The sequence below is a fragment of the Brassica napus genome, chromosome C6, assembly GCF_020379485.1.
Source record: "Brassica napus cultivar Da-Ae chromosome C6, Da-Ae, whole genome shotgun sequence".
NCBI lineage: Eukaryota > Viridiplantae > Streptophyta > Magnoliopsida > Brassicales > Brassicaceae > Brassica > Brassica napus.
The window spans coordinates 6797811-7086168 of NC_063449.1; the positions used below are offsets into that span (position 1 = coordinate 6797811).

The 288358-nt window shown below is 36.8% G+C and overlaps 21 protein-coding genes, 1 long non-coding RNA gene, 1 other non-coding gene and 1 pseudogene across 28 annotated transcripts; 12 read left to right on the forward strand and 12 right to left on the reverse strand.

Annotated features, from left to right (window-relative positions):
• The first annotated feature begins 14305 nt into the window (after window positions 1-14305).
• On the forward strand, window positions 14306-18367 carry LOC106405980 (protease 2-like). Its single transcript, XM_013846548.3, has 11 exons — window positions 14306-14652; window positions 15088-15371; window positions 15473-15667; window positions 15860-16206; window positions 16430-16721; window positions 16863-17021; window positions 17096-17461; window positions 17552-17617; window positions 17708-17756; window positions 17914-18037; window positions 18161-18367. The coding sequence occupies exons 1-11, from the start codon at window positions 14331-14333 to the stop codon at window positions 18261-18263; spliced, it is 2307 nt and encodes a 768-aa protein (XP_013702002.1). The 5' UTR covers window positions 14306-14330; the 3' UTR covers window positions 18264-18367.
• An 11088-nt stretch (window positions 18368-29455) lies between these two features.
• On the forward strand, window positions 29456-33733 carry LOC125589276 (probable mitochondrial import receptor subunit TOM40-2). The gene is made up of 5 exons (XM_048761818.1): window positions 29456-32883; window positions 32991-33059; window positions 33133-33216; window positions 33314-33409; window positions 33502-33733. Exons 1-5 carry the CDS (start codon window positions 32881-32883, stop codon window positions 33559-33561), a joined length of 312 nt encoding a protein of 103 aa, XP_048617775.1. The 5' UTR covers window positions 29456-32880; the 3' UTR covers window positions 33562-33733.
• LOC125588308 (probable mitochondrial import receptor subunit TOM40-2) lies at window positions 31398-32611 on the forward strand. The gene is made up of 6 exons (XM_048759592.1): window positions 31398-31524; window positions 31802-31883; window positions 31991-32093; window positions 32181-32276; window positions 32376-32426; window positions 32513-32611. Exons 1-6 carry the CDS (start codon window positions 31398-31400, stop codon window positions 32609-32611), a joined length of 558 nt encoding a protein of 185 aa, XP_048615549.1.
• Window positions 33734-69627: 35894 nt separating the features above from the next.
• LOC106405799 (helicase-like transcription factor CHR28) lies at window positions 69628-74158 on the forward strand. Its single transcript, XM_048760222.1, has 10 exons — window positions 69628-69981; window positions 70049-70554; window positions 70980-71051; window positions 71128-71205; window positions 71289-72201; window positions 72346-72476; window positions 72563-72781; window positions 72870-73442; window positions 73516-73725; window positions 73819-74158. The coding sequence occupies exons 1-10, from the start codon at window positions 69885-69887 to the stop codon at window positions 73921-73923; spliced, it is 2904 nt and encodes a 967-aa protein (XP_048616179.1). The 5' UTR covers window positions 69628-69884; the 3' UTR covers window positions 73924-74158.
• A 225-nt stretch (window positions 74159-74383) lies between these two features.
• On the reverse strand, window positions 74384-76364 carry LOC106406864 (scarecrow-like protein 3). Its single transcript, XM_013847603.3, has 2 exons — window positions 76192-76364; window positions 74384-76006 (listed from the first exon to the last, which is right to left on the reverse strand). Exon 2 carries the CDS (start codon window positions 75907-75909, stop codon window positions 74575-74577), a length of 1335 nt encoding a protein of 444 aa, XP_013703057.1. The 5' UTR covers window positions 75910-76006; window positions 76192-76364; the 3' UTR covers window positions 74384-74574.
• Window positions 76365-81059: 4695 nt separating this feature from the next.
• Window positions 81060-83873, reverse strand: LOC106406565. Its single transcript, XM_013847259.3, has 12 exons — window positions 83514-83873; window positions 82965-83047; window positions 82721-82847; window positions 82575-82638; window positions 82385-82482; window positions 82228-82312; window positions 82022-82145; window positions 81848-81949; window positions 81705-81769; window positions 81534-81615; window positions 81350-81429; window positions 81060-81244 (listed from the first exon to the last, which is right to left on the reverse strand). The coding sequence occupies exons 1-12, from the start codon at window positions 83842-83844 to the stop codon at window positions 81187-81189; spliced, it is 1299 nt and encodes a 432-aa protein (XP_013702713.1). The 5' UTR covers window positions 83845-83873; the 3' UTR covers window positions 81060-81186.
• Window positions 83874-93959: 10086 nt separating this feature from the next.
• On the forward strand, window positions 93960-97682 carry LOC106406721 (hexokinase-3). Its single transcript, XM_013847445.3, has 10 exons — window positions 93960-94022; window positions 94177-94745; window positions 95430-95580; window positions 95686-95865; window positions 96150-96224; window positions 96328-96483; window positions 96564-96662; window positions 96748-96875; window positions 97007-97085; window positions 97158-97682. The coding sequence occupies exons 2-10, from the start codon at window positions 94474-94476 to the stop codon at window positions 97509-97511; spliced, it is 1494 nt and encodes a 497-aa protein (XP_013702899.1). The 5' UTR covers window positions 93960-94022; window positions 94177-94473; the 3' UTR covers window positions 97512-97682.
• A 21368-nt stretch (window positions 97683-119050) lies between these two features.
• Window positions 119051-122250, forward strand: LOC106405654 (formate--tetrahydrofolate ligase). Its single transcript, XM_013846177.3, has 5 exons — window positions 119051-119324; window positions 119697-119846; window positions 119928-121103; window positions 121184-121330; window positions 121765-122250. The coding sequence occupies exons 1-5, from the start codon at window positions 119172-119174 to the stop codon at window positions 122038-122040; spliced, it is 1902 nt and encodes a 633-aa protein (XP_013701631.2). The 5' UTR covers window positions 119051-119171; the 3' UTR covers window positions 122041-122250.
• A 314-nt stretch (window positions 122251-122564) lies between these two features.
• Window positions 122565-124123, reverse strand: LOC125588691 (ubiquitin-conjugating enzyme E2 20). Its single transcript, XM_048760392.1, has 6 exons — window positions 123850-124123; window positions 123527-123554; window positions 123189-123416; window positions 123046-123109; window positions 122887-122946; window positions 122565-122797 (listed from the first exon to the last, which is right to left on the reverse strand). The coding sequence occupies exons 1-6, from the start codon at window positions 123966-123968 to the stop codon at window positions 122751-122753; spliced, it is 546 nt and encodes a 181-aa protein (XP_048616349.1). The 5' UTR covers window positions 123969-124123; the 3' UTR covers window positions 122565-122750.
• Window positions 124124-124792: 669 nt separating this feature from the next.
• Window positions 124793-127058, reverse strand: BNAC06G03680D. Its single transcript, XM_048760391.1, has 2 exons — window positions 125467-127058; window positions 124793-125194 (listed from the first exon to the last, which is right to left on the reverse strand). The coding sequence occupies exons 1-2, from the start codon at window positions 126988-126990 to the stop codon at window positions 124877-124879; spliced, it is 1842 nt and encodes a 613-aa protein (XP_048616348.1). The 5' UTR covers window positions 126991-127058; the 3' UTR covers window positions 124793-124876.
• Window positions 127059-127730: 672 nt separating this feature from the next.
• Window positions 127731-130797, forward strand: LOC106405491 (AP2/ERF and B3 domain-containing transcription factor At1g51120-like). Its single transcript, XM_013846014.3, has one exon. It carries the CDS (start codon window positions 128139-128141, stop codon window positions 129162-129164), a length of 1026 nt encoding a protein of 341 aa, XP_013701468.3. The 5' UTR covers window positions 127731-128138; the 3' UTR covers window positions 129165-130797.
• Window positions 130798-145921: 15124 nt separating this feature from the next.
• Window positions 145922-148179, reverse strand: LOC125588692. Its single transcript, XR_007324842.1, has 2 exons — window positions 147859-148179; window positions 145922-147443 (listed from the first exon to the last, which is right to left on the reverse strand). It is a non-coding gene; the product is annotated as an uncharacterized LOC125588692 (long non-coding RNA).
• Window positions 148180-148394: 215 nt separating this feature from the next.
• On the forward strand, window positions 148395-150914 carry LOC106402769 (pseudouridine-5'-phosphate glycosidase). Its single transcript, XM_048760396.1, has 12 exons — window positions 148395-148631; window positions 148699-148792; window positions 148887-148997; window positions 149142-149224; window positions 149443-149502; window positions 149581-149641; window positions 149784-149890; window positions 149978-150055; window positions 150133-150178; window positions 150272-150392; window positions 150474-150559; window positions 150670-150914. The coding sequence occupies exons 1-12, from the start codon at window positions 148551-148553 to the stop codon at window positions 150738-150740; spliced, it is 999 nt and encodes a 332-aa protein (XP_048616353.1). The 5' UTR covers window positions 148395-148550; the 3' UTR covers window positions 150741-150914.
• Window positions 150915-151021: 107 nt separating this feature from the next.
• On the forward strand, window positions 151022-153439 carry LOC106402923 (cytochrome P450 705A22). The gene is made up of 2 exons (XM_048760393.1): window positions 151022-151981; window positions 152054-153439. The coding sequence occupies exons 1-2, from the start codon at window positions 151070-151072 to the stop codon at window positions 152693-152695; spliced, it is 1554 nt and encodes a 517-aa protein (XP_048616350.1). The 5' UTR covers window positions 151022-151069; the 3' UTR covers window positions 152696-153439.
• Window positions 153271-155654, reverse strand: LOC106406382. Of its 4 annotated transcripts, XM_048760395.1 has the most exons (3): window positions 155033-155308; window positions 154708-154807; window positions 153271-154624 (listed from the first exon to the last, which is right to left on the reverse strand). In XM_048760395.1, exon 3 carries the CDS (start codon window positions 154614-154616, stop codon window positions 153441-153443), a length of 1176 nt encoding a protein of 391 aa, XP_048616352.1. In that variant the 5' UTR covers window positions 154617-154624; window positions 154708-154807; window positions 155033-155308; the 3' UTR covers window positions 153271-153440. The 4 variants fall into 4 exon arrangements, with proteins under 4 accessions (XP_048616352.1, XP_013702480.2, XP_013702481.2 ...); XM_013847026.3 differs by lacking the exons at window positions 154708-154807; window positions 155033-155308 and adding an exon at window positions 155330-155654; XM_013847027.3 differs by lacking the exon at window positions 154708-154807.
• A 19070-nt stretch (window positions 155655-174724) lies between these two features.
• BNAC06G03730D lies at window positions 174725-176495 on the reverse strand. Its single transcript, XM_013843282.3, has 4 exons — window positions 176043-176495; window positions 175680-175808; window positions 175419-175603; window positions 174725-175348 (listed from the first exon to the last, which is right to left on the reverse strand). Exons 1-4 carry the CDS (start codon window positions 176244-176246, stop codon window positions 174964-174966), a joined length of 903 nt encoding a protein of 300 aa, XP_013698736.2. The 5' UTR covers window positions 176247-176495; the 3' UTR covers window positions 174725-174963.
• Window positions 176496-183428: 6933 nt separating this feature from the next.
• On the reverse strand, window positions 183429-185207 carry LOC106405888 (pirin-like protein At1g50590). The gene is made up of 5 exons (XM_013846445.3): window positions 184990-185207; window positions 184865-184903; window positions 184475-184503; window positions 184203-184384; window positions 183429-184102 (listed from the first exon to the last, which is right to left on the reverse strand). Exons 1-5 carry the CDS (start codon window positions 185150-185152, stop codon window positions 183580-183582), a joined length of 936 nt encoding a protein of 311 aa, XP_013701899.2. The 5' UTR covers window positions 185153-185207; the 3' UTR covers window positions 183429-183579.
• Window positions 185208-193035: 7828 nt separating this feature from the next.
• Window positions 193036-195609, reverse strand: LOC106405887 (scarecrow-like protein 5). Of its 3 annotated transcripts, none has more exons than XM_022704117.2 (3): window positions 195397-195540; window positions 194926-195000; window positions 193036-194855 (listed from the first exon to the last, which is right to left on the reverse strand). In XM_022704117.2, the coding sequence occupies exon 3, from the start codon at window positions 194853-194855 to the stop codon at window positions 193284-193286; it is 1572 nt and encodes a 523-aa protein (XP_022559838.2). In that variant the 5' UTR covers window positions 194926-195000; window positions 195397-195540; the 3' UTR covers window positions 193036-193283. The 3 variants fall into 3 exon arrangements, with proteins under 3 accessions (XP_022559838.2, XP_048616354.1, XP_013701895.2); XM_048760397.1 differs by having other exon boundaries at window positions 194958-195000; window positions 195397-195539; XM_013846441.3 differs by lacking the exon at window positions 194926-195000 and having other exon boundaries at window positions 195397-195609.
• A 15992-nt stretch (window positions 195610-211601) lies between these two features.
• On the reverse strand, window positions 211602-211708 carry LOC125589331. The gene has a single exon (XR_007325519.1). It is a non-coding gene; the product is annotated as a small nucleolar RNA R71 (small nucleolar RNA).
• Window positions 211608-212849, forward strand: LOC106404268. Its single transcript, XM_013844999.2, has one exon. It carries the CDS (start codon window positions 211608-211610, stop codon window positions 212847-212849), a length of 1242 nt encoding a protein of 413 aa, XP_013700453.1.
• A 4205-nt stretch (window positions 212850-217054) lies between these two features.
• On the reverse strand, window positions 217055-220295 carry LOC106402952. The gene is made up of 4 exons (XM_013843775.3): window positions 219690-220295; window positions 218044-218493; window positions 217453-217771; window positions 217055-217365 (listed from the first exon to the last, which is right to left on the reverse strand). Exons 1-4 carry the CDS (start codon window positions 220116-220118, stop codon window positions 217229-217231), a joined length of 1335 nt encoding a protein of 444 aa, XP_013699229.1. The 5' UTR covers window positions 220119-220295; the 3' UTR covers window positions 217055-217228.
• Window positions 220296-226926: 6631 nt separating this feature from the next.
• On the forward strand, window positions 226927-228226 carry LOC111208231. The gene has a single exon (XM_048760398.1). The coding sequence runs from the start codon at window positions 227174-227176 to the stop codon at window positions 228224-228226; it is 1053 nt and encodes a 350-aa protein (XP_048616355.1). The 5' UTR covers window positions 226927-227173.
• Window positions 228227-235282: 7056 nt separating this feature from the next.
• LOC106404267 lies at window positions 235283-251598 on the forward strand (annotated as a pseudogene).
• A 20529-nt stretch (window positions 251599-272127) lies between these two features.
• Window positions 272128-273279, reverse strand: LOC106412943. The gene has a single exon (XM_048759593.1). It carries the CDS (start codon window positions 273277-273279, stop codon window positions 272128-272130), a length of 1152 nt encoding a protein of 383 aa, XP_048615550.1.
• Window positions 273280-288358: the final 15079 nt, after the last annotated feature.

Genomic DNA, 288358 nt, shown 5'->3' on the forward strand with positions numbered 1-288358 from the left:
GCTTCTATCCTTACCCAATATGGGCCTCAAACCACCGATGCATCAGTCTCGTTAGTCCTCTCTTCTCATAGTATCGAGTTGACATAATCCTCTGTTTTATAGTCTTCTCTGTCACCTTTGCAAGCTGGTTTGCTGGTCGACTCCGCTGTGTGTGTCGTCTATCATTACGTTCATGCCAAATTTAATAGATAGTGACTTGTAATGCTAGCCTCAGGAGAATAGAAACAAGCCTATCATGTGCTGAGTGGAGAATGCGAGCCAGAATCTCATTCCAGTCAGGTGATAGCCCCGGTCGGAGTAAGGAACCAACAATCTGCAACCATAAGCCATATGTGTATGGGCAAGCAAAAAACAAATGGTCTCTTGATTCTTCTGGTTCTCCACAGAAAGTGCAACCTTGTATTACTCCCCAAGTTTGCATTCTGGATCCAGTAGAGAGCCTATCTTTAACAGCTAGCCAAGTTACAAAAGCATATCGTGGCACACCTTGTTTAAACCAAATCAGCTTCGCCCAGGGAACCTTAGTATTTTGGCCCCGCACCATGTTCCAAGTCCTATAAGCTGAGAATTCTGATCCATACTCTACATCTCCTCGCTTCCATTTCACCCCATCATCCACATTTGGCGCCAGTACCAGCGGCTTTGCCTTTACCTGCGCAAGCACTTGCTCTATACTGCTATCTCTTGAGTTCTGAAATCTCCACTGATCATTGACTAAGACATCAGCAATCTTTGCATTGCGGACTATGCCAAGCTTCTGATTTCCCCGCTCACCAATTACTTCAATCAAGCGCCCTATAGGAAACCATATATCAGTCCAGAATCCAACAGTTTTGCCATTTCGAACTTCCATACACAGAAACTGCTTGGCCAATGGTCTCAGCTGGAGGAGCTTCTTCCAAACCCATGAGCCCACTGCCCCTACCCGAGCATCCCAAAAGGACTCCCCACGTAGTATAGTCTGCTTCACCCATTGAACCCAGAGAAAGGATGAGTTGTTGAAAAGACGCCATATCAGTTTCAAATCAAACACCACAGAGACATCCTTTATTCTACGAATCCCGAGACCTCCTTCATCCTTTGGTTTACAAACCTCCTCCCATGCGACCTTTGACTTTGATGAGATATTGGGTGAGCCGCTCCACAGAAATGCCGAACACATACTCTCAATCTCATCAATGCAGCCCTGAGGAAGACTAAACGCAGAACACCAAAAATTGGTGATGCTTGCAATAACCGAATTTATTAACTGCAACCTCCCGGCAAAAGCTAGAGCTTTGCTTGTCCAGCTGAGGAATCTAGCTCTAATTTTTACTATCAGTGGCTCATAATCACTTCTAGACATTGTTTTAGTAGTAAGCGGCAGCCCAAGATATTTAATAGGAAGAGCTGAGACCGTGAGTCCACAGGCTGCAGCTGCAGTTTCTAGAGCCTGTTTTCCCCTGCCTGCTGCGAAGACTGTTGACTTTGCGACAGTTATATAGAGTCCCGACATGCTAGCGAAGTCTCCAAAAGCATCAAGCGTTCCTGTGAGGGATGTAGGAGAACCATCAGTGAAGACCACAATGTCATCGGCAAAACTGAGATGCAAGAGATTATCCACTCTACACATGGGGTGGTATCCTATATTTCCTCCCATGATAGTTTTATTGAGAAGCTTTGAGAGAACATTACTGACGATGACGTACAGATACGGTGATAAAGAACATCCTTGGTGAATTCCTCTGGAGCTTGGAAAGAAACCTTCCAACTCACCATTGATAGAGACAGAGAACATCGCAGTACTGATACACTTCATGATCCAGGTTACGAACATATCTGGCAAGCGCATCGCTCGGAGCACTGCTTCAATGAATGTCCACTTGACAGTGTCAAAAGCTTTTGAAATATCCAACTTGATTGCTGCGCGAGAGGATACTTGAGGCTTGTGATAATCTTTCACCAATTCTGTGGCCAAGAGAACATTTTCTAGCAGCATCCTGCTTTGAACAAACGCACATTGATTCTGCTCAATAGCTGCTGGGAGAATACCTTTGAGACGGTGAGCCATGATTTTGGAGATGAGCTTATAAATCACATTACAGCACACTATCGGTCTGAAATCACTCATCTTCTCTGCACTTGTTGTTTTCGGTACAAGGGACAGGAGAGTAGCATTTGTGCTCCGAGGCATGAAGCCATACAAAAAGAAAGACTGGACAGCAATCACTAAATCTTTACCCACAACTGACCACGCTGCTTTGTAGAACTCCATAGGGTAACCATCAGGCCCCGGTGCCTTGTTTGCTGGCATCGAAAACAAAGCTTCTTTGATTTCCTCAGCTTGAACAGGACCAACTAGGGAAGCTGCTTCTGTGTCGCTGCAACGATAATCTAGCAGATCACTTAACCTATCCTCAGTAGTATCCTCCACACTCAAGTGCCCTGGTTCCTGAAGAAAACCCTCATAGTAATCAACCGCCTCTTTTTTAGGACCCTTCCATCTGAAGTGATCAATCTACGAATAGTGTTACGAGAGGTACGGGTTTGGAATGTCTTGTGGTAGAAATTTGTATTTCTGTCGCCAAGATCCAGCCATTTGACTCGGGATTTTTGATAGAAAAATTGCTCTTCAATTCCAGATAGGTGATGCCAGTGCTCCCATGCATCAGAAGCTTCCTCAAACGTAGTGGTACAAGGGTTCCGCATTGCATTATTCTGCTTATCAGAGAGAACCTCCAAAGTCACTTTTACCCTCGCTAGCAAATCTCCAAAGGACTCTCTATTCAGTCGCCGGAGCTCTGATTTAAACATCTTTAATTTGTCTTGAAGTTTCTTCAAAGCTGTCCGAGAATGAAACAGGGGAGCAGTAGAGTTCCAGACTTGATCTACCACTTCCAAAAACTGAGGGTGGCTGACCACATGCGTGAAAAACTTGAAAGGTTTTCGATTTCCCACCGGGTTGTCATGTACAATAGTCACCATTCTAGAGTGGTCAGAAACACCTCCTGCTTCAAACAGAGTGTGTGATTGCTCAAACCTTGAGATCCAACTGCTGTTACCCATAGTTCTATCCAACTTCTTGCTGATAGGGTTTCCATCTTGACTATTTATCCATGTGAACTCCGGGCCAGTGTGAGGGATGTCAACAAGATCGTAGCTTCTGATGATATCCTGGAACTCTCTAATAGTCAAATTCTCTCATGCGGTATCTAGAAACCTAGAGTGCTCCATAGCAGACTTTGTGACATTGAAGTCGCCTTGCAATATCCATGGATTTGTCCCCGCTGCCACTAAACGAGCTACTGTATCCATCTCTCTCCATAAATCTCTTCTCTCCATCATACAATTCGAGCCATAGATAAATGATGCAAGAAAAATATCACCCGTGTCTTTAAACTTCACCCAACACGTTATCATTTGTGCACTAACCAACACAGGCACCACTTCCACATCCTCCGACCAACAAACCCAGATTCTTCCCAATCTGTGGTGGCTGTAGTCGTGCAAATACTGCCATCCCTGAAAAGTAGCTGAAAAAATCTGCTGAAAATTCTCCTCCTGAACTCTCGTTTCCACCAAACATCCTAACCGTAGCTTTGCCTCCTTAATCCAATATTTTACAGCGTTGTGTTTACGCGGTTGATTGAAACCGTGCATGTTCCATGCGAAGATTGACGTCATTTGTTCCTACGAGAGGAAGCTTTCTTGCTTTGGCCACTCACCACTGCATTAACCAGTCTTCTCGTATTCGCAATCAACGCTTTCCCTCTTCCTTTAACTCTTTGTCATGTGCTTTGACCTGCCTTCTTTCCCTCCCCTTTACCTTCTCCTTCAGTACCCTTCTCATATCTTTTATCTTGGGTTTTGAGATTTAACTCGTCTTCTATGCCATCATCCTCATCAATTTCTCCCTCCTCCCTTATTCCTTGTAGAGCCTGAAAATTGTTAGGAGACGCAACTTTATCCAACAGAACCTTCTCCCGTGGAGGGGAAGATCTATTGCTACCCTGCTCCCCCAAAGTGACTCATTTCTCTGATTCCACACCCGAGCTGAGGTTATTTAGAAACAGACTCAACTCTCTTCCATTTTCGCCCGCATTCTCTGGCAGCAATGCATTAACCGTTAACTGTTCCAACTCATTTAGCAACTCTGAGACCGCTTCCCTTCCTATTCCCACATCACTATCCTTTGTCTTTCCAGCTTCAGCAACCAGCTGCTTCTCCATCTCTGGCCTTTTTAGAATCACCACCTGTTGTTTCTCATGACAGTCCTTGTCATTGTGCCCCTACTTAGAGCATACACTACAACAAGGAGGAAGCCATGGGAAATTAACACCAACATTTACTTCATGACCATCCTTTCACTTGAAGCAAATCTTCCGTGGCATTGGTTTCGCAAGATCTACTTCAACTAATACTCTCGCTACATCTAACCGAACACAACGCTCAGTAGTAGGGTGCAGCTTGACAAATTTGCCTGCAGTTAACCATGATGTTTTCAAGAATCTAGAAAGTTAATGATTTCTTCTTTGACGGTACTGCCTTTTTTTAGTTTGATTCAGCAACAACACTGCTAAAGAAAGTGATTTTCCTAAGAACTCGCTTTGTAGAGAATAGTTTCTAAATAATATTGATTTTAAAGGGAATAGTTTTATAAAATTTTGATAGAAAATAAAAAAAATCATATTTTACTTTGTTAAAAGGATTGTTATAGAAAACTAAATTATTAACAAAAATTTGCGCATAGCGCAAATAAAAATTTAGTTTAAATATAATAATTGGTTAGATATGTTCTAGAAGAAATTTTCATGTTTACCACATTGTTGGTACCATTATTCATGTTTATCTTCACTAAATGTACATTTTAACAAATATATTTCTTTATTAAGAGGCAAAATACCTTCTTATACCATTGTTTTATATATATATAATAAATAATTATTTAGATATATTAATATTTTATCGTTTTCAAATTCAAACTTTTATATGATTTTTTTTTATTTTTTGTATTTTTTTTTTTAATTTTGTTTTTGAAATTTGAAAATTATTTTTGAAAATTTTAAAAAAATATATTTTTAAAAAAATATTTATTTATATATTTATTAGAATCATAAACTCTACATTTCAAAACCTACTCTACCCCTTATATATATACCCTAAGTTTAAATTAGTTATCTCTAAGGTTATAAGTGTCTTTTACTTTTTTAAAAGTGAAGGTAAAAGTTGTTAAAGTAAACATGAAAAATGGTATCAAGAATGAAATATTTAAGGCAATTTCCAATGTTCTAGACCAAAGCATGAACTAGATTCTAATGACAAGGCGAGACAAGCGTTCTTCTGGGCAGCTTATCTGCACGCTAGTTACATTTGTTGATTTTATTTTATTTTGTCGTCACATTTGTTGATTTTATCTTTCTGGTTGACAACCAAATAATTATTATCAAAATTAATAAATTATTTTCAAAACAAATGACATCATAGGGATTGAACGTGGGTCTGTGGGTTCATTTACTACTTCTTTAACCAAAAATACATGGGTCAACTAATGTACATAGCTTAAAATTTTAGGTTTTATTGTTTGTGTGGTGTCATGTGACTCCACATCACTACACGTGGGTCCGTCCTTGGTGAGCATAAGTGGAACAATTTCTTTTGTCCTAAATTAAAACATTTTTCATAGAAAATTTTACTTTTTAATTCGTTCTGCGAAATACAAAAAAAAAATCTCCTACGATCTTTAAGTAACTTTTAAACTAAAAAAAATCTTAAAACATAACTCTTCACAATATTTTTCTGAAAAGAAATTAAAAACCTGGTAATTATAAAAGCAATTCTATAGTTATTTTAAAAAATTTGTCTATAAAAAGTTTCCGAAGAAGAAAATGTCCAAAAGAAGTTTCATTAAAGAGGTAAAAGACTCTTCTACTCTTTACTTTATAGATATATAAATATAACCAATTATAAAAATAAATAATAAAAATAATTTTTTTTATTTCTAGATATATGTTTTCAAATTCGAACTTTTCTAAAAAAAATTTGAAACTTTTTAATTTTTTATTTCAAGTTTTCTTTTTGAAACTTCAAATTTCTTGTTAAACTATTTTAAAAAAAAAATTATTTTGAAATTTTGAATATTCTTTTTTTATTTTTTTTTATTTTAAACCCCACGTCCAAAACTTCATCTTTTAACTCTAAATCTTAAGTTTAAATTAACTAACCATAAGGGTATAAATGTATATTTACCTTAAAATTAGACTATTTTAGGAAATTTCTCTAATTATGTCTTTAATAAGATGAGAAAATAAAATGGTGTTTAATGAGTTGCCAAATTGGGTTCGGGTCAGAGATCGTTTCGGGGACTGGAAACGGGGACGGGAAACGTGGACGGGAACCAGGACGTAAAATGGCAAAACCAAAAATTTAAGATACGGGTACGGCTGGGATACGGCAATAAAATACTTATATGTATACATATATTATATACAAATCACAAGTTAAATCTATAAGTAATATAAAATTTACTGAAAGTTTAATTCCTAAGCATTGTTTTGCTCTGTTTTAACTGGTTTTTGATGACATTATTTTTTCGTTTTGAATATTCTGAATATTAACCATTAAATCAAATTTTCGAGAAGTGTGATATTTAAAAATGCTATCAAAGCATATATAGTCACCTGACATGATATCATCTTCTTCTTCTTTAAGAAATTTAAAAATCTCTGGTTTTCAAGTTTAGGAACAAAATTGACCGTGTGTTAAGCATTTGGAACTTTTTTAGGGACGCACAGACGAACGCGAGTCTCAGCCAACAACGTTGGCCCGAGATTGAACGAGCAAAGATCCTTCAGTTTCGGGAGAGAATCGCTAGAGGTTTGGATCGACTCTTTGTTCTCGTTTCTTCGTGGAGGGCTTTGCTTCTCTCTTTTCCTTCTTCTTTTTCTTTAAGGAACTGGTCGCTATATGTGCAGCAGATCGGGTGTCCAATCTCCCTTGTCCGATCGATTCCTGGCCGAAACAACGGTTGCCACTGTTCGCGAGTAAACGGAAGACTGCGACTGATAGGATGGACTTTCCGGACCTCAGCTCTTTCATAGGGGAAGAGTTAGGCTTGGAGAAGGTCGGGCTGCTGGCCGTACTGGATGCAATATCGACTCGTGCTTCTTGCCCGATTGGCGGCGTTCCGCAAACCAACGTTACTATGGCGATTTTACCTAGGTCTGGGGATGCCGATTCGGTACGTAGTGAGGAATTGGTCGAGAAAAGACGGGATAAGAGGCCTAGGGTTGACGATGCTGTGGACCGCTCGCGGGTCCTTCTGCAGAAACCTCGCAGTTAGGTCACGACAGGCCAGCCCTTGGTGCAACTCGTGCTGGCGCTGAAGAATCGACAGTTTGGCCCGGTTACAGCGTTGCTCATCTGGAGTACATAGAAGGGCAGGTCGAGAAGGCTATGACTCTACTTTCCCCCGAGGGGCCGCCAGCGAAGAAGCGTTCCGTCGGGGACGTCGACGATTCAGCCAAGAGATCGGACAGCGGCGCCTCAGCACAAGCTCGCAGTGTTGCTGAAGGTGCCGACTGGTCGGAGCCAATCATGTTGCCACCGGGGCTGCTGAGTCCCTCTAGAAGGGTGAAAACACGGGTATCTCACCGTCTTCACAGGAGGAGAAACTCGGCGTTGTTGTGTTCTAGTATTCCCGCGAGACTCCGCTCATGAACAATCCGAGTCAATGCGCAGAACTGGTTCGCCAGATAAGCAGTGGCCCCTAGGATATGTCGTCGGTCGAGGACCTGGTTTTTGCCAAGGAATACGAGGAAGCCTGCGCCGCCTCCGATCTGGTAAGATTCGCTTCACAGTTCTCGTATTGCCTTACTCGGTCGTATGTCCTCGTTAATCTGACATCGTTCGTCTCTTGCCTATACAGGGGGACGCTCGCATGAATTACATGATTCGCCGTTACAACGCGGCCCTGAAGTATTGGAGCGCTCGTGGGCGATACGCTGAGATAGAGTTGGGAAAGGAAAGGTCTAAGCACAGTGAATGGAAGGCCTATTATGAAAGAAAATCCGTGGAGTTCAAACAAACGTCGGAGACAGCGATCTTGGAGAAGAATCGGGCCATTGCCCGCATCACGGCCGATAGAAAAAGAATTGAGGACCTACAGCTCAAGTTAGAAGGTGCTCAGGTCGTCCCTGGTATGGAGGCTGACGCCCCTTCCGAACTGGAATCGGCGTGGGCGGAGGTGGCCGAGCTGAAGCGCCAAATTTTCATGAAAGACAGAGAGATCTCCCGCCTTCAGAAAGCTTGGAGTCGCGATTTTGTCCTGGAATGCGTCCGGATCCAAAAGGCAATGACCGAGAAATGCAATTGCCGTTTTCAGACTATACGAGACTGGAACGTTTGTCAAAAGGCTAACGACGATAAACTTCTCCTTCACGCTCAGGCTCTAGAGATGAGGAAGTGCTTGGAGAAGATACGAGGGAAAAGAGGGGTGTGTGTTCCTCCGGAGATCGTTGACATATTCTCAAAAAGGGAAGCCACCTTTGAGAAAGTCCGAGGAACTGAAGGTTGGAGACATCCCCGACACGGATCTGTCATTGTCCCCGCTGATCCTAGCTTCTCAATTCATGAACCCTCTTAACGTCGGGGTCCAGTTTGCGCCTTGCGGGCTCGTCGTCTTCTACGCCTTTCACTTCTGCAAGCTTGCGAGATCCGACCGACGGGGGAGCATCTCCGGGTGGAGGGTCAAGAATCGCGATGCCTGGGGAACAAGGAACTGCCTGCACAACGCGCCCTGATGAAGTCGAGGGCAAGATCAGACAATCCGGGGACGGCGACGCGCCGGACCCAGCAGGAAGAAATGTGACGAATACTCGTGAGGACGAGTGAGCGTAGGATGGCTCTTTTACATTGTTCTATTTTCCTGTTGTAACTCTTTTTTTATTCTCCCTTTCTTTTGTTCTCGTAGTTTTATCTCAGACATGCTCGTTCTTATGAATAAAGTGGTTTTCTTTCTTCTCATTGCCCCCCCCTCTGAATCCGTATATTTCTTATGTTTCCTCAGTATCGTTCTCATCGACCGTTAGCCCCATTAAGTACTAGGTCGATTGATGATATGAGATTGGGTGTTGCTGGTCGCACCAGACTCAGGGGTCTAATGGCCGAGGTTTTAGCACGACAATGGTTTCCGACTCGCCCGAAAGTAGTCCCGAGAGGTTTGAGGCTGGCCAGGCCATACCCTAGGACAATTCGAGGGTCGGGATCGTCGTTCCGCTAGGGGTTAGGGTACGTTGCTAGGACGTGGGATCCTCGATCTAGCGGAGAAGAACCCTTGACTATGTTTGATCGGGACATAGGGGGGACGAAATAGTATCAGTACATGTATCGCTGGGGCATTTTTTCCGGGAATGTAGATATCCGATTTATCGAAGGAGTGTCTGGCAATAGAGCCTCATGGTTTACTTCTTCAAATGAATTTTTTATTTGGGTTGCAACTATGCCCGGTGAAAGGCTGCCTACGTACCCTGGGAAAGGATCAAGTCGCTCGTAGTTCGATTCGCCCGAGTAGAAGTGACCCGAGGGTGCATCTATTGAGGGTTTTTTTTGGGTGGGAGAGGAGGTTACTTATGTGTAGAACCGCCGAAGGCTCATCGCGTTCCAGGCTCGCGGGATTTCCTCGCCCGACGAGGCTTCAAGTCTGTAGACTCCTGGTTTGATCACCGTAGTGATCTTGTAGGGTCCTTCCCAGTTAGTTCAAGGCTTGCCCGCTTTCCATTCTTTCGTGTTTTTGAAAACCTTGCCCACGACGAGGTCCCCGAGTTCGAGCGGTCGAGCTCTGACCTTTTTGTTGTAGCATCCCTAGATTTGGTTCTGGTAATTCTGAATTCTTAACAGGTCCTGAGCGCGCTGTTCTTCTATATCGTCAAGGGCGTCGAGCAACATATCACGGTTAAGCGGGATGTCACGCGGCATCCGGCCACATTGAATTCCGCCGGAGCCATTGCTTCGACACCGTAGACGAGGGAGAAGGGGGTTGCCTTAGTTGCTCGGGAGGGGGTTGTTCGATGAGACCAGAGAAAACCATCCAATTCGTCGGCCCATCATCCCTTCTTTGATCGGCACTTTTTTTTTATTCCGTCGATTAGGATCTTATTCGTCGATTCGGCATATCCTTTGCTTTGAGGGTACCGCGGGCTTGCTGTCGTGAGCCTGATATTCCAACGATCGCAGAATGCGCCGAAGTTTTTAGAGATGAACTGGGAACCGTTATCGGTGATGATCTCGTATGGTAACCCGTGTCGGCATATGATGTTTTTCCAGACGAAGCCCTGAACCTCCTTGTCGGTTACTTGGACGAATGCCTCCGCTTCGACCCACTTAGTAAAATAGTCGATCATGACCAACACAAATCATCGCTGCTTTGAGTTGGGCATTGGGCCGATGATATCAATTCCCCGGCGCATGAATGGGTAAGGGGCTACCGAGGTTCGCAACATTTCAGTTGGGCAATGAATGTTAGGTGATTGAAGCTGGCATTTGTCATATTTCTTGGCGTAGGATTTGCAGTCGGCATCCATGGTTGGCCAATAAAACACGATCTTCCTGATTTTGAGGACGAGAGCTCGGCCCCTCGAGTGGTTGCCTGCTGCGCATTCGTGGGTTTCGGCCATTACTCGCCTGGTTTCGTCGCCGTGGATGCATTTGAGGAGGACTTTGTTCGCCGTCCATCGGTATAATCCGTCGTTCGTTACGATATAGTGGGTGCTGCGAGTCTTGAGTCGCCGAGCGTCCCATTTATCGGGGGAAAATTGTGCTAGTAGAGACGTAACTGATGAGCGGGTCTCTGCAATCGTCTTGGGGTTGCGGGGTGACTGGTTCCAAAGAGTCGATCTCCATACTTAAGCCAAAGACCGGAGTGACTAGAAGGGTGTCATCGCTTTTTATATTGATGCTCGGCTTTGCTATCTTATGTATGGGGATGGTCCGCTGTACCTGATCGCGGAGTTGGCTACCGAAGGCCGCGAGAGCGTCAGCGCAAACGTTCTCCCCCCGAGGGACTTTTATGAATTCAAAAAATTCAAAGCTCTTAGCGAGGTCTTGGACGACTCTTAAGTATGTGTCCATTCGCTCGTTGCGAGCGTCGTAGTCACCGCTAAATTGGCTGGTGACGAGTTGGGAATCACAGTAGGCGCTAAGCCGTTTAACTTTGACGGCTTGCGCAAGTCGGAGCCCTGCAATGAGAGATTCGTATTCAGCCTCGTTGTTTGAAGCTTTGAATACGAACCTGAGAGACTGTCGGATGAGTTTGCTTGTTGGTGATTGGAGCTGGACGCCTGACCCGAACCTTTGTTGGTAGAGGAGCCGTCGACATGGAGGATCCATTTCTGATCTGGCGGGATGAGATCCGGTTCGAGCTCAGGTGCTAACTCGATGAGAAAATCCGCGAGGACCTGGGACTTGGCGTCCGTTCGGTTCTTGTACGTGATGTCATGTTTGCTGAGTTCGAAAGCCCACTTGGCCAATCTCCCGGATTGATTGCAGTTTTGCATTACTGTTCGGAGAGGTTGATTTGATAAAAATTCAATTGAATGAGAGTGGAAATATGGCCGAAGCTTCCGAGCCGAAGTGATTATGGCGAGGGCCATTTTCTCGAGTGCTAGGCATCGTGTCTCGGGGTCGGTCATCCGTTTACTCATATAGAAGATGGGTTTCTTCTCGCTCATGTCCTCTTCAATGAGGACGCTCCTGACTGCTGTTGATGAGACTGCGATGTATAGATACAGTATGTCTAGTATGTCTCCTTCGTCGGGTATTGACAGGACGGGAGGGGTCGCCAGGTACTGCTTCAAGTGTGTGAATGCTTCTTCACATTTCTTGTCCCAAAGGAAACGCTTGTTACCTCGAAGCAGTTCGTAGAAAGGGAGGTATTTTTCCGTTGATCAGGAGATGAAACGGTTCAATGCAGCAATGCGGCCGGTTAGGCATTGGACTTCCCTCGTGTTCTTCGGACTAGGAAGGTCGAGGATTGTTGTAGTTTGCTTCGGGTTGGCCTCGATCCTTCATTGTGTCACGATATAGCCGAGAAACTTGCCCGACATAACGCCAAAAGTGCATTTCGCGGGGTTGAGTTTCATGCCGTATTCGTTTAGGGTTGCAAAGCATTGTCGTAAGTGATCAAGGTGGTCGTCGACGCGAAGGGATTTGACGAGCATATTGTCGATGTACACCTCCATAGTGACCTCGAGTTGGGTCGCGAACATCTTGTTCACGAGGTGTTGATAGGTGGCTCCCACGTTCTTAAGGCCGAAAGGCATAAACTTATAGCAGTAAGTTCCTCGGTCTATAATGAAACCAGTTTTCTTGCGGTCGTTGGGATGCATCGCAATTTGGTTATAGCCCGAAAAGGCGTCCATGAATGTTAAGAGCTCGTTGCCAGCCGTTGACTCCACCAGTCGATCGATGTGGGGGAGAGGGAGGCTGTCCTTCGAGCAAGCTTTATTAAGGTCGGTGAAATCGACGCAGATGTGCCATTTACCATTCTTCTTCATGACCACCGGATTAGCGAGCCATTCTGGGTATCGTACCTCAATGATCGACCCAACTCTGAGCAATCGGTCGACTTCTTTGTTGACGGCTTTCGATCGTTCGGGTCCCAACTTACGGCGTTTATGTCGGATCGGTTCGAAGGTCGGATCGACATTGAGTTCATGTGTGACGATTTTTGGGTCTATCCCCTTCATGTCGTCTGTTTTCCATGCAAAGGCGAATACGTTCTTTTTCAATAAGGTGATGATCTTATCCCTCATGTGGTCGGAAAGATAGGCGCAGACTCGGAGCACTTTGCTCAGGTCTGCTTCGTCGATGGTTACCTCGGTAGTTTCTTCTTGCGGCAGGGCCGAACTTTTGGATGGGTGTAGAAATTGAGTTTATCCGGATTGATGGCCAATTGGTCTTGTAGGCTGCCGCGACCGTCCATTCCCGGGAATTTTACGCACTGGTGGTAGGCTGAGGCGATGTCGCCCATAGATGTGATCCAAGGTATGCCGAGGATCGCGTTATACGGGACTGTAGCGTCGATAACAGAAAATTCGGTGGCTAAGGTGACGCCGAGCGCGGCGGTTTGGAGGCGGACGGTGCCAATGGCTACCTTGGTACTAGCGTTGAAAGCCATTAGGACGTGGAGAAGTGGGTGCACATTGATTGTGTCGACTCCCATTCGGTCTAAGGTGCTGCGTGGGATGAGATTGACCGAGCTTTCGGTGTCAATTACGACCTTGGATACGTCGCAGTGGCCAATCCCAACCTCTACGACCAGAGGATCGTTGTGTGGTAGGTGGATGCCGACTTTGTCGTTGGCGGAGAACGAGATCTCCGCATTTGGATGAGCGAGACTAGCGGAAGAGTGGGTTGGGCCGGCTCCGCACGGCGAGAGATTGCTTCGAATTACGTGTACGCAATTTGCCTCTGTTGATGTCACGTTTTCGAGGACTGGTCCTGACCCTTCGCCGGAAGTCGATTCGTCGAGTTATGATGATCTTTTAGTTAACGCTACTTTGTTCTGCCCCACGATGGGCGCCAACTGTTCGTACCGAGTTCGGTCTAAACGAATAAATAACGACGGAACTCGTCGGTGGATCAGTTCAAAAGCGTTTTATTAATAGATCGAAAAGAGAGTGGTTACAAATAAGGAAAGTGATCGGAAAACAAGTCGGAGCTTGGGGAGCTTTGGCCGGGAAAGGTACAAGCAGGTAAGAAGAAAGAGTAAAAACCCTAATTCTAGCCGTCGAGTATGCGTGTGTGTTCTTGGATCTCCTTTCATGATGCCTCTCCTTCTCTTTAAATAGTCGGAGCTCGTGTTCACTCTTGGTCGCTTTACCCTGATGGGCTTTTAGTCGGCAGGCCGGCAGTCGGGTTGGGGAACTTCGAATTGGGCCGAGCAGCCGATTTCTCAGGTTGATGGACCGAACCTCTTTATTTCTCGGGTCTTGTTGGTGAGCATAACTCGGTCCCTACACATATTGTTCTGATGAAGTTAGTAGCACTTTGTCAATTCTAGTGGTTTTGATGCATTATGTACCTTTTGGTTTATCTTTGTTTTTGTATGTATTATCATTCGGTTTGGTCTGGCTTGGTTTGGGTTATGTGGTGAGAAAATTTCATGAAGCCAACATTCTCAAATTCAGTAATAAATTAACAGCATTGTTTCCGATTCGTATTGGTGTCGCTCAACACAATGAACCAAAATGTGATGAATAAGAATTGTAGAATTTAGGGTAAACCGGAAATAACCGACCATCTAATAACAAACTCCTCGGATATTGCGCTCACTAGATAAAACACCAAACCTGTAAATGATGATAGTAAGACGAGGACTCGTTGCTGCCCACTTTCTCGCACCTCGTCTTCGTCCTCTCACTCCTCTTCGTCCTCGCCGCCGATCTAATCCACGGCTGTGTTCTTCTTACTCATCTCCATCACTGCGGATAACGGCATCGGGAGACATGGCGGAAACGAGATCCCCTCCTGCGGCGAAGAAAGTGGAGCACGTGATGCGGATGTTCGGTGACGTTAGGGTTGACAATTACTACTGGCTCCGCGACGATTCTCGTTGCAATCCCGATATGCTTTCTTACCTCCGTGAAGAAAACGACTACACAGGTTCCGTCATGTCTGGTGAGTTAGTTAGCTTGTTAGGGATTAGGGTTTTTCGGGTTTTTGGTTTAGGGATAATAATAATAGTTCGGATCTGGGTAGATGTTAAAATCCATTTTGGATCCAAACTCACTCGAGGTTTGATTAATAATATTTGGATATTTTTTAAATATTATATTAAAGAATTTGAGTTAGTTATTAGGTTTCAAATGCTATTTTCAGGTACTAATTCATATGTTCAGGTTCTATTTACCGGGTTAGGTTCTGGATAATACCCATAATCCGAAATACCATCTACATAATCCATAGCCCGAAATATTATATTATAAGATTCATTGGGTATTTTTTTCGGTTAGAGTTTTGTTTAGATTCTGGGTTCAGTTACAAATGCTCAGGCCTAATACATTGAGTGTGCAGAGCTGTGAGATAATTAGATGGGAGCTTAATTTTTTTCAGGGACTAAGGAATTTGAGGATAAGCTGTTTGCTGAAATAAGAGGGAGGATCAAGGAAGATGATATATCTGCACCTCTACGCAAGGGTCCTTACTACTATTACAAGAAGAATCTTCAAGGAAAGGAATATGTTCAGCACTGTAGGCGTTTTATCGCTGACAACAAAGCTGAGCCTTCTGTGTATGATACTATGCCAACTGGTCCAGATGCTCCTCCCGAGCATATCATTTTGGATGAGAATATCAAGGCTCAAGAGTATGACTACTACAGTATTGGTGCCTTCAAGGTTAGACGACTATGGGAAACTTTGCTGGAAATAGATTTTGATTTCAAAAACTGTGTATTTTTGTTAACAATGGTGTTTCGTTCTTTTAATGCTGTCTTCAGGCTAGTCCAGATCATAAATTGGTGGCCTATGCAGAGGACACAAAAGGCGATGAGATATATACAGTGAACGTTATCGATTCTGAGGACCTGAAACCATTAGGACAACCACTTAAAGGACTGACTTGCTATCTTGAATGGGCTGGTAATGATGCTTTGGTCTACATTACTATGGACGAAATCCTGCGACCTGATAAGGTTTATTTCTTAACGTTTTTTATTTAGATTTGCTATATTAAGTATTGTTATTACATTAAACACTGTTTCTTTGAAATTTCTGACATTATTTCACTTCAGAGATGCAATGTTTTTTAGTTTTTTTACTGAGTTCGGCAGTCACTCTTTGTGGCTTTCATGTTAGTCATTTTTTTTTTACATTCTTTATGACAGGTTTGGTTACATAAGTTGGGGACAGAGCAATCCAGTGATGTATGCCTCTACCACGAGAAAGATGATATGTTTTCTCTTGATCTCCACGCCTCTGAGAGCCATAAGTATATATTTGTTGCATCCGAAAGCAAAACTACAAGATTTGTCTTCTCGCTTGATGTGTCCAAGCCCCAGGAAGGACTCCAGGTGCTGACACCTCGTGTAGATGGCATTGATTCATCTGCCAGTCATCGAGGGAACCACTTTTTCATCCAGAGAAGGAGCACTGAGTTTTACAACTCAGAACTGGTGGCCTGTTCAGTTGATGACACATCTAAGACAACAGTTCTGATTCCACATAGAGAAAGGTAAAACACTTTGTTATAATCTGTTTGCCATTGTCAGTGTCCCTATCCATATTCAAGAAGAAGTCCAACTAGTTTTTAGTGTCATTTATGTTCTTTGGCTTAGACCGTGCATGGTTTTTTTTTTCAATTGCTGCTTGCAATTATGATGCATTATTCACTTAAAATTAAAGATCACCTTTTATCATATAGCTAATAATTATTCTGTAATTTTTTATATGGACAGTGTAAAGATTCAGGAAATTCAGCTCTTTCGAGATCATCTTGCAGTATTCGAGCGTGAACAGGGACTGCAGAAGATAACAGTTCATAGGCTTCCCGCTGAGGGAGAGCCTCTGAACAAACTCCAAGCTGGTCGTAGTGTTAGCTTTGTTGATCCGGTCTATTCAATTGACTCGACAGAATCTGAATTTGCGTCCAGTGTTTTAAGGTTCCGCTACAGCTCGATGAAGACACCTCCTTCTGTGTATGACTATGACATGGATAGTGGCACTTCTGTTATCAAGAAGATTGACACAGTAAGTAAACATCTTACTTAGTCTTTCCGACTCCTGTATGTGGATCAGTTTCGTATGCTCTCTGCTCATATGGTTGTGGATATTGATTTGATTAATAGTGGAGTCATGTTTACATGACAATTAATAACTGTATTTTTACAGGTATTGGGAGGTTTTGATGCGTCGAATTATGTTACAGAAAGGAAATGGGTCACTGCAGCTGACGGAACTCAAATTCCAATGTCTATTGTTTATAACAAAAACCTTGCAAAGCTCGATGGGTCTGATCCGTGTCTGCTGTATGGATATGGTTCATATGAGGTACTTTTACCTGGAGCTTTTATGGTCCTCTTACTTTTGTGTTCTAAGCTATAAATTACTCTCTATCGTTACAGATCTCTGTAGATCCATATTTCAAGGCATCAAGGTTATCCTTGTTAGATCGTGGTTTTATCTACGTAATTGCCCATGTTCGTGGGGGCGGTGAAATGGGGAGGCAGTGGTACGAGAACGGGAAGCTGTTGAAAAAGAAGAACACATTCACTGATTTTATAGCTTGTGCTGAGTCTTTAATAGAACTTAAGTATTGCTCAAAGGAAAAACTGTGTGTCGAAGGAAGGAGTGCTGGTGGCTTGCTGATGGGTGCTGTTCTGAACATGAGGCCTGACTTGTTCAAAGTGGTTATCGCTGGAGTTCCTTTTGTAGACGTTTTGACAACAATGCTGGACCCAACTATTCCGCTTACTACATCAGAATGGGAGGTTCGTCTGATACTTGTTCAGCGCCTTGAAACATTGAATGACATACTTTCTTACTTGCATGTGTTATTTGTTGTTTTCTATCATTTGAAGGAGTGGGGTGACCCCAGAAAGGAAGAGTTCTACTTCTACATGAAGTCATATTCCCCTGTTGACAATGTGAGTATATCGCCTCTTTTTCGTATTAATGTGCAATAACATGACATGGAAGGTCTCTGCGATGATGCATCTATTCCAATATAACAACAGGTCACGGCGCAGAATTATCCAAATGTTCTTGTTACTGCTGGGTTAAATGGTAAGCATTCATTTGTCTAGATACAATATGGAATCAAAATTGCTTCTGATTTCGCAAAGTACGTTTTCCCTGATCGATGTTGCCCTGATTCTCTTATTGGAAAACTTGGCAAATGCCTTTTTACTTATCTATGTTTGTAACTGTGTCTGTCCAACAGATCCAAGGGTCATGTACTCTGAACCTGCCAAGTTTGTGGCGAAACTGAGAGAAATGAAGACTGACAACAACTTGCTTTTGTTCAAATGTGAGCTTGGCGCTGGACATTTCTCCAAATCTGGGAGGTATGAACGTAGTCTCAACATTACAAACACATCCGTTTGTACTGGACTCGAGTTGTGTTCAAACTAAGGTTGGTTGGTTGGTTTTTGCTATGTGATTGACCCATTCTTGATGCTATAATGCAGATTCGAGAAGCTTCAGGAAGATGCGTTTACGTTTGCGTTCATGATGAATGTTCTGGACATGATTCCAGCTTGTGTGAGTGATCAGAAAAAAAAAAACCTCTAAGAGAGTTTAGATTTATTTTATGCGCTATTTTCTTTAAGCTCAGATTCTTGTACCCATTTTTATGCGTTCGCTAATAAAAGAGCTAAAGACTTAACAAGGCAGTATAAAAAAAGGCTTAACAATGGTCTGAAAATGCTTCTTAACGATGGTCGTGAGCGAGATCATAGAGATCTAAAAACTAAACACTAATCTCTGTGGCGAGCTATTGCGAGCCGACAAAACAAAAAAAAAAATCTCTGGCGAGCTATTGCATGTATATGAAGTTTTCATGACAATTTCTACAACTTTTTTTTTGTATCAGAATATACGATGCTTACGAAATTCTATACATAAATTGACAACAAAAGACTATTTCTATCCTAACAATTATTAACATCAAATTCTAGTCAAAAGTTCAAACTGCTAACTTTTTTTGTAGTGTATTATGAAAAATATATTTATATTTCCAAGTAATGAAAAAGTAATAGTGATAGACTAAAATTAACTATACCACCCACTATATATTACAACATCTTCTTCTTTGTCTCTTTCAATCTGTATAACTTATCAATTTAAAATGGAGAACGAGGAGAGCAAAGAAAAAAATGATTTACCAGTTGACAGAGTTTGTTTTCGTGTCAATCGTGATTTTGATTTGAATAAATTGTTCTTTTACGATGGAGAGCTTCACCCTGACAAAGCAATTGAAGAAACCTTACTTGAAATGTTGAAGATTTATCTTCTGCATTCTTTTTAAGATCAAATAATGTCTTTTTGTATTGCAAGTTATTTTATCATAATAAAGATGTGAAATATAGTTTCACGTTTCTATTTTTCTTATTTTCTTTGTTCCATTCAATTTTTTTAAAATTGTTTAGATCACATGACCTTAAGATCTATTTGATCATATAGACACAATATAATACTCAATAATATTAAAATAAAAATTACTTCAAGATAGTAAACTCATAAAAACAAAACAAAATGAGAAATAAGAAATCTGAAAAATAAATAAGTTCTAACGATGAGTTCAACAATCTTAAAACTAAAATTATGAAGATGCTAATGTAGCCATTACGCTTTGAACCAAGGAGACATCACAACTTATTTGAAGAGGAAGACGATTCTCTCTATCAAGTGTAGCTTTCTTCATGTGCGGAATTTTATATTTGTTGTCTCCTCCAGTTTTCATGATCTCTTTCATGCACGATTGAAGGGTCAAAAAAATATAATTAACCTTTTCAGCAGCGTATTCTTCGAATGATTCTTCCACGACCTGAACAAGATCTGCTACGGTTCTGGGACATGTCTCGTGCTGTAATGACTGGATTGCACTGAAATATCTGAGATCTAAAATGTTTAGATCCGGTGAATTTGCTGGTTGACACATCAAACGTATATCAAACCCATTTTTGCAGGCAGCATCTTTAAACTCTTTATCACCACACTGGACATGTGTCCTTGCGTTGTCTTGTTGGATGAAAATAGTCTTCCCCCGATCTTCAACTGGCCATCTTTCATGAATTACTGGAATGACCTTTTCAATCAAACATGCTCTTATGTCTTCTCGTTTCACAGAAGTTGATGCTTTTAGCTCTAGGGTTCCAGGGTCTCGGTTTTTGCTTCGCCTCTTAGCTGGTTGCATGGTAACAAAAGGAAACACTCCTATTTTGCCAGAAAATGTCTCATTTCCTTACTCGTCAAATCTCGGTCGAGCCATCGCCGCCAAGAACATCACCTTCTCAATGTAGTTCTTACTTTGACATGTACGATGCGGTACCTCTTCATCAGGAACTAAATAATACTTCTCCATTTTTCGTCAATATGTACAATGTTGTACATATTGACGAATTTTGGTTCATGAATCAAAGAGTCTTTTTCTAGCATGGAGAAACAAAACTTCAACCTATCTCTTATATTCCCATCCTTTAAACTTGGTTTGATAGCATTAGTGTGACGACGAAGCGTACCTTCCTTGATGCAACGTTGAAGTAGCAATACCCAAACTCTTTGAGAGCGATCGAAGTGATGTTCTCTTGTGAAATGGAACACTCTTAACTTGATTCAAGTTGAGAGGAATTTTCTTGCGACCACAATTTCCTGATTTTTTGTGGCAAACGTTAACTACTTCACCATTTGAAGTTTCTTTTGCTTGTTGCCAAATCCGTTGCACGGTTCAGATAGATACCAGAAACAATTCAGACACTTCTCGAGTAGTATTTTTTTTCAGATTCCCATCATGGCTTCTCTCCAACAAAGCATTATAGATTGCCCATCTTTCTGTGTTCGAGAGATTTTTCTTCTTGCCACTTGGAATCTCTATGTCATTATATATCTCTGCATATTGACAATTAAAATAATTTATTAAAACTGAAAATCTGAAATATACCAACAACACATATACACATAAGTTTATTCGTGGAAATTTTATTAGAAACAAACCATAATTCAAAATTTGATTGTATACAGCTTTTATTTAAAAAAGCAAACATAATCTATTTTAGAAAACGCATCTATATTACAGAAACAAACAAAACCAGCAACTTTTGTTGACTTGTATACTTGTAATTGTCGTAAACATGACTATACGTAATTTTTAGAACAAATCAACATAAACTCATACCTTGATCTGTTTCAGTAAAAAGATCGCTTGCATAGACGTGACTGTTAACGAGTGCATCGTCGTCGTCATCATCATCATCATCTTCTTCTCCTTCTTCTTCTTCTTCTTCTTCGTTATCGAGTGTATCTACTTCTTCATCTGTTGGTGTTTGATTTAGATCAAATAAAACTCATTTTCACTGGCTATATATGAAAGATTCAAATCAAAGTTAGAATCCATGAGTGATTGTGATTCAGTCGATTGTTTCTGTAAATATATAGCATAAGCAATTTTTTTGGTTTGGCTCCATTATCAGTTTAAAATTTTTAGTTTTGGCTCCATGCTTAAATTGTTTTGGATAATTTTAACACCACATAGACGTATTTGACTAAAAAAATTAATTAAGCATTTAAGGCTTTTGTATGTGAAACTTTTATGTCACGACTAAGAAAAATTGGAATCAACATCATTTTAACTGAATAATGGTCTCTAGTAATAATGATATGAAATAAATTAAACATTAAACATTAATGAATAAGGTTAAAATAGATATTACATTACATTAGCTTTCTTAATTGGTGTCCAATGTTGTAGAACGTCACTTATATCCGAACGGAGGGAGTATATAACTTTCGAAACCTTTGATTGGTTGTCATGGAGGGACAAATGCACCTAATCTATTGATTCTCTATGCATCTAATCTATTAATTTAGGGTTTAATATGCATTTAATCTATTAATTTAGAGTCCTATTTAAATTTTACCATGACATGTTTTAAATTTGGTCCTATTGAATATGTTGTGACTAAATATAAAACACATCATTACATTTACTAACATGACATATTAAGTAACAAGTATATATAATTTTTATAAAAATTAAATGTGCACATATTTCTATTATACAATTATATCTAACTTTTTTTTTGAACACGAGAATTAATTAATTAGACCTCCAACCAAAACTAGTTGGGGAAAGCAGAGTACATAGCAGATTTGGCTAAAGTATCAGCCATAGAGTTTTGTGATCGCGGAATGAAACTAAAATAAATGCGAGAAAAACGATAAGATAGAGCCTCGATGTCCCGAATGATTCCGTAGATATCCGCCGAGTGATACTTCGAGGAGAGGGCATTGATGAGTGCCTGACAGTCTGACTTGATGCAGATTAAAGTGATTCCAGCGTCGAGGGCGTGGAGGAGGGCTGACCGGATGGCGAGTGCTTCAGCCATCAGAGGTGATGAGATGTGTTCAAACATACGGGTGCCTTGTAGAGTTATAGTCTTCTCAGGTGTTAGGATATACCAGCCACACCCTGCTCTGTTCGTGGACGAGTGCCAGGCTGCGTCAGTGAAGCAGGCCGGTTCAGTGGTGATCGTGAGTGTCGGTGGTAATCGAGGATTTCGTGCGATAGGAGGATCAAGGCCTGGTAGTTGCGCTGCATTCCATTCCCGGGCGTTAACAATGGCTTTGGAGAGAATATCAGTAGGTTCAAAATTCCTGTTCTCGAAGATAAGGTAGTTCCTTGCTGTCCAAATTGCCCAGCAAATCCATGGGAAGATCGTTTCTTTGATTCCTAATGGCGGAAGGTTGATGTAGTTCGCTGACTCCAGAAAAATTATTGCAAGAGTAGATGTATCTGTCAGTATGAACTCGTTTCTCCAGATACTTGCTGATCAGATTCGACGTGTGAACGCACAGTGGAGGAAGATGTGATCCGCCGTCTCTAGTTCACCACAGCGTCTACAAGAAATGTTGGTAAGCATTCCCCGTTTTGCTAGATTTTCTCCCAGCGGCAGGGCTCCATGGAATATCTTCCATAAGAACAGATGAAGCTTTGGGGAGGTCTTGCAGGTCCAGATGCCTTTGTTTAACGCTTGCTCCGTAGTTCGTTGAGCTTCAGTGGCTTCGTTGTCCTCAACCTGGATCATAGAGGCTGCTACGAAGTACCCAGACTTAACCGAGTATACTCCTGTCTTTGAAGCTAGCCACGCATAAGAATCAGGTGCTCCCGTAATACTTGGTCTGATACAGAGGATCTCAGGAAGAAGATGTGGCATAATGCTTGTTATTTGGTTGATATTCCATTCTCCACTTCCTCTGCAGATGAGATCAGATACAAACAAATCTTGGTCGCTTTCTTTTACTGGTCCAAACGGGACAGTAGGGTGATCAAGTCTTAGCCAAGGGTCCTTCCAGACCCGTGTTCCTTCCCTATTCCCTATGACCTTACCCAGTCGGGTAACCAATAGATCTCTACCCGCAATGATGCTCCTCCATCCGTGCGACATTGTCTTTGTTTCAGAAACCTAGAGGAAAGAAGCCTTAGTACAGTATTTGCCTCTTAGTATGCGGGACAGCAGGCAGTCGGGTTTTGTGATGATCCGCCAAGCTTGTTTGGCCAGCAGTGCCTTGTTGAAGGCCTGAATATCTCTAATACCTAACCCTCCGTGAGCTTTAGGCTTGATAAGCTTCTCCCAAGCCACCCAGCACATTTTTTTCTCCTCCGGTGACGAATCCCACCAAAATCTCGTTAGAGCGGATTGGATTCGATCGCATAAGCTCATAGGAAGGAGGAAGCACGTCATAGAGAAAGAAGGAACCGCTGTAAGTACAGACTTCAACATAACCAGTTTGCCAGCGCTTGATAGGCGACGTGTAGCCCAAGAAGCCGCTTTGCTTCTGATACGGTCGACAATTCCGGTAAAAAGGTCCCTTTTTCGCCGACCGAAGTGTTCCGGGAGACCCAAATACTTGCCCGTTCCTCCTTCCTTTTCAATCCCGAGGTGTATTTTAACACGTTGCCGTATTACCTGTGGGGTCTTGGCTGAGAAGGTGATGGAGGATTTCGTAGCATTGATCAATTGGCCCGACGCCATCTTGTATTGTTCAAGGATATGCATCAGTGCCGAGCAGCTCTCTTCATCTGTATTGAGGAAGAACATGGTATCATCCGCAAACAAGAGATGAATCAGTGGGGGGGGGGGGGGGTTGGTATAGCAACTCTGAGACCGGCTAGATGACCGCTTCTTTGAGCTCGTTTGCACAAACCGGAAAGGACCTCTCCACAAAGAATGAAGAGATACGGAGATAGCGGGTCGCCTTGTCGAATGCCTCTTGACGGTATCACTCTTCCATGAACAGAGCCGTTAACTAGGAAGGAGTATGTCACTGATGTAACGCATTGCATGATTAAGGCGACCAGATGAGACGCAAACCCGAATCTTAGTAGCACCGTCTCGATGAAATTCCACTCTAACCGATCATAAGCTTTACTCATATCAGTCTTGACCGCCATAGAGTAATTCACCACAGCCTCGGAGTTTTTAAGAGTATGGAGGATCTCATGAGTAATGAGTACATTGTCGGAGATAGCTCGACCGGGTACAAAGGCTGATTGCGTTTCCGAGATGATTCCTTGAAGGGTAGCTTTGATACGGAGTGAAATAATCTTGGTGATGACTTTGTATGTGACGTTACACAGCGCTATTGGTCGGTAGTCAGCTACACTCTTCGCACCTGTGATCTTCGGTATCAGTCTAATATAGGTGACGTTTGTTGGTGGTGGCATAACCCCTGTCCTGAAGAAAGCCTGCACCTCCGTAATCAGTGACTGTCCGATTGTGTTCCAATTTGAATGGAAAAAGCTCGCGGAGAATCCATCCAATCCCGGAGCCTTGTCCGGATGGATTAAGAAGAGGGCGTGTTTGATCTCGTCAGCCTCTAAAGTTGTACAGAGGCTCTGATTCACTTCACCTGAGAGGCTCGGTTTGAGTGCTGAGTGCACAATGTACTTCGTCAAGTCTGAGGGTCCGCCATGGTTTTCTGAAGTGAACATGGCATTGAAATAAGAAGAAATCTGGTCTGCAATTTGATCCTCTTCGAAGAAAGCCTTTCCCTCAGAATCCTCTATGACTGACATCCTGTTGCGTGCTCTGCGTCCCTTGGCCATCGCATGGAAGAACCCCAAATTTTTATCCCCTGCAGAGAGCCGCATAATTCTGCTGCATTGCCGCCAAAATTCTTCTTCATCTCTGTATGCAATGTGAAGCTTGGCGTTAAGAGATGTGATGATGGAATCAACTCCCTGGGGGTCGATCATGGCCGTTTCTAGGCTCAGCTTTAACTGATTTATAGCTTCTTTGCTGTTGAAAGACTGTTCTCTGGACCACGTTGCGATAGCTTTGCGGCATCGCGAAAGCTTCGCGTCCATGGATAGGTTGGGATCAGCATTCCAGACTTCAGCAATTAGATTTCTAACCTCAGCGTTATCTTTCAATCTGCGGTCATACCTGAATAGCCGGTTCTTGCGTCGCTTTGCTGAGTCAAAGACCGTGATCACTGGTCTGTGGTCTGACGTATCAAAATTCAGGTAATGGCATCTGCCCGTAGGAAAACATTCTGACCATACTGGGTTAACTAGGGCCCTGTCGAGCCGACAGAATACAAGGTGAGTTCGTCGACGCCCTCTCCACGATAAAGAGATGCCCGTGTGTTTGAGGTCGAATAGGTCACAATTGGAAAGCATATTCCGAAAGGCTCCAAACGAGCCTTCTGCTCTCTCCGGTCCGCCAGATTTCTCGTTGTTGTCTATGATCTCGTTAAAATCTCCGGCTAATATCCATGCAGAGTTTCGTGATAGGGAGAGTGATATAAGGAGGTCCCATACCATAAACCGGTGTTGTGTTTCAGGATCTCCATAGACAAAAGTTGCAAAGAAAGATGACCCTTTATGATTAATGATAGTATCTATTACATTCTTGGATGAAGAGAGAATCTGTAAATCTATGTCTTGCTTCCAAAAGAGGGCAAGTCCGCCACTATTCGGCCTCTCCGGGGGAACCAAATGTCTATGCTCTGCCCCAAAGAAGTCAAGCTCTTGCAGTACGAAGGCATCCAGATTCTTTGTTTCCATGAGGAAGATTATATCAAGGGAAGCTTGTTGATTAAGTGATATCTTGCATATTTACATTGTTTTATCCATTCACCCATGTGCATTTTGATCATATCGACTAGGATTTAGCCATGTTTAGGTTGCATTTTGCATACATGAGTCTTTATCAGGTATTGGAGTACCACATGGAGTTCTTGGAGGCATTTGGGTGCATTTGGAGCTCAAAAGAAGTGTTTAAAGCGATCAACGGACGAGCAGCGCACCAGAGCGACCTCACCGGAGCGACGCCGTGAAGTCGCTGTGGCACACATCCTGGAGCGACCTTGACAGAGCGACGTAGAGAGGTCGCTCGCGTTTTTATCGCGAGACACCCCTCCCAGAGCGACTTGCCAGAGCGACGATCCAAGGTCGCTCGCGTTTCCATGGCGAGACGACACCCAACGAAGCCTGGAGCGACGTCCTCAGAGCGACACAGCCAGGTCGCTCGCGAGGAGACGACCCGAGAGCGACGTCCTCAGAGCGACACAGCCAGGTCGCTCGCGAAGAAATGACCCGGGAGCGACCTCTCGCAGCGACGTGCCGAGGTCTCTCCGCGTCTATTTGTTTGGGCAAATTCATGATTTCTCAAGGGCCTTTTGGTCATTTCATTATGCACGTTTTACATTTCTAAACCCTATGTTTTAAACATCTTTGGTGGCCGCCAGGCGGATGAATCTCTTGGATCTATTGAAAGATACACAAAAACTCTCTGGAGAAGTTCATCTCTTGGATTTTTGATTGTTATGTTCTTGTGTTCTTGTTGATTTCTTATCTATTTCTCTACATGATTAATCTGAAATCCAATATGGGTTTAAGAGGAATCATGGAGATTAGTGAGTAATCACCTTTTGAATTCATGGGTTAGGGAGATTAAGGGTGATTAGGTTAGTTCTAGGATGTTTTAGTGTAGATCATTCTTGTTCCTTGCTAGTAGAGTATTCTTAATGCATCTTCTGAGTTGGCCACTCAAAAGTTGATCAATAGGCATTTCCCACCCGAAAGGTGTTTGATGAAATGTCTGAGACAACTCTCCTAGGCTTTTAGTATACTTTGCCAAAGACATTTGTTGTTAAAGATGCTAAGATAGCTAATAGACTTGTTAGTAATGACTGCTTTCATATTATTCAACCAAAGACATTTGATGTTTGAGATATGTTAGCAAATGAGCATTCATCTAGACATAGAGCTTGCTTAGAATTGTGTCTAGGCTTAAGATTGATAGTTTGATTGATCATTTGCCATCCTTAGTTCGATACTTGATCACCCAAGGTCTAATCCCTATGCCCATGAGTTCTCTTTTCCCTTAGTCAAGAAAGTATCATTCTGTTATTGCTTTCTACTTTTAGTCATAGCTTAAAACTCATTTAAATCATTGGTTGCACTTAGATTAAGTGAGTACTTGCATTCTCATTGCTTTGATATCCCTCAGAACTGGTTCGACAATCACTATACTATAACATTTGTCTTAGGAGCCTTGAAAACTCCTAACATCATTAAGCTCCTTGATCCGCTGAACTGTCGTGGGGTTCCCCAGTCCACGACAGTTCCAGCTTAGCATTGCTAAGGAAGATCGCGATTTCGCAGATGAAAATCCATCTGCGGTTTCGCTACTGGCGGGATCAGTGTAATTGGTGGAGCTGTGGAGGCGGTAGTTCTTCTCTGCTTCCTTGCGGGTTTTGGCGCTTGGGCTTTGGAAGTTCCCGGCGAGGTTTGTAGCTGGTTCAGATTTCTTTTTTTGGATCCCATACCAGCATAGACTTTTGGACTGAGCCTAACATGGGTACGAGACGCTCCCGACCTAGCCGGCCTGCCTCTTCTTCTCACTGGGTTTACACCCCCATTACTGGGACTTGTTGTCTGAGAAAAAGGGGTCGTATCCTGGTGGTTAGTAGGTGCTGGGGATGCGAGAGCCGCGTTGGTTGAAGCTTGGATAATATTCGCTGCGGTTTCTTCCACTGTACCGTCCAGTTCGCTTTGCAGCACCCGTTGTTGTCTAGCTGCCCTCTCTGTTGGGTCGTCGACGTTCAGATACTGTAGAATAACTTCTCTCAGCTCTTCCATCACCTTTTCTCTAGATGGAATGTTCGGGGGCGTCCAGACATTATTCGCGACCAGGACCTGTTCTGAATGTTGTCTGGAGGCGCCCTTTTGTGATCGCTGAGTTGTTGCTTCATGATCTGGAACTGATGGTTTTGTTCTCCATTGGGGGTGAGATGATCGGCTGTTTGTTGCTCCGACTGTAGTTGCGTTTGCTATGCCTTCATTGAGTGGTGGGAAGTCCGTCCTGTCTAAATTACCTCCTAAAGAGGGCCTGGGTGAGTGGCTACTCCTTCGTTGCGAGGTTGCTTCCTGATCCGCTAGTGTGGATTTGGCTTTCCACTGAAGTCTTGGGGAGTTACGACGGTTGTCTCTATCCTCCTGTTGATGCTCTCCTCCATTTTGATGCAGACGGCGCCTTGAGTATGGTGGGGAGTAGTAAGCATGTTCTCTCTGCTCATTTGGGGGCGCAGAGATCTCATTTGCTGCAGTCTGAATAGCCTGTTGAGCTGGGGGGGGGGGCTAACTTATTCCTCGGTCCCGTTGGGTGAGGTGCAGCTGCTGAGATTCTCTCACCGAATGGTCTCCCATGACGGTCGTATCTTTGTTGAAACAGTCGATTCTGCGGCATAATGTGCTCCCTAGACTCCCGCAGGGGGGAGCGCCTGGCGGTTAGAGATTCCGTTCGTTGCATAGGAGCTACACCATTATCAGTATGAGTGTTTGCGGCATCACTTGGTTTCTCAGGGCATTGGGATTGTAGGTGGGAGAGACGAAAGCAGTAGGTGCAGTGGTTTCCCAATCTCTCATACTCCAGAGTGATTATACTTTCTTCGCCAGTATCAAAATCCAGAGTGGGTTCCATTGCCAAAGGTTTCAGGCCATCCACAATAACCCTGACGCGTGCTGAGGACCGTGTGACGGCATAGCTCTCAAGTTCTCCAAGTTCTAGGCCAATGTTTCTGACCACTTTCTCATGCCAGTAATGCAAAGGGATGCCTCTGATATTTATCCAGAACGGTATCTGAGATGGGAAAGTTGGTGAGATGATTGGTTCCCATCGTTGGACGATGAGCATCCATCGTCCAAATTGATAGGGTCTGTTACGCAAGACCTCCTGAATGTCTTCCTCCGCCTCAAAACGAAACTGAAAGCAGTCTCTTCCTAGGTCAGAGCTGGATGATGGATCGACGTCCCATTTCTTAGCCAAATAAGGTAAGACCGAACTCATCTTTTGTTCTAGGGTTAGTGAGACGTCCGACCAGTGTGAGTAAATTGTCTTTGATGAGTTCTGATGGATCGAAGTCAGGAGCACGTATTTTGATTCTCTGGGGAGCTGTTGGGTTTCCTGTGATGGTTTTACCCTTTTCCTCAGCCGTAAAGCGTCTAGCCATTGCAAACTAGGGATGCAAAGGGAGACAGAGACAGGCCTGTGGGAAGTGTTGATGTTGTGACTATCAGGTTGCCAAAGTATAGATGTTGGAACTTAGAAGCGAGGTGAAGCAGAGTATGAAGTAGGTGCAAAGTCAAGGTTTAGATTTAGAGGAGTGACTCTATGTGGGGGGGGGGGGGGGGGGGGGGGGGGGTGATAGGAAGCCAAGGCTGGTGTTTAGGACACTTGGTGGGGAAGGCAGATGCCTTGCCGGCTATTGCCGGCGAAAACGGTGAAGAAGAATTACAACCAGTGGTATTGCAAATTTTGAAAAGTTTCCCAAAAGGTGGTAGAAACCAAGTTGGTGAAAAAAAAAGAGGGAAAGTGATACGAAAACATTGTCAAAAGGGGAAGCAAACCGGGTAGCTGCAAACCGTGGGTGGTGAAACCGGGTTTACTCAGACTGTCTCGATAAGGGCTGACTTAGAGAGGACGTGGCGAGCTCTAAAACAACAAAAAATCAGATAAGACCGAGTACAATTATATCTAACTTATTAATCTATTTTACCGTCAACAAATATTACATACGTACTAATGACCTATTAATGATATCAACTACAAACCAGATATCAATGATTTCTCTTCATATACACTATCTTCATGGGTTGATTTCATCAAACACAACCCACATACACCTAATCATCTCTGGATTGATTTTATCAAACATAACCCTATGTTTAAAAAGTTTCTGGAACATGACATATTATATCCTTTAGCTTTCTGCGTCATAACATAAGTTGCTTTAGCTTTCAAGAAAAACAAATAAGTTGCTTCCCACACTGAATCGTTAATATATTGAGATTTCGATTATCTCGAGCTATTTTGGTTTGAATGGTTTGTTCCTCTATCAAGAGCTCTTTCAAGTTTTTTTTTGTTTTTTGCTTCTTTTTTTGTTTTTTGCTTTTCATGTCTATATCAGCAGGCGTAGAAGACGATGTGTTTAATTTTTAACATCGGTTTACCTGGTTTCCTTTTCAATCCAACTGTTTCAAATCAAAACAATAACTGAATTTGGTTAGTCCACTTCAAATCAGTATATTCTTAAAAATGAATTTTGAATATATATATTCTCATTTCAAATTGTAAAATTTTAGTTTTCTATTTACCATAACAACCTTGTAATAACATATTTATACTAATTTTTTGGTAACATTCAAATATTAAAAAAAACTGAAAATTTGTTATAAAAGATATTCTTTCGTTAAAGTTTTGGAGATGAAGAATATTCTTTAGCATCACTATAACCATTACCGAAAAGAGTTTATCGGCAAACAAATCTTCGCAATAATTGATTAGATATAAGTGCAAACAACTAAATTCGTATATCTAACTTTAAATAGCTGAATCGTTTTTAGTATCTTATGATAACGATTTTTAAAGTATTAATAAAAAAGTTAATGAGTTTATGTTTGCTTTCATGATGAAAGTTCTGGATATGCTTCTATGCGAGTGATCACAAGAAAGCCTCTTAAGAGTTTAGATTATTCTATGCGCTTTCTTGAAGCTCAAATTTCTTATAGACACATTTTTATGCGTTTGCTAATAAAGAGTTAAAGACTTTTAAAAGACCGTATAAAAAAAAGGCTTAATGATGGTCTGGAAATGCTTCTTAACGATGTTCTTGAGTTAAAGACTTTTACAAGACCGTATAAAAGACCGTCTAGACTGGAGACATTAATCTGTGTTGCTAATTTTATTCTAGAATGGATTTGATTGATTTCGAGTATTAAGAAGTATTTAACGTTGCTAATTGCATGCATATGAAGTTTTAATGACAATATAACATTCCAAACCTTTGATCTGTTGTCATGTGTGGAAAAAATGCATTATGTTGCGATGGTGGACAAAAAAAACCCTCCAATTTTCATATGTTTAGTCCTTAACCACATATATTTTCATGTCTTTAACTCTTAAGTAAATGGGTCCGAAACTGATTCGGGTACGAGCCGACATATCCATTTAAGGAAAGTAAAAAATGAAACCGGGTCAGTCCTAATAAGGAAGGTAACGAAACCCTTGGCGCACACGCATATATCTCAAAACAAAGACAAACCCTTAATAACCGAGTCTCCTCCTCCGTCTTCTTAGCTTCTTCGCTTTAATATCCCTCCGACTTTGCTCTCTTTTCTTTTCGAACAAGTGTGCAGCAACCATGGCGGGCTTTGCACCACCGAATGTGACAGCACAATTCCACTCAAAGACCAAAATCGAAGAGAAAGTGGACTACTCAAACCTCCCTTGCCCTAAACCCTACGAAGATATCCACCTCGAAGCTACCAGTTGAGTACCACACAAAGACACTCTGTCTTCTTGGGTTTCTGATTTATGGGTCTTTCTTTTACTATCTACTTTTGGAAACCTAAATCGAAATATGTGTTGCTCTTTAAGACTTATGCCGCTCTTCTAAACCTATAGATAACCTTAAAAGTTATGACCTTTGACCTGTTTCTTGTTAATGGTTTTGACACAACTTAACTTGGGTGGGGGGTTTCTTATACTTTTCAAGTATTATCTATCCTTAAGTAAGACTGTGTGGGTTTTGATTTCACTTTGCAGAGTCTCTAAAGCCAGAACACTTTGAGGGTTTCCGCCTCGACTACACCAAGAGGATGAACCATAAGTTTTCTCTTATTCATAGGTACATTGAGTTTTGGTTTTTTAAAAAGTATACTTTTTTTTATAAAAAAAAAAGCATATTTGTGTGTCCTAAGTAACTAAGCTTGTGAGTTGATGTTTCAAAAACAGCTTACTGATGGGAAACAGTGAACGTCCTGCTGAACGATCTCAGCATATTTTCAAGACTCCAACTTCCAGTTATGAATTTGGTGCAAATTTCATTGACCCAAAGGTGTATACTTTTTGTTTGTTTGTGGTATTTTACTATTCTTTTTGTCATCAACAAGTTGTAATTAACATTTACCAACTTGTAAACCAGTTGATGCTTGACGGGAGGCTCATGATGGATGGTACAGTTATTGCGAGATTCAATAGCGTTTTAAAGGAGAACTTCACCATCAAGACTACTGCTCACGTACAACAAGTTTCATATTGTGTTGTTCTTCTGCTCTAATTAGCCTCTTTTTTGTCAGTAACCATAAACTGTTTCTTTCTTTCTTTTTCTCTCTGCCAGCTGACAAATGAGCTAGATAAGTCGCAAGGCGTGTTCACCGTTGATTACAAGGTGCGTAGTTATTTCTGTTCAATATTTTTGTTTATATCTATGAACCCATGTTTGATTCTTTTAGATTGTCACATTATGTTTTCTAGGGGTCCGACTACAGAACTCAGTTTCAGCTTGGAAACTACAGGAATCAGTTTGAGCCTGGAACCAGCTCCCTGTTCAGAGCTAACTATATTCAGGTGTGAAATGAACTACTTGCCCTTGCTATTACGCTTTACCATCTTAAGTGTATCGTTATGTTATGTACTGAGATGTTTTCTTTTGTTAGCATTAGATAACCTTTTTGTTAGTTACTAAAATATTAACTCTTTTCTTTCCACTGCGAATTTAATATATAAATATTTTTTTATTGCAGCATGTCACACCCAAGCTATCTTTAGGTGGCGAGGTTTTATATCTTAGTGAGCATAGGAAGTCGGTTGTTGGTTATGTGGCTAGATACGAGACTGATAAAATGGTACAACGCTTTCTTCTCCAAATTAATTAGAATAATCTGTACAAACTTCTCAACCTTCTCTTCTTTTGATCTTCAAGCTAATTTTCAATATTATATTTTACAAACAGGTTGCCTCTGGGCAAGTTGCTTCCTCTGGTGTGGCTATCATGAACTATGTTCATAAAGTTACAGACAAGGTAAAACATTCCAGTCTCATCTTTATTGAGTGGATAAGCTAAAAACTCATGATGTTTTTTTCTTTGTAATCAGATCTCTCTAGCAGCAGATTTCTTTTACAGCTTTATGTTAAGAGATGGTGCAGCTAGTGTTGGGTATGACCTGATGTTCAGACAGGTACATAGCGCCTTTGTCCTGTTGGAGTCTTGAAATAACAAACAACAAAGAAATGTTCTAACTTGGTGTATTTTTTCTTGTTGGGGTTTGGTTTTAGAGTCGAGTAAGAGGAAAGATCGATTCTAATGGTGTTGTTTTTGCTCACGTGGAAGAACAATTGTGTCCTGGACTCGGTTTGCTTCTATGCGCTGAGGTAAAGAAAATAACTCTAAGCATGCGGTTTCATGGTCATGAATGTTATAATGATTGGTTTATTAAAAGGAATGCATTTTCTTGAATAATCAGGTTGATCATGTGAAGAAGGATTACAAGTTTGGTTTGGGTGTTAAATACGAAAGCCTCTAGAATTTGTTTTCTTAGGCGTTGTTTATCCTCAAAGAGTTATCAGCTTAGGAGGCACTCCCTCTCTCTCTCACACACTCTTTGTTTAAGGTTTTAAGTGTTTTTGTGTATTGCTTCCAAAAGAATATACTACTAGGCAAGAAGGTTTCCTCAATCCCAATACGTTTTTTTAATCTAATGTGTTAACTTTTGATTATTTCTTTTCTGTGTTCTTGCAATATAAATCTTATACCGACACTAAAAACAGTCTTTGAAAAGAATTAACAAAATAATTTATATCTAAGCACTGAACTTACATTTCTAAACCATGAATTGTGATAACTGCACCCTTTGTTTTACTTTACATTTACATGTTAAACAAACATAAAGTAATTTTTTTTGTTTGTATATAATATCCTTAAAATTTGGAGAATAGAAGAATTAATACAACAAATCATTTTTAAATTCAAAAATAGAAAAATAAATAATAGCACTAATTTCAGTAAAAATAATAATAAAGAATAATCTAGTTTGTATGTTTTGGAGATCATTTGAGATTGAGCAGAATCAATAACTAATTTAAGAGAACTTTTAATTAGAGGTACTACATAAATTTTAAATTAGTTGAAAATATTTCATGAAATTGGAAATATTTTTTAAAACAAATAAAAGGTTGAACTAATTATATTATGGAAAATAAAAATTTGAAATACTTACTTATTAAAAAAAAATCAAATTTTAGTCATGGATCCGACAGAAGAGTTTTAATTTATTATCTCATTGCATTGCTTATCTGCCCAAGAATATATTGTGGATTATGATTAAAGGCTGCGAATGAGTAAAGCAGATCAGAAAATGGAGATCTAACATGAAATGCAGATCAAGCAGAACAATTGCAAATCAAGTAAATTATGTAGAACAAATGCAGATCAAGAGATTATGTTGAACAAATGAATTTCTAATTCATCAAACTAATTTATTGAATAATCATATTTAATTACATCTTGTAAATTTTAAAAAATAATGTAAGTTAAATATATAAAACAAAATATTAGTTCTAATTAAAAAGAAAAAAATACATACATGTGTTGTAATATATATGTTAGAAACAAATTGAAACTTTTATTGAATATTATTAGGGATAATTTGCAAAATACCCTATTTAGGATTTGAAATTTGAAAAATACACTGTCTTTTTTTTTTTTTTGAAAACTACACTTTCTTTAACGTAAATTTACCTTTTTACCTCAATTTGATATTTCAATAATTAATATATAAATTTGAAATTAATAAGAAAAGTACGAAAACACGGTTTATATAGATTTTAATTTATTTCGTTAACTTTATATAAACACAAGTCACGTCTCGTTCTATACAAAATTTTCATTCTTTCTTGAAGCCGAGGCCAAGTAAGTTTTTCTAATATGATATTCACATATGTGTTTATTTTGTTTTACTTTAAATATGAAAAAAGAAGAACACTAATTATCATTGGTTTCACATTCTTAGTTTCACAAACAAACACAATGGCGTTATCATTTGAAACAAAACAACTGTGTTGTTCTTTCTTCCAAAATTTAAACGAGACTTCCGAAGAAACAAGATTGTCTACCCAAAACATTGTGTATTTCAAGTGGCTTCTCAATGCGAACAGACGGGATTAGTTCAAAATAATCAACCTTATTGCAAAATAAAAACTAAAACAGTTATCAAAACCTAGAGTAACCAAAACCAAATTTTGCAGAAAAAACGTTTAGAACAGAAAAAATTTTAGAACATAAAAACATCAAATTCCAAAGTCGCAATGTACCGGCACGATTGTGTCTTGTACAATGACATCTTGACCAAGCTTGTTTCCGTGCTTTTTTTGAGCTATTGATTGTTTTCCAAAACATTCACATCTTGAGCAAGCTCTCTGATATGCCGCACACAAGTATGACTTTGAGTAGTACTGATAACAAATAACCCAGGGTTCAAAAAGACGAGACACATTTTACGTTTTTTTTTTCAAAATAATAAAAAATACATTTAAGATATATTAAGGAGATATGAGAAAGATATTGTGTAGTATTTTAAACAAAATATTCTCTAACGACTTTTTAAAAATTATTTTTTTTAAAATGGTTTAATAGGAACTGAAAAATATTAAGATTGGACAATTTGGTAAATTTATATATAAATAAGTGTATTTTTCAAAAAGCTTAAACAATGGAGTATTTTTCAAATTATATTCTTATTGAAGTGTATTTATCCAAATTTTCCCTATTATTAATTCGAAACTTTAATTTATTTTTAACATATTAAAATTTTTATAATTCAGTAAAAAATAACTACTTCAAAACATATTTTGATTATTTTTTTCATTTGAATGAATGTAGATATATAAATAACATGAAAATTATAAAACAATTGATCAAACAAAAAATAAAAATGCATGCATGTGTTATAATACATAGTATTCAACTTTCACTAAACATAATTTATATTTAACTATCTTTAGGAATGTTATGTAAAACAACCTAAAATTAATCAAATAAAAGATAAAAATGCATGCATATGTCATAATATATTTGTAGAGAATGAGTAAAAGTTTTTACTGAATATTGTTGAATACAAATTCTGACTTATTTTAAACATATTATTTTTATATAATTCATTTAAGAAGCTAATTAAAAATGTATCTTAATTTTTTGAATTGTTACTTATGTATATAGATTTATGAGTCAAGTTGAAAATATAAAAATAATTAAGCACAAATAAATATAATGCATGTATTAATATATAAAATTGATAAAATAAAATATTATATGCATGTATATGTTATAATATATCTTTAGAGAATAAAAAAAAATTTAACTTATTTTTAATCAATAGAATAAAGTATTATACGTTCTATGGATAATAAGATGTGTTACAAAAAAATAAGATAATATGCGAAAAATCTGCTTTTGACCCAAAAAAATCTACACCTCCCATTGGACATCTGACCATCGACATTTTTCTTCCCTTACTTTTACCTTGCAGTTCAAAAAGTAACACATTTCTAATTTATATGCAGTACACTAATTTTTTATTAACTTTTTTAGTTTTACATTTTTATTTGTGAATGGGTACAAAATATAGTTTCTTTTGCATCATTATTTGGTATGCATATCTCATGTCTCCCTCCTGCTGTACATTCATACCTTTAATATGCATGCATATTTTTATTATTTTATCATTTAATTTTTGTTCTGCAATTAATAAGTTGAATGGAGAATAAATGTAGAACAATCTGCATCATTACTTAGCTGTATTTTGTTTTGCACTGCATTCAAACCCTAAATGATCTCTGAGTCTTAGCAATTATAACTTTTGGATCTTTTTAAAAGTGAAGAAACAAGAATATAAGTTTTGAATTGTCAAGTCAATGTAACAAACAAAGTAAAATACTTAATATGACCTATTTACCATTTTGGAGATTTCAATTGTTTTTTTGGAAGATTTGATTGGTAAATACGATATTGAAAAAGCTAGGGTCGGCATTGGTGGATCCTACAAATTTTGTTAAACAATTTTGTATTACCATTTTCTTCTAGTTTTTATTCCAATCAGAACAATACGAAGTGAAATCTTGTTGTAGTTAAATTTATAGACATAATATTTTATAAAGAAATTTTTGTTGATATATTTCAACTTGATAGTATATAGTAGCTACTTTAAAAAGCAATTAACATAATAAAATTATCATATTTGACGAAACGAACTAATTAGATTGTCATCATATCACTAACACTAACGATCTACATGAAATGTGAACAAGATTAAAGAAGAACTAAAGTCTAAAACAGATGAAGTAGCAAATGAGAACGGAGAACAAACAGAGGAGCAAGACCTGAAGGAGGCGGAGAGGAACGGCGACAAACAGGCGGAGAGGAACGGCGACAAATAGGCGGAGAGGAACGGCGACGAAGGAATCTTGCGAATCGCACAAACTAAGCAAATCTTATGAACGACGAACGGCGAGAGTCGAGAGAGCCCTTATAGCCTTTTCTCCATCGACGGAAGCCCTAGAATTGTTTTTGACTGGACGGGCCAGTGTCCATAAAGCCCACCTGACGATGAAACCGACCCTCTCTAAACACATATTCATGCAAATATAATAACATTGATTAAATATGTTATTTACTTTCAGCCGTTTCGGTTTGGTGTTCATAGAAAAAATACTAATTTGGATGAACATCATCTTACAAACGAAAATTAGTTGTTCATGAAATACACAAAATTCTCCTAAATTCAAAATCAAAAACATAGAAAGTCCGCTAATTAAACATAATTAATAACTCCATAAGATAAAGAGCAAATTTTGAATGGGAGAGATGATGATGCAGATGACACCCTGTTTATCGAATACTTTGATCCGACAACTATCATAATCTCGAGGGATGACAACGAACATTTCCAATATACTCATGCCCATTCGAGCCGTATATCACCACATGTGCTCGTCCGATGACAGTGACACAACAGTCGTTTTCCATCGTCAAAGTAAATTTGTCGTCGGGGATGTTGGGCATGTTAATACGGAGAAATATGCCGCCGTCTGAAAACTGCTTTGACTCGTATGCACTCTTTGGTCCGTCCATCACTGAAAGTTACGGTATTATGACTGTACCCGTGAAAGTCGGATCTGTTAAGTGTTTATTCACAAAACATCGATATTAATATGCAAGTCTATTACGAAAGAAACACATTCATGCTATGTGGCAATGGATATGGATAAAATGCATATCAGGGCCAGTGCCACGGTGGCCTATACACAAAATTAATGAAGTTAATTATGAGTTTTCATGTTTTTAATTTACATCACAATTACAAAATAAAATAGAATATATAAAATCGAATACCTTGTGGGCCATGTCCAAGGAGATGACCTGCAAAATTAAATAAAAATATATGGTTTTCAAAATGAGTCAAAGTAAAAAATATATGTAAAAATAATAAATCAAACTACCATAAACATACGGACATACCTAGAGGATGGTCACCTATCGACTGTCACAATAAATTCAAAAAATATCCCATGAGCATATTACTTAAATACTTCAATAATATGCATGCTCTTTAAAATAAAATTTATTTATTAAAGAACCCTAATGACAAGATCTCTCTTTTGTTACAAAGACAACAATAACCATAAAATCATTTACCTTTTGGGTCATACACACAAATTAAGTGAGGTACCAAAAATAATTTAATAAATAATCACGAAAATATACACAGAATAATATATTTATTAAAGAATGAAAAAATTAGTTAAAATATTGGAAACATATGAAGTAGAGGGTGGGCACTTTACCCGATATTCGAGTGGCACTCGAACCCGATCCGAAAAACCCGAACCGAAATCTGAACCAAAGTAGCCGAATATCCGAACGGGTATTGAATTAGGAGAGATTGGATATCCAAATCCGAACGGGTAATATCCGAACCCGAATGGATATCTGAAATAACCGAACATATGTATAATTAACCTTATATTTCTAGTTTACATCTCTCATTTTATATAGAATATTTATATTGATACTACACATATTTTAAGTTCATATGATATACATACAATTACGGAGAAAATGATTTGCTACTCACTTAAAATGCATGTCAACCTTTTTATTTCAAGAATTAACAAAAACTTACATCAAAATTTTAAAAACAATAACCAAATTAATGTCTTTTTAGTTTCAAAATGTTACGTCGAAATCTATTAACCATTCAATCTATTAAAAATAAAAATAAAAAAATAGTTAAATGAAAGCTATATTTTTAAATACAAGAAATTTGAGAAATGAAAATTTAATTTTGTTTTTTCAAAATCTAAATATCTGAACCCGATCCGAAATAACCGAACCCAAACTAAAAATATCTGAACCTGACCCGAAGTACAGAAATACCCGAACGGGTTCTACATCTCTATACCCCAATACCCAAAAATCCGAAATACCCGATCCGAACCCGAACGGATACCCGAACGCTCACCCCTACAAGACCCGTTCGAGTATTTTTACGTTTCGGATCGGATAACGGATCGGGTTTTACAGTTCGGGTTCGGTTCGGATTTCGGGTTCCGGATTTTATGCCCAGGCCTATATGAAGGCATGATAAAGTTCCGAGAGAAGTTCTTGTTCCAGTTGAGACAATACCAGAAAGAAAAAGAATTTATTATGTTTTTAATGTCAAAATTAGTTTATTGTGATCATCTACAATGGGGGTGTTAACTAAAAGATTCAACAGTTAAATCACCACAATAAAGGTGTTGAAAAATAAAATTTGATGTTGTGAATTATTTGGTGTTGAATAAATTCGACATATTGAATAAAAAAAGTAGGGACCACCGACGACACATGACACTTTCTAAGAATTTTTGATATTTTCATTTTCTATTAATTATTTAAAACCAAATATCTCACTATAAATTAAATAATTTATTTTAATTTTTATACGAAAATTTATCATTTTAAGTGCTCTATATATAAAGATTAGGTATATTTAATTTGGATATAGAAAAAATGATTATTAATTAGTAAAATAAGTTGTTGAATTATATTAAACAAAACTATTGTATGGTGTAGTGTGTGTTGAATGATGAGCTGGAAGAAAAAGAAGATGATGAAGAGTGTTAAAAGATGAGATGGAGGATGTTGAATCTTGAAACCATTGTGGATAGTCTAAAATTGGGTAGTTAATTTTTTTATTCAACAGTTTAAACTATTATAAGAGATAGTTTGATTTTTAAAATGCATATGTGGATTGAATAGAGTTGAAAACATTCAACTAGATTAATTAAATAACTTATTTTTATTTCAACTAGACTTATTTTTGGGACCATCGGTGACAAATGACACTTTCTAAATATTTCTTATTTTTATTTCCTCCTAATTACTTAAAATCAATAGACTCATTATTAATTAAATGACCTATTTTTATTTCATATATAAATTTTTATTATTTTGAATTCTCTATAAACAGATACTAAGTTTATTTATTTTGAATATAAAAATAATTATTAATTAGTAAAATAAGATGTTGAATTTTATTAAACAAAACAATTGTATTGTTTAAATTTGAATATATGTCGAATGATGATGTGAAAAAAAAAGATGATGTGAAATGTTAAAAGATGAAAAGATGGTGTTGAATGTTATAACTAATGTATATAGTCTAAGTAATTATTCATTAATCCACAAATTCAAACAAGTTGAGTCAAAAAATCCATAAATGGGAATGGTTGCTTTAGAAAGCTTCCATCTATTCTATTAAAATAGAAGTTACAACAACATTTCATCTGTGATTTTTTTTAAAAAATTTATTATCCCTTAGAAAATTACTTAAATGAATTTTTGTATACATACTTAAATTATTTTAAATATCCTAAATAAATCAAATAGATATTCTCATATTTTCTCTGAATTACATCTGAATAAAATCTTTTCATATCTGTCTACTTACAATATAAATATATATTTCATCTCTTTCTTATTAGTAGAGAAACAATTTGAAACACTAACATTTATTTTGCACGTTATTTACAGCCATGTCATGCCGACCTCAGGCCTCCACGATTATCCTCACCCTAAATAATTAACTACTCTTTCTTAACTAGACTAATTACATAAAATTCCACTCACAAATATGGACCAACATATTAACCAAAAAAATTAGACAAGTTGCATACACAAATACGATTAGACCAATACGTTATGTAAAAGTGTAGAACTTATTTTACTGATAGAAATTTTTTATTTGCCCATATATACATATGAGGACACCAACATTTATTTTCGAATGATTGCAATTAGTGTACAAGTATTTTCTTGGACCAACTCTTCATATATTTTCTTGAACGACCTACAAGAGATCAATCCGATTCCGGTTACATAGCAAAGATTGTGTTTCATCTGTATGTGTAAACCTTTCCTCACTACTTGTCTTAAAAAATGTAAATATTTTAAGTTTTAAGAGATTATCATTGAAACCTAGAAATATTGCAAACAATTTATGGCACATAAGTAGACATTCTAGTGAACAACAAACAAAAATTGACTATTACAGTGAACAACAAACAAACACTGACAATTACACTGAGTTCTTTCTAATTTTGTTCCAAACCTAATCTTTTCACCATCTCTCCCACCGTACAAAACATTTCTCCTATAAGTGTGAGGGAACTTGTGGAAGACGAGCTCACAGAAGCAGAGGATGAAGCACATGAACTCGCACCCTCGTTCTGGACACCCTCGTTCAGGACTCAATCCTCCTCATTACTCATAATGTGCAAGGGTCTATGCCAGCATCTGAAGTAATTGCACTTGGAACAACTATAAAAAAGTTTGCCAGGATTTTTCGTTGTCTTACTAAGCTGCATGCATGTCGGTATGTTACAGTTCAGACACATGAATTCCAAAAAATAAATATCATCTTCCCCAGACCACACGACATCTCGGCATTTATTATGTTTGCACTGTAAAAGCAACCAGTCATTCTTGATTTCGAAAGAGGGTTGACACCATAACGACACATCTCATGGTTAAATGAAAGTTCGCCGGGTGGGTGGATATGTAGACATTCTCCTGTAAGATATTTAAGCATTTGTAAGGCAATAGTTGTATACTCGTAGAAACAACCATTTTATACTGACTTCACAACTTCACCAAAAGCCAACACCTAAAGCTAAACAGCCAGCATTGCAGCATGTCATGAATCATAAGGCTCGGCCACATAAGTTCACAAAACAAACAACTACTCATATTACAAATTACACAACACACCCAAGTAAACAAAACTACGACTTTTGCAACTCTGAAACCACAGTCTCTACTCAAACCATTGTTCATTGTGCAAGGAACAAAACTAAAAAAGTACATAAGGCATAGAAAGATGATATTATCATTACGACTATGAATCAACAAAGATATACATTTTGGGTTAGTGCTTTTGAATCAACAAAATGAGTCACACTGAACCAGCAGCAGAAGTCCTTGTCGGGTAGAACATTTTGGCTTAATTTCTATCAGAATATCAGATTTTAGCCAAGACTTACCCGGAAAATTTCCAGCATAAGAAAAAAAAAAGACTTCTAAAATTATGATCTAAATGTCTCATACCTCTTTCGAGTTTCTTCTTTCATTCCTATCAAGTGCAAGTAGTTTACAATCTTCCGAACAGAATCATGTAATGAAATTTGAAAGAGACAAAATCATGTAAAGAGACAGAACCAAATATTCATAAAATTCAAAAGCCTAGCTACGCAGACTGGTAATTCAGACCCAAATTGTTAAATTGATCGAGTCAAATTAGAGAATGAAACATGAGAAGAACCCAAATAAATTTGATTTCACTTTTAAAATGATGGCGAAACCTAAAGTGCCGCCCTTCGATCTCGATGAAAAACAAAAAATCGATTTGAGAAGGAAATGACTGAGGGTTTAGGGTTATAAAAATTTAAAGGCTTGAGCTTAATCAACAATTGAATCACCCAAATGAAGGTGTTAAAAAAATGAAATTTGATGATGTGAATTATTTGGTGTTGAATAAATTCGACATATTGAATAAAAAGAAAGTAGGGACCACCGACGACACATGACACTTTCTAAGCATTTTTGATATTTTCATTTTCTATTAATTATTTAAAACCAAATATCTCACTATAAATTAAATAATTTATATTAATTTCTTATGCACAAATTTATCATTTTAAGTTATATATATATAAAGATTAGGTTTATTTAATTTGGATATAGAAAAAATGATTATTAATTTGTAAAATAAGTTGTTGAATTATATTGAAAAAACTATTGTATGGTGTAAAAATTAAGTGTGTGTTGAATGATGAGGTGAAAGGAAAGGAAGATGATGAAGAGTGTTAAAAGATGAGATGGAGGGTGTTGAATCTTGAAACCATTGTGGATAGTCTAAAATGTGGTAATTAAATTTTTTTTATTCAACAGTTTAAACCATTAAAAGAGATAGTTTGATTTTTAAAATGCGTACGTGGATTAAATGGAGTTGAAATCATTCAACTAATTGAATATCCCAAAATGTGGGACTATTGGTGATAGATGAAACTTTCTAAATATTTCTTATTTTTTATATCCTCCTAATTACTTAAAATCAATAGACTCATTATTAATTAAATGACTTATTTTTGTTTCATATATAAATTTTTATTTTTTTGAATTCTCTATAAACAAATACTATGTTTATTTATATTGAATATAAAAATAATTTTTAATTAGTAAAATAGGATGTTGAATTTTATTAAAGAAAACAATTGTATTGTTTAAAGTTTAATACATGTCAAATGATGACGTGGAAAAAGAGAAGATGATGTGAAATGTTAAAAGATGAAAAGATTTTTTTGAATGTTATAACTATTGTATATAGTCTAAGTAGAGATTATTGGTTGTTGTATTTTAATGGATTTGAAAATCCGAACTAAATCTAGTGTTATTGGTTCTGTGATTTTCAAATCTGTATTAAAATCATGTGTTATTGGTTTAATGATTCATAAATTCTATATCAAATCAAGTGTTATTCAATCGTATGGATTTACTAATATATTTGATTTTATAATGGATTTGAATAGATTTGTTTGGATTTTTTAGTTAAAAATACAAAGACTCAAATCCGAGGAAAAACATCTGGATTTGCATATTTTACTTGGATTTATAAATACTATATGGATTTCTAAATCAATCAAAATATATAAACCAATAACACTTCCTAAGTACTCATTCATTAATCCATAACTTCAAACAAGTTGAGTAAAAAAATCCACGAATGGGAATGGTTGCTTTAGAAATCTTTAATCTATTCTATTAAAATAGAAGTCACAACAACATTTCATCTGTGACTTTTTTTTAAATTTTACTATCCATTAGAAAATTACTTAAATAAATTTGTGTATACATATTTGAACTATTTTAAATATCCTAAATAAATCAAATAGATATTCTCATATTTTCTCTGAATTACATCTGAATAAAATCTTTTCATATATGTGTACTTACAATATAAATATATTTTGCATCGTTTTTTTATTAATAGAGAAACAGTTTGAAACACTAACATTTATTTTGTATGTTTTTTACAACCATGTCATGCCGACATGGCGCTTCCTCAATTATCATCACCCTAAATAATCAACTACATTTTCTTAACTAAACTAATTACACAAAATGCCACTCACAAATATGGACCAACATATTAACCACAAAAAAATTAGACGAGCTGCATACACAAATACGATTAGACCAATATGTTATGTAAAAGTGTAGAACTTATTTCACTGATAGAAATTTTTTATTTACGCATATATACATATGAGGACACCAACATTTATTTTCGAATGATTGTAATTAGTGTACAAGTATTTTCTTGGACCACCTCTTCATATATTTTCTTGAACGACCTACAAGAGATCAATCCGGTTCCGGTTACATAGCAAAGATTGTGCTTCATCTGTATGTGTAAACATTTCCTCACTACTTGTCTTAAAAAAAATAAACATTTTAAGTCTTAAGAGATTATCATTGAAACCTATAAATATTGCAAACAATTTATGGCACATAAGTAGACATTCTAGTGAACAACAAACAAAAATTGACTATTACAGTGAACAACAAACAAACACTGACAATTACACTGAGTTCTTTCTAATTTTGTTCCAACCCTAATCTCTTCATCATCTCTCCCACCGTACAAAATATTTCTCCTATAAGTGTGAGGGAACTTGTGGAAGACGAGCTCAAAGAAGCAGAGGATGAAGCACATGAACTCGCACCCTCGTTCTGGACACCCTCGTTCAGGACTCAATCCTCCTCATTACTCATAATGTGCAAGGGTCTATGCCAGCATCTGAAGTAATTGCACTTGGAACAGCTATTGAAAAGTTTGCCAGGATTTTTCGTTGTCTTACTAAGTTGCATGCATGTCGGTATGTTACAATTCAGACACATGAATTCCAAAAAATAAATATCATCTTCCCCAGACCACACGACATCTCGGCATTTATTATGTTTGCACCGTAAAAGCAACCAGTCATTCTTGATTTCGAAAGAGGGATGAAACCATAACGATACTTTTCATGGTTAAATGAAAGTTCGTCGGGTGGGGGATATGTAGACATTCTCATGTACGATATTTCATCATTTGTAAAGCAACATTTGTATACTCGTACAAACAACCATTTTATATTAACATCACAACTCCACCCAAAGCCAACACCTAAAGCTAAACAGCCAGCATTGCAACATGTCATGAATCATAAAGCTCGGCCACATAAGTTCACAAAACAAACAACTACTCATACTACAGATTACAGATTACAGAACACACCCAAGTAAACAAAACTACGACTTTTGCAACTCTGAAACCACAGTCTCTACTCAAACCATTGTTCATTGTGCAAGGAACAAAACTAAAAAAGTACATAAGGCAAAGAAAGATGATATTATCATCACGACTATTAATCAACAAAGATATACAGTTGGTGTTAGTGCTTTTTGAATCAACAAATTGAGTCACACTGAACCAACAGAAGAAGTTGAACTAGGAAAGCTAAATCTCGAGTAGAAGTAGTATAGTATAACATCTGTTAATTTACCACTGTTCTCAACAAGTAACTACAGGTTTACAACGGCTAAACAAGTAGGTTATACTATTAGTGTCTGGTGCTACTAAACATATTCAGAGGCAGATCTGAACTGATTTGACAAGATCACGGTTCTTGTTGGGTAGAACATTTTGGCTTAATTTCTATCAAAATATCGGATTATAGAATAGACTTAACCGGAAAATTTCCAGCATAAAAAAAAAAGAAAGACTTCTAAATTTATGATGTAAATGTTTCATACCTCTTTGGAGTTTCTTCTTTCATTCCTATCAAGTGCAGGTAGTTTACAATCTTCCGAACATAATCCTGTAATGAAATACCTGTAATGAAATTTGAAAGAGACAAAATCATGTAAAGAGCCAAATTGTTAAATTGATTGAGCCAAATTAGAGAATGAAACATCAGAAGAGCTTAAATAAATTTGATTTCGAATAATGGAGAAACCTAAAGTGCCGCCCTTCGATCTCGATGAAATACAAACAATTGATTTGAGAAGGAAATGACTGAAGGTTTAGGGTTATAAAAATTTTAAAGGGTTGAGTTTAATCAACAGTTGAATCACCACAATGAAGGTGTTGAAAAAATGAAATTTGATGATATTAATTATTTGGTGTTGAATAAATTCGACATATTGAATAAAAAGAAAGTATGGACCACCGACGACACATGACACTTTCTAAAAATTTTTGATATTTTCATTTTGTATTAATTATTTAAAACCATATATCTCACTATAAATTAAATAATTTATTTTAATTTCTTATACGGAAATTTATCATTTTAAGTTCTCTATATATAAATATTAGGTTTATTTAACTTGGATATAGAAAAAATGATTATTAATTAGTAAAATAAGTTGTTGAATTATATTAAAAAAACTATTGTATGGTGTAAAAATTAAGTGTCTGTTGAATGATGAGGTGGAAGAAAAAGAAGATGATGAAAAGTGTTAAAAGATGAGATGGAGGGTGTTGAATCTTGAAACCATTGTGGATAGTCTAAAGTGGAGTAGTTAAATTTTTTATTCAATAGTTTAAACCATTCTAAGAGATAGATTGATTTTTAAAATGCGTACGTGGATTAAATGGAGTTGAAAACATTCAACTAGTTGAATATCCAAAAATGTGGGATCATTGGTGATAGATGGCACTTTCTAAATATTTCTTATTTTTTATTTCCTCCTAATTACTTAAAATCAATAGACTCATTATTAATTAAATAATTTATTTTTATTTCATATACAAAATTTTATTATTTTGAATTCTCTGTAAATAGATACTAAGTTTATTTATTTTTAATATAAAAATAATTATTAATTAGTAAAATAGGATGTTGAATTTTATTAAAGAAAACAATTGTATTGTTTAAAGTTGAATACATGTCGAATGATGATGTGGAAATAAGAGAATATGATGTGAAATGTTAAAAGATGAAAAGATGGTGTTGAATGTTATAACTATTGTATATAGTCTAAGTACTTATTCTTTAATCCACAACTTAAAACAAGTTAAATAAAAAAATCCACAAATGAGAATGGTTGCTTTAGAAAGCTTTCATCTAGTCTATTAAAATAGAAGTCACAACATCGTTTTATCTGTGATTTTTTTAAAAAAAATTTTACCATCCCTTAGAAAATTACTTAAATGAATTTATGTATACATATTTGAATTACTTTAACAATCCAAAATAAATCAAATAGATATTCTCATATTTTCTCTGAATTACATCTGAATAAAATATTTTCATAATTGTCTACTTACAATATAAATATATTTTGCATCCCTTTTTAATTAATAGAGAAACAATTTGAAAGACTAACATTTATTTTGTATGTTTTTACAACCATGTCATGCCGACATGCGCCTCCACAATTATCTTCACCCTAAATAATTAACTACCCTTTCTTAACTAGACTAATTATACAAAATACCACTAACAAATATGAACCAACATATTAACCAAAAAAAAATTAGACGAGCTGCATACACAAATACGATTAGACCAATATGTTATGTAAAAGTGTATAATTTATTTCACTGATAGAACATTTTTATTTGCCCATATATACATATGAGGACACCAACGAACATTTATTTTCGAATGATTGTAATTAGTGTACGAGTATTTTCTTGTACTACCTCTTCGTATGTATTTTCTTGAACGACCTACGAGAGAACAACAATTCAAAATAATGCTTTATAAACAAGAAAACATTTTCATTTATATCTGAACAAAGCTGAAGTGGAATTTTATACATATTCACTGATATAACATTTTTTTATACTCTCATCAAAAAAACCGTATAGATGTCCACAACAAGTATCATTGAACAATTTTAAATCGTTCATAATCCCTTTTTCTATCACATATACACATTATCATAACAATATACAAATGAATTACTTAATTCATTCATTCTTTTTTGAGTTTTACATTTTCATATATATGATAAAATAGTTTAATCAGTATTATATATGATAAAAACTAGAAAATTATGTATAGTTACAAACAATGTTTTGAAACCCGATCCAAACACTGAACCTAACAATTTACCGGATCATTGGGTTACTAGATCGACCATGGAAAAACCGCTGATCAATAAATTAATAAATTTTTATTATGTAATAATATATTAGCTACTGAAAAAATATAAACAAATCCAAATCGAATTTAGACTCAAATTGTTTATTTAATATACAAAATATCAAAAAACAATTTAGACTAAAACCTAAACCAGATTATATTCGAGTCACCGGATTTACGTCTATACGATTGGATACACGTAGATGAAAATGAACCAATATTTATATCTGTATACAATAATTTTTCTTATGTAACAACAATAAGAGTGGTGACATAGTGAAATTTTTATCAAAATCTATTGACGGATATTTATATCCATGTACAACAATTTCTCTAATGCCACATAAATGTTAGAAATCATAATATGACACAAAATAATAGTTTTGTAATGCATTGAAAATCCAAATTTGGGAAATACAATTGGATAAACGGTTATAAAATTGGATACAAGTGCATATACCTGGACCGATATTTATATCAATATACGACAATTTCTCTAATGCCACATAACTTCTTAAAACCATGATGTTACACCACATAATAGTTTTGGAATGAATTCTAAATCCAAATGTGGGAAATACAATTGGATAAACTTCTATACAATTGGATATAAGTGGATGTACTTGGACGGATATTTATATTGAAATATACGATAATTTATCTTATGCCACATAACTGCTTGAAACCATGATGACACAACATAATAGTTTTAGAATGCATTCAAAATCCAAATTTTGGAAATATAATTGGATAAACTACTATAAAATTGGATACAAGTGCATATACATGGGGCGATAATATATCGATATACGACAATTTTTCTAATGCCACATAACTGCTAGAAAGCATGATGTGACAGCACATAATAGTTTTGGAATGAATTCTAAATCCAAATGTGGGTAATACAATTGGATAAACTTCAATTTACAAGTAAATTAGATAAATTTCTATACAGTTGGGTACAAGAACATATACTTGGACCGATATTTATATATGTATACGACAATTTCTCTAATGCCACATAAATTATAGAAACCATGATGTGACATCACATAATATTTTTGAAATGCATTCTAAATCCAAATTTGAGAAATATAATTGAACAAACTTCTATACAATTGGATACAAGTGCATATACCTAGACGAATAGACGAATATTTATATCGATATAAGACAATTTCTCTTATGCCACATAACTACAAGAAACCATGATGTAACACCACATAATAGTTTTGGAGTGCATTCTAAATCCAAATTTGGGAAATGCAATTGGATAAACATATATACAATTGGATACAAGTGCATATAACTGGACCGATATTTATAGCAATATACGATAATTTCTTAATGTCACATAACTGCAAGAAACCATGATGTGACACCACATAATATTTTTGAAGTGCATTCTAAACCAAATTAGGAAAAGTCAATTGGATAAAATTCTATATAGTTGAATATAAGTGGATGTACTTGGACGAATATATAAATATATATATTGATATACAACAATTTCTCATATGCCACATAAATGCTAGAAACCATGATGAGACTATTTTCTTCTCTAGAATGACGAAGGAGATTTATTATTAAATGAAATAATGACAGCCACATAATCCATTATGGCGGAAAACTTACTGATTAAGCTATTACTTATATTAATGGTAGAGATGTGACATATTTGTTTCATTTCTTAATTTACATGTCTAAAAGTCTCACAGAACTTCTTTCATGACGGAAGATCAATCCGGTTCCAGTTACATAGCAAAGATTGTGTTGCATTTGTATGTGTAAACCTATCATCACTACATGTCATAAAAAATGTAAACATTTTAAGTCTTAAGAGATTATCATTGAAACCTAGAAATATTGCCAACAATTTATGGCACATAAGTAGACATTCTAGTAAACAACAAACAAATATTGAATGTTACAGTGAACAACAAACAAACACTGACAATTACAGTGAGTTCTTTCTAATTTAGTTCTAAACCTAATCTCTTCATCATCTCTCCCACTGTACACAACAGTTCTCCTACAAGTGTGAGGGAATTTGTGGAAGACGAGCTAACAGAAGCAGAGGATGAAGCACATGAACTCGCACCCTCGTTCAGGACTTCATCCTCCTCATTACTCACCATGTGCAAGGGTCTATGCCACCATCTGAAGTAATTGCACTTGGAACAACTATAGAAGAGTTTGCCAGAATTTTTCGTTGTCTTACTAAACTGCATGCATGTCGGTATGTTACAGTTCAGACACATGAATTCCAAAATATAAATATCGCCTTTCCCATACCACACGACATCTCGGTATTTATTATGCTTGCACTGTAAAAGCAACCAGTCATTCTTGATTTCGAAAGAGGGTTAAAACCCTAACGAGACTTCTCATGGTTAAATGAAAGTTCGTCGGGTGGGGGGGATATGTAGACATTCTCTTGTAAGATATTTCAGCATTTGTAAGGCAACATTTGTATACTCGTAGAAACAACCATTTTATACTAACATCACAACTTCACCAAAAGCCAACACTTAAAGCTAAACAACCATCATTGCAACATGTCATGAATCATAAGGCTCGGCCACATAAGTTCACAAAACAAACAACTACTCATACTACAGATTACAGAACACACCCAAGTAAACAAAATTACGACTTTAGCAACTCTGAAACCACAGTCTCTACTCAAACCATTGTTCATTGTGCAAGGAACAAAACTAAAAAAGTACATAAGGCATAGAAAGATGATATTATCATTATGACTATGAATCAACAAAGATATACAGTTGGAGTTAGTGCTTTTTGAATCAACAAAATGAGTCACACTGAACCAGCAACAGAAATCCTTGTCGGGTAGAACATTTTGGCTTAATTTCTATCAGAATATCGGATTTTAGCCTAGACTTACCCGAAAAATTTCCAGCATGAAAAAAGAAAGAATTCTAAAATTATGATCTAAATGTCTCATACCTCTTTGGAGTTTTCTTTCATTCCTATCAAGTGCAGGTAGTTTTACAATCTTCTGAACAGAATCATGTAATGAAATTTGAAAGAGAAAAAATCATGTAAAGAGACGGAACCAAATATTCATAAAATTCAAAAACCCTAGCTACGCAGACTGGTAATTCAGACCCAAATTGTTAAATTGATCGAGCCAAATTAGAGAATGAAACATTAGAAGAACTTAAATAAATTTGATTTCATTTTCAAAATGATGGAGAAACCTAAAGTGCCGCCCTTCGATCTCGATGAAAACAAACAATCGATTTCGAGAAGGAAATGACTGAGGGTTTATGGTTATAAAAATTTTAAAGGTTGAGCTTAATCCTTTTTAAGCCCAATACAACATCCCTACGAGTAGAACTTTTTCTATATTAGGTTAATGTTTAAATCCTATTTTCTATATTGGGCTATTATGGATATTTTCGGGACATATTTGTTCCCGCTGGAACCAACCGACCTGTCGGACCATTAGAAAGAAGGCGAAGAGTTTATTGTTTGTAAGAGTTTAGGGTTTCTGGAAACCCCCGAACTGTCTGATCCTTCCTTGATTGTCTAGTCTACAAACTGCAAAGAGGTACGCCTTTTTTCTGTTTGCTCGTGCTTTGTTTAATTGTCTAGTCTACAAATCACACCAGGATTGTTTGATGTTGTGTTTCACTGATTCTCTGTTTGCATCCCATATCATTTCAAGCAATTCTGAAACATGTCTCTTCCTTTGCTAAATTAGGCTTTAGCAAACACATAAAGGTTCATGCTTTGTTGAATTTCAATGAAAAACAAATAAAGGTTTATGCTTTGTTGAATTTCAACTAGTTTTGCATATATATTTCGAATCCATTTACTAAATAAGAATTAGACTATGCTTCCTCTGAACCAATAAATGCCTTCATTAGCTTTCTTTGCTTCCTCTGAACCAAGCAATGCCTTCAATTGTCTTAACTCAGACAAAAGAATCCCCACCTTTTCATCCTGCATTTCAGCAATCTTCGTTGCTTCCACAGCATGACTTAGCGCCTTGTGTTTAGCATCAGCAGTCATAGCTAACTCTTGTTGAATCCTTCGGAGCTGATCAGTGGTAGAGAGAAGCGCTGAGATGTCCAAAGCATGTTGGCTTCTTATAGACTCAACCACTTTCTTCCAAGAGGCTTCCTATTTATGAACGGCTTCAATCCCCGCCAATGCCTCCTTGAGTTTCTCATTAGCTTCTTTGTTCAGCTTCTCAAATCCTTTGAGATCATCAAGAGATTTAACTTTATCTTTCTCGAGCACTGCTATTTGCTCATTAGCTTTTCTCAAATCCTCATGAGTCTGATTCAGCTGAGCTTGTAGCTCAAATCTCTTCCCTAACTGTGATTGTGATTTCTGAATAATAGGAGAACAACTATACTGATTCAGCTTGGCATGGTGAAGAAGCAACGAGGGGACTTCTTCTTCTAGTTCTGACACCCGAGAACTCAGTTTGTTGTTTTCTGCAACCATTTCATCAAACTCATTCTCATTAGACAGATCTTCTTGAGTATGGAATCTCATACTTTTTTGAGAAATGTATTCCTCTTCAGTTTCCAAATCAATGAATTTCATGTCCCAGTCCCTAGCAGTTACCCAATATCCTCTCTTCACCAACGACACAACTTTACCAAGCTCATCACCATCACCATGGACAGATTTTTCCACAGTAGTGTCATCAGAAAGAAGAATGCATGATACTTCTATTTCTGATAAATAGATATCTTTTTAAAAAACTTCAATCTCCTCATACGTAGGTACACTACAAGAAATAGTTCACATTTTGACCACTATATCCGATAACAAACGGTCAGAAACACACTATTTTGTCCAATTTCTAACCATTTATAACCGTCAGAAAAGCTCCGTCAGAAATGAGCTTTGGTTAGAAAGTGGTCAATAATTTTTGACCACATAGATGGTCAGGACAAGTCGTCAAAAATGTTATCAGTAAGTGGTCACAATGTCCCTGACCATTTCCTGACCAATTTATGATAATTCTAACCACTTATTAATAATTTGTCTAGTTATTTCAATTAAATTTATTAATCAATAAAACTGCATTTAAAATACAAATGACTAAATCAAATATAGTTTAGATTTCAAACCTAAATCATTAACATTGAAATAGTTTTAACATAGTACTTACATAAGGTTTAAAACCAACAAATAAAGCTACAAAACGCAAGCATAATAATGTATGCATCTGCATCAAGCAATTCTGACAATTTACTCACAACCTTATGTGCCATAACAATCTTCTCATCTACTTGTCTTCTGTTTGTAATCCGTAATTGTGCTTCTTGGTCTTATACATGAAACTAGCTGAAGGTACTTGTCCTGGGTCTGTCATTGTTCCAATCCAAAACGGTGACCTTTAATTATATGGTTTTCCTGTAAAATGAGAAGCATATAAGAAAGAATAAACAAATTTGATAACTATGAAAACTAATTTACCATGAAAACTAGAGTGTTGATTTTTGCCTGGGTAAGAAAAAATTCAATCTTACCTGAATGAAAATTTACTTAAAAAAATTCTTTATAATACATAAACCTATAAGTCATTGCAAATCAACCAATTATATAGAAGAAACATTTACATGTTGCGCTCGAGTAGTCATCATCTGAGACTCAGTGTGGATAGAGAGCTTTGCGCCGCTGAAGGTGAGAAGAAACACTAAAAGAAAGCGTAAATTAGGTTAAAGATATCTAACTTTATTAATCCAACCTACTACACGTTTTTTTTACCATTTTCTGACCACTACACAAAATGGAAGAAATGGTTAAATTTTATTAAAAATATCTGACCACTTTCTGATTCTTTTCTGATCATATTTCTGACGACATTAAATTAGTCAAAACTTGGTCACAGATTACTGACCATTTTTGTAACCAGTTTGGTTCATCGGTAGTTTCTGACCACATTTTGTCCATTTTGTTTAATCATCATAAAATGGTTAGTTCGTGGTCAGAAATAATTTTGACAACCTTATATGGTCAGAAATTTGGTTAGAATAAGCTATGCTTTCTTGTAGTGGTATAAATGTTCTCAAATACCTGGCACATATAAAATTATTTGAGTGGTTGTTTTCCAACAGAGCAAATACCTCTTCCAATGCTGGCACAGAAGTCAACAGCCATAAGTGAAAGGCCATCGGAAACCGATTCACTTCATATTTCAGTGGTGGAGCATGAGTCAACTTTTGTACTGACCCCATCATAATCTTGAAACCGATCTTTTCCCAAGGATAAATCATCATTTCATTTCTTGCTAATTTCAGATAATAATTAGGAAAGGAACATTTATTATACCTCGTAAAGAATACAATCTCCATAATCAATAACATCCCAAGCCTATGTTTGCAATCCTCTGCATCATTAGGAATGAAATACAAGATACTTTCAGTTCTACATTTTCATATAGATATTCATATAAATTTTAATAATGGACTCATTCATAGTCTTTTCATTCATTCTAGAACATAAAGTCAATACAACCTTGATTTGTGGTTTACATCTTAACATGTTATATATGTATTTAGAAAGTAAATAAGTTATAGTTCTACATCATCAAATTTACAAACGTTACGGTTATGGTTGATTCCGAGTTATTCCGGTTCGAGATTGGCGATTTTAAAATTCAAAGGGATAAATTTAAAGCAGTAATTTTCCCTAACTTTGTGTTTCAATTGAATTTAGTCGTGATACATGTAGTAAAGTAATGTTAAATATTTACAAAAGGCGACTTCAGTCAAGTAATTAATTTTAGGAAAATTTAAATTATTCGAAAATCTCAACTAAAGGAGTGCTAATATGAATGACAAAACTTGATGAACAAGCTCACTGATTAGATTCAAGCAAGTAAATATGTTAATTTGTATTAATCAAGCCGATATTTACTCCTAAATACAATTCATATTATCATTGCTTCAAAGTCAAGGACGTATATATGGCAAATATTATGTTTAAATGGGTTAATGACCAAATGATTGGCAAGCTAAATATATCCCAATTAATGGTAAATATTACAAATATTTCTCATCAATGCTCTGTATTTTGTAATCTATATAAACGAAGGGGATGTGTCATTTATTCATTCATATGACCAGAGCAAAATCATTCGTTTTTTCCAAAACATAGAAATCTACTATGGCTGTGATGAACCTTATTATTGCCCATATTTAGACGTTCATATAACCGGAAGTCTTGTCCATCCAAGGTACTCTATAGGTATGAGATGAGATTTTTTTTATAAAATCTAGGCTCTTATTATTTGTGTATAATTTTAAGATAAACTGGGTTAATAATTAATTTTTGTTTACTAATTTTTTATATCTCTATAGAGCCTTCGTTTGGTTAGGGGATCTTCAGACATATCAAGATGAATGTTTTGGTGGGCTGCTGCTAGTAGGCCTAGCTGCTAGGATAAACCATAAAATAAATTTATCATTGATCAATATCAAGTAAGTAAACAAAAATAATTTATTAGGCAACCAGTTATGTTACTTTTTCCTCATGATCTAATAATTTTGAACAAAAATATATGTTTGTTGAAATAAAGTGTGTTGCTTATGTAGCTATGGCTATCGAGAGTTTTATCGTTTATGGAACTCCGCTGTTACTGTTGTTTTAAATTTTTGGCGGAATGAACGTAGAGAAGACTTACAAAGTTTATTTATAAGGTTTTGTTTTGTTTTTACACACTTGCTTCAGGGTGAATAATAAAGGAAATTTATATATAGGTAGCTTCAAACATGAGACAAACATTGGAGGGATATCAAAATAAACTCCTGAAATTCAAGCATTCCGAATGACGTACTAACATCCTACATTCTTCTCCTAACTGGAAAGTGTGATTGTGTATGTAATTTGATGACTTACTTAACATACCAGATGTTTTATATTTTGTATTTAGGATACTAACGACACCATATTCAAGTCATTGCAAATTATTTGAAAAAAGCTCTCAGCTATAATTATCCAGAAAACTTGAAGTTTCATTATAGATAATCATGTGTTTTGTGTCTTTTTATGGTTTTGGCATTTTTCTATATATTTTAAGAGACTGTTTATCTTTTCTATTATGAGTAACTGAAAAGACAAACTAATCTAAATTTTTTCTTTATTCAGTACCCAAAAAATTATACTACTACTTAGTAAGTGTGAATCTAACCTTTGCATCAGCAAGTAATATACATTATAATAAATAATATATTAGCACCAAAGATATACAATATAATAATATTATGCAATATATTTGTCAAGTTACTAACTATATGTAATGTAAAGTTATTTTAAATTGATTATGAAATACTAATCTATTATGTGCAATGCGCAGGTCTTATCCTAATTTTTCAATAGAACAAATATTTTTTAAAATATTTAATTATTTTTGTATTTATTTAAAATATAAATGTATTGTTTCACTTAAACAATCTATACTATTAAAAGAGAACCATTTCCAAAAATTTACTTATGAAAGGTTGCGACACCATTTTATTAACTAATTATATTTTGGTCATACCGTATATTTCTCTAACTATATAACATGCAATGCATTTAGTTAATCCTACCAGCTTTTAATTAGTACTCGACAGACTTAGCTTTTAATTATTACTCGACTAACTTTGGTGGACCAGTTTTATAGATCATCTTTCTGGACGTATACTAAGTGAACCAAAGAATTATACATATGTACAAATCCAATATACTAAAATATCATCATCTCTAAGCATGTCTCATGATGTAACCCAATATACCATAACTATATTGTTCCTTTTATCGAACTGTGGTTCCTAAAATCAAAAAGCTCCGAAAGTATATAATAATAACATGCAATTTTTAATTCGGGTATTTGAGTATATGTTTTGGTATTTTTGAATATTTAGGATTAAAAGAGACCCTAAAAATACCTAAAAATATTCAAATACCCAAAATATTATCCAAAATCTGATCTGAAGACTCGAAACTATCAAATCATTTACCCGAATATCCGAATTATGTTTCTTAAGATATAAAATTTTACCCTACTCACACTACAAGAAAACACACCGAATTCCGACGGATCTTCCGACGGACACCAAGGTCGTCGGACATTTGCGACGGAATACTGACAAATTTCCGACCAAATCCAAAAAAATGAAGTCGTCGGAATTCCGTCGGCCATTTCCGACGGAATTCCGACGACATACGGTTCGTCGGAATTTTCCGACGACTTTTCGACGACATTCCGCTAAAAAATGTAACCGTTGTAGTCGTCGGAAGTTCGTCGGTATATTCCGACGAAATTCCAACGACATTTCGATTAATAGCAAAGTCGTCGGAATTCCATCGGTATTGTCCGACGGAATTCCGACGAACCATGTGACCGTTGCCGACAAATACATATGACCGTTGTATAGCCGTTTGGGATTGGACAATTCCGACGGAATTCCGACGAACTTCTTTACATCCGTCGGAATTTCGTCGGAAAGTCGTCGGAGGTCCGTAAGCAATTTCCTATAAATACAACCCCTCCTCATTCAACTCATTCACACTTCATTCTCTCTTCATTCTCTTTAGTCATAACAATTCCGTGAAAATCATGTCTTCAGAAGTTTATTATCGTTCGTGGATGGATAAACCTCATTTGGATCCGAACACCAATTTGCTTACGGAAGAATACGTTCAAGGGATTGGAGAATTCATGAGGCTTGTTCAACAGCAACCGGATGCAAAAAGTGGTATGTTAAGATGTCCCTGCTCTTCTTGCAATAATAATAAGGTTATAAAAGAATTTGATGTTTGGACTCATTTGTATATGAAAGGGTTTTCACGTAATTATAAAGTTTGGTACCTTCATGGGGAAACTGGTTATGAATATGGTAGTACTAGCGAACCTCAGCCTGTTAGTGAACCTCAGCCTGATATTAGGTTAGAAGAATCTAGAACGGATATAGATTATGGTGTAGGTACTGAGCAGATGGTACATGATCATTATAGAGGGGAAGAACCAAACCCCGAGTCTAGGAGATTTTTTGACATGTTGGATGCAGGAAAACAACCTTTGTATCAAAATTGTAGAGATGGTCATTCAGTCTTATCATCTGCAACTAGATTAATGGGTATTAAGACAGACTATAATTTGGCTGAAGAATGTATGGATGCGATTACTGATTTTGTCAAAGGTATTCTACCTGAGGATAACCTTGCACCGGGTTCATACTACGAGGTTCAGAAACTTGTTGCAGGTCTTCAACTACCGTATGAAGTGATAGATGTATGTATTGACAACTGCATGATCTACTGGAGAGCGGATGAGACACGGAATGTATGCAAATTTTGTGGGAAACCTCGTTATCAGGAGACGAGGGGAAGAGTTCCGATCCCATTCAAAAGAATGTGGTATTTGCCTTTGACGGAAAGATTGAAGAGGTTGTATCAGTGTGAGCGCACAGCAAAAGCAATGAGATGGCATGCAGAGCATTCCACAAATGGTGAGATTAGACATCCTTCAGATGCAAAGGCTTGGAAACATTTCCAGTCAACATATCCAGAATTTGCGGAAGAGAGAAGAAATGTTTATCTTGGATTATCTACTGATGGTTTCAGCCCATTTGGAAAGCATGGAAGGCAGTATTCTCTATGGCCAGTTATTGTGACACCGTACAACTTACGGCCGAGCTTGTGCATGCGACGAGAGTTTTTGTTTCTCTCAATTCTAGTCCCCGGGCCAGATCATCCTAAAAGATCACTAGATGTGTTTCTTCAACCACTAATATATGAGTTGCAACAACTATGGGCGCATGGTTTTGAGACATACGATGTTTCGCGCAAAGAAAACTTTCAGATGCGGGCAGTACTTATGTGGACAATAAGTGACTTTCCAGCATATGGTATGTTATCTGGATGGACAACACATGGGAAGCTATCATGTCCATATTGTCAAGATGACACAGATGCTTTCCAACTAAAGAACGGAAGGAAAACGTGTTGGTTTGACTGTCACAGACGATTTCTACCACCTGATCATCCATACCGCAGGAGTAAGACTTCGTTTACGAAGAACAAGCAGGTGTTTGATGGTCCACCTGAGGAAGTTAGTGGGAAAGATTTGTTGAAGCAGTTTAGGTATTTTGATGCAGAAAGGACGCCAGATGTAGGTGGACATGAAAACATTCGAGTCAATGCGGTTGGAGAGCTACATAACTGGCACAAAAAGAGTATTTTCTGGGATCTACCATATTGGGAGAGTCATCTATTGCGGCATAATTTAGATGTCATGCATATTGAGAAGAACTTCTTCGATAATCTGATGAACACAGTCCTTAACATCCAAGGTAAAACGAAGGATAATTTGAAGTCAAGGTTGGATTTAGTCGATATTTGTGATCGTTCTGAACTTCACGTTGATGAGAACGGTACGGCCCCTTTTCCCATTTATCGGCTAGATGGTGCTAGAAAAGAAGAGTTCTTTGATTGGATTACAGAGAAAGTGAAATTTCCTGACGGATATGCATCAAATTTGGGGAACTGCGTTGATAGAAGCGAAGGAAAGTTTACTGGCTTGAAGAGTCATGATTGTCATGTAATTATGCAGCGCCTCCTTCCGTTTGCCTTTTCAGCATTATTGCCACGTAATGTTCATGAAGCAATTGCAGGGATTAGTGTTTTTTTCCGTGACTTATGCAGCAGAGTATTGACTGAAGAGGGAATTAATAATTTGAAGACAAACGCACCAGTCAGCATGTGCAACCTTGAGAAGATATTTCCTCCATCATTCTTTGATGTAATGGAACATCTTGCTATTCATCTCGCAAGAGAATTGGAACTTGGTGGTCCTGTGCAGTACAGATGGATGTATATTTTTGAGCGTTATATGCATCATCTGAAGAAGATGGTCAAAAATCAAAGCAGGGTGGAAGGATCTATAGTGGCACAGGTGATCAATGAAGAAACTGCAATCTTTGCTGAAAATTATTTTCCACCAGAAGTGCAAACAAAACACCGAAGACCTGCTCGGCATGATGATAGAGGGGAGAGAGCAACATATCATGTTACTGTCCCAAGCATGTTCAAGGAAATAGGACGACTTAGTGGAAAATTCACGAAGCGGAGACTTACGGACACTGAGAACGCTCATTTGCAAACATATTTGCTCACCAACTGTGAAGATGTTCTACAATATGAGAGGTAAAAATATTTATTCATTTATTGTTAGATTAATATTCAATAAATTTATTTCATATTGATAATATTTTTGTATATAGTGTATATATGGCGGAGTTGCGTATGACTCACAGGCATGCAACAGAAGATGAGCTTCGACAACTTAGAGATAACGGATTTGCTGCGTGGCTTCGTAGTTATGTGAGTCATATATCCTATTACCCTATGCAAATGATTAGTTTAAATTTAATATATATAAACTAATTAATTTTGCAATCATATATGTTTTTTTTTATAGGTGAATGATGGTTTGGCCAGAGGTCTTGTGTTCGATGATTGGGTACGCGAATTTGTGCAGGGACCAAACTATGTGGTCAAATCATATCCTAAATTTTGTACGCGAGGATATGCATTCACAAGGAAAGGTCATTCTAAGACAACATATGATGCTGGTGTTTCATCTTCTTCTGGTGACGATGTCTACTACGGCAACATAAAAGAAATATTGGAAATCCAATTTCCTGGAATGGTTGGATTGCGTTGTGTAGTATTCTATTGTGATTGGTATGACACCACCCCAGATAGAGGAGTGAAGATTGATGCGTTTGGTGTTACATCAGTTCATTCGCGGCGGAAACTTCAATATTATGATCCCTTCATTCTTGGTTCGCAAGCTGATCAGGTATGTCAATATATTCATAATTTTTTACCAATATAATTAATTAATGTTATATATTGAACTAATACTTTGTATAATTGATATGTATAGGTGTGCTACATCAGTTACCCTCGGGTGACGTACAGAGACGATCCATGGGTTACTGTAACGCAAATCAACCCAAGAGGACGAGTGGATGGAACTTCTGATGATGATGAACCATTGCAACCAGAGTCTACCAGCAACGCCCAGGCAGTTGAAGATTTGGAAAATGTTCAACTCGTTGAGAATTTGACTGTGTTTGGACATGATGCTGTCGTACATTCAGAGCCGGAAGCCGAGGTTGGGGAGTTTGATGAAGATTCAGAAGATTCTGATTAGTTTTTTTTTTTTTTTTTTTTTAATGGTCCGTCGGAAATCCCTCGCAATATACCGACGACATAGCGACGACAACGGGTTTCATTGAAAATTGGAAAGGTCGTCGGTATTTCGTCGGAAAATACCGACGACATTCCGACGAACTAGACAAGTTCGTCGGAATTTCGTCGGTATTTTCCGACGAAATACCGACGACATGTTTTTCTATAAAGTTTCAATCATAAAAATCTATAAATTTAGATGCCAAAACTATGAAAATAACACATAATAAGTGTTTAGTATAGTATTAGATCGCAACCGTTCAAATATAACAACTCATTAAAATATTTATGTATGCATATCATTGTTTTCATAACATCTCATCTTAACATTATGTACTTATACAATCATATTTATATAAGCTTACACTACAAAAAATATTGTTGTGTAAAATCGTGTTATAAAACATTTTTATTGTTAAATCTTTATGCAAATACTATATATATTATCAAAGGTTTGGATTTTGCATTTAGAAACTTGAAAAGAACACCCTAAACACTAAGTCGTCGGAATTCCGTCGGAAAATACCGACGGAATGTGTCCGTCGGAAAATACTGACGGACACGTTCCGTCGGAATTTCAATTAGCCCGGGAGAACCAAACCGCTTGAAAATTTTCGCGAATCGGCATTTGGTATATTTTAAATATACCGACGGAATACCGACGAACCCGTGTCCGTCGGAATCCACGGAAATAAAAAACCTTCTCCTTTCTTCTTCGTTATCTCCGCGGCCTCTCCCTCTCTCAAAACTCCGGCGATTTCGGCGATTTCGGCGACTCTCCGGCGATTCCGGCCTCTCTTCACCGGCGAATCCTCTCCTCACCCTCCTATCTCTTCCCCAAACCCCAAATCATGTAAGAATCATCCCAAACCTTTTTTTTTTTCAATTGTTTAGGGTTTTGGAAGTTGATCTCGGATTTTAGGTTGTTTGATTGAACATTTTAGGATTGAATGGATAGTTTAGGATATATAAGTTAGGATTGTTGTTTTAGTTTTTTTTGGAACATTTTTTGATTTTTAAAAACGTTTTTTGATTTTTTAAAACGTTTTTTTTTATTTTTAAAAACGTTTTTTGATTTTTAAAAACGTTTTTTGATTTTTAAAAACGTTTTTTGATTTTTAAAAACGTTTTTTGATTTTTAAAAACGTTTTTTGATTTTTAAAAACGTTTTTTTGAAAAAAATATAAATATTTAACACCATTTTTCTTCATTTATAAATTTTAACAACATTTTTCTATATTTATAAATTTTTTATAATTTTGTATACATATATATATATGTAAATCATGTATAGTAAATTTTAAAAATTTTTATATTTTTTTTTAAGTTTCCACTAATAAATATTTAACAACATTTTTTTTTTAAAATATAAATATTTAACAACATTTTTCTTCATTTATAAATTTTTAACAACATTTTTCTATATTTATAAATTTTTTATAATTTTGAATACATATATATATATATATATATATAAAAGGTTTAATAGTTTTTTTTAAAACGTTTATAAAACCTTTTGTAAATATATAAATGAAAATATGTTTGATGGGTTAATTTTTTTTTTTTAGGGCCGAGGATGAAGCCCGCCCCGCAGCCCGTCTTCGACGTAGTTCGGTGAGCGGTTCCCGTGCATCGGTATCGTCTCATGACTCGGTTCCGCATATATTCCCGCTCCAGCTCCCTCTGCCCCTCACGCTGCCCCTCACGCTGCTGCTCAACAGGATCCGGGGGTCATGCCGGTTCATCTATTGGTTCAACAACCAGGTCGAGAGCATCTCCCGTTTCTCCAACCCAACCCACGACGAGGCCATAGCACTTGGTTAGTATTTTTTTTTATTTGTACCGTTATATTTTTTGCTTTAATTAACTTGCTAACTTGTATTTTTTTTTAAAGGTTCACCAAGTCGAAAAATGGCATTAGCCGGAGCATCAACCAGATGATGTACTCCATGCTCCGTTTTGGATATCCAAAGTGGAGTGTGATCCCTTCCGACGAACGAGAGTTGTGGTTTCGTCAGTTTGCGGTATAGTAACCCTTCATTTTTTTTAAGTTTTTACATTTTTTTACATATATTTACTTATTAAATTGTGTTTGTTTTGTAGCAAGAGTTCAACTGGCACTCCGATCTTACGGAAACAGTCCGTAAGAAATTCAACGAAAAGGCCATGGACTCTTACACAAAGCAGATAAACGCGTGGAAGACAGTTTGGCAGAAGAACAAGAAGCCACGGTTCATCAACGGGGGTGTGTGGGAGCAGTTGATAGCTCATTGGGAGAGGGAAGACACTGCAGAGACGTCTTCTAGGAACTCCAGGAACCGGAAGAGCGATCGTGGCGGGAAAGGTATGTATGTGCACAACCTCGGCGCTTGCTCCATGTCTACTAAGGAGGATGAACTTGTAAGTTTTTTATTATTATTTATCTTTATATTTTTTAAATAAATATTTTATATATTTTTTGGCTAATAATGGCGGTTTTTTTAGATCGAAGCAAATGACGGTAATCCCGTTGATCGTCTCCAACTCATTAAGGTGGCTCACACTAACAAGACGACGGGTCAAATTCAGGACCCCGTGATCAGAGGTGTAGTTGATTTGGTGGAAGCTGAGATAGTTTCTCAATCTCAGCCTCTCTCTGATGACGGCGACTCCACGGGAGCTTCAACCAACCTGTCTCTATTGCAAATAAATGAGATGGTTGAAAAGGTAATTTTTTTTATTAATATTTTTTTTTATAATGTCGATTACTTACTTGTCCATATTTACTTACTTTAAATATTTTTGTAGGCGGTTCCTAAAAGGAAAGGAGGCCGTTTAGTTGGGTTGGCCCGTCGTGCTTCTTCGTATCCGGCATCTTCTTCGCAAGCTCCGTATGCCGATCCCATGATTCTCGAGGAGCTACATGACAAAGATGAACGGATTGGGGCATTGGAGGAGCAGAACACCACTATCCTTTCGGAGAATGCCACTATCCGTTCGGAGAATGCCACTATCCTTGCTGAGTTGGCATCCCAGAAGAAGTTCAACACCGAGATTATGCAGAAGCTAGATCGTTTGATGTCTTCGAGTTCTTCTTAGTTTATTTCGGCTTTATAAAACTTTCGGAATGTTTTTTTTTTCTATTTCGGTTTGTATGAATTTTAAACTTTATGAATGTTTTTTTCCTATTTCGGTTTTTATGAATTTAAATTTTATAATATTATTAGTTTTAAATTTCCAATTTTTTAAATTTATTAATATCAAAAAATATATAAAAATGCAAAATTAATTTGTAAAAAAAAAAGGGTATATACCGACGGACAACGGTCGTCGGAATATACCGACGGACATATATCCGTCGGAATTTACCGACAAACCCATTTCCGTCGGAATATACCGACGAACGTGGTTCGTCGGTATATTCCGACGACCGATGTCCGTCGGTAAATTCCGACGCCTACAGTTCGTCGGAATAAACCGAGGAACCACGTTCGTCGGAATTGTAGTTTTCCGATGAACTCCGGTCTTCTGTAGCCGCATCGTAATATCGTCGGAAGTTCGTCAGAATGACGTTTCTTGGTATTCGTCAGAAAGTCGTCGGAATTTCTGACGAAATTCCGACGAACTTTTTTTTTCCGACGAAACGATACCGACGGACGGGTTCGTCGGAATTTCGTCGGAATATACCGATTCCGACGAATTACCGACGATTTCGGCCATCAGAATCCCCCTGTTTTCTTGTAGTGTCAAAGCCATAACCGCAAACTCTAAATCCAAAACATAAAAAGTATTTTAATACCAAAATATACTATAACACTCAAATATAACTAATATATAAAATATATTTCAGGTATTTCAAATATCCGATGAGATCTCGGGTAGGACATAGACCCGAAACAAGATCTATAAGTCAATTTTTTTACCTAATAGGTAGTTTAGCCTAGACTTGGCCGAGCTGAACCTGTAATTTTTGGTATGTTCTGATACGGATTTTGTGAGAGTAAAATGCTCAAGCCTATGAAAAAGTAACTTGTATTTATATATTTTAATTATATTTCAAAGAATATATCCGCGCTTTCAAGCACGTGTCAAAATTTAGTTAAAATTTTAAAACAAAAATCCAAAATAAAACAGAAGACCAAATTTAAAAGAATGTCAACCATGTCCCAAGAAAGGAGGTTGGAGAGGAAGCATAACGAGGAGATCGAAATAGAGGGCCTAGTTTCAGAGAAATGGTACTTTTGATATCAAGGATGATTGCTTCAGGAGGCTGAGCACGAGAGGAGTGAATTCTTGATCCTTCCAGATACTGTAAACCTAGGCCTGATAAATGAGTTTAATAATGAGATTCAAGTGTTTGTCTCTGGTAGGGTCTTTTAACCATGACCCCATCATCAAAGACCACAGGAGGAGAAAAATGGAACTTTGAAGTGAAGAAAGACCACACACCATGCGCATAAGGACAATCGAAAAAGAGATACTGTTAATTCTCATTGAGAACGTTACATAAAATGCAATGAAAATCAGGAGGAGTAAATGCAGATCAAACTGATAATGCATATCAACTAGATTATACAAAATAAAGATATAATTATTTATCAAATAAATTTATTAAATTATCATATTTGATTGAATATTAGGAAAAAATAAAAATAATTAAAATTTAACATCTAAACTAAAAATAAAAAATTCTTAAGTAATGTATTATTTTATTTAATTGAATGTTGACTAAATATGTCAGTTAAATGTCTAAGCAAAAGTAAAAATTACTGTACTTTACTAAATACAATGAAATATAAATATTATATAAAATTTTATACAATTACAACATATAATGAATTTAAAAAAAATAATATAGAGTAGTTTTTTGCTCATAATGTATTTGCTGTTTGTTATTGAACATAAGGTACACTTTATTTTTAATGTACTTTAATTTGTTAAATTCTGGTTAATCGTTGCAAATAAAATCTGAAAATATTTTTTTTTAACTAATTAAACACAAGAAAAATATATCATTTTTAATAAAGCTTATTACATTAAATAAAAAACGAAAAACACTAAACCTTACTATAAAAGGAATTTTAGTTTGAAAGTGAATAAAGGAAAATAATGAAAAGTATTATAGGCAATTAATTAAAACCCAAACCTAAAACATTCAATGGGTCTCTGTCTTTAGCCCACAGATTTTCTTCTATGCATGACATCATTTAAAGGAACAGAAGAATATGCATGCAGGAGAAACTTTATTTTTTTCATTTTTTTGGTTCTGCATTTATAAACATGAATGAAAAAAATTCAGTTTTATCTGCATGTCTTTTCCTCATGTTTTTCTCTTGCATTTCTCATGTCTTACATTTAAAGCCTAAGATACCTGTTTTGAAATTTGTCATCATTGGATGATGAGACTGATTTGTAGAAGAAGCTACCGAGAGAGGATGTATTTGAGTGTCAATCAATCTAGGTTGCATGGAACAGGATACAGATATGCAGAAAGGAAACGTTTCAAAATGTGGAAACGTAATTTTTAAAATTTTAAGAAATTGAAACGGTTATAAATATATATATATATATATATATATATATATAGTGAAACTTCTATAAATTAATAATATTGGGACGACACCAAAATTATAATTTTTTGATTAATTTATAGAGATATTAATTTATCGATATACTAATTGAACCAAAAACTCGGTTTGGGACTATAAAATTATATTATTTTATAGAAATTTTTAGTGTATATTAATTTATAGAGTATTAATTTAAAGAGGTTATATTGTATATGAATGATTAACATGTGAGTACTATTATTTTCTTTTGTTTGGTCTATCTAATAATATAAATCAACGAATAACAATTTTATGTTAAGTACACGGAAATGAAATAAGTAATAGTTAAACATCAAAATCATATTAAAATTTTAAAATAGCAGATATCCAATACTTAAATATTAAGTAACTTAACTCAAGATAAAGATACAAGTTACAAAATTTATTTTAAAAAGTTTTCGTTCACGTTTCTAAAATAGAATCACAAGTTTCTAAAATGGAAACACGAGTTTCCATTGAGTTTTCAAAATGAAATTTTCAAGAAATGAGTTTCTAACGAGTTTCCACGAGATTCCGATTACAAAACGTTTCTGAAATGTGAAACGGACTTTCATCCGAGTTTCTGTGCAACCTAGCAATCAATCCCACATTGGTGATATAATATGTACTAGCGTGGCATGTATACTAATCCCACATTGAGATTCGTCTTTAGAATTTTGATTTCGATTCGCATAATATGATTATTATAGATATTTTTTTATAATTATGTTTTTAATGTAACATGTTTAGTTGTTGTTTTCTATAGTTTTTTATGTTTTTATTTTGGATACATAATTTTTATCTAATTATTATTATTTTCATTAGTATTTCAAACAAATATAATTTTTAGTTTAGAAGATTTACATTATTTTTATCAAAGTTAATTCTATAAAAATAAAACAGAAAATAATAAACATGTTTTATGTAAATTAAAACTTATGTAAATCATTTCGTGTAATGGTTAAAAATATTTTTTTTTGACTAAAGGCTTTCAAATGGTTAAAAATATATTTTTTTTTTGTAAATGGCATTCATATTTAAAGCAAAAAGAAAAAAAAATATTACAAGCCCAGCTTTAGTGTTTAACGAGTCCTGCCCAATTCAAAAGGAAACACATAGTTATGAATTAAAGTCAGCCCAGGTGAAAAATTAAAGTGGTGTAAGCCCATTAGTCGAATAGTGATGGCCCCTTTGGTTTCTCCGTAGTTTTGTCGTTGGGAAAGAGATGGCGGAACAGAGAGAAGGGTGGAGAAGAAATCACCAGACGAGATAGAGATGATGATTTGCCATGCTGTCTACTACCCAATCGTCAGCCAGCACTGCATCATAGTAGATGAAGCCGTCGGATGAGAAACTCGAAGCGACGATATCCTGTTTCTGATCTGCTTGTCTATGGTCAGGAATAAGGAATCCTTGTCTCTGAAGATACCTCTCTGAAGTCTGTTGTTGCGTTCATTCCATATCCAGTAAATGGTGGCATTTACCGCCATGAGAGTCAAGCGCCTGATAGAACGGTTCGCAGAGAGACCCTGCAGTTGCGTTATTTTTGTGTAGAACTTTTGTTCTTACTTTTAAAAATTTGAAACAAAGTGTTTGTCAGTATAAAGCTTATTTTCACTATCTTGTTGGTGCAAAAAAATAATTTATTGTATTATATATGTCGTATTTGTTGTTTAATAACATCAGATAAACTCTTTTTAGAAAACTCCAGCTAAATATGAAATTCAAAGAGAAATTTAAAGCTTGGATGTATGAGAACGTTTCTCAATCTCGTGAAGTTCAATTAATATGGGCTGAGATCTTTGTTAATGGATCGAAGGTGACATATGTTGACTGATGCTATTTTCTTCTTTTTTTAAAACTTGGAAACATATTTATTTATATATTTTTATTGAGTATTTTGCTCGTTCTAAAAGTGGTCTCTAATTATATAATTTTAAAATTGCGTATCTAACTAATTAATCAATCACAGTTCCTGTCACTCGAAACGGCGCCGTTCCGTGTGATTTTACGATGGTCAACTCGAAAACCCTATAATATGAATAAGAAGGAATCAATTGGCTTTCACAAACACTATTCCTTCCTCTGTTTCGCTTCCTTCCCCTTCCCCTTCCCCTACAGAGAGATTCACGCCTCAACTTCCTTTCTCCTTAGGGTTTCGTTTATCCAATTCCGGGTTTTGATTCTAAATCTTCAATTGAATGTCGAAATCATCAGCCCTTTAGACTTTTTCAAAGTATGCATCTTTACGGTGATTGCGATCGTTTATTCTGATTTTAAAAGATTTAGAGAGTGAAAGTTGAGAGGTCTTTGCGATGGACTCCGCTATAGAAATCAGTTCAGACAGTGATGTTGAGATACAAGAAACTAGAACCAGCGTCCCTCTTCCTCATCCACGGTTACCTCCTCAAGGTTACATCTTTTCTCACCTAACCAATTGTTATTTGTTATTGGATTAATGATCTCGGTTTATATGTAGGCTCTCAAACAAGGGAACTCTCTGCGCTGAGACCTCACCTTGTTAACGGGACCTCTTCAAATGCAAATGGTCTCACAAGAGTGGGACTTCCACTACCCTCTTCACGCAATGGGTTTGAAGCCAAGCCACTGACTAATGGGTACATTGGATCTTCTCAACAGGATGTTAAAAGGGTTCTTCCACCTTCTCTTATTCGACCGCCTATGCCGTTGAGACCTGATATCTTCGGTACGAGTAATGGGAACGGGAGTCACTTTCGTGGGGTTTATGCTGCTACTCCAGGAAACAACGGTAACTTTGGTGGTGGTTATGGTGGGTTCCATGATGGGATAGGCTCGGGGCGTGTCATTAATGGCGATCGGTTGTTTCCTCCGTCTGGGGCCCATGGAACAGGTGCTTCTACCTCGCATTTCAATGGTGGAAGTGATCCGTTGCATAGGAATGGCATGGGTGAAGACAGGAGTTCGGAGAATGACGAGAGGCTCATCTATCAGGCTGCACTTCAGGTTTTTATCATTATCCCAGGCCATTTGGCTTGTGTAGCTCCTGTACTAGTTCTCCTTTTGGTGGGTTTAATACTATCTCTATGTGCAATACACCTCTCTCTTTCTTTAGCTTTGTGGTCAGTGTTACTGAACTAGAGCAACGAATGAATGGAGTAGGGTTTAATGTCATAGAGATTAGTATGCTTATTCGGTTCAAATGTCTTAATATTCCCATTGGTGCTCGAAACAGAGTAACATGCCGACTTTCTCAGTTCTAGATAATGTTTATAAGCATTTTTTTTCCTTCCTTTTTGAGAATCAGTACATTGTCACATTTGTAGCATTCGTCTCTTGATTCATACTGTTTATCAAGATTATAATTTCGATATCTGAGAGTATTATCAAGTGCTTCAAAATTGTGATAAAGAAGTAAGTATTTCTTGCAGAATCTGAATCAACCCAAGTCCGAGGTCGATTTACCTGACGGTCTTCTTTCAGTTCCTCTTATGAAGCATCAGGTACTCACGTTTCTAGTTCATCTTTCAGTATCTGTTTGGAATGGGCTTGCAATACTAAAACACTGTTGTTTCTCAGAAAATTGCATTGGCATGGATGTTTCAGAAGGAAACTAGAAGTGCGCCCTGTCTGGGAGGGATACTAGCTGATGACCAGGTTACTTTTAGTCGTAATCCTTTACCGCTAAACTATTAAGTTTCACTATGTTTCCCTCTCACTCAATTTGGTTTACTGTGCAGGGCCTTGGTAAAACAATCTCAACAATTGCTCTTATCCTAAAACAAATGCACGAGGCAAAATCAAAGTCTGAGAATTCAAGCAATCAAGTGGCTGAAGCATTGGATCTGGATGCTGATGATGAATCAGAGAATGCCTTTGTGAAACAAGAGTCGAAGGCTATAAGTGTTAATGGCAGTTTTGGCATGAAGAAAGCCAAGGATGAAGAAGCGAGTACTTCAACAAGGAAATTTAATGGGAAAAGACCAGCTGCTGGCACTTTAATTGTTTGTCCAGCTAGTGTTGTTCGGCAGTGGGCAAGAGAGCTTGATGATAAGGTTACTGAAGAAGCCAAGCTTTCTGTTTTAATCTACCACGGTGGTAACAGGACCAAAGATCCTACTGAGCTAGCAAAGTATGATGTGGTGATGACAACTTACGCTATCGTCTCAAATGAAGTTCCAAAGAAAGCCCTCAAGGATGACGATGAGAATGATGAAAAATATGCCGATGATCATGGTCTGGCCTCTGGCTTCATGAGTAAGAAACGCAAAAATGTGTTGGGTGCTCCTAAGAAGAGCAAGAAACGAGGCAAGAAAAACGCTGACGACTCTGACCCTGACTGTGGTGCTCTAGCAAAGGTTGGGTGGTTCAGAGTTGTCCTAGACGAAGCTCAGACGATTAAGAACCATAGAACCCAGGTGGCAAGAGCTTGTTGTGGCCTTCGAGCTAAAAGGAGATGGTGTTTGTCTGGAACACCGATTCAAAACACGATAGATGATTTGTATAGCTATTTCAGGTTTCTGAGGTATGATCCATATGCCGTGTACAAGTCATTCTACAGCACAATTAAGGTTCCAATTTCCAGAAATTCCCAAATTGGTTATAAGAAGCTTCAAGCTATTTTGAAGGCTATAATGCTGCGCCGTACCAAAGGTACACTCTGACTGTCTCGTTAATGTTTTAAGTTGATAAATTGGTGTCTGGTGATGGGCTTTGACTTCATAACAGTGTTCTATGCCATAGGCTTTTTATATCTGTTGAGAGTTTCTATTAATTATCTTCTGATCTACGATCTAGGAACGTTGCTTGATGGTCAGCCTATAATTAATCTACCACCGAAGACAATTAATTTGAGCAAAGTAGACTTTTCGGTAGAGGAGCGGTCTTTTTACACGAAGCTTGAATCTGATTCACGTTCTCAGTTCAAGGTGCTCTTTCTGCGCTCCTCCAAACTATCAGTTCATCCTTTTGTAGTAACTAGAAATTTGGTAAGATGATATTTTTCTGTCTGCAGGCATATGCTGATGCAGGAACTTTGAATCAAAACTATGCGAACATTCTTCTCATGCTTTTACGGTTGCGCCAAGCCTGTGACCATCCCCAGCTTGTTAAAGGATTCAGCTCAGATTCTGTAGGAAAAGAATCAGAAAAAGCTGCTAAAAGACTTTCTAGGGAGGTTCGTGTTAGCTTGCTGAATCGCTTAGAATCATCTCCCATCTGCCGTGCCTGCAACGTAAGTGCATAACGATGTAGGTTTAAATGATCAGGTTCTCACCATCTGATTACCTCATCTGTATGTTTTGTCTTCTGTCATTTTGCAGGATCCACCAGAAAATCCTGTTATTACTTTGTGTGGCCATATATTCTGCTATCAGTGTGTATCAGAATACATCACAGGGGATGAGAACTCGTGCCCTGTATGCAGAGAACAGCTTGCGCATGATGTTGTTTTCTCCAAGTCTACTCTTCGAAGCTGTGCCGCTGATGATATTGGTTGTAGTTCTTCCTCACATGCTAAAGGTCTTAACAAAGCAGCTTTTCAGAATGGCGAGTTCAGCTCGTCAAAAATCAAAACTGTCTTGGATATTCTGCAGTCGCTTTCTAACCAAGGCAGAGGTCCAAACTCAACTCAGAACGGTGGAATGCCTTCTTCCTCGCTGCCATATGACGTGGATGACGATGATGTGACCATTATAGAGGAAACGAGTGTGCCTTCAACTACTCCTTGCAACCAAGCGCCAGTGAAAACGATCATCTTTTCTCAGTGGACTAGTATGCTTGACGTGCTCGAGTTCTCTCTAAATGAAAAGACTATAGAGTTCAGAAGATTAGATGGTACAATGAGTCTAGCTGCTAGAGACAGAGCGGTCAAAGAATTCAGCAACGATCCAGATGTAAGTCAATCTTTCCAAACTTTTAAACTTGATTTCTCCTACGCATTTGAGTATTCCCTTCTTTTTATCACAGGTAAAAGTGATGATAATGTCTTTAAAAGCTGGAAACCTTGGGCTGAATATGGTTGCTGCAAGTCATGTCATTCTTCTTGATCTTTGGTGGAATCCAACTACTGAAGATCAAGCTATTGATCGAGCACATCGTATTGGACAAACTCGACCAGTTACTGTTACTCGTATTACGATAACAAATACTGTTGAGGATAGAATTTTGGCTCTCCAGGTATATGGTTTAAACTCTATATCTTTCCTTCTAGATGATACACGTTTCGCCTCAGTTTCTCATTTCTGGCTCTGCGATTATTTTCATCATCAGGAAGAGAAAAGAGCAATGGTTGCATCTGCCTTTGGTGAAGACCATGGTGGAGGCTCTGCAACTCGACTAACAGTAGATGATCTCAAATATCTTTTCATGGTGTAGACAAACTTTGGTTTAGCGTATTTCTAAATCTCCGGTTTGCCAAGTTTCACTTCCAGAGTTTTGATCATGAAGAAACCTTTGAGCTGCATTTTATGTTCTTCAGATTTACAGATTGGAATTGAGCAAATTTGTAAATAACTCTTTTCTTTTTCATAGTTATATCAGACTACCCTTTGGAGAAAGTGCATGTGTCCTCATTGTAATCTAAATATACACCAACTTAGTTTCATACATAGACAACAGAATCATAAGGTCAAACTTATTCCTTGCAACAGTTTTTAGTTCTGAGATCATGATTTAATAATTGTAGACAGTGTTTTAAAAATTGGGTCTAAACAAAATGATTTTTCCAGAATGGCTATTTAAAAAACGGTCTGGCCTCCGCCTAAACAATAATCCTAAAGAGCCTAATCAAGCCTATAGATATTTTAGAACATTGATTGTATAGGAAACTATTGAAGATCATGAACAGAACATAAATGTAGTTATCATCCGTTCAAAAGGTATATATGCAGAGGCAGTTAGAAACATTGGCCAAGTCACATCATGAAACAACTAAGATTGTGTCTGTCTCTATGTATAACAAAAGAAAGTGACTCTCTGATCATAAACAAAAGAGAACACACGAGTGTTTATGTCATTCATCTTCTTTCATTTCCTGCATCTCCAAGCTGATACCGAGTATAGAGGTCTATCTTGCCAGCAAATCACAGCACACCCACTCTCTTCTTTGATCATATACCCATCAAAACCATACCCTTGAAGCAACCTCCTACCCTGCAACATGGCAAAATAGCTCAGAGGAACATTCCCAAAACCAGCCAAATCAATCCTCTGGCTCCACTTCTCTAGCGTCTCATGTCTTTCCCTTCTCTCAGATCCCTCGCACGCTATGATGTTCTTGATCTCTTCCCCGAAAAACATCTTCTCCACTTTGCTCCTATCTTGACAAGTTCTTGGAACTTTTGCTTCCAAGCAATCAAACAATGCTGCATAGGTGTAGAGTGATTCTAATAGTCTCTCCATCAGTGTAGACCCGTTGTGGTCTGAGTCTTGCTCAGTGACCACCATGATCTTTGGAGACAAACTCCACATTGCATTGAGGAATCTACTGATCCTTCCTGAGTTAGGTAGAGGCAAAGATGAAGCCGAGTCGCCGCTCAGGCTGTATCCATTCTTTCTCAAGATATCTTCATCAGAGGCCAAGAAGTTATGCAATTGAAGAACCGAGCTGACGGCCAAGGCCTCTCCTGTCTTAACGCCCAACTGGTCTATGTTCAAAGACTCTAAACTACTCACAACGGGATTAAACTGAAACGGGATGTCGAGTTTCTCGGCCTCTTCAGTGAGTATATGAGCCATTTGATCAAGCACTTCTTTGTGGTGATGGACACCAGTGATTCTCAAATGCGGTGGACCTTCAGGCCTAGAGTTAAAATCTTGAATCAAAGCAAGCCACTGAGCAGGCTCAGAAGCATCGAGATCAATCACGTGAACCATCTTCTCTCCTTCCATAGCCTCGAGTATAGCTCGGTTAGTGAGCAGGTAAGACACTTTGAGGATAGGAAACATATCAAAGAACAATCTCCTGACGTGAACCTCCTCGGAGACGTTGTTGGTCTTTCTCTGAGTTGCGTTAAGAGCCTTGTAGAGACCAGGCCAAGACTTGAGGATCCTGTTAGCTAGCGCTTCGGTGAAGTAAGCTGCGACTCGCTGCATCGTGTCGCCGTCAGGGGAAGAGAGGAGAGAGAGCTGCTCGAGCGCTGCGTTTGCGTTTTGGAGGCTGCCTGAGGCCACGTGGTTGGCGCAGGTTAGCAGGAGGTGGATCAAGTAGAGACCGCGCTCCTCTGGTTTGAGGTCTTTGAAGGGTGATGAGGGAGAAGAGAGGAGAGCTGGTCTTGTGAGAGACATGGTTGAGAAGACTTGGAGTGGTGATGAAGCTACAGAGGATGTTCCATTGTCTTCTTGAAGCATAGCCACAACCATTGAAGGCCAAAGTTCAATCCTTTTAATGAAAAGTTGGAACTTTGCAACGAGAAGAACCAAACCCACGAATCTGAGTTCCTTTAAAGATCCAAAGAATCTGCAGTTTTAACAGAAGAGGCATTAAATGGTTAAAAACAGATTTTTGATGCAGATTTTTTAAACCTATAGATAGTAAATGATTTGAAGACAGAAGAAGAAAGACAGCAGCTGTCTGAATTTGATAAAGAAAAGGAAAGAAACAAGAAAGTTACTTGATTATAAAATATGTTCAAAAAAACTTACTTGATTATTGCATCAATGGAAAGAACAAAAAAAAAAAAACCGAATGAATTTATAGAAGAAAATGTGAAGGTTTTTTATATCTCTTTGTTGGCTGAGTTATACTTCTATCTATCCAATCTATGGGTAAGAACAAAGAAGTCTCTAGTGGGTTATCTTGTGAGTTATAGCGTGTGTATGTGTGTGGATTGTAACTAAAAAACACTAAAACAGAGGCATTGTTCCTTTTGGTTCTACGTACCAGACAATGCGTGATAGTTGGTTTTGTCTTCTTCCTTGTTGTCTTTTTGTGTTCTTTTCTTTCTCTTTCGTTTTAAGGAATTAAATAAAAATAGTCAAAGTTTCAATCTCATCGTTAAACTATAGTTATTGTTATGTTCACATTCACATGGGACTAGCTTTACTTAGGGCTGGACATTTTATCCGTTGAATTTGATTCGATTCGTTATTTTTCTCAATTCAATCCGAAATTTCCGGATATCCGTAAACTTTAGAATCAAAACAAATACTAAAAATCAATATTCGTTAAAATCGAACCAAATCACAAATATCAAAATTTTGGGAAGCGGATATCCGTTCCGATCCAGAAATATATAAATATATATACATCTTGATTATACTTAATGTTTTAAATGTATAAGTTTATATAATTATTATTATAACATATGATTTGAAAAATTCTATCACATTATTACTTATATAAAAGTATTACATAAAAAAAGAAGAGAAAAAATTTATAAAACAATTATAACTTTTTTCTTAAGTTTTGTGTTATTATAATTGTTAACTAAGTTTAAAATTTACAAAATATGTAGTTTCACTATTTCTTTTAGTTTTTATTTTGTATATCATGCAAAAATATATATATATATTAAAAAATAAATTTGTATTAATTTTTTAAGATTATTTGTATTAATCAAAACGGATGAGATATCCGTATGTATTCGTAAATATCCGTAAATATCTATTTATTTTCCGGATATCTGTAAATATCCACAAATATCTATTTATTTTTCGGATATCCGTTTTTCCAGATATCCGTATTTTTTCGAAGCAAAGTAAATCGAAAAATTAGATAAGCAAATCATAAATACCTTAAAAACTTGGATATCCGATCTGTGTACAGCCCTGGTTGTACAGATCGGATAGTCACATCTAAGCCCACGTACGGTGCCCACGTATCAACATTTCTGTCCATTAGAAATTTAGAATCAAACAAGATATTACAAAGAGAAGCCTCACCTGTAATTTTCTTAAAAATAGTAAGGTAATTTCCAGATATGTGTTTGATTGGTTCTTGATTTACTTTTGAATCATGGTTCTTAATTTAGAGAAACTAGAAAAGAAGGAAAGTTAGATGACATTACCAAAAGAGAAAAGAAAGTTTGATGATGCAAGAAGTTCAATGAACCCATTTGTCATTATATCTTTTTGAATTTTCTCATTACATAATTTGAGTTTGGAGCCTCCACTTTTATGATTTTTGTCTCCACATGAGGTGGATTTCGAATCATGACTGTTTTCCAATTATAAAAACAAAAAATCTTTTGTTTTAGGTAAAAAGCTGTTTTGGAAAAATATGATTCTGAGAAGGAAACGTCCAAACAGACAAAGCATAACCCCAAAACCATCTCTTTTGTTTTTGTTGTCTTGTTAAAAAAAATATTTATATTTATAAAATTGAGATGATGGCTTGAAAGGTTAGTTGTGGGGATTTGTCTGTCTTCTTCTTTGAATGTTCATTGTCTTTTCGTAACTTTTTATTTGTCCGTTTTCTTTGTTTTAAATGCCCACATTTTGTCCTTTTTCTTTGTTTTAAATGCACACCTTTTGTCCTTTTTTCTATTTCTCTCTCTATTTGTTTTTACTGTAATCATATTTTAAACTAAAAAACATTGACCAAGATTCTCTAGAAAAAATGACATTAATTTACTGTTAAAAGCTCTGATCTGGGGAATATACTAGGCCTGGGACTTTTATCCGATATCCGGACAATTTTAAGGTATCTGAATCCGGATCCTTATCCGGTGGATCCATAATTTTATTATCTTTATTTGGATTCGGGGTTCTCGGATATCCGGACGTCGGATATCCTTCTAAAAATCGTAATATCCGGCGGATATCCGGATTCAGATATAGATCATAAAAATAAATAAAAATAATAATATTAATTTATAAAAATTTAACAATAATTTAAAAATAAAAATATATACAATGTTTTTAATTATTTCTATGTATAATATTACAAAATTAACATAAAATTTATATATACTATTATAAAAATGAAAATATATTAATAAAATTAGTTTTTATATATAGATATTACTATTTTTGAAATAGTTATTAATAAAATTTACAGATCCGGATATCCGAACTAAAAAATCAAGATATCCGGATCCGGCTTTGACGAATCTAACATTTTACTATCCGAATCTGGATTCGGCCCCTCCGGATATCTGGATTTTCGGATCCGATTTTGGATCGAATCCGGATCTCGGATAAAAGTCTCAGGCCTAGTATAGACAGTAGGAGGACCTTTGTGAAAGAAACACGAAAATCTTTTTGTGTATATTGTCAACACATTATTATTTTAAAAGAATTTTCAAACAAATAATATTAATACTTTAATGCAATTTAGTTATACATCTAAGACGTGCACAAAAAAGGTTATATATCTAAGTTTTCATAACATAATAAAACTATAACACTCATGAAAATACAAGTGTTTCTTATGGATTTTCATAAGATTCTTAAAAGTTATCATATCAGTATTTATTTTCACTCTATTTTTTTTTTAACTGGCTTTCATATTGAAATAAAAAGAGAAAAACAGAGGTTACAGAGACGAACAAAGGAAGATATTGTATTCTTTAATTTTTTTTAACTGGCTTTCATATTGTATTTTCACTCTATCTTCTTTTAAAAATATTTTTACTCACAAAAACTTCATGTAAGATACTTGCAATATAAATGTTCTAAAGACATCAATAATGGTAGATATTTTGAAGATTTCTCATTAAAAAAATTAAAGAATAAAGTAAAAGAAAAAGAAAGTGAAAATGAAAAAATATCTTGTTTAAAAGACTAGTTGAGTTTTATAAGAACATTATTCTACACAAAAAAATTAATTTTGTGTTGAAAAAATCTTTTACCCTTGTCACTTTTTAATCGTCAAAGTTTTTCAAATATTAGAATATGTAGAATTTGTCACCATTGCTGATGGCTACTACACAAAATTGAGTTGGTAATTTTTTTTTAAAAAAAAGAGGAGTTTTAGGCTAGCTTATTCTATGAAATGAAAAGCGGTACAATAAAATATAACAACAACAAAAGGGTAACTTAAAATTAATTATTTGAGATAAACCCATAGCTAGATTTTTTTTTTTTAATGTAGCTTTATAAATCAGCATAAAAATTGTCTCAATTAATGCATCAAAGAAGGGGAAATAGACTTTTAGATCATCGCCTATTTGAAATCAGCACTTTTAATATCCAACTATCACTTACACAAATTTAGTTTCGAAGTTATGGTTGACTGCGCAAAATTAGATTCGGAAAATTAGTCGCAAAATTAGACTTAAAAAACGTCAAACGATAATTACTAAACGTTAATTTTAATTAGAAAAGGGATCGAATTTGGTTTCAAAACCCCAAAATCCCTAAAATTGTTTTCTTTATGCGATTATTTGAGTGAGAAGAAGCGATTCATGGCGACTATAGATCAAACAAGTTTTTTTCCTGTGAGAGGATAATGAAAACCTACTTAGAAATTCAAACCTAAAGCTTAATCGTTTACCTTTCATTCTTTAACAGAATTAGAAATCTAGATGCTCTTTGAATCATAATTTTTTCCAACTTCCACCACTAGTTCCGAAATAGATTTTCACCATCCTTTCATTGGAAGTACACGTTTGATCTTCAACCGCCGTGAATCGCTTCCTCTCATTCAGAATCGCATAAACAGAATCGATAGTAGTGATTTTGGGGTTTTGAAAGCCAAACTCGATCCCTTTTTTAATTACAATTAATGTTTCTGTTTAGTAATTAACATTTAACCTTTTTAAGTCTAATTTTATGCAGCCAACTATAACTTCGGGATTAAATCTGCGCAAGTGATAGTTGGATACTAAAAATGATGCTTTCCAATAGTTGGGGATTTAAAAGCCTATTTTCCCATCAAAGAAGCTTCAAATAACCATGTACCAGTCATCGTCTCTCTTGGCTCGATCAAAGAGAAGTATGGCAAGAACTGGTTCAAGCAACCGTGGGGAGAACTACAAAGATTTATTTTGTCCTTAAATGTGTATTTGTTTTCCGTATACACTCTTATGAGCTTGAATTTTACTAGAAGTTAAGAGTCCCATTCAGAAACAAGTGGTTTCTTGTTAAATTCGTGAATCGTAATCGGCAACAGGAGGGTTCTCGTATGAATTTCGATTAGTTCGTACCTGTAATGCTAAGTCAATTCACTTATATAGATGAACAAAGCATTCATGTATCAAAAGCTTGTAGCATTCTTGGGGTTCCTAGTTTACAAGTTCTACGGTGAAGAACTACCTGAAACGTTAGGTTCTGTGGAACATCTTTATGGATCAAAGGATCAATGAGCGGCATTACCATGTTCTTGCCAAACAAGAACTCACAAAGGTCTGGTTTCTTTCAGATTTTCTCTTCCTTATTTATTTACCTTGATTGGTTTTCTGATATACAACATTGTGTTGATGTATTAGTAGCATATAGTGTGAAAGACCGAGACTGCAAGAATGTTCCTGAGCTTGGCCATAGTCATGTAATGGAACTCAGAATGATGTTGGGACTTTACTGAACATAAGTACGAGATAAGAGTTCACTGGATCTATCTATACTCTCCATTTCATCTGTAAATCATACTTTTCATTGATGAAACTGTGAATCTTTACCAGTATACACCTCAGAAGCAAAATGGTTTTACAAATTAATGTATTTGATGATCATCTCTTTTCTTCTTCTTGGTCAAACTCATACGTATATTCCTAAAATAACCTCCTTGGGGACAGTTTCAACCATCCAGGGTGGCCTTTAAAATCATAAGAAACGCAGAGAAAAAAACAAAACTTCATTACTAAATGAAAACAAAGGAGATAAAGAATCGGCTAAATAATAAAATAAAAGGTGGGCTCACTTGTTTAGTATGAAATTGAACGTTCCTTGTGACGCACGTCTAAGAAGAGCTTCCCTTGCCTCTACTGCGATCCCTTGAGGCTGCGTCAAAACATCATACTTCAACGTAAACAAACAAACATTCACATCGATTTTGTGAATATACAGAGAGAAAGAGAGAGAGAGAGAGAGAGAGAGAGAGACACCTCTTCTGGAAACCAAACCCCTGGTTGTGTACTTCCTTCAAGCATTGCTACAACAAAAGCCGCAGTTGAAACTCCAACGGCTCTGTAAACCCAAGAGATTAACGTTCTTAAAGACAGCTCTAGGTAGGCGCTTGTCGCATGTCTATTTATAAGGATGAAAAGGAGACTCACACGGATAGTTTTTTATGACTATATAACCCAACTGCGACTCGTCCATCCGAACACTCCAAATCAACCTTCCCAAAGTGGTTAACATGAGAAACAACGAGTGACTAACCGAAATAAACTTACTGTAAATAGTTTTTTCCCCTTACCCTCATGGAGACACGCTCTCCAGAAAAGCTATCCGTGGCTCTAACGACAGGGTCGAACAGGTCTACCATTTGTTGGACTTTGGCTCTGTCTCTAAGGACCTCCTAAAGCAAGCATAGCCATTTCATTACATAAAAGATATGATATCAAACTATTGATTGGTTTGAGCATGATACCGGTGGCAAGAGCTTTGTCATAATCTCCATTCCCCAGTTCCAGAAGAAAGGAGAGGTGCCGAATCGAGCACTGACAGTTGGCACTCCTAGAACTTCATGAGTTGACCTTACTTCTGGCAGATTCCTAACCAAAAACAGCCACTGTTCTAAGCAAAAGATGTCAATGGAATGGAGCCTTTTTGATGTGGAGTGGAGGAAGGGCTTACAAAAGATAAACGTCTCTTTTGCGTATGCCTTTTCCAAAATCAACGTTTATCATTCCACTGTAGGGTTTTAGTTTCACCTTCTCTCCTGATCAAAGTCCCCACAATATAAGATTCACAGTAGAATAGAGAGAGATATGGTTTAACCTGTAACACTTGCCTTGTTTATATGCGGTAACTTCCTCACCAAGAAGTAGAAAACTCGTTGCTAATATTGTAGGACCTGCACCACCAGTTCCTGCTGTATAATAGGAGAATCTGAGATTGCACCATGGGAAGAAGTCAGATTCAACTAAAACAATAATATTTTTGCAATAATAATAAACATCCGAGAAAGTTACTTGTGTTACCTCAATTTCTCTGGCTTCCCTTTGTCTTCACTTCTTGCTGCAGCGACCATTTCTGCCGCCATCACTATTTATAAGGAAATTAAAACAAGCTTTTGCATCAATGAAACTGTAACTCAAATATAAAAGCAAGAGGGAGATATAGCCACCATTGCTAACTCCTGGATATATTCCAGCTGTTGTAATCGCCGGGACATTGGCAGCAAGGGCCTCTGCCTGAAGAGCTTTTGCGCGGAAAGCGTAGCTAGTGTCATCACAAACATCTATATAAGCAGTCTGTTGCAGACATGAAACCAAAATAAAATAAAAATATCTGTAAGTTTCATCGAACTCATTCAGATATACAAGGTAAGGTTCGGTGACATAGACAATGTTTTTTTACCTTATCCTCACCTTGGTCTTTATGGCAGCTTCAAGAACAGTACACTTAGGAGCTTGCTGGAAAGGTCCAGCGGCATGGACTACAAGATCAACGTCTGCATTCATACACTTCACAGTAAATACTCAAGAACAAAAATACAAAACCAAAACCTTACATAAACCCTAAGCTTTGTCAAAATTCTTTACCAATGTCAATTTTAATCCTATTAGCTAATGTTACCTCTCTGTTCCTCAAAAGATAGATATCTTTTTAGTGTTTTCACACATGTTAAGAAAACACACTAGTAGATCACTATTATAAATGCATCAGTTTTTCAGCTATCAATTTTTATTAACTTTTAACCAATAGTTATTCAATAAAAAAATTTACAATTCATGCATAGAAAACATAATAAATCTATTCTTTTGAAACACAGAGGAAGTATTGATGTAATGAATGTCCACTTTTATCATAGCAGATTCAAGGCATATCAACATACTATCTAGTCCAATTTTCCAGATTCACATCTAAATTCAAGCATAAAGACAAAACTGATATGTGTTTGGTGAAGCGAACCAAACCTTTTAAACTTGTCTGAAGCATGTTAGCGTCATTGATATCCACTTGACAAAACTCAGAGTTCTCTCCCAGTTTAGCCACCATTGCTTCACCTTTCTCTCTGTTCCTCCCAGCGACGACGATCTTAAGCTTGGGACAGAGCTTAGAGAGAGCAACAGCCGTAGACCCGCCGACCCGACCCGTTCCGCCCAGCACCAAGACCCGGTAGTTCCTGGTAGGATCCGCGAGCTTAACATCCGGAACGACGCCGTTGTATTTCGTTTCGTTTGACGAAGATGCTCGTACCGTCGTCGCTCTGTATGGATGATGAAGGGGCAGAACTCGCGCCATCATCTCTCACCTGTTTCCACTCATCACTCAATCCCGTTAGCAAGTTTTATCGAAGGCGGTGACGTGGCAACCGTCTGGTGATTGATGACGTGTCGAAATCTCAGCGGGATAAATGAATCACGCCTTGTGAGCCAGTGAAATACATGGGCTTTTAAGTGCCCACATTGGTAAATGGGGTTTTAAAGAAGAAATGGATATTGTCAATTAAACGAAGAATGGGCCTTATTATACATTATAGATGTTTTTTTTTTAATTGTTTCTATCAATTTTGAATACGGGACCGGCCGGCTGGACCGTGAGTCGGCTTTTTTAACTGGTTTCAGGTTGTGTTGAAAACCGGATTTGAATCAAAATGGTAAATGTGACTGGTCCAACTCGTTAAAACCAGTCTATACGAGTCTATTTAATTTTGCTGACAAAAAAAAAACTATATTAGAATCCATTTTTTTCGGTTCAAATAAAAATTGCAAATTATAAAAATCAGAAAAATCATATTATTTTAATATATGTGTAAATAAATTACTTTTTATTTTATTTTATTTTATATTTTTAGAGTTTTCATTTTATTTTATATGATTTTTAGATTCTAACAATGACATAAAGTATTATAAAAATATTTTATAGTTATACATATATAGTTACTTAATTTTAAACTAAATTAAAAATTGGCAATTCTCTCAGATAGCTATTTTAAAGTTTTTGTCACAAAAATAGCTTCTAAAAAAATGACCAAAATAGCCTTTTTTATTTTGAAAATTTTAATATTTATTTTTAATTTTTTTTAATTCGAAACTCTATCCTCAAAACTCCACTCCTTAACTCTAACCTTAAATCTAGATTAGTTAACCATAGAGATATTTTGAAACTTCACCTCTACATTTTTACCTTTTAATAAAACTTATTTTGGTCATTTTCTTTATTAAGAGCTATTTTGTGAAAAAAACTTTTAAAAAAGACTATCTTATGAAAATTTTCTTAAAAATTTTAAATTTGGTTGAACCGGTTGGACCGATCTGACGATTGACACAATTACAATGCCGAGTCAATGTCCAGTCCAGTTTTTAAAACATTGATTAAAATTGTACACTATCATTTTTTTCTTTCAAACAATCGATAAGATCTAAATATAAAATTGTTTTGTTGTGATTCTGGAACTCATTTATTTTGTTTTTCAAAATAAGAAAAACAATTAGAAAAAAATGAAAAAATTGATAAATTTGATAAATAAAACCGATGCTTTCAAGACTAGTGAGCACTCAAAATAAAAGATCATTGATCCTCTTCTCCGAGGCACGCATTTTGGACAGCTCGTATCCGTGCCAAAATGTCGGTAATAATTTCAAATAGGCCTGATGTGAAATTAAATTAATAAGCTTGTTGGAAAAAAACGGTGGTATTCAAGTCGACACGGGAAGGCGAAGAGAGTGTTCCGTCAGCGTATGGTAAGCAGGTGACGTGTCATGTCACGTGACCACAATCACGTTCGAAATCGAGACTAAAACGCGGAGAACCTCTAGGTTTCGGAGGTAGACCCGAAAGAAGGGTCAAACTGGTAAATGTTAAGAAACCTGTGGGTCCTACTGTTGAGTGGCAGTGAGCTGTCAAACTGGGGACTAGCGCTTTTCTTCTACTTCCTCTTCTTCTCTTTTTCTTTTGGGGTTAAACGGCAACGTGTGTTTTCATGGGCTCTGACGCTGTTTGTCCCTCCTTCACCATTGTAAGATATTTTAAAATTTCCCAACAATATAAACTTTTTTTTCTCTTAAGAAAAACAAAATTGATGAAAAAACTATAATGTAATATCAAAACTGCCAGCTGTTATCCGGCTGTTCGCCACATTCATACACCAAACCAAAAGGACATTCGGTACTATTGATTATTGAAGTATCAATACTTCCTTTAATTTATTTAATAATGTATTTTTGTTTTTGTACAGACTTTTGAATTCCCGCAGAATTTCTAATAAAATTATCTAAAATAATTAAACTCTGTATAATGATTGTTAAAATTAAAATTTTGACTAGTTATTTTCTTTGTTCGAAACTACGCTAGGCGTAACGCGTGCGCTCAATCCGGGCCTAGCGCCGAATCAATTAATCGGGAATTACGCGGGGATTAATCGGAGCCTAGTTTTAAGACTATTATTGCTATATTTATGTTATATATACAATATATTTTCAAGCTTAGTCAAAATATGTTACATGGTGAAGTGGTTTGTGAGTGATTTTACTTCCAAGAGGTGTTGGGATGGCATAAAAGTCATTGCTATCCATATCAGGTTTTTTCCTTATACTTAAGTAAAGGACAAAAATGACATTTTGCTCCATCATTTTCCCAAACCTACTTTGAGTTCTGTAACTTTTTTTTTTTCTGCCGTCAACCATTTTTATCATTTGATAATTTGCACAATCGATTCATGCTTTCTCTACCCAAACACATGAACTCAGCTTCAATGAGCTTCGGACATTAAATTACATTTAGACACGCTCCAATAACAGAAACCAAAAAGAAAAATATTTCACAATCTGGGGATCGTCCGTTTAGGAGATGTGGAATACGCCAGAGAAAGGAGCAGACATGGAAGAATTTAGCGTTTGATTACGCGGCTTCAGACGATTAAACGTCCGCTTTTCTTTATTCTACGTTCTTGGTTGAAATTAAACGTGTTACTGTTTGAGCCAACCGAATCGATGATAATCGCTACGTTCGTCTTCCGTGTAGCGTTTATGCGGCCGTAAAAGCGGTGAGGCGGCCGCTTTTTTGAACAATTTCATTATAAATAAATATTGTTTAGATTAATTGAATAAAATTGACGTTAAGTTGAAAAAGAATAGAAATATATATTGACGTTTTAGGTTCTCAATGTTTAAAAATATATCCTTGCTGTTTATGATTAAAGGATTAAATTAATGTATTTTGTAAACTTATAAGAGATCACTTAATGTATTTTACTTTTAGGTCGGGGGTTGCTCACCATTTTCTAGAAACGTTATCAATGCTTCCCCCGATTAGTTTACAGACGACGATCAACCGTTATGTGAATTAATTAACTAATTTAAATAAACAACTACGAAATTGCGCACAATAATGGATGGCTGCCACAAAATAATAGTGCCAATGGAAAAATCACATAAAATTGCCAAGTTGGCTAATGCTACAAAAAAGGGAAAAGAAATTTAGAAAACCACAATTCAGCCCCTTTACATTACTGGCTGTAGGCCTCGGACTGATCGAGTATCCGGCCAATTTTAAGGTATCCGAATCCTGATCTTTATCCGGCAAATCCATAATTTTACTATCTTTATCCAGATCGGGGGTTCGGATATTCTTCTAAAAATTGTAATATCCGGCGGATATCCAGATCCGGATTTGAATCCTTAAAATAAATAAAAAATAATATTAAAATATATAAAATATTAACAATAATTTAAAAATAAAAAAATATATAACGTTTTTAATTATTTCTATGTATAATATTACAAAATTTACATAAAATTTATATATACTATTATAAAAATGAAATATATTAAATAAAATAATTTTTTATATATAGATATTACTATTATTGAAATAGTTATTAATAAAACTTATGGATCCGGATATCCGGACTAAAAAATTAAAATATTCGGATCCGGATCCGACTTTGACGGATCCAACATTTTATTATCCGGATCCGGATTCGGTCCATCCGAATATCCGGATATTCGGATCAGATCCGGATCGAATCTCGGATCGGATCCGGATCGAATCTCGGATCGGATCCGGATCGAAACTCGGATCGGATCCGGATCGAAACTCGGATCGAATCCGGATGTCGGATAAAAGTTCAAGGCTTAACTGGCTGGTTATTGGACTAGATTCGGCCACGAGTTATTATCAGTAATGTTTGCTCAAAAGGAGGAGAGATTATTACTAGTATTTACTGATTAATTATTTGATGGTTAGAACTATATTAGTTGGTCAAGAGAGATTCCCAACGGCAGCAAAAATTAGCACGCCGTTGAAATTATATTCAATGAAGAGTCTTATTAAAATCGATCGGTCAAAGGTCAACCCGGGGTCACTACTCTCTTTACTTTTTTATTTTATTTAAATTTTTAAAATGACGAGAGAATTTGAATGCAAGTAGTTACGTTTGGTATCCGAGAGAGCATGATAATTGGAGGTTTTTAGGGTGAAATTTTTAGCGGAATATAAGAACCCGTCTCTTAACTTTTAACTAAAAAAACTAAGAATCGATTCTTAAATAAGAGTTTTAAGAGTCGATTCTTAACTTTTTGTGTTAAAAGTTAAGAAACAGGTTCTTATATTCTTCTAAGAACCTTACTCTAAACTCACCTTAGAGTGCCATTAAATGAAAAGAGTGAGAAAACTATTGAGAACGGAGGTGATCATGAATTTTGATTCTGTTATGATTTTTATTTAGTCTGAAAATTAAAAATCCGTGACATATACGGGAAAACAAATATTGTACTATTAACTAGATGATTTTCCGCGATAATATCAATTAAATACTTTTGCGGTAAACAAGTTTTATATATATTATAAATAGTATATGTTTAAATTTTGTAAGATGGTAATGCATGTATGATATGCTTAAATTTTGTAAGATGGTAATGCAAGTATGTGCGGGCACAACACCTAGTGCATAAATAAAATTATTATTTTTTACGAATTTTATGGCATTTAGTAATATTAATTTTTTTTTTACTAATTCTAACTTTATTTATGCGAATGATATTTTTATTAAATATTCATTAAAATGTTGATTTTACCGGATATTCGAATATAATAGAACAAATACGAATTATAGAAATATTGATTTGAACGATTACAAAACTTTTTAAAATTCGGATATTTGTTTTGCACCTACCTCCAATTAAAAATACAAAACAATCAATATTTTCATTTTTCTGATCAGCAAATATCTTTTCCCTATGTTTGTTCATTTTTGGTTAGCACACGAAAATAAGAACATTATATATTCCTAAATTTTTGCTACAGAAATGGGAATTTAATTTGGGAAAAAGAAAAGGTGAATTTGCTGAATATCCATAAGAGGCAAAAGAATGAAGAATATGTCCATGCTATAGTAAAGCGGGACGGATGGGACAATTTACGCACAAACGTGACCGAAATCTCCCTCCAGGCGCGTGCACGTGATGTTGACACTCTAAAAATAAAAATGTCATACTATACTACATGCCATATAGTAGAGTCATACAAATGATTGAATTAGTTATGAGGTTGGATTTCATCCAATACATGACTATATTATACATGGTTACGACATAATATAGAATATTCGACACAAACATATAAGCTTTTTATTTATGTGTATGCTCACAAGGCTTTACCAATTGGGGGGGGGGGGGTCAAATTTAGTGTGACAGCTTGAGATTTAGGGTTGGGCGTGAGATGATTCATTTTCTCATCTCTCCCGAAAAACTTTTCTCTCTCGCTCTCGGAGGCGATTTCTCGTGCGACGCCTACTGCCGGAGCTTCTCTCCATCTAATCGACGACGGACTGTTTCCTCCACGATCTCAGGTCATAAACGCGTTGATTCACGGTTAAATTGAATCGATTTTTTGGGCTCGAAAGCGATTTCTGGGTTTCGAATTCGATTTGGGGGTTTCGAGGTAGGGTTCTAAATCGGTATGGGGTTTCGATTTATGGTTCTAAAGCGTCAAGTGGGTTTGATTTAGGGTTCGTTTATCAGGGATTCAAAATCGATTTGGGGGTTTCGAGTTAGGTTCGTAATCGATTTGGGGGGTTTCGAGTTAGGGTTCGTAATCGATTTGGGGGTTTGGAGTTAGGGTTCTAAATCGTCTTGGGGGTTTCGATTAATGGTTGTAAAGCGTCATGCGGGTTTGATTTAGGGTTCATTTATCGGGGATTCGAAATCGATTTGGGAGTTTCGAGTTAGGGTTCTAAATCGATTTGGGGGTTTCGTTTCATCATATTGTTTCGTCATTATGTTCTAATCATTTTGTTTTCTGGTACAGATGGATCCTGCAGAAGAAAGAAGAGAGACAAAGAGGCAAAAGGAGTACATCAACATGCTAGGATACGTGGCCGATTCAGAATACGGGATTCCGAGAAGGTGTGCGTGCGGTGGGAGAATGATTGATGAGGTTCGGGGGAACGAGGAGTACGACACTCTTCCTAGGAAGCGCTTTTTCACCTGCAAAAACTACGAGGTATAAGTCTCAATTGCCAAATTTGTATAAATTATGTTGCACAGACGCGATTCTTATTTGTGTTTATGTTGTAAACAAGGCTGATGAGTTACATTATCGTCAGCCTTGGGTGATAGGTGTCTAGGAGGAGATCAAACGCCTCATTAAGCGGGTGGAGGAGGCTGAGCAGGTGATCAAACGCCTGACTAAGCGGGTGGAGGAGGCTGAGCAGGTGATCACGGGGGTGCCAAATCTCAATAAACAGATTGAGACACTGGAGGTTAGTGAAGTCTACTTTTCACTATCTCATATTTGAATATTAACGTAGTAAATATTTTGTATAGTTTCATTGTTGTGTCTATTTGCATATTAAGTCACTAACAGTTTCATTGATGTTTTCATGTCTAGGAACATGTCACAATCCTCAGTGGGCAGGTTGATAACCTCACTGTGCAGGTCGCTGACTTGGAGAAGGTCTGCTTCGAATAAAAACCAAAGGTAAGAACTATAACTTAACTAGAACTTAAATTTGGTTGTTATGTGTTCGGTGGTTGCTGTGACTGAACTAGAACTTAAATTTTTAAAAAGCTAGATGAAACTAGACTGAACTAGAACTAGAACTAATTTTTTTTAAAAGCTAGACGAATCTAAACTGAAGTAGAACTAGAACTAAAATTTTTTAAAAGCTAGACGAAACTAAACTGAAGTAGAACTAGTTTTAACTTAGACTGAACTAGAACTTAATTTCTGTTAAATAACTATCATTAATTCCGTGTTGGTTGGTTGCTGTGATGAATGTTCGCGTTTTTCAACTGATTTGATGTGTAATGAATGCTTTCTGTGAACTAGTTGTTGTGTACTTAACTATAATGAATGTTTGGTAGTTAGAGTTTGTTTAATTGTTCTCTCCTGTCAACTTAAAAACTAGTTTAAAAACATAGCAAATCCACTTCTGAAAACACAAACCTACTTTAAAACACAGACCAAAACCAAAATAGATCATTTTTCCCTAAACTCTCCCGGGTTTGTTAACCTATTAACTTCCCAGAGCTGGCAACCAATAGACGTAGAGTCTTCTGAGTTTCCTAGGTTTAGTAGCCAGAGATCTGAAGATCTTAAACCGGTGGAAAGGAGAAAGTGGACACCAAAAGAAGACATTCTGCTCATCAGTGTTTGGTTGAACACCAGCAAGGATCCCATAGTGAGTAATGAGCAGAAGGCTGGAGCGTTTTGGAAGAGAATAGAGGAGTATTTCAATTCAAGCCCTCAGCTCAGTGGCGTAGCTCCTAGAGAGTGGAGTCAATGTAAGCAGAGGTGGGGAAGACTGAATGAGCAGGTGTGCAAGTTTGTGGGAAGCTATGAGGCCGCTTTGAAGGAGCAAGCTAGTGGCCAAAATGAGAATGATGTCATGAAGGCTGCCCATGACATCTTCTTAAATGACTATCAGGCCAAGTTCAGCCTTGAACATGCGTGGAGGGAACTTAGGTTTGATCAGAAATGGAGATCAAACTGTCTGTCCAGAGATGGTGTAAAGGACAAAAGGAAGGAAGCTGCGGGGATGGTGCCTGACGAGGAAGAGGTTAGGCCTCCTGGTGTTAAGGCTTGCAAAGCAGCCAAACGCAAGAAGCATGGGAAAGAAGCAGCTTTTGATCAACTACACAACATGCTTGTTGTGAAAGAGAACATAGGCAAACAGAAACTTCTTGATCGTCTCCTTGCCCGAAAAGATACACTCTCTGTTATATAAGTGTCTCTGAAGAACAAACTCGTTTCTGAAATGCTATGATCTGGTCAGTTTGGTAGACAAATTGTTTGCTTTATCTGTTATGATTTATCTGTTTATTTGCTTGTTCAGTAGACAATTTTGTAGAGAATTTGGTCAGTTGCTTGCTACCTTTACGATCATGTTTAGTTGCTTGTTTAGTTTAGTTGCTTGTGTTCTGTTTAGTTTGCTTTTCACGATTATGATATAAAATGTTTTCTTCCTTGTTTTGTCTTGCAGGTCACAGGTATACTGCGCTCTTCTGTTTTGGATTTCCAGGTCACGGGTTCACGGCAACTTCTTTCTCTCTGTTTCTGTCTGTTTGTTTCACGGAAAAGTGTAGAATTTTGTATCTACACTTCTATTTTCAATCACGGGTTATGTAAAACTATGTCGACTTCTTCTTTTTTAAAAACTTGTACTGATGCACTCTATCTATATAAACTATGTCTCTCTTTATTTCTCAAATGAAAAACAAACTCAACTTCTTAAAAGTGTCTCTCTACTTCTTCAAAGCACTAAAACGAATTGTCTCTCAACTTCTTTTTAAAATTGTCTATCTCTACCTTTATTTCCAACTTCAAAACCAGTCAACTTCTTCTTTTAAAACTTTTTCCAAACCAGTTAACCAAATTTCCAAACCTCTGCCTTTATTTCAAAACCACTTAACCAAATTTCCAAAAAAAAAACGATGTCTTCCTCATCGTCTAGTGGCGTAGATGAAATGTTAAACGAAGCTTTCGACGAAATGTTCGACCAGGAAATTGATTCCACCTTCGACTCAATAGTTGATGTTCAAGCCAACAAGCCGAACAGACGAGCTTATATCGAAAGAGATCGGGAACAAGGTCACAATATACTTTGGTACGACTATTTCAGGGAAAATCCTACATACCCAACGCAAATTTTTAGGCGGCGTTTTCGAATGAATAAGCCGTTGTTCCTTCGCATTGTCGATCGCCTAAGTAATGATGTTCCATACTTTAAGCAACGAAGAAATGCTCACGGAAGGTACGGGCTATCTGCACTTCAAAAGTGTACAGCAGCTATACGTATGCTGGCATATGGTCAATCGGGAGATACGTATGACGAATATCTCCGACTTGGTGAGAGTACTGCACTTTTATGTTTGGAAAATTTCACTAATGGGATAATACAATTGTTTGGAGATGAGTATCTAAGGAGACCTACACCGGAAGATCTTCAACGATTACTCGATGTTGGAGAGGTACGCGGGTTTCCAGGGATGATAGGTAGCATCGACTGTATGCATTGAGAGTGGAAAAACTGCCCAACGGCTTGGAGAGGGCAGTACACGCGTGGTTCAGCAAAGCCGACAATTGTCTTAGAGGCTGTGGCATCACATGATCTTTGGATATGACACGCATTTTTCGAATTACCAGGTACCCTCAACGATATTAATGTTCTTGATCGGTTACCAGTTTTTGATGACATTTTACAAGGTCGAGCTCCTAACATTAAATTCAAGGTCAACGGCCACAATTATCTTATCCCGTACTACCTTACCGACGGAATCTATCCGAAATGGTCAACATTTATCCAATCCATCCCACTTCCTTAAGGTCCTAAAGCAGAGCTGTTTGCTGAACGTCAAGAATCCGTCAGAAAAGATGTAGAACGTGTTTTTGGAGTATTGCAATCGAGGTTTGCAATAGTTAAAAACTTAGCTCGACTATGGGACAAGGAAAAAATAGGAAGGATTATGAGAACTTCTGTCATACTGCACAATATGATAGTAGAGAACTAACGACACAGATACACTCTGTATGATATATCTGACTTCGTAGCTGGAGAGTCAAGCAGAAGTTCCCAGGTTGATTTCTAGTACTCTACAGACACCCCATCCTATATCAGTAATATGCTTCCCATTCGCAATCAAATTCGAGATCAACAGATACATGATCGTTTGAAAGCTGATTTAGCTGAAAATATATGATAAAAGTTTGGTAATCTAGATGAATAATATTTGTATGTTCATGAATTCTCATTGTATTGAATAAATTTTTTAAAAAAATATTAAAAATATTTTTTTAAATTCCTAAAAACCTCATCTTTAGGTTCACCAATGAAAAAGCAAAATAGATACATGTTCATCACTATTCATAACCCCACTATAAATATATTAAAAAATTCCTAAGAACCCCAACACTAACGGGGATGCTCTAATTTCCCAAAAAGAAAACGAAACCGTGGAGTCGACATCCAAGAAGACGAGAAGGTAATATGTAATTACGCGAATATATTTTTATACACATGTATATATTTGTGTCTGTATATATAGATTCATCAATTCGCTTTGCAGCCCCTTTTCTCTCTCCTCTGCCTTTTCCATAAATCTCTCTCTCTCTCTCTCTCTCTATATTTATCGACAGTACTGGAAAGAAAACTCGAGTTCGAAATCGCCGGGGTGAAACCACGGTCGAAATCGTGACAGTTAGTTTAACGGTGTAGAGGTGTAACAGCTGAGCGAGAAAAGGCGGTAATAGAAGTTTCGAGAGAGACAAAAACATTAAAAAGTCGTTGATGATGTTGAAACGGAGTCGTTTTGTTTTGTCTGATGGGCGGTTGTCACTCCTCAAACTCTTTATTTGAGTAAGTAGGTGTCCTCTTAGGGTTTAAGACAAAGGAGAAGAAGAAAAAAGAAGGTAATTTGTTAGGTTGGTGTTGTGATGGGGAAGGTCGCGGTTGCGTTTGCGGCGGCTGCGGTTGTTGCCGCTTGTTCCGTGGCGGCGGTGATGGTGAGGAGGAGAGTAAAGAGTCGGAGGAAGTGGAGGAGTGTGGTGGAGATTTTGAAGGAGTTGGAGGAGGGTTGTGATACTCCGGTGGGGAGGTTGAGGCAAGTGGTGGATGCCATGGCCGTGGAGATGCACGCTGGATTGGCTTCTGAAGGTGGCTCCAAGCTTAAAATGCTCCTCACCTTCGTCCATGAGTTGCCCAAAGGGTAACATTTCTATTAACACTGACAGAGTAGTGTGTGAAGATGATATCTTGTTTACTTTTTTTCTCTATAGTGCATCATGATCCATGTCCCTTACATTTGGTAGATTTATGTGAAGTCGATTGCTTTGTTGCTTGATTGATTCTTAAAGTTCAATGTCTTGCTCTAGAATCTGAATAATGAGCTCATTCTTTGTCCTGGTGGCTCTAAAGGGTCTCGCCTTTGAGCTTAAGTTGGAGCCAAAGAATTAAACAAGTGTCGGTGGGTACCATTTTTAGGAAGCACAGATACTTTGATTCTGTTCTCTTTGTATTTTTGTATGTGAAGTTTACATTTACTATAAAATCTTGAAGGAGTTCTCCTTTTTTATCTCTTACCTTTACTTTGGTATCTTGTTCCTATCCACTAGATTGCTACTGTTCAAGGAAAAAAAAATGTACTAGCTTCTTCATATTGTAGCCATTTGATTCTCCCTTATATTGTTGCATGCGGCTCTTTTTAATGTTCCTAACCAATTTTTTTTACTAATCTTCCACAATTTATCTTATCTGAATCTGATTATGTAACTAAGTGTACTTAGTGAGATGTATTTCAAAGTGTTTGGTTTATACTTAGTTAGATTCCTATATTTACTACATCAAACGTAGCATTTGTGTGTACGATATGCACTGACTGCTTTTATTTCAGGACGGAGAAAGGAACTTATTATGCACTTCACCTTGGAGGCACTTATTTTAGGATTTTAAGGGTCCATCTGGGTGGCGAAAGGTCGTATCTAGATGTTCAAGATGTTGAACGACATCCCATACCTTCACATTTGATGAATAGCACCAGCGAGGTGACTCTTTATTTCTTTTTATTCTCACCAGTCCTTGCTTGTTTTATATAATGCAAATTGCTTAATCTAGTATCTGTTTTTTTTTTTCTGTTCACATGATTGCAGGTTCTTTTTAACTTTCTCGCCTTTTCCTTGGAAAGATTCATCGAAAAAGAAGGAGACGGGTCTAGTTCACAAGGTGTTAAAAGGGAACTTGCATTTACGTTTTCGTTCCCTGTCAAGCATAGTTCTATATCTTCAGGAGTTCTAATCAAATGGACCAAAGGTTTTGAGATTAGTGAAATGGTTAGTGAAATGATACTTACATCACTTCTTAGATTCTCTGCAACCCATGGCTTGGTTTTTAGATATTGCCTCTTAGTCATTAGCACTAACTTGATGAACATGTTATATGATTTCCTAAAATAACTCTTGGTTTAACATGAGTGGATGACCTTGACCTTAACCATTAGTTGTGTTATTATATTGTGACACTGTAATCGATCTCTTGATATATTGTGGGAGTTTAACATTTTTCAGAGTCAACAGTTAAATTTTATTTGTTAACATGCAAATCCTTATTGTTATAGGTTGGGAGAGACATAGCTGAATGTCTACAAGTAGCGCTGAACACAAGAGGCCTTGATATGCATGTTGCAGCTCTTGTAAGTGCTTTGTCACAACATTTTGACGCCTTAGCTGAACTTATAGAAAAATATCATGAAACGATTCTTAGTTTTAAATGGAGTTTTCTTCTTTTTTGAGCAGGTGAATGATACTGTCGGAGCCTTGTCACTTGGATACTATCATGACCCAGATACAGTTGTTGCGGTTGTATTTGGAACAGGTAGTAATGCATGTTACTTGGAACGAACTGATGCCATAATCAAGTCTCAGGGTCTGCTTACAACTTCTGGAAGCATGGTACTAGAAATCATTTCATGTTATCATGCTTTAAATCCCAGAGAAATGAATGTAAAGATTTATTCATTATTATGTTTTAGGTAGTTAATATGGAATGGGGAAATTTTTGGTCCTCACACCTGCCAAGGACTTCATATGACATTGACTTGGATGCAGAGAGTTCAAATTCAAATGATATGGTAATCTATATTTAACTTCCTTTGTTCTTCTATCTGGTATTGCATCATGAGTTAGTACTAGATGATTAAGATCTTTCTTATGTAGGGATTTGAGAAGATGATAGCAGGAATGTATCTGGGAGACATTGTTCGAAGAGTTATTCTTCGCATGTCACAAGAATCTGATATCTTTGGACCTTCCTCTTCTTTGTTATCTGAGCCTTACGTTCTAAGGTACATTTCTCTTGCTAGAGTTTTGAATTGTTGTCTAATAATTTGATGCTTGATCTCACATCATGTATCTTCCAACTATCTAACTAGCAATGCGTTAGTTGATTGTAACTGTATCTACTTCAATCTCTCAGAACAAATCTAGTCTCTGCCATGCATGAAGATGACACACCTGAGTTGCAGGAAGTAGCAAGAATCTTGAAAGACTTGGGGGTAATCTCACTATCATTGAACTTGTTATGGAACCTGAGGAAGCTTAACTTGCAATGTAAAATGAACAAACAGGTGTCAGAAGTACCATTGAAGGTGAGAAAACTAGTGGTGAAAGTATGCGACGTGGTGACACGAAGAGCGGGGAGGCTAGCGGCAGCGGGGATAGCAGGGATCTTGAAGAAGATAGGCAGAGATGGAAGCGGAGGAATCACAAGCGGGAGAAGCAGAAGCGAGACCCAAATGCAGAGAAGAACAGTGGTTGCAGTAGAAGGAGGTTTGTACATGAACTACACCATGTTTAGAGAATACATGGAAGAAGCTCTGGTCGAGATTTTAGGAGAAGAAGTGAGTCAGTACGTGGTCGTTAAAGCCATGGAAGATGGTTCTAGCATTGGCTCTGCTCTTCTCGTTGCTTCTTCACAGTGATTGATGAATGAGTGAGTATCAATGTTTATATAGTTGGTTTCTGCGTCTGTGTGTAAAATGTATTTATTCAATATTTGTTTGTTGTTAATTATTTATTGTTATATAGACGCATATAATATAGCTTCTGTGTAAATGATTAGGAAGGTATTATGATCGGAGTATTCTTTGTTTCTTCTAATTCTTATCATGTTTATGGGAAAATAGGTAAATGGTTCAAGTTTGTAGACTATGTAAAAAGGTGATGATGATAAATAGAAATTTCACCTTCTATTTGCTTTTTTCCTTTCTTTTGATTTTTATTGCCAAAAACTACTAAAGAAAATCGTAATCAGCAGCTAACAAACTTGGAATCAATGAGCTTCCAAGAGAAAAATCTAAGCCACGTAAAACGAGCATTTTTGCAAAGAAATCGGCGAGGAGAGAATAAAATAAAGCGAGAAGTCTAAACATTTAGAGCGAAAGTTGGAAAATTTGATCAAACTCTGTTAGTTCGGATTTTTAAATCCATTAAAATACAACAACCAATAACTCCTACTAATTTTAAATCTGGCAATTCTTTGTTCTCTCTTTTATTCAATCTCTTCACATTTGATAAGTAAAGAAAACTCCTTAATGGTTGTCTTATCCCATTAACCCATTAGATAAATGTGGGTTGGTGGCTGAGATGACAATGTGGTGGACCTTTAACATTTCCCTTGTCTAGATTCAAGATGTTCATGGTGGTGTTGTGGCATGTGATTCATATCCCACATCTATCTTCACTTTTCTAATGAGTGAAGATTCAATAGAGCGCTTAAGCTTTACAATTTCCTAGTATTATGGCCCCTGCTATACAAGAACAAAATTATTTTCAAATTAAAGACGAAGATGTAACATTAATTATACATCTATATAAAAGAATACAAACATTCAGGGGCGGACTAACGTTGGCTATAGGGATCACTTGACACCACAAATATGTCAAAAGGGAAATTTGTAAGCTGTGGTTAATAATCCAAAGCAGCTTATTTGGTTGAAGTGGATACCAGTGAACCCTTAGAAAACAGGATCGAATCCACCATGCGAACTTTTTATTATATTTTGACCCCTCAAAACAAAATTCTTGGATTCGCCACTGCATACATTAGAAAATTGAAGACCTAATTCTACTTTTACATAGGGGTCTGGTTTGATCCTCAATGGAATGTGCCTTTGTGTGACCTAATATCAATAGGTTCATTCTACTTTTAGATATGGCTCTAACCAATCACGAGTGCACGAAACACCGAGGTAGTATCTAGAGAGCAATCTCAAAATAATTAAAGATTTTTAAACAAAAAATGCATTACACAAACTACTTGAAAGCAAAACTTTTTTTTTCTTTGTTGAATTTGTAGAAAAATAATTGTCAATGGTCTATAATCAAGATCAAAGCAATGCAAATAGTAAAACAATACAAAGCATTGGATTGTTGACGCAGATAAAAAAATATAGATGAAACAAATAATACAAATCAAACCGAATAAATGCAAATAAAAGTATATTATACAGAACAAATGTATATCTAACTTATCAAACAAATTTCCCGAATTGTATCTGATCGCATGCTGAAAAAGTAAAATTAATGTAAGTTAAATATCTAAAATAAAAATATAAGTTATAATTTTTTTTTAAAAATGCATCCATGTATTATAATATACTAGGGGCATTGCTCCTGGGCAAGCGCGGAGTTGTGGACAGAGTTTTTGTTTCATCTCAATATTTGTTAGGATTATTGTAGTTGTGAATTTTGCGTTTTGAGTTCTTTTTCAAGTTTTTTTTTATTGTTATAGGGTTAGAGTTGTGATAATGAATTGTGTATGCATTGTTCTCCACTATGAAGTACTAAACTGTGTTAATAACGTGATTAATATAGTTCGTGGTGTTATTTGCTGTGTCACTGAGACTTATTGTTTGTTTATCTTTTTAATTTGTTTCTTGCACTATTAAGAGTACATTAATTATATTAAAGTTGTTGAGAGTACCTTTTGTTTCTGAATATTTTTTCTCCAGTTTAGCTGTGTAAGTTTTGTGTATTAAGTAATAATTATGTTTGTTATATGTTTCTTTTTTATTTTTAAATTTGTTGCTCTTACCGGACCTTTAAAACAAATACATGAAGACTTGTAGAAATAACTATAAAATGAGAAACAGTTCTGAGTATTTGGGCCTTAATGAGTTTTAAACGAATTTATGTATTTCTCATAAGAAGACAATAACATTGACCTGTTGATATTGGACATGTAAGCTGTTTTTATAAGACAAGAGGAGTGAGCAGGTGGAGATGTTGTTGCCGCCTTTGTGTCTGTCGGGATTTTATCTTGTATCTTCTGGTTTGGTTGTGTTTGTTTCTCTTTTATTTGATGGGTACTATGTAAACAAAAATCATTGTTAGTTGTATTTATCAGAGTTCGTAATTTACTATGTTTTTTTTGTTTAGACAATTTCACTGATCTTGGTTGTCGTCTTCGTCTTCTTCTTTGCGAAAGTAAGTTTGTAAATTGTTAAATAGTTGGCCGTGTAGTTTGTATTTGTTTAGCTGACTCGATGTATGTGTCGTTGAGTTTTAGTTGAGGTGATTGATTTGGTATATTTGTTTTGAAGTTTATTTCTAAGATTAGACAAAAAAGAGAGGTGATCATTAATGATTTGTCTTTTTTGGAATTCTAGTTTTTGGTGTTTTGATTGTTTGGGATGTTGTGGTTTCTTTTAAGCTGTAAAATAAAGGTTTGTGTAAAATTAGTTTGATAAGTAAGGGAGATAAATAGACGACCACATATTTTGGGTATGAAATATTTTTGATTATTGATGTTAGCACAATATAGATAATAATATAAAGGGAATTGTGTGTTGATTGTTTCTTACGGACCAATGAGGAGACAGATAAAGACTCGGGTTGTTTCTTTGGTAAGGTCAGAGCCCTGGACAGAACGGATTTGCCCAACCACATCTGCGAGTTTAAATATCAGTTATGATATCGAAACATAATATAAACTCAGATGCAATATGATAATATACCTAGGAGTTCTAGGTTTGTGTTCACAATCACTTGGAAATTGTCGAACAATCTAATTATGTCTGGAGATAGATCTTAGGAACATCCGTGATGACTTCATCAATAATAGTTGGTGAGATGAAACGAATGAGGAATGAATGATCAGCTATCTTGTACATGCTTATCAACCTCAAAACGATCGACTTACACAATGGAACCGGCTTTCAAAGATGACATGTAATGATTAGCACGTCCGGCGGGAATAAACTCATGAATCACAGAATCTGCAAATAATATTATTCAATAAAGAATCAGGAAATCAATTAAAAACAATTTATATTATTTTCCTTCCCTAGGTCCGGCCCACAGAGAAAGCCGAAGAAGCAAGGGTTTCCGACATTCATAAATATATATTAGTTTCGGTCATCAATGTACAAAGTATCCTTTAGTTTAGTGGTATAAATGTTGGTGTTTATATCTCAATAACTCGGGTTCGAACCATGGACTTGACATTTTTTCACACTTTTTAAAAGTGGGATCCACAAAATGCTGACGCGGCGCGCTGAGGAGAGACCAAAAACTCAATCATTATATTATAGATTTTTTTAGAACAAATAAAAACTCTTATTATGAGAGAATTTGGTTTGGTTTGAAAATGAATGAAATGAGTTAAGTAAAACTATTTTGAACAATTAATAGGAAAAAAAATCAAATTTACATGCATTATTGTCATTGGTTTTCAGTATTCTCTGAGCACGTTTTTTTCTTTCACTGCAGATTAAAAAATTAATGCATAGTTTTAATTTATATGCAGATTTTTATTATTTTATAATTCATTTTTGTTCTACAATTAATAGAATGAATGGTAAATAAATATAGAGCTATCTACATACCATGAATGACATCTCTATTCGAAGTCTTAAAAGAACAAACATATAATCAAATAGTAATGATCTCATAGGTTGAATCAAAGACCATCCCACAACCTTGCACCCAAAAATATGATTATGTAGGTAGAATCACTGGTTTTCAACACGCGATCAATCTATAAAACAAAACTAAGCATAACATATCAACAAACTAAGCAAAATATAAGTAAAAATAAAACTAAACATAAACGCAAAATAAGTAAAAAATAAGAACTTTGGACGGTGCGCTTAAAAATTTGTCACAATCATTTTAACTCATTTATTTAAGCTACAAAGCATAAATTTTATTATGTTATTTTTCTGATATTTAAAGTTAACTGCTTCATAGTAATACCATTACTATACCAACGTTGAAGGGGAATAATACTGTAACTTTAAACATATACAATTTTATATGTATATTCTATTTTTTTCTCAAACTTATATAGTTCAAAAACATATATCTATATTCAATTTTAAGCATTCTCAATATATTCATGCTCTCATTGATGACCAATAACATGATAGAATGGCTTAGTTTAATGGATGGACCAATAACATGAAAGAAATATTACAACCCTAGCTGATCATGCCGAGAGCGTAGGAATGGGGCGGCAAAATCATCAACTCACAGAGTTTCAGCCGACATACGATAACACAAATGATATGTCATTTATTCGATGAAGGTTTTGGGTAAAGCAGCTATTTCCGCAACCTGGAATTTGTTGAATACAACAATAGTCTCCGGCCTATCCAAAAAATGAAGAGAATGACAACAAATCCAAAATGTTACAACCTCCATGATTTTAATACAGAAGAATGGAAGACTCATTTCTTCTTCGGAGGGCCATGATTTAAGCATGCGGATTCCTGGGCTGTTCCTTCTGCATTGAGATTAAGTTTTTTTTTTTATATTACTTAAATTTTATGCTATTGTTTAGTATTATCTATCTATGTTTAAACTATGTTGTAAAAAATACGTTTAGTTGGGCGAATGAGTGGTTTTTGCATTATATGTTTGTCTGTCTTAGTAATTTTCATTTCATAAGAAATACAATTTTTTCTAAGTGAGACTAAAGAATGAAACAATCCAGTTAAATTCCAACTAAACAAAGCAAAAATACTTTTTGATATATTCTGTTCAAAAACATCGTACAAGAGAACAATGTAAAGTAGAGTAGTTCCCAGTGATCTAATTTCCTAATCATCTGATAACTAACACAATTATCATTTATTTACAAAATATTTCATATTCCATAAATAATGCCTAATAACTTGGTTCTCAATCTACAGTAGTTGCTCTAATACAAGACCAAATGCAACATCATGATTACAAAAATCACATACAAAATGGAATTAACTCTTGGAAGTGATTTGTTTATACGTCATCACATGATCATTCCCAACAAAAATGATATCGCTTAATGAAAAATATGACATGATATCACTTAATTGTGATATGTACACTTTCTTTTATAAACATTCATATTTTTAGAAAGATTTTTGAAATATGGTAATGACTAAATTTTTTTATATCACAATTAATATAAATTACAACATATTGTAATTTTCTTTATAAAGGTTCAGATTTTTTTGACAAAATTTTGAAATAAGGTAATAACTAATAATAACTCTTATATCACTATATTAATAACATTCCATTATAAAATGTCATTTCCCAACAATGTTTTTTTGAAATATGGTAAATGGAACTAACTCTTTAAGCAAATTAATTGTACACTTCTTCCTCGCTGAATCTATTACCAAAAACATTGAGAAAGAACACTAGAAAAAGTCACCTTTTAAACATAATACGAAGAACAAGATAATTCATTCTTAAATCGCAAATTCTAAGACAAATTAAGATAAGTTTCTATCGATCGTGGCCCTCGTGGGCACAACAACATTTTCCACTAGGGTTTGGATTACATGTTCCATAGTCGTACCCAGATACTATACAGTCATAGATAAATTCATAAAGTCCGTACTTTCCTGGAACACATTGAGTTTGGCAATTTGGGGGCTCTGCACATATACAACACACAATCGAAATATAATCCTGCATATACAATGTCCAAACAGCAGTTTTAAAAACAACTTAAGAATACGTATGATCACTACAAGAAAACATAATCTTAACGAGGGCGGTTTTCCTCGGTAATTCGTCGTAAAAGAGGCTTTACGACGAATTAGCGAGAAAACGCGTTTGCTCGTTACACGTCTGTCGTAACACATATTTTCCCGCTAATTCGTCGTAACTTAGCGAGAAATATATTTCGTCGTAAAGACGAAATAGGACGATTCGTCGTAAAGACCACGTCAATATTCCACGTAAGGACGTCGCTATAATACCTCGTAAATACCTCGAAAATAGTTCCTCGTAACCTACACGTAAATACCTTGAAAGAGTTTCCTCGCAAAATACACGTAAAACGAGCATTTTTGCAAAGAAATCGGCGAGGAGAGAATAAAATAAAGCGAGAAGTCTAAACATTTAGAGCGAAAGTTGGAAAATTTGATCAAACTCTGTTAGTTCGGATTTTTAAATCCATTAAAATACAACAACCAATAACTCCTACTAATTTTAAATCTGGCAATTCTTTGTTCTCTCTTTTATTCAATCTCTTCACATTTGATAAGTAAAGAAAACTCCTTAATGGTTGTCTTATCCCATTAACCCATTAGATAAATGTGGGTTGGTGGCTGAGATGACAATGTGGTGGACCTTTAACATTTCCCTTGTCTAGATTCAAGATGTTCATGGTGGTGTTGTGGCATGTGATTCATATCCCACATCTATCTTCACTTTTCTAATGAGTGAAGATTCAATAGAGCGCTTAAGCTTTATAATTTCCTAGTATTATGGCCCCTGCTATACAAGAACAAAATTATTTTCATGTAACTGTTATAAATCATGGAGTGGATTGCCATTAACTAGGCCCGGACCGAGACCGGCCCAATACCTAGAAGATGGAGAGATGGCCGAAGCCTAGAGAGAGGAGAGAGAGAGCCGACTTCAGGAGAGAGAAAAGCGGCCACAAAGCTTGGAGAAAAATAAACTCTTTCCTTTTCCTAGTAGATGTAATCTTTCCATTATTATGTATTAGTAGTTTTCATAATCCTAGTATGTTTAGGTTTTGGATACTTTCAATTTATCTTCATCTTGTAATCCTTATATAAATGAATCCCCTTGATCATTAATAATAACACAGAAATATTCAGTCTCAAAACTCTCTATTTACAACACGTTATCAGCACGATAGACTCCAAAATCCTGAAACAAAACCTAACCCAAAATCCGTCACACATAAACCCTAAATCAGGCGCAACTTAAAATCGATCTATCTCTCAAACCCTGAGGAACCAGACAACGAGCCACATATCAAATTGAAGCTCTTGACGAGACAAATCGATCAGCGCAAACCGTTCGTCGATCCGATCTCAGACGCGCCCACACTCGCAGAAACAATACTCGGCGCCGTCTTGGTCTTTTGGAACCCTAATCCCGAAGAACCCTAAATTGTTTTTGCTTACATTCCGGCTTGATATTCCGGCTTGCAAACTCCGATCAAGCTCAACTCCGATCAAGCTCAGCTTCAGACATTCACTGTCCGTGATCAACGTCCTCAAGCCTCAGCTCAGCTTGCGTCCAGCTCAGACCAAATCCCCGACCAGACGCAACTGTCCGCGAAAGGAAACAAGCTCGCGATACCTCTCGGCAACGCGACCCGATAGGAGCCATCCCGTGTCCGTTCGTCTCAGCTCGTCTCTGATCTTTGGTGGTCCGGTTCAGACCTGCAAACAAAGGTAATCCTAATTCTGAGAACATGAATCGAACCTGGTTGTTTTGTAAAAATTGAAACCCTAAAATCAGAACTCTAAAAATGAAAGCCATAGGAAAAATAGATCAAATCCTAAAGAGTAAATCGGAGCTCGAATAAGTCCGATCTCCTAAACCATAATTCGAGATTGATCCATTGATCAATTAAAATCAAAGTCTTAATGATTTTGAATCTCAAATCAAATTCCCTTGATCAAAGATCAAAGTTTCGAAAACCCTAAAACCCTAAATTGGAAAATAGGTTTTAATTGTTTGATTTGAAACTTGATTGTTTTATTTGATCACCTAGAATTGATTAAGATTATTTGCATACATATGAATCTGAATCTTGTTTAAACTAAAACCCTAATCTCGAATTTTAAAATTCCTAAAGGCCTTGAAACCTTAAATCTCTCATTACTTAAAACTTGAAAGATTAATTTAAAAGAATTTACATATTGAATGAGAGTTAGGTTGCTAGATTATTTAATTCTAAAACCTAATAGATATGCAACTAAGAAATATGATTGAATGCATCTAGATCCCGTTTTGTATATGGCCGTGTGGCCTAATACATTGTTCATACTTGCGGCCTTGTGCCCTTGATTGATTAAAAGCTGTGTGGCTTAGTGCATATCAAAGTGACCGTGTGGCCTAGTATCCGGATGGTTATATAAACCGGATTGCATCATGAACCAATCTTTAGGATTGCTGTATCACACCAAGATGGCCGTGAGGCCTAAGCATCACAATACTTGACCGTGTGGTCCAAGTATCATAGAGAGACTTATGAAATCATATGCACTGATTATTTTGAATTGGTTGCATTCTAAATCAATGAATTGATTGATAATATGATTTTGGATTCCGAGATTTAAACCCATGGATTATGCCATTCTAAATCTCTCTTGAGATAATTATCTAGAACTGGAAATGAACACTTCAATTGCCCTGAAGTCTAAAGGACTCGGGAAATGTATCATTAAAAGAAATGATGAAACTAAAAGTGAAAAGTTAAGAACCATTACAATAATGCGCCATCATCTCACTAAGGAACTGAGAAATCAGTATCTACATATTGAGAATCCTCGTGACCTTTGGACAAAATTAAAGTCCAGATACACTATGGTATTATTACCAAAGGTCAAACATGAATGGATGAGTCTCAGATTCCAAGACTTTGAGACAGTGGCCGAGTTTCACTTTACCTTGTCCTGGGTCGTGTACCAACTGAGATTATGTGGAGAAGAGGTAACATATAATGATTGTCTATTCAAGACATACTCCACATTCCATCCAGAAGATTTGTTGTCAAAACATATCTACATAGAAAGAGGTTTTACCACTTACAATGACCTGATCTCTTGCCTAACGGTGATTGAGAATGACAAGGTACTAAAGAAAAGCAGTGAGATGAAATATCCTGAGGAAATGGATCAAGATGAATCCAAGGCAGCCGTGTCCAATGCAATAGATGGACAGACCGGCTTATCTATTTAACTAAAAAAGATCCCGACATGATAATTTTATTTTAAGTCTTTGTTTTGTGATTTGCTTTTAACCTACTTGATGGTTCACGATTTTTATATATATATATATATATAAAGTTTGTTTTGACTTCATTATGTCTTGCCTGATCTTACTTGAACATATAAATGATTTTAAAGAGTTGCCTAAAGGGCATAAAACCAAGTAAGAAATCATGAATGAGTATAGTAAGCATAGTAAAGAAACTATGGCTAAGGCATTGCCTTAAAAGGCATTATACACACCCAAAAGAACATGTGACCCATTGAAGTTATAATGTATGGTTTCCAAGTAGAAACAATTGGTAAGGAAGGAAACAAGTTCCTTTAGATTTTAAGAAGAAAAAAGCCTAAGACCTTGAAAGAAAGTGGTCGAGACTATACCTATGATCTCTACTGATTTAAAACTATGTTATAAGATCAGTATGATAAGAGGCAAGAGAAGTGGTGACTATACTGATATACACCACGGAATCTTACACTATATGGCATGATAGGATTAGCCATCCTAATCTAGAACTTGATGCAAAGATTAAAAAGGCACAGAGTTATCCCGTAAAAGATCTCACGTTGTGAAACATGTACACAAAGGGAAACTCATTAGGCTTAATTGTCCCAAGCACCACGACCTTATAGTATGGCCATGAGGGGGAGAGAGGATAAACCCATGATCAATACTACAAGTTCGTGTACCACTATGGTCTAAGACCATGTTATATGGCTCGGTCATTACTCGGCCATAAAGGACCATTCCTCAGTCGTAGAGTCCATGATACAAACGGCCAACCCAAATAGGCCATTACCCGGCTAAAGAGACCATGAGAATAAACGGCTCGGCCGTGACTTGGTCGTGACTTGGCCGCATAGTGCAGGCTTGGCCGCACACAATCCATTACCTATAAAGGTTCGGCCAAATAAGCCATTACCTATAAAGGTTCGGCCATGTAAGCCATTATCTATAAGACTAAGATTCTAAAGTCTATAAGCTTGGAGACATGATGTTTTACATGTATAGAATGATAATATGATCATATGCATCAGGCCATATAAGTGAGCATAGATATTTCCATCTCAGATTGAATACGGGTCATAAAACCAGACATACACCATCTTAAGAGATTTTGAATAAACCACCACATACATATATGTGCCGTCTAAGATGGAACCTCAGAAGAGGATTGGGAATATATAAGAATAGGACTTTCTCCACGAATTCAAAGAGACCGTGAGCCAAAACATGGGTGATCAAATAATGGCCAGGTACGGGTTGCATGACCAAATCCATCTATCCAACATCATAAGAAGAAAGATTATAAGCTGGATAAAAAATGTTAAAAGTACGAAATGGTTTTAACCATCATTGTCTTGGCAAAGATCCTCAGACTAGAGATTATAATTTAAGACGTCCAAAGAAAGATTATATAAAGCTAGCTAATTGAGAAGCTAATCGAAATGCCAGACACTGACCCGAGAAATGACTAACCAGCTTAGCACCAAATGAATGTCCTAGAAGAGACATAGTCAAGTTGCTATATAGTCTATACAAGATAGACCAAGTGTTCCATAAGATAAAGGAATTTCAGATAGAAAAGATTGGTGCATAGAATACAGATCCGAGATTATAAGAGAAACCATACCAGACATTGAGAAAAGGCTGCACAACTACACATCTAAGATACCAAACCATGTAGTCTTGGGACGCCAAGCTACTAGGTAATAAAGGTCCTGTATAATAAGATCTCAAATCTATAGATCATGTCTGGAACATAATGGAACCACATGAAAGTGTTGACACACACACACATTTGTATAAAGATACATAAAGTTATAGCACTTGAACATAAAGAGATGAACGAGGATCATGAACCCACGAAAGAGTACTCATACAATCATAAAAGATCACAGAGATTAGAAAAGATAAAACGTGGAGGTTCAAAGTATCTAAAAGAGAGATGAGCGTATTGGCCATATACATATACAAAAACGCCATCTGATAAAACCAGTGAAATAAATGGATCTTGTGAGATAAATAAACCGTGAGAGATGTACATGATGTAAGAGTGTTCATGTCTTCCTACTTAACAACATTAGATCATAGCTTTCTACACAAGGTACTCACAGAGATCAAAGGAACAAATTATAAGGAGATAAACTCCTATGTGGTGGATGCTGCTACAGATTTTCGAAATTGAAAATGGTCTGGTCATAAGAAAAAAATTAGATACAAATGATGTAGTAAGCAGCATATGGATCACTGGATAAGATGAAAGAACAGCTTCGTTCCTAAGCTGATTCATGGACTGAAACATAAAGCAGCTGCATATAGTATGTAAAAGAAATTGATCACGCATGATCATTGATCTTGGAGTTGTATAAAAGACAATCCAATACAGTCCATATATTTGAAATTCCTTGTGATTATACTAAACCTTAAAGAGGTTAGTAGGCATAGAGTAAATCTATGTGGGTGTCCGACCAAAAGCATCCGGCCCCGACCCTTCAAACTAAAGATGTCCGACTCTGTCCATCTAAGGGCGTCCAGCTCTTCAGCAAAGAACGTCTGGCTCTTCGACTAGACGCGTCCGGCTTTTAAGACTAAAAGGCGTCTAGCCCTTTCGTTTTGATCACGGGCTAGTAGAGACAAAAGATCAACCGGATACAAATGTATTGTAGTCCATAAGCTTGTGAGAGCCGAGATCTATGACCTAATAATATATATTTCAGTGTGTGATATAATCCACAGCAACAGAGGTCATGAGACACCATCAAGAGATGGATAAATGACTACAATGTCCGAGATAGATATGGTACTGCCTAAGGCAAAGAAATCGATGTACACATCCATGAGAGTGTTCGGCCGCAGAGCCATAATAAGAGATTATAAACTCACAACAATGATCATTGATCTTGAACACTCATGAGACAAGTAGTGGACATGTATAGACGAGGTCTATGACCCAGACATGGATCGGCCAGATCGAGTCACAGGTTCATGATAACCACGTCTAGTACATTGTCCATAAGAACTTAGTTTGTTCGATCAAAGTAAAGAGTTAACAGTAGACGATCACGTCTACACTATGGACACATGCAAACATGATTTGCAAAGATCCAATAGTGATCCCCGAGAACAATGTGGTTCACATTGTTTAGCACACATGCTTTACCGGGACACTCAATGTCAAAGGACATGAGAAACGACCTAAGAAGTCAAAGTGGTCTAATTACGGTTCAGTAATGAAACTGACTGATTACTCCCATCCTGTACATACATGAAATATCACGCACCAAGATGCGTAGAATGTAGGTTCACATCAGGGGGAGTAGTGCGTGTTGTACTCTTTTTCCTTCATCATGGTTTTGTCCTACTGGGTTTTCCTGATAAGGTTTTAATGAGGCAACATGAAGCGTACTACAAATCCTGTATGGTTATGGCATCCAAGGGGGAGTGTTATAAATCATGGAGTGGATTGCCATTAACCAGGCCCGGACCGAGACCGGCCCAAATACCTAGAAGATGGAGAGATGGCCGAAGCCTAGAGAGAGGAGAGAGAGAGCCGACTTCAGGAGAGAGAAAGACGGCCACAAAGCTTGGAGAAAAGGAAACCCTTTCCTTTTCCTAGTAGATGTAATCTTTCCATTATTATGTATTAGTAGTTTTCATAATCCTAGTAAGTTTAGGTTTTGGATACTTTCCATTTATCTTCATCTTGTAATCCTTATATAAAGGAACCCCCTTGATCATTAATAATAACACAGAAATATTCAGTCTCAAAACTCTCTATTTACAAGAGTAACATTAATTATACATCTATATAAAAGAATACAAACATTCAGGGGCGGACTAACGTTGGCTATAGAGATCACTTGACACCACAAATATGTCAAAAGGAAAATTTGTAAGCTGTGGTTAATAATCCAAAGCAACTTATTTGGTTGAAGTGGATACCAGTGAACCCTTAGAAAACAGGATCGAATCCACCATGTGAACTTTTTATTATATTTTGACCCCTCAAAAGAAAATTCTTGGATTCGCCACTGCATACATTAGAAATTTTGAAGACCTAACATCAATAGGTTCATTCTACTTTTACATAGGGGTCTGGTTTGATCCTCAATGGAATGTGCCTTTGTGTGACCTAATATCAATAGGTTCATTCTACTTTTAGATCTGGCTCTAACGAATCACGAGTGCACGAAACACCGAGGTGGTATCTAGAGAGCAATCTCAAAATAATTAAAGATTTTAAAACTAAAAATGCATTACACAAACTACTCGAAAGCAAAACTTTTTTTTTCTTTGTTGAATTTGTAGAAAAATAATTGTCAATGGTCTATAATCAAGATCAAAGCAATGCAAATAGTAAAACAATACAAAGCATTGGATTGTTGACGCAGATAAAAAAAATATAGATGAAACAAATAATACAAATCAAACCGAATAAATGCAAATAAAAGTATATTATACAGAGAAAATGTACATCTAACTAATCAAAAAAATTTCCCTAATTGTATCTGATCGCATGCTGAAAAAGTAAAATTAATGTAAGTTAAATATCTAAAATAAAAATACAAGTTATAATTTAAAAAGAAAAAAATGCATCCATGTATTATAATATATTTTTTAGAACAAATAAAAACTCTTATTATGAGAGAATTTGGTTTGGTTTGAAAATGAATGAAATGAGTTAAGTAAAACTATTTTGAACAATTAATAGGAAAAAAAAATCAAATTTACATGCATTATTGTCATTGGTTTTCAGTATTCTCTGAGCACGTTTTTTCTTACACTGCAGATTAAAAAATTAATGCATAGTTTTAATTTATATGCAGATTTTTATTATCTTATAATTCATTTTTGTTCTACAATTAATAGAATGAATGGTAAATAAATATAGAACTATCTACATACCATGAATGACATCTCTATTCGAAGTCTTAAAAGAGCAAACATATAATCAAATAGTAATGATCTCATAGGTTATGCCTTCAGTCAAAAAAAAAAAAAAAAAAAAAGATCTCATAGGTTGAATCAAATACCATCATCCCACAACCTTGCACCCAAAAATATGATTATGTAGGTAGAATCACTGGTTTTCAACACGCGATCAATCTATAAAACAAAACTACGCATAACATATCAACAAACTAAGCAAAATATAAGTAAAAATAAAACTAAACATAAAAGCAAAATAAGTAAAAAATAAGAACTTTGGACGGTGCGCTTAAAATTTGTCACAATCATTTTAACTCATTTATTTAAGTTACAAAGCATAAATTTTATTATGTTATTTTTCTGATATTTAAAGTTAACTGCTTCAAAGTAATACCATTACTATACCAACGTTGAAGGGGAATAATACTGTAACTTTAAACATATACAATTTTATATGTATATTCTATTTTTTTTGCTCAAACTTATATAGTTCAAAAACATATATATATATATATATTCAATTTTAAGCATTCTCAATATATTCATGCTCTCATTGATGACCAATAACATGATAGAATGGCTTAGTTTAATGGATAGACCAATAACATGAAAGAAATATTACAACCCTAGCTGATCATGCCGAGAGCGTAGGAATGGGGCGGCAAAATCATCAACTCACAGAGTTTCAGCCGACATACGGTAACACAAATGATCTGCCATTTATTCGATGAAGGTTTTGGGTAAAGCAGCTATTTCCGCAACCTGGAATTTATTGAATACAACAATAGTCTCCGGCATATCCAAAAAATGAAGAGAATGACAACAAATCCAAAATGTTACAACCTCCATGATTTTAACACAGAAGAATGGAAGACTCATTTCTTCTACGGAGGGCCATGATTTAAGCATGCGGATTCCTGGGCTGTTCCTTCTGCATTGAGATTAAGTTTATTTTTTTATATTACTTAGATTTAAACTATGTTGTAAAAAATACGTTTAGTTGGGCGAATGAGTGGCTTTTGCATTATATGTTTGTCTGTCTTAGTAATTTTCATTTCATAAGAAATACAATTTTTTCTAAGTGAGACTAAAGAATGAAACAATCCAGTTAAATTCCAACTAAACAAAGCAAAAATACTTTTTGATATATTCTGTTCAAAAACATCGTACAAGAGAACAATGTAAAGTAGAGTAGTTCCCAGTGATCTAATTTCCTAATCATCTGATAACTAACACAATTATAATTTATTTACAAAATATTTCATATTCCATAAATAATGCCTAATAACTTGGTTCTCAATCTACAGTAGTTGCTCTAATACAAGACCAAATGCAACATCATGATTACAAAAATCACATACAAAATGGAATTAACTCTTGGAAGTGATTTGTTTATACGTCATCACATGATCATTCCCAACAAAAATGATATATCTCTCTTAATGAAAAATATGACATGATATCACTTAATTGTGATATGTATACTTTCTTTTATAAACATTCATATTTTTAGAAAGATTTTTGAAATATGGTAATGACTAAATTTTTTTATATCAAAATTAATATAAATTACAACATATTGTAATTTTCTTTATAAAGGTTCAGTTTTTTTTTGACAAAATTTTGAAATAAGGTAATAACTAATAATAACTCTTATATCATTATATTAATAAAATTCCATTATAAAATGTCATTTCCCAACAATGTTTTTTTGAAATATGGTAAATGGAACTAACTCTTTAAGAAAATTAAGTGTACACTTCTTCCTCACTGAATCTATTACCAAAAACATTGAGAAAGAACACTAGAAAAAGTCACCTTTTAAACATAATACGAAGAACAAGATAATTCATTCTTAAATCGCAAATTATAAGACAAATTAAGATAAGTTTCTATCGATCGTGGCCCTCGTGGGCACAACAACATTTTCCACTAGGGTTTGGATTACACGTTCCATAGTCATACCCAGATACTATACAGTCATAGATACATTCATAAAGTCCGTACTTTCCTGGAACACATTGAGCTTGGCAATTTGGGGGCTCTGCACATATACAACACACAATCGAAATATAATCCTGCATATACAATGTCCAAACAGCAGTTTTAAAAACAACTTAAGAATATGTATGATACTTACTATTAGAATGGACAAAACTCATGGTACCCAGAGATTTCAAGGTTTTCAGAATCATCAGATATAACTACCTGAATCCAGATTCAGAGCTTCAAGATGTTCGAAATTCATATTTATGTCCAAACATTAGGTATTTGTGCGAACTGGATCCGTGAAAATAAATAAATATATCCAAACACTAAAATTTTAACTAAATTAAAAATAATAATATGCTACGAATTGAAGTAATATAATTTTAATTAAATTTAAATATATTTTTAAAATATTGATAACATGTACATATTTAATGTATTCATAATATATATATATACTTAATGAATTCAGATGCAGCTTTGATGAATCCTAATTCGGCTATTTGGATATTTAAAATTTTAAAATGGATCCAGAGCAAGTTTCCGATCGAATCATGGATTTCGAGTAGTAGTCTCAATTCTACTACATATACATATAAATGGCTACTACTGGTTCAATATTTTGAAGAAAAAATGTAAAACTTCAATTGTGTGTGACAGTTTGTGGCTAAGGATAATTGGAAGATAACAAAAACAAGAATAAATATTTTGTAATAAGCAGATACCTGATGAGGCCACAACACTGTAGTTGGACATCAAAATTGCCAATGGTATTACAAGAAAAGAAGTCATAGAGGTTTTTGGGATAGCCATTATATATTTATTTTAGCTTTTGTCTCTATCGAGACTCGAGAGGCATATATCTTCTAAAATTTGATGTCCTAGGACAAGTTCAATTTATATGAATTTAAGTCAAAAAGTTACAGTTTAATACCTTTTAAATTTTGACTATAAATGAAATTTCCTTATTTGTTGATATAATCCTTTTTTCCAAACATCTACCAAGAATGTTTTAGCAAAAATATTACTAGATAAGTTCAAAAAAATATTAATAGATATATTTGCACATTTTCATATATGTAGGAGAACGATTACATCCCTCCACAAGGCCCATCGAATAACATGCCCTAATCCAGCAAGTTAGATTAGCTTGGTCGGCTCGGCGGCCAAACGTATCGGCTCGACCTTAGAGTACTTTTAGCCGGTCGAGTAAACCGACCAAAAATACCCGGCTTGGAGGGAACTTTGTCCAGACCCGCATACTCGGCCTCTCGCATCAAGGCCCAAAGAAGTACAAAATTAGAGCATCATGGACAGAAGACCTATAAAAGGGGGAGAAGAAGCAACAAAAAGGGGACTTTTGGACCATTGAACATACTAAGCGGCTAGATCTAGGGTTTTAGGCGATCTCTTTGATCTTATTGCTCTTTCACTTTTCTGTCACTCTTGTAACCCTTCAGTTCGAATCTAATAAAACGTCTTTAGTCATCCCATTTCTGACTTCTTTCACTCTAGTCGACTGAATCTCGTTCAAACAATATATGCTAACAATGGGATAATTTTTATATCAGATTAGTACTTGAGTATTGACACGGTGTAGTCTATCGGCTATAACTAGAGATCCTATTAGTAAACACAAAAAGCCCGTATGATAGAAGATGAAAACTCAAATTGATAGATCATAATGTAGCTCATTATTTCACGGCCTTGGAAAAATAAAGCCGAAGCCTGCAGAAAGTGCTGACGTTTTGATCGACTCAGTAAGAGGAGTTTGAGTGGATAGATCCTACAAAGCACCACATATCAGGGATGCCATGCATAATATTTCCAGTCTCAGTATATGATATCCAATAATTTCAAAAATATAATATGATAGTGTATTTCAAGAAAAAAATATTTCATAACTTTTCATTTTATGCACATCACAAACCAAAGAAAAACACCACCAAATTATTTTGGCGTCATAACTTATTATATCACTTTGAATCCCAAAAAATCAAAATTAGTTTTAATTATATTTATTAAATATTATAATTAGTTTATTATTAAGAATATAAATTATATACTTTTAATTTTTTTTAGCTACTGATATTCAAATACTATTACAAAATCAAGAATAATTTAACATCTGAATGCAAATATTAAATATAAAAACGAACAACATTTGAATAAATATTTAGATGTGGTATTCAGATGTTACGTTTACACGATGTATCAAATACAAAAACAAACATGACCTAGATCAGTAATATGAAGTTTAGCTAATTTTTATTGTAAATCATTTTTTTAAAAAAAAAGCTTATTTTTCTCTATTACTATGTAGTTTAGTTCTGTCTGTCCACGGAAATCTGCAATTTAATTCCATAGTCTTCAACTATATCTTGTATACTAGTATTATTCAATACCGATAGAGTTGACGAGCTATTTCCCCACGAGAACTATTGTATAGCATCAAATCCCGTTTTATATATCCCCGAAATAAAAATTTCAAACTTATTTTTCCTTGAATGTTGGTTTAATAAATATTTTCGGTATATCATGTGACAAAACCATAAACACAATAAATAGAAACGGAAAACCGGTTTCAAACTCAACATTTTACCAAAAAACTGAACTAACCTAATCTTAAACCTAAACCAAAATCAATTTTAAACCTAAACCAAAATCTTCCCTTGGGTGTGTTGGTGCATATGGACAGCGAGGAACCACCTGGTCTTTGAGAACAGAACCCTCGATACAAAAGATGTCATCTGCAGTTCCATTAAGCTGGCAAGAGAATGTCAGGAGGCCCAGTTGATCAAACCCCAACCGATGCGCAACCTAGCAGGAAGCAACACCACCAGACCAGAGCATCCATCGGCGACTGTTTCTACTATGTTCACGGACGCGGCATGGAAAGCACAAGATAGAACTGTAGGCTGTGGCTGGATCATCCACAATCCACAAGAGAGAGAGAAACAACTCATGGGACATCGACAGAACTCTGTGTCGCATCACATTTGATGGTGGAAGCTCTAGCAGTCCGGGAAGCCCTGCTTCATGCTAAGTCCCTCCATCTCTCCAATATCTGCCTTAAATCAGATAACCAGTGCTTGTTAAAGCACTAACCTCGAAGTAACATCCGGTGAAACTCTATGGAATCAACTTGGATATCAAGAACCTATCTTCATCGTTTTCTTCTGTTTCGTTTTCTTACATCTCTAGGACTTTGAACTCTGCTGCAGATGCTTTAGCTAAATCTGCTTTGTATTGCTTGAATGTTTAGGTTTCTGATCTTTTAATGAAATCATTGGTTGGACAAAAAAAAATTAATTTTATTGGTCCCTCCTCCATCTCCGATTCCTCCCAAAATCAAAGTCAACAACTGAAGGCTTCAATCCTCTCACAATGAGGAGCTCGAGAAGAATTGTCTTATCACCGGCACATGTCCGCGACTCTATGGTTGAATTACAGCTCTAAACCAGAGCTCATCGCGATGTTCTACACCGGAGATGCATCAACACAGCCTGTGACGAGCAGATGGCAGATAAGGAGATTGTCTCTCTTTTATAGAAGTTAACACTATAAGGAAAATCCTTTGCGCCCGACATACACAATTCTCGTAAAGTTGTCTGAGTGAAACAGATCTTCACCCAAAAATATAGTTCTCGTGGGAAAATAGATCTTTAATCCAAAAAATATAGATGAGACCGATAATGCATATCAAGCCAAACAAATGTAAAAACTGAAAAGTATATTATGCAAAACAAAAGCATATTTACCTGATTAAACAAATTTACCGAAAGATTGTATCTATTTGTATGTTGAAAAGGTAAAATTAATGTAAGTCAAATCTATAAAATAAAAATGAAAAGAAAAAGAAAATTCTAATTAAAAAAATAAAAATGCATTCATATGTTATAATATATTTCTTGAGAACAAATAAAATATTTTATTATCTGAGAATTTGTTTTGGTACGAGAATCAATGAAATGAGTTAAGCAAAACAATTTTAAACAATAAATAGGAAAAAGTCAAATTTACAAGCATTTTTTTTAAGAGAAAATGACTAGGATAACATTAAAAAAGTTTTTGTCACAAATATAACATCTAAAAATAAAAATAACCAAAATAACACTTAATGTTTTATCAAAAAAGATAAATATACACTTATACCCCAATGGTAAATTAATTTAGACATTAGGGTTTAGAGTTAAGGGGTGAAGTTTATGATTTATGATTTAGGGTTTAGGGTTTATAGTTTAGGGTTTAGGGTTTAGGGTTTAGAGTTTAGGGGTGGGGGTTTAGGGTTTAGGGTTTAGAGTTAAGGGGTGGAGTTTAGGATTTAGGGTTTAGGATTTAAGGTTTAGGGTTTAGAGTTTAGGGTTTAGGGTTTAGAGTTTAGGGTTTAGGGTTTAGAGTTTAGGTTTTAGGGTTTAGAGTTGGGGAGTGGGGTTTTGGGATAAGATTTCAAATTTTGAAAAATAAAAAAAATTTAAATTTTTCAAAAGATAAAATATTATTTTGGTCATTTTAGTTTTTGAGTACTATTTTTGTAACATAAACTTAGAAATGTGTTATTTTGGAGATTTGTCCATTTTTTAATCTACATGTAATTTTTTTTATAAAATCATAATTCATTTTGGTTCTACAATTAATAGAGTGCATGATATATATATAGAACCATCTACATGTTACTGCATTTATTTTCAACATCCATTCAAAGTCTTAAACGGATGGACATAGAGTTTGAATGTTTACAAACAACACTGCATTTAAATAATAACAAAAATCTATATATACTTATGTATATTTTTTTTGAATGAAACATATACCTATATATCTATACGTTCTTATTACTATTAGAACCATATTGCCGTTGTTCCGCATGCTGTCATTCGGACCCATATAATCAAATAGTAATTATCTCATAGATTGATTCAAATCCCACAACCTTGAATTCAAAAATATGATTAACCAACTTCAGTTACAGATGACCACAATCTAAAATATTCTCAAATATCATTTATCTTTTACCATCCACTATTATACTTCCAACAATGGAAAAAGTTCCTCTATTTATGCTTGAAGATTCAAACTACACCGGCTATCCATCAATTAAGCCGAGCTAATCCAAGAATTTAGTAAGCAGTCCAATGTGAAGGCTCATTAGATCATTCCAAAAAAACAAACTAGCATTCAATATCAGTCATCCAAGTCTACTGCACTAGTAGTGTTTGATCTCTTCATAAAAATCAACAAACGTCGGCAATGGCATTGCTAGCCAATAGACTGGTAAGGACGAAACCGTCATTTGCTAACCATAAATTATTATATTATCTCTTTTGAATTATTAAAAAGCTGAAAAGGACGAAACATCATCCATCTCATCATAGTCATCCTCCATTTTATCATCATCGCACACCAATAGCCAAAAAGGAAGACTTTTCTCTATCAGTCAGTCTAGAGAGCACAGCGAGAGAACAAAGATGAGCTCCTCAAGAAAGCTTCAGGTCGTTTCACCAGTTCCCGCCGACATCGACATAGCCAACTCCGTTGAGCCTTTACACATCGCCGAGATTGCTAAAGATCTCAATCTCAGCCCTCTTCACTACGATCTCTATGGCAAGTACAAAGCAAAGGTCTTTCCTTTCTTCCCTACCTTTAAATAGTAACTATTCATGAATCTTACTCTCTAAGTTATGACGACATGTTTGAGATTCGATTGAAACAAGTTTCCGACCGAACTCTGTTCTGTCTTAAATGATTTAACTTTTTCGGAAAAAAAACTGTTTTTGATCATGTTTTTGTGTTCTGTGATAGTTTTCAAGAGATTGCTGATGTTTTAGATTCGATTGAAACAAGGTTCCGACAGAACTCTGTTCTGTCTTAAATGATTTGACTTGTTCGAAAAATATGTTTTTGATCATGTTTTTCGAGGCTCGAAGTTCATAGATTAAAGGTTTTGAAGTTGTGATCTAATCAACTGATGATGATCTCTGTTAACTTCTTAGGTTCTGTTGTCTGCGTTTGATGAGCTTAAAGATCGAGAGGACGGATACTATGTAGTTGTTGGAGGGATCACTCCAACTCCTCTTGGAGAAGGCAAGTCCACCACCACTGTAGGTCTTTGCCAAGCCTTAGGCGCTTACCTTGACAAGAAGGTTTACACACATAACCCTCTCTTGTATAAGCTTCTCTCTCTATCTCTATGTGTTTGATTTGTCAAGTGTTTTTTGCCTTAGGTTGTTACTTGTCTTCGCCAACCCTCACAAGGACCCACCTTTGGAATCAAAGGAGGTGCAGCTGGTGGTGGGTACAGTCAGGTGATTCCCATGGACGAGTTCAATCTCCACCTCACTGGAGACATCCACGCCATCACTGCTTCCAACAATCTCTTAGCTGCTGCCATCGACACTCGGATCTTCCACGAGGCGTCTCAGTCAGACAAGGCTCTTTTCAACAGGCTGTGTCCTGTTAACAAAGAAGGGAAGCGCAGCTTCAGTGACATTATGTTTAGGCGTTTGACTAAGCTCGGGATCTCCAAGACCATCCCCGAGGAGCTTACCCCCGAGGAGGTTAAAAAGTTTGCGAGGCTTGATATTGATCCTGATTCTATTACTTGGAGGAGAGTGATGGATGTGAATGACCGGTTCTTGAGGAAGATTACTGTTGGTCAAGGACCCGAGGAGAAAGGGATGACTAGAGAGACAGGGTTTGACATCTCCGTGGCTAGTGAGATCATGGCTGTTTTGGCTTTGACGACCTCTCTTGGTGACATGAGAGAGAGGCTTGGCAAAATGGTGATCGGTAACAGCAAGGCCGGGGAGCCGATAACAGCTGATGACCTCGGTGTTGGAGGAGCCTTGACTGTTCTGATGAAAGACGCTATTCATCCAACACTGATGCAGACGCTTGAAGGAACACCTGTCTTAGTCCACGCTGGTCCTTTTGCCAACATAGCTCATGGGAACTCATCTATCGTTGCGGATAAAATTGCTTTGAAGCTGGTGGGACCTGGTGGTTTCGTGGTGACCGAAGCTGGTTTTGGTTCAGACATTGGGACGGAGAAGTTCATGAACATCAAGTGCCGTTACAGCGGGCTGACGCCTCAGTGTGCGATCGTTGTGGCAACCGTTAGGGCCTTGAAGATGCATGGTGGTGGGCCTGATGTTGTCGCCGGGAGGCCTCTTGACCGCGCCTACGTGAGCGAGAATGTTTCCTTGGTTGAAGCTGGATGTGTGAATCTAGCGAAGCATATTGCGAACACGAAGGCGTACGGTGTGAATGTTGTTGTTGCTGTGAATATGTTCTCAACGGATAGTGAAGCAGAGCTGAATGCTGTGAGGAAGTTTTCGATGGATGCTGGTGCTTTTGATGCTGTGATTTGTTCCCACCATGCTCATGGTGGTAAAGGAGCGGTAATCTTGTAAACTTGTGTTAAGTCTGCAGTTTCTTTTTGCAGTCTCACCATATTGACAGATGAACTGTCTTATTGTAGGTGGATCTTGGTATTGCTGTTGAAAAAGCTTGCCAAAACATTACTCAGCCGCTTCGGTTTCTCTACCCATTGGAGATCAGCATCAAAGACAAGATTGAGGCCATAGCCAAGTCGTATGGAGCCAGTGGTGTTGAATACTCAGACCAGGTGATTGAATCATTCCTAGATTTTTAACCCAACCGAACTTGCCAAAGCTAACCGGTTTGAAAGTTCGGTTCGGTTAATTCGGTTCAGCTCCTTAAAAAAATCGGTTTGAAAGTTGTTTTCTAAAAAAAAATTCCAAATAGTACCAATCTCTACCAAAATTCCGAACTAACCAAAATAACCAAAATTCGAACCGAAATAACCGAATTTTATTCAATTTAAACCAAAATTTAACCAAACAAACCGTAAACCACAAAACTTATGTAAAAATTTTTAAAACCGAACTGAACTGTTTTCCGGTTCACTGGAGATTTCGACCGACCCAAACTAACTGAATTCCAAATTCACCGACCCAGAAGAAACCGAACCGGCATGCATACTAGACGAACTCATTCTTATGGGACTTTATATTTCTGACTTGTGATATGTGAACGCAGGCTGAGAAACAGATTGAGATGTACACTCAGCAAGGTTTCTCCAACCTTCCTATATGCATGTCTAAGACGCAATACTCATTCTCACACGATGCATCGAAGAAAGGAGCACCTACTGGGTTTGTGTTGCCGATAAGGGATGTAAGAGGAAGCATTGGTGCTGGGTTCATATACCCATTGGTTGGTACAATGAGTACAATGCCTGGACTTCCGACAAGACCTTGCTTCTATGAGATTGACATTGACACTGTCACTGGAAAAGTTCGTGGCCTTTCTTGATTTGGTGGATTAGTCAAAGCTTGAAGAAGCTTCACTGAATCACCAACTTCCACGAGTCTTCTTTCTCCTTAGTTCAACAATAAAATGTTTGTACATTTTATTTGAGTGTTTATGTTTCAATTGAACAAGAACATATCATCATTCTGATTAATGTATGGAAAACTCTCTTCACCATTATGCATGAATAAGAACCTATCTCCTTTCTGATCAGTCTCTAAAAACTCTTTCCACGTTATGTCATGGTTCAAGCAGCTCAGGATATACAGAGAAAGCTTCTTATGAATCAATGTGTTCCTTCAAAATCATTTTATGGGACATATCATTAAAAGTGGTGGAGATTTATGAATCATAATAACAGCTTGATGATATCATGCCTGTGAGAGGCTTGTAGAACATCTCTTTGAAATGAATAAGAATCCATCACTTTCTTACTGATTGATTTCTGAATAAACTCACTCGTTCACATCATGCCATTATTTCGCTCAGGTCAAATCTTAAGGTAAAGGTTACAGATAATCTATTGATGATCAGAAACAAAGAAAGCAAGTGTATACAAAATAATACACACTCTTTCTTATGGAAAACTATATTATGATAATCAAAGGTAATCAAGGTAAAGGTTACAGATAAAACTGTTGATGATAAACAAAGAAAGCAAATGAAATACATATTCTTTCTTCTGGAAAATCATATTATGATATCATGAAATATCATGCACTGGGAGGCTTGTAGAGCTTCTCAACCATCTTCCTATACTCTGCATAAGAATACGAAAGAGACATAAGAAACTCATAAAGGAGCAGAAGATGCATATGTGTTTAATCATTATCTGCATAAGTTATTTACCTTCTTGGTTGCTCCAGAGCTGAGCAGCTTGAGTGTTCAATGGTGAGCTGATGTTCGGTTCTGACCAAGGTAAAGAGACATAAACTCAGATATACGACTAACCAACCAACCAACCAACAAGCTTACACGAAAATCAAAAGGTTATGCAAAATAAGTTACCTCCCAGAAGGCTCTGAATCGATAGTAGTATCGTCCTCACATCATAAGCAGATGACCATTTATCCTGCCCAATTAGATTATGTGAAAACAAATTAAGTTTCTCTGAATCTGTGTAGCACACAAGACACAAGTATATACTTTACCTGAAGAATGTCCAAGCAGATATTGCCATAGAGATCAACATTGGGGTGGAAGCAAGTAGTCTGGAACTTGATCTTTGGAGGTTTGAAAGGATAGTCATTGGAGAAGGAGAGGGAGAGCCTGTACTCAGTTCCTTCAAAGACAGTGTCTTTGCTTCCAGTTATCGTCCCTTTCCAACAGAAGATGTTGTCTTCCTCTGGGAAAGCAGAGATTCCAGGGTCACCACCCATCTGAAAAACAACCCCAAGTCAAAAGACCATACATGAGCATCTTAACTACAACAACAAAAACTGGTTCAAGACTTTGCTTATTGTCAACAAGTGAAACAAAGATAACTTACCATCAAGCCCATGAGTTCAGATTGCAGCCTGCGTTCAAGTAAAGAGAAATCTTGATTAGGAATCTAAGTAAGATAAAAATCAAAGCTTTGAGCAGTATAGAGTAGAGGGAAACCACATTGACACAAGAAACATAGGCACACTTGTCAAAGAAACATTCTAACAAACAGTTTGTGTGCAAAGATATAAGAGAAGTCTTTCCTTGTGGATCTTAAGTACTAATGAAACAATGAATCTAAGACTAACGAATCTGAGCCATCAATTACAAACCAGACAAAAGGACAAAGGCGGTTTCTTTATGTTGCAGAGATGCAAAAGGACAAACCTTTTGAGAACAGATTGGCTGTCAACAGTCTTAGTCGGAGGAGCAGATTGCTTTGATCCGTTTGACGCCGGAGGATCTGCGGCAGGAGTATTCCCTTGGTACCCATTAACGGCAGCCATCACAAAGATCGAAAGTAGAAGAAGAGAGCGAAAACAAAGATCCTTCTTCTTTCTTCCCTTCTTTCGATGAGTGCGTGCGCGAGAGAGGAGGAACGATGGAAGAGTTACCAAAGGTTATAAAAGGGGCGTCTGACTGGGTGAAGACGACGTCGCTTTGAATGAAGAAAACACACCCCAACGGCTAGTTGCCTTTTCCTTTTTCTTTTACAATTATTTTTGTTTCTTTCCCCAGAAAATAGTTAATTTTTGTTGACAAATGGCATAAACTTCTTTAAATACATTCTACTGTATTGTCTTTGTAAAAAAAAAATAGAAAAAAATATCTTTGCAGATCTTAGATATGGTTAACTGAATTAATTATGTAAGTGATCAAGATGTATTAATAGATTTGTCCATATATTGATAAAATATATTATTTCTGAAAAGATTTACTACTATTTCTGTGTTTGTTTTCTAAAATTACAACTTAAAAAAAAATATCACAACGAGTTCAAAAAAAAATATATCACAATTTTTTATTTATTTTTTTTTGTTCAAATATAAATAATATTCATTAATTATAGGATTAGTAATCACAAATTTTAAGTTTAATAAAGAGTTATAAATGTATGTTTTTTTTGTGTGTTTGTAGTTAACAGGGTTTACAGCCCGGGAACATCTTTTAACTCAACTGCAAGAAGAAACTTCAACCAGTCAATGAATTTATTAACACGTTTACAAGATCTCACATCTTTACCGAACTAAAGCTGAATGATAGATGACCCTGCTATGGTTGATCATCAATACACTGGGTGTCCTCTTCAAGAACCAGTTTGGAACAGAACTTCATGTAAGTTGTATCTTTTATTACACTATAAATCACTAAGACAAGATTTGTTTACAGACTCAACAAAGACTAGAGTATAATCTTAGACATCACTGGTGGGACCAGGATAAGCAGGAAGAGTCATGATCCGCTTGTCTAAAACCGGACCTCCCACTGTAAAATGGTACAGACTCTGAAAGCTTGAGTCTTTGATCCCAAGAACCTCATGAACCGGATCATCAAAATAACATCCTATTCCAGTTGCTGAGATCCCCATTGCATGTGCTTCCAGGTACAAAACTTGCCCAACAACACCCGTCTCCCAAAACAGCCGAGGGTACATCCATGACCCCTTCTCCCTCATCACTGGCTCAAACCGAGCCACCATCCCTAGGCTGAAGCACCCATCCCCTGCAATGTCCTGCATCAACAACCCCCACCACCATGATTCAACAAAGATCCAAGTTATATGCATCCAATGTTCAAGAAATCGCTAAGCTATTGTTAGGCGCTTTTTAAGAAATTATTGCTTAGGCGGGCGTCTAGACCGATTTTTTGAATTTTTGATCGCGCCTAGACCCGATTCAAGAAAAAAAAAATCCTTAAGAATGTTTCCTCTAGGTCCGATTTGGCCTAGACCGATTCTTAGAACACTTTATGCATCCACGACTCGATATATCCAAAGCCTATTACCTGATGGCACGATAGTCCTTTTGCCAGCCTTTGGCAATCACCCTGGGCGAGCATATACAGAGGAAGCCCATCAGGGCAACCATCTGGTCTCCTCCACTCAAACTCAGACCTCGTAGCCCTCTTGAGATCACCGAGATGATCCTCGTTTCTCACTAGAAAATACAAACCCTTGGGCAAACCCGAAACTCTATGCACAAACAGAGCAAGATGAACCTCAGCACAGTCCCAAGAAAGAGCACGAAAGGGCAGTGCAAGCTGCTCTCCTTGCGGCTCTCCCTTGGTGGAAGAACCAGAAGGAAGACAATGCATCAACATCTGGTAAAACGCGGACTTGTCAATAAAAGTAACACCGTCCATATCAACCGCACTTCTTCTCATCCTCACAACTTGACTCACTGTTAAGTCCTTATACGAACTCCTGCTAACCACACCACTCGCCTTAAAGGAAGAAGCATCTATTGAAGTTGAAGATGAGTTTGAGATCAATGAAGGCTTCTTGACTGCTTCTGCTGTCTTGTAGATGATGTCCCAACACAAATGCTCTTTACTCAGGACATTAGGAGTCCCTTTCCACTCCAAACTAGTGAACCCTTCTCTAATAGCAGAGCTTATACCTTTGTAATCTATGTTAATAAAATCACTACCTCCCTTGGGGAAAACGAGCAGCAAGCAATCAGGATGCTCAGATTCAATTTCTGGGAACTCAGGGAGGCCCATTAGCACGTTGAGATCATCACTTCCTAATCCATCAAGAAGCTTCAACTCCCACCCCAGCTCTCCAGCTGCAACGGCCAGAGCAGCGATCGCGTGACCCACGTCGTGGTTACAGTACCTAAACGCGCGTTCTCCGTACTTCCAAGCCTCACGCCAGAAGATTGAAGAGACACCGATGAGGAAAGAGTTCTCAGGGAAGAACTTGGGGAAGAAGGTGGAAGGCACGTGAGCTCTGACCTCCAAAGAATGCTCCTTTGGAGCGTAGTGAGCCACGAAAGGGAGGGAAGAGAGCGAAGGGATGGGGGGAGAGATGAGGTATGCCTCCGTGGGGTGCAAGTTACCGCTGCTGGGGTTGACGCGGAGGGGCCAGGTGGAGGCTCCGGTGGTTTTCCAGGCGGAGAGGGCGAGGGAGTGGAGGAAGAGGTGGGAGACTGTGGAGAGAGAGATGGGTTTTGGAGGAGGAAGCGAGGAGGAGTCGAAGAGAGAAGAGTAGAGAACAGAGTGGTGGTGGCCCTCGTCGTGTTGGAGGAGAGGGAGGAGAGGAGAAGAGAGGTATCTGCGAAAAGGGTTGGGCTGATTGGCCCAGTCGAGGCCTCGAGGGCCTCTTGCGTAATTGGTGAATGAGTGTTTCGTCTGGTTGTGGTACTTGAGAACTTGTCTGAGCTTCTCTTGTTCGTCTTCTTCCTTAAAGGTAGGGACTTTCAGAGACCTTGAAGAAGAAGAGGAGAAGGACATGGCGGAGAGAAGGGAGATTCTGTGTGGGATTGGGAGAAGAGAGGCTGAGGTGAGCCTGGACGAAATCGGATTCATAATTACTGAACAGACTTCTTCTTCTTCTTACAAATCGATCTCTGTTTGGTTCTTTCATCTTCGACATGTTTCTGGAAACAAATGGTTCAGTTCCAAAGATTCCTATCATAAACCGGGATTATTGTACCGGATCTTAAACCGGGTTGACGTATTGATCATTTAAAAACATTAAACCAATTGCCTACAAAATTTATTTTCTCTGTTAAAAAAAAAATTTCTTTAGTCAATAAATATCTTTTTATTTGTACAAAGATTTAATACTAACTTTTTTTCTAAATTTTTCTCTATTAATTTATGATAAATTGCTTGAACCTCAGACTAGCATTAGTTAATTTTTAGTCAAACTACTTGATCAATGGAGCTTCCATCAAGTATTAAAAGTGAATAGAACAATTTATTAAAGAAAAACCAAATCTTTGTTTCTACTTAATATTCTCGTGGACGAATGTAAATGAAAACAAATAAAAATGTTTTTATTCTGTAACAATTTCCATGAATACCAAGGCAGATTTTTTTTCTGTAACAATTTATGGGTAGGCAGAAACACTCGGTTAAGGAAACACGTTTCTTGGTTATGAATCCTAATCCGAGACAATTTTCATCAGAAAGTGTGCTTTGTCTGCAGTTTCGGACCCATAACCAAAGAAGATATTTACTCGGTTCGAATGTGAAACCCTAATTTGTTGTTTCGTTATTTTATTTGGGCTTTGCGAACTTAACTCATTATCTTGGGCAACATTAAACCAAATTTACCTACTGTTTTTAAAAAACTTTTGTAACATAAAGTTTGTCAACTTTCTTGTTCGTCTAAGAGAGATATAATTTCAGTTTAACCAATCAGAAAACAAGAACCAAATTAACAAAAGGAAAATACGGAACATGGGATGAGAAAATGTTAATGATTAAATTAACATAAAACTCTTTAAGTTAATTTGACATTTACAGCTGTCTTAGTCTCTATTATTTCCTTTTCTTAATGTTACATTGTAAGAAAACGGAAACTCATTCCTTGTTAAATACCCACTACTCATGCAACGCAACAACACAAATTAAAGAAACATAGCACTGACTATTCCTACAATTTGCGCCTCTGTTTAAAGTTCTACATTGTCTTTCTCTTTGCTTCCTTCACAATCCAACTCTCGGATATGTTTCTAGTATCCTCTGCTATTCCAATGGACGTTGCAAAGTCAGAGACTTTAAACACAAACGATTCTTACTTACCTGTCAAGAAACGTATGAGACTTAACGAACCACCCACCACCGACAAAGCACTAGTTTCCGCATCAGACAATACAAAGTACAAGGGAGTTGTTCAGCATCAGAACGGTCACTGGGGTGCTCAGATTTACGTAGACCACAAACGGATATGGCTCGGGACTTTCAAATCAGCTGCTGAAGCCGCCATGTCTTATGACAGCGCATCCATCAAGCTTCGAACTTTCGACGCAAACTCGCAAAGAAACTTCCCATGGTCTGATTTAACGGTCCACGAACCGGTGTTTCAAAAAGGCTACACAACAGAAGCCGTGCTGAACATGATCAAAGACGGTTCTTACCAACGCGAGTTCAAAGAGTTTCTCAAAAACCGTTCTCAGGTTGTCATGGGATCAAAACAGAACCGAAGAGATGAAGAATCCAACAAGCAGTTCTCATGCACGCAGCTTTTTCAGAAGGAACTGACACCGAGTGATGTCGGGAAACTTAACCGTCTTGTGATACCGAAGAAGTATGCGGTGAAGTATTTACCTTTCATAAGCGAAAGAGAACAGGGCGAAATAGTAGAAGATGTTGAGGTTGTGTTTTATGACAGAGAGATGAGACAATGGAAGTTTAGGTATTGTTACTGGACAAGTAGCCAGAGCTTTGTCCTTACCAGAGGATGGATTGGTTTCGTTAAGGAGAAGAGACTCAAGGAGAAAGATGTTATCACTTTTTACACTTGTGATGTTCCTACATTAGAAGGTCAGAGCAAAAAGTTCTTGATGATTGATGTTCATTGCTTTTCAGACAACGACTCAGCGGTCACTGATGAGGAAGTAAACAAGACAGTTCATAACAGCTTTGATGATGTAATGAAACCAGAGATTAACTCGAAGTTAGGAGGTGAAGAAGAAGCCAAACCAGAGGAGAACAAAGGAGGTTTTATGTTGTTTGGTGTTAGGATCCAATAGTTCAAAGAATATATATATATATATATATATATATCTGTAATCGAAAATAATAGATTTTAAAAATTGGAAAGAAAATAAAATTATGCGAAAATAATATATTTTAAATTTAATAGACTCAAATCTTAATTTTCAAAATAACAAAAAGGTTTCTAAAACCCCAAGCTTATTCTTTCTTTTATCTTCTCTATCACTTCAAGACACCAAATAATGCAAACCACTAAAGCATCTATTAAAAAAAAGTCACAGCTTAACACACAAATGTTAATTATCAGGTAATTCACTACTTAAAGTACCTTTACGGGTGTTCCAAAAAAAAAAAGTACCTTTATGTCACACACTATCCAAAACACAATTATCTTTCTAGCAAAGTCTAGGATCCCAACAAGTGTTTGCTATGAACCCAGCTGCTATAGCCGGATTAGTGATTACCAGGGCCGATGCAGGTGGGGTTGGAACTTGGAACTGGTTGTGGCATTACCGCTGAAACGGAGGGCTGTGTGAATCCTGGGCCATGCTTGTTGAAATCATCAAGTATATATACTCTGCTGATCCGCTTTCTTAAGGCCCTGCATCAACACAACAAAACGGTTCAGAGATAGTTGCCAGTGACATCCAAACTGTTGTATAAACATATAGACAATACTGTCTACTGAACTTCCGCTTCAAGCCAATTGTTTGTCAATTGTTTGTAAGATAATCTAAGTATGAAAGCGTATTAAGAAAAGACAAAAACACCTTAAGTTCCAAGATGTGCTGAAACTCCATGAGTTTCATGGCTTGCGTATCAAGTAACATCTGTGAAACAAAAGGACAAAGAATTCATGTTCCAACTCTTAACAGCTGAAAAATGACGGCTACGAAACATATAACATGGGAGATGGATCTCATGCAGATACATTTTTTTCTCAAAGCATAAGGATTTTCATAATTGAATAATTCAACAGTAACAAAAGCAAGGAAGCTGAAAGAGAAAGTGATATAACTAGATTGAGTTTAGCACTAGCCTCTGGATACACCTGATAAACTAGGTAACAGACCTTTTCACATGGTGCTTCGACTAGCTTCTGATTTCTTTAGATTTATAAATATTATTATTTAATTATAAGTATTTTAAAAATACGGAAAATCCAATCGAACCCAATCCAACCCAATCCAAACCCAAATGGATTGAGCGGTTTATGGATCATGAGGATTAAGTTAATCCAACTCATTAACTAAATGGATTGGGTTAAACCATAACCCATTTAAATTAATGAGTTAATGGTTTTATTGGGTTGACTCATTAACAATACTATTAATAAACATAATTTAAAAATATTTACTATATCACAATAAGTTTACCATAAACTTACTAACATTTAATAATTAAAAATGCTAATAAAAAAAAATGCTAATCGAAGATTAGCAAATTATATAATTTTCTTTTCTCAAGTTATATAATATAGCTCATCAAAATATTTTAAATAACAGAAAATCAAATGTCTAGCAAGAAAAACAAGATTGCCTCTCTAGTCTCCACCATTACACATTAACAAGAACTCTGGTCGTTTGATAATAGAACACAAACAAAAGTCTCTAATTCCAATCGAGCCACTTCATCGTTCACTTCTCTTGTTATGCATGCCCATTGTTTTCACCTGAAACACAAAATCAACCATTTGAGTGCAAACTCATATCTTAAAATCTCTTAGAAGACATACAACATTCAAAGAACCAATTTAGAGATAGAGAATATTCTGCTTGATGAAACACTCACTCTAACAATCACTGGTTACACTATTCCTTTACCATCTAAGGTGTAAAACACTTTACATAACAAGAACCCAAAAAGAAACTCGTTTCAAAAAGGGATTTTCACAAGTGGTTTTCTTGTTGAATTATATTGAGGACACAATAGCACTACCAAAGAAAGAATCATAGTATCGCAATAAAACCAATGAGAATGACACACTCAAGACTCATGCATATCAAATTTCTCAGAAATAAGCAGAGTCAAAGAAAAGAGTCAATATTTACTTTGAGAATAATCAAAGAACTAACTCCTTTGGTGGACGTGTGATCATGTCTTCCACATCATTTGGACCCGGTCTAATAACAACTGTCTCACCTTCGCCATTATCATCTACAATTTCCGAAGAGAATAGTGTTAGACTTTTATACACATGATCAATTTATAAGACAAAAGTATGTATACCTTCATCGTCAAGCATATAACCATATATCCAAGAACAAGTACACAATAGAGCTTGGACGTTACTAGGCAACAGCCGGCTCCGTATTTATCTATCACACGAGATCCAATACTAAATGAGGATTCAGATGCCACAGTGGTTATGGGGATGCTAAGGATGTCCATTGCCATGTATGTAAAGCGATTTCTGTTTTCTTTCCAGTACTGCAAAACATTCAGATCAGGATGATTCCTCATATCTAACTTAGGATCTTCCAGATACATATCTAAAGATGACTTTCCTTCTTCCATATAATCTGGAACATCATCTAACTCAAACAAATCGTGCATCATTTGAAATTTGAAATGTTACTATATAAGTATATAACCACCAACCAACAAAAGTTGAATCAATAACTAAACTAACAACTTACATCTTGCACGCCCAAGATCCCTCTTCCTCGTTTTGCAACACGGGAATCAACTCTAGAAGAACTCACAGCAAGAGTCAAAGGAAACTTTTTCCTATATTCTTCGAAGGGATCATAAAGCTTCTTCTCGTGGTGTTTTATTTTTTTCTTCTGAAGTAAATGGATCAAATTCATCATAGCAATGCTTCAAAAGCCTGAATTTCATCCTAGGATCCAGAACAACACCCATTGCAAGAATAACACTATATTGCTCCCAATACTTATCGAACTTTTTTCTCATCATAAAAATCATGTCTCGGATGACACTATCATCATTGCTCCTATTAACTTCCAATATACACTGAATCTTCCAAATATGTCCAAAATATAAGTTGAACGTTGAGTAGCTTGTCCCGGACATTAGAGTGGTAATGCAATAAAAAGGCATCAAAATCTCATGGATAATCTTTGCCCTCTTCCATTCTTGACTAGAAGGGCAATACTTGTAGGCTTTATCAACTACTGATACCACTCAAATTACCCTAAGGAGTGATTTATACCCTCTCAAATAAGAGGTCGAGTTGTAGTACTTAGGGATCAAATTCACAGGGAGCTAAGGAACCTAAGGATTCTAATATGATTTATTAAGCAAAGATGTTTTAAGAGTTTTAAAAATAAATTGCAGTTTTATATTGAACAAGTGTTTGTTCAATAGCAGGTTTTTGGGGTTTTGGTGCTTAAAAAGGAAATAGCTAGACTTAGGATTTTTATTCAGGAAAGTTGGAATTATAATCCTATAGATGCCTAATGAGTTGCATGCATGATAATGTAAAGCTCAACTATTTGATCAACAAGTCTTTCGGCTCTTGCGGGCATTGACTTGTTGTCTATTAACTAGATCTATGATCTCAACTCTCGTTATATTGATCTATAGAAAGTGTCGATCAATTTTTAATGGGCGTATCGATCGATACACCTTTTGCACCGTCGATCGATTATTCAAGTGTGATATCGATCGACGCGCTCTAGTCAAGCTTTATGCGCAGGTTGAATGAATGCTTACTAAGCTCACTAGATAAGCTCTCGCCTTGCTAATAGCAAGAAACATAGCTCTATTAGAATGTTTTCAGGATGTGAATTAAACTATTGCTTTTACCAATCAATCCAAGGGCAGGTTCTAGGTAGCTAATCTAGACACATACATTAATGAACAATCCTAAAGATGATTATCACAACTCAGCAATCTATAGTTGGGGCTAATCCCTCCTAAACTATTTAAACACTAAAAGCTAACAAGAGAACTACTCAGACATGGCTAAGCAATTCATAGCAGCAGTTAAGTATAAAAACTTCATAGAATAATAATATAGATATCAATGGAGTTCCAATCACAAATTATAACTTTGGATCTTCTCTCTTATCTATCAATAAAACAATGAAACACAAAGAAAGCACACTTTGCCTCTAACATGGCGGCGAAGCTTATATAATTAGGGTAAAAACTCATCAGGGGTAATCTTGTAAAATAGTGAAATCTTGGGCTTCAAGTTGACTGTGACCAAACGGGCTTCCGGCGCGCTTCGCTGTCGATCGACACCATGTCTTGTGTATCTATCGATTCTAGCTCTCCAATATCAACCGATAATCGATGTCGATGGTCATCTCGGGTCACTACAAGAAAATAACGGTATTCTGACGGACATTCCGACGGAAAATGAAATCCTCGGAATATCCCGAGGAATTTCCGAGGAAATTCCTAGGAAACACAAAATTTGGTTTCCTTGGAATTTCCTCGGAATATACCGACGGAATTCCGAGGAAATATTAATCCGTCGGAATATTCTTATGGAATACCGAGGAAAAATGTATTCCTCGGAAAAAACCGATGAATTCCGAGGATATATTTGCCGTTAGAGAGCCGTTGGGGGATTTTAAAAATTCCGAGGAAATTCCGACAAACTAGCCGTTGGCGTCGGAATTCCGTCGGAATTTCCTCGGGCTGTCGGTAGGATTTCAACTATAAATACAAGCACCCCTCTTCCTCTTCATTCACTCCATATCTTCATCCTCCCTCTTACTCTCTTTACACACGAATTTGATTCATAAAAAACATGAATTTGATTCATAAAAAACATGTCTTCTTCAAATTATTTTCGTTCTTGGATCGATCGACTTCATTTGGATCCGAACACGAGATTGCTTACGGAAGAATACCAGCGAGGTATAACCGAATTAATGGGGTTAGTTCACCGACAACCGGAAGCAAAAACAGGTATGTTAAGATGTCCTTGCTCTAATTGTAAAAATAGAAAGGTTATTACAGAGTGGGATTTTTGGACTCATCTATATTTGAGTGGGTTTACACGAAGTTACAAAATTTGGTATCATCATGGGGAAACTGATTATGAACATGGTAGTACTAGCGAACCTCAGCCAGCGGTTAGATTAGAAGAACCAATTAGAACGGATGTAGATTATGGTGTAGGTACTGAGCAGATGGTAAATGATCATTTTAGAGGGGAAGATTTACCCAATGCACAAGCTAGGAGATTTTATGATATGTTCCATGCTGGAAAGCAACCATTGTACGAAGGTTGCAGAGATGATCATTCAGCTTTATCATCTGCTACAAGATTGATGGGCATTAAAACAGATTATAATTTGGCTGAAGACTGTGTGGATGCGATTGCTGATTTTGTAAAAGGTATTCTACCCGAATATAATGTAGCTCCTGGTTCATACTACGAGGTTCAGAAACTCGTAGCTGGTCTTGGTTTATCGTATCAGGTAATAGATGTATGCAGCGACAACTGCATGATTTATTGGAGGGCGGATGAATAGCGGGTTACATGCAAATTTTGTGGAAAGCCTCATTATAAAGATACGAGTGGAAGAGTTCCAGTGCCATATAAAAGGATGTGGTATTTGCCTTTGACGGAAAGGTTGCAGAGGTTGTATCTGTCTGAACGCACAGCGCAACCAATGAGATGGCATGCGGAGCACTCAACAGATGGTGAGATCAGACATCCTTCAGATGCAAAAGCGTGGTAGCATTTCCAATCAAAGTATCCCGACTTTGCGTATGAGTGAAGAAATGTCTACCTTGGATTATGTACTGATGGTTTCAGCCCGTTTGGCAAGAGTGGAAGACAATATTCTCTATGGTTTGTCATTCTTACACCATACAACCTACCCCCCAAACTTGTGCTTGTGACGAGAGTTTTTGTTTCTCTCGATTCTCGTTCCCGGACCAGAGCATTCTAAGAGATCACTTGATGTGTTTCTTCAGCCACTAATATATGAGTTGCAACAACTATGGGCTCAAAGTGCTGAAACATACGATGTTTCGTGTAAAGAAAACTTTCAAATGCGGGCAGTACTAATGTGGACAATAAGTGATTTTCCAGCATATGGTATGTTATCTGGATGGACAACGCATGGAAGGCTATCATGTCCATATTGTCAAGATAACACTGATGCTTTACAACTAAAACACGGAATGAAAACGTGTTGGTTTGACTGTCACAGGAGATTCCTACCACTTGATCATCCATATCGTAGGAGTAGGAATTTGTTTACGAAGAACAAGAGGGTGTTTGACAGTCTACCTCCGGAAATTTGTGGGAAAGATTTGAAGATACAACTAAGAGATTTTGGTGCAGAAAGGACGCCAGACGTCGGTGGACATGAGCGTTTTCCGGTAGATGCTGTTGGAGACCTACATAACTTGCACAAAAAAGTATTTTCTGGGATCTGCCATGCTGGAAGGATCATCTGCTAAGGCATAATTTAGATGTCATGCATATTGAGAAGAACTTTATGACAATCTCATGAACACGATCCTTAATGTTCAAGGTAAAACAAAGGATAATTTGAAGTCAAGACATGATTTAGTCGATATATGTGCTCGTTCAGAACTTCATGTTGATGAGAATGGTAGGGCTCCTTTTCCCATATACCGACTTGATGCAGAGGGAAAAGATGCGTTCTTTGATTGGATTTCAAACGATGTGGAATTTCCAGACGTTTACGCATCTAATTTGCGTAACTGTAACGACAGAAAGGAAGGAAAATTTACTGGCTTGAAAAGCCACGATTGCCATGTAATGATGCAGCGCCTCCTTCCGTTTGCCTCCAAGGAACTATTACCACAGAATGTTCATGAAGCAATTGCAGGGATAAGTGGTTTCTTCCGCGATTTATGCACGAGATCAGTGACTCTTGAAGGTATTGAAAATTTGAAGACTAACATAGCCGTGATTCAGTGCAACCTTGAGAAGATATTTCCTCCCCCATTTTTTGATGTTATGGAGTATCTTGTTATTCACCTGGCAAGAGAATTGTAACTTAGTGGTCCTGTGCAGTATAGATGGTTGTATCTGTATGAGCGGTATATGTTCCATTTGAAGAAGATGGTGAAAAATTTAAGTAGGGTGGAAGGTTCTATAGTCGCACAGATGATCAATGAAGAAACTTCAAACTTTGCCGAGTACTACTTTCCAGCAGAAGTTCAGACCAAAAACAGAAGACCTGCTCAGCATGATGATTGAGGCGAACGGGCAACATATCATGTTACGGTTCCAGACATTTTCACAGACGTTGGACGACTTAGCGGAAAACCAAAGGACCGTCGACTTACTGAGCAGGAGCGCAGCAATTTGCAAACATATTTGCTCACCAACTGCGAAGATGTTCTTCAATATGAGAGGTAAATAAATTAGCTTACAAATTTTTATTTTAACAAGTTGAAATTTAAATCTTAATTAATTACATTATTGTCATCATATGTACAGGATTTTCATGGCAGAAAAGCGGTTCAAATATAGATACGCCACAGAGGACGAACTAGAAGAAATGAAGCAGAGAGAATTTTCTGGATGGATGTTTACTTATGTGAGTGCATTAAACAAATTAAAATATCATTTGTCACATATTTATACTAATTCACATTTATTGATATAACATATATATGTGCTATTAATATAGGTGTCTGCTGGTTTGGCCAGAGGTGAAACATTTGACGATTGGATACGCGAGATGGTCGTTGGACCAAAATTTGTTGTGAAGTCATATCCGAGATTTTGTACTCGAGGATATGCATTCACAACTCAGAAGAGGAGACGTTCGAGTACGACTTATGATGCTGGTGTTTGTTCTGCATCAGGAGATGATGTATACTACGGACACATACGTGAGGTTTTGGAAATCAAGTATTTGGACATGGTTGGATTGCGCTGTACTGTTTTCTATTGTGATTGGCACGAGAACACTCTAGATCGAGGTGTGAGAACAGATGCATTTGGTGTTACATCAGTAAATTCGAGGCGAAAGCTGCAATATTATGATCCTTTCATTCTTGCTTCTCAGGCCGATCAGGTAATTAAATGTTAATTATTTAGAATGATTCATCATCATGTGTATTAATTTATAATTTTACTAATAATTTTTTAAATGTTACAGGTTTGTTATATCAAGTACCCCCGGGTAAGGAACAGAGATGATCCATGGGTTACTGTTACAAGACTCAACCCGAGAGGCCGAGTTCAGGGAAGTTCTGAGCTGGAAGACCCACTACAACCAAGCACATCCGACAACTTAAGTACAGCAGAAGATTTAGCTAGAGTTGGCCTTGTAGTCGGAGAGGAAGCCGTCGTTCACGTAGAGGATGAACCAGTGATTGGAGAGTTTGACCAAGATCCAGATTCAGATTCATCTGGTGATGATGACTCGGAAACAGACTAGCATCGACTTTTTTTTTTTAATAGAAATACCGACGGAATTCCGAGGAAGATAAGGGTTTCCTCGGAATTCCCTCGGAATATTCCGAGGAAATAGGGTTTTAAACCGAAAACAACGTTTTACGGTTTGAATAACACTTATATAACCCTTATTAAGTGTCTTAGACTGATTATGAAGTCAAAAATTTGTTCCTTACCCTATAATAAACACTTTTCCGATTGTATGAACGAAATCCCCACAACATAAGAGAAACACTTATACACTTTAATGAACGGTAAAGGGAATACTTTCAATTCGTTTTGAAATTTTGTTATTTCATGGTTTATGATCATCTATACAAAGAATCCTCAATGGTATGCATTACAATTGTATAAGAAATGAAATACGGCAAAAAAAATCGATGTTTTGAAACCCCAAACACTAGTTCCTCGGTATTTCCTCGGAATATTCCGACGGAATTCCGAGGAAGATAAGGGTTTCCTCGGAATTCCCTCGGAATATTCCGAGGAAATTCCGAGGAAAAAAGGTTTTTAAACCGAAAACAACGTTTTGCGGTTTGAATAACACTTATATAACCCTTATTAAGTGTCTTAGACTGATTATGAAGTCAAAAATTTGTTCCTTACCCTATAATAAACACTTTTCCGATTGTATGAACGAAATCCCCACAACATAAGAGAAACACTTACACACTTTAATGAACGGTAAATGGAATACTTACAATTTGTTTTGAAATTTTGTTATTTCATGGTTTATGATCATCTATACAAAGAATTCTCAATGGTATGCATTACAATTGTATAAGAAATAAAATACGGCAAAAAAAATCGATGTTTTGAAACCCCAAACACTAGTTCCTCGGTATTTCCTCGGAATATTCCGACGAATATTTAAGTATCCGTCGGAATTTCCTCAGAATATTTTCATTTAACCGGGCAAATATTTCGCGAAAATTGAAATTGAAATTTCGAGGAAATTCCGACGGAAACTATCCGTCGGACCCTAGGTTTTATAACCACGAGCCGCTTCTTCTTCTCCATTTCTCTCTTCTTCCTCTCCGCCTCCTCTCCCTCCTCTCCGGCGATCTCCCCCTTCTCTCCGACGATATCTCCGGCCATCTCCCCTTTCTCTTACACAAATCATGTAAGGATCCTATCCCACTCTCTTAGGTTCTATTTGTTAGGTTTTTGTGTAGATTTGATAGATTTTTGTTAGGGTGATTGGATATAATTGTGATTTGGTTGTATAATAGGTTTAGAATTGTGATTTGGTTGAATAATTTGTTTTGCTGAATTGATTTAGAATTTTTTTATAAATTTTTTCTTTTTTTTGTATTTATAAAATCGATTTTTGTATATAAATTCGATTTTTGTGTATAAATTCGATTTTTATATTTTACAAAACGATTTTTGTATATAAATTCAATTTTTTGGATTTTACAAAACGTTTTTTGTATATAAATTCGATTTATGGGAGTTTACAAAACATTTTTAATATCTATAAAACTTTTTTTGTGATTAAAAACTATTATTTGGGATTTAAAAAAAAAAAAAAATATATATATATATATATATTATAAATTTATATATTTATTAAACATTTTTAATATTATTAAAACTATTTTTGTAATTATTAAACTATTTTTTATTTATTAAAACTATTTTTTGTTTATTAGAACTATTTTTAAATATTTATTAAACATTTTTAATATCTATAAAACTTTTTTTGTGATTAAAAACTATTATTTGGGATTTTTTTTTTAAAAAAATAATTTATATATTTCTATATTTATTAATTTTTTTTTTTAATTTACAGTTCTCATGATGACCAGACCCGGCCTCGACAACGTCGTGGTCGTGGTGGTAAGGGGAGCCAGTCTCGGGATTCCTGCCATTTTCAGGATTTCCCTTCGCCCCACAGCTCCTACCATATATCTCCCTCTGCTGCACCCGCTCCTGCTCCTCTCGCTCCCGCAGCTGCACCCGCTCCTGCTCCTCTCGCTCCCGCAGCTGCACCCGCTCCTGCTCCTCCGGGTCCTCCGGGCGTGATGAGTGTTGCGGAGTTGGTTTGACAGCCCGGTCGTGACCATCTTCCCTATCTCACTCTGTATCCATATGGACGGGGTCAAACATGGTAATTAAACATATTTTTTTTCATTCAAATTTGATTCATTATTAAGCATTTGTTCTTTTTATTAGGTTCAACCGATCCGGGAACAGGATCAGCGCTTGGATCAACCGTGTGATGTACTCGGCCCTCGACAAGGGACATCCGACTTTCACAGACTTCCCTACCGACAAGCAGCATCTGTGGTTTCGTCAGTTTGCGGTAAGTATTCTAATTTTTTACTTATATTTTTAATTTTTAATATAAATTTTCTACTAATTGTGTTTTTTTTTCAGCAAGAATTCAACTGGAATTCCGATGAGACGCTCTTTATCTATCACCACTTCGTCCATAAAGTTATGGACAACTATGGGAAGCAGATCCACGAGTGGAAGAAGAAGTAGGAAATCAACAAGGTTCGATTTAATTTATTAAACAATTTTTTAATTTATTAAACAAGTTTTTAATTTATTAAACTATTTTTTTTTTTTATTAAAAGGTCCCAAAGTCGATAAACAACACGGTCTGGACGGAGTTGTGTGCGCATTGGGATAGGGAAGAGACGAAAGAAACTTCTTCCACCAACTCCACCAACCGCAGGAGCGACCGTAAAGGGAAGGGCGTCTTCAAGCATAACTTGGGTGCTCAATCTATTGCCTCTCTAGGAGATCGCATGGTAAGTTCAACCGCTTTTTCTTCAATTATTTAAGTTTGGAAATTTTATTTTTTTGTCCATTTCTTCTAATTTCTAATGTTTCTTTAATTTATGTTTTTTTCAAGGCGGAAGAAAATGATGGCGAGCCGGTTGATGATCTCGCCCTAATGAAGAGGGCGTATACCAACAAGAAGACCGGCCAGATTGATGACGGTCTTGTGAGGGAAGTGGTCAGCCTGGTCCAATCTCAGGTGCAAGACGAAGTGTCTCAGCTTCAAACCGAGGATGACGCTTCGACGGCTTCGACCAACTTGTCCCGGTTTCGAATCAACGAAATCGTTGAATCCGTAAGTTCCTTTTTTAAAAGTTCAATTCATTTATTTCTTGATTTAAATTTGTAAATTTGGCTATTTTCTATATCAGTCGGTTCCAAAGAAGAAGGGACATTTGGTCGGTTTGGGTCGTCGCACCCGGTCGGTTCCTCCTTCTTCTGCACCACCGCCATTTGTTGATCCAGAAGTACTTACGGCTCAGTTGAAGGACAAGGATGATCGCATATCTTTGTTGGAGACACAGATGGCGGCTCAACAGGTGGGCTATGAGGCACAGAGGAGGCTGAACCAGCAAATGATGGAGATGATGCAGAGGATGTACCCGAACGTGCCAGACCCGTAGTTTTTTTTTTCAAAAACTCGGAATGTTTTATTTTTATTTGTACAACTTTGAATATTAACTAATATGATTTCAATTTTAATTTTAATTTTATATTTTCGAATTTAAATTTCAAAAATTTTATTTTTAAATTTTTTTTTTTTTTAAATTCCGAGGAAATGAACCCTTGGAATATACCGAGGGACATGTTCCTCGGAATATACCGAGGGACTCATTCCTCGGAATATTCCGAGGGACGGGTCCCTCGGAATATTCCGAGGGACCCGTTCCTCGGAATTTTCCGAGGGACCCGTTCCTCGGAATTTTCCGAGGGCTCCGTTCCTCGGAAATTCCCGATGAAAATTCCGAGGAACATTTCGTCGAAACTTCTGAGGATTGGACCATCGGAAATTCCATCGAAATATCCCGAGGAAGTTCTCCCTCGGTATATTCCGAGGAGCTTTCCGACGAACTGGTGGTCCTCGGAGTTTCCTCAGAAATTTATTTCCTCGGAATTCCGTCGGAAAATTCCGAGGGATTTCCGAGGAAAAATGAATTTCCGAGGACTTGTTTTGTCGGTATGTCGTCGGAATAACGTTATTCCGACGACATACCGACGATTTTTTCCCTCAGTATGTCGTTGTTTTCTTGTAGTGGGTGCTTGCTCCAAATATCTCCAAAATGCTCCAAAATCATCACTTATCTCCAAAACATTCCTGATCTTATAAATATAATAAATAGACTCTATAATAATATAATTATTAGTAAAAACACCTATAAACTATGGATAAAAATGGGTCAAATCCATAGTCTATCAACTCCCCCAGACTTACCCTTTTGCTTGGCCTCAAGCAAAACAAACAGGCAGTCTCTCTGAAAGAGGTTTTAAAAACAGCAGGGACTCACATGATTTAAAACTTAGAATCATCACCTCTACAATATTGCAATCCACATCTAAGAAGTCCTAATCACAAAAGTACATCATACCATATCCTAGCTTAGCAACCAAATTCATCTAGCCAACAACTTAGCATAATCTTGTCTTTCATTTCCCTCTACCAACCTCATTTCTTAGCATAAAATAAAAGTGAAGGCTTTACCTTGGGAGTATCGATCACAGGATTCTAGGATTTTCAAACAAGTATTTGGACCTGCAGGTAAACATTAGTTCATATCCTCTCTCTCTACTAATTTTTTCTCTTGGTCAAAGTGTGCTTATATGCAAGATCATTAACCAAGTTTAGAGAGACTTCCATGAATCAAGCCTTAATGGTGGTTGCCACCAAGTCCTGTTCACTTCTTTTTGACCTATATCCTAGGATTATTTATGAAGCAAGCCTTAATGGTTGTAGCCACATAGTCCTGTTCTAATATTTTACCTATGAAATTATTATAAAGCAAACTTTAATGATTGTAGCCACAAAGTCCTGTTCGAATTTCTTCCTAATAAATCTCTAATATAATAATTTTTTTATATAATCTATATTTCGAAAATAGAGAGAGAAAGAGTGATAAATCTATATACACAATGCTTTACCTTCCAAACTTGTTTGAAGAATCCTATCTCATGTATACCAAGCCCCAAGACAAGCAGTTGTGTCAAGTTTAGTGTTGGAGGTCACCTTTGGTTCCATCAAAACAATCTTAGCAAGAGTGGATAGTTGACAGGTTGATCCACTTTAGTATCTTTAGTACTATCTGCAATTAGTAAGTCTAGAATGGTGCTAAAGAGTGGTTAGATATCTAGCAAAAATCTATAAGTTCATAATCCCCTTCTTGACTCAATAATAACTTAATTTGAAAACATTTTTAATAAGTCTAATAAGTAAATAAATATCAGTAAACCTCCCCCCAGACTTAAACTACATTGTCCCCAGTGTAAATTCAGTCGGAGTTATGGTAAAAATAAGTCATAAGGACTCAATGTAACAAGTAGGAACGATATACCAGACTGGAATAGATGTCGACAGATGTAAGGATGTTGATGTCGGTCGACGCAGGTAAGGCAATGTCGATCGATGTCGACTTGTTCGCATCGGTCGATACAGATGGCAATTGTCGATCGATATTAGCTTCTGAGTGTCGATCGACGTTGATGTTGGCATGTCGATCGATTCGGACATTGTCAGAGTTGGGCGGATGTGGGTGTTTTGTTGCGAACTCCTCGTGAGTTAGAATCTTCACGACATTGCAAGACGTGGTTGACTCCATAGGCGTTGTCGATCGAAGCTCTGGTACTCCTGTCGACCGATTTGAGTTGGTGTATGTCGATCGATGCTCGGTGTCTGGTATCGATCGAAACCAATGTGACCCGCTAAAACTCATCAAACTTTCTACCTCGAAATCGCCTTCTTGCAGCTTCTCTTCCTTCACCACTTGCCAAAAGTCATCCTCAATAATGGCATTCACGTGGTGCTTCATCACATCATCCCCTACTCCTCTTGTTGAATCTTCCTGCCTCCTAAATAGCATCTCCTGTCTGCACAACTTGTATCTCCACCTTCTTCACATGAGAGCTCAAAGTCTCAAACTTTGTGTTCAGATTGGTGTAGACAGAATCAATCTTCCCATTGAAGTCCACGTTCATTCGCTGATGTGCCTCAAGAACCCTATCGAGCATCTCTTCAATCTTGCTCTCTTGAGTAGGCGGCGGTGGCTTCTGGTAGTAGGAACTTCCAAAATTTATGTTGTTTCTGTAGCTGTTGTTATAGGGTTTCTGGTACTGCGAATTTTGGTTGAAGTTACTCCTATTTTCATAGGAGTTTTTGTTTCCACCCTGGTTTCCTTGGAATCCAGCTCCACCAATGTAGTTTACTTCTTCTTCCTCTGGTCTACCCTCTACAGCTTCTGCATCTTCAACAAAGCTAACCTGCTTCTTGAAAAGCTTGTGAACACTGTCCAATTTTGCCTTCACCTCATCCATCTGATCATTTCCAAGGATGGTGGCAGATCTCTTCCTCTCAAAATCAGTGTTCTTGGTGATATTACTAGATGCTAGGTTTTCAATCACCTTGACTGCCTCCTCTGGATTCGTGGTGTTGAAGTTTCCATTGCTGGAAGCATCAAGATCCATCTGGTACTGCACCGTGATGCCTCTGTAGAAAGTACTGAGTAGTTGTACTTCATTGAATCCGTGGTGTGGACAATTTCTCTGGTAGGACTTGAATCTGACCCAAGAGCCTCTGAATGATTCTGCAGGCTCCTGAGTGAATGTAGCAATATTGCTCCTCAAGTCCTCAGCACGCGCCTCATCAAAGAAATTGCATAAGAATGCATTTTTGATGTCGCTCCAGGATTTAAGAGATCCTGGTTGTAACTGCTTGAGCCAATGCAGAGCCTCTCCAGCAAGTGAAATTCTGAAAAGCTTGCATAATAGGTAGTCCTCAGAGACTCCCTCGACCCTAATAGCAGAACTCAGATCCTCGAACCTCTCCAAATGGTCCATAGGATGCTCGTTGGATAGTCCATGGTAGGGTAACAGTCCCACAAGTGTGTAGTACTGCGCTTTCAACTCAAAATCCCTCTCAATGGTGGGAGGAAGGATGGCTGATCTGTTGGGGTAGTAGCGATCTGGACGGTTGTAGTCAGCCAACGTCCTGGGTTGGGCAGCCCCATCTACATGTAAGGTAGTACCTGTAGTAGTAGCATCAGGCTCAGGGATTGCAGCCCCCTGAGCATCTATTCTCTGACCTGCTGCATTACGCAGATGACCCTTCTGGTCATGAAGGTCTCCATTGTTGTCCCGAATAAGTATCAAAGGCGCAACCATGTCTCGCGGTTCAGTATCGATCGATGTCCGAGATGGAATGTCGATCGATTTTGGGTGAAGGGTATCGGTCGACGGAAGGTTTGTGTTGTTGATCGACAGGGGTGAGCGAGAATCGGTCGACAGGACTGGTGTCTGGGTCGACGGTGGTTGAGCGGAATCGAGCGACACGGAAGTGTTGTTGTCGGTCGATAGGGAGCGCGCTTCCTTACGGATCGTGCGTTCTAAACTTGCAGGATCTGGTGAGAATATCAATTGGATTCCTTGTTGCTTCTGGTACTACTGGGCATGTACCTGAAAATCCTAGAAAAATATTCTGTCAGAAAACTTAACAAAAATTAGAAAATAGGCGACCAAAGCTCCCCGGCGACGGCGCCAAATTTGATACCTCTCAAATTACCCTAATGAGTGATTTATACTCTCTCAAATAAGAGGTCGAGTTGTAGTACTTAGGGATCGAATTCACAGGGAGCTAGGGAACCTAAGGATTCTAATATGATTTGTTAATCAAAGATGCTTTAAGAGTTTTAAAAGTAAATTGTAGTTTTATATTGAACAAGTGTTTGTTCTTTTTTTTTTTTTTTTTTTTTTTTTTTTGAAACAGAACAAGTGTTTGTTCAATAGCAGGTTTTTGGGGTTTTGGTGCTTAAAAAGGAAATAGCTAGACTTAGGGTTTTTATTCGGGAAAGTTGGAATTATAATCCTATAGATGCCTAATGAGTTGCATGCATGATAATGTAAAGCTCAACTATTTGATCAACAAGTCTTTCGGCTCTTGCGGGCATTGACATGTTGTCTATTAACTAGATCTATGATCTCAACTCTCGTTATATTGATATATAGAAAGTGTCGATCGATATTCCAATGGGCGTATCGATCGATACACCTTTTGCACCGTCGATCGATTATTCAAGTGTGATATCGATTGACGCGCTCTAGTCAAGCTTTATGTGCAGGTTGAATGAATGCTTACTAAGCTCACTAGATCAGCTCTCGCCTTGCTCATAGCAAGAAATATATCTCTATTAGAATGTTTTCAGGATGAGAATTAAGCTATTGCTTTTATCAATCAATGCAAGGGCAGGTTCTAGGTAGCTAATCTAGACACAGACATTAATGAACAATCCTGAAGATGATTATCACAATTCAGCAATCTATAGTTGAGGCTAATCCCTCCTAACCTATTTAAACCCTAAAATCTAACAAGAGAACTACTCAGACATGGCTAAGCAATTCATAGCAGCAGTTAAGTATAAAAACTTCATAGAATAATAATATAGATATTAATGGAGTTCCAATCACAAATTATAACTTTGGATCTTCTCTCCTATCTATCAATAAAACAATGAAACACAAAGAAATCACACTTTGCCTCTAACATAGCGGCAAAGCTTATATAATTAGGGTAAAAATTCGTCAGGGGCAATCTTGTAAAATAGTGAAATCTTGGGCTTCAAGTTGGCTGTGACCAAACGGGCTTCCTGCACGCTTCACTGTCAATCGACACCATGTCTTGTGTATCGATCGATTCTAGCTCTCCAATATCGACTGATAGTCGATCTCGATGGTCATCTCGGGTGCTTGCTCCAAATATCTCCAAAATGCTCCAAAATCATCACTTATCTCCAAAACATTCATGATCTTATAAATATAATAAATAGACTCTATAATAATATAATTATTAGTAAAAACACCTATAAACTATGGATGAAAATGAGTCAAATCCATAGTCCATCAACTACTTTAAACCTATTTAAAGCACGCTCGTACTTGAAGGCTTTCTCAAGCATCAAGTATGTCGAGTTCCATCTATGTTGAACATCCAATGACAGTGTCTCTGATCTTGGACAATGCACCACTGATAACACTTAAACCATCTTGCACTATAAGGTTTAAGATGTGTGCGCAACATCAGACATGAAAAAACTCTCCTTTACACAACAGATTATCATCTAAATTCAGCCGATCCTTCAAAATTTATTCCATACAGTCGTTAGCTGTAGCATTATCGAGAGTTAAAGTGAACACTTTTTTCTCAATGCCCCACTCCTTCAAACATTCATGAATTTTACTAGCTAAAGCATCACCGGTGTGTGGAGGAAGCAGATTACAGAATGACAAAATCTTGCTGTGCAAAATCCACTTCTAATCAACATAATGTGCCGTCAAAACTATATATCCATCTCCAGAGACTGAAGAAATACGAACAATCAGAAGTCAGACACACCATACTAGGAATATTTACTAACTCCGACTTCAACTTCTGTTTTTCCTTCTCCCAAGTCTTAACTACATCAGCTGCAGCAGTGTTTCTAGTGTAACACTTATAATCTGGATTCAAATAACTAAGATAATCTCTAAGTTCTTCATAACATAAAGGAAAGGAAGATTATGTCTAATAATCACTCGACTAAACTTTTCCCTAGCAACTTTATCATCAAACTTCCTTTCCTTTCTAACATTCAAACTATTTGAGCATTTCTCGGCATGACGTTTCAAATTAGATGTTCCACTAGTTGGCAACCACACATAGTTCTTTGGACACTTTTTTACAATATGCTCCCTCTTGGCCATTCTCATCTTTTTCTATTGTAAAAATAATCTCAAGCAGTTGATCTCTTAGCTCTTTTTGAATGATTAGAACTTACTAGAGCCGATTGTGATGCACTTGTGGATGATTGGCCACCACTGTTTAGAAGATCTTCTTCATTATTCATCATCTTCGTTGATGCCAAATTTGTTGACACCTTGCTGCTACAAGTGTTCCACAAACATGCAAAGGCTAGTGATACCCGTCAACATAAAGAAAGTCTATTAGCACTGTGAAGAGATAGAGTCAAAGAATACTCTTCCAGCCACAAATAAAATAAAGCTTGAAAGTCTACAATTGTTTCTTCATAAACTAGTCAAAATCTGAATTTCAACAAGCATAATTTCAACAAGAACATAATTTGTGATTCCATGAACTTCCAGTAGAGCAAAAAGCATTTTCCAATAAGAATATATCAAACCAGAAACTATATATCAAAGAAACCATCTTAAGCCATGAGAGTCGAAACTCAAATACAATCCATAAAATAGAGACTAATGAGTTTGTCGATAGATTCAAACCCATAAAAATCCACTTCAGTTAATCCCAAATCATCGAAATCAGTGACCCATAAAGCTAAATTGAAGAAAAATATAGTTTGACTCACAAGGAAGATGAGTTGTTGTGTTGTGATCGACAACCCAAAATCAACGACCCAAAAGGTGTGATCGATGTCGTGATCGATGATGAAGGTCTAGCGAGATCGAAAAAAGAGATCAAGTCTCATGAAATAAGAAAAAAGAGAGAGAAAGACGAAAAAAAGAACGTGTGTGAAAAAATTGGTTTGGTCCAACTCAATGTTAATCCAACTCACTAAACCCACTAACCCATAAAAACCATTAATCCATTAAAATCCAAATTATTAACTCATTAGAACCATTGGTTAATTTGGTTTAGATCAATCCATTAATCACGACCTATTTTGACATATATAATATATATTTTGATAACACAAAGAAGAGAATTTTCCCATTGGTTTGCTCTAATATATATATTAAAATATTAAAATTCTCTCAAATTCTCTTAAAATTAAAAATATTTTCTAATAAATATCGTAAAACAAAAATATTATTTTAAACAAATTATTTATTTTATAGATTTTAAATATTTAAGTTAAAATAAAACCCAGAATTTGATCCCATAATATAATTCTGTTAATATACCGCAGTCGTTATCACTATCACTGGTATATGAATATTCTGTTCTGCAGATTTGAGTACAGATCTCAGTGCGTTCGTATATATATTGTTTTTGTCAGTAAAGATAATCTTTTCGTTATTTAGAGAGATTCAGAGAGAAATGGCTTCATATTCTTCGTCCTCTCTTTCTAGAATCTCAACTCTCCAGAATCATATCTCCCCTCTTGAAGCCAACAACAAGGTTTCTCTCTATAATAAAAGGATTATCCATCTTTTTCCTCTGATCTTGATTTGCTTTCTCTTCGCAGCTACGGAGTCTGGTCAAGATATCTCCACAAGTGTCTGAAGCCATAGCCAGTGGACGTGCTGTGGTCGCTCTTGAGTCAACCATTATCTCACATGGTTTGTTTTGTCCAATCCATTGCTATGCTTTTTGTTTGGTTTCTAATTGGATTCTTGGATCTTTGGTCTGATTTTCAACTGTGCATTGTTGTAGGGATGCCTTACCCTCAAAACCTGCAAACAGCAAAAGAGGTGGAGTCAATTGTGAGAGAGAATGGAGCAGTCCCTGCAACAATAGCTATATTAAACGGAGTACCTTGCATAGGTGAGTTCATTTCGGTTGAATCAATAATATCCTGAAAACCCAACTTGGATATAGAAACTCTTCATTAGGTAAAGGAAAAGGATTGATTATAAAGCAGTAGAGACTCTTTCGGTGTTTTCTTTTCCTTATAGATGCTGATTACAGGTCTGAACGAAGAAGAACTAGAACGTCTTGCATCTCTGGGCAAAAGTGTCCAAAAGACTGCAGGCAGGGACATACCACATGTTGTGAGTCACCACTCTATATGTGCCTCTCTACTTATTGCAGAGTATACAATCGACAACATACGACTTGCTTATTCTTAAGCTTAAGTTTGTTTTCATACTCGTCATGAAATCAAATTGCATGAAGCTAGCTTCTTTAACCTACCTTACTCCAAACTAGCTTTTTCTAGACGAACAAGTCAATTGTTCTTCCATATATTACATACATTGTTTTACCTCAGGTGGCGACAAGAGGAGATGGTGCAACTACAGTCTCTGCAACGTTGTTTTTTGCTTCAATGGTAACTCAACTTGTTGATAGATCTTTCATAAGTAACATTGGTGTATCATTTGTATCCAAAGCGTTTTGTTTGTTGTAGGTTGGCATCCAAGTCTTTGTAACCGGCGGGATAGGAGGTGTGCATAGACATGCCAACCATAGTAAGATTCATGTCCATTTTCTACTTTTTAGTTCCAAATTTTCATTTACTTGGTTAGAAACTCTGTTTAGATGATTCTGTTGAGTACTGTCAAAGCCAATATGCACTCCTTATGCGCTGCTATATTGTGTGTTGTGATTCAGCTATGGACATATCATCTGATCTTACTGCACTAGGAAGGACTCCTATAGCTGTGATATCAGCAGGCGTTAAATCAATACTTGATATCCCAAAGACTCTTGAATATTTGGTATATATAAATCCCTTGTCAATGCATTAATTATTAGTCAACATTTAAGAGTTAAGTTTTCACCGGAGCTCTTCATTGATAATGCAGGAAACTCAAGAAGTGTATGTTGCTGCATACAAGAGCGATGAGTTTCCAGCATTTTTCACAGAGAAAAGCGGCTGTAAGGTGCAAAAGTTGTCCATTAGCACTGAACTCAATCACTTAGTTCCTACTTAGATATTTAGTTCTGATGACTTCTGTAGGCACCTTCCCGAGTTGATAGCCCTGAAGACTGTGCTCGAGTAATAGGCAAGAGAGTGGACTGTCTCAGAATTTTATTTTTTTCAGTAACATATGAGCTTTGAGATCTTACCACCTTGAAAAAAACTGCTTTTGACTCAGATGCAAACATGAAGTTAAACCGTAAGGCGGGGATTCTATTCGCTGTTCCAATCCCAAAACAGCATTCAGCTGCCGGAAATCTTATCGAATCAGCAACACAGCGTGCTCTTACAGAAGCAAGGTCATAAGAATACTTTTAAGGGCTTTGCTTTCTTTTTCTTATTTTGTCAAGAGTCTGAAATCTGAGTTTGGTTTTGGCCAGGGAACAAAACGTTACTGGAAATGCCGAAACTCCATTCTTACTCTCACGTGTAAATGAGTTAACTGAAGGCACCTCACTTGCAGCAAGTATCCTTTCTTTATAGGTTCCCTTAGTTCAGAAATTTATTATCTGTATCCAAATCCAAACCCTTTCAGAAACAGCATTGTAGATCTTGAGTTCCTTGACACAGTTTCAGATATTGCGCTTGTGAAAAACAATGCCCTTATCGGTTCTCAAATTGCAGTAGCGCTTTCTCAGCTGGTATGAGCTTCCTTATCAACCTCAGACTCAGGCTCAGGTTCATGATTCAGGACTGGTCAAAGATCTTTTAGATTGGTAGTAATCTAGTGTTTTAATGTTGCTTATGAAATATTGTTTCTTGCCCAAAAAAAAACTCTTTTTTAACAAACTTTCACATGTTATATGAATATTTTTATATCATGGGGAACCTGATCTGTCTCCTTGTGCAACGTTCTCTAAAGAATAAACTATTGTATTATTATTAATATATCACAAAGGTTCTCAAGGAAAGCTCTGATCTAGAGAGTATATCTATTTCTGCCTCATCTGACTCTCTCTGCAGTTTTTTGACAACAATGGCTGTAATCACCGTTGACTTTCAGCTCTGCTTCATCTTCATCTTCCTGTGGCTCCTCACACGCTTCTGCCTCTCTGCTTTCTTCTTCAAAAAACAAAAAGACTATAATCTACCTCCGAGTCCACCATCTCTACCTGTCATTGGTCATCTGCACCATCTCCTCTCTGTTCCAAGTCACAAATCTTTTCAGAAAGTCTCTTCCAAGTATGGTCCTCTCCTTCACCTCCGCGCTTTCAATATCTCAATCGTTCTAGTCTCATCAGGCTCCATGGCCCACGAAGTTTTGAGGACTCACGGCCTGAACTTTGCCACCCGTGACCGTGAGGTTCCTATAATGGAAAAATCGTTATTGTTTGGATCCTTTGGCTTTGTCTCAGCGCCTTATGGAGATTACTGGAAGTTCATGAAGAAACTATTAGTCACAAAGCTTCTCGGGTCTCATTCTCTCGAGCGGACACGGCTCATCCGCGGGGAAGAACTCAAGACATTCCGTGCTATGCTGTTTGACAAGGCGGCAAAGAGTGAGGCTGTTGACGTTGGTGAAGAGATGATGAAGCTGACGAATAACTCCATTTGCAGGATGATAATGGGGAGGAAATGTTCTGAGGAGGATGGTGAAGCAGAGAAAATCAGAAGCTTGGTGACTAAGTCACTTGGTTTGGTGAGGAAGTTCCTTGTAGCTAGCACGGTTGGTCGACTTCTCAAGAAGGTTGGGATCTCGCTGTTTGAAAAGGAGATCATGGAGGTCTCACAGAGGTACGATGAGTTGCTGGAGAAGATTATTAAGGAACATGAAGAGAATCCGAACCAGAAAGAGGACAGAGACATGATGGATGTTCTGTTGGCAGTTTGTGCAGATGACTACGCTGAGTTTAAGATTTTGAGGAACCAGATCAAAGGGCTTTTTGTGGTACTGTCTGAGTTTCTCTGCTTAAGGATCATTCAAAGTGTCTTATCTTAAAGCATTGTTCACTGGTTGTAGGAGCTTTTACTTGGAGGCACTGATACTTCAGCACAAACAACACAGTGGATAATGGCTGAACTGATTAGCCACCCTGAGATTCTTAAAACTTTGAGAGAAGAGATTGAATCTGTTGTTGGGAAAACGAGGTTGGTTCAAGAAACAGATCTCTCAAACCTGCCTTATTTGCAGGCTGTGGTGAAGGAAGGGCTAAGACTACACCCTCATTCGCCGATCTTGGTGAGGACTGCAACGGGAGGATGCAAGATCGGAGAGTTTTACATACCACAGAACACTACTATGATCATAAACTCTTACGCGGTGATGCGAGATCCGGATTCATGGGAGGAACCAGACGAGTTTCAGCCAGAGAGGTTCATGGTTTCTCCTTCAAAGGGGAAAGAAGAGATGAGAGAGCAGTTAGCTTTGAACTACCTTCCTTTTGGGAGCGGAAGAAGAGGATGCCCTGGAACAAACTTGGGTTATATCTTCATTGGAGTAGCCGTTGGAACAATGGTTCAGTGTTTTGACTGGAGTGTTAATGGCAATAATGTGAATATGGAAGAGACTGGAGATATGACCCTGCGCATGGCTCATCCACTTAAATGCACTCTTGTTGCTAGAGTTGACCCTTCAGCCAGCTTTGAGCCAGTTGATGGTTGAGTTTGATATGTACTGTTGAAGTTGCAGACACACAGTATGTATTTCTGGTAATGTTGTTTTTGTACCATTCATAACAGAACTTGTTGTCTTTTATGTCTGAGACATCTGTTAAATAAGGGATGGTGATTGCGAAACTTCAGTTGTAAATGGGAAAAGTTGCAGATAACAAGAAAGGCTAAACGCGTCAAAGGAAGATAGTTGCACATTTTAGATTGTCTACTTTTAAGTTATCATTATACTTTCACTACCTACCTGCTACTTCTGATGATAAAGTTGTGCTTCCAGCTTCAGAAGAAGGCTCTACTGCCATAGAAAACACATGAGCTCTTTTTTTTTTTTTGATAAACTCTATCGGCTGATCGCCTTCTATAGATGTCCAAAGGGAGTTTCATCTTAGTCACTGATTCATTGAACTGGTGCAAGCTTTGGGGTAGCCATTGGAACAATGGTAAAGTGTTCCGACTTGTAGTATCAATGGCGTTAAGGTTAACACAGAAGAGACTTCTCCTTGCACTGTTTATAACAGAACTTGTTGTCTTACTGTCTGAGACATCTGTTAAATAAACTCGTTTAAGTACAGGACAAGGTTGCAAGATTTTAGTACTAAATTAGAAGAAAGTTGCAGATAACAAGAAAAGCTGAAGGCAATAATAGTTTACACATTTTTAGATAAGTCTAACATTCAACTTATTATTACACTTTCATTAGTTGCTGCTACTCCTTAGTGATTGCCTCCAAAGCTTCTTCAAAAGAAGGCTCTACTGCCATAGAAAACACGGGAGTTCGCACTCTTTGGAGTCTGCTGGGAAGAGCTTGAGTTCTCTGATTGTGTTGGGCTATCCATGTCCAAAGGCAGTTTCATCTTAGCAAGTGATTCAGTGAACTGCTGCAAGCTCTTTGTGTACATGTCAACAATATCTTGCTGCACTACCTTTTGCTCTGGTTGTTCAAAGTTCACTGTCACAATCGGTTTCACAACCTCTTCACCATCGCCATTCTCGATGGTATCTGTTGGCTTCTTCTCCCCTTGCTCTGAACCTGAGTTGTTTTCTTCACTTGATAGCTTCTTCTTCACTTCTTGGTCTGAACCTGAGTTGTTGCCTTTGCTTGACAGTACTAAATCATCATCATGAGTACCCGAGGAACCAGAGCTAACTGCAATGGATGGAGAAGAGATTCCGTTTGTGATGTCCTTATTTGTTGGAGGTGCTTCTTCAACAGTGTCAACAACTGCAGACAGGACGCTGTTTACTTCCACAAAATCATCAGAATCAGTACCAGGAGTGGCCAAGTAACTAGACACCATCTGATTGTTCTCACAGACAATCTTCGGATCCAGAAACTCAGACTCATCAACCTCGATAGAAACCAACTCGGTCTCATCCACTCTTTCTTCAGCCGCGGGAACGTGCATCATCACCTCAGGGAACTCTCCAGCGTAGGAGAGAGACAACTCAACAAAACCTGCAGGAGAGTGGAACAAATCGGTTGAAGAAAGAGAGAACTCTTTCTCCAGCTTCCCGTTCTTCACAATCACTTCAGACAGAGGGACAAGAGCAAATCCAAGCAACTGATCCTCGAGATAGTTCCTCACGCGGCTCATCATGTATATCTCACACTTGAGCGAACAATCAACACTCTTCACATGGAACTGCAGAGTATCGTCGAAGACAGGGTTTCTCCCTCCACCGTTGATGATCTTCGTGGACAAGGAGGTCTCGGGATCGCTTGTGAGAGAGAGCTTAGCATACACATCTTGCTTATGGTAGATGCAGATGTTTTGGATGTCCCTAGCTTGGTGAACAAAAACCTCAAGCACACCCATGAAGCTGTCTGAATCAGCTTTCTTTGTGCTGCTTTCATCGTTGCCGTTCAAGTGGATACCGTTGAAGGTTGAGGCCACAGACTGTGGAGACTCCATTACAGAAACTGCAAACAAACAAAAAGACAGCAGCTCAATTGGTTTAAACTCTCTACACAACTAAGCACATACACACAAACTCAAACCCTACCACAAGAAACAAAAACTTGTCTTAACAGAAGTGAAATCAATTACAGAACTTAAAGATGATGTAATTAGAAGCAAAGCTCAAGGAACTCCTCAAACAGAAACTGCAAACAAACAAACAAACAATAAGACAGCAGTTCAACTGGAATTATCCCCATAAAAGTAGGGTCTGAACGCTCAACACAACTAAGTAAATACACACAAACTTAAACTCTAGCACAAAGAAACAGAAACTTGTCTTAACAGAAGCTATTTTAATCAAATCTCTGGCAAATTAAGATTATGTAATTACAAGCAAAGCTCAAGAACTCCTCAAACAAGTTTATTACCTGATCCGAAGCAATAAAAGCTAATAACTTTGATTATGATCAAGAGGGGCTTACTCAACTCACTAACTTACTAATAAAACAAACAATCAAGCAGAGAAGCATCCTTTAAAACACACAACAAAGACAAAAAAGGGCATAGACAGATTCCAAGAAAGCAGTCAACTTTATCGAGGAAACAAACAAACCGCCCACAAACCAAGGGACGAGGACGAATGTTCCAGAATTAAAGGATTAAAGTTAGACAAAGACTAAAACTTTTAATTTCAATAAAGAAGAAGTTAAGGCTCTGTTTATAACCTTTAATCTCTGGGAGGAGAAGAAAAGGGTCAAAAAGAAGAAAGCTTTCCTCTGTTTTCTTTCTTTCTTCTTCTTGAATTTTGCGCTGAGGTTTTATTTTATTTTTCTTTCTTGAGCTTTGAGATAGAGAAGGAGAAGGATGAAGGTGGAATTAGAAAGTGTAAAGAGAGGAACAATAATTGCGTTTATTGCTCTTTTAATATTCATACAAAAGACGAATATGAAGAAGACTTTTCTAGGTAGGCAAGCACGATCCACGGATTGTAGACGCCTCTCCTTTTTTGTGGAGTTTTTTTGTTTGTATTCCAATTTCTACACACCACAACGGCTCTTAAAGCTTCTAGTGAAACTTACCCTTTTATAAAGAAAATATCTTTAAAGTTTGTATCTTTTTTCTTTTCATTTTGGTATTAGCAGGATGTTATGGACCAAGTTAAATAACTTTGGTATGGTCTCTTTACAAGATATTTGTTTGGCCTGGCTCGGTTAAAACATTATTTGTAGCTTAAAAATTAAGATACAGTTCGAATTGGTTCTGCAACCTCCCACATTCCTAGTGTTTGTTGTTGGTAGTGGAAAAACCACTCACTTTTCTACCCTTTTAAGGCTTGGTTATGGCCTGCTACTAGAGCTAAAAGAAGAAACACAAGGTGGAAGTGACTAGAATGAGGAATCTGAATGTTATTCACAAAACTACACACAAAGAAACCAACATGATTGCTTTGGTATGCTTCCTTTGATGTTTGCTCTGTTCGGATGGGTTTCCTTAATAATGGTAAAAGAGTCTCAACCGCAAAAAAAAACAGCAGTCTCTAAATTATTAAGGCCAAATGACTTATATAGCATAAGAAACAAATTATGACAAAATAATTAGTGATTATTTTTTAGGGTTTATTATTTAGGGGAAAATGTTGGGGTTTTTAAACTCTTATAAATTATTCTTAAGCATTTATAGATGATTTAAAAGGATTAATTTAATTTTTTCATCACAAGTTTGAAATATTTATGACAATAGTTCCGTTTAAAGGTAAATTTAAATAATGGTATCAAATTTGTGGTAAAATTGAAATTCTATTTGAACCCTAATCATTTAACTCAAACATAAATACAAATTCAAAAGTTATTTTGAATTTTTAGTGAATGTTACTTCAAGATTTTCTTCTTGTGTGCCAATATTGGAACAAAAAAGGTGTTTAAATGCTATTTTTGGGTTCTCAGTTAGGGCTTTTTGCAAGATTGACTCAAAATTCAAAGTCAAACCTAAAACTAACTCATGCTTTTCTTGAATTTTTCTTTTGTCCTATTCACCCTACAAGTTTATGATATTCACGAAAATGCCATCAAATTTTTTTATTTTTTTTTCCGAAAATGACATTTTTACTCTCTCACCCTCATTATCTTCAAGTAATTACAAGATTGTCATTGTCATCAATACCCCAACCACCATGAACAACCAATTTGAAGCTCTTAATGCACCTAAAATCGATTTACACTCTCTCTTTCTCACTTGTTATGAACTAAAAACAACATCTCCTTCACTTTGCCTACATATTCATCCAAAAAACTCAAGCTTTTGATTCAAATTTTTTTATGGTTTATAGAGCCATTCAAGCATACTATTCTTGGTGGGTTACTTTCGTTTGAGATTCTGGGTGGTTGGAGAAGACTCTGTGTGCTAAGGAAGTCATCTCACTAGTTTAAGGTGTGAAATTGAAATTTTTTCCAGATCTGTTTGTGTAGAAGACTTACCCGTAAGTAGTCTGGCTGTAGAAGACTTACGGGTAAGTCTTCTGGTCAAACGGACGACTTACTTTTAAGTCGTCATCTTTGTTTGTTAAAAAAAAATCTAGAGAATACCCTAGACGACTTACTGATAAGTCGTCTAGGATAAATGGGTTAGTTTTGCATTTGACAGAATTGTGTCAGATATTTGACTTTTCCTGGACGACTTACGAGTAAGTCGTCTCCGGGAAAACAAAAATTTCAATATTTTATTAAATCTGGACGACTTATCTGTAAGTCGTCTCAGGTTACTTTTGCAATTGAAAAATAAAACTTAAATATTTAACTTTTCCCAGACGACTTACGCGGAAGTCGTCAAGTAAGACGACTTACTTGAAAGTCGTCCAGGATAAGCAAAGTCATCCAGATTTATTTCCTAGATTATGGTCAAACCTTGGTTATCTCGGACGACTTTCTTGTACGTCGTCTGCCTGGACGACTTTCAAGTAAGTCGTCTGGGTAAAGTTAAATATATAAGTTTCTTTTTCGAATTGCAAACTAACCTGAGAAGACTTACGAATAAGTCGTCTAGCTTTAATAAAATATTGAAATTTTTGTTTTCCCTGAGACGACTTACTGGTAAGTCGTCCAGGAAAAGTCAAATATCTGATACAATTCGGTCAAATGCAAAACTAACTCATTTATCCTAGACGACTTACTGGTAAGTCATCTAGGTTTTTTTTTTTTTACAAACAAAGCTGGACGACTTACAAGTAAGTCGTCCTATTTAAAATTCAATTGCAAAAATGACCTGTTTGGACGACTTACTGGTATGTCGTCTGCGTCAATGCTTAGTAAACTTTCATTTTCTCTATGTTTACTAATGTGTTTTATTTTGAATTTTTGTAGATGATGCGTCAGTTACATGTAGTGTATGGAGAATGGTTGTTGAATGATTGCCGTTAAGATTTTGTGGTTGATAATGTCAAAGGAGCGAGAATCATTTTTTTGGGGGAAGGTTCGACACATGTTGAATTTCTTGCAATGGCTCAAGAAGATTATAACCTGGACATGAGCACAGAATCTGTGGAGATAACCTACTCATTACCAGCAGAAATGATGCAGGCTCCAGACACCCCTCCTATTCATGTTACAAGTGATAGACAAGTTCGAAACTTGCTCGAGATAACCAAAACGCATGGAGTCCGGCTTTGTGTATCAAGTCGTAGCAAGGTGGAAACGGTTTCAGAGTTCAGGGAAGATGATGAAGCTGATGAATGTTTTGAAGATGATGATGATGATTTGGTTGAAGATGAAAATCATGATGGGGAGGAGGACGATGGGGAGGAAGACGATGGGGAGGAGGATGCTGGTATCTCTATTGTTGCTGAAGCGGACGAGAATGGTGAGGATTACAGTGTTTATGGAAAGGTTGAAGATGAGGATGAGGAAGATGATGATATGTGTTTTGAAGATATCGAAAAGATTGAAGGAGGAAGATCGAATGGTAACAGTATCTATGTCAACCAGAGTTTTGTTAGCAAGGATGCACTGCTTTCAGAGCTGCGGTTGACAGCAGTGAGGTTTAAGTTCTCCTTCAGAATATACAAGTCAACGAAAACTCTCCTTGTGACAACATGTCCGGTTAGTGGTTGTCAATGGAAGGTCAGAGCGAGTGTGAAACATGGGACAAACACGTTTTGGGTAACAAAGTATGTGGAAAAACATACATGCTCAGCGGGAGACCGACTCGCTCAGCGGAGACACTGTACTCCGAAGTATGTTGGTAGGCTTTTCATTGATCGTGTTGGAATCATTGATGGGTTGAATCCGCAGCATATCACTGATGCAATGAAGAACATGTTTGGCATGACGCTTGATTACACCACTTCATACAGAGCACTTTTATATGCACAAACATTGGTGAGAGGATCAGCAGAAGATGGGTATTCGCGTCTGCCATCATATCTCGAGCAAATCTCCTTAGCAAATCCCGATTCTATCACGGCTATAGAACTTGATTCTATCAATAGATTTAAGTATCTATTTCTCTCTTTTGGAGCTTCTATCAAAGGTTTTAAGTATCAGAGAAGGGTCATTGTGGTGGATGGGACTCACCTAAGTGGGAAATATGGAGGTGTTATGTTAGTTGCAGCCGCACAAGATGGGAATTTTCAGATATTTCCATTGGCTTTTGGGATCGTAGATGCTGAAGATGAACCTTCTTGGGAATGGTTTTTCACAAAATTGGCTAGTTGTGTATCTGATGAGCAGCTTCTGGTGATAGTCTCTGACCGGCACGCGGCCATTAAAAGTGCGTGTGATAAGGTGTTTCCTTGGGAAACCCGAGGAATATGTTATTATCACCTTCAAGATAACATTGTCAAAAAGTTTAAAGGGAAACATCTCTTGTACTTGGTGAAAGGTGCTGCTTATGCTCATACGGTTTCAGATTTTGACCGGTATATGGCTGAGATAGAGAGTGCAAACCCGGACCTTGCAACGTATTTGGAGAATGCCGACGTCAGCCTATGGTCAAGGGTTTATTGTCAGGGGGACATGTACAACATAAAGACAAGCAACATCGCTGAATCTATTAATTCCGCTCTGAAGCGAGCTAGAGGATTTCTGGTTCAGTTCCTGTTGGAGTTCATAAGAGAGAAGCTAGGAAAGTGGTTTTGGAAAAGGAGAGAAGATGCTTTGAGTCTCCCAACTCAACATAGTCGAGGTGTTGAATACTTGCTTGCTGTTCGATCGGAGATAGCGGATACGATGACGGTACAACCAATCGATGGATGGCGATTCTTTGTGAAAGGTGGGAAAATGGACTGTGTGGTTGATTTGAAATATGGAAAGTGTGATTGTGGTGTCTATGCAGTGGAAAAAATACCTTGCTCTCATGCTATAGCTGCTGGAACATCTATTGGTTTGCATATCTCCACACTTGTATGTCTAGTGTACTCAAAGGATTTTCTATTTGCAGGATACTCAGAAAATATATATCCTTGTGTTGGACAACAAGTTGAGGAATGCACATGCTTTCCTCCGGAAATAAAACGTGGTCCGGGAAGACAGAAGAAATCAAGATGGCAATCTTGGTTGGAGCTATCCAGGATGAGAGGACGCAAACCCCGGAAGCAACACAGGGTTTATAGATGCTCAAAATGCAAGGAAACTGGCCATACGAAACCACAATGTAAGTCGTCCAGTGATTAGTCTTCCAGAAGCCTTTCCATTAAGTCGTCCATAAGGTCGTCCAGTTAGCCGTCCAGGGTTTTTTATTCCAGAAGACCTTCAAGTTAGTCGTCCAGTGATTAGTTTTCCAGAAGACCTTCAATTAAGTCGTCCAGAAGGTCGTCCAGTTAGTCGTCCAGGGTTTTTTCTTCCAGAAGACCTTCAAGTTAGTCGTCCAGTGATTAGTCTTCCAGAAGACCTTCAATTAAGTCGTCCAGAAGGCTGTCCAGTTAGTCGTTCAGGGTTTTTTCTTCCAGAAGACCTTCAAGTTAGTCGTCCAGTGTTTAGTCTATGTACTAAAAATTTGTGTTATGAACTTATATGTGTCAATTTCTTTGTCAAATTGCACTACCAAACAAATTTGAGATGGTCTTGCCCTTTATATTATCCGAAATATAGTTACAAAATGTCACTGCTCAGAAGACTTTCCAGACTACTTATAGTTAAGTCGTCCAACATACCAGACGACTTAACTGTAAGTCATCTGCGCAAAATATAGTTACAAAATAGGGATCAAGTTCAAATACAAAATAGGGATCAAGTTCAAATACACACATCAGCCTAATCTATCATACAAAATAATCTAAAGTGGCCTATTTATCACCCGTCATACGTACCCAGGATGTCATCCATGTCCTTGTTTTCGAACTCATGCACGTCAGCAAGCTCTTGAAATATATCCACCGCCATCTTATCCCTCATACTCTTCCCGTTGGGCTTAGCAAAGTCTTTTTTACTAAACTCTATCCCAAGAGCATGACATTCAATGTACTTTAGAGTGTACACGCCACAATCACCAGCTCGGGCCAGAGGTATATTGGTCGGTCTCTCATATGTGAATGGCTCCAGGCTGTATTGGGCACGTACTTCGTCTGAGGAAGCGAACTCAACAAGCAGATAAGGGACCATGTAGAGAAAAGGCTTCATTACCACATCGAGTTCTTCTGGGGAGATACTGGAACAAATGCTGTCAAAGACGACTATGTGCCTCTTAGGGATCGATATCCACATAGCAATCCAATGACTGTCAGTGAAGTTTACTGGCGCATAGATATCATCAATATCCGTCCCCCAAACCTTGTTCGATTGGCAAAATGATGGTATAGTGCCTGCATAATAATTCCACGCCCCACCAGGGAGTCTTCTTCCTAAATCGTTGTGATCAGGCTTCGAGTCCTTAAAATCCTTGAAGTTGGAAGTCCATTGCTGAGCAAAGAGATGATCAAGGAAGCACATTCTCTCGCTCCTGATATGTTGTGGGTTAGCGTCGTACCTCTTCCTCAGTACATTAATCCAAACATCAATATGCTGCATATAAAATAGAGTACAAGTCAGAAGATATCAGACGACTTAGTGGTAAGTATTCTACGTAGAAGACTTACCAGACGGTTTACAAGTAAGTCGTCTACGTCATAGCAGAAGACTTACACAGTCCTCCAGCCACTCTAGGGAGGTTCGGAGGATTTGATACCACCAAGTTCTACTTTTACGTGGTTTTTTATTGAGAGCTGTTCTATAATGACTGCAAACACAAAATGTTGAAAAGCAATCAGGTTTTATGGGAAAAGCAAGCTATTATGTGAAAAGCAAGCTATTATGGGAAAAACAAACACTTACGGACAAGATTTCAACCAATCAGCGAGCTCCTTCAACTTCGTCTTGTCAATTGGTGCAAAAGGATTATAGCCTGGATAAAGCTTTCTGTTTGAAATGATCACTATGGTCGTGCTGTTTGCCGTATAAGGAGATTTCTGTGAGGCAGCAAGTTTCCTTGTTTGATCACTCTTTGCACGGCAAAGTGCCAAAGCAGCATCCTTTTTTTCTAGATATCTAGCATCCTCCTTCTGTAAATCTGAAACAGTGGATTGATTTTTGTCCAATAGAACAAGGCTCGGTTCTGGAGCTTTATCTTCCGAGGAACTAGCATCTGCGGGCACAGCTGCGGGCGCATCTGCGGGCACAGCTGCGGGCTCATCTGCGGGCACATCTGCGGGCACATCTGCGGGCACATCTGGACATTTATCCTCCGCCAAGCTCTTCCTTCCCGCGTTCGTCCCATTGACACTTTCACTCTGCAATATACAAGATGGGTTTATACAATAATAACCAAAGATCCATTTCAAACAATAATAACCAATGAGTGTCTTCAAACATGAAACAAAATACATATATAAAATCCATACACTATAAACAAAGCACACATGTTCTGACATACAAGAAACAAAGCAAATGCAACTTTTCAATTCTTATTCTTAAGACTTTGTCTAGTCAATCTCTTGTTGTGAGAGGATTCGTTACTAACCCCGGGTTCGAGCGTCGGTTTAGGTGGAGAGGTAGTGTTTTGAGATGATGTCCATTTCCATTTTGTGGTGATACCAACCTTCTACTCCACAGCTTCCACCCTTTCCGACAGATACTTGATCTCCTTAAGGCACGTCCCAAACCCTTCACTCATGGCATCAGCTATGTCCTTGAACATGGTTTTAATATCCTCTTTGGTCAACCCACCAACAGTCGTAGTCAACTCTTCACTAGCCTCTGCAGCTGCCTCTTCACTAGCCTCTGCAGCTGCCTCTTCACTAGCTTCAGCAGGTGCCTCTTTACGAGCTTTCTTCTGAGGTCTTGGACTGTCTTCCTTCACTACCTTTTTCTTCGCTGGACTCACAACCGCCGGCTTTGTATTGACCCAAGTACCGGTGACTTCCCAGCAATCCATGGTCCACTTCCACGGTTTCTTCACAAACATGAGTTTAATTATGTTCTCCGCGAGCGTGTCCTCAACATCAAACTCCCATTTTGGAAACATTTGACCAATGTCCTTTTGATCACCCTAGTCTGCAGTAAATGGGAGATATGAACTTAGATATTTGACGGATTAAGAAAGATGGAAAGAAAAGACTTCACAGACGACTTATAATTAAGTCGTCTGGAAAGTCTTCCAGCTGAACGACTTAGTAGACGACTTATAATTAAGTCGTCTGGAAAGTCTTCCAGCTGGAAGACTTAGTAGAAGACTTATAATTAAGTAGTCTGGATAGTCTTCCCAGACGACTTAATTATAAGGCTTCTACTAAGTCATCCAGCTGGAAGACTTTCCAGACGACTTAATTATAAGTCTTCTACTAAGTCGTCTAATTGAAAGACTTATCAGACAACTTAATTATAAGTTTTCTGCGAAGTCGTCCAAATTGAAGTAAATACCTGACTGAGGATAGCCTCTTTAAACTGTCTGCGTCCTTTGCGACCCTTGTGAGCCAGTATCGGTGGAGACGGATTGTTTGGGAGAGGATTACCAAAAGTAGCACCCAATTCCGGAAGAGCTGTGTACACCCAGACCTGGAGAGCTTGCGCAAACCCATTAATAGTGTAACAACCCGAAATATCTCTGCCCTTCACATAGTCCATCAGCACCTTAAACGCGACTCTTCCCCATGGATAATTCTCAAACCGTTCTAGCTCCATCACTAGCCTTACCAGACTAACCCGTGTAGGGGTTGAATACTTTCTCCCTTCAATGTATCCAGTGAAGATGGCAAGGTACGCGAGCCGCTTGCGATCATCCTGAGACCACCCTTCGCATCTCTCAAGTGCTGCTATTATCTCCTGAGTAGATGGCCCCGCTTCAACATGAACTCCCAGCATCTCCCAAAAAGAAGTCAACTCCTTTGTAACAACAGAGTGAGGTCTCTCAAGGTCCTCGATGTACTCGCAGTTTAGACCAGTGAGGTTTTCAAACTCTAACAGTGAAAACCTCACATGTTCTGGACCAACGAGACTCCACAGCTCATACTTTTTCTTTATGTCCAGCTGGAAACCGAGTATGTAGTGAACCATCCTTGAAGCCCAATCAAATCCCAACTCTTGGAACTTGATGAAAACTCCCAATTTCGACTCCTTCAGCTCTTCATATTCGTCATCATGAAGAGCTTTCTTTAAAGCAGCATGCAACGTCCAACAAGTATGATACGAAATGCTATGCACTGCGGGGGGCTCTTCCCCTAATGTATATATCCTACGGGGGAGTTCTAGCATCTCCATTTTTTTTGCCTGCAAAACAATCAAAGACAACTATCTCAAACAATCAAAGACTTATAATTAAGTCGTCTGGTAAGTTTTCTAGCTGGAAGACTTTCCAGACGACTTAATTATAAGTCTTCCAAGACTTCCAGTTTTATGTTCACCTTTTCCTCAATCAATCACTCGACAGTAAGAGATATAACTTACCAGCGACGGAGTTCAACGAGACGCCTCTGAGAGAATGCGCGCTAGGGTTTCCTCTCGGATCTTAAATAGAGGAAGCGGCTGTGAGAACGGTGGTGAGAACGACGGTGATAACGGCGGAGAGATAACCGGCGGTAAGAACGATGAGAACGATGGATTAAAGAGAATCGACAGAAATCGCCTTCGAAATCTCCTTTGAGAGAAACGGCTTTAGGGTTTTTTGATTTTCGATAAACAGTAAAAAAAAAACACCTTATATATGGCCGGTAAATAATTCGGTTAGGTTTAAAAGTACATTGTAAAATTAAAGGTTTGGTCCGGTTTGGACGACTTACTAGTAAGTCGTCGTCTGTTGAATACTGTACATCAGACGACTTACTAGTAAGTCGTCCCAGACCCTAAATTTAACCCCTAAACTAAATTGACTAAATTAACTAATTAACCACATTATAAACCCGTAGTTATATTTAAATAGGGGAGAATTGCCAAGTGTGACTCAAAACTTGGAGTCAAACCCAAAACAATACCCCAACTTGGGTCAAAGGCAAAAGTAACCTAAAAGGCTATTGAAATTACAACTATCCCCTTGTGACCAAACAAAAAAACGGAATTCTTTTTACGTTTCTACCCCTCGCAAGTCGTCTGTTTAGACGACTTGAAAATAAGTCGTCCAGACGACTTAACTTAAAGTCGTCTGGACAGTTAGTCTTAAACATAATTTAAAAATTTTGTAAAAAATATTTTGATAAGTGAAAAATGGGAATTATGTAATTAACATATGTCTTAGGAGGTATAAATTAAGATATAACAAATTTCAATTGTTTTCAGCATAGATGAGTGAAAGTAGTGAGTCATGATATTCTTAAGTTTATGTTTCATCAACATATGTTGTAGTATTGTATGTGTTCTTAGGGTTAGATTTTGGAAAGCATTAAAACCGTTTTTGAAAATTTTTAAAATTACTTATGCGTGTTCATTTCTGTGTATAGTAAACACTATTTAAGTATAATTTGATTTTATAACGTGGTTAGTTAGTTAATCTAGTCATTTTAGTTTAGGGGTTCATTTTAGGGTCTAGGACGACTTAATATTTTGTCGTCTGAAAACAGACGACTAAATATTAAGTCGTCTGTTGTACATTATCAGCCAGAATAAGTCGTCTAAACCGGACCAAACCTTAAAGTTTACCAATGTAATTTTAAAGCTAACCGGATTATTTACCCAATATATAAGGTGATTTTTTTTTTTTGTTTCATTTTTCGCGATATTCAGAAACCCTAACAGTTCTCTCTCAAAGGCGATTTCGAATTCCCACGATTTCCGAACAAACCATCGTTCTCAACATCGGCTATCTATCTCACTTCATTCTCACCGTTGTCGCCGCAGCTTCTTCTAACCCTAGCGCCGCCGATTCCTCTAAACCCTAGCGCCGCCGATTCCTCTAAACCCTAGCGCCGCCGCTTCCACTATTTCCGAACAAACCGTCGCCCTCGCCACCGTGGTCACCAACGTTCTAAACACTAGCGCCGCCGCTTCTTCTAAACCCTAGCGCCGCCGCTTCTTCTCTGTAAACCTTAGCGCCGTTTCTCTGTAAACCCTAACGCCGCTAAGTCATCAATCTCGAGGAAAAGATGAACATAAAACGTTGTCTCTATCAATTTACTCATTCTCACCGTTTCACGTTTATTTTTTCAGATCTATAACCGCAATGACGAGTACTCCAACTCCTTCTGCGACTGGAAGACTTGTAAGTAATTTAAGTCGTCTGGAAAGTCTTCCAACTGGACGACTTAGTAGATGACTTAAATATAAGTCGTCCATTTGGAAGACTTTCCAGACGACTTAATTATAAGTCGTCTACTAAGTCGTCTGGACTTATATTGTTGTCTTTGATTATTTTGCAGACAAAAAGGATGGATATTCCAGAACTCCCCCGTAGGTTATACACATCAGGGGAAGAACCAGAAGCCCACAATAGCATTTCGTATCATACGGATAACAGCAAGTTGCATACTGCTCTTAGGAAAGCTCTTACTGATGACGAATTTGAAGAGCTCAAGGAGTCGAGTTTGGGAGTTTTCATCAAGTTCAAGGAGCAGGGATTTGGTTGGGCTTCAAGGCTGGTTCACTACATGCTCAGTTTCAAGCTGGACATTAAGAAGAAGTATGAGATGTGGTCTCTCGTTGGTCCAGAACCTTTGAGGTTTTCACTGTTAGAGTTTGAAAACCTCACTGGTCTAAACTGCGAGTACATCGAGGACCTTGAGACACCAAAATGTGACGTTACCCCAGAGATGGTTTCTTTCTGGGGGATGCTGGGAGTTCATCTGGAAGCTGGGCCAACTACTGATCAGATAATAGCAGCACTGCAGAGATGCGGGGATTGGTCCAGGGAAGATCGCAAGCGGCTCGCGTACCTCTCCATCTTCACTGGATTCATTGAAGGGAGAAAGTTTTCAACCGCTACACGATCTACTCTGGCAAGGCTAGTGATGGATTTAGAACGGTTTGAGAATTATCCATGGGGGAGAGTCGCATTTAAGGTGCTGATGGACTCTTTGTGGAACAAAGAAATTGCTGGCTGTTACACCGTGGATGGGTTTATACAAGTTCTTCAGGTCTGGACGTACACAGCTATGCCGGAATTGGGTGCTAGTATTGGTGGTCCCAGAGCAGACAGTCCGTCTCCACCGATACTGGCTTACGAGGGCAGCAGAGGCCGCAGATCAATGAAAGCTGCTATCTTGAGTCAGGTATTTACTTCAATCCAAAAGACTGCGCAGACGACTTATTATAAGTCGTCTGGAAGGTCGTCCAGCTGGACGACTTATCGGACGACTTATAATAAGTCGTCTGGAAAGTCTTCCCAGCTGGACGACTTATCGGACGACTTAATTAAGTCGTCTGGAAAGTCTTCCATCTGGACGACTTATTAGACGACTTATTATAAGTCGTCTGGAAGGTCTTCCAGCTGGACGACTTAGTAGACGACTTATAATTAAGTCGTCTATTTAGTATTTTTTTTCAAATATCTAACTCGATTCTTCTATTTACTGCAGACCCGCGTGATCAACTTTGTTGAGAAGGACATTAGTGAAATGTGGCCAAAATGGGACTCTGAGGTTGAGGACCTGCCCGCGGAGAACATCATTAAAGTCATGTATGAGCGGAGACCGTGGAAGTGGACCATGGATTGCTGGGAAGTCACTGGTACTAAGGTCAATACAAAACCTAAGGTTGTGACTCCATCAAAGAAGGCCAAAGAGATGGTTGTGTTGGAGGAGGAGGAGGAGGAGGAGGAAGACAATCCAAGACCTCGGAAGAAAGCTCGTAAAGAGGCTCCTAAAGTGGCTAGTGAAGAGGCTAGAGAAGAGGCTAGAGAAGAGGCTAGAGGGGTGACCAGAGAGGAGTTGGAAATTATGTTCAAGGGCGTAGCTGACTGCATGAAAAAAGGGTTTAATAAGTGCATGAGGGAGTTTAGGAAGTTGTCCGATAGATTGGAAGCTGTGGAGAAGAAGGTTGGTGTCACCAATCAGGCTACCCCTCCACGTCTAACCAATCAGGCTACCCCTCAAGATAAACAGCCTACCCCTCTTGCCAAAGAAACCGGGGGTAGAAACAAACAGGCTACCCCTCAAGATAAACAACCTACCCCTCTTGCCAAAGAAACCGGGGGTAGAAACAAACAGGCTACCCCTCATGCCAATGAAACCGTGGTTAGTAACCAGCCTCCTCCTCATCAAACCAAACAGCAGCCTCCTCCTCCTCAAAAGAAACAGCAGCAGCCTCCTCCTCCTCAAAAGAAACAGCCTCCTCCTCAAAAGAAACAGCCTCCTCAAATCAAAGAGGTTAGTATCAAATCCAGGGTTAACTAGTTGTCCAGACGACTGTAAAAGTTGTCTGGACGACTAGTTGACCCTGGACGACTTAAACGTAAGTTGTCTGGACAACTAGTTGACCACGGAAGACTTAATTTTAAGTCGTCCAGGTCCAACTAGTCGTCCAGACAACTTTTGCTTAAGTCGTCGAGTTAACTTGTGTGCAACTTTTATTGCAGAGATGGTTGCCGGAGGATACAGCAACCGAGGCGAACTCGGTAAATAAGACCTCCAAAGAGATTGTTGCTGTCACTTCCACCGATCACCAACCGAGCCTCGCTTCCACCGATCAACAACCGAGCCTCGCTTCCACCGAGCCAAGCGATCCAGTTTCAGAACCGAGCCTGGTTGTATTGGACAAGCGTGCAAAGAGTAAACGAGCGAAGAAACCTGCTCCCACTGTGAGATCTCCTTATACGGCAGAGAAAAAAAAAGATAAAGTGGCAGCCTATAATCCATTTCCGCCAGTAAACAAAGATAAGTTGAAGGAACTCGCTGATTGGTTGAAAACTGATCCGTAAGTGATTGCTTTACCCATAATAGCTTGATTTAGTCGTCCAAAACTGATTGCTTTTTTGTTTGCAGTCATTATTTAACTAAGACCGAGGACAAACCACGTACATCACCAACAAGGTGGTACCACTTCCTCCGGACAGCCAGAGGATGGCTGGAAGACTGCGTAAGTCTTCTGCACACGATTTAAGTCGTCTACAAAGTCGTCCAAGTAGACTACTTTCCAGACGACTTAAAGATAAATCGTCTGGAAAGTCGTCTACTTGGACGACCACGTAGACGACTTATATTTAAGTCGTCTGGTAACTTCTAACTTGTTATATTTAATATGCAGCATATAGATGCTTGGATTAATGTGCTAAGGCAGAGGTATCAGGAGAACCCACAAGCTTTCAGGAGCGAGCGAATGTGCTTCCTGGATCACAACTTTTCCCAGTCTTGGAGAGAGCAGTATCACCTCTTCAAAACATCGGAACCTGATCACAAAGGTTTAGGAAGAGTTCTACCTGGTGGGGCGTCGTATTTTTATGACGGATCAATACCTTCATTTTGCCAATCAAACAAGAAGTGGGGGGAGGACATTGATGATATCTATGCGCCAGTGAACTTGGACGACAAGCATTGGGTTGCTATTTGGATATCGATCCCTAAGAGGCACATAGTCGTCTGGGACAGCATACCTTCATCTAGTGTACCAGACGCATGGGATGCGATAATGGAGCCTTTTCTCCAGATGGTCCCTTATCTGCTTGTTGAGTGCGCAGCCACCGACGAAATACGGGTCAAATACGGGTTGGAGCCATACACATATGAGAGACCGCTGAAAGGTGTACCCACGGCCAACAATGGTGATTGTGGCGTGTACACTGTAAAGTACATTGAATGTCATGCTCTCGGGGTCTCCTTTGACCCTAAAGACTTTGCTAGGTGCAACGCAAAGAAAATGAGGGATAATATGGCGGTGGATATATGGAAGGAGCTTGTTGATCAGCATCTAAAAGAAAATGTGGATGGTGATAAGTTCGTGGGCTTGTATGATTAGATTAGTGTTTGTATTTGAACTTGTCTTTGTATTTGAATATATAAGTTGAACTTGTAAATATATAAGTTGTAAATATATAAGTTGTCTGGAAGATTAGTGTTTGTATTTGAACTTGTAAATATATAAGTCGTCTGGAAGAAATAAGTTGTCTGGAAGAAATAAGTCGTCTGGAAGAAATAAGTCGTCTGGAAGGTTTTCCAACTGGACGACTTACAAATAAGTCGTCTAGAAGGTTTGGACGACTTATTATAAGTCGTCTGGAAGGTTTTCCAACTGGACGACTTACAAATAATACACTTGAAGGGATAGTAGAAGGTCGTCTAAAAATAAAATACACTGGACGACTTAGTAGAAGTTCGTCTAAAAATAAAATACACTGGACGACTTAGTAGAAGGTCGTCTAAAAATAAAATACACTGGACGACTAAAAATTTAGTCGTCTGGACGGGTAATCAAGACTGGACGACGTAAATTTAGGTCGTCTGGACAACTAGTCAACTGGTTGTGTAGGTCGTCTGGACAACTAGTCAACTGGTTGTGTACATTGTGGTTTCGTATGGCCAGTTTCCTTGCAGTTTGAGCATCTCCGTGCCCTGTGTTTCTTCCTGGGTTTGTGTCCTCTCATCCTAGATAGCTCCAACCAAGATTGCCATCTTGATTTCTTCGGTCTCCCCCGACCACACTTTAGTTCTGGAGGAAAGCATTCTCGTTCCTCAATATGTTGTGACACGATAGGATATATATTCTCTGAGTATCCTGCATACAGATAATTCTTTGAGTACAGTGGACATACAAGTGTGGAGATATGCAAACCAGCATGTATTCCAGCAGCTATAGCATGAGAGCAAGGTATTTTCTCCACTCCATAGACACCACAATCACACTTTGCATGTTCCAAATCAACCACACAGTCCATTTTGCCACCTTTGACAAAGAAATGCCATCCATCAATTGGTTCGACCGTCATCGTACCCGCTATCTCTTCTCGAACAGCAAGCAAGTATTCAACACCCCCGCTATGTTCAGTTGTGAGACTCAAAGCATCTTGTCTCCTTTTCCAATACCATTTTCCTAACTTCTGCCTTATGAACTCCAGCAGGAACGTAATCGGAAATCCTCTTGCTCGCTTCAGTGCGGAATTAATAGATTCAGCAATGTTGCTTGTTTTTATGTTGAACCTGTTCCCCTTACAATAAACCCTTGACCATAGCCTGACGTCGGCTTTCTCCAAATACGTTGCAAGTTCCGGGTTTGCACTCCGTATCTCAGCCATGTACCGGTCAAAATCGTAAACCGTGTGAGCATAAGCAGCCCCTTTCACCAAGTACATGAGATGTTTCCCTTTAAACTTTTTGACAATGTTATCTTGAAGGTGATAATAACATATTCCTCGGGTTGCCCAAGGAAACACCTTATCACACGCACTTTTAATGGCCTTGTGCCGGTCGGAGACTATCACCAGAGGCTTGTCATGAGATATACAACTAGCCAATTTTGTGAAAAACCATTCCCAAGAAGGTATATCTTCCTCATCCACGATCCCAAAAGCCAATGGGAATATCTGAAAATTGCCATCTTGTGCGGCTGCAACTAACATAGTTCCTCCATACTTTCCACTTAGGTGAGTTCCATCCACCACAATGACCCTTCTCTGATACTTAAAACCTTTGATAGAAGCTCCAAAAGAGAGAAATAGATACTTAAATCTTTTCATAGAATCAAGTTCTATCGCCGTGATAGAATCAGGATTTGCAATGGAGATTTGCTCGAGATATGATGCCAGACGCGAATACCCTTCTTCTGCTGATCCTCTCACCAATCTTTGTGCATATAACAGTGCTCTGTATGAAGTGGTGTAATCAAGCGCCATGCCAAACATGTTCCTCATTGCATCAGTGATATGCTGCGGAGTTATCCCATCAATGATTCCAACACGATCAATGAAAAGACTACCTACATACTTCGGAGTACAGTGTCTCCGCTGAGCGATTCGGTCTCCCGCTGAGCATAAATGTTTTTCCACATACTTTGTTACCCAAAACGTGTTTGTCCCATGTTTGACACTCGCTCTGACCTTCCATCCACAATAGCTAACCGGACATGTTGCCACAACGAGAGTTTTCGTTGATTTGTATAATTTGAAAGAAAACTTACCCCTCACTGCTGCCAACCGCAGCTCTGAAAGCAGAGCACCCTTGCTAACAAAACTCTGGTTGACATAGATACTGGTACCATTCGATTTTCCTCCTTCAATAGCATTTGTCTTAGCATATGTCTTTTGGATTTCTTCAAAACAAATATTATCATCATCTTCCTCGTCCTCATCTGGAACCTTTCCATAAAGACTGTAATCCCCACCATTCTGATCCGTTTCACCAACAATAGAATTATCAGCATCCTCCTCCCCATTTTCCTCCTCCCCATCTTCTTCCCATTCACCAGCTTCATCATTATCACCAACATCTTCTTCCCATTCACCAGCTTCATCATTATCACCAACATCTTTTTCCCATTCACCAGCTTCATCAATATCCCTTTTCTCTGAAACCGTTTCGACCTTGCTGCGGCTTGATACACAAAGACATACTCTATGGGTTTTGAGTATCTCCAGCAAGTTTCGAACTTGTCTATCACTTGTAACATGAATGGGAAGACTGCCTGGAGCCATCATCATTTCTGCTGGTAATGAGTAGCTAATCTCCACACTCACTGTTCTCATGTCCAGGTTATAATCTTCTTGAGCCATTGCAACAAGTTCAGCATGTGTTGAATCTTCATTCAATAAAAACAATCTTCCTCCTTTGAGATCATCAACCACAAAATCCCAACGGAAATCTCTCAACAACCATTCTCCATACACTGCATGTAACTGAAAAATCATCTGCAAATATTCAAAATAAAACACATTAGTAAACATAGAGAAAAGGGAAATGAAGAAGTTCAATAAACATTGCCGCAGACGACTTAGCATTAAGTCGTCCAGAAGACTTAAAGGTAAGTCGTCTAAAGAGGTCACTTTTGCAATTGAAAATTAAAAGGGACGACTTAATTCTAAGTCGTCCGGCTTTGTTTGTTAAAAAAAAAACTTCAGACGACTTATATATAAGTCGTCTACGAGAAACGGGCTAGTTTTGCATTTGACCGAATCGTGTCAGATCTTTGACTATTTCTGGACGACTTATAATTCAGTCGTCTCTGGGAAAGTTAAAATTTCAATATTTTATGAAAACTTGACGACTTACGTGTAAGTCGTCCTAGGTTAGTTTTGTAATTGAAAAATAAAACTTCATAATTTAACTTTAACCAGACGACTTAATATAAAGTCGTCCCTCCAGAAGACTTAATTTAAAGTCGTCCGGGGAAAGCAAAGTCGTCCAGAATTTTTCCCAATTTTCTGGTCAAACCTTGCTTATCCCGGACGACCTTAAATTAAGTCGTTTAGCTGGACGACTTTCATCTAAGTCGTCTGGAGAAAGTTAAATTTCAAGTTTTATTTTTCAATTACAAAACTAACCTAGGACGACTTACACGTAAGTCGTCAAGTTTTCATAAAATATTGAAATTTTAACTTTCCCAGAGACGACTGAATTATAAGTCGTCCAGAAATAGTCAAAGATCTGACACGATTCGGTCAAATGCAAAACTAGCCCGTTTCTCGTAGACGACGTATATATAAGTCGTCTGGAGTGTTTTTTTTTAACAAACAAAGCTGGACGACTTAATTTAAGTCGTCCGTTTGACCAGAAGACTCATCAGTAAGTCTTCTACATACAGATGACTTACTAGTAAGTCTTCTACGCGAACAGATCTTGAAAAAAAATTCAAATTCGTACCTTAAACTAGGTGAGATGACTTCGTTTGCACACAGGGTCTTCTCCAACCACCCAGAACCTCAAACGAAAGCAACCGTAAGTCAAAACGAAAGAAATATGGCTCTGTCAACCATAGCCCATATTTTGAATCAAAAGCTTGAGTTTTTTGGATGAATATAGAGAGAAAGTGAAAGAAATGTTGTTTTTAGTTCATAACAATTGAAACAGAGAGAGTGTAAAGAGATTTACGTGCATTAAAGGGCATTAAAAGCTCCAAACAGTTCGTACAAGGTTGTTGCCACTATTCATTGCAGTGGCAGTATTGTAAATACTTGAAGAAGATGAGGTTGAGACAGTAAAGAAGCCATTTTCGAAAAAAAAAAAAAAAAATGTTAATGGCATTTTCGTAGATAAAATGCAGGTGTGGGGTTAAAATCTCAAAAAAAAAAGGAGTCAAAAGAAAAGGTTAGTTTTGTGTTTGACTCCAAGTTTTGAGTCACTTTTGCAAAAAGCCCTTTAAATAGTGTTTACTATACACAGAAATAAAAACACTTAGGTAAACTTTAAAGTTTTCAAAAAAACATTTATGCATTCCAAAATCTAACCCTAAGAACACATACAATACTACAACATATGTTGGCAAAACCTAAACCAAAGAATATCATGACTCACTACTTTCACTCATCTATGTTGAAAACAATTAACTTTTGTTATATCTTAATTTATATCTAAACATTTGTTAATTACATGATTTCAATTTTTCACTTATCAAAATATTTTTTACAAAATTTTTAAATTATTTCTAAGTAAAACTAGTCCAGACGACTTACGGGGGTTAGAAACGTAAAAAAATTTCGGTTTTTTTGTTTGTTCACAATGGGTTAGTTATAATTTCAATAGCCTTTTAGGTTACTTTTGCATTTGATTCAAGATTGGGTTAACCTTTGTGTTTAAAATCAAGTTGTGAGTCATATTTAACAATTTTTCCTTCTCAGTTATTAAGGCTCGGTTATGGCCGAGTAGAGAATAGGTTCATATCAAAATACAACGTAATGCTAAGAGAATAAACACAAGATGGAAGTGACAACAATGAGAAATCTTAGTGGTACTACATAAACTACACACACACATACCCTTCAGAAGTGTGGTTCATGGTCACAAATATTATCTCTTAAAAGTTGAAACCCCCAAAACGAGCTAAGAAACGGATGATCATCCACAGGTAGTTTCTCTAAGTTCACTTTCAGATTTTGTAGAACCATATGGCAACTCATAGAACTCAGCTAAGTATGTCAAAGCTTCAGAGTTCCTGTTGCATACCTTCCACAACGCAGAGACTTCTCCTTTATAAACAGTTCCCAAGTCTTCGCAACTCTCAATGAACTCAAACAGCTTTGAGTAGAAAGAATCATAGTTCATCACAATGAACGGAACCGGCAACACGGATCCAATCCTTTTGAGCTGAACCAATGCCAAAATTTCAAACATCTCATCAAGCGTGCCAATGCCTCCTGGCAATGCAATAACCGCTGTCTTGTCAGAAACATTGCTCCTAACCACAGCGTCCACCAGTCCATGCTTCCTCGCCGAGAAGAACCTAAAACATTGATTCCAACGACGTTATAGGGATCACTCAAGAGTAAGAAGAAGTGTGTTAGCTACGTTACCTGCAAGTGTGATAGTTTTGAGGAGGGAGGTAAGGATGAACCTTGGAAGCAGTCCATTCACCAGCTTCTTTTTCTATTTTGATGCCACCAATGGGTTTCTCAGCTTCCAAAGCACCTTTAGTCACAGCATCCATGAGTCCTGGTCCAGCTCCAGACCATGTAGTACAGTTCAACAGATTCGCTGCCTGAACAAATACACATCTCTTTACATTGTATTTTGATAAAACTAAGTTCTTGTGGAGTTTCAGGGATCCTACTCACTTCTCTGCTGAGCTCTTGTGATTGCAGGTAATGTGAATGGTTTGGTTGGATTCTAGCGGAACCTAAGTAGAGGATCCCTCTCCCAAGCCTATGTATGAGGTCGAAGCAAGTCTCTAGCTCTTTCTTAACCTTTCGAACAAGTGAGAATTTCAAAATGGTTATTCAAGAAACTTCCTCATTCAATTCAACCAAAAAGGCAAAGACTTTACAGGAGATAACATAAAGTTTCAATCTTTCTCCTATGATGAAGCTTGTTCTAAGGTATTGTTCTACTACAAGACTAGCAATCAAAACAAAACTTAATGGACAAAGTTGAAAGTTCCAACAGCCTATGACAAAACACAGTTGTGGTTCCAAGATTACCTCAAGTGGGCTACTTCTCTCAAACAAATCCTCAGAGACAGAGTTGCACTTGAGGGATCGAACTGAATATGTCCTAATTGGATTACCAACTCTCATTTTCAGACAACTTTGGCCTCTTTCTGTCAAAGAGCTTGTGGGTTTCGGTGTGTGTGTCTTCGAGGATAATAGGAAACTCCGTGAGGAACCCAACATTGAAACCTCCATTTGCTGATGATATACGGTTCGGAACTACTTCAGAGTTTGTCGAAGAAAGAGTTACAGGGGGAGAAGTCGTTTGGTGGAGCAACCTTTGATAATTGAGACTGTCTCATCAATCAGTAGGTGGCTTTGTGAACCATTATGCTTCCGGTTAATGTGGGAATCTCTGGTAAGTGATTTTCCGGGAAATTGTCTGATTGTGTTTATTCCGCAACTAGGTGATCGATCAAAGTTCTTCCAACAAAAATGTTGAGTGGGGTTAAGTATGAGCAAATATCCGTAAAATCTTATCTATTTTAATTGGGACACTAGTTTTCATTTATATTTTTATATAAATATTTTGTTTTTAATTCTAAATTGGTATATATTATAACATATGTGTCTATCAATTTTTAAAACATAATAAGTTTACTGTATATTTTTTTCATTAAATAGATTGTTTCAAACTTTACATGTATTTGTATCTTCTTCTATATATATATTTTCGGATTATTATTTCATTATTAAAATCGTAACTATATATATAAAGATTAGTAAAATATTGTTTTATTGTCATATACAAAGATATTGTAATATTTCACAAATTTAGAAAGTTTTTAAAAAATTAAACTTTTCGTTTCATAGATTTATATTATCGAGTAAATAATTAAACATTTAGTTTTTGTTTAATTTTTAAAATAAACTATATAGTTTAAAATTTGTTTTCATTGGTTTAAAATAGTAAATATTAATCATTGTTAGATATGATTTTTGTTATTTAAAAAAAATCTTTATAATTTTAAAAGTTAACATAGACAAATATTTAAATATTTAGCATATACAGGTATAGTATTACAACATTAAATTATATAATATTTAAATTATACTATCTATAAATCCAATTGATCATCTATTGTTTAAATCCAATTATTGATACCCCAATAAAAATTTCTGGTAGGTCCAAAATTTAAATGATAAGATTATATATTAAATGTAACATGAAATTATAGGAATATGTCCATTAGGTCCATTTTTAAGAAAATCACACATAAATCAAGGTTGTGACTTCTGTTTTAATATATAAGATTTGCTAAGGTAATCTTAAAAATATATACAATAGCTAAGATAACCTATATGATCTTTTTAAAATTTTCTAAAGATACTATCTCGATATTGTCCCTAGCCACAAAAGTTATTACTCTATCAGCTATTTAATAATAAATACGAATTATTCATAAATTTGCACAATTTTTAAAATCGTTAAAAAAGAAACAAATCTCAGTTGTTTATAGAAATTTAAACACGAAATTGATTGCTTTCAAATAAAAGGAAATCACGTCTTTTTTAAAAAGGAAATATTTGTTTATGGAAAACCACCATTGTTGACCATCCCTCTTCTTTTTCATAAGGGAACATAAAAGAGTAAAATATATGAGCCCGTAGATTTACACCAAAAAGAAAAAAAGAGCCCGTAGACATTCACTTTGTCCACTGATATAGTTGGCAGGCTACTTTAAAGTTTTCATGTTCTTAGTAAACTGTAAATGACAACATGGGAGACATATGTATACAGTCAAAGGGCACTGAAGAAACTAGTGTTTAGTCTACATATTATGGTAGACAACAAGATCCAAACAAGTATACTTATATTTCTTCTGCAAACATTTGGTAGACTTCTTAACGTCTGCACATCTTTACAGACATGAAAGTCTATATTGGTAGTCTATATTGGTAGATTGGTTTGTTTACTAATGTTAATTGGTAGAGTAACGTCTATAACGAATAGCATACTTCAAGTTGAATTTTGGTAGACATTTATTTTGTCTGCAACATATATATATAGACTTTAATCCTGTCTAAATGGTTATAGTAGACTTCAAATGCCAATTTGACCGACTTATATTTTGCTAGTGAATTCTTAGTGGATTAGCATAATGTCTACACATTTTTTTGCAGACATGAAATTCCAAATAGGTAGACTTTTTTTTTTTTTGTGCAACAGGTAGACTAGTTTTCTCTCTGCTAAAAATTGGTAGAGGAGTGTAAAGTCTACATGCGTATAACAGATTTCAAAATACAATTTGGCAGACTTCTTTTCGTTTATAAAATGTTAGTGGACTAGCATAAAGTCTACCCTTTTTGGTTGATTAGGGTAACGTCTACATGTTATCGGTAGATTTCCGCACATCTCCAACATCACATTCCATCTTGACACAGTCATAAAAGGATTCATAATTTCACATTTGTTGACTCGACATCTTGCAAGAAACATGAGTCTAATAGAGTAAATGAAAAGTTCATATAAAGCAATTATCAAACGTTAACAAAAGAGTCTTCCGAGTAAAAAGAGATGTGCTGTAACGGCCCGATCCTCCGGCGTCCGACCGAAGTTATCGAAGGGGCGTTATGGACACGTGTCTACTCATTTAGACAACCCTACGTGTCCCGTTACTGGTCCCGAGAGTCAACGGGCGCAAAATCTTCTTTGAAATACCGTCACACCCACATCCATATACTTCTACTTACAGTCCTGCGCACATGGAAATGGAAATAGAGGAGTGAGCAACAAGCTACTCAGTGAAGTGGCTCTAGACCAGCCTGCCCGCATGACACTCTATACTACTCTATGCGGGAACTAGGACTGACTAGCCACTACAATCAGGTAATGTATTTTCATCATTTCATATCATCATCATTATTTCCAAACACTCAACTCCATACATTTCTAGCAACCTAGCGATCAATCAATACAATGATCCCACTCATTGCCACACACGTTAAACCCTAGACTGAACCGTCTCCTCATACTAGATCGACTCGATCCTATGACACCTTTAACTCCCCGTTACCCGACCATGATGCACGTTTTTATATCCCGCCTCTCGCGGTTGGCACACGTTCTTATCATCAGTGGGTAGCTCCTACTAGGCTTCTACCCCATATTCTTGTGGATTGGCCACATCTCCTATGGGTGCTTCCATATTCTTGTGGATTTGTCACATCTCCTATGGATACCTAGCGAGAACTACTGCCACACATACTTTCCTTAGACTCTATATGCTTCCCCACCCATGCTTAACTGTAACAACATTCTTTCATACTTTTACTTATCCTTTCACATCCTTATCATTTTCACTTATCACTTCCCATTCTCATTTACTTTCCTTTTTCATTTAGACTTATACTTGGACTCAATCACTGGACGCCACCCGTTATCGGTGTCACACACAATACACATCTCACTCATGTTTCACTTACAATATCAACAGCAATTAGTAGTCATCTATCATCTTAGCATTCATTCTTCCTAGCATCCTAGCTTTAATCACAAACCACTCATGGGACTACACATACAAGCATCAAATACTAATCATTCACCACCACAACAACACAAGACAGTTCATTAAGTCCCATTTAACAGTATGAGGGTTCTTATGCATCATGATCCATTCATATATCAACCTAGTACTAACCAGGTTCTATCATTCTAGCTCTTCAAACAGGGTCTAATCAATCTTAACTCCAACATAAAGGAGTATACAGAACATGAGAACAAGATGGGTTCAAGACACTCCACCTTAGCCTAGATCTGGATCTGGATCTGGAACAAGAGACAAAGGGGATGAGATCTGAACAGATCTAGAACAAGTAAACAAGAGAGACGAGATCTGGTCACCACCACAACACCACACAGCCACCACCATCACCACACTCGGATGATCACCCCACCACCACTTGGACGACGACCACCACCACCACCGGCAGCTCGGCTTGCTCTCGGGGGACTCTTGGCGAGGAGAGAGGAAGAGATCCAACAGAAAGAGAAAGGAGGGAGAGAGAGAGAGAGAGAGAGAGAGAGAGAGAGAGAGAGAGAGAGAGAGAGAGAGAGAGAGAGAGAGAGAGAGAGAGAGAGAGAGAGAGACGTGAGAGAAGAAGAGAGAAAAGGAAAAGAGAAGCTTGACGGCTAGGGTGTCCTAGTCTCTCTAAATCTCTGCAGAGCTTCGCTCAAGTTTCAGAATGAGAGAAAAGAAGGGCTGCATCTCTTTTTATAGGAAAGGGTGAAGGGAACCCTAGGTTTTTTGTCAAATGGGCCGTAGAGAAGCTCATTCTTTTATGAAAATTTTTGGGCCAGGAACCGGGCCGTTACAATTCCCCCTTGTTAATCGGAATTCGTCCCCGAATTCCAAGCCCTAGACTTCTGAACTTAACATTCGATTTCAAAATGGACTCACACAATCACATATCATACAAGGGAGGCATATAAGGCGAGAACAACTTTGCTCGGATTTTTTTTTAAAAACCAATAAATGAATTAAGCTGAGAAAGAAATTTTGCAAGTAAAATGGATCTGATCAAAACCTTAATAGACCTATAGATGTAGTGGGTGGTTTTGAAATCGTTTATAGAACTTTTAGGACAATCAAAACTTTCACAAACTCTTTTCTTTTAATGAAAACAAGTTTTTTTTTTTTTTTTTTGAAAATGTCGGAAATGATGATCCCTTAGGACAGAACTAAGGGATCTTAACCCGCTCTGATACCAATTGTAACGGCCCGATCCCCCGGCGTCCGATCGGGGTTATCGAAGGGGTGTTATGGACACGTGTCTACTCATTTAGACAACCCTACGTGTCCCGTTACTGGTCCCGAGAGTCGACGGGCGCAAAACCTTCTTTGAAATACCGTCACACCCACATCCATATACTTTTACTTACAGTCTTGCGCACAGGGAAATGGAAATGAAGGAGTGAGCAACAAGTAACTCAGTGAAGTGGCTCTAGACCAGCCTGCCCGCATGACACTCTATACTACTCTATGCGGGAACTAGGACTGACTAGCCACTACAATCAGGTAATGTATTTTCATCATTTCATATCATCATCATTATTTCCAAACATTCAACTCCATACATTTCTAGCAACCTAGCGATCAATCAATACAATGATCTCACTCATTGCCACACACGTTAAACCCTAGACTGAACCGTCTCCTCATACTAGACCGACTCGATCCTATGACACCTTTAATTCCCCGTTACCCGACCATGATGCACGTTTTTATATCCCGCCTCTCGCGGTTGGCACACGTTCTTATCATCAGTGGGTAGCTCCTACTAGGCTTCTACCCCATATTCTTGTGGATTGGCCACATCTCCTATGGGTGCTTCCATATTCTTGTGGATTCGCCACATCTCCTATGGATACCTAACGAGAACTACTGCCACACATACTTTCCTTAGACTCTATATGCTTCCCCACCCATGCTTAACTGTAACATCATTCTTTCATACTTTTACTTATCCTTTCACATCCTTATCATTTTCACTTATCCCTTTCCATTCTCATTTACTTTCCTTTTTCATTTAGACTTGTACTTGGACTCAATCACTAGACGCCACCCGTTATCGGTGTCACACACAATACACATCGCACTCATGTTTCACTTACAATATCAACAACAATTAGTAGTCATCTATCATCTTAGCATTCATTCTTCCTAGCATCCTAGCTTTAATCACAAACCACTCATGGGACTACACATCCAAGCATACAAGCATCAAATACTAATCATTCACCACCACAACAACACAAGACTGTTCATTAAGTCCCATTTAACAGTATGAGGGTTCTTATGCATCATGATCCATTCATCTATCAACCTAGTACTAACCAGGTTTTATCATCCTAGCTCTTCAAACAGGGTCTAATCAATCCTAACTCCAACATAAAGGAGTATACAGAACATGAGAACAAGATGGGTTCAAGACACTCCACCTTAGCCTAGATCTGGATCTGGATCTGGAACAAGAGACAAAGGGGATGAGATCTGAACAGATCTGGAACAAGTAAACAAGAGAGACGAGATCTGGTCACCACCACAACACCACACAGCCACCACCATCACCACACTCGGACGATCACCCCACCACCACTTGGACGACGACCAACACCACCACCGGCGGCTCGGCTTGCTCTCGGGGGACTCTCGGCGAGGAGAGAGGAAGAGATCCAACAGAAAGAGAAAGGAGAGAGAGAGAGAGGCGTGAGAAAAGAAGAGAGAAAAGGAAAAGAGAAGCTTGACGGCTAGGGTTTCCTAGTCTCTCTAAATCTCTGCAGAGTTTCGCTCAAGTTCAGAATGAGAGAAAAGAAGGGCTGCATCTCTTTTTATAGGAAATGGTGAAGGGAACCCTAGGTTTTTTGTCAAATGGGCCATAGAGAAGCCCATTATTTTATGAAAATTTTTGGGCCAGGGTTTCCTAGTCTCTTTAAATCTCTGCAGAGTTTCGCTCAAGTTTCAGAATGAGAGAAAAGAAGGGCTGCATCTCTTTTTATAGGAAATGGTGAAGGGAACCCTAGGTTTTTTGTCAAATGGGCCATAGAGAAACCCATTATTTTATGAAAATTTTTGGGCCAGTAACCGGGCCGTTACATATGCGACGAATTTGTTGGATGAAAGTTAAGGTAAAGTCATATAACTATGTTACTAACCCATGTTTAATTAACCCACACTACCATCCGAGATTCAACAGGTACAAAGAGATATACAATAGAGGATTTGGCTGCAAGTTGTGATGGTGAGACGAGAATGACGATGATGAAATAAATTTTAATTAGAGTTAATAATTATTTCGAAAAATGAACAAAAGGTTTTACAGAGTGTTGTTAACAAATTGTAGAACCTAGGATAATTGATTCCACGGCAAAAAAAAAAGATAAAAACATGGAAGCAAACGATGATCGGTAATTCTCCAAACTTCAACTTGTAAGCATTCACCTAGAGAATTAGCGATAAAGAGTGTATTCCCGGAGAAGAGGCTCGACCAAGGCTAACACAGACAAGAACACTAGGAGGGTGCTAACCGATTGCAAACACATAGGAAGCTGATTCAAATGGCAGCAAAAACGAAGGACCAAGATAGGACTAACGCCAAGACAACACAAGCTAACGTGAGCTTGTTTCATATCCCGAAGAGCAAAAAATGTCCGTGCAGATTCACTTGGAGGCTACGTCGAAAAGCGTTTTATTTTTTCATATAAACCAGACATGGTCATATGAAGTTGTTTCTCAGAATAATCTGCTTTACGATCAGAACTTGGTTTAATTGTATGAGGCCGGCAAAAAAAGGATGGAATTACAGGTTTGGTTTTGTATGATTTTGTAACAGAACATGTAAGTGAATCTAATATATTTTGTAACAGAACATGTAAAATGGAGGGAATAATCAAATTTCATTTTTTCATTTCAAATAGATGTGGGCATATCACAATTCAAATAATTATTAAAAAATTGGATATGAAAAAGGAAATCAAGAGAAATGAATAATTATAAGGTACAAACTTATTAAAACAATTTGTTAAGTATTAGAACAATCCCAAGTCAGAAGCAGCTTGAGACTTCCAATGTCTAGCTTTCTCGAATCCATTCGTAAAATTCTCAAAATCATCAATGGTTTGATCAATCTCTTCCTGTGTGTTCATAACAAAAGGACCAAACTGAACCACTGGTTCACCTATAGGCTCACCACTAACAAGGATAAACCGAAGCGGCAGACCAGAATCAGAACCGTTCCAAGCCTCTAAGCGGTCACCACCTAGGCCTAGAATCAGCATGTGATGCGCAGAAGCGGGTGAATGTTGTGACCTAGCATCCCCAAAATGACCGTGGCCTTGAAGAACATAGACAAACGCGTTCCAGTGAAGTGGAATGTGCTGAGAGATTTTAGAACCAGGTGAGAGAGTGAAGTCTAAATACATTGTTGGTGTTCTTGTGCAGATCTTTGACTTAACTCCATTCCATTCTCCTGCTATGATTCTCACTCTCACACCGTCTTTCTCTGCTTCTGCTATATCTTTGCTCTCAATCTCTTGATAACTCGGCAATACTCTGAAGAAGTAAGAAGAAACATAATGTAGTACACTAAAAACCATTGGTCACTGCACTCTGATTACCTATATGAATATTTTTTACATAAAAAGAAGCTTACAGTTTATGTTTTGAGGAAAGATTGATCCAAAGCTGCAAGCCTTTGTTGTGAGTAGTAGTGCCATTACCGTTGGAAGAAGGCATTTCAGAGTGAACTATGCCATTTCCTGCCGTCATCCATTGTAATCCTCCTTCCCTTATCACCCCTTTGTGTCCTTCACAGTCTTCATGCAAAATCTCTCCCTATGTATAATAGATACAATAATACATCATGAATTAACGTTTGGCGTTTTTTTAAAAATTAAATATGAAGATGTGAAAAGAGATCAATACCTCTAACATGTAAGTGACCGTCTCAAATCCTGTTTTTGAAAAAAGAAAAAACAATATTAAACACGAAAGAACAGTGATATATAGCAATAGAGTTGGTTAGTAGTCATGCTCTGTTTATAGTAATGCCTCGATCGTTTATACCGCAACTTAAGTATTGTAACAAAATTTAAACCTCAAAAGAAAATATTTTAAGCAAATTATTATTTGTTAATAGTAAAAAACTAAATGTCAAACGCAAATGAAAGGTGGTTGCATTTTTCACGAAAACTGAAAAAATAGATTTAAGTAAAAATACTTATGTAAACACAAACGCAAACGTGTAAATCACGTTAAGAATATAGGATTAACTTCTTTTTTTTTGTAACATAATATTGGATTAACTAAACCAACCTCTATGTGGATGATCTGGGAACCCTGCAGGAGCCGTAACTGAAAGTTTGAAAGATGTTGTACTATTAATCTCTAGCTGACAAGTTGGATTCTGAGCAAAAATAAATAAAAGAAGAAAAACTAACCTGAGAACTCATCCAAAACAAGAAATGGGTCGAAGTATCTTAACTCAAACCTTCCGATGCTTCTTCTTACAACAGCACCAAACCCTTCGTGTTGCTGTCTAGCGAAAAGCTTCTTAACAACTAACCTCTTCTTGCCAGAAGCTTCCTCTGAGATTGGCATCATGAATCTGTGAGAGAGAGTTAGTGAAGAATATGTTTTCTTTGTTGGTGAAGATGTGTATTAATATATTTATATATATAGAGTAAGGAAAGAGTTGTTGTGTTGACAGTTGGCCAAATTTAAGAAGATGATTTACAAGTCTTATAGGGGTTTTATTTTGGTTTAAGACGCCTTCTCTTTTCTTTTAAAACATTAGCTAATTTTGATTATACAAATAAGTTCCTTTTTTGCTTAATAAAAACAATAGATGGGATCAGTAACTTCAGATGTATGAAGCAAGAAAGATTTGAATTAAAATTATCAATGGTTTGTGTTACGTCATCAATTCATCATCCATCCTCTCTATAGTATCTCAATAAAGATGTTTCAATTCGAAATGTTTTGGTAGAAAGACAAAAGTGAATGGATCATATCCATCATCTCTTGTTCCGTTGATGGACCCCGTGGTGGATAATTGCATGCGAAATATTTATACAACTTCTTGATTCTCTCTTTTGTATCCACAGCTTTAAACAATGATGCACGTAGTATATGGTAATGCTATAACAAGATTCTTTTTTTATATAACATGCAAACGCAACAACACCAAGCCTGGAATTAAACCAATTGGACTACCACATAAGTGGTGACATTTATATTGATGCCAAAAGAAAAAAATATAACATTCATATAATGGAAACCAATATTTAAAATATTTGCTCATTTGTAAGAATTATTTTTGCTTTTTATCTATTGATTACCGTAATCAACTCATTTTAATTTGTTATATAAGCTCGGGTAAGAGAAACGACTAATATGAAATTTGCAAGGCTACCGAATGACGAATGTAGGTTCTGCGAAGCTACAAATCAACAACCTAAGCAAAAATTTACTCCCTCCGTTTCATAATACTTGATGTTTTGTAATAGTACACAAAGATTAAGAAAATTACATTTCCCTAGAAAAATATTTTAAAGATATAATTTTAAAATCAGTTAACCAATTATAAAAAAGACTGTAAAATCTAATTGGTTGAACAGTTTTCAATAAAGTTAAAATTAACCTTAAAATCTCAAAACTTCCTTAAAATCTCAAAACTTCATGTAAATTGAAACAAAACAAACCTTCTAAAACATCATCTACATTGAAACGGAGGGAGTATTTTATTATATCTTATTGACTTTTAATATATATATTTTTTTTGAAACACGACTTTTAATATATATTTCTCTTAGAACATTTTTAACCCTAAGAATTCTTATTTTTTTTTCTGATTTAAAAAAAATTAAAATCTAATTAATCGTAGATCGTCACGTGTCAGTGGGGTCCATAAACAGTGCAAGAACCAAGCTATTAGAGAAGGGGTTTAAAGAGCCAAAAGGTGGTGATATTCATGCTCTTATTTGACAAAAATAATGCCACTACATTACATATCTAGATAAGCGCACATGTTTACATGCGGGATCACGTGACATAAAGGCTTTCGACAGCATGGCGTAAAGATGATGCCATACAGCAGGTTAGGCGGTATATCCATTCGTTATCTTCCTGTGGGTACGTACCACTGATTTGAAGAGTCAAAGATACTACAAACCCTGAAACCCAAGTCTTTGACTACTTCTATTTAAAACGACAGAAGATAATTTTTAATTCAAAACTTCTGGAAACTTTGGTCTGACGAGTGTTTACATAACCATGACGTCATCAGGTATCTAAGTATATATACTTTACTTTTTACTGAATCAAATACATGCAACCAAATTGACCGTATCAAAAATTAGAAGAAGAATGAAGGAAGAATTTGAAGTTTGAAAAATTGGTGAAAAACGATGTTGCATTGGATTTTCTCATTGCTTCCTCATCTCATGATCAATATAGCTTTTTCTATCGTAGATGAGGAGACTGTTTGACCAATTGATTAGACAGTTGTTTACATGTTTGTAGTGGTGACAACCAGTTAACCTTAGAGTATCTCCGATCCATATCTACATTTGCTTCATAATTTATTTATTTTTGTATATTTGTATAGGTAAATTTATTTTAATTCATTTCTATTTATTTCTATAATATAAAGATTTTTCTATTTAGGAAAAAAAGTTTTTTTTTCTATCTTTACTCTACTATAATTTAGTGAATACTATTTTACATAAATACATTGAAGTAAATACATTAGAATAGATTTCACATTTATTATAGAATCGTTCGATTTTATAAAAACATAGCAAATTACATTAAAGATGTTCTTATCACCAACAACCTTCATTAAATCGCCATTTTAAACCAAACCCACAGTTTCTTTAACCGTAATATTACCGCGTTAGTGGTTATCGACTTGATTGTGTGACTATGCTTCTTTTTTTTTTTTTTTTTTTGTCACAGTGTGACTATGTTTTCTGTTAACAATATAAACGCATGTAAATCTAGCACTCTAGATTCTGAAAAGACCTTCTTATTGAACAAGAATGTACAAGACAATGTATTTATACAAGAGTCTCGACAAAAAATTGGTAAATATTATACACCGACATTGGATATTTCCTAAACAGATATGGAAACATCCTAACAGAATTGAAAATTATCGTATATTCCCTAATACTCCCCCTCAAGTTGGAGTGTGGAGGTTCGTAACACCCAACTTGGATAATAACAACTCAAACTGCGGTTTGCCAAGTGCCTTAGTCAAAATGTCGGCTAGCTGATCTTTAGTTCGCACATGCCGAGTAGAGATAAGACCAGCTTTAACAGCATCTCGAACACAATGACAGTCACGTTCAATGTGTTTTGTTCTTTCATGAAAGACAGGATTGGCGGCAATGTGTATAGCAGCCTGGTTGTCGCAAAAGAATGGCACCGGTTTGGTAACGGACACACCTAGATCCGTGACCAATGGGACTATCCATTTCATCTCTTTAGTTGCTTGAGCCATCGCTCGATACTCGGCCTCTGCAGACGAGAGTGAGACCGTATCCTGTTTCTTCGTTTTCCAGTCAATCGGAGATCCACCTAGTAGAACCACATACAAACTTAAAGACCGACGAGATGCTGGACACGAACTCCAATCTGCATCACAATATATAGATAGCTCGAGTTTGTCATTTGAACTCAGAAGGATACCCTGACCCGGAGACCCTTTCAGAAAGCGTACAACTCGGAACGCAGCACGCAAATGTTCTTCACGAGGAGACTTCATAAACTGCGAGAGTAAATGAATGGAGTAGCACAATTCTGGTCGCGTTATAGAGAGATATACCAGTCGACCAACAAGACGACGATACACTTTCGGATCAGGAAGAAGAAGCGAGTTCTCAGTATGAAGCTTGTGATTTTGTTCAATAGGAGTACCCGCAGGTTTAGCACCAAGAAGACCAGCGTCTGCCACAATGTCCAACACATACTTTCGTTGAGATATAAAGAATCCCTCTCCAGAACGAGCAACCTCAATTCCCAAAAAATATTTTAACTTCCCTAAATCCTTCATTCGAAACTGCCTACTTAAGAATTCTTTGAACTTGATCAGTTTCTCAATACTGTTACTGGCAATGACTAGATCATCCACATAAACAAGCACACGAACTTCAACTTTTCCTTGAGAGTAAGTAAACAATGAATAATCGGAATAGGATTGCACGAACCCAAACTTCTCAAGAGCCGATGATAACTTTGTGAACCAACATCTCAACGCTTGGCGAAGGCCGTAAATAGCCTTACGTAGACGACACACTTTAGATGGATCCGGATGGGAGAAACCAGGCGGCATGCGCATATAAACTTCTTCTTGAAGATCCCTATGTAGAAACACATTATGAACATCCATTTGATGAACCTCCCAATTCTTAGCTGCAGCAATACGTAGAAGACCTCTAACGGTAGCCATTTTAACCACCGGAGCAAACATTTCATCAAAATCTTCACCTTCTACTTGTTTATTCCCACACACAACTAGACGGGACTTGTGTCGTTGAATAGTTCCATCTGCATTATATTTGTCCTTGTATATCCATTGACAAGCGATGACTGTTTTGCCAGGCGGAAGAGTGGTAACATCCCATGTACATTGATCCTCATGAGCATCTATTTCTAGTTTCATCGAATCACGCCACACTTTCTCTTTAACAGCATCTCGATATCTCTTGGGTTCAACACCCGCGGTAACAGCTTCTAAGAATGCTTGATGTGAAGGTGAGAAGGCATGATCAGGTATATAATCAGCTAAGGGATACGGAGTTGTACCTGGAACGTTTGCTGAGGACGAAGACGAAGCACAGAGAGGAACAAGGTGTGTGTCTTCACTAAGCAGAGCATTGTAGTTGATGTAATCCTTGAGCTTTACAGATGGCACACGAACACGTTGTCCTCGTCTAACAAGATTGAATCAACAGGAGACGGCTCTTGGACACTTTCTGAAACCGGAAGAGTACTGATCACAGTTTCAAAGCCAGGTTGAGTCTCAGTAGGAGACACTGTCGCTGGCTCAACTTGTGTTTCCAAATTCTGTAGTGGTTATATTACATGTGGAGCTACATCATTTACGACTGGAAGATCTACACACGTAGGTACTGAACAATCAACTTCTGTAGTGCTCCCCCTTTCTGGTAACACGAGAGTTGATTCAATTAACCAGTCGGAATCAGAGTAATCTGTAGGTATTGGCGGTACTGATTGAACGGACGATGCTTCAGACAGATGAGCCCAGGGAAACTCGTCTTCATAAAATACTACATCTCGAGAGATCAAAAATTCTTTCTTATCAACATCCTAAACTTTCCATCCCTTCTGACCAAAAGGATACCCCACGAAGATACACTTACGACTGCGTGATCCAAACTTGTCTTTGTCTCGAGACCTCAAATGTGTGTAACACAAGCTGCCAAATACTCTAAGGTGATTATATTGCGGTTCTTCTCCATATAGTACTTGGTACGGTGAAGAACCCTTGAGTACTTTCGTCGACCAATCCGGATAACCAACCAGCTGCCAACACGTAGCTTTCTCATGCACAGTACAACCACAATTAGAACACTGAGCACCACGTTCTCGCCTCCCAGACTCTGTTCTTGGCGTTAGTTGATCAGATCCGAGCTCCTTCTTTGTCGCAAAACCCACTGCGTTTTGTTGTGACTCTCTTTCTTTCACCGAATTGAGACGTTGTTCTTCTCTAATTAACTTGGCATAAACTTCACCAATGTCAAGAGAAGCATCAGATGAGATAATGCCTTGACACATGCCTCCATAGCGAGCTTGATCTAGCCCCATTACGAACTGATGAACCTTTTCTTCTTCTCTATCTTTTTCAAATTCTGCAACTGCAGAGCACGAACACGATGGAAGTGGCTTGTACATGTCAAGCTCCTCCCAAAGCTTTGACAATCGACCATAGTACTCAATAACAGACAAACCCTCCTGTCGACAGACAACCAACTGTTCTTTCAAGTGATGAACGCGGACCTTGTTCCCAATTGAGAAACGCTTCCGGAGATTCTCCCACAACTTGTACGAGTCTTGAACAAACGTGACAGTTGAGCGAACTCGTGGTTCGATCGAGGTACGAATCCACCCAACAATCATAGAGTTAACAGAAAGCCAGAGCTCAAGGTTCGAATCACTAGCTAGTGGCTTCGGTATGGTACCTTCAATGAACCCTAACTTCCGTTTTGCTCGAAGAGCATTAGTCATCTCACTTGACCATTCATTGTAGTTCTCTCCAGTTAACGTCACCGACGTAATCATTGCCCCTGGATTATCCGAAGCATAGAGAGAATATGGAGTAGAAACAGAGGCCTCAACACCTTTCTCACACAAAGTAGAGCTTTTAGAAATCACCGATTCTTCACCCCCTTCAACCATCTCTGACTTCTCTGAACTCGAACTTCGAATTCACAACCACGAACAAGCTTCAAATATCCGAACTTCGAAACCTTGATGCAACACAGAAAAAAAAAACTTAGATCTTAGAAACTTTCTGCTCTGATACCATGTAAATCTAGCACTCTAGATTCTGAAAAGACTTTCTTATTGAACAAGAATGTACAAGACAATGTATTTATACAAGAAACTCGACAAAAAATTGGTAATTATTCTACACCGACATTGGATATTTTCTAAACAGATATGGAAACATCCTAACAGAATTGGAAATTCTCGTATATTCCCTAATAACGCACAATCAAACAAGTTAAGCTGCATTTGTAGCTAATCGTAATGGTAAGAAAGTAATTATTAATAATTACTACGCCAACTCCAAAGCAAACAAAGAGGCCATAGCCATTCTTTTGGGATCGAAGACGTACGAAGCAACTCCAATTAATCACAAAGTAACCAAAACATCTTTGATGTTGTAACTTGTAAGATCGGTCGCATTGTGCCACCAACTAATTTGGTAAAACGTTTTAATTATACTGTCATATATTCTTAATAACACGTATTGATTTTGCATTAACTCAAATAATTCATAAATTTTCAAACGTGGATCAAAAGGGTCCATTACTATTTAACTTTGTAAGAACTTTCTAATTGTTTAACTAGAAAAGTATCAAGTAACTCAACTAGAAAATATCCAAAACAAAAATCGAGAAATTACATGACTTTTGAAAAGAAACGACTAGTACCAATATTTTTAAAACCTGACAAGCAATCCAATCAAAAAACCCTTAGATCATGGTTCATTATGATCCGACCGGGTTAAACCGGATTTGGTAATTTTATTATGAAAGCGTCATAATTAATTTTATATCTATAGATAGACTATTTAGTGCATATGTATATAAATCCAATAGAAGATATCATCCAAAACATCTTATAATTTAAAATTTAGAAAGTGAGACACTTGAATTACTTTCTATTGTGTAATACTCTCTCTGTTTCAGTTTAATTGTCGTTCTAGAATAAAATATTTGTTTCAAAATAAGTATTGTTTTATAATTTCAATGTAAAATTTATTGTCTTTTTATTCTAATCTATTTTTCTATTGGTTAAAATGTTGTTAGGTGTATTGGTAATGATGTTTTTATTTTGGAAATATAAAAATTAAATGTTTTATTAATTTGTGTGTTCAAATCTAATACGACAATTAAAATAAAACAGAAGGAGTGTAATACATAAAATATTAAAACCCAAATACACATGAAATGGTAAACTAAATTATCTCCAATAGAAATGAATTAGAATATGAAATAAAATGAAAAAAAAAAAATCAAATATCTGTACTTTAGATTTAAGTTTGACTGACTTATGGCGGTAACTTGTAAATACTTTATATAATGATTAAAATCTTAAAAAAGTATAATGGTAGAAGTTTAAAAAATCCAAAATATCTTTTGAAGAACTATTTATCTAAGATATATTACCTATTGTTAGATAAAAAAGAAAACTAATTTATGAAATAAATTAATTGTCTAATTGAAATTTCGAATTTAAAAGTCAAACTCAGTTCGGAATTGGTCCAATGGTTTGCCGGTTTTTGAGTTTTTGCTGGGTTGATGCGTTTTTATCTGGTTTAGTTTTTTTCTTTTTTGGTTGTACGGTAATCTCCGATTTACTATTAATCCAGTTCAACCATTGGCTGGTCCGGTGTTACCCCAGTGCAACCATCGGTCTGGTCCGATTTTAAAAATACTGACTAGTTAAAGTTTAGTTTTGAATATGGAGAATTGTAAACTTTTCTTTTGTTAATTAGGAAAATTTAGTTTTCCGACCTTAATCTCTCTTTGACCTGAAATTAACTTGCATTAATACCAAAAACATAGCTTAATATATCTTTTACTGGATTTTAAACTAAAAGCACAATAAAACCAACTCAAACGCTTGAACCTAGTCCACTAAACACTTGATTTGTTTAGAAAGAAAAACGCAGAAAATTTATAGTTTCCTAGTGTCGGTACTTGATAAAAACAAGGAAAAGAGTTCACATCTAATTTTAAACAAGAAAATCTCATCATTCATCACATTAAAACATAACAACAGAGTGCTATAAAGTTTTGTCAAATCATAGTTTCTTGTGAAAATAAAAACATAATATTTAAACACCAACCTTACTACTACTACTAATATTACAACATTTGACAAATGTTTTATGGGTTCATAAGTTTCTTTTACTTTTACAAAACAGAATCAGCGAACTGTAAACATTATCTAAACTCCTCTTGTAGATCAAGCAAAGTTACCTCCAAGCACAAGAAGTGATAAGAGGCTGATTCTTCCACCCTAAATACAAAGCTCCATCCCTCTCCTCAAGTGTGTACTTCTCCGAATAGCTCTCCAGCAACCCTTTGATCGTTGCATTCACATAAGAGCTCAACGGATAAGGCTTGAAACCCGCCATGTGAAACCTAGACCTCCACTTCCCTAACGGCTCATGCCTCTCTTCTCTTTCAACCCCTTCACAAGCTATCAGATTCACAACCTCCCTAGCCAAACAATGCTGCTCCACGTTGATCCTCTCCTTGTGATCCCTAGCGAGCTTCACATCTATGGACTCAAAAACCGCCAAGTAATGGTTCATCGTCTCCACAAACCTGGGAAGAAACGGCGCCGTGTTGGTGTTCGCTTCTTGCTCGACCAAAGTCACAACGTTCGGTGACAAACGCTTGACAAGCCTCAGCAGCCTGTCTCTGTGATTCTCCACGGTCACACTCTCATCAGGCATGTGGTGAAGCACAAGAGGGAAGTTAACCGCTAAGGCTTCACCGTTTCTAACTCCAAGCTTCTCTATCTCAACTTCCGTGCAGCACAAGGCAGCTCCGTGAAACTCAAAGGGCACACCGCACATCTCAGCGAGCTTCCCTAGCCTCTGCCCAACTAACTCAAGCCCTCCTTGTCTAGCAAACGAGGATCTAGGATCATCAATCCCCGTGATCCTCACCCTCGGAGGTCCACCAGGACGAGCGCCAAGAGCACGGATCAAACTCACCCACTGACCTCCCTGTGAGATTTGAAAATCTATAATATGCACAAAGCTCTCGTTCTTCACAGCTTCAGCGATAGCTCCGTTAGCAGATTCGTAACCGAACTTGAAGTAAGGACAAGCCTCGTACAAGATGTGCATGTAAGTAAGAAGCTCAGGACCTGTGGGGTCTTTGCATCTCAAAGCTTTGTAGATTGAGCTACCAGAAGAAGCTAACCGAGCAACGAGACCTTCGAGCATATAAGCTCCTAAGCGCTGGACAGGCTCTCCAGAGACAGACACCATCTGCTGTAGCTGAGAGATCAACCAATCAGTCATCGCCACGTCGCAGTTCTCAACTGCTTTGGCGCATTCGTAGAGCGTTCCTTTTAAGTCTCCTCTGGAGATCATCTCCATGGATCTGTACATAGCTGAAGAAGCAGCTCTGTGTTGTTGTTGTTGTTGTCCGAACTCGTAACCGTTGAAGCTGTTGTCTAGATCAGGCTCCATCATCGCAGTCTCCAGGTCTTTGAGCATGAGACTGAGCTCTGTCTCGTTGTTGTTTGTAGCGGAAGATCCGCTTAGAGGAGAGTTGTTGTTGTCAGGGGAAAGGTGAGATGTGTTGTTGTTGTTGTTGGAGTGAGAAACGGGACTTCCGTTAGAGGAAAAGCTTGTGGTGGAAGAAGTGATGTTGTTGTTAGGACAAGGATGAGACTTGGTGCCTGAAGAGGATTCAAGTGTGCAGTAAGAATCAAATGTCTGAACAGAGATGTCCATTTGCTTGACTGATGGTTGATGATAAAACATTGAAGATCCATCTTGAATGATATGTTTCTGTGTAGCCTCCATCTGCCAGCAAAAAGACAGTTTCTTTAGATCTTGTGAGTTCTAGTTATAGAGACAACCTTAAAGGTTGTACCTTTATCTAGATAGATTCAGTTGAAGGCTGACCCATTAGGTAAAGCTCATAAACAAGATCCAAACAAGTCTTTAGCTATCAATAGAGAGACAAAGTTAAGAGATTTAAACCGTAATTGGTGAGCAAAAGAAGACTGTTACATAACCCTTAAAGGTTGTATCTTTATATAGATAGATTCAGTTTGAAGGCTGACCCAATAGGCAAAACTCATAAATAAGATCCAAACAAGTCTTTAGCCATCAATAGAGAGACAAAGTTCAGAGATTTAAACCTTAATTATACTATTATACATAACCCTAAAGCTTGATTAACTCAATTTCAACTCATGCCTAATCAAACAAAAGGTTAGTTATTCTGCAAATAGGTTGAAACTTGAAGGAACAGAAACTCAACCGACGTAAAAAGTTGATTTTGATTGAAGAAGAGGATAAAGACTGAAACTTTGAAATCAAGAATCTCAAGAAAACGAACCTTGATGAGTATACGTAGAGAGAGAGAGGTTCTTAAGGTTTCTTGAGCAGAAGATTAGTTGATATGAAGGATCAAAGGGCGAAAAGGAATCAAAAGGGAAGTGCTTTGTTGCTACCACTTGCTGCCCACTTTCCACCAGGGGGAGAATAATAATCTCTCTTATCTCATTTTTATCCTCATCTCTTTCCTTACCAAATTACCCCTTTGACTATTCTAGTTTACGTTTTTGCCACTATTGATATTTTTTGTAGCGCGTAAAAATATAACCTTTAATTTTAGGGCCCAGCATTATTATTACTAGATTATGTTTATACTTCGATAATGTTTTGTCTGAAAATCATTTTTTGTCAAAGACCTAAACCTATCTAGTTAACCAACTGGTGATCTAAAATCTACGAAATTAAAATAGAATAGTTATAAATCGTATTTTTATGTATATTTGACACAGCTAATTTTTTTTAACATCACACCACTGATTTGGTTAGTGGAATTGATTTAGGTTTTTAATTTATTGTACTGAGAAAAATCTAAGTTCTTTTTTGTTCTTGTAGTGTTAAATAATTTTGAAATAATAAGATTGATTAATATGATGATAATTATGATTTGCAGTTTGCATGATATAAAATGATTTCAAGATCATATAATTTTTTTACAATGGCATTTGAATTCTGAAATCATGATTTTGGTTTTAAATAATTTATAGGGAGAATTGCCAAGTGTGACTCAAAACTTGGAGTAAAACCCAAAACAATACCCCAACTTGGGTCAAAGGCAAAAGTAACCTAAAAGGCTATTGAAATTACAACTATCCCCTTGTGACCAAACAAAAAAACGGAATTCTTTTTACGTTTCTACCCCTCGCAAGTCGTCTGTTTAGACGACTTGAAAATAAGTCGTCCAGACGACTTAACTTAAAGTCGTCTGGACAGTTAGTCTTAAACATAATTTAAAAATTTTGTAAAAAATATTTTGATAAGTGAAAAATGGGAATTATGTAATTAACATATGTCTTAGGAGGTATAAATTAAGATATAACAAATTTCAATTGTTTTCAGCATAGATGAGTGAAAGTAGTGAGTCATGATATTCTTAAGTTTATGTTTCATCAACATATGTTGTAGTATTGTATGTGTTCTTAGGGTTAGATTTTGGAAAGCATTAAAACCGTTTTTGAAAATTTTTAAAATTACTTATGCGTGTTCATTTCTGTGTATAGTAAACACTATTTAAGTATAATTTGATTTTATAACGTGGTTAGTTAGTTAATCTAGTCATTTTAGTTTAGGGGTTCATTTTAGGGTCTAGGACGACTTAATATTTTGTCGTCTGAAAACAGACGACTAAATATTAAGTCGTCTGTTGTACATTATCAGCCAGAATAAGTCGTCTAAACCGGACCAAACCTTAAAGTTTACCAATGTAATTTTAAAGCTAACCGGATTATTTACCCAATATATAAGGTGATTTTTTTTTTTTGTTTCATTTTTCGCGATATTCAGAAACCCTAACAGTTCTCTCTCAAAGGCGATTTCGAATTCCCACGATTTCCGAACAAACCATCGTTCTCAACATCGGCTATCTATCTCACTTCATTCTCACCGTTGTCGCCGCAGCTTCTTCTAACCCTAGCGCCGCCGATTCCTCTAAACCCTAGCGCCGCCGATTCCTCTAAACCCTAGCGCCGCCGCTTCCACTATTTCCGAACAAACCGTCGCCCTCGCCACCGTGGTCACCAACGTTCTAAACACTAGCGCCGCCGCTTCTTCTAAACCCTAGCGCCGCCGCTTCTTCTCTGTAAACCTTAGCGCCGTTTCTCTGTAAACCCTAACGCCGCTAAGTCATCAATCTCGAGGAAAAGATGAACATAAAACGTTGTCTCTATCAATTTACTCATTCTCACCGTTTCACGTTTATTTTTTCAGATCTATAACCGCAATGACGAGTACTCCAACTCCTTCTGCGACTGGAAGACTTGTAAGTAATTTAAGTCGTCTGGAAAGTCTTCCAACTGGACGACTTAGTAGATGACTTAAATATAAGTCGTCCATTTGGAAGACTTTCCAGACGACTTAATTATAAGTCGTCTACTAAGTCGTCTGGACTTATATCGTTGTCTTTGATTATTTTGCAGACAAAAAGGATGGATATTCCAGAACTCCCCCGTAGGTTATACACATCAGGGGAAGAACCAGAAGCCCACAATAGCATTTCGTATCATACGGATAACAGCAAGTTGCATACTGCTCTTAGGAAAGCTCTTACTGATGACGAATTTGAAGAGCTCAAGGAGTCGAGTTTGGGAGTTTTCATCAAGTTCAAGGAGCAGGGATTTGGTTGGGCTTCAAGGCTGGTTCACTACATGCTCAGTTTCAAGCTGGACATTAAGAAGAAGTATGAGATGTGGTCTCTCGTTGGTCCAGAACCTTTGAGGTTTTCACTGTTAGAGTTTGAAAACCTCACTGGTCTAAACTGCGAGTACATCGAGGACCTTGAGACACCAAAATGTGACGTTACCCCAGAGATGGTTTCTTTCTGGGGGATGCTGGGAGTTCATCTGGAAGCTGGGCCAACTACTGATCAGATAATAGCAGCACTGCAGAGATGCGGGGATTGGTCCAGGGAAGATCGCAAGCGGCTCGCGTACCTCTCCATCTTCACTGGATTCATTGAAGGGAGAAAGTTTTCAACCGCTACACGATCTACTCTGGCAAGGCTAGTGATGGATTTAGAACGGTTTGAGAATTATCCATGGGGGAGAGTCGCATTTAAGGTGCTGATGGACTCTTTGTGGAACAAAGAAATTGCTGGCTGTTACACCGTGGATGGGTTTATACAAGTTCTTCAGGTCTGGACGTACACAGCTATGCCGGAATTGGGTGCTAGTATTGGTGGTCCCAGAGCAGACAGTCCGTCTCCACCGATACTGGCTTACGAGGGCAGCAGAGGCCGCAGATCAATGAAAGCTGCTATCTTGAGTCAGGTATTTACTTCAATCCAAAAGTCTGCGCAGACGACTTATTATAAGTCGTCTGGAAGGTCGTCCAGCTGGACGACTTATCGGACGACTTAATTAAGTCGTCTGGAAAGTCTTCCATCTGGACGACTTATTAGACGACTTATTATAAGTCGTCTGGAAAGTCTTCCATCTGGACGACTTATTAGACGACTTATTATAAGTCGTCTGGAAGGTCTTCCAGCTGGACGACATAGTAGACGACTTATAATTAAGTCGTCTATTTAGTATTTTTTTTCAAATATCTAACTCGATTCTTCTATTTACTGCAGACCCGCGTGATCAACTTTGTTGAGAAGGACATTAGTGAAATGTGGCCAAAATGGGACTCTGAGGTTGAGGACCTGCCCGCGGAGAACATCATTAAAGTCATGTATGAGCGGAGACCGTGGAAGTGGACCATGGATTGCTGGGAAGTCACTGGTACTAAGGTCAATACAAAACCTAAGGTTGTGACTCCATCAAAGAAGGCCAAAGAGATGGTTGTGTTGGAGGAGGAGGAGGAGGAGGAGGAAGACAATCCAAGACCTCGGAAGAAAGCTCGTAAAGAGGCTCCTAAAGTGGCTAGTGAAGAGGCTAGAGAAGAGGCTAGAGGGGTGACCAGAGAGGAGTTGGAAATTATGTTCAAGGGCGTAGCTGACTGCATGAAAAAAGGGTTTAATAAGTGCATGAGGGAGTTTAGGAAGTTGTCCGATAGATTGGAAGCTGTGGAGAAGAAGGTTGGTGTCACCAATCAGGCTACCCCTCAAGATAAACAGCCTACCCCTCTTGCCAAAGAAACCGGGGGTAGAAACAAACAGGCTACCCCTCAAGATAAACAACCTACCCCTCATGCCAAAGAAACCGTGGTTAGTAACCAGCCTCCTCCTCATCAAACCAAACAGCAGCCTCCTCCTCCTCAAAAGAAACAGCCTCCTCCTCAAAAGAAACAGCCTCCTCCTCAAAAGAAACAGCCTCCTCCTCAAAAGAAACAGCCTCCTCAAATCAAAGAGGTTAGTATCAAATCCAGGGTTAACTAGTTGTCCAGACGACTGTAAAAGTTGTCTGGACGACTAGTTGACCCTGGACGACTTAAACGTAAGTTGTCTGGACGACTAGTTGACCACGGAAGACTTAATTTTAAGTCGTCCAGGTCCAACTAGTCGTCCAGACAACTTTTGTTTAAGTCGTCCAGACAACTTTTGTTTAAGTCGTCCAGAGTTAACTTGTGTGCAACTTTTATTGCAGAGATGGTTGCCGGAGGATACAGCAACCGAGGCATTCTCGGTAAATAAGACCTCCAAAGAGATTGTTGCTGTCACTTCCACCGATCACCAACCGAGCCTCGCTTCCACCGATCAACAACTGAGCCTCGCTTCCACCGAGCCAAGCGATCCAGTTTCAGAACCGAGCCTGGTTGTATTGGACAAGCGTGCAAAGAGTAAAAGAGCGAAGAAACCTGCTCCCACTGTGAGATCTCCTTATACGGCAGAGAAAAAAAAAGATAAAGTGGGAGCCTATAATCCATTTCCGCCAGTAAACAAAGATCGGTTGAAGGAACTCGCTGATTGGTTGAAAACTGATCCGTAAGTGATTGCTTTACCCATAATAGCTTGATTTAGTCGTCCAAAACTGATTGCTTTTTTTGTTTGCAGTCATTATTTAACTAAGACCGAGGACAAACCACGTACATCACCAACAAGGTGGTACCACTTCCTCCGGACAGCCAGAGGATGGCTGGAAGACTGCGTAAGTCTTCTGCACACGATTTAAGTCGTCTACAAAGTCGTCCAAGTAGACTACTTTCCAGACGACTTATTATAAGTCGTCTGGAAAGTCGTCTACTTGGACGACCACGTAGACGACTTATATTTAAGTCGTCTGGTAACTTCTAACTTGTTATATTTAATATGCAGCATATAGATGCTTGGATTAATGTGCTAAGGCAGAGGTATCAGGAGAACCCACAAGCTTTCAGGAGCGAGCGAATGTGCTTCCTGGATCACAACTTTTCCCAGTCTTGGAGAGAGCAGTATCACCTCTTCAAAACATCGGAACCTGATCACAAAGGTTTAGGAAGAGTTCTACCTGGTGGGGCGTCGTATTTTTATGACGGATCAATACCTTCATTTTGCCAATCAAACAAGAAGTGGGGGGAGGACATTGATGATATCTATGCGCCAGTGAACTTGGACGACAAGCATTGGGTTGCTATTTGGATATCGATCCCTAAGAGGCACATAGTCGTCTGGGACAGCATACCTTCATCTAGTGTACCAGACGCATGGGATGCGATAATGGAGCCTTTTCTCCAGATGGTCCCTTATCTGCTTGTTGAGTGCGCAGCCACCGACGAAATACGGGTCAAATACGGGTTGGAGCCATACACATATGAGAGACCGCTGAAAGGTGTACCCACGGCCAACAATGGTGATTGTGGCGTGTACACTGTAAAGTACATTGAATGTCATGCTCTCGGTGTCTCCTTTGACCCTAAAGACTTTGCTAGGTGCAACGCAAAGAAAATGAGGGATAATATGGCGGTGGATATATGGAAGGAGCTTGTTGATCAGCATCTAAAAGAAAATGTGGATGGTGATAGGTTCGTGGGCTTGTATGATTAGATTAGTGTTTGTATTTGAACTTGTCTTTGTATTTGAATATATAAGTTGAACTTGTAAATATATAAGTTGTAAATATATAAGTTGTCTGGAAGATTAGTGTTTGTATTTGAACTTGTAAATATATAAGTTGTCTGGAAGAAATAAGTCGTCTGGAAGGTTTTCCAACTGGACGACTTACAAATAAGTCGTCTAGAAGGTTTGGACGACTTATTATAAGTCGTCTGGAAGGTTTTCCAACTGGACGACTTACAAATAAGTCGTCTAGAAGGTTTGGACGACTTGAAGGGATAGTAGAAGGTAGTCTAAAAATAAAATACACTTGAAGGGATAGTAGAAGGTCGTCTAAAAATAAAATACACTGGACGACTTAGTAGAAGGTCGTCTAAAAATAAAATACACTGGACGACTTAGTAGAAGGTCGTCTAAAAATAAAATACACTGGACGACTTAGTAGAAGGTCGTCTAAAAATAAAATACACTGGACGACTAAAAATTTAGTCGTCTGGACGGGTAATCAAGACGGGACGACTTAAAAATTTTGTGTACATTGTGGTTTCGTATGGCCAGTTTCCTTGCAGTTTGAGCATCTCCGTGCCCTGTGTTTCTTCCTGGGTTTGTGTCCTCTCATCCTAGATAGCTCCAACCAAGATTGCCATCTTGATTTCTTCGGTCTCCCCCGACCACGCTTTAGTTCTGGAGGAAAGCATTCTCGTTCCTCAATATGTTGTGACACGATAGGATATATATTCTCTGAGTATCCTGCATACAGATAATTCTTTGAGTACAGTGGACATACAAGTGTGGAGATATGCAAACCAGCATGTATTCCAGCAGCTATAGCATGAGAGCAAGGTATTTTCTCCACTCCATAGACACCACAATCACACTTTGCATGTTCCAAATCAACCACACAGTCCATTTTGCCACCTTTGACAAAGAAATGCCATCCATCAATTGGTTCGACCGTCATCGTACCCGCTATCTCTTCTCGAACAGCAAGCAAGTATTCAACACCCCCGCTATGTTCAGTTGTGAGACTCAAAGCATCTTGTCTCCTTTTCCAATACCATTTTCCTAACTTCTGCCTTATGAACTCCAGCAGGAACGTAATCGGAAATCCTCTTGCTCGCTTCAGTGCGGAATTAATAGATTCAGCAATGTTGCTTGTTTTTATGTTGAACCTGTTCCCCTTACAATAAACCCTTGACCATAGCCTGACGTCGGCTTTCTCCAAATACGTTGCAAGTTCCGGGTTTGCACTCCGTATCTCAGCCATGTACCGGTCAAAATCGTAAACCGTGTGAGCATAAGCAGCCCCTTTCACCAAGTACATGAGATGTTTCCCTTTAAACTTTTTGACAATGTTATCTTGAAGGTGATAATAACATATTCCTCGGGTTGCCCAAGGAAACACCTTATCACACGCACTTTTAATGGCCTTGTGCCGGTCGGAGACTATCACCAGAGGCTTGTCATGAGATATACAACTAGCCAATTTTGTGAAAAACCATTCCCAAGAAGGTATATCTTCCTCATCCACGATCCCAAAAGCCAATGGGAATATCTGAAAATTGCCATCTTGTGCGGCTGCAACTAACATAGTTCCTCCATACTTTCCACTTAGGTGAGTTCCATCCACCACAATGACCCTTCTCTGATACTTAAAACCTTTGATAGAAGCTCCAAAAGAGAGAAATAGATACTTAAATCTTTTCATAGAATCAAGTTCTATCGCCGTGATAGAATCAGGATTTGCAATGGAGATTTGCTCGAGATATGATGCCAGACGCGAATACCCTTCTTCTGCTGATCCTCTCACCAATCTTTGTGCATATAACAGTGCTCTGTATGAAGTGGTGTAATCAAGCGCCATGCCAAACATGTTCCTCATTGCATCAGTGATATGCTGCGGAGTTATCCCATCAATGATTCCAACACGATCAATGAAAAGACTACCTACATACTTCGGAGTACAGTGTCTCCGCTGAGCGATTCGGTCTCCCGCTGAGCATAAATGTTTTTCCACATACTTTGTTACCCAAAACGTGTTTGTCCCATGTTTGACACTCGCTCTGACCTTCCATCCACAATAGCTAACCGGACATGTTGCCACAACGAGAGTTTTCGTTGATTTGTATAATTTGAAAGAAAACTTACCCCTCACTGCTGCCAACCGCAGCTCTGAAAGCAGAGCACCCTTGCTAACAAAACTCTGGTTGACATAGATACTGGTACCATTCGATTTTCCTCCTTCAATAGCATTTGTCTTAGCATATGTCTTTTGGATTTCTTCAAAACAAATATTATCATCATCTTCCTCGTCCTCATCTGGAACCTTTCCATAAAGACTGTAATCCCCACCATTCTGATCCGTTTCACCAACAATAGAATTATCAGCATCCTCCTCCCCATTTTCCTCCTCCCCATCTTCTTCCCATTCACCAGCTTCATCATTATCACCAACATCTTCTTCCCATTCACCAGCTTCATCATTATCACCAACATCTTTTTCCCATTCACCAGCTTCATCAATATCCCTTTTCTCTGAAACCGTTTCGACCTTGCTGCGGCTTGATACACAAAGACATACTCTATGGGTTTTGAGTATCTCCAGCAAGTTTCGAACTTGTCTATCACTTGTAACATGAATGGGAAGACTGCCTGGAGCCATCATCATTTCTGCTGGTAATGAGTAGCTAATCTCCACACTCACTGTTCTCATGTCCAGGTTATAATCTTCTTGAGCCATTGCAACAAGTTCAGCATGTGTTGAATCTTCATTCAATAAAAACAATCTTCCTCCTTTGAGATCATCAACCACAAAATCCCAACGGAAATCTCTCAACAACCATTCTCCATACACTGCATGTAACTGAAAAATCATCTGCAAATATTCAAAATAAAACACATTAGTAAACATAGAGAAAAGGGAAATGAAGAAGTTCAATAAACATTGCCGCAGACGACTTAGCATTAAGTCGTCCAGAAGACTTAAAGGTAAGTCGTCTAAAGAGGTCACTTTTGCAATTGAAAAAGTCGTCTAAAGTCGTCAAGCTTTGTTTGTTAAAAAAAAAACTTCAGACGACTTATATATAAGTCGTCTACGAGAAACGGGCTAGTTTTGCATTTGACCGAATCGTGTCAGATCTTTGACTATTTCTGGACGACTTATAATTCAGTCGTCTCTGGGAAAGTTAAAATTTCAATATTTTATGAAAACTTGACGACTTACACGTAAGTCGTCCTAGGTTAGTTTTGTAATTGAAAAATAAAACTTGAAATTTAACTTTCTCCAGACGACTTAGATGAAAGTCGTCCAGCTAAACGACTTAATTTAAGGTCGTCCGGGATAAGCAAGGTTTGACCAGAAAATTGGGAAAAATTCTGGACGACTTTGCTTTCCCCGGACGACTTTAAATTAAGTCTTCTGGAGGGACGACTTTATATTAAGTCGTCTGGTTAAAGTTAAATTATGAAGTTTTATTTTTCAATTACAAAACTAACCTAGGACGACTTACACGTAAGTCGTCAAGTTTTCATAAAATATTGAAATTTTAACTTCCCCAGAGACGACTGAATTATAAGTCGTCCAGAAATAGTCAAAGATCTGACACGATTCGGTCAAATGCAAAACTAGCCCGTTTCTCGTAGACGACGTATATATAAGTCGTCTGAAGTGTTTTTTTTTAACAAACAAAGCTGGACGACTTAATTTAAGTCGTCCGTTTGACCAGAAGACTCATCAGTAAGTCTTCTACATACAGATGACTTACTAGTAAGTCTTCTACGCGAACAGATCTTGAAAAAAAATTCAAATTCGTACCTTAAACTAGGTGAGATGACTTCGTTTGCACACAGGGTCTTCTCCAACCACCCAGAACCTCAAACGAAAGCAACCGTAAGTCAAAACGAAAGAAATATGGCTCTGCAACCATAGCCCATATTTTGAATCAAAAGCTTGAGTTTTTTGGATGAATATAGAGAGAAAGTGAAAGAAATGTTGTTTTTAGTTCATAACAATTGAAACAGAGAGAGTGTAAAGAGATTTACGTGCATTAAAGGGCATTAAAAGCTCCAAACAGTTCGTACAAGGTTGTTGCCACTATTCATTGCAGTGGCAGTATTGTAAATACTTGAAGAAGATGAGGTTGAGACAGTAAAGAAGCCATTTTCGAAAAAAAAAAAAAAAAATGTTAATGACATTTTCGTAGATAAACTGCAGGTGTGGGGTTAAAATCTCAAAAAAAAAAGGAGTCAAAAGAAAAGGTTAGTTTTCTGTTTGACTCCAAGTTTTGAGTCACTTTTGCAAAAAGCCCTATAATATATGGACGGTGTTAACCACGTAGACCATTACAAACCGAATTTGCATACCTTTGTGTCTATATAATATAGTTTTCTAATTCCTCTTAATGAAAGAAACACGAGCGAAAGCAAAACCACGGGTTAGTTATCATATCATTCGACTAAAATAATAGCACATGGTCCTCTATATTAATGTGTTTATGTTTTAGACGACAAAAAAAAAAAAGTTTTAGTCGTTGGAATAAAAATAAAGAACGTACCAACCGAGTCGCTGCGACGACTGAAGAAAATAAATTAATTAAGTGATTATGGTTGCACGAATCACGAGTCTTCAATGAAAAACAATAAAAGTACATACGTAACTAATGTCATAAACATACAATACTATAGTGATATAGGAAAAAATTTGTGACAAACAAAAATAAAGTGATATAGGGAAAAAAAAGACGTAGAATTCATTACAATTCAATTTCACTATTTAATTGAACTCGAACCATGATCTTTCAGTATGGTAAAAGGCAAGGGTAAAATAGTCTGCACAGACGCAATCGTCCATGAGATCGAAAAGAGATGAGATGAGATGACGCCACACGTGCAAGCCAGAGGTTGGTCCGACACTTCTCCCTTCAGGCCTAAAAGTTTGTGATTATTCCCTGCTTTTCTATCCTCCCTTTTTTATTTACTAACATTATCATCCAGGGGTTTTACTTTTAATAGTTATACAAAGATCAACGAGCTATTTAAATATGAATGATGATTAGTGATGATTTTAATCTAATCAATGATGCACAACATAACACTGATACATTTGCCAACAATATATTTAAGACAAATACACATTATTTCTAGTTGATTTATTTGTAGGTAAATTTTAACTGGTGTTCATTTATTAAGACATTTATTTTCTTATACTCTCTTCGTTTCATATTAAGTATCATTGTAAATAATTTTTTTCGTTACACAATAAATATTGTTTTACCATTTCAATGCAGAATTTATTAACTTTATTTTCCAGATTATTTTTCTATTGGTTGAAATATGGATAGGTATATGGGTAATGATGTTTTTATATAAAAAATATGCAAAATTAAATATTTTTAATCTGTGTCCACAAATCTAAAGTGACATTTAATATAAAACAGAAGGAGTAAGAAAGAACGAATGTAGTTATACACTAAAAATTGACATATTTTAAGAAAACTATAAAAATCAAGTAGTGGTAACTTGATGGCGAAAACGAATTTGAGGTACATCGTAAATTCATCTGTTTTGGATTCGTTTCTAGTTAAGAACAAAATTTTTATTAGTTGATCATTTTTTTCTTAAAAGTTAATGTTTATCTTTTATAATTCTCTATCTTTAGTATTTTTTAAAACAAACATTATAATGAAAAATAATAATAACAATAATAATAATAATAATAAAAATAATGGAAATAATAATAATAAGACTATTAAATATTATTTATAACTATTTTTTAAGAAAAATAGTTTTTATTATTTTAGTGTATATATTTTTGATTATGATATAGTTTAACACATATCACATTTTTAAATATATAACTACCATGTGTCACAATCATGTTAGTTAGCAATTTTGAAGAACCAAGCTCGATATAATCTTTTATAATTATATTTTCATTAAAAGTTTAGAAAATAAAATTTATATTAAATAAATTGTTTTCAAATCTATTTTTTAGGATTTTGAAAAAGGAAAATTTTGAAAAGAATTACTACTAAATATAATTTAAAAATCGTTTTTACTATTAAATAATTTTTAAAAGTAGTTTTCTAAAATTCGTTTTTATTATCTTATTATATATTTTTAATCATTATATATTTAAACACATGTCACAATATTAGAAGAAAAATTATTATCAAATAATCTTTTGCAATTATCTTTTGATTAGGATTTTAAAAAAGAAAAATTATTATTAAATAATATATATAATAAGATTTTTACTAAAATTCGTTTTTGTTAATATCTTTTTTTTTTTTTTTTTTTTTTTTTTGACAGCAAAGAATTTACAGACTCATGATGACTCTGTAAACCAAATCGGTAACTCCGCATCCATGTGAACGACAAAGGACGATTGTTTCCTAGCACTGCGTGCTAGACTATCTGCCCGAAGATTCGCTGTCCGAGGTACATGAACTATATCAGAGTTGAGGAAACTTCCTTTGAGAAGCTTTATGTCCTCCAAATAGCTTTCGAATGCTGGCCATTCTTCTGGTTCCGAAACCATCTTCACCAATTGAGAACAATCCGTTGCAAACGTTACCTGAGTTAATATCTTATTATATATATTTTTAATTATGAGATAGTATAATGCAATCATGTTAATTAACAAATTTGAAGAACCAAACTTTATATAATAAGATATTATATATATTTTTAATCATTATATATTTAAACAACTGTCACAATATTAGAAGGAAAATTATTATTAAATAATATTTTGCAATTATCTTTTGATTAGGATTTTTAAAAAGGAAAATTACTATTAAATAACATATAATAAGTTTTTTAGTGAAATTCGTTTTTGTTAATATCTTAGTATATATATTTTTAATTATGAGATAGATTAACACATATCACAATCTTAAATATATAATTGTCATGTGTCGCGATCATGTTAATTAGCAACTTTGAAGAACCAAGCTTTATACATAATACGATTGTTCCATTTTATAAAAAATACTAGCAAATTACTTTAAAGATGTTCTTATCATCAACAACCTTCATTAAATGGCCATTTTAAACCAAACCCACAGTTTATTTCACCGTAATATTACCGCGTTAGTGGTTATCGACTTGATTGTGTCTATGTTTTCTGTTACCAATATAAACGCACAATCAAACAAGTTAAGCCGCATTTGTAGCTAATCATAATGGTAAGAAAATAATTATTAATAATTACTACGCCAATTCCAAAGCAAACAAAGAGGCCATAGCCATTCTTTTGGGATCGAAGACGTACGAAGCAACTCCAATTAATCACAAAGTAACCAAAACATCTTTGATGTTGTAACTTGTAAGATACGTCGCATTGTTCCATCAACTAATTTGGTCAAACGTTATGATTTTACTTTATAACGTTGTGAATTCTTACTTTAATAGTTATACAAAGATCAACGAGCTATTTAAATATGAATGATGACTAGTGATGATTTTAATCTAATCAATGATGCCCAACATAACACATTAACACTAATACATTTGCCAACAATATATTTGCACATTATTACTAGTTGATTTATTTGTAGGTAAATTTTAACTGGTTTTCATTTATTAAGACATTTATTATCTTATACTCTCTCCGTTTCATATTAAGTGTCATTGTAAAGAAATTTTTTCGTTACAAAATAAATGTTGTTTTACCATTTCAATGCAGAATTTATAAACTTTATTTTCTAGATTATTTTTCTATTGGTTGAAATATGGTTAGGTGTATGGATAATGATGTTTTTATATAAAAAATATGCAAAACTAAATGTTTTTAATCTGTGTGTACAAATTTAAAGTGATACTTAATATAAACAGCGGAATCAAGGAAAAACGAATGTAGTTATACACTAAAAATTGACATATTTTAAGAAAACTATAAGGTAACATGATGGCGAAAACAAATTTGAGGTACATCGTAAATTCATCTGTTTTGGATTTGTTTCTAGTTAAGAACAAAATTGTTATTAGTTGATCATTTTGAATTTAGGTTTCAGTCTATATAATAACATACTTCATTTATTTAATAAAAAATGTCATTTTGACATTTTTTTCTTTATTACAAAAATATTATTTTAAAAGTACAATGAAATTTATATTTATTTTAAACATTAATATTAATTACAAATTGCATTGATTTTAAAAATATTTTTACTTATCTCAAATACTATTAGTCAAATATGTTTAATTAATAAAAACATAAATAATTTCTATTATTTTTAATCTATGTGAAAAGTGTCAAAGTGGCTGTGAAACCATTGGAGTATGATCTAGTTACTCATGTAACATTAGTTGGAATATATTTAACTCGGATCAAACAATGTAATAACACCCTACTATATGGCATTAACTGTGTTTCTTTCAGAATTAAGCGGATAAGTGATACAGTTCATTAAAACAATAGAAAAATTGGGATTGAAAATAATATAAACTGATATCTTGCACATTTGCATTGTTTTAACTCTTCATTCTTGCATGTTTTGATCATTTAGATTAGAGATTATACACTTTAGTTTCCTTTTTGTATTGCATAAGTCTTTATCAGGTGTTGGAGTGTCCATTAGAGTTCTTGGAGGTACTTGGAAGCATTTGGGATCAAAAAGGGAGTGGAAAGTGTTGTTTGAGCGAGTAGAGCACCGGAGCGGGCAATGGGAGCGACCTACGACACCCGCTCCAGACAAAACGAAGGCAGCACGACATCCTGCAGCGGGGTTCGGCACCCTCTCTGAGCGATGCATCTTAGTCGACGAACTTTGAAGCTGGAGCGGGAAGTGGGAGCGACCTCATTAACCCGCGCGCCATATGGAGTTGCGGACAAAGCGATTGGAGCGACGTCCCGGAGCGAGGTGAGGCACCCGCTCCGAACTCAACCTCTCGTCGACGACTTTCGAGAGCCGGAGCGACCTGGTGGAGCGATTTCATCAACCCGCGCGCGTTTCTCTTCTTCTGATCGAAAATTTATGTTTTATTTGGGCCTTTCAGGTTGTTGACTGAGCCCACTAGGTTTTAGAAGTCATATAAATACTCTCTAAACCTAATGTTAGGTTTATATCTTGTTTTCTATCTAATCAAAAAGCCACCTTTAGGTGAAAGATCTAATCTTGATCAATTTCTCTTGTGTTTACTTGATTGATTTGATCATTAATCATGTTTAGACTTAGATCAACTAATGATTTAGTGTCTACCATGATAATGAGTGAGTAGTCATCTTTGGATTCATGGGCCAGGATGATTAGGATGATTAAGTGATGATCTAGAATGTTTTAGAGTAGATTAATATGTTTTCTTGCTTGATTGAGTGATCTTAACGCTAATCTAGAGTTGGCCATTTTAGATTAGAACTCTAGACATTTCATTGCCCGGAAGGTGTTCGATGAAATGTCTGAGCCAACTCAACATGCTCTTAACTTACCGTACCAAAGGAATTTGATGTTAGGGGAGTTTAGAAAGTTGAATGATTTGTTCTTAATGATTGCTTGATTGACACAAACCAAAGGAATTTGATGTTTGATCAATGAGAGTAAATGAGGTTTTGTCTTGGAAAAGAACTTGCTTAGAATTGCTATCTAGACTTAGGAAAATGTGTTAATTGAAACCTTTCCATTTTAGATTAAATCTTAGTCATCTGAAATCAGAATCCTATGCCTATGATTCCTCCTATATCCATTTGATTGAAAGTTGCTAGTTAGTTGTGTTAGAATCTTGTTAGTTTAATCAAACCACTTCATTGAACTGAATGCACTTAGATTAAGTTTGAACCTGCATTCCCTTTGCATAAAAAAACTTAGAAATGGATTGACATCTTAAATACTACATGATTTGAATTAGGACCCTTGAAAAGTCCATTTCAAATTTGGCGCCGTTGCCAATTCTAAGTTGATTTTGACATTGAGATTTGGTCCTTACTTGAGACTAAGTCTTATTTTTCTTATATCTAGTTATTGATTCTCTTTCCTAGCCTTTTGTATCTCAGGTGCATGAACTTGCGGAGCAGAGACCCAACAGACCTAGTTCCAAGAGTTAAAGACATTAGAGCACTTGAAAGGGAGATTGTAAGGAGGAGAAGAGAAGAAGAGCAACAAGCTCACTTAGACAGATTGGGGTTTGTGATGGATCAACATCAGAATCAGCCTCAAGATGGAGAGGGTAATGGCCAAGGAGCTGACAACCTTAGTTCACAACACCCACAACGCCAAGCTAGAGCTATTGACACCCATGATGAGCCCAATATCCATGGGCATAGAGCTGGCATTAGAGCACCAGCTGTGGAAAACAACAACTTTGAGATCAAGTCAAACTTGATAAACATGATCCAGAGCAACAAGTACCATTGTCTTACCTTGGAGGATCCACTAGACCACTTGGATAACTTTGATAAGATGTGTGGAACTACAAAGATCAATGGTGTCTCTGAAGATGCATTCAAGCTAAGGTTGTTTCCATTCTCTTTGGGAGACAAAGCTCACACATGGGAGAAGAGTCTTTCAAGAGATTCAATCACAACATGAGATGAATGCAATAAAGCTTTCCTCACCAAGTTCTTCTCTACTTCAAGAACTGCTAAGCTAATGAATGAAATCTCTGGATTTCATCAAAAGAATCTTGAAGGCTTTGGAGAAGCATGGGAAAGGTTCAACAGCTACATCTCTCAATTTCCTCATCATGGCTTCAATATGGAGAGTTTGCTTAGTACTTTCTACAGAGGTGATTTGCCCAAGTTTAGAAGCCAGCTTGATACTGCTAGCAATGGTTTCTTCTTGGGGATAACTGAAGTAGATGCTTTGGAGCTTGTAGAGAATATGGCTACGAGTGATTCAGTCTACAGTGATGAGCATGATAGAATCAACAGAGGCAGTGGAGGTGATGATACAAACACAAAGAGAGAGTTGAAGGCTTTACAAGATAAGATGAATTTGCTTCTTTCGGATAGGGCTAAACAAGAGAAAGTAAACTTTGTTGGTGAGCAGAAACAAGAGGAGACAGTTGTGGTTCATGAAGTTGATGGTCTAGAAGGTCAAGAAGAGCTATGTTTTGTGAATGCTAATGGGACATGGTACAAGAAAGAGCCTAATTTCCAGTACAACAACTACCAACAAAAGCCTTTCTACAACAACCAACAAGGTGGTTACCAAGCTAGGCAAAACTACTCTCAAGGCTTCTCCTCCAAAGGAAATCAGTCTACACAAGGCCAAGCCGGATCTTCTACTTCTGCTCCACAAGAGAGTAGCACTGGTGCAATGTTGAAGCAGATCTTGGAGTCCCAAACTAGAAGTGAAAAGCACATTGGATATGAGCTGAAGAACCTTCACACCAAAGTTGATGGAAGCTACAATGACCTCAACAACAAGTTCCTACAACTCTCCTCTCACTTCAAGGCTTTGGAGAATCAGTTTGCCTCTATGCCTTCAACCTCTAAGAGCCCAATGAGATCTCTACCAGGAAAATCAGAGAAGAATCCCAAAGAGTATTGCAATGTTATCCTCTCTACTACTTCTGAGATTGAGTTGAGTGATCATGAGAAAGAGAAAGATCAGATTGAAAGACTCATGTATGGAACAGAAGTTGTTGCCAAGGCTGAAGCAATGATTTTGGAGAAGGTTGAACACAAGATTGTGGAAAGGGTTGAGATACAAACTGTAAAGAAGGTTGAGGGAAAGGTTTTGCAACCAGTTAGACTCAAGGTTGAGAAACCGGTTATTGGGAAAGCTATAACGCAATTGAAGGAGGTTCAGTTAGAAGAAGCTCATGTGGTTGAGCAATCACCTTATGACAAGCTCCCATTTCCACAAAGGTTCCTCACTAAAGCTTAAAAGATGGTGATCTCCAAGTTCAGAAAAGACATGGGAGATGTAGGAGTCAAGCTTCCACAGATATCGAATATGCATGATGCTCATGTCTAAATGATGCTCATCAAGGACATTCTAGCTCACAAAGAAGAAGTAGGAGAGCTCTTAAACATCTATACTATGCAGCTTGATCCACCAGTCACACCAAAGTCTATTCCAATACTAGAAACCCAAGGGAAGTTCACCTTGTCTTGCTCCCTTGGTAAGTTCACACTTGATGATGCTCTTGTTGATTCTGGTGCAAGTGTGAATGTGATCTCAATGGAGATGGTGAAGAGTCTTGGGATTGAGAACATGGAGCCAAACACATCTTCACTCATGTTTGGAGACTCTTCTTCAACAACTCCATTAGGCTTAATCAAAGACTACCCTATGAAGATTGGAGACTGCACCATCCCTATTGATCTCACTGTTTTGAAGATGGCAACTGAGAAGAGAGTCTCATTGATCCTTGGCACACCATTTCTCACAACAGTAGGAGCTTGCATTGACTTTGCCAACAAGAAGGTCACACTCCTCAATGTGAACAAAACTAGCTGTCTCCTACCCAATCAAGTCTCCAATGATAAATTTTGAGTATTGTGGAACCATCACTTGTGGAGAACCTTCCATTGAAAAGATCAAGGATGAAATGGTTGTTAGTAGAAAAGAATGTCTTGATGGAGAGTCCTCTAAAGAGATGTGTGATGAGCACTTGGAAAATGCTACAAAAGAGGAGGTGAGTAGAGCCACAAAGGCTGCTCATGGCAAGAAGAAGATGATGAAAGAACCTCACTCTTCACCTCTTGATATGATGCCACACACTCTCACTCTTCACCCAATGAAGTTCAAGGATGGAGCTATTGAGTACAAGATCAAATGCAAGGGAAAGTCTACACCATTCTCAATTGCAAAGGCCATCATCACTTCACAGCTCCAAGATGATCCAATCAAGCTTCAAGAGCTTCTCTCTCAAGTCCTCACCATCACTCTTGAAAGTGGGAAGGATCCTCCTTCTCCACTCTCCGCTTGAGGTACCATTCCAACCTTTCCATTGTATATACCAGTTTTTCTTTGCATTTATTCTTTCTTTTGGGTATCTCTTTCAACTTACTAACACAGAGACTGTGTGAACTAAGTTTGGGGGATGTACCAAGTATTTGATCATGTTTGCTTTGATAATATTGCATTGAGTCTTGCATTGCACATGCATATTTGCATAGAAAAACCAAAAAAAAAAATTTGAAAAACTTGAAAAACACAAAAAGAAGCATGTAGTTGCATCACTTGCATTTTTAGGATTGAGTCTAGAGCATATAGGTTGCATTCATGAATAGGGAGAAACCTTGTATAGAACACATGTCTAGAACTCAATTTGACATCCTAGCTAAACATATCAAGTAGCTCAAGCATCTCTTGAAAAAGCTTGTAAGCTTCGAGCCTTGAAAACTCTTCTTGAAACATGTTGTTTGCTTGATGATTGACATTGTTCTTGAAACCAACTCCAAATGAACTAAGGCTTAATGAACTTAATTTCTCTTGCATATGGACATTTGCATACTTGATCATGGATATTATACACATTTGGGTTATCTTTCTCTCTTTGTACCAATCTTTGTTAACCCAAATGGCACTCCATACCCATTAACCCTCACCATTTTTTGAAGCCAACATTAATTTGGTTGAGTGAGGTCTTTTATTGATAGCATGTCATGTGCAAAATTTTGAGAGTATTAGGAGCGACAATGGGGTTGTTCTCATCTTTGGCTAGCATTAGGACTTCATTTGAGCTAGCCTCTAGGATGGTTTTTGGGTTTGTGAGCTTAAATTCTTTTGATCTTGGGAATGAGAGAGATTGAATGAAAGAAATGAACCAAAAAGAGTGCTTAAAGAAAAGAAACCCCTAGGGACAAAGAAAGTTAGAAAAGAGAAGCTCTAGAGTATAAATAGAACACCCTCCCAAATTAAAAAAAAAATCAAAGAAGAAAAGAGCTGAGCCAAAAAGATTGAGTCCCTAGTTGGTTTAAATCAAAGGAGAGAAAAGAGTGTTCATTGGGTGAGAGATGAAAGTGAGTGTATTTTGGGTTTGAGAATGAAAAAAAAGATGGATAGAACTTGATACTACTTAAGAAAAGAGTAGAATGATGAGAACAAGACATTATATGCATGAATTGGTCTTTTTCTTAGATAAATTTTGCATAATGATCTTGCTCATATTTTTGAGTGTGAATCACTATAAATAATGCATTTGAAACCCATTTTTCTTCACATTAAACCATTTTCTCTCACCAAACTAAATGATTGAGATCAAATATCCATTTGCAAGAATTCACCGTGTATGTGTGTGTTTGAATAAATGTGAGAGTTGGCTAAGGAACTTGTTGGTTGAATGGCAATGCAACTTGTGCAAAGATAAAAGAGGTTTGAATGGCAATGCAACTTCAACAAAAAGAAGGTTTTAACATTGTTACCAAAAAAAAACAAAAAAAGTTAAACTAAGTTCCAACAAGAACAAAATTGATATGGACGCTCGAGGACCACCAGCACAGAGCCACAGGGTGTGTACGCGAATGTTCACACGTTACAACTTTCATTCACAACCAAAACACCGACCAATTGAATGGCCCCAACTTTCGCTTTTAAAGCGTTTGACCATATTACGCGGTTCTTTTGAAGATTTTCAGAAACAACCTACAATTTACACTTGAACTCTCATTTATTTATTCATTTATTTTACTTTTATTTCAAACCATATACTAGTAATTCAATGTTGCACAAAAAAAAGTACTAGTAATTTAATTTCTCATTTTCTCTTTGTTTGTTTCTTTTGTCGCCTCACGAGTAACACTGTCGGGACAAATAATTCCTTCAATTCGTGCGCAGTCAGAATAAAGGAATTACAAAGTCATCATAAAAATAAAGGAATTACAAAGTCATCATTTATGATTTCTTTGCAAGACTTTTGAAACTAACAAATATTTCCATGCTACTACTTTAAAAGCATGTTTATTATAAGTCGCTTAGGTTAAATTTTTTAGCGTAATATAAGATACAGTCTCTTAATTTTTAACTAAAAAACTAAGAGACGTTTCTTAAATAAGAGATATAAGAGATGTCTTTTAGTTTTTTAGTTAAAAGCTAAAAGACCGTATCTTATATTACGATAAGAGATCCAACCTAAGAGACCTGCAGTAAACAATGCTCTAAGGGCCCTTCTATGAAAATACCACTAATCTTGCCATGCATAGAAACAAAACTATCCTGTATTCATGTGACATATCCTACAAATCTACGTATTGTTTAACTAGTTCAGATATCATACATAATCACCACTAAGTTAAAGCTAATTCTTCAAATTTGTTATACCGACTCAAATCAGCTAGAGACGAAAATTTTATTGTTTGGAACATAAGCAAATGATAACCAGAACAGTTGATTCACATGTACAACTTAAAACTATATGATTGGATGGTTACCCAAAAATATATCTCCCCTTAATAATAATAATCTTACAAATCCAACAAAGAAAGCAGGAAAAAGAAACACATCTTTGCCAATTTCTACACTTGTGCTTTGTCTATTCTAGGTAAGGTTTGATCTTCCTTCTTTCCGTTCATTCAGTTTCTTGGCTTAAGATATGACAAGAACAAATAGAAAGATTTCACATAGATCAATTCGATCCATTGCTGGTGTGACCACACGCGAAATGGGAGAACCTAGTGGATACTAACAATGAATCAGAAGGTCTTGTAGTGAAAGATGCTGAGTGTGATGATCCTTCAGAACCGGTATCTCACTCGGAGACTCGTAATTAGTGAATGATTCAGTTGTTATTTTGTAGTTTTAAGCTTGAACCTTTTCTAGGACACTCTTGTTAGATAACTCCGTGATTGACTGTACCGTTATATATAATATTCCTAAATCATTTACTAACATGATGTAATTGTGATGCAAGACACTGAGCATAAATTTTATATTTATTTTGCTAAGAGTACAATCATTTGCAGCTTTTAAAAGACAAATGTAAAAAAGGAAAAGAGCAATGTCAGTCTGGTTTGCTTACCACACAAGTTAATCAGATTACTCAAGTGTAAATTCAGTTTTTTTAGCCATTTTTTGGTAGAAGTAAAGCAGCATTCTTTGTAACAACGTTTTTGGATCGAAAAAATTTAACATTCATTCAAAAAAAAAAAAAAGAACTTTTTTATTTTGAATCTAATTTACAATAACATGAACTCTATAACAATAAGAATACATTGACGTACTTAAAGCAAATATAACTAATTTACAGTGAAAAAGAAAAAAGAAAGAATTTCAAAGTGATAATAGTGCAAAAACATTATTGATGACCTCAGATAAGAGATTCAAGAAATGCCAATGGTTTTACCAAGAAGCCAGAGAACAAGAGACAATTCAAGTCCGAAAATTGTATGGAGTGTACCTCTATCAAGTGTAAATCCATAAACTGTGATTCCTGCTCTGTTATTCTCGAAGTAACTCACTACAAACAAACAAAAAAATCCAACCAGACATAGTCAAGTAAACCATTATGACAAAAGGCATCAGAAGATATTTTTTGTTTATTTACCTAGAGCTTGTCGTTTTTGGAATGAGATGGTACTGAAAGCATAAGCAGGAATGATGTTATTATTGTCTAGATCATCTTCTTCATCACCATAATCGTCACTATCTGATTCTGCTAACGTAATAACATCATTGCCTTTATTGCTATTGCTGTTTCTAGCAACCAAAGTTGGAGTCTCTCCATCTGCTATCTCAAAAGACTCTAACGTTGCGCATACATGCCATTTCGCAGCTAAGCATGTCACTGCTTGAGCCTTGTGTGTGATCTTTGACGCACTTCTTAATAGTATGAGCAATGCAGTGACTAATGTCATGGAACAAAGCTGAAGATAGAAAAGCACACAAAATGAGTTTCTCGAAATGGGTATATTCAGAAACAGGCATTACTATATATAGTGAGTGAACATGGCTAGTTCTGGACACATCCAGATGAATTATTCGTCTTGACCCCCAAATTTTAAAGAGTTATTATACATATGTCACATAACTCCTAGATTACCTATTTTTTATATTAAGATTAACCTATATATATATATATTTTTTTTTTTTCTAACTAAATCACAGATCCGATCCTATATGAGTGAAGGAAACTTACTGCGAGTTCTCCAGCTCTGTACATATTAACTTCAGTGTAAGCTTTGGTAGTAATAAGCAGAGAAGAAAACTGACTTCCAGTGACAAGAACTAACAAGCATAGAATGAAAGAACGATATCTATGGCTGATGATTCTCAGATGACGTCTTATACGAAGATGTTCAGACAAGATAGAACCAACATCCGAATCAATCTGAAAGAGCTTAGCAAAGTCCTGTAGGCGAAGGATCTGAAGATGGCAAATGAGACGGAAGAGAACACAGACAAGGAAGATTACGGTTGTTCGGTAAAGCCAAGAACAAAGCTCCATAACACAAGCGACAGTATCGCTTAAGATAACGTTTCCTAAAAACGGTATTTGAGATCCACCTGAAGCGTACCACCATATTTTGTAAGCACTCATTGCTAAGAAACAAGGGATAACGAAGTAGGAGACAATATGAAGCGACGTCTGCAGAAGCAAAGCACATTTAATAAAATTTGATTCAGATGATAATGCTTGTGGAATAAGTAATATGGTAAATCAACTACAGAGAATTCACCAAAGTTCTGGACTTGATTAATGTCACAATACATGAACCACCTAAATATTGAATTTGCTATATGATATTATCAAAACTGTAAATTTGTTTAAATTTTGCTGACTTGAGTAACATGTGGAATGTTGGTTTAATAAAACATCAAAGTGACGTCATATGATTTCACCAATAAACTAAAAAAATAGTTAAATCAATTTTAAGTCAGATTAAACCGGTGTTTTACCGTACACGAAAATTAGTATTCCTTCCGTTTCATAATAAATGTCATTCTAATAGTTTTTTTGTTACATAAAAAATATCAATTTACAATTCCAATGCAAATTATACTTACTTTCAGCTAAAAATTAATTGCAAACTGCATTGATTTTATAAATAATTTTATTTATCTCAAATACTATTGGTTAGAAAAATGTAACTAAGAACAACTTACATATATTTTAGGGATTTTTTTGTGAAAATTGTCATAGTGACACTTATTGAGAAACATAGGGAGTATTGTTTATGATTTTGATAAATTGATCATATTGAAAAAAATTGGTAACAAGTTTAAATATTTAGAGATTTTATGTATTTATTGTATTAGTCAACATTTCATGTATGTTTTATAAGGGGATAGGCTATTTGCCTAAAAAAGTTAAGGAAGAAAATCACTATCGTATAATAATTATATTTTCTTTTGTTTACGATACTCAACCCTTAAAGATGCGTCTAGTAGTTTCCTAACTTTATAATATTCATGAATCATGATGATTCTTCCCCCTATCTTTTCATTTGTTCTATTATTTTTGTTCATCTTGTCTATATTCTTTGTACACTTTATTTGCCTGCCATAAGAAAATTCTACAATAATTGCTGTTTTCAACTTTATTTTTTTATGTGGCAGAGATTACTTGTTTTACACTTTACACCATTAGCGAAAAAAAAGATTTATTGTACTTTAGCTTCAACATACTCCGACATGATCCGGAAGAAGTACGATCCAAAATTTTCTAACAGAACACAACAGATTTGTCTTTTACCAGTTCAGTTCTGTAATAAATTTTTTTATGAATTCAAAGAAACGGCAGAAACTAAAAAAAAATAAATTTAATTTTTTTTATAAACTCACATTGAGTTGATTGGTGTAGTTTCTGCGTACGGTTTCGCTCTCGTCCCATAACTTATCGAAGAAGAGGAACCGTCGGAGACCATACTTGCTGACGAATCTAGTGAGGCAGAGAAAAGAGACGGCTGCGACGCTGCTTAGAGACAGCTGTACGACGGAGTCATACGGTCTTGAATGGTAACTGTCGCAGTCAGCGCAAGCGAGGAGGAAGTGAGAGATCGCAGGAACCACGAGGGCGAAGACGACGAACATGGTCCACGAGAGGATCGCAGTCCATGGACTCGAGTGGTCCACGCACATCCATCTCAGGTATTTACGGAAGCTCTGTAGCTCGTCTTGCTGGTGCGAGATGCAGCGATTAAAGATCTTGTTTCTGTTGTTCTCGCGGTTGATCAGCGGCTCGTTTCCGGTGCTGATGTCGATGTCCGCCATGGACGAGAGAATCAGAGAGAGAAGAGAGAAATCGCGTTTGCGTTTTCTTTTTGGTATTCGGTGACACGATTTGTGAACAGAAGTTAATGATGGGAAACGCTATTTATAAGTTAGTTTTATTTGTTTTGCGTGTATTTGTCTTGTAAGTTCAGGATCAAATATACATTTGGCGTATAGTGAGAGATAATATTTGGAGTATCATAAAATTAAGGATCAAATATATTTTTGAGAGGTAATTTAAGTAAAATGATATTTAGACAAATATTGTGTCATTTTCTTAATTAACTCTCGCAAATTTGATCCTTAATTTTATGATACTCCAAATATAAACGAGATAATAGTTGGAGTAGCATAGAATAAAATATCAAAATATATTTCTTCTTATCAAAATGACTAACAACTTTTTCTTGAAAACAATATTTAGGCGTATGCTGTTTCTCTTAATGACACAAAGTTTTACTAAACAGCATGTTATTGAGAGACATGCATGACTTTTTTTAACTGGATATTCCATTTTTATAAATATGAAGAAATTACAAGGGATTTCACATGATTATAGCCTAACAACAACAGATTAGAGACGACCTGGATACAAAAAAAAAAAAAGAATGCGCTAAAAAAACTTACTCAATATACCTTTTCAAAAAAAAAAAAAATTTTTACTCAAAATACAAAAGCCAAGTCGATAAGAAGGTTATAGTCGACGGATGGTTTCTTTGCGCACGAGAGAGGAAGTCCAACTTTGCTCTAAGAGTTTGCTTAATGTCTGAGATCAAAGCAGATGGATGTCTGCTTATTTTCTATTTATTTTCTTCATATTTAAATTTTATGTTATTTAAAAATTAGCACCTAAAAAAAATAGCACCTAATTTAGTTTCTTTACAATAAAATCTAGCACCTAATTTAGTGTTTGCTTACAAATGCTTTTATAATTGTTTGCATCAATTAATGAACGTTCATAGTCATATAGTGCAATGCAACGATATACTAAATGTGATATAACATTTGTTTACGATAATGTTTTCGCGATTCGCGGATGGACTGAATTTATGTGGATTGTCGTGGGAGAACGTTGGATTTGCCGGATTTTGGTGAGCTCTAGGAAAGCGGTTTAGCTGATTGAAAATGGTTGATAATATTCATATAAACTAATCATAGATTAACATGTTCGTGCCAAACTATTAATAAGAACTTAATAATGTTGGACATAAAAGAACGTTATTAGAAGAAAAAACAAGATGTGAAAAAAGAAATGAAGCTCTTTTCAAAAAAAAAAGAAAAAAGAAATGAAGCAGAAGGTGAACACAGACTGTCTAGTGGGCCATCTTTAGCATGTGTTTAGGTCTTCTCAGATCACCGTAGAAACATCGCCACGCCTGTTGTTAGGCTGTTCCTAATAACCCATTTTCATTTTTAAATTACAAAACAAGTCGATTTAAATTATGCAAGAAAACAAAAGCATCATTGGATCTTTGTGAATGTACGATGATTTTCTTACTAAACTATTGTACGAAGACCTTTAAGAACTGTTTATAACCACCGAGCGGGAGATGTCTTGGGTTTACTGGAAGAAAAGCATATTTTTTTAAAAGGCATCTTAAAATGTGTAACTCAGCCAATGCTAATGATCAATCTGAATATGTTATTATTCATAAAATTTTAATTCGAAAGTTAATAATTATGATGCTTTGAAATCAATTCGCTTGTTTGTATCTGGTTGATTACTTGTGATCTTGTCAGTGCCTTAGTGGTTATGTTATATACACACTATGGAACCACATAATTATACTGTAATCAATTACTTATTTCACATGTTCATTATTAATCATATAATTTCGTGAATTAATTTCTCCAATAGCTATCTTCATAAGTACACCTCCCGGCAGGTACGTTCCTGCTTTAAACCAGGTAAAGTAACAGTTTCAGGCCACATAATATAAAAAAAATTTGGGCCACATTTACAAATTAAGTGCAGCTCAAATGGTTAGAAAAGAGAAATTAGTGACCTCCTTTCCTTTGGTTAGAGTCTTGCTGCACTCTCTCTCTTTCATGTATATATATATTTTTTTTGCAGTATTAAGAGCATCATCAACCCACAAACTCCATTAGGGTATCTTAATGATTATTTTAATAATTAAATGTTGATAAAAACTTTAGTTAAGAAACATCTAGATTTTATGCTCCAATATTAGTTTATTAATTACGGGTTCTTAAAAAAAAATATTAAACATCGTTTGTGTTGTGAAACTTTATATGGACTTTGAATATAAAAAGATCATGACACTTGCAACAACATACCTTCGGATTGCTGCTGAGAAGATTTCAAGTGTTTCTCTTCATTGGAATCTTGTATCTGACATGTACAACATATCCACTTGCGCATCCTTGTTCAATAAGAGATGTTACACAACCTTTTGGCTCCTGAAAGAGATTTAAGTAACTAAATACGGATGCAAAGGAGATATGAGCATATCCACGAGGCAAAAAACAGAGACCAAAGTAACGAACTTTATGGAAATTTGGTTGAGCATGTTCTCAGTTTACACAAATTCATCAAAAAAAATCAAAACTTTCAATCAAGAACAGAAAGAGACATGATCCAACAACAAACACTACACTGAGAACACTAAATTTGATTGGACTGGATTACACAAGTTCAACTCATATCAACCGCAACTCAAACCAAGCTGGACAACTTCCTCTTACTATATGTTTTTCAAGCATCCATCCATAGCAACTATGAAGGAGGCCTTCAAATGTGGTTAACCACAATACTCTAACATCATTCTACTCTTTTTACATTTAACATCCAAATCTATATTGAATATCAAGAAATGCTTCAAGATTACTACACACTAGGATAAGACCTGCGCTTTGCACAAGGTGAAATATTTATTAAAAAACTTATGTTTTCATATTGTAAAATCTGATGATTTCTGAATACATGTGTTCTTGTGGTTAAAATATATTAGGTATTTATGTTTTTCTCAACATAGAATAATTAACTAATTATAAATATTTAGTACACATAGAAAAAGTATAGAAGCCCAAATCAAACAATTAAAACGTGATATCATTGGTATTCCTATAATCATAAATTAAGAGTTGTGAAAAAATTTGATGATAATTCTAAGTGAAAACTCAACCGTATATATATAGTAGGCATAGCCGCATAGGTAGGTTTTCGGATTTTTTGGTTAAAATAATTAGCATGAATTATCTAAAAACCGTATATTAGCCTGATACATTGAACCAATATTTATGTATTTTTTAATAACTACCACAAACATATTTGGCAAGTTGTTTTCAATGGTCGAAATTATATACTTGGTGACAAAGTATATTATTATCTTAAATTAAACTTACCATATAGAACTTCTTCCAAATTTTGTACCAAGCTTAAAAATTCGGTGGAAGCATTAACTTGGTGGAAAAATTTCTTATTTATTTCAACAATCTGGTATAAAAATAATTAATTTAAACTTACCAAAAGAGCTTAATTCTAAAATTGTCTATCACGAAAATTTGGTTCAAATTTTAGGATTTTTATTGTCTTCTAACGATAATAATACCAGCAGTTTACGATTGATCATTCTTCGGCTCAATTGAAATTAAAAAGAACATTTAAGCGACCTCAATTATAGATAATCCGAAATAAGTAGTTGTTTTCTAACTAAACAAATTATATTGACAAATTTAAGATTTATATATGATCAAATTGTTTTTATATATATAAAATTTTGATTGTTTATATAATCATCTATATGTTGGGCCGATGCATTTGGATATTCTTTTACTGATTTATCAGTAAATAAAATTTATATATTTTTGATTTTGAAGTTACACTAATTTTCAAAATATCAGATTTCTACTTTCTTTTTGACAACATAAGATGGAAAATTTAAATATTAAAAAACAATTACAAATTAGATTAAGCTTATAATTTGAAGTATAGTTGGGTTATGAGCCACATTAAGACAATATAAAATTTTGCAGCCTGGCTATTATTATACTTAAGGTCCAAATATAAAAAAGATGATAGTATTATTTGTTTGCAATCGATACTTTGTATATGATGAAAGTTAGGTTAACGTGATGTATATCATTAATTACTACGAAATGTCATTATTAATGTTTTCCTAGACTACAAAACAAAATTAAGCATGTGTCAAAGCTTTTTCTTAATCTTCAATATTAATTTCATAATTTAAGTTCTAAAGAATTGTGTTGCAAGGAAAAATATTTGATATATAAGTTCATTTGGTAATAGCAAAACAACTTAATTTTTGTATTACTCTTTTTATAAATTTTTGTAGGCGAAGAAGGCCTGAGAACCAAGCAATATTCTTTTTTTTTTCCTTTTATTGACAAAATAATTTTGAATAGTTGTGTCCCTTTGCTATTTTGTTATTATTAAAGCGTCTCTTTGCTATTAATAAAAAAACCAACACTTAAAAAAATTATAGCAAAAACATGCAATACTTAGGCCATAATATATAGCAAACTTTGTTTTAAATTGATGTCCAAGTATTAATTTAATAAAATCGCTGAGTATTAAGTTTATCATATCATATACATTTATATTTGGATTAATATAAGTTTTCCTAACAATTGAATTTTGGACTTACTAATTTTTCAATTGATTCTTATGCTGCTACGTAAGCCAAATTGACATCCTAATTAAGTGACACCTAAGCAATGTTTTTTTTAATTAATACAAATTTAAGGTTACAACTTTTAAAATATTTCTCTATTAATATATAAATGATTAAAGTTGTTCGAGTCAAACTTACCGACATGTTTAGGGAATATGTCTCTCATTAGAAAAGTGTATAATAACATGAATGAATATATTACGTTTGGCCTGAAATTCGAATGATCTTATTATCTTTAATGAGGGTCATAGGAAAAGAGTGAAATTGAATAGCAATATATGTAAATACCATGGAGGGAAAACGTTAATTCTATACAGTGAAACCTCTATAAATTAATAACGTTGGGACTACACCAAAACTATAATTTTTTTATTAATTTACAGAGATATTAATTTATCGATATACTAATTGAACCAAAAACTCAATTTGAGACTATAAAATTACGTTATTTTATAGAGATTTTTAATGTATATTAATTTATAGAGTATTAATTTAAAGAGATTATACTGTAATTCTTTCACATTTAATTAACTTTTGTTTACTTTCCCGTTAGTAGTAAATACATTGCTATTGCTAGTCATAATTATATACGTAGACTTAATATGTGGAGTTAATAATTTTCTCTAGAGAATGAAATGTTAGTCCAAGATTTGTCCAAATTAATTCTAAAGCTGCCACATAAGCAATGAAGAGAGATTATGTGTTGACAATTCAACAAGATTAAAATGCAATTAATACAAAATAGAAGGTTACTGTTATAAATCATGGAATGGATTGCCATTAACCAGGTCTGGACCGAGACCGGCCCAATACATAGAAGATGGAGAGATGGCCGAAGCCTAGAAAGAGGAGAGAGAGAGAGAGAGCCGACTTCAGGAGAGAGAAAGGCGGCCACAAAGCTTGGAGAAAAGGAAACACTTTCCTTTCCTAGTAGATGTAATCTTTCCATTATTATGTATTAGTAGTTTTCCTAATCCTAGTGAGTTTAGGTTTTGGATACTTTCCATTTATCTTCATTTTGTAATCCTTATATAAAGGAACTCTCTTGATCATTAATAATAACACAGAAATATTCAGTCTCTAAACTATCTAATTACAACACGTTATCACCACGATAGACTCCAAAAACCCTGAGACAAAACCTAACCTAAAATCCGTCACACATAAACCCTAAATCATGCGCAACTTAAAATCGATCTATCTCTGAGACCCTGAGGAACCAGACGACGAGCCACATATCATCTTGAAGCTCTTGACGAGGCGAATACATCCCTGCAAACCGTTTGTCGATCCGATCTCATACACGCCCACACTTGCAGAAACAATACGCGGCGCCATCTTGATATTTTGGAACCCTAATCCCGAAGAACCCTAAATTGTTCTTGCTTGCGTTCCGGCTTGCAAACTCTGATTAAGCTCAACTCCGATCAAGCTCAGCTTCAGACGTCCCCTGTCCGTGATCAACATCCTCAGCCTCAGCTCAGCTTGCGTTCAGCTGAGACCAAATCCCCGACCAGACGCAACCGTCCGCGAGAAGAAACAAGCTCGCGATAGCCCTCGGCAACGCGACCCGATAGGAGCCGTCCCGCGTCTGTTCGTCTCAGCTCGTCTCTGATCTTTGGTGGTCCGGTTCAGACCTGCAAGAACAAAGGTACATACTTAATCTGAGAACATGAATCGAACCTGGTTGTTTTACAAAGATTGAAACCCTAAAAGATAATCTCTAAAACTGAAAGCCATAGGTTAAATAGATCAATCCCCTATGAGTAAATCGAAGCTCTATAAGTTCGATCTAAACCTAAAAACGAGATTGATCCATTGATCAATTAAAATCAGAACCTTAAAGGTTTTTGAATCTCAAATCAAATCCCCTTGATCAAAGATCAAAGTTTTTCGAAATCCCATAAAACCCTAATTTTGGAAAATCGGTTTTAATTTTGATTTGAAACTTGAGTGTTTGATTGATCGCCTAGAGCTATGATTAGGATTGTTTTAAAACTCGAATCTGAATTGCTTGAAATGTTTAAATGTTTAAAAACACTTAATCCGATTTATATTCCTAAAGGCTTTGAAACCTTAATCTTAAAATCGAATCCTACTAATGTTTAAACCGAAACCCTAGAATTGATTAAGATTATTTTCATACATATGAATCTGAATATGGATTGCATTCATACTGTTTAAAAGGAATCGACCAGCATGTAGTTTATAAATCTTGAAACCGTTTGCATTAAGTAGAACTACATGGCCGTGTGGCTTGATGATTGTTTCGCACCATGGTCGATTAGATTGCTTGATTTTCATAAATGCGTAAGACATGTTTGTGGCCGAGCTTGTCGATTATCTTGCGGCCACATGATCACATTGTGAGACTTAATTTTGAATGATGATGTGATTCAGATGTCGAAAATCTCAAACAGAGAATATGCAGCCCTTAATCTCTCCGGAGATAACTACTTGCAGTGGGCGCTAGATACAAAGATCAGTCTAAGGTCAAAGGGACTTGGTGATACTATCATCAAGGGCAACAATGAGACCGATAAGGATCGGTACATGGCTATAAGTATTATACACCATCACCTCATTGAAGGTCTAAAAGATCAGTACATCACGATGGAAAATCCACTAGAACTTTGGGATGCTTTACAGCATAGATATGATCACCAGAAAATGGTGTTACTTCCAAAGGCTAGAAACGACTGGAAGAATCTTAGATTCTTGGATTATAAGTCGGTGGATGAGTACAATTCAGTCTTATTTAAGACGGTCTCGATGCTGAGACTTTGTGGTGAAGTAGTAACCGAAGAAGAGTTACTTGAGAAGACTTACTCTACATTCCATTCATCGAATGTGATACTGCAACAGCAGTACATAATGAAAGGCTTCGCCACATATACTGATCTGATCTCGTGTCTGCTTCTGGCCGAGGCAAACAATGAGCTCCTGATGAAGAACAGTGAAGCTAGACCTGTTGGAACAACACCATTACCGGAAGCTAATGAGGTTGAAAAGAAAGAACCCAACGAGTGCAATTACGTCCAAAACAATAAGAGATCATACGGCAATGGCTGTGGTGGTTACATGGGGCGTGGCAGTGACAATTACTCGAACAGCCGAGACAACTACTCGACCGGCCGGAAAGGAAACCACAATAACCGTGGTCGTGGTTCCAATTATGGCCGTGGCCGAGGTAGTTATGGCCGTGGTCGAGGCGGCATATCCAAACCGTCTTACTCGACCAAATCCGTTTGTCACAGATGTGGAATGGGAAACCATTGGGCCAAGAACTGTAGAACCCCTAAGCACTTATGTGAGCTCTACCAAGAAAGTCTGAAGAACAAGAACCCGGAGGCTCACATGGTTCACGATTCCGGATATGAGGCCGATAATGATTCCGACATTGCTAAAGATGATCAGATGGACTTTGAGACTTCTGATTGTCTCAAGGACTAAATTTCGATACGACTTGTCTTATTGCTTTATGTTTTGCTTTGATGTTTCACGATTTTATATATATATAATAAGAATTGATTTTGAATTCATCGTCTTGCCTGATCTTACTTGAACATATAAATGATTTTAAAGAGTTGCTTAAAGGGCATAAAACCAAGTAAGAAATCATGAAGCGGTATAGTAAGCATAGTAAAGAAACTATGGCTAAGGCATTGCCTTAAAAGGCATTATACACACCCAAAAGAACATGTGACCCATTGAAGTTATAATGTATGGTTTCCAAGTAGAAACAATGGGTAAGGAAGGAAACGAGTTCCTTTAGACTTTAAGAAGAAAAACGCCTAAGACCTTATAAGTGGTCAATACTATACCTATGATCTCTACTGATCAAAACTATGCTACAGATCAGTATGATAAAGAGGCAAGAGATGTGGTAACCATATTGAGATAACACCACGGAATTTTACATTATATGGCATGATAAGATTAGCCATCCTAAAGTTTAAACTTGATGCAAAGATTGAAAAGGCACAGAGTTATCCCGTAAAAGATCTCACGTTGTGAAACATGTACACAAAGAAAAACTCATTAGGCTTAATTGTCCCAAGCACCACGACCTTATAGTATGGTCATGAGGGGGAGAGAGGATAAACCCATGATCAATACTACAAGTTCGTGTATGGTCTACGACCATGTTATATGGCTCGGTCATTACTCTGCCATAAAGGACCATTCCTCGGCCGTAGAGGCCATGATACAAACGGCCAAACCGAAGAGGCCATTACTCGGCCGAAGAGACCATGTTATGGTCGGCTGCAAAGACCATCACCTATAAACGGCTTGGCCACGACTTGGCCATGACTTGGCTGTATAGTGCAGGCTTGGCCGCACACAAGCCATTACCTATAAAAAATTCGGCCATGTAAGCCATTATATATAAGGATAAGATTCTAAAGTCTATAAGCTTGGAGACATTATGTTTTACATGTATAGAATGATAATATGATCATATGCATCGGGCCATATAAGTGAGCATAGATATTCCCATCTCAGATTGAATACGGGTCATAAAACCAGACATACACCATCTTAAGAGATTTTGAATAAACCACCACATACATATATGTGCCGTCTAAGATGGAACCTCAGAAGAGGATTGAGAATATATAAGAATAAGATCTTCTCCACAAATCTAAAAGAGGTTAGTAGGCATAGAATAAATCTATGTGGGTGTCCGAACAAAAAGCGTCCGGCCCCGGCCCTTCAAAACTAAAGATGTCCGTCTAAGGGCGTCCGGCTCTTCAGCAAAGAACGTCTGGCTCTTCTACTAGACGCGTCCGGCTTTTAAGACTAAAAGACGTCTAGCCCTTCTTCTTGATCACGGGCTAGTAGAGACAAAAGATCAACCGGATACAAATGTATTGTAGTCCATAAGCTTGTAAGAGCCGAGATCTATGACCTAAATAATATATATTTCAGCGTGTGATATAATCCACAGCAACAGAGGTCATGAGACACCATCAAGAGATGGAAAAAGGACTACACTGTCTGAGATAGTTATGGTACTGCTTAAGGCAAGAAATATCGATGTCCACATGTGAGATACATGAGAGTGTTCGGCCGCAGAGCCATAATAAGAGATTATAAACTCACATCAATGATCATTGATCTTGAACACTCATGAGACAAGTAGTGGACATGTATAGACGAGGTCTATGGCCCAGACATGGATCGGCCAGATCGAGACATAGGTTCATGATAACCATGTCTAGTACATTGTCCATAAGTACTAAGTTTGTCCGATCAAAGTAAAGAGTTAACAGTAGACGATCACGTCTAGACTATGGACACATGCAAACACGATTTGCAAAGACCCAATAAGTGATCCCCGAGAACAATATGGTTCACATTGTTTAGCACACATGCTTGACCGGGACACTCAATGTCAAAGGACATGAGAAACGACCTAAGAGGTCAAAGTGGTCTAGATACGGCTTAGTAATGAACTTGGCCGATTACTCCCTTCCTTTATATACATGAAAGATCACGCATCAGATGCGTAGAATGTAGAAACCTACAGTGAGGTTCACATCAGGGGGAGTAGTGCGTGTTGTACTCTTTTTTCTTTATCATGGTTTTGTTCCATTGGGTTTTCCTGATAAGGTTTTAATGAGGCAACATGAAGCGTATTACAAATCATGTATGGTTATGGCATCCAAGGGGGAGTGTTATAAATCATGGAGTGGATTGCCATTAACCAGGTCCGGACCGAGACCGGTCCAATACCTAGAAGATGAAGAGATGGCCGAAGCCTAGAGAGAGGAGAGAGAGAAAGCCGACTTCAGGAGAGAGAAAGGCGGCCACAAAGCTTGGAGAAAGAGAAAAGGAAACCCTTTACTTTTCCTAGATGTAATCTTTCTATTATTATGTATTAGTAGTTTTCCTAATCCTAGTGAGTTTAAGTTTTGGATACTTTCCATTTATCTTCATTTTGTAATCTTTATATAAAGGAACTCCCTTGATCATTAATAATAACACAGAAATATTCAGTCTCTAAACTCTCTAATTACAACAGTTACATCTTTATAAATGATCTTCAAATAATATATAAAGGGATGTGGGAGATTCAAGTTATAGAGAGAATGCAGAGATTGCTTGTAGTAGAAAACAGTTGAATCAGACGAGAAGCTTAATTCGATCAAAACACTAATCAATCTCCATAAGCAGTAACCTCCACTAATAACAGCACAAGACAGAGACGACAATGGTACGAGCTTATCCGATTCCCAAGAAAACAAAACTTCGTTGCGTTCCTAAATCTATCTACCGATTGTAAACGATACAAAGAGCAACTACAATCCTTAATCAACGAAACGAGCGAGTTACGATCAGCGATACGGCGTAGAAGAAAACAATGTACGAACGATGGTAAAATAAGAAACCGAACCGTTATTTTCTCCACTTGTCATTGCGCAACAACGAAGCTGGCGAACGATCAGTGGAGAAAGAATCTGGAGCAGTGAGCGAGTGCGACGGAGAAAGAAGTGGAGTCCGTTAATGAATCACCGTCGAAGAAAATCCCTCTCTCTGGGAATCTTCTCGTCTTATGATTCTCTGCATGAACACGCGGCCGGCTAAGCAATTCCAAGCCGTATGACTCAGTGTTATCGATCTCAGCTCTCTCTGATTCCGTGTGTAAGGAGTGAACTCAGGCGAAGAAGAGAAGGAGAAGATGAAGGCGGATAAGAGAAGGAGAAGATGAAGGAGAGCGAAGTAGCGGAAGAAGGAGAGCGAAGTCGCAAAGGGGGACACATGTTCATAAGACCCATCTCTTGTAATCCTAATTAAGAGACGTTTCTTATAATCTAATTTTCTTTTTTTTAATTGCTAATAACTCTAAGAGACTTAGCTAAGCTACCTGGTTAATGATGCTCTAATATAACTATAAAGGCCACATTATTTTAACATATTTTAAGCTTCAATGATATTCGGGACGGCACTGCTCTCGGATCATATAAAACAACCTCCTTGTTATGAAAAAGATTTGCACTTTATCATCCATGTAAAATGATGAGGATAACATTGAGTCTTATTGATCATTAGTAATAGACGTTCTGATCACAAAATAATATACCACGGTTTACGGTTGGATACGAAAACCACCCATGAGTTTTTAAGTCACAATTTTTCCAATAAATAAAGGAAAATACACAGTTTCCAGTTTGTAAAAGTCGTTGGGTTGCTGGTCGAGAAGGACTCTCCGAGGCACTCTCTCTGAGGCTTTGACTCATGAAACTGAGCTTCTGTTTCAGGGATAGTGACATTTCACTCTGTTGCTGTTTTTAGAAACTTTTCAAATTGCTCATTTCTTGTATTGGGATATTAACATATCCCAAACCTAGATGACATTAAAATAGAATATTTCCATTATTGTAGTTTCCTCTATTCGATAGTATTAGGAAATCTGATGTGTACCTTGAAGTCTTACATGAATGATAAGAACGATTATAAGATTATAGAACTTCTCATGATATCAGAGCCATAACGATTTTTGTGGACCATAATAGCGCTTCCGTATCTGGTAATTAGAAGAGTTTGGTCATGGTGAAGACAATTGAAGAAGATGAAGACGACGATCCGGATGATGACGTGAAGGCATGGAATAATGAACGTCGACCTAATAAACCTGTGAATTCACTCACGACCATCGAACAACTTCGACCCCACGACTTTCGATCTCACGACATGCGACCTCGAACAATCGATCTCTCGACTTGCGACTTCTCGAACTATCGACCTGCGATTTTCTTTGATCAACAAGGATGGTGAATTTTCCTGTTGTTACAATGACCTCAAATTGATGAAACCGAAGCTGAAAAACCAAACCCGATAATACTGAATTTGACGAACCGAAACCGATGAACCGAAACCGACGAACTGATGATTTTGACGAAAGAACCAACGACCGATTTGAATTTGAAGACTTGTAGTTCAAGTTGGACATACAAAATTTGTATGCTCCAACTTGAGAGGCGGTATTGGGATATTAACATATCCCAAACCTAGATGACATTAAAATAGAATATTTCTATTATTGTAGTTTTCTCTATTCGATAGTATTAGGAAATCTGCATAAATATAGGCCTTGAGGTCTTAGATGGATGAACGATTATAGGATTATAGAACTTCTCATCTTCTTTCAAAGAGGATACCCCCTGCTCCTTTTCTCGAAGTAGCATCCTCCAAACACACTCAACCATCTCAGATCAAAGGATAGTATAGATCTAGAGCATTCTACTACACTTTCTCATGTTTCCTCAAAGGATCTACTACTCTCACCTCTCCTTCTAGGCTTACGAAGTCTAAAGATCCATTTCTCGGCTTGTTCCTTGTCCAAACTCACTATGTGGTGCCGTCTATAATATGTTTTGGATCAAGCTGATCAACTCGGGGTCAACTTTACACTCCTCCAGTTGCGAACCACCGGAGCTGTTCTCCCAGAATCATGACGCATTGTTTTTCTGCAGAAGAGAAAGGAAAGGGTTTATCCCAAAGTCAAAAAGAGCCAAGTATCAAAAGAAGCTCCATACCTGGACAAATCAAAGCTTATCAGGGAGAACTCTCTCACTCGGATATGACGACTTACAAACCCATATCAATGGCTTAGTGATTGATCGTTACGGCACGATGGTTACACCGCTATCAATCGAGGTATGCATTCTTTCCGTTTCCATATCGTCTTTAGTATTAATTGTCTTCGTGTTTGATGTTTTGTGTGTAATAAGCAGAAAGACATCAAGAATGCTCTCGAAGAGGCTTGATACAGCATACGTTATTGCCTTTTATCTCAAGACACCTAATAAGTTCGCCGTTTGATTTTGTAATGATAGCCGTAGCTCTATATGTTGTAATTCTACTTTTTTTTAACGGACAAGTTTCTCAGTTGGGTGTATTGAGAAAAAAACAATCTCCTTTTAAAGAGTAGAAGTTGTTTTTTTGATGAATATTATATTTATTCAACTCAATCTTTTTTTAATGAATGCTTCTTAAAAAAAAAAATGGTAAACCATTCCCGGAGAGAGAATGTGAAAGCCCCGGTGGCCACGCGCGTGGAAATCTGGTGTGGTGCGGATTCGAACTCAGATCTCCTTTAAGGATGCACAGAATGCCTTGATCACCCGACCACATACGCGTGGTTATGAATGCTTTGTTGATCCTTAAAGGTGGTCAAGGTGTTCTGTGGATCCTTAAAGGGACCCGAGTTCGAATCCTTATCACACCAAATTTTCACGCGCGTGGTCCCCGGAACTTTCACATTCTCTCTACGGGGAATGGTTTACCATGAATGCTTCTTTAGTTTGAAAAGAACTTTGAAACTAAAAATCTCCTAACTCCTAGTCAAGTTATATTGTCTTGTTATTAGCTTCCTCTTAATCCCAACCATGCCGCCGTCACGTTTTCATATCTCTTGTGTCCTCCTGCGTCAAACGACGAGATTCTAAAAGTAAGGACTTTAACTGATCGAGATTCCTAAGTGTAATAAAGCATTAGAGTTGAAAACATGCGGCTACATGAATATTTTTATTTGTAGTTATAGTTATAAAATTGAAAATATTATTAAAATACAATATATTTTCTATTATTTTACATTATTTTATATATAATTTTAGTTGTATGTATTTAATAGATTTGATATATTGTAAAATTGTATCATTTAATAATATATGTTTAACACAACATTTTTGTGTGGTTTAATAAAAAATATATCTGTTGAATTTTTAAGTATTAACGCGCTTCCATTCTCATAGCTCTCTTTTTGCTTTATACTATTGACAAAGCACGCCTATCCATCAAATTTATCGATGGAATTGATCCAAAGCACAACTGCACTAACAGTATCTGGATATACTTTTGTTGTCGCCGGTGTGATAACTGATAACCGTCGTACCGAACGTGGTAACTGCGTTTCTCTTTGCATCTTTTACACTAATTACGAATTGGCAAAAGGATGCGTATTGTTTTTGTGCCTCTGTCATTGTGGCCATTATACTCATGTCGATCAAGAACCTGTTATTCCTTAATCCACAGCCGGTAAGAAATCGTATACAATTCCCAATTTTCCATTTACAATCCTTTACAATCCACTCATCGTCATTGTGGCCATTACTGATGTAGATAAGTATTTGGAATATTTTCAAATATCTTATTATTTGTTTTATTAATATTAGATAATATCTTTATTATTTTAGGGTTTTATGGTGTTTTTATATATAGCCGTCTAGGGTTAAGTTTGTATTCAGTTGATTGATTATTAATAAAAATTGAGATTTTTCTTTTTTGTTCCTTGTTTTCGGTAGATCATAGGTGATCTCAACGAATTTAAGAAGACATTGATCTTAATCATTCTTAGACTAAATAAGATCCTTGTGATTATCTTAATTTTCCGGGTATTCTAAGAATCAACGGATCTCTAGTCCTATCCTATAAAGCTTCCGCTACATCAGGTGGTATCAGAGCTGGTGTTTTGGTTTCTTAATCAAAACTCAATCTGGAATCATGGCGAATCTGTTCGTCGAAAGTGAAGAAACCGTCTACATAAAAATTGTTGGAGATCCGATTTTTGATGATGATGAAGGTCGGATTCGAGACAAAGACAATGAGTTGTGTGACAAGATGGACAACCGGAGAGATGAACTTTCTCTCCAAGATAATTGGTTTGGTCTCGTCGAGTGCAGCAATTTGAAAAATAAAACGTTTATTTGGGCTTACACAAAACGAAGCACATTTGGTCTCGTCGAGTGCAGCAATTTGAAAAATAAAACGTTTATTTGGGCTTACACAAAACGAAGCACAATTGAAAATATGTTTTGCTATCTCGTGGAGAATAAGGTTAGCAGTTCACGGTTCTTCATGATACACATGGTACATCCTCATGCCAAAGTCAACATTGATGAAGTGTTTCATTATTATTTTGCACGTGAAGAATTTTATTATTGGAAGAAGGTTAAGAGGAAAGAAAAAGAAAAGTTTGGTTATCATGGACAAAGTTTTGAAACTGAAGACCACGGCTAAGATTCGAGAGCGAATCTTCTCCAACCCGGAGAGAATGATGTAGATAAGTATTTGAAATATTTTCAAATATCTTATTATTTGTTTTATTAATATTAAATAATAATCTTTATTATTTTAGGGTTTTATTGTGTTTTTATATATAGCCGTCTAGGCTTAAGTTTGTATTCAGTTGATTGATTATTAATAAAAGTTGAGAGTTTTCTTTTTTATTCCTTGTTTTCTGTAGATCATAGGTGATCTCAACGAATTTAAAAAGACATTGATCTTAGGCATTCTTAGACTAAATAAGATCCTTGTGATTATTCTAGTTTTCCGGGTATTCTAAGAATCAACGGATCTCTAGTCCTATCCTATAAAGCTTCCGCTACATCAATTATACTTTCTCTAAAATCTGTTTTATCCTTTTTTACTTCATAGCACCAAGACATTAGAAAGGATAAATTTGACAATTTTCAATATTAAAACACCACAGTAACACCACTGTGGTAAGTTCCAATAACTTATTTTAGAGAAAGGGATTTTCTTACACTTTTTCCTCAAGATTTTCTTACATTTCTTTTTTCAGTTTCCTACGTTGCCCCACTTTCACTATAATAATTACCACGATGAAGTCAAGGAAAGCGACCGTGAGGCAAAAACCAAAGGACGGGTTCACCGGTATCTGCGATTCGTCAACCTCGTAGCGGATAATCATCTTCTGACCAGCGGCTGAGAGCATGACAATCATTTCAACCTGAAGAAAAAAAGATGTATGTTTATATCTTTTTTTGCGATTTTGGCGGGAAAACGCGTTTTGCGATTTTGGCGGGAAACCGCATTTTGGCGGGAAACCGCATTTTGCGGTTTTGGCGAGAAAACGCGTTTTGCGGTTTTGGCGGGAAAACGCGTTTTTCGGTTTTGGCGGGAAAACGCGTTTTTCGGTTTTGGCAGAAAAACGCGTTTTGCGGTTTTGGCGGGAAAAACGCGTTTTGCGGTTTTGGCGAGAAAAACGCGTTCTGCGGTTTTGGCGAGAAAAACGCGTTCTGCGGTTTTGGCGAGAAAAACACGTTTTTTGGTTTTGGCGGGAAAACACGTTTTGTTGTTTTGGTGGGATAATGCGTTTTGCGATTTTGGCGGAAAAAACGTGTTTTGCGGTTTTGGCGGGAAAAACGCGTTTTGTTGTTTTGGCGGGAAAACGCGTTTTTCGGTTTTGGCGGAAAATCGTGTTTTTGCGATTTTGGCGACAAAACGCGTTTTTGTGATTTTGGCGACAAAACGCGTTTTTGTGATTTTGGCGGGAAAAACGAAATCAGATCGATGCAACGATAGAGAAAGTAAAATTGATACATGGGTTTGGAATAGAATTGAGTTTATTAATGGTTTTTTAATTGAAAACTAAATGGGTCAGAGTTGACCCAATCCAATAGACCTATTTAACATGTTAACCCGTTAACCTATTAACCCATTAACTTGTTAACCCATTAACCTATTAACTCATTAACCCATTGGATCGAAAATAAACAGTTCATTTGGGTTAATGGGTCAATTTGGGTTGGGTCAATCCATGGGTCATGACCCATTTTGACACCCCTAGTCACAACTATAATTAGAAGGAATTCAAGGAAAAAAAGAATTATAATTAAGAATTAACCTCAGTTTTTGGTACACCAACATCTACCCGCGAGCTCATTGACAAGGACTCATTTGTGCACCGATGAATTTGAACATCTAAAACATTAACGTCATATTTTAAATACATGTGCATAATTTTTTTTAAAATGTTGATACAATCACTGAGCTTCAAGGCTCCAAGGGTTTATTATATGGTTTTGGTATGGTATTGTCTAGTAACTATGATTAGGTTTTGCTCATTAGTCTCTATTTATATAAGATGCCTCAGATGATGGAAGACCCAATCTTTGGCTCGTATCACTTCATTAATTTACAAATTTGAATAGACAATAATTAATAGGTTACCAGAGTTCTCGAGTATAGTAATGATGACATTGTTGAACTCTGAAGTTATGTTCATCGTCTGCATCATAAATTAGAATTTCGAGTGAGTCAAAATTATAGACTTGTTCTATTAAATATAATAAGATAAAAAGAAAACCTCTATATTACCTTTCTAGTTCCCGACACAGAAAGGCATCCCAGAAGAAGCGCGGACGAAGCTCCTTTGAGAGGTTTCATGTTGTTTGAGTTTGAGAAGAATATGCAATAGATATTGCCCGTTTCAAGCTCTATCCATGGCTTTGAAGTTCTTCAATATTGTACGTATCATATGTCAAATTAAAGCAAGTTCGTTAACTTTAGGATGAGTAGAGTTTCTTAACTATTAAGCACGAGAAATTTATTAACCTAATTTTGGGAGTCTCTTAGAGATTCATGTGAAGTATCATTAGCAGGAGAAATTTATTAAAACTTTCTATATGGATGTTTTTCTGAATTAGGGAAGCTTTTGATTTTTTGGCCTCCTATTGTGAATGTAAACATACATCTTTTTTTCTTCGGGTTGAAATGATTGTCACGCTCTCAGCCGCTGGTCAGTGTAAATGATTATTGAAATGATTGTCACGCTCTCAGCCGCTGCAAATGATTATTGGTGAAGTCTGGTTTCCGGGAAATCAGGTCTCTAGGTGTTGTCTTTTGTGTATGCGTCGGATGAGAAAGTTGTACCAGAAGTTTTAAGTCATGGCGATGATCGTTCATAAAAGTTTTGGTTTTGCTGTGGTTAAAGATTTAAAACCTTTTGAATTGAAGTGGGACAATTCATATCTACGGAAAGTTTTTAACAAATAATCTAGGACATACTAAAACAAAATCTCAATATTATATAAATATATACACATGATAATTTGTGAAAGAGTGAAACTATTTATATCAAATTTGTGGACACAAAATCTAATAAAATATTTTTAAAAGTCAAATTTTGTAGTTTTTAAAGTAATAAAACGATAGATAAATAAATAAATAAAATCTGATCTTCTTAGAAAATATATAAATAACACTTAATCTAAAGTTTTATATAAAATATATATTTTAACTTGATAGCAAAGGTGTACATTATATTCTTATTAAAATTATATCTGTAAAACCATTGATATATTTGTTAGAAGTTTTAAACCATATTTTTATTTGGTGCCAAAAAAAAATTAGAACGATTCCTATTAATTCTTTTCCATTTCATCACTTTTGATAGTCATGCATTTTTAATTTTATATATTTGTTTTCCCCTCTGACTTTATTTCCTAAACTAGGTGTTTTCCTCGGACTTACGGACATAATTTTCTTACAAATACTTATTACTTTATGTTTTATTAATTTAAAAACTAGCATAATAAGTTATTATTTATGTTTTAAAAAAATTTAAATCAAGCATATAAAAATATATATATATATATAGCAATGTTTTTTCGTTAAAATATATCTACTTATTCTTGTGTTGAAATTTTAAAAACACTCACATATTAGAAATATTTTAGAAAATATATTTATACAAATGTTTTTGTTTGATTAATATTTAATTATAAATTATTTTATATCTTAAGTTTTAACTTTTATAACTGTAAAATATCATTTCAAGATAGCAATACAATATATAAGAATTATCTTATTTTTAAAATATAATATTATTAATAAAAAATTATTTTTAATTATATATGAAATTCATTAAGTATAACATAGGGTTTAACCGTTCAAACTTTTAATATGAAAGCTTGAATGCGAAAAATCACCTCGCGGATAATAAATAGATTTACTATACAGAAACTATTTGTAACAAGATTTTTGGTTGAGTATAGTCCTCCTATATATTAAATGAGAAGTCACTTAATTGAGTTTTGCTTAGGTGTCAATCATAAAAATAATTTAAGAAAAATTGTTATAATTTGATTAGTTAAAATATATTTAATTTTTAATTATTTTAATTAGATCTAATATAAAAAGTAGAACTAATTAATATCGCTTACCAAATAGTCTAAATGATATTACAAATAATAATTTATGGTAACTAGTTATCAAAATTATATGAACTGTAATAATGTTTGATTGATACTTTTTATATTTATATACTACATAAAATAATTAGTAGAACACAATGTATAGAAATTGATATAATGATTTCATATTCTTATTTAAAATATTATATTCATATATAAAGAATTATAATATTATTAATGTATTATAATGTCCATATATGTCTTATAAGTCATTTATTATAAATTAAAACATTTATAAAATTATTTATTTTATCTTAATTTTAAATTATTTATATGCATTTATAAAAATTTATATAAAAAAAATTCTCTGAATATTAAACAAGAAGTCACTTAAGTGATTTTTGCTTACATGTCAATCATTTGTGAAGTCTTAAGAAAATTGTTATTATTATTTGCTTGGTCGAATTTTAATTTTATTTATTTTAGTTTAGATTAAAAAAAAAATCTAGAACCAATTAATATCACTTGCCAAAAAAATTAAATTATACTACAAATAATGATTTATGAAACTAATTGTTGAATTTATCTAAAGAAGAATAACATTTGACCAATTATTTTTATATTTATAAACTAAATAATATAATGAACAGATTTTTTTTATAATTTTAATTATTTTATTAGATTTAAAATCAAAGGTAAGTCTAAAACTAATTATTATCACTTGCCAAATAACCTAAATGATATTACAAATATAATAATTAATGGTAGCTAAATTTCAAAGTTATAGAAAGTGTAATAATGTTTGATCAATTTTTTTTCATATTTATCTACTACATAAAATAATGAAAAAACAATTTATAGTAATCGATATAATGATTTCATATTCTTATAAAAATATAGTCGTATCTATAATAATTATTAGTCTCTTATAATGTCAATATATGCTTCATAAATATTTAGACTTTGAAGATTGAGTGAATTATTTTTAATGGAACATGTGAGAAATTTGATTTGAAAAATATTTTTCATTTAAGTCAAATAATATAGTCAACAAGGTAATGTTATGATTGAAAAAAATTCTAAGATGGATTTTTCTTTTGTTAGTTGTATATTTGTATTACTATTTAGAGACATAAATAAATATTTGGCAAAAATATGTAAAAAATTAGGAAAAAAATTAACAAAAAGTTAGTAAAAAGAACGAAATGATAATGAGAAAAATGAAAAGAGACCGAAGAAGATGCATAATATGTGTTGGTGAAGTTAATGTGATAATTACATATATAATTCTACAAGCATTTGTTATTACTAAATATTCATCAGTTATTTTTGCATCAAATTTATAGAAATTTTAAAATTGATTTTCGTACTATTTGAAGTTAAAATTTATATTTTTAATGTTTTTAATTATTATTCAAAATTTGTGACATTGTATACATAATATATATTTTCATACAATATTTATATCCACGAATTCACGGGCAACCACCTAATTATACGTTAAAAAGAGGACAAAGTTACGCTTACCCTACAAAAGGGGGTTTCACGCGGCATTCAAATGTAGCTTTCTTTCCATTGTCAAGAGCTACAAACTTGTTTTTCCTGTTGCATTTGATACAATTATCAAGCAACCATATGCTGACCCCCAAGAATAACAAATCAACTAATAGATAATATGCATGATCAAATCAACTAATAGATAAAATGTACAGATCGATGTGAAGATATATCATAGTAAGAAAAAAAAGCGGATATGTCCCCAGACCTGAATTTCAATGGATAAGTACTACATCTTCTCGATGAGAGTGTTTCCTTAACAGAATCAGTATGTGTGCTATTTCTATGTAGCGTTGTCTAGAAATTCTGAGCACCTAATAGAAAGAAATACACGTCAACAATATAGAAAATACATAATATATATATATCACAAGTTTGAGTAATAGTTACGTTTTAAAGATTTCATTATGACGCCTATTTGTAGACGTGATGATGCGACAACGGTCTCTACCGGGACATTTTGCCACATAATAGAGGGTGGAACGGGAACTTTGACAAAAATCTATGAAATGAAAAATAAAACAATCTCTTGAAAGTAGTAACACGCACAACACGATAATAAGTCTCCCAAAAATTGTTCCAAATTTGGATTGAGACTTCACTCTTGAAATTTACTATAAAAGAACGATCTCCGTTTTTCTTAAACTATCAACATAGTTATTCACAGAGAGAAGAAATAATGAAGACTAGTTGGTTGGAAAAATGGAAAAGCGTATGTGTTACCTCATTAAATTTTGCGGCTCAATAGTCGACACCACCTTCACAGTGGCTATGCCAGGCCTCTTTGCCTTGATATTGCCATAAGGCGACACTGATATAATGCTCATATCTGAGGTAAGCCACTGGTTGCCACTCCATGCTTTTTCACAGCCACAGCCTAAGTCAAACAAGACAAATATTAGAAGATTTAGGGTTTCCTTTAAGTAAGAAAGGAGCTAGGGTTTTCAAATTTTGGGAAAGGAAGAAAACTTGTGATTAGCTGACCTCCTGTCACAATCAGCTGCATCTCCTGAGAAGAAGGAGTCCAAGGGAGTAGAGAATCTGAGGTGTGCCAGCTTCAATATTGTTCGACGTGAATTGTACTTGTTCACAAACCCTGGGCAGATCCTGCCAGAAAATAAACAAGTCAGGGAAACTGATAAGGCAAGAAAGAAAGAAAGAAAGTGTTGTCAAGAAAGAACATATCTAACACTTGATGATGAAGTTTCTCCTACAAAAGTCAGGAACATGAGGAAAATGAAAATCCCTAGCCGGACCATCTCTGTTACTACGTAGACAGCGCGTACAAAAAGAAAGAACTTCGAGCACCATTAACGCTAGCTTAGGGGGGTGCTTAATGATTTTGGGATTAAAAAAAAGAAAAAATAGACAAAAGATGGAAGCTTCGGTGCTTAATCACTTTTACAACTTAAAATTATTAAAAAAAGAAAAACACCCCTAATTGAGTATTTGGGTTAATGGTGCTTATAGGAAAATGAATACTTTATTTGTTAATGAATTGAGGAGTAACAATATCTCCAAGGAAAGTCAAGAGGGGGGAGGGAAGAGAACATAGAATATCAATTATAGAAAATATTTGACATATATGATACATAATAATATTCTTTGACAAAGCAGAAAAAGAACAATTATTTCTCAGATATTATGGTGGATCATCCTTCCTACTAGAAGTGATGTATTCGTCGGTCAACCCGTCCTACAGCGGCTCGAATTATTTTCTTTGATTCAAAAATCTGAGCCGCACAACTCTCAAATCAAAAAAATATACTCGCATCCGTTTCGCCAAAACCTTTGGATAAGATCCGCAGATAATATTAATTATATTAAAATTATACAAATATTTATAATATCTTATATATTTTTACGAATTCTTTTTTTTTTTAAAATTGCAGGTTGACGGATACCTACGATTCATATTCGGCTAACATGCACTTATCCCGCTTAAAATAATCTCAATTCGCACCCGCAATTCAAAATTTTTTAATCTGTCGATCCGCAACCGCCATGTGGCGGATCAAACGAGGCGGGACCCGTGAATTTTGATTAAAATACCAAACTCTACTTCCTACCAAAGTTAACATGCATGTAAGTTATTTTCTTTTGACTTGATTTCATATTTAATTGCAAGAGAATAAAAAAGATACAAAGCCTTTCGGTCTTGATTTTTTGAAACTCAAGCTAAGTTATGCAGCTCAATACAGACTGAGGCCCAAAAATTAAAAATCACGCAATCAGTTAATCGGGGGCTTTGATTGAAGCCGAATAACTAGAGGGTTGCATGTCGAAGAAGACGGAGTAGAAATTTCAACAGAGTTATTCTACATCTGAATCTACCGAGAAGAGTGGGATGGATTCCTTTCATGATAACTAAGAAGCAGCAATGCATCCACTTCTCTTACAAGTCTACACTCAAAAGGGAGTTATCTGTTTCAGTGAGGGGCCGTAATGGTCCTTGATGCTGTAAACACAGCGTTGTGATGTGACTGATTCTTTTTGCACTAAGGTAAACACTACAAGAAAACAGCAAGGATACCGAAGGAAAAAATCGTTGGAATTTCGTCGGAATAACGTTATTCCGACGACATACCGACGAAACAAGTCCTCGGAAATAATTCTTCGGAATTTCTTCTTTCCTCGGAAATCCCTCGGAATTTTCCGACGGAATTCCAAGGAAACAAATTTCCGAGGAAATTCCGAGGATCACTAGTTTGTCGGAAATCTCCTCGGAATATAGCGAGGGAGAACTTCGTCGGGATATTTCCTCGGAAGTTCATCGATCGATGCGTTTTTGGACATATATCCATCGATCGATCCGTTTATAAAAAAACGTTCGGAATATACCGAGGGACATGTCCCTCGGTATATTCCGAGGAACATGTCCCTCGGTATATTCCGAGGAAAGGTGTCCCTCGGTATATTCCGAGGAAGATGTCCCGCGGTATAATCCGAACGTTTTTTATAAACAGATCGATTGATGGATATATGTCCAAAAACGCATCGATCGATCGAGTAAAAAATATAATTAATTTCCTCGGAATGTAAAAAATATTAATTTTTTTAAAAAATAAATTTTTTGAAATTTAAATTCGAAAATATAAAATTAAAATTGAAATCATATTAATTAATATTCAAAGTTTCACAAATAAAAATAAAACATTCCGAGTTTTTGGAAAAAAAAAACTACGGGTCTGGCACGTCCGGGAACACCTCGTTCGGGTACATCCTCTGCATCATCTCCATCATTTGCTGGTTCAGCCTCCTCTGTGCCTCATAGCCCGCCTGTTGAGCCGCCATCTGGGTCTCCAACAAAGATATGCGATCATCCTTGTCCTTCAAGGATGCTGTCGAGGCCGGGTCTGATCATCATGAAACCTGTAAATTAAAAAAATATATTTAATAAATACAGAAATATATAAATTAATTTTTTTTAAAAAAAAATCCCAAATAATTTAATCACAAAAAAAGATTTATAGATATTAAAAATATTTAATAAATATATAAAAATAGTTCTAATAAACAAAAAATAGTTTTAATAAATAAAAAATAGTTTAATAATTACAAAAAATAGTTTTAATAATATATATATATATATATTAAAAATATTTTTAAATCCCAAATAATAGTTTTTAATCACAAAAAAAGTTTTATAGATATTAAAAATGTTTTGTAAAATCCAAAAAATCGAATTTATATACAAAAAAGATTTTGTAAAATCCAAAAAATCGAATTTATATAGAAAAATCGTTTTGTAAAATACAAAAATCGATTTTATATACAAAAATCGATTTTATAAATACAAAAAAATAAAAAAATTATAAAAAAATTCTAAATCAATTCAACAAAACAAATTATTCAACCAAATCACAATTCTAAACCTATTATACAACCAAATCACAATCCTAACCAATCACCCTAACAAAAATCTATCAAAACTAAACAAAAACCTAACAAATAGAACCTAAGAGAGTGAGATAGGGTCCTTACATGATTTGTGTAAGAGAAGGGGGAGATCGCCGGAGATATCGTCGGATTTCAGGGGGAAATCGCCGGAGAGAAGAGAGGAGTCGCGCAGAGGAAGAAGAGAGAAATGGGGAAGAAGAAGGGGCTCGTGGTTATAAAACCTAGGGTCCGACGGACATTATCCGTCGGAATTCCGTCGGAATTCTAATTTCAATTTTCGCGAAATATTTGCCCGGTAAAATGAAAATATTCTGAGGAAATACCGAGGAACTAGTGTTTGGGGTTTCAAAACATCAATTTTTTTTGCCGTATTTCATTTCTTATACAATTGTAATTCATACCGTTGAGGATTCTTTGTATAGATGAGCATAAACCATGAAATAACAAATTTCAAAACTAATTGAAAGTATTCCCTTTACCGTTCATTAAAAGGTATAAGTGTTTCTCTTATGTTGTGGGATTTCGTTCATACAATCGGAAAAGTGTTAATTATACGGTAAGGAACAAATTTTTGACTTCATAATGAACGTAAGGCACTTAATAAGGGTTATATAGGTGTTATTCAAACCGCAAAACGTTGTTTTCGGTTTAAAAACCCTATTTCCTCGGAATTTCCTCGGATTATTCCGAGGGAATTCCGAGGCAACCCTTTTCTTCCTCGGAATTCCGTCGGAATATTCCGAGGAAATTCCGAGGAACAAGTGTTTGGGGTTTCAATACGTCAATTTTTTTTAAACGGATCGATCGATAGATATATGTACCAAAACGCATCGATCGATAGAGTATATCAGGTGTTCCTCGGAATTTCCTCGGAATATTCCGAGGCTTTTCCGAGGAAACAGGGTTTGGGGTAACAATGTGATCGATCGAGAACAAAATCTCGTACGTTTTTTTATAAACGGATCGATCGATGTATATATATCCAAAAACGCATCGATCGATCACTAAGATGGACCAAAGCGTAACAATGTGATCGATCGATTAGATTATCCCATCGATCGATCGAGAATCTCAAGCGTTCCTCGGAATGTCCTCGGAAAATCTTGTAAGTTTTTTTATAAACGGATCGATCGATGGATATATGTCCGAAAACGCATCGATCGATCACTAAGATGGGCCAAAGCGTAACAATGTGATCGATTGATTAGATTATCCCATCGATGGATCGAACAAAATCTCGGGAGCCTTTTTTTAAACGCATCGATCGATCCGTATTTGTACAAAAACGCATCGATCGATGCGTGTGCGGGAAACAGAATTATAAGGCAAAACTCGAACTTTTTGGATCAAAACCTCAGAACTCTCATCCCCTCCGATTTCCCCTATAATTCGACCCCCCCTTTTTCTCTCTCTATAATCATCCGATTTGAACAATTTTGGGCTCTATTCCCCTTGATTTTTTGAGCTCTACCTGATTCCTCACTCGTTTTCACCCTAAGACAGGTATACTCCGCAAATCTCCACATTCTCAAATCGTGTTCTTGAGCAATTTTTTGGGTTTTGTGAATTTCTTATTTCCGTGTTGATTCCTTGATCAAATATGCATGGAACAGATGTTTAAACATGGAATAGAACACAATTGTCTGTGATCAACGAGTTTGGAACAGGATTTGAGATGATTTAGAGATTGAGAATTTTTTTCAATTTGTTTTTTTTTATCACAACTCGATTTCGCCTTTCATTTTCATGTTGATTTGAGTTCTTAATTGATTATAACCATGTTGAGAGCAAATCGTTGTTGAAATACATATTGGAATGATGAACCTGGGGAATGAACTGATTATGGATTGATGTTCCTTAGCTGAGTCGCTAGTGTTTACTGAACTCGTGTTAGTATTGTGCTGCTTTGAAAAACATATACTGCATACTCACTTGTTTCAAAGATTTTATTTTGTAGAGAATGAAGCGCACGAAAACATCAGCAAAGAAGAACACACAAGAAGAGGGTTCGTCTCAGCGAGAGAAGCAAAGGCCAAATAAGTGGGATAAGTCTGATACCACCCACTACAACAACATGAAGAAAGTAGCCGTTCCGGCTACACAACTAGCATGTCCTGAGACGATGACAATATTGGGAATCAAATCAGACATTGAAGGGCTGTTCCAGAACATGGGTCTAGGCCAACTATGCAACCTCAACGAACCCACTTATCCGGAGTTGGTACGCCAGTTCATAGCATCCGCATACGTCAGCCATCCCGATGATAGCCATCAGGAAGGTTTTCTGGCATTCGTAGTGCAGAAAGTATACTTTGAGGTATCTTTCACAAACCTCTGCAGACTATTTGGATTGAGTGCAGGGGAGAGGACATCTGGTCTTTATTGGACTTCAGAGCTGTTGAACTTCTGGGAAACGATTGACACAGGGGTTTATAGATCTTCTCAGGCAAAGGAGTCACTTATCCGGAACCCAGTACTGAGATATGCCACACGCCTCATTGGCTCATTGCTATACGGGACAACCACAGCCGCATCAGTCACGCAATGGGAGTTGTGCCTCCTGTACCAAGGTGTGAGGCATTTGCTACCGGCATTTGGAAACTCTACATTCCCACCTGCTACTGCCTTCAACATGGGAGCGGTGCTGGCCGCAAACTTAGCAGGATACAAGGGGAAAGTAACCAAATCCAAGAGCAGTGCATGTGGATTTGGTGCAGTGATTACTCGGATCCTTACACATGTGGGTGTAGACTGCGAGAACCATCAGGTAGCACTGGACAGATCGAACAACATTGCTTGGAACTACCTGGATGTCATTTCTCTAGTAAGTAAGGAATTCATAGCTGGTCCCCACTCGAGGATCGATCGGGATGGTCCTTACGTCTACGTATTCCAGGACCGAGCGAAGAAAACACTCTACTGCCACCTGCCTCAGATCGGCCTGACTGCTCTACTTTCAGAGGCTGCAGTTGAGTTCCTACCCCCTGCTACCGCACTAGTAGACAAGCCATCCTTCTTCACGCCAAAATATCAGACCAAAGGCAAGGCCGTGGATGATGAAGAAGGAGAAGATGAGGCTGCACAAGCCATTCCAGATGATTCACAACCCCATCAGCTACTCCCATCAGACTCCAGCCAGTACAAGCTGCAAGAGCTTCCACCGAACGCCACTTCGCGCCAGCAACAACATTGGAGAGATCAGAGCATAAAGACAAACAACGACATGCTACACAAGATCTGGGCTGCCATTTCACGTATCAGGCCGTGTCGTTGCCAAAAGGATGATGTAGTTCATCAGGACAACTCTCCATCCAGCTCTGGTTCGGGTTCGAGTGGTACACACAAGGTAAGAAAGAGGTCCAAGAGACCCAAAGATGTAGGAACATCTGGAGCAGGAGACGAGGAGTAGGAGCTATCACCGGCCAGTATTGCCATTTGATTTCCGACCGCACTATTTTATTTTCTTTTCTATTCTAGTTTAATTTTGAACTTAGTTTTTTTTTTATTTTTTTTCTTAATTATGAGTTCGTATTTCTTTTACATGGTTTCTTCGTTTTATTTGGTTGTGTTTTGAGTAGTTTTTAATTCGTATTCAGCTTTGCCATGCTAGATAAACCAAATAACTAATATCTGAGTACCATTCTTTCAGCTATCAACTGCAGGCTGTGAAACATGGAAAAGCCACAAACATTGATCAACCAACAACATCCATGCTTTTAAGAATGTTCAAAGGATTCAAACTGACTGACCACTCAATCTACTCAAATTTTCTCATCTTGGGGCTTGGTATACACTAGGTTCGCTAGTACTACCATGTTCATAATCAGTTTCCCCATGATGATACCAAATTTTGTAACTTCGTGTAAACCCACTCAAATATAGATGAGTCCAAACATCCTACTCTTTAATAACCTTTCTATTTTTACAATTAGAGCAAGGACATCTTAACATACGTGTTTTTGCTTCCGGTTGTCGGTGAACTAACCCCATGAATTTGGTTATACCTCGTTGGTATTCTTCCGAAAGCAATCTCGTGTTCGGATCCAAATGAGGTCGATCGATCCAAGAACGAAAATAATTTGAAGAAGACATATTTTTTATGAATCAAATTCGTGTGTAAATAGAGTAAGAGGGAGGATGAAGATATGGAGTGAATGAAGAGGAAGAGGACTGCTTGTATTTATAGTTTAAATCCTGCCGACAGACCGAGGAAATTCCGACGGAATTCCGACGCCAACGGCTAGTTCGTCGGAATTTCCTCGGAATTTTGTAAAATCCCCCAACGGCTCTCCAACGGCTATAATATTTCCTCAGAATTCATCGGTTTTTTCTGAGGAACACATTTTTCCTCGGAATTTCCTCGGAATATTCCGACGGATTGATATTTCCTCGGAATTCCGTCGGTATTTTCCGAGGAAATTCCGAGGAAACCAAATTTTGTGTTTCCTCGGAATTTCCTCGGGATATTACGAGGATTTCATTTTCCGTCGGAATGTCCGTCAAAATATCGCTGTTTTCTTGTAATGAAACAAGAAAAACAAAAAAGGGACCCACCATATCAATGTCGAATTTCGGTGGCATTAGAACGCTGAAAGAGTCTTTTCGAGTGAACGTCACAGCCAATTGTTTTCTGCAGTCTTTCAGCCAAGCATCGTCTCCAAAGCCATCATGCATATTTAGAAGATCATTCAGCAGTTTCATCACAGGACTTGCTTGCCGTTTTAAGATCTCTATCTGTAATAAGCCAAATATATAGATATAAGGATTCAATTTCAACATTTACCTCTAATACTAAGATAAGCGTTTCATGACACAACAACGATCACAAATGAGCAGGATATCTTCCAAGTTTAACGATATATAGCATCAGCAGCTCAAGATCTTGTATAGAAAGCAAACAACCCACAGAAGCACATACGTTTACTCTTCTATGCAAGAGATACTTCTTATATCGTCCTGAAGGACACAATACAACACCACAAAATCACACAGATTAAGCACAAAATATCATGATGCAGAAACGCATATGACAAGGAACACATTTTACATCGCGGCGAGCAAGGTCAAGCCGGTTCCACGAGTTTGCGGCCCCCCGCACCCCGAGATGTCTTAAATCTCTGTGCACCAGTAAAAACCCACGAGTGCTAGGCTTTTACTGGTACACAGAGATTTAAGACACACAGATGCAACAAGAAAGGAGATAAATCTTCTGTCTGAATGATTTATTTTCTCAAGAGGTCATATGAAAGTGATAAGCAACCAACTATGAATCTTATTGCTTATCGGAACAGATAGAATCTCAAGTCACCAAATGATGCCTTGAGCCATCAAATCTACTGAGAACAAGCTGTCTTTGTCTACTTTCTTGAAGAGATGAACTCAACAAGCCTTAATGATCCAGTCTAACAACTGATACACAAGAGGAAAGGTAACGCTTCTATTTATACTCTTCCACTACTCATCTGCTCTCTAACTGCCATCTCCTTTCCTCTTGCCAGCACAACAAACCCACAGCCACGTCAGCTTCCTTCCTCCTTTCCCACGGTACATTCTTCAATAAGTCATATTTTCAGTTTGATAAGGATGGTCTCTTATGATTGTCTAAGGGGTTCTTTTACTTTAAGGTCTACCCTGATCCTGTCAGAGTGGTGTCGCCTTATATCTGTCAAAAAAAGCAGATATAAGGGCCAAGATTTCTCTGCTCCGGTAAGCTCTTTCAGCTCTACACTGAGGAGCTTTGTTCTGCCGTCTACTTTGGTTAGAATATTCGCCTTGTGTCTGGTACAAGAAGTATTAAAGTGGATATTTTTTTTTTACATTGCAGAATGAAGTGAGGAATGCTCAAAAGAAAATAGCAGAGCAGATTCTGAAGATATCTGTCAGAGTAGCAACAGAGGCAGCAGAGTCTGCAGCATCAGATGGGAAGACATTCTGCATTATCCAGCTTGATGTAGGTCTTGATGCAGCTGCCGTGCGAGAGGCTGTTTCGAAAGTTGTGGAGAAGAAGGTAAAATATCCATTTACTTTTACTTACTACTCATAGAGAAGGTAAAGAAAGCTAAATAACAGTGTTGTTGGTGAATCTTGTTGGGAATGTCGATAATAGTGTTCAGCACAGATGAAATAGCCAACAAGGCGGTTGTGTGTGCAGGAGTTCAAGCAACTAGACGTCACTGAGTGGCTGACAACTGCATTGGGCCCTCTAAAAGGCAGATGCAGGAAATGGAAAAGTTGTCTCGCATCTGGACAGGTATGTGTCTGGTTTTAGGAATCATGTGCCAATGTATCTAAATCTAAATTCCATCGGAGAAATATATTGACATAGGTTGATAATTGTTGAGCATGTTATTTTGGTTTCAGGGAATGGATGCTTCTCAAGTGAACGCAGCGTTGGATCTGGCTGCATAATTTGCATCAATGTGATTGATCTGGAGGTGATTACAGAATCTGTGTGGGTAGAATAACCTCTACTCATTTGATACCATTGTATTACCGTTTTACTCGTTAAATGATCTGTTTACTGTCTCATTTCGTGTGAGGAATTTGTCAGTCGAAGTTAGCAATTGGTGGTATTGCCTTTTAAGACAGTACGGGTGTTTGGTTTTAATACATCCTTCTTATAAACGGGTGGTGGACTAATCTGCACTGCCATAAACGTAAGGCACTGGGATGAGAGGTAAAACTCTGTTCTCCCGGGAGCTTCACTGGTGTAAGGAACAATTTCAGCTCAGAGATATATGAAAAATCAGAAACCATCTGTATTACATGTTTCATGACTTTACTACGAGAAGACGCAACGTCCAAGTAATTAGATAAGACACTAATTTATGATTCTGTTAAATGACGAGGATAGTCCCAAGCTTCAGTGCCCCGGATATCCCTAAGCAAGATGAGGTGATATCTATTTATCTCTGAGACAGCATTATGAAGTGAAACCATCTCACTCAAGATGCAAGCAATCCTCCTCCTGAACACTCTTTTGGCCCCTTTTACTTTTTCATTGATTCTGCCTTGAGGAAATATGTTTTTGTTGACCTCCTCTGCTACCCCGTTACGGCCTCTAAGGATGAGAAAAAATCTTCCATAGCCAATATTTATAATATCTTATATATTTTTACGAAAATTTCTTTTTAAAAAGTTGCACGTTGGCGGGTACCCACAATTCATATTCGGCTAACATGCACCTATCCCGCTTAAAGTAATCTCAATCCGCACCCCAATTACATTTTTTTAAATCCGTAGATCCGCACTCTCCCCCTTGGCGGATCTAACAAGGCGTGACCCGTGAATTTTGATTAAAATACCCAACTCTACTTCCTTAGAGGCGGATCTACATGTATCAAGGAGGGGGCAACTGCCCCAGTCAAATTCATAAATTATTCTTTAATTATTTGAGTTTCTAATTAATGCCCCCCATCCTAAATTTAAGTTTTGCCCCCATTCAGCTTTTAGTTTTTCTCGTATGTGTATTTTTCCTTTTCAGTTCTTTAAGTTATTTGTTTTTAACTAAAAACTTGGATAAGTACACAAATTCAAATTGAAATATAGAAGCTATTAATAATGTGTCTATCATAACAGATGATTCGAACTAGGCATGGGCGTTCGGGTACCCGTTGGCGTCCGGGTCGGGTTTTTCGGATTTCGGTTCTTTTTGATAACACCTCCTAGGTCTCATTCTAGTACACTACAAGAAAACAACATGGATAATGAGGGAAAAAATCGTCGGAATTTCGTCGGAAAAAACGTTATTCCGACGACATACCGACGAAACAAGTCCTCGGATATAATTCCTCGGAATTTCTTCTTTCATCGGAATTCCGTCGGAAATATCCGACGGAATTCCGAGGAAACACATTTCCGAGGAAATTCCGAGGAGCACCAGTTTGTCGGAAATCTCCTCGGAATATACCGAAGGAGTACTTCGTCGGGATATACATCGATCGATGCGTTTTTGGACATATACCCATCGATCGATCCGTTTATAAAAACACGTTCGGAATATACCGAGGGACACCTTTCCTCGGAATATTCCGAGGAACATGTCCCTCGGTATATTCCGAGGAACATCTCCCTCGGTATATTCCGAGGAATATCTCCCTCGGTATATTCCGAGGAAGATGTCCCTCGGTATATTCCGAACGTTTTTATATAAATGGATCGATCGATGGGTATATGTCCAAAAACGCATCGATCGATCGAGTAAAAAATATAATTAATTTCCTCGGAATGTAAAAAATATTATTTTTTTATAAAAAATAAAATTTTTGAAATTTAAATTCGAAAATAGAAAATTAAAATTAAAATTGAAATCATATTAATTAATATTCAAAGTTTCAGAAATAAAAATAAAACATTCTGAGTTTTTGGAAAAAAAAAAAACTACGGGTCTGGCACGTCCGGAAACACCTCGTTCGGTTACATCCTCTGCATCATCTCCATCATTTGCTGGTTCAGCCTCCTCTGTGCCTCATAGCCCGCCTGTTGAGCCGCCATCTGAGTCTCCAACAAAGATATGCGATCATCCTTGTCCTTCAACTGAGCCGTAAGTACTTCTGGATCAACAAAGGGCGGTGGTGCAGAAGAAGGAGGAACCGACCGGGTGCGACGACCCAAACCGACCAAACGTCCCTTCTTCTTTGGAACCGACTGAATAGAAAATAGCCAAATTTACAAATTTAAACCAAGAAATAAATGAATTGAACTTTAAAAAAAAAAAGAACTTACGGATTCAACGATTTCGTTGATTCGAAACCGGAACAAGTTGGTCGAAGCCGTCGAAGCGTCATCCTCGGTTTGAAGCTGAGACACTTCGTCTACCACCTGAGTTTGGACCAGGTCGACCACGTCCCTCACAAGACCGTCATCAATCTGGCCGGTCTTCTTGTTGGTATACGCCCTCCTCATTAGGGCGAGATCATCAACCGGCTCGCCATCATTTTCTTCCGCCTTGAAAAAAAAAACATAAATTAAAGAAACATTAGAAATTAGAAGAAATGCACAATAAATTAAAATTCTGAAACTCAAATAATTGAAGAAAAAACGTTTGAACTTACCATGCGATCTCCCAGAGTGGCAATAGATTGAGCACCCAACTTATGCTTGTAGATGCCCTTCCCTTTACGGTCGCTCCTGCGGTTTGTGGAGTTGGTGGAAGAAGTTTCTTTCGTCTCTTCCTTATCCCAATGCGCACACAACTCCTTCTAGACCGTGTCGTTCATCGACTTTGGGACCTTTTAATAAAAAAAAAAAAAAGTTTATTAAATTTAAAAATAGTTTAATAAATTAAAAAATTGTTTAATAAATTAAATCGAACCTTATTGATTTCCCACTTCTTCTTCCACTCGTGGATCTGCTTCCCATAGTTGTCCATAACTTTATGGACGAAGTGGTGATAGATAAAGAGCGTCTCATCGGAATTCCAGTTGAACTCTTGCTGAAAAAAAAACACAATTAGTGGAATATTTATATTAAAGATTAAAAATATAAGTAAAAAATTAGAATACTTACCGCAAACTGACGAAACCACAGAACCTGCTTGTCGGTAGGGAAGTGAGTGAAAGTCGGATGTCCCTTGTTGAGGGCCGAGTACATCATACGGTTGATCCATGCGCTGATCCCGTTCCCGGATCGGTTGAACCTAATAAAAAGAACAAACGGTTAATAATGAATCCAAATTTAAAGAAAAAAAATGTTTAATTACCATGTTTGACCCCGTCCATGTGGATACGGAGTGAGATACGGAAGATGGTCACGACCGGGCTGTTGAACCAACTCCGCAACACTCATCACTCCCGGAGGACCCGGAGGAGGAGGAGCGGATGCAGCAGCAGGAGCGAGAGGAGCAGGAGCGGGTGCAGCAGAGGGAGATGTATGGTTGGAGCTGTGGGGCGAAGGGGAATCCTGAAAATGGCTGGAATCCCGAGACTGGCTCCCCGTACCACCACGACCACGACACTGTCGAGGCCGGATCTGATCATCATAAGACCTGTAAATTAAAAAAAAATATTTAATAAATACAGAAATATATAAATTTTTTTTTTTTTTAAAAGTCTCAAATAATTTAATCAAAAAAATATTTATAGATATTAAAAATATTTAATAAATATATAAAAATAGTTCTAATAAAAAAAATAGTTTTAATAAATAAAAAATAGTTTAATAATTACAAAAAATAGTTTTAATAATATATATATATATATTAAAAATATTTTTAAATCCCAAATAATAGTTTTTAATCACAAAAAAGTTGTATAGATATTAAAAAATGTTTTGTAAAATCTAAAAAATTGAATTTATATACAAAAAATATTTTGTAAAATCCAAAAAATCAAATTTATATAGAAAAATCGTTTTGTAAAATACAAAAATCGATTTTCTATACAAAAATCGATTTTATAAATACCAAAAAAATAAAAAAATTATAAATCAATTCAAAACAAATTATTCGACCAAATCACAATTCTAAACCTATTATACAACCAAAAATCACAGTCCTAACCAATCACCCTAACAAAAATCTATCAAAACTACACAAAAACCTAACAAATAGAACCTAAGAGAGTGAGATAGGGTCCTTACATGATTTGTGTAAGAAAAGGGGGAGATCGCCGGAGATATCGTCGGATTTCAGGGGGAAATCGCTGGAGAAAAAAGAGAGGAGTCGCGCAGAGGAAGAAGAAAGAAATGGGGAAGAAGAAGGGGCTCGTGGTTATAAAACCTAGGGTCCGACGGATATTATCCGTCGGAATTCCGTCGGAATTATAATTTCAATTTTCGCGAAATATTTGCCCGGTAAAATGAAAATATTCCGAGGACATTCCGACGGATAGTAAAATATCCGTCGGAATTTCTTCGGAATATTCCGAGGAAATACCGAGGAACTAGTGTTTGGGGTTTCAAAACATCAATTTTTTTTGCCGTATTTCATTTCTTATACAATTGTAATGTATACCATTGAGGATTTTTTGTATAGATTAGCATAAACCATGAAATAACAAATTTCAAAACTAATTGAAAGTATTCCCTATACCGTTCATTAAAACGTATAAGTGTTTCTCTTATGTTGTGGGATTTCGTTCATACAATCGGAAAAGTGTTAATTAAGGGGTAAGGAACAAATTTTAGACTTCATAATTAACGTTATATAGGTGTTATTCAAACCGCAAAACGTTGTTTTCGCTTTAAAACACCTATTTCCTCGGAATTTCCTCGGACTATTCCGAGGGAATTCCGAGGAAACCCTATTCTTCCTCGTAATTCCGTCGGAATATTCCGAAGAAATTCCGAGGAACTAGTGTTTGGGGTTTCAATCTTGTAGGTTTTTTTATAAACGGATCGATCGATTTGTTTTTGTACAAAAACGCATCGATCGATCACCAGATGGACGAAAGCCGTAAGAATGTGATCGATCGATTAGATTATACCATCGATCGATCGAACAAAATCTCAAACGTTCCTCGGAATATCCTCGGAAAATCTTGTACGTTTTTTTATAAACGGATCGATCGATGCGTTTGTGTAAAAAAAATGCATCGATCGATCACCAGATGGACGAAAGCCGTAAGAATGTGATCGATCGATTAGATTATACCATCGATCGATGGAACAAAATCTTAAGCGTTCCTCGGAATATCCTCGGAAAATCTTGTACGTTTTGTTATAAACGGATCGATCGATGCGTTTGTGTAAAAAAATGCATCGATCGATCACCAGATGGACGAAAGCCGTAAGAATGTGATCGATCGATTAGATTATACCATCGATCGATCGAACAAAATCTGAAGCGTTCCTCGGAATATCCTCGGAAAATCTTGTACGTTTTGTTATAAACGGATCGATCGATGCGTTTGTGTAAAAAAAGCATCGATCGATGCATGTGCGAACAAAATTATAAGGCAAAACCCGAACTTTTTGGATCTAAACCTCAGAACTCTCATTGCATTGCCTTGCTAGATAAACCAAATAACTAATATCCGAGGAAAGAGGTTATATCAAGTGTTCCTCGGAATTTCCTCGGTATTTCTTTAAAAAAAAAAAAAAAATCAATGGTTTTCTGTTTCCGAGTCATCATCACTAGATGAATCTGAATCTGGATCTTGGTGAAACTCTCCAATCACTTGTTCATCCTCTACGTGAACGACGGCTTCCTCTCCGAAGTCGGTTAAATCGACTACAAGGCCAACTCCAGCTAAATCTTCTGCTGCACTTAAGTTGCTGGATGTGCTTGGTTGTAGTGGGTCTTCCAGCTCAGAACTTCCCTGAACTCGGCCTCTCGGGTTGAGTCTTGTAACAGTAACCCATGGATCATCTCTGTTCCTTACCCGGGGGTACTTGATATAACAAACCTGTAACAAAATCTCGGATATGACTTCACAACAAAGTTTGGTCCAGCGACCATCTCGCGTATCCAATCGTCAAATGTTTCACCTCTGGCCAAACCAGCAGACACCTATTAATAGCACATATATATGTTATATCAATAAATGTGAATTAGTATAAATATGTGATAAATGATATTTTAATTTGTTTAAAGCACTCACATAAATAAACATCCATCTAGCAAATTCTCTCTGCTTCATTTCTTCTAGTTCGTCCTCTGTGGCGTATCTATATTCGAACCGCTTTTCTCCATGAAAATCCTGTACATATGATGACAATAATGTAATTAATTAAGATTTAAATTTCAACTTGTTAAAATAAAAATTTGTAAGCTAATTTATTTACCTCTCATATTGAAGAACATCTTCGCAGTTGGTGAGCAAATATGTTTGCAAATGACTGCGCTCCTGCTCAGTAAGTCAACGGTCCTTTGGTTTTCCGCTAAGTCGCCCAACGTCTATGAAAATGTCTGGAACCGTAACAGGATATGTTGCCCGTTTGCCTCTATCATCATGCCGAGCAGGTCTTCTGTTTTTGGTCTGAACTTCTGCTGGAAAGTAGTACTCGGCAAAGTTTGAAGTTTCTTCATTGATCATCTGTGCGACTATAGAACCTTCCACCCTACTTAAATTTTTCACCATCTTCTTCAAATGGAACATATACCGCTCATACAGATACATCCATCTATACTGCACAGGACCACCAAGTTCCAATTCTCTTGCCAGGTGAATAACAAGATGCTCCATAACATCAAAAAATGAAGGAGGAAATATCTTCTCAAGGTTGCACTGAATCACGGCTATGTTAGTCTTCAAATTTTCAATACCTTCAAGAGTCACTGATCTCGTGCATAAATCGCGGAAGAAACCACTTATCCCTGCAATTGCTTCATGAACATTTCGTGGTAATAGTTCCTTGAAGGCAAACGGAAGGAGGCGCTGCATCATTACATGGCAATCGTGGCTTTTCAATCCAATAAACTTTCCTTCCTTTCTGTCGATACAGTTACCGCAAATTTGATGCGTAACCGTCTGGAAATTCCACATCGTTTGAAATCCAATCAAAGAACGCATCTTTGCCCTCTGCATCAAGTCGGTATATGGGAAAAGGAGCCCTACCATTCTCATCAACATGAAGTTCTGAACGAGCGCATATATCGACTAAATCCAGTCTTGACTTCAAATTATCCTTTGTTTTACCTTGAACATTAAGGATCGTGTTCATGAGATTGTCAAAAAAGTTCTTCTCAATATGCATGACATCTAAATTATGTCTTAGCAGATGATCCTCCCAGTATGGCATATCCCAGAAAATATTTTTTTTTGTGCCAGTTATGTAGTTCTCCAACAGCATCTACCGGAAAACGCTCATGTCCACCGACGTCTGGCGTCCTTTCTGCACCAAAATCTCTTAGTTGTATCTTCAAATCTTTCCCACAAATTTCCGGAGGTGGACTGTCAAACACCCTCTTGTTCTTCGTAAACAAATTCCTACTCCTACGATATGGATGATCAGGTGGTAGGAATCTCCTGTGACAGTCAAACCAACACGTTTTCCTTCCGTGTTTTAGTTGGAAAGCATCAGTGTTATCTTGACAATATGGACATGATAGCCTTCCATGCGTTGTCCATCCAGACAACATACCATATGCTGGAAAATCACTTATTGTCCACATTAGTACTGCCCGCATTTGAAAGTTTTCTTTACACGAAACATCGTATCTTTCAGCACCTTGAGCCCATAGTTGTTGCAACTCATATATTAGTGGCTGAAGAAACACATCAAGTGATCTCTTAGGATGCTCTGGTCCGGGAACGAGAATCGAGAGAAACAAAAACTCTCGTCGCAAGCACAAGTTTGGGGGTAGGTTGTATGGTGTAAGAATGACGGGCCATAGAGAATACTGTCTTCCACTCTTGCCAAACGGACTGAAACTATCAGTACATAATCCAAGGTAGACATTTCTTCTCTCATACGCAAAGTCGGGATACTTTGATTGGAAATGCTTCCACGATTTTGCATCTGAAGGATGTCTGATCTCACCATCTGTTGAGTGCTCCGCATGCCATCTCATTGGTTGCGCTGTGCGTTCAGACATATACAACCTCTGCAACCTTTCCGTCAAAGGCAAATACCACATCCTTTTATATGGCACTGGAACTCTTCCACTCGTATCTTTATAACGAGGTTTCCCACAAAATTTGCATGTAACCCGCTGTTCATCCGCCCTCCAATAAATCATGCAGTTGTCGCTGTATACATCTATTTCCTGATACGATAAACCAAGACCAGCTACGAGTTTCTGAACCTCGTAGTATGAACCAGGAGCTACATTATCCTCGGGTAGAATACCATTTACAAAATCAGCAATCGCATCCACACAGTCTTCAGCCAAATTATAATCTGTTTTAATGCCCATCAATCTTGTAGCAGATGATAAAGCTGAATGGCCATCTCTGCAACCTTCGTACAATGGTTGCTTTCCAGCATCCAACATATCATAAAATCTCCTAGCTTGTGCATTGGGTAAATCTTCCCCTCTAAAATGATCATTTACCATTTGCTCAGTACCTACACCATAATCTACATCCGTTCTAATTGGTTCTTCTAATCTAACCGCTGGCTGAGGTTCGCTAGTACTACCATGTTCATAATCAGTTTCCCCATGATGATACCAAATTTTGTAACTTCGTGTAAACCAACTCAAATATAGATGAGTCCAAACATCCCACTCTTTAATAACGTTTCTATTTTTACAATTAGAGCAAGGACATCTTAACGTACCTGTTTTTGCTTCCGGTTGTCGGTGAACTAACCCCATGAATTCGGTTATACCTCGTTGGTATTCTTCCGTAAGCAATCTCGTGTTCGGATCCAAATGAGGTCGATCGATCCAAGAACGAAAATAATTTGTAGAAGACATATTTTTTATGAATCAAATTCGTGTGTAAATAGAGTAAGACGGAGGATGAAGATATGGAGTGAATGAAGAGGAAGAGGAGTGATTGTATTTATAGGTTAAATCCTGCCGACAGACCGAGGAAATTCCGACGGAATTCCGACGCCAATGGTTAGTTCGTCGGAATTTCCTCGGAATTTTGTAAAATCCCCAAACGGCTCTCCAACGACTATAATATTTCCTCGGAATTCATCGGTTTTTTCCGAGGAAAATGTATTTCCTCGGAATTTCCTCGGAATATTCCGACGGATTGATATTTCCTCGGAATTCCGTCGGTATATTCTGAGGAAACCAAATTTTGTGTTTCCTCGGAATTTCCTCGGAAATTCCTCGGGATATTCCGAGGATTTCATTTTCCGTCGGAATGTCCGTCAGAATATCGCTGTTTTCTTGTAGTGGTAAATTTGCAAGTACGGGTCGGGTTCGGATATAACACATCGGGTTCGGGTCGGTTTTGTATCACATCATAGAACCCATAAAGTAACCATATATCATTCGGATTCAAGTTGTATCGGATCGGTTCGGATATACCCTAAATAAAATCTAAAAATTAAAAGCAAAACATAAGAAATATATACTTATTTATATATAATTAAGTATTTAAAGTAGTTATTTAAATTTTAAATACTTATTGTTAGATACCATATAAAAATAAATATGAAATTGAATATTTGAAGTATATATTCATGTTTCATATAATTACATTGTATATTAGTTTGGATATTCGGACCGGTTTCTTCGGATATCTTTTCGGATTTTTTGGTTTTTTTGGGTTTTCGGGTTACTCGTTCGGATTCGGTTAATAACATTTCGGGTTTCGATATGTTTTGTACCACCTAACGAGATCCATTCGGGTATTTTTACATTTCGGACCAGGTACGGATCGGATTTTTTGGTTCGGGTTCGGTTCAGATTTCGGATTATGAATTTTATGCCCATGCCTAATTCGAACGCTTGTCTACATTACTTCTGTTACATATTTAACGTTTGGTTTGGACTTTAAATAGTACTCTCAGTTTATCATTGTTTTCACAAAATATACAATACTGTTGACTTGAATACAAAATACTAGTTCATGTCCCGGACCTTGTGCGGATTAATATATCTATACATCTAACAATTTTTAATTCTAAAATTTATTTTTATAAAATAATAATTAAATTAGATACAAATTTTAAATTATTATAAGTTATAAAATTTTAATATTTATATTGGTAATCAATGTATTAAATTGTGTTATTTTGTTTCATATTTTTATTTATGTGATGTAGATTTTGGATCAAAATCTTTTTTATAGTAATAACTAAATTAGGAAATTTTGTATGCGAAATTAACACATTGTATTTAGACTGAAAAGAAATCACGTGGTACTAAAAGGATTATAAAAAAATCACAAATACTCTGGTAAAATAACAATAGTTTAGGTGTGTTCAATCTGGTAAAATCGAACCATTCAAAACTGAACCAGACCGAAATAGAGAAAATAGTCTGGATGTGGAAGACCGAGGATGTTATTTTCAGAAAACAGCAGTATATGGATATGGTTCAATATATTAAGGGATCAAACTGAATAAAAAAAGAAACCGATTAATTTGGATACAATAGTGTACTTATATATATATATATTTTATAATAATCTATATTTGATCAATATTTTCAGTAAAAATCATATAAACTGGCTATAATATTAGTCATTAAAATTATAAAATGAAAGAAAAGTAATGATGATATTATCGGTAGATATTGTTCATAATTTATTAATTCCTAAATATCATGATAATTATATATTAAAATATATTTTTAAAAAATATTAGTATATATATCGGTAAAATAGGTTCATGTTTATTAATTATTTTAAATATCATGATAAATATATAGATATCAATAAAAAAAATTAATAATAATATTAATTAAACTAATGATTTATCCTAAAATCATGGAAAAGATGAGAAATAAACAAAATCACTTCATAAATAATCGTATAGATATATACTTACTACATACATAATAACTAAAACATAATTATTTTGCATAAATAGTAAAGAGTACACTAAGTTGATACCATTAAAATTTTAACTAACAACAATTTTGAGAATATTTCAAAAATACCGTAATACTAGTCTTCTGCATCATTTATTGTTTTTTTCCTAAACCTTTATAAAGCTAGAGTTTGTGATGTTAGTTTTTTTTGATTTTGGTAAGATTTACATAAAATAAAATTTGAGAATCATCATAAAAACTGAGTTTAAATATGCTTATATTTTGTGAAGTTTTTTGAATTTTTTTTAAAAAAAATTGTATATTTTTTTTGCTAAAAATTGTATATTTTATGAAAATAAAAAAGCGTTTGAATATATCATTTTTATAATTAAATAGTGGAGTATATATCACTCTTTAATTTTGTCCCCAGAAAAATAAATTTCTAGATCCGCAACTGTAATTCCTACTAAAGTTAACATGCATGTTGAGTTATTTTCTTTTGGCTTAATTTCATATTTAATTGCAAGAGAATAAAAAAGATACAAAGCCTTTCGGCCTAGAGTTTTTGAAACTCAAATTAAGTTATGCAGCCAATACAGACTGATGCCAAAAAATTAAAAATCACACTATCAGTTAATCGGGGGCTTTGGTTGAAGCTGAATAACCGGAGGATTGCATGTCAAAGAAGACGGAGTAGAAACTTCAACAGAGTTCCATCCACATCTGAATCAACCGAGAAGAGTGTGATGGATTCGTTTCATGATAACTAAGAAGCAGCAGTGCATCCACTTCTCTTAAAAAGTCTACTCTCAGAAGGGTGTTTTCTGTCTCAGTGAGGGGCCGTAATGGTCCTTGATGCTGTAAACACAGCGTTGTGTGATGTGACTGATTCTTTTTGCACTAAGGTAAATAAGGAAAACCAGAAAAGGGACCCAACATATCAGTATCAATTCCCGGTGGCATTAGAACGCTGAAGGGGTCTTTTCTAGGGAATGTCTCAGCCAATCGTTTTCTGCAGTCTTTCAGCCAAGTATCGTCTCCAAAGCCATCATGCATATAGAAGATCATTTAGCAGTTTCATCGCAGGACTTTCTTGCCGTTTTAAGATCTCTGTCTGGAATAAGCCAAATAGATAGATATAAGGATTCACTTTCAACATTTGCCTCTGGGCCCAAAAATCCTCAAGTAGCTGGAGGAAGACGCTAATACTAAGATAAAAGTTTCATGACACAACAACGATCACAAAGGAGCAGGATATCTTCCAGGTTTAAAGATATACCGCAAAAGCACATACCTCGGCTCTTCTACTCAAGAGATCAAGACTTCTTATAGAGTCCTGAAGGACACAATACAACACCACAAAATCACACACAAAATTTCATGATGCAGAAACACATATGATAAGGAACAAATTTTACATCGCGGTGAGCAAGATCAAGCCGCTTCCATATGATCATGAGAACAAGCTCGTGTAGTTCTCCTTTCGCGTCTGCTTCTTCAATTTTCTACACATATGTATATGTAACCAAAATATTTTATATCTGAAGTTCAATGTTTCAAAATTTTTTTTTAATGAATCATATGGATGTGCACCAAATGATAATCATCATGCCTTGGAATATTTGTTAAGAAGCTCTTGACACAGTTTAAGAACAATCTTCTCGTCATTCTCGTCCCTAACATCTTCAGTGAATGGAATTGGGTGATCGATTTAATGTTTCCCTTTCATGTGTAGTTTACTTGATCTTTCTTCTAAAATTCCCAATTTAAAAAGGCTGCGGTTCGTCCTCTGAATCGGTGCTCTTGTTAGTTTAGAACCTGCAATATATGTTCACATGCAATAAGGGTAAATTTACATGATCATAGAAATAACCAGTATATTGGGTTTCCGAGGATGAGACTGAATCTCTACTTCTCTTCTGAGCTAATGTTCAACTTGATATTGTTGGTCTGGATAAAATCTGCTCAGCCTTCCTATGGTCTGGAAGTGATCTTAATCCTCGGAAAGCCAAGGTGGCTTGGGAGGAAGTGTGTCATCCAAAGAATGAATCGGGTCGATTATTCGGGGCGTTCGGTGATTGTCACATTTCTCAAACTTCTTTGGCGGCTCGTCTCGAACAAGTCATCACTCTGGGTTCGCTGGATCCATTCCACCGTCCTGAAGAATGAGTCTATCTGGTCTGCGAAGGATAACGATAAAAAAGGATCCTGGATGTGGGGAAAGTTTTTGAAAATTCGAGGTCTGGATTGACAATTCTGCAAGGTAGAAGTTTATAATGGCAAATCACTTCTCTTTGGTATGATCAGTGGTCTCCAAAATGGGTTGTTTCACTGACCTTTTTGGACCATGGGGACAGATAGACACGGGCATTTGTCAGCATGATACTGTCCACACAGCTAGGAAAAAAAGAAGGCGACGAAATCATCGCTCTGAGGTCTTGCTTCACTCACTTACATTCCCTTCATTTAAACTTCTTCTAATTTACATTCACTTACCCAACTTTCATTGATGTGGAACACCATCTCATATTATTGCCTAGTTCTGATGCAGAGGATGTTGTTCTCTGGCGGGGAAAAAAAGATGTGTATAAAAGCCAGTTCATTACGCGGGAAACTTGGAATCTCATCAAACCAGTAAGGGAGAAGGTAACTTGGCACAATGTCTTATGGTTCAGTCAAGCAACACCGAAATTCCGATTCTGTTCATGGCTTGCTCTGCATAATCGACTCACCATAGGTGATAGGATGATAACATGGAATCTAGGTATTGATTGGGGCTGTATGCTATGTCAACATCATTTTGAAGCTCGAGATCATCTCTTCTTCCGGTGCACTTACAGTTCGTCGCTATTGAGTAGGCTAATGCGTGAGCTCATGGGTAAGCATTACACGGAAGAGTGGAGTAGTATCATATTTTTCATGTCGCAGTCTCAGCTTTCTCGAACCCGGATGTTCCTTGCACGTTACGTATTTCAGACCAAGCTCTACATGATATGGCAGGAACGTAATTCTCGAAAACATGGAGAGAAACCACGACTGTTGACATGAAGCAGAAGTAAGCTGCCAGACTTGAGAAGTAAGCTGCCAGACTTGAGAAGTAAGCTGCCAGACTTGAGAATTAAGCTGCCAGACTTGAGAAGTAAACTGTCAGACTTGAGAACTAAACTGCCAAACTTATAAGGTTTTATAAGGATTACTATATTGAAGAGAAAAAGAAGAGAGAAGAAGACCATTGAAGATATTTTAAAACAATGAATATTTTATTGTATTGTGTACTGAGACAACTTGCTTTTAAATACTTGTATCCAGATCTACAATTAAATCAAGGAAACTATTCTCTCATTCTCTCTCTTACATTTTGAAATCTACATCTCTGTCATACTTTCCCTTTCTCTCATGTTCTTCATTCTCCAGAAATAAACTCTCAATAATTTTCTAATTCTAACATGGTATCAGAGCCATAAGCTCTTGAACCTCACAAAAGCTTCCGCAAATTTCTTTATTTCTTTCTCATATTATCTTCAAAATCTGTTAGATACATCCTTTTATCCACTGGTCCAAAGGTCTTTCAAAAGAGAAGAACCTCACCAGAACTCAAGATAGAGGAGTACCCTATTCTCTGGAACTCAAGAAAGCTTCAGCCATATCAGGAAAAGCTTCATCAAAGTCCAGTTTATCTCTAAATCAGTAGGAGCAATCTATTGTCCACTGGTCCATATCTCTTCATGAGGAAGAACTCCAACATGGTGTTGTTTCCAGAGTACAAGAAGGCTAAGGAACAACATAAGAAGCGCAATATGCCAAGAAGAAGTGACTTGAATCAAGCCAGGAATGTAATCAAGGAGTTTGAGCATCCATCGATTCAAGGTCGAACCATGTATTCATCTGTCATTGGTGGTTCAAATGAAGAAGGAACATGGAGAAGTACTGATAGTGCAGCCAACACTGATGGTCCAGCAACCATGAGTGACCTACATTCCCTTATCCAAGCCTTTATCTCATCAAAGAAGGCTGGTACACACTCTCTTGACCCTAAACCTATCATTGTAGATTCAGGAGCAAGCCATCACATGATTAGTGATATGAACTTGATTAGTGATGTCCAGCCTGCCTCAGGGAATGTTCAAATAGCAAATGGTGATAAGATTAAGATAGAAGGGATATGGAACCTGAGGTTGTTTGATAGTGAATCTACTGCCTTGTATATGCCTCAGTTTACATCAAACTTGTTATCTGTGAGAAAGGCTACTGTCGATCTGAGTTGTCAGGTTGTCTACCAGATGAGGTTGAATTTCAAGACTTAAAGACAAGCCAAGTGATTGAAAAGGGGCACGTTCACAATGAACTCTATCATCTTCAGAAGACAGAGATGTCTATACCTCCCACTTCTCAGTGTTTGGCTAGTACATCCAGCGGGGTTGATAGTACACTATGGCATGCTAGGTTGGGACATCCTCATACAAGAGCTCTAAACTTGATTCTTCCAGGTGTGGTCTTCAAGAATGATGATTGTGAAGCTTGCATATTGGGGAAGCATTGTAGAACAGTCTTCTCACAGTCTAGCACCATCTATGAAAGATGTTTTGACCTAGTTCACTCTGATGTATGGACTGCTCCATTTGTGTTCAGAGAGAACCACAAATACTTTGTCACCTTCATTGATGAGAAATCCAACTACACTTGGGTGACACTGATTCCGTCTAAGGACAGGGTGTTGGATGATTTCAAGAAATTCCAGACCCATATCTGCAACCATTTCAATGCCAAGATGAAAATTCTAAGGTCAGATAATGGTGGAGAGTATACAAGTCATGCATTCAAGCAATATCTTGCTCAACATGGGATTACTCACCAGACAAGTTGTCCTTACACTCCTCAACAGAATGGAGTTGATGAGAGGAAGAACAAACATTTGATGGAGGTAGCAAGATCAATGATGTTCTACACCAATGTTCCAAAAAGATTCTGGAGTGATGCTGTGATGTCTGCTACTTATCTGATCAATAGAACTCCAACTAAAGTCCTCAACGACATGGCTCCTTTCGAGGTCCTAAACAAGACCAAACCATCTCTGGACCACTTGCGTGTGATTGGATGCCTCTGTTTTGTGATGATACCTACGGAGCTGAGAAACAAGCTAGATGCTAAAAGCTCAAAAGTTATGTTCATTGGTTACTCTCCAACTCAGAAGGGGTATAAGTGCTATGATCCAGAGTCAAGAAGGGTTCTTGTCTCAAGGGATGTGAAGTTTGTAGAATCTAGAGGCTATTATGATGGAAAGAGTTGGGAAGAGCTCAAAGATCTTTCTCAATCAGTCTCAGATAGAGCAAACAACCTTAGGAGAGTAATGGAGAGCGTGGGAATCAGTATGCCCTCTTTACCAAGGGTGGAACCTGTCCCTGAAAATGTACCATCTACTGCAGCTGATAGGGTTGAGAGCACTCATCCTGATCATGTGAGGGGCAGTAGAAATGTTGAGCAGTCTGCACAAGCTCAACCTGAAGAGAACTCAGTAGCTCATGATCAAGATGAGATGCAATCAGAATCAGGAGTTGAGACTCAAGTAGAGGCGCCAAGTGAAGGAAATGAAGCAGAACCTGAGCAGATACAGACTCAAGCAGAGGCGCCAAGTGAAGGAAATGAAGCAGAACCTGAGCAGATACAACCTTTGAGAAGGAGTACAAGGATCAGGAAACCCTCACAATGGATCGATACAAAAGTTTACTTCAATGCTGAAGCTGTAGCTCACCCAATAAGTGCAGTATGCTCCCTTGCTCAGTATCCAGAAGATCATCAAGTCTTCATCAGTGAATTGGATCAGGAATACATTCCAAGAACATATGAAGAAGCTATGCAACACAAGGAGTGGAGAGAATCTGTTGGAGATGAGATGGGAGCCATGATCAAAAATGATACATGGTTTGAGACTGAACTTCTAAAAGGAAAGAAAGCAGTAACAAGTCGTCTTCTCTTCACCATCAAGTACCTAGCTAATGGGAAACCAGAAAGGAAGAAGACAAGGGTGGTTGCAAGAGGATATACCCAAGTATATGGAGAAGACTATTTAGACACCTTTGCACCAAAAGCTAAGCTCCACACCATAAGAATTCTGCTCTCTTTGGCTGTGAACTTGGAATGGGATCTATGGTAGATGGATGTCAAGAATGCATTTCTACAAGGAGAGCTTGACCACCACCTGGTATGGAAGACATGGTCAAGCCAGGAAATGTCCTAAGACTGAAGAAAGCAATCTATGGATTAAAACAGTCTCCAAGAGCCTGGTATCACAAGCTTAGTACAACCCACAATGGAAAAGGGTTTGTAAAGTCAGAAGCTGATCACACACTCTTTACCCTCACAAGTAAGCAAGGAATTGTGGTGATTCTGATCTATGTAGATGATATCATCATCACAGGAAGAGACAAAGAAGGTATCATCTCTACTAAAGTTTTTCTTAAGTCTACCTTTGATATTAAAGATTTGGGTGAGCTAAATTACTTTCTAGGGATAGAAATATGCCGCTCTAAACATGAGTTTTTCTTATCTCAAAGAAAGTACACACTTGACCTTTTAAAAGAGGCAGGTGAACTTGGAGTAAGAGTAGCTAAGACACCACTTGAAGAAGGTTACAAGGTCTTGCGTGAGGGGGAGTTTGAGGATACTCCATTTGGCGACTTCAAGCTCTATAGAAGGATGGTTGGGAAGCTAATCTATCTCACCATTACAAGACCAGACATCTGTTTTGCTGTGAATCAAGCCAGTCAACATATGCAAGCACCAAAGGTTCATCATCGGAATATGGTGGAAAGGATCATGAGATATCTAAGAGAGGCTCCTGGTCAAGGTGTTTGGATGAGTTGCAATAAGAGTACAGAGATAGTGGGATATTGTGATGCTGATTGGGCTGGTGATAGAGTAGACAGGAGGTCAACAACAGGCTATTGTACTTCCATTGGAGGCAACCTAGTCACATGGAAGAGCAAGAAGCAAAAAGTGGTATCATGTTCAAGTGCAGAGGCAGAGTATAGGGCAATGAGGAAGCTAACTAGTGATCTCATTTGGATCAGGAACCTGCTAAGAGACTTGGGCATAAAAGCAACAACACCAATCACAATGCATTGTGATAACCAGGCAGCTATCCACATAGCATCAAACTCAGTATTCCATGAAAGGACTAAACACATTGAAGTTGACTGTCACAAGGTGAGACAAGCTGTGGAGCAGAAGATCATTTTACCCTGCTATACTAGAAGTGAAGATCAGTTAGCTGATATCTTCACCAAGGCAGCAAGCACTAAAGTCTGTGAGTTCATTCATCCAAAATTGGGACTCATAGACCTCTCATGTCACTGATATCTCCTTCATGAAGTGTTATACTCTTTTTTCTTGACTTGGGTTTTCTCCCAAAGGGTTTTACCTAGTTGAGGTTTTAATGAGGGAATACTTCATGGCTTCCAAGCTTGACTTGTTCCATATGGTCAAGCTTGAGGGGGAGTGTTGACATGAAGCAGAAGTAAGCTGTCAGACTTGAGAAGTAAGCTGCCAGACTTGAGAATTAAGCTGCCAGACTTGAGAAGTAAACTGCCAGACTTATAAGGTTTTATAAGGTTTTATAAGGATTACTATATTGAAGAGAAGAAGAAGAGAGAAGAAGACCATTGAAGATATTTTAAAACAATGAATATTTTATTGTATTGTGTACTGAGGCAACTTGACTTTAAATACTTGTATCCAGATCTACAATTAAATCAATGAAAGTATTCTCTCCTTCTCTCTCTCATATTTTCCCTTTCTCTCATATTTTTCATGTTCTTCATTCTCCAGAAATAAACTCTCAATAATTCTCTAATTCTAACAGCGACCACATGAGACTCTTTTCGGGTAATTGACAGAATAGAACTACTTCCATTCGAACTCAGGACAAGAGCCTGGACATGGCGTTTCAAGATTGGATAGCAGCAGTGGGGACATAGTTTTTCTATTCCTTTGTCGTTAAAAAAGTTAGAAACAAAGTAACGTTGCTGTAAACAAGTATATTTTCTTTTGAATTGAATTTAAAATTTTATTCAAAACAAAAAAACTTGACATTGTTGAATTTGGGTCTTGGAAAGAACATTTAGGGAGACAATGTGTTTTCTCTGTTCCATATTTGCATATATAACAATTTTATGGGACGGAAAATGTAAAGATTTAAAAAAATGTTAACTTAGGTTTGCAGAACATACACTGGAAGTTAAATAAAAGTCCCCAATGTACTTGCCACTGCTGTCCTTCAGCATATAGAAGTCTATCATCTCCATAGTTATTGTCACCTGTAAACAATAAAAGGTAAAAAATTCTGTGTGTTTTGAAATCAACAGAACCAGCACCTTTTGTCAAAACATCGACTTATCACGTATGCTCTCTCTCGTGAACCTATAATGTGAACCAACTACCCCAAGACTAAAGCTCACTTCACATCATCATGTTACCATATAAGTTACTGGAAGATGATAATGAGGAAGCTTTACCTTAGACACGATGTACGATGGGACTATCACGCTTCTGAGGGACAAAAACAAATTGGTTGAAGGCTCAAGAAAAAAACAATATTAGAAAATATAAGAAGAGGGAAACTTACAGTGACATTGAAAACAACAATCTCTCCTCCTCGAATATGATCCTTACTCATGTACAATAACAGTATATCGTCGTACATGACAATACACACTATGTTTTTAGAGTATGATCAAAGCATTGCAAGCAAAATGTAATGCATACTAAGTCCAGTTTCCTCTTAAAGCCAGATTCCATACTTCCAGATAGAATAACAACAACGGTAGATTCTCTGCCAGTGACATGTTAATGCAGTGAGGCCAGAGTAAAATGCAGAAATAAACAAGACACAAGTTTTTCTCTTTTCGAATTCACTAGAACAAGAAAGTCTTACACCAATCTTTTCTATTACAAGAATCCTTTAGGATTACCCAATCCTAAGCTAAAACTCACCCTAGAACCTAGACTTTTGTTTATCAGAATCTTCCCGACCCCGAGCTAAACTCCCCCTGAATCTAGACTTCAATCTTCCAACTCCTCGGAAGTACTTTACCAACTACGTCAGCACCTAGCGCAGTGACACCAAAGGCTTGATCACACAAGCACAAAACAGTGATCTCTCGACTTTTTCTTTTTCCAGAGACAACTCTCTTCATAGAGGCACGTCCTCCATGTATACATAACCAGAACTTGCTCTCCAAGTTCTTCCAAAAGAAACTTAAGCAACTTTTCTTTTTCTCCCAAGGAATAACTCTCTTGCCTTTTTCTCTTCAAGTAATATCCATTACACTTAATGTAAATCTTCCAATAAACATATTGCTTCTTTTCCAAGCTTAACAAGCCCACGAACATCACAACAAACGAACTTCAACCAAGCTCATCTTCATGACACACGCATGTACTACCTCCTGTAGTACTTCACGAACTGATACAGAATATACATCTTCAATCTCCCCCTTTTTGACTATGCATGTGAACTCATCACCTCTGGATAGAAAACCACGTCTTCAATCTCCCCCTATGATTCACATCATGGTCAAAAACTAACATGAAGATCCATATCCTCCAAAGTAAGGAGGAAATCCCATTCCACCATCTCCTTAGTGATCAAATCTCCTAGACCACGTATTCCTGAGCCCAAATCCTCCATGATTAGCTCCTTGAACAGACTTGACACAATCACGCCGCATATGCCCTTGAACTCCAAAAGAATAACATATAGGTCCATGATACCTCATACCATAAGCTTTCTCCATCTGATTCTTCTCCCTCAATAACTTGAAACACCTTGGCCTAATGTGTCCAACAACACCACAGTGATGACAAACAGGCCGAAACCTTTGTTGAAATCCACTCTTCAATCCAGAAACTCTCTCTAGAGCAGTCGCTGTATCAGTTGCCGCAGCAATACTCGTAGCAGCACGCGTAGCAGTCACATTCTTCACACCAGTTGCAGGCTTCACTGCAATCTTCCTATATGTTGCATTCCCAACAAACCTCTTAACCTCAGGCTTTGTATCAGACGTAGCTACATCCTTAGTTTTACCTGCTGGTACAAAAACACCTTCAGCTTTCAAACATTCTCCTTGATATTCAAGGCCACATCTATCACTTTGCCCAATACTGAGAAGATGATCTAGCTGATTCGTCCCATTATTCAGCAACCTCAAATTCTTCTGAGTCTCTGCAAGTTGAGCACCAGCCTGTCGTGCTTCTTCTTCTTTCTCTGAAGCATACTTAAGAGCTTCAGCAACTTGAGCTTCTAGCTTGGCTTTCTCCTTAGCCAAATCTAAATTCGTCTCAACCAGCTTGAGCCAATGCTCATACAACTTTTCATAATTCCCAGCAAGATCAAAGGTTCCACCTTCATCATCACTTACAGCATCATCATCACCTCCACATGAAGACCCTGACACAGACGCTGAAGCAGATCCCACTGGAAATTTCGTCTTAGAACCAGACATAAAGGTTGTGAACGCCACAATACTCTTTAGCTCCTCACCATAATCAGATTCACTTTTAGAATCACTCTTGGTGACTGTCTTCTTCTTCCGCTTCTGCAGATTTTCACACTCATCAGCTACATGCCCAAAACCTTTGCATTCATGGCACTGTAGAACCTTTGGAGAATCACAAAATCTTCCTCTTCTTTCTTTCTCCTTCATGTTATCATCAACCATGAACCCCATAAAAGATTTGTTTCGTCCATTCCATGAGAAACGCTTCTTGAAAGGCAACTTAGCTCTCTCCATCAATCCTCAAGATCTACTTGAAACTCTTGTCCTTCTTCCTGAACCGGTTTCTGTCCTCACCCTTATGATCTCACCAGTAACTTAGGTGACCCGCTCTGATGCCAATTGTTAATGCAGTAAGGCCAGAGTAAAATGCAGAAATAAACAAGACACAAGTTTTTCTCTTTTCGAATTCACTAGAACAAGAAAGTTTTACACCAATTTTTTCTATTACAAGAATCCTTTAGGATTACTTCAATCCTAAGCTAAGACTCACCCTAGAGCCTAGTCTTTTGTTTATCAGAAACTTAAGCAACTTTCCTTTTTCTCCCAAGGAATAACTCTCTTGCCTTTTTCTCTTCAAGTAATATCCATTACACTTAATGTAAATCTTCCAATAAACATATTGCTTCTTCTCCAAGCTTAACAAGCCCACAAACATCACAACATACGAACTTCAACCAAGCCCATCTTCATGAGACGTGCATGTACTACCTCCTGTAGTACTTCACGAACTGATACAGAATATACATCTTCATGACACACATCAAAGCTTTCCAAATGATCAAAGCAAATGTAACAGTCATCAGTAAACTCATGAAACGCTTTAACATGGGTATTAAAGAACTAAAATCATAAACGAACCAGGACTATAATGATAACATTGACCTTTAGATTCCACCAGAAGAGATTGCTTTTGGTTGCAAGCTGAGGCACTCCAAGGCTTCACAGTTCCCATCTGCGTAAAAATCAAATCAATCAACTGCGCAAATGATGGTTAAGACTTTGAACTTGCAATCACGTAGATGATTCAAATGCACAAAATTCTGGTTGCAACCTGACTACTGGTTCCCGATACAACCCGCTTTGTTAATGAAACCGACCTTTCATCTGATCCACCGCTTTGCCTTCATGTCCCGTCCTTCCGTTACTCACCAAAATGTACGTATACAAAATTCACTACTCCGATTCGTAGTGTCTTTCTTCTATAGCCGGATTTAAAACCATCCCACTCGTAATTGCCGATGCTGATGTCAAAGCTGGAGACAGTGCTCCACCTCGATGAGTAAACCTACTTCTCTGGGTCTTGGTTTCTGGGGAAGATCTTGCATGTCCGATTTGCATACCAAGAGACATCATCATCACTGGAGAGTGGAGACTATATATGTGGCGAGGCTAGATAAATTGAATAATTTAAAAGATGTTACATGGTTGAATAGGGCTGTTGCGGATTCATTTAGCTGAAGTTGCCGAGTTTTTCAATGGCCGACGTTAGGATTCCTATTTGTTATGTGTATGCAAGTTCTGTCCAAGATGTTAGATCAAGCGGCTGAAAAGAAGATAGATAGGATATCACCCTTATTGTCAAGGGATCAATCTTAACCATCTTTGTTTTGCTGATGATTTTGAAAATGCAAAGATCAGGTGGACGTTCTGATACAGACACAAGTACGGCAACGAATGAAGCAGAATCGAGTGCACATGCGGATGAACAAGACAAAGTGCAGATCGAGCCTTGAAGAACGGATTGCTGACCAAGTTAGAGTTAATGCGAAGACATCTTGGAGGGCAAGCATGAAGAAATTCATTTTAGAGAAGAGAGATCTCATAATGGGAAGTTCCTTAAAGACTTTGTATGAGTATATATAGTCTTATACGACCTATGTATTAGGGTTGTCACAATATTTTTATTCTTAGTATAAGAGTGGGTTTCATAAGCTTGTAAGCGAGTGAAAGAACTAAGAGCTAAGGGGAGAGGTTCTAGAGGTCTTGTACTCGACCTTAGGACGTGTGAGCCTAGAGCAACAAGTCAAGGGTGTCTTGATCTTGTTCAGGTTCTGTTTAAAGAGAGACTTGTAAATTCGATTTAAAAGAATACTAGTAATACACATATCTTTGTAATTATATTCTCTTGTGTGCTTTTTGCTTTACGTTTGTGTCATACTTCTTACATTTACAATTGGTATCAGAACCAGGTTACTGATTGCATAACAAGTGAGATCCTGCGGAAGAAATGGAGAACTATCATGAACTACTATCAAGTGCAAGGGTGATCCTGGATGCATCCAACTACGGATTGTAGAAGTCACAGATGATATCGATCATTCGAGGCATAGATGCTATGGAATGGAAGTCAGTCGTGACTGGATGGACCAAGCCATAGGTCAAAGATGAAAATGGAGTTGAATCCAACAAGCCAGAAGAAGACTGGACTGAAACGGAACTGAAGCTGGCAAAGTTAAACTCAAGGGCATTGTCTGCCATACATTCAAGTGTCACAAAGAAACACTTTGATCTGATCCAAGGATGCGAAACTGCCAAAGAAGCATGGGAGATCCTTCAGACTCATTTTGAAGGAACATCGAAAGTTAAGAGCTCAAGGATGGACTACTTGGCCTCCAAGTTCAAAAATATGAAGATGGGGGAACATGAGTCCATTGAAGAATTCAGCTCTCAGCTGAGTGGGATAGCTCAGGAGTCGTTAACTCTTGGAAAGAAACTTAAGGACAAAAAGCTGGTGAAAAAATTTCTACGTTTTCTCCCTGCTAAGTACAATGCTTACAAAGCAGCTATGTCAGTCTCGCTGATTACTGATGAGATAGGATTCAATGAAGTGGTAGGAATGCTCAGGGCTCATGAGATGGAATTGGACGGAGGAGAGAAGGGAAAAAGTATTGCTCTCGCATCGCCAGAGTCAACTGAAGATGGAGAAGAGGACAACGATCCTGTAAGCTTACTTGTCAGGAGATTTGACAAAGTCTTACGCAGAGCTGAGATGGGTCAGAGGAGAGGATCTACGTGACGACGCACCACATACATTGAAAAACGCACTTCATAAACTGAAAAAGGGGGAAAGAAAGCAGAGGTGCAGTGTCATGAGTGCAAAGGTTTTGGTCACTACAAAACTGAGTGTCCTACTGTGAGAATAAGGGATATCAAATGCTTCATGTGTAAAGGTATCAGACACACTCAACTTGAATGTATCAACGATCAAAAGAGAGCCGAGAGAAGTCACTAATTGGAATCGATGAAGCAGTCTCTGAAGACAGTGAGGATGAGGAACTCAACAACTTTGTAGCCTTCATAGGAATCACAGAGTTCGTGGAAGGAGAGACCGACACAGAAGATGATCATTCTGAAGAAAATGTTAATACAGTTGGAGACTATCGCGAACTATGTCAGACGATGGTTCAAATTGGAAAGGAAAACCTTTGTCTCAAAAAGGAAAAACTCTGGCTGGAAGAAGCTGTTATGAGTCTCAGGAAGGAGTTAGATGATGAACGAAAGAAAGATCTCAGCAACATCAATCTGAAGAAAGAAAACCTGCATCTCGTCGCAAAGATTGACGTATTGAAAAAGGAGATTAGTGCTGAGAAGAAGAAGTCCTCAGAACTTCATGCAACCTTGGAGCATCACTACAAGACGGTCAGGATGCTCACTGGATCAAGAGACTTGGACAAGATTATAAGCGTTGGAAGACATGAACATACCACCAGAGGATTGGGATACAACATGTATGGAGCAGAAAAATCTTGACCAATCAACTTCGTCCCTAGCTCAAACACTGAGAGAAAGACTCAGACTGCTGAAGCAAGCTACAAGCAGACAAAAGATGTGAGGAGATCACCTGAACCTGAGAAAATGAGGGGGTGCTACTACTGCGGCAAACCGGGTCACATCAAGAGGAGGTGCTATCACTACTGAGAGAAATTCAATCAACTTATGAGACAAGGAAAGTACTGGTGGAATGGTTTTAAAAAACAAGTCTGGATCAGAAGCTATGATTTACGAAACCATGCATCAGTCCAAACATCAGAAGGAACCACAAAGGAACTGAGATGTAGCATGACACTTGTATCTGAAAATGAGAGTCCATGGTACTTTGACAGCGTCTGCTCCCGGCATATGACTGGAACACGTGAACATCTTCAAGACATCAAGCCACTGAAGGGAGGGAGAGTCACGTTTTGAGATGGAAGTCAAGGTGCAATTAACGGGAAGGGCAAGACTGCTGCCTCTAGACCACCACTAAACAATGTGTATTTAGTAAAAGGGTTGAAGGCGAATCTGATCAGTATCAGTCAGTTGTGTGACGAAGGACTGATGGTTCAATTCACAAGCAAGGAATGCAAAACTGTGGATGGAGACAACAAGACAGTTCTTCGTGGAGCCAGATCTGGGAACAACTGCTACCTATGGCAGAAGACACTCCAGTGCTTCGTAGCTCACGATGAAACCAACCTTTGGCACCAAGGGTTAGGACACATGAACACAAGACATATGACTGATATTGTGAACAAGGGAGTAGTCGGAGGTGTACCTCAGCTAGCCGAAGAGACCAAAATGGTGTGTGGACCATGCAACAAAAGGAAGCAAGTCAAAGTTCAGCACAAAGCGATTCAAGACATTCAGTCGAAGGATCTGTTGGATCTAATTCACATGGATCTGATGGGGCCAATGCTTACCGAGAGTATTGCTGGGAAGAGATATGTGCTGGTACTAGTAGATGATTTCTCAAGATTCACATGGGCCAGCTTCATTCGGGAAAAGTCTGATACACTGGAAATCTTCGAGATATGGGTTCTTCAGGTCACAAATGGCAAAAGAAATTTGAAGCAGATTTGCAGTGATCATGGGGGAGAGTTTCAGAATGAATCTATGAACAAGTTCTACGATGACCATGGCATCAATCATCAGTTCTCCGCTCAGAGAACTCCCAACAAAACGGAGTGGTAGAAAGGAAGAATCAAACTGTACAAGAGATGGCAGGGGAGATGATGCACGTGAATGATGTTCTGACTCGGTTTTGGGCGGAAGCAATCAGCACAGCTTGCTACATTATAAACTGTGTCTATGTAAAGAAAGGAACAACAAAAAATCCCTATAAATTATGGGAAGGAAAAACGCCTAATCTAAGTTACTTTCATACTTTTGGATGCATGTGCTGTATATTGAACGACAAAGATCATCTCGGGATGTTTAATGGGAGAAGCGATGAAAGGATGTTTCTTGGATACTCAGTGAGTAGCTCAGCCTTCAAAGTGTACAACACGAGGTCTCTCATGATCATGGAGTCAGTAAATGTTGTGTTCGATGACTCAGAAGTTGTTCAGTAGGAAAAAGATGAAGAAGAAGAAGAAGAGGTAGAAACAACAGAACCACGAATCACGAGGGAGCAAGCATCAACTAAGGCTGTGAAATCTACTGAAGCAGAGGGTTCACAGACTGTGTTACCGTCTGATCAGCCGAATGAAGTTCCAAGGGTCCACATGAATCACTCAGTCAGTGATGTCATAGGGAACGTGAATGAGGGCAGAAGAACACGTGGGGTGAAGATTAACTACCGAGAAATGGTTCAATCTGCATGCTTTGTCTCAAACATTGAACCAAGAGATCACACCGAAGCTCTAGCAGATGAGTTCTGCATTCAAGCCATGCAAGAAGAAATTGAACAGTTCGTCAGAAATGAAGTTTTGGAACTGCTTGAGAAACCCGTAGATGGAAACATTGTGGGAACCAAGTGGATCTTCAAAAACAAGATCGATGAGACTTGAGCGGTTGTCAGAAACAAAGCTAGACTCGTGGCTCAAGGGTATTCACTAATCGAATGAGTCGATTTTGAAGAAACTTTTGCTCCTGTAGCAAGACTTGAGTCCATAAGGATCTTCATTGGAATGTCCTGCATCATGAACTTCACCATCTATCAAATGGATGTCAAGAGTGCGATCTTGAATGGGTTACTTCAGGAGGAAGTTTTCGTGCATCAACCTAAAGCTTGAAAAAAGCACTCTATGGACTGAAGCAAGCGCCTCGTGCATGGTATGAAAGGTTAACAAGCTTCTTTATCAACAAAGGGTATGTCAGAGGAAGTGTTGATAAAACACTGTTTGTCCTGAACGATGCAGCAGGCATTCTGGTGGTGCAAATCTACGTAGATGACATCATCTTTGGAAGAACATCTAAGGTATTGGTGGAGGCATTCACCGATGATATGACTCGAGAGTTTGAGATTAGCATGGTAGGGGAGCTGAGGTACTTTCTGGGGTTACAAATACATCAAACTCAAGAAGGTGTATTTATCTCGGAAAGCACCTATGCAAAGGCACTATTGAAGAAGTTCCGACTAGATCAATGCAAAGAGGAAAGAACTCCGATGAGTACTACAACCAAGATCTCTTGAGATGAAAATAGCGAGTCAGTTGATAAAAAGATATATCGAGGGATGATAGAAAGTCTGCTATATCTAACCGCAAGCCGGTCTGATTTAAGTTTTGAGTGTTGGGATATGCTCAAGGTATCAAGCAAATCCGAAGAAGTCTCATTTGGAAGCAGTAAAGAGAATCATCTGGTATGTCAAAGGAACGGTTAATCTTGGGATTTTCTACTCCAAAGGATCAAATGGACGTCTTATTGGATACTGTGATGCAGACTGGGCTGGGAGTGTAGATGATCGGAAAAGCACAAGTGGAGGCTGTTTCTTTCTTGGAAACAATATGATAGCTTGGTTGACCAAAAAGCAGAACTCTGTGTCATTATCTACAGTAGAGGTAGAGTATATTGCAATGGGAAGCTGTTGTACACAGCTCATGTGGATGAAGCAAATGTCTGTTGACTATGGAATGGACTCAGGATCGTTTCTGGTCTACTGTGACAACAAGAGTGCAATTGACATCTCTAAGAATCCGGTACAACACTCGAGGACTAAGCACATTGATATTCGTCATCACTTCATCAGGGAACTAGTTGATGAACAATAGGTAGTGATTGAACACGTTGTCCCAGAATTACAATTAGCAGATATTCTGAGCCAATTTCCGATCCAGTCTAGGACGTTACCAGTTCATTATCTAGGACTACCACTAATGTGTTAAAGGATGTCGGTAGTGGATTACTCTCCACTGATGGAGCGTATTCGCTCTCGCATTCAGACATGGACAGCGCGACACCTATCCCTCGCTGGTCGCCTCCAATTTATTAACTCGGTTATTTACAGCATAACACATTTTTGGATGTCTGCATTTAGAATTCCAAAAAAGTGTATCAAAGAGATTGACAAGTTGTGCTCAGCTTTTTTATGGTCAGGTCCAGCCTTGAACCCAAATAAACCCAAAGTATGTTGGGATGATGTTTGCAAATTGAAGGGTGAAGGTGGGCTAGGATTAAAGTCACTTGAAGAGGCAAATACAGTTTGTTGTTTAAAGCTTATTTGGAGAATCTTATAGGCTAAATCTTCGCTTTGGTTGAGATGAGTTCACAAATATCTAATTAGGAAAGGATCAATATGGAATGCAAATGATAAGAGCGTGGTTGGTTCTTGGATGTGGAAGAAGTTACTAAAGTATCGATCCTTAGCTCAATCCTTTATACGGGTAAAGGTAAGAAGTGGAGCAACTACATCATTTTGGTTTGATGAATGGAATCAGATGAGGAGGCTAATCACACTAGCAGAGAGAGTTATGGGACCTAGGTATACCAACATCTGAGATAATCTGGTTCTTCTCCTAGTGAATGATGGTTGGGACAAGATCACTCTCTTCATACTACTGTACCTGTTCCAGACAGTGGCCTACTCGGTTTGGAGAGAGAGAAATGGCATAAAGCACGGCGAGCACCACCAGCCTACTAATCGTCTGCAGCACATGATTGATGCGATCATTCGTAATAGAATCTCTACGATTCCAAGTATAGGGAGAGAGGGATATGAGAAAGCAATGTCCGTATAGTTTGCTTTCACACAAGATGAAAATCTTGCACATGTAATCTCAGTCTATTATTCAGATAGTTGTTCCAAGTAAAGATGCATTTATTGTAAAAACTTTTTGAATCGAATAAATTTAACATTCATTAAAAAAACAGAAGGCGCAAGTAATATTGTGAAGGATAATGACGGGCCCAAATAAATCATAAGCTAATAGGGCCAAATAACTTGTTTCGAGCGTATACAGAAGTTTGTGGAAAGCTTGTCACGTGGCGTTATTTGGAGCAGAGTATGCTGAGATGGTGCACTGAGGAGAGACTATCCTCAACTTTATCATAATAGATATATCCTTATCTTTATAAGGTCCTTTTTAGTTTAGGGCTTTTGTTATGTAGTTGCAAGCTCATTTCATACATGTTAGCCTTTTTATATAATAATATCATGACTAAGACTTATTCTTAGGTTCAGTCCTCTATAGTGAACTTCTAGGTTCACCGATCATTAGGATTTTGTTATTTCATATTCGATATCTTCAAAAAAAATATTATCAAGTTATATTATGTTTTTAAAATAAAAAAAGTAAAAAAATAAATAAAAAATAGTAGTAGTTATAACAAAAAGTATTTAAAAATTTTTTTAATGTCGTCGGTAAAACACTAAACCCTAAACCCTCAAGGGTTAGGGTTTACCCAAGGGTTTAGGGTTTACCCAAGGGTTTAGGGTTTACCCAAGGGTTTAGGGTTTATGATTTAGAGTTTAGTGTTTTAGTGTTTAATGTTTTTGATTTAGAGTTTATGATTTATACAAGGGTTTAGGGTTTACCTAAGGGTTTATGGTTTATGGTTTATGATTTAGGGTTTAGGGTTTATTGTTTGTTGACAACGTTAAAAATATTTTTTTGAAAAAAATATTTTTTTTGTAACTACTATTATTTTTTACTTATTTTTTATTTATCTTTTTATTTTAAAAACATAATATAACTTGACAATATTTTGCTTCATTTTCTAAAAGATATCGAATATGAAATAACGAAATCCTATTGGTTGGTGAACCTAAAATTTCACCCTAGGAATGAACCCAAGAATAACTCATTCTCAAATATATAAATGAGGTCCCTCCGTTTCACACTCCCATTTGGGTATTTCAAAAGTGGATGCTTCAGATGGACCAGTACAGTAGACTCATTATTTTTAATTTTTTAAAAAAGTAAAACAAACTAAGTTTATAAGAAGACATATAACACTTTAACTACAAGACTTTCCAGAAAATTTTCCGGAAAATATAAATTTCAAGCAGTAAATTAAAATAAATGCGGGAAAATAAAATTGAAGTGGGAAACTGAAAAGTTTTAAGTGAAAATTAAAATTTTAAATTTCATTAAAGTTAAGAAGTATATCTGAATTAACAAGTATAAGTTTCATTCAGTATTCCCAATATTGACTAATATACATGAATTAACAAGAAAATATTAAAAAAATCTTTATAGTTTTAGAGAGAATGAAATTTTATAACACGTTCACGTTGAAGACTTCCTTGAAAATTTACAAAGGACGTCATACAAAGAAGTATGCTCTATAGGAGACTTTTTTTAAAGTCTATCCTTTGTAAATTTTGGCTTACTTTTATTTTCAAAAAAAATTCGAAAATTTCAGAGACAACTTCCATGTAAGTCGTCTAGGATGAACATGTTAGCTTTGCATTTGATCGAGTTGTGTCAGAAATTTGAATTTTCGTAGACGACTTACACGGAAGTCGTCCACATAAAAACGAAACTTTAATATTTAATTTTTGTGACGACTTCCATGTAAGTCGTTTCGGGTTACTTTTGCAATTGAAAAATAAAATTTAAATATTAAATTTTCTCTTGACGACTTACATATAAGTCTTCCAACAGACGACTTATACGGAAGTCGTCTGTGGTAACCAAGGTTTGACCAAAATCTCGGAATAAAATCCTGGAAGACTTACACGTAAGTCGTCTAACGGAAGACTTACATGTAAGTCGTTCAGATGAAATTAAATATTTTATTTTTATTTTTCAATTGCAAAAGTAACTTGAGACGACTTACATGGAAGTCGCCTAGCAAAAATTAAATATTGAAGTTTTATTTTTCTGTGGACGACTTCCCTGTAAGTCGTTTAGGAAAAGTCAAATTTCTGGCACAATCCGGTCAAATGAAAAATTAACATGTTTATCCTAGACGACTTCCAATTAAGTCGTCTCAAACAGATACACATAAAGTCAATTGCAAAACTAATCTCTGCACTGACAGATCTGAAAAAAAAAATGATTCCATGCCTTAAATTCGTGAGATATCTTCTTTAGCACACATAAGATTTTTCCAAGCACCCAGAACCTCAAACGGAAGCGACCCACCAAGAATCGTGAGTTTGAATGGCTCTATGAACCTTAATAAAATTTAGAATCAAATTCTTGGGTTTTTTTGGATGAATATAGAGAGAAAGTGAAAAAAATGTTGTTTCTAGTTCATAATAAATGAGAAAGAATGAGTGTAAATCGATTTTGAGTGCATTAAGAGCTTCAAATTGGTTGTTCATAGTAGTTGGTGTATTGATGGAAATGACAATCTTGTAAATACTTAAAGATGATGAGGTTGAGAGAGTAAAAAATCAATTTTCGAAAAAACAAAAATAAAATAATAATATCATTTTCGTTAATAATCCGAACTTTTGAGGTGAATAGGGCAATGAAATTTCCAAAAAAATCATAGGTTAGTTTTGTGTTTGACTTTGAATTTTGAGTCAATTTTGCAAATAACCCAATATTTTATGTATTAATTTTTTTTAAATTTTAGAATTTAGTAACTTTTATATGTGATGAAACTATACTAATCAATATTATAGTTTCAATAATATTTGGTCAAATTATTCACAATAAAATTAGATTTAATTTTTATTTTATTGAATCATATATTTTAAATTATATTTGAAATGACCTGTAAATTTTGTTTTAAAAATAAATTTAATTAAATATACAAAGAAAAATATCAGTTAAATATGTTAATTTATTAATGATATATATATGGTTCAACAATAATTTTTGTATAATAATTTTTTTGAATGAATCTAATTTTATAGAAAAGATGTTCCATTGAATCTATAAGAAAGTTTGAGGCTATAACATAGACTGATTATGACAATGTAAAATAGAAGGGAAGTTAAGAAGATACTAAATTTTGATCCGTCCTTGGAAAGCCCGAATTTTCTTTCAAAATTAAATAAAATTCTTTTAAAATGAATTCCTATATAACAAAGTGTATATGTTTTGATACATTTATCTGGAACCGCAAACTGAACCGTACTAAACTAAAAAAAAAAGCTAAAATTGAACTAAATTTCATAAATAACCGAGTAGACCATATATCTCCAAAACCGAAAAAATTAAATCCGAATCGAGAACTATATTGGTACTTTAATTTTTAAAATACAAATTACATACTTACAAATATTAATTATATCTAATGTCTAAATAACCAGATATTCTAAAATACTATTTATCCGAATATTTTTTATGAAAAACTCTCAAAATTATCAAATATTTTGATTTAAACAACCCGCGTACCCGATATTTAAAATGAAAACCCCAAATTGTCTGATACCTTTATCTATAAATCCGTAAAATACCTGAAAAACAAGAATTGAATCAAACTGAATCTAACCTGTTTTGCATATTATCTTGTTCCCTACTTTACTACTGAACCAAACCAAAAACTGAAATAACCCGATTGAACCAGTGCAATTCTTTTAATAAATTCTTACTTACTTACATTTTGGAAGGGAATATATTTTTGGAGTTCTTTTAATAAATAATATAATTTTACATTTTGGAAGTGAATATATTTTTGGAGTTCTTTTAATAAATTATATAATTTATTAGGTTAAATAACATTAGGAATGTTTTGAGGAAAAGTAATAAAGATAGTTGGTTGAAGATTTTCTAACTTATAGGCCATGTAAATATTCAAATTCATTTTTTTAAAAAATTATTATGTTTATATATATCAGGCGAGATTGTTTAGATTACGAACCTATATTGTTTGAACCATTCTGTTTACATTTTATTAGGGGGAATTCATTAAAACCATTCTGTAAATATATTAAGGTCGATGGAAATGTACTAACCATTTATTTTATATGCTATTTATACATCTAATCTATTAAGGGGCTGTGACAAAAAAAAAATCTATTAAGGGGCAATTTTTTGTATAACCATAGCAGAGCAAAAATGAAATATAACCATAATGTAGAAAATGTGTCATTTTACCACATAAATAGACATCACAGTTCTTTACGGCGAATCGACGTGTGTATTTCACACACTATAATCATATACTATTCTATTTATAACTTCGATATATAATATAACATTTTAACCATATATGTTATAACACATAATAATTTGATTTATTAATATTATTTATTTATAGGGTTCAATACAGTTTTAGTAGACAATATAAAAGAACATATTTATTCGAAGGACTGATGTTTAGTGTATATTAAATATGTAAAAGGATATATTTAACTGATAAATTCCAAATAATAAAAATATAATATTATATATTTTATGACAACATTGTATAGTATGTAAATGTATATAGGAAATAGAAAAAGAGAAGTAAAATGTGATAAAAATAACGGAAGATGGAGAATAATATGGCATATATGAAAAGTATGGCGTATATGTAAAAATATGGGAAAAACGGACGATAACAATAGAAATAGAAGTATGAAAACGAAGATGATATGATGAAGAAAAAAATTTACTATTCTACTAATTGGGACCACATAGTATAGTGATATTGACATAGAAGAAAAGAAAAAAGTGAGGAGGGATAGAGAGAAGGAAGGATGGAGAGGGAGAGGGAGAGGGAGAGGGAGAATGTATAGTTACCATTTTATTTCACGCTCGTAAATAGAATAGAATACAATAATATATTATTTCAACATTACATGTTAGAGAGAGATAGATACAAAGAGAGAATAGAAAAGAGAGATACAGATTCAGAGGAAATGATGGAGTGATATAGAGATGGAGATTGGAAAGAGAGTCAGAGTGAGATATGGAGGAAAGAGAGATTGTATAATAACAATTATATTTTATGTTCGTAAATAGAATAGAACAAAATTTTATTTCTTATTACAACTGTATATATTCAATTTTTCAATATATGTTAGTTTTAAAAAATTCAAAACTTTTTATATAGAAAAAAATCTATGTTTTTATAAGTATTTAAGAAATTCAAATAGATACTTTTAAAACTTATGAAGTCAATTAAAAAAAAGAGAGATGAAAGTGAAAAAGGGAAAAATAGAAATTAATACATAAAAATCATAGCCTTATGAAGGCTATGGTTATTGTTGTGAGTGAATCTTATTAGTAATGGAAGTATGCAAGGTTGGACCCAAAACAAAAATGAAGGCTATGATTATATTGTTGATTTTTTGGTTTGTTATGTGCATGTCCCAAATTTCTAATTTAGGATCCTATTTTTATTTATTATTACAAGTTGTCATATAAGTTTTGGACCATTTCAAAAATATATTATTATTAAATATAATCTACCTCATTATCTATTAACATAGAAGATATATTCGCATTCTATTAGGACGTTAACTAACTTTTTTATCTATTCTATTTTATATATGATTATAATATAACGTTTACACTATACCAACATATTAATAAATATAGATACAAATTTTTGATTGATATAGACATTTTTCGATATGTTACAAGACTTCATTCAACTAGAGTTAATAGATCAGCATCCATCGCTCTACTTATAGCCGTCAACAAATAACTTCATCCTTCAATAACATATATCTATGACTGCTACACATACCATCATTGACGTCAACGAACCGTGGTGTTATACCTTTGTTCTGGTGTGAATCCAACTATCTCCTTCGTTTACTCCCGAGGTTTAAAACGATGAGGATGAAATCATGATATTTGCATCAATCTTCAGCCAAATTACTCAATCTATCATTTTGAAAACAAAAACATATATCAAACAGTCCAACTAATGAAACATAATAATTACTTCAAGCTGCATTCCATCTGTACTTCAAACATAATAATTACTTCAACCATTGAGATACGAACATTGTATAAAATGGAACTATATGTGTATTTTATTATAGTTTCAAAATTTAATCCAACTGCTTTCAAACCAAAAATATAAACAATCGAAATTGATAATATCAAAAATTCGGAAAATATAAACAATTCTAACAATAAAATAGTTACCTTGCTGAATATACTTCAAATCTAAAAAAATACTATTCTGAGAGTCTAACCCGTGTTAAAATCATGGTGATGTGAAAACATGATGCAATTCTCTTCTTACTTTCAAAAATTTCATAGCCCCATTCAAATCCAAGCGCTTGAATTGAACTCAAAATTTTATCGGATTCCCAAAATTGTTATTTAAACCAAACTAAAATAATTAAAATCCAAACCAAATCTAAATTCGTAAATAATTGAACGGTTCTTATATATTTTGAACCGAAAATCAAAAAGTATAACCGAATCAGCACCAAACTGAAAATCATAAAATAGAATCTAGAAGAAAATCGAAGCGCCTAAACAAAATATTTGTTAACAAATAAAAATAATTATGCGATTTCAAAGAGTGGGTACTATCCTATTAATTTAGGATCCTATTTTTATCTCCTATCACAAGTTGTCATTTAAGTTTAGACCATTTCATAAATATATTATTATTAAATATAATCTACCTCATTATCTATTAATACTCCATAGAAGATATATTCGCATTCTATTAGGACGTTAGCTAACTTTTGTAACTATTGTATTTTATATATGATTATAATATAAGTTTACACTATACCAACATATTAATAAATGTAGATACAAATTTTTTGTTGATTAGACATTTTTCAACATGTTACAAGACTTCTATCAAGTAGAGTTAATCAGATCAGCATCCATTTCTCTACTTATAGCCGTCAACAGATAACTTCATCCTTCAAGAACATAAATCTATGACTGCTACACATACGATCACTGACGTCAACGAACCGTGGTGTTATACCTTTGTTCTGATGTGAATCCAACTAGCTCCTTCGTTTACTCCCGATGTTTAAAACGATGAGGATGAAATCATGATATTTGCATCAATCTTCAGCCACATTACTCAATCTATCATTTTGAAGAAAAAAAACATAAATCAAACAGTCCAACTAATGAAACATAATAATTACTTCAAGCTGCATTCCATCTATACTTCAAACATAATAATTACTTCAACCATTGAGATACGAACATTGTATAAAATGGAACTATATTTGTATAATATTATAGTTTCGAAATTGAATTCAACTGCTTTCAAACCCAAAATATACACAATCGAAATT

Excerpts from the sequence above, each read along its gene's own strand:
- LOC106405980 (XM_013846548.3), top strand. The coding sequence starts at position 14,331 with ATGATGATAGTAAGACGAGGACTCGTTGCTGCCCACTTTCTCGCACCT. Across the intron at positions 16,722-16,862 it reads TTATCAAGAAGATTGACACA|GTATTGGGAGGTTTTGATGC; the intron begins GTAAGTAAACAT and ends GTATTTTTACAG. Across the intron at positions 17,022-17,095 it reads ATGGATATGGTTCATATGAG|ATCTCTGTAGATCCATATTT; the intron begins GTACTTTTACCT and ends CTATCGTTACAG.
- LOC125588308 (XM_048759592.1), top strand. The coding sequence starts at position 31,398 with ATGGCGGGCTTTGCACCACCGAATGTGACAGCACAATTCCACTCAAAG. Across the intron at positions 32,094-32,180 it reads CAAATTTCATTGACCCAAAG|TTGATGCTTGACGGGAGGCT; the intron begins GTGTATACTTTT and ends CTTGTAAACCAG. Across the intron at positions 32,427-32,512 it reads TGTTCACCGTTGATTACAAG|GGGTCCGACTACAGAACTCA; the intron begins GTGCGTAGTTAT and ends TATGTTTTCTAG.
- LOC125589276 (XM_048761818.1), top strand. Across the intron at positions 33,217-33,313 it reads ATGACCTGATGTTCAGACAG|AGTCGAGTAAGAGGAAAGAT; the intron begins GTACATAGCGCC and ends GTTTGGTTTTAG. Across the intron at positions 33,410-33,501 it reads GTTTGCTTCTATGCGCTGAG|GTTGATCATGTGAAGAAGGA; the intron begins GTAAAGAAAATA and ends TTGAATAATCAG.
- LOC106405799 (XM_048760222.1), top strand. The coding sequence starts at position 69,885 with ATGGACTCCGCTATAGAAATCAGTTCAGACAGTGATGTTGAGATACAA. Across the intron at positions 71,052-71,127 it reads TTCCTCTTATGAAGCATCAG|AAAATTGCATTGGCATGGAT; the intron begins GTACTCACGTTT and ends GTTGTTTCTCAG. Across the intron at positions 71,206-71,288 it reads GGATACTAGCTGATGACCAG|GGCCTTGGTAAAACAATCTC; the intron begins GTTACTTTTAGT and ends TTTACTGTGCAG.
- LOC106406864 (XM_013847603.3), bottom strand. The coding sequence starts at position 75,909 with ATGGTTGTGGCTATGCTTCAAGAAGACAATGGAACATCCTCTGTAGCT.
- LOC106406565 (XM_013847259.3), bottom strand. The coding sequence starts at position 83,844 with ATGATGGCGCGAGTTCTGCCCCTTCATCATCCATACAGAGCGACGACG. Across the intron at positions 83,048-83,513 it reads GCTTCAGACAAGTTTAAAAG|ACGTTGATCTTGTAGTCCAT; the intron begins GTTTGGTTCGCT and ends GTATGAATGCAG. Across the intron at positions 82,483-82,574 it reads GGGAAGCCAGAGAAATTGAG|ATTCTCCTATTATACAGCAG; the intron begins GTAACACAAGTA and ends GTGCAATCTCAG.
- LOC106406721 (XM_013847445.3), top strand. The coding sequence starts at position 94,474 with ATGGGGAAGGTCGCGGTTGCGTTTGCGGCGGCTGCGGTTGTTGCCGCT. Across the intron at positions 94,746-95,429 it reads GTCCATGAGTTGCCCAAAGG|GACGGAGAAAGGAACTTATT; the intron begins GTAACATTTCTA and ends CTTTTATTTCAG. Across the intron at positions 96,876-97,006 it reads TCTGAGCCTTACGTTCTAAG|AACAAATCTAGTCTCTGCCA; the intron begins GTACATTTCTCT and ends TCAATCTCTCAG.
- LOC106405654 (XM_013846177.3), top strand. The coding sequence starts at position 119,172 with ATGAGCTCCTCAAGAAAGCTTCAGGTCGTTTCACCAGTTCCCGCCGAC. Across the intron at positions 119,325-119,696 it reads ATGGCAAGTACAAAGCAAAG|GTTCTGTTGTCTGCGTTTGA; the intron begins GTCTTTCCTTTC and ends TTAACTTCTTAG. Across the intron at positions 119,847-119,927 it reads GCGCTTACCTTGACAAGAAG|GTTGTTACTTGTCTTCGCCA; the intron begins GTTTACACACAT and ends TTTTTGCCTTAG.
- LOC125588691 (XM_048760392.1), bottom strand. The coding sequence starts at position 123,968 with ATGGCTGCCGTTAATGGGTACCAAGGGAATACTCCTGCCGCAGATCCT. Across the intron at positions 123,555-123,849 it reads AGCCAATCTGTTCTCAAAAG|GCTGCAATCTGAACTCATGG; the intron begins GTTTGTCCTTTT and ends ACTTGAACGCAG. Across the intron at positions 123,110-123,188 it reads TCTGCTTGGACATTCTTCAG|GATAAATGGTCATCTGCTTA; the intron begins GTAAAGTATATA and ends CTAATTGGGCAG.
- BNAC06G03680D (XM_048760391.1), bottom strand. The coding sequence starts at position 126,990 with ATGAATCCGATTTCGTCCAGGCTCACCTCAGCCTCTCTTCTCCCAATC. Across the intron at positions 125,195-125,466 it reads AAGGACTATCGTGCCATCAG|GACATTGCAGGGGATGGGTG; the intron begins GTAATAGGCTTT and ends TTGTTGATGCAG.
- LOC106405491 (XM_013846014.3), top strand. The coding sequence starts at position 128,139 with ATGTTTCTAGTATCCTCTGCTATTCCAATGGACGTTGCAAAGTCAGAG.
- LOC106402769 (XM_048760396.1), top strand. The coding sequence starts at position 148,551 with ATGGCTTCATATTCTTCGTCCTCTCTTTCTAGAATCTCAACTCTCCAG. Across the intron at positions 149,642-149,783 it reads GCATAGACATGCCAACCATA|CTATGGACATATCATCTGAT; the intron begins GTAAGATTCATG and ends GTTGTGATTCAG. Across the intron at positions 150,393-150,473 it reads CGTGCTCTTACAGAAGCAAG|GGAACAAAACGTTACTGGAA; the intron begins GTCATAAGAATA and ends GGTTTTGGCCAG.
- LOC106402923 (XM_048760393.1), top strand. The coding sequence starts at position 151,070 with ATGGCTGTAATCACCGTTGACTTTCAGCTCTGCTTCATCTTCATCTTC. Across the intron at positions 151,982-152,053 it reads AGATCAAAGGGCTTTTTGTG|GAGCTTTTACTTGGAGGCAC; the intron begins GTACTGTCTGAG and ends CACTGGTTGTAG.
- LOC106406382 (XM_013847026.3), bottom strand. The coding sequence starts at position 154,616 with ATGGAGTCTCCACAGTCTGTGGCCTCAACCTTCAACGGTATCCACTTG.
- BNAC06G03730D (XM_013843282.3), bottom strand. The coding sequence starts at position 176,246 with ATGGAGGTTTCAATGTTGGGTTCCTCACGGAGTTTCCTATTATCCTCG. Across the intron at positions 175,604-175,679 it reads CACAAGAGCTCAGCAGAGAA|GCAGCGAATCTGTTGAACTG; the intron begins GTGAGTAGGATC and ends GTATTTGTTCAG. Across the intron at positions 175,349-175,418 it reads CAAAACTATCACACTTGCAG|GTTCTTCTCGGCGAGGAAGC; the intron begins GTAACGTAGCTA and ends TCAATGTTTTAG.
- LOC106405888 (XM_013846445.3), bottom strand. The coding sequence starts at position 185,152 with ATGATGCCAATCTCAGAGGAAGCTTCTGGCAAGAAGAGGTTAGTTGTT. Across the intron at positions 184,904-184,989 it reads TGTTTTGGATGAGTTCTCAG|TTACGGCTCCTGCAGGGTTC; the intron begins GTTAGTTTTTCT and ends TCAAACTTTCAG. Across the intron at positions 184,504-184,864 it reads CCCAGATCATCCACATAGAG|GATTTGAGACGGTCACTTAC; the intron begins GTTGGTTTAGTT and ends TTTCAAAAACAG.
- LOC106405887 (XM_013846441.3), bottom strand. The coding sequence starts at position 194,855 with ATGGAGGCTACACAGAAACATATCATTCAAGATGGATCTTCAATGTTT.
- LOC106404268 (XM_013844999.2), top strand. The coding sequence starts at position 211,608 with ATGAATGAAATCTCTGGATTTCATCAAAAGAATCTTGAAGGCTTTGGA.
- LOC106402952 (XM_013843775.3), bottom strand. The coding sequence starts at position 220,118 with ATGGCGGACATCGACATCAGCACCGGAAACGAGCCGCTGATCAACCGC. Across the intron at positions 217,772-218,043 it reads ACAGAGCTGGAGAACTCGCA|CTTTGTTCCATGACATTAGT; the intron begins GTAAGTTTCCTT and ends TTCTATCTTCAG. Across the intron at positions 217,366-217,452 it reads CCAAAAACGACAAGCTCTAG|TGAGTTACTTCGAGAATAAC; the intron begins GTAAATAAACAA and ends GTTTGTTTGTAG.
- LOC111208231 (XM_048760398.1), top strand. The coding sequence starts at position 227,174 with ATGTCGAAAATCTCAAACAGAGAATATGCAGCCCTTAATCTCTCCGGA.
- LOC106412943 (XM_048759593.1), bottom strand. The coding sequence starts at position 273,279 with ATGGAGAGAGCTAAGTTGCCTTTCAAGAAGCGTTTCTCATGGAATGGA.